Source organism: Drosophila mojavensis, unplaced genomic scaffold, assembly GCF_018153725.1.
Source record: "Drosophila mojavensis isolate 15081-1352.22 unplaced genomic scaffold, ASM1815372v1 contig_36, whole genome shotgun sequence".
Taxonomy (NCBI): domain Eukaryota; kingdom Metazoa; phylum Arthropoda; class Insecta; order Diptera; family Drosophilidae; genus Drosophila; species Drosophila mojavensis.
Window position 1 is genome coordinate 23,155,020 of NW_025318858.1, and position 288,358 is coordinate 23,443,377.

Genomic DNA, 288,358 nt, shown 5'->3' on the forward strand with positions numbered 1-288,358 from the left:
TTTGTCATGAGACAACTACTTCCGTTAATTATAAGCGCAAGCAAGTTAAAAAAAATTTAATTTACTTAAAAATAATATGTGAATAAAAACACACAAAATGCAAGTAGAACCTTTAAAAATACAAGCGAGACAAGTTTTACGAATGAAAACAAAATCAAGTGGGCTTGATTGTTATGCCAATTTATATTTATTTTATGCACGCGCTTTGCATGCCTAATTAATCGCTCTATATACACTAAATTTGTGTTTGGTCAAAAACAATTTGAAAGCAGAAGAATTTTGAAATTTTATTTGGGCGTTTTTTATTTACTTTTTTTATTATTTCTTTCACATAGTTTACCTATTTGTTTACAAATAATTTACATACATTTTAGTTGTATAACTTTTGCTATTCATGAATTTCAATTGAATGTTTTATAAAATTGAAATGTATGGAATGTTATATACCCTATATATGCATAATATACGTTAAATAAAGCATGTATGAGTCAACACGGCTCGGCTAGTGAAGTAAAATTACCGATTCTTATCGATAATAAAGAAATAAGATGAGTTACCGACGTAATATGCCACACACAAATATACATATAAAGTTACAAATCTTTAGCTTATATGTATTATGCTTATACAATTTTATTTAACTGCCCTTGCTACGCTACTCCCAGTCTAATAAGATGAAGCTCACTTAAAACATATGCTTGTAGTATTTTATTTAACTACAACTACAACCAATGCAATAAGCTGAAGCTAATTAAAAACAAGTTAAAGTACTCTACTCGAACTGCTCGTGATAATCAAATTTAAATGTGGGTATATGCCAAAGCACAAGTCTCTAATATTTGATATACGATTTTATTTTTCATAATTCAAATTTGGACTGTATGTTTCATGATCGCTTCGTTCCTACGAACGGACAGACGGAAAGACAGACGATTAAGAGTATATACATATACTTTATGGTGAACTGTCACGCCTCAGTCTATTTGTCATCTGCCACGCCTTCTTCAGTTCACACACATTGTCACATAAATTTTCTCCTTTTCAATGGCTAAACCCAATAAGTTTTATTAATATATTTTTAATAAATCCATTTTAATTTTTCTAGCTTTAAAGTTCTCAAAAATAGTGTAAAATTATATCAAATTCTATAAAATACATAGTTTATAAATATATTATTGGACGTATTTAATTTCTGCTTAATATCTAAATCAGTATCATGCTCACTTCCACAACTGAAGCGAGGTATTAACTTTGTTAAACTATTCTGTCATACCTCAAGCTAAGTTCAATTTAGCCAAGACAACAACCGCAACGGCAGCTTGCTTTGACTGTACTACGCAAGCGATTGGAACGCATGTGAAATAGATTTTGTGGAATGTGGCAGCGATGAAAAAAAGGGGGAGGCTGACAGCAAGACTGCCAGCTGGAGTAGGACAACAAAATGTTGTACCAACAACTCGCCGCGTCAAGATACAGAACTTATGCGCGAGCCAGCAGGCACGCACGCTTCCATAGGCCGAACCCAGCCCCCAAAATAAAAAACCAGATCCCGAGCTGCCGGTATACGAACACAAACACAGCCGAATGCACACACACACACACACACATGAGAGTGTGTATACATTTGAAACGTAAATTATGCTCTTGAAAAAAAAAAGCCAAAATTTCGAGGCAGCGGCGCGTCGTCGGAAATGGTATTCCAGCTACGAATTCAGTTGTAAGGCAGCTGCCTGTGGCAACGCACGCGTCGCATTTAAAGAGTATACAGAGCTCGCACGAATAAATCGGAATAAATATATACATATTGAATTCTATATCTCTGGTCCATTTTGACTAAAGATTGGACGCTCTTCATAATGTCCGAGGAAGTGATCGCCAGGGGCAGCATCTTGGGCAGTAAGTGACAAGCAGAATAGATAAAAAAAAACATGAAAAGAAAATTGTTTGAACAAAATTCAAAGACAACTTGTGGCATATGTGAGAGAAGGTTGAATTACGCCAATGCAATAGCCGAGTGCATCAGACAGTGCAAGTGCAACAAGTGGCAAGCCGAGACCGAGCACCATGGGGCGTCATGAGTCCTGATGACAGAATCTCAAATACTTGTGCAATGCGTGTTTGACCTCAAAAGACGCCGAAAGGTCGTGCGTGTGTGTGCGTGTATTTCCGTGTAGATATGTATGTGTGTATGTATGTGTGTTTGTGCGTGTGTGTTATCCTTTTAGCTCAATAATGGGCGGCTTTTTATAGAAGCAACCAAAATTTTATGAGCAAACCAAACCCAAAAGCAAAGAAAAGAAATTCAATGTATAGATATATAAATATATATGTATATATAAATGGAAACATCTACTATGAATGTGACTTCCCATTGACAGCTGGCCTGAAGGTCATTTGTATGTCATCGTTATAAACAATGCCCAAATATTTGCCAATCTATATATTTGTTTCTTGTCTACCCACTTACCTAGGCCAACAAATTAATATGGAAATTGATGTTCGCCGTATTATCTCATCTAGTGGTAGTAGCTGTAATAAAAATGTCAATTTAATCCTGCTGTCATGTCGGGAGCAAATAATAATAATATAATTACTTTTGCCTTACATACAACATGGTGAAAGTAGTCGATGGCTTGATTGCTTTTTTGCTTTCACTAAAGTTTCCTGTTTCATTTGAAAGGTCCAGGAGAGTTTATTTTTTGGGTCCGTTTATTTTTGTTTAGCAAAAGTTTTAAAATTTGTTTTTAAAGTTTTTAAAGGTATCCATATGGAAGCTAAAATAACAAATTTAAATGACATTAAAATACTTATTGAAGAGTTTGTGCCGCTAAACTCTGGCCATATATCGGCGTCAAATTTAATTGATTCTCGATTGTTGTTTATTTTCACACTTTGGAATAAATAAAAATTAGTTGCCCGAAACAAATTTAATGACTTTTGAATAGCGTATAGATTAGACTGCTGAAGCCCTGCGAGTTTAGTTAGTTATCTTCACTTTCAATCAGTAGATAGAGCAGCCTGATGAGCCCTACAAGTTCTTTAAGTTAATCTTATGTTTTTAATACTTCTCTTTTTATGCTACCCACTCGTAGCTTATCTACTAATCGCTTCCATCTTGGGCATGTTTTTGTCACTCGCTTAGGCATTTATTTGAAATTAAGCACTTCAGTTGCCCAGCACAAATCGTTTGATAATAACTCCCATCTATCTTTAACGGCAGCTATCAACAAATTTCTGAATTGTTATATTTCGCGTTGCGGCGATAAAGTTCGAGCAATTGTGAAACGTTAATTTGTTTTGCCATCCAATTGGATCGCCTCGTCGCTGGGCCAGACGTGAATTTCTAATGGAAAACAAATACCATAAACAATTCGATGTTTGTTATCAGGGCGAGGTCCGCTCCACTTATAGCTTGGCTTAACTGTCTGCTTACGGTGGACTCGTGGTAACATTGCCGTTTCTATTCCCAATTCCATTTCCATTGCCCTGACCCAGCCCAACAATTAATCGACTGTCAATTTGATTTGCATTTTGCAGAGCTGGTGCCCGCACGTTATGTGCTCGCCATAATGGGCTCCATTGGCATGGCCATTGTCTATGGGCTGAAGGTGAATCTGAGTGTGGCGATGGTGGCCATGCTGAACCATACTGCCATACATGGCATGCAGGAGAAGCCAGTGGATCATCACACCATTTCGAATCTCACGAGTAGCGCCAGCGAGGAGGTTGAGGTCTGCTCGCCGCCAGGTGGCGCCACCAATGTAACGGCCAAGGTTGAGGTAAGTCACCAGCTGCGCAGCAATCAAAATGAATGCAAATTTTGGTAAACATGTTATTCGCTTAATTCCGACCAGGACGGACCCTTTAGCTGGAGCGAACCCCTGCAGGGCACACTGCTGAGCTGCTATTTCTGGGGCTATCTGGTGTCGCAGATTCCATTGGCTCATGTCGCCGAGAACTTCTCGGCCAAGTGGGTCATGCTGTTCTCGGTGGCCATCAATGTGGTGTGCACTCTGCTGACTCCAGTCCTGACCTCTGCTCATTACGGTGGTTTGATAGTGATGCGTGTCCTGGAGGGCGTGGGCGGCGGTGCCTCGTTCCCGGCTATGCATGTGATGATCGCCTCCTGGGCACCGCCCACCGAGCGCATGGTCATGTCCACCATCATCTATGTGGGCACATCGGCGGGCACGGCACTGTCTATCCTGTTGGCTGGCGTTCTATCGGCCAACTGGGGCTGGGAGTCGGTGTTCTATGTGATGGGCGCACTCAGCTGCATCTGGATGCTCTTGTGGGTAATTCTGGTGCAGGACAATCCCAACAAGCAGAGCTTCATCAGTGCCGAGGAACGTCACATGATCACCAGTTCGCTGGGCACCGAGACCAAGGTCGAACATCATCCAAAGGTGCCATGGGGCAAGGTGCTCAAATCGGTGCCCTTCTGGGCAATTCTCATCGCTCACACCTGCAGCAACTTTGGCTGGTACATGTTCCTCATCGAGATTCCCTTCTACATGAAGCAGGTGCTCAAGTTCAATGTGGCCAGCAATGCTGCACTCAGCGCCCTGCCCTACTTCCCAATGATCATATTCAGCATAATCCTTAGCAAAATTTTGGATACTCTGCAAGCGAAGGGTAAGTTTAACCGCATAAGTCCGACTTATCCGTATGTGTTTCTATGTATTTATTTACTTCATGCTTGTCCACACTCATATTTATATCTACATCTAACTCGATATTCAGGTCCATATCCATATCCCTAGCGATAGCCATCTCCATATTCCATATTAATAATATCAATTATAATATCGAATCATATAACCCTTCATATAACCATATGAATGGATATCCAGATCCATATTCATAATAAAATCTGTATTCATGTTCTCACCAATAACTATATCAATATTCAAATCTATATCCATGTCAAAATCGCTATCTATATCTTATCCTTATCTCTATATTCTAATCCATCTTTTTATCTACTCATAACTCATAAGATTTCCTACACTTTTCTTTTTAAATATCATATTCTTAGTCCTTAGATTTATCTATGTTAATAAGGAATACGTATATTTTTTAGGCAAAATAAGCACAACCATTGCTAGGAAGACCGCTACCTCAATTTGTACTGTTATACCGGCAATATGTTTGTTGGTCTTGTGCTATATTGGATGCCGACACTACGAGGCCGTCTCTGTCATGTCCGTGGGTATCGTGGCAATGGGCGCCATGTTCTCTGGCTTCCTCTCCAACCACATTGATATCGCTCCGAACTTTGCTGGCACTTTAGTTGCGTTGACCAACACTGCTGCCACCCTACCTGGCATTGTTGTTCCCCTCTTCGTTGGCTTTGTTACCCATGGAAATGTAAGTGTTGGCCAGGATTCCAAATAATTCAGAATCTTTAATATTCCGAAATCTTATGTATTCTGATCACAGCAAAACATTGGAGCCTGGCGTATTATCTTTGGCGTTACAATCGTTTTGTTCGTTTTGGAGTTCTTAACTTTCGTCATATTTGGCTCGGGTGCCGAACAATCGTGGAATAGATCGGGTGCACCGAAGGATGCTGATGTCAAGGATGAGAAGACACCGCTTAAAGATGTTAACGCACAGCAAAAGCCATAATTATGTAATCTCGATTAGTGGATCGAACCATATACAAGAATTTCAATTGCATGACTTTTTGTGTAGTTAAAGCACCGAACTGTCACACTGGACTGTAAATACTACAAAATACCAATTATAGTTTTTAGTTTAACCTGTAATACTAGGTATACTCGTATCTGTGCATCCCTCTATGGACACTACTACACTACTTCGCCTACCCGCCTCTAAAATGTACTTAAAAAACGACAGGAATTCAAATGTTATCCCACATACAGACAAAATAAAATAATATTGTAGTACAATTGTTGTCCTTTAATATTGGATAGCTGGTATACTGTTATACAGGTGGTATACAGCTGTACTATAAATGCTTATACAGCTATTGTCATACTGGTAACATTTTGTACTGTTAGACTAGTATACTGTTATATAGATTGAGAACATTTTTATTTTAATTGCTTTATTTGTATTATCTAAAAGTCAATAAATTAATTAACCAAGGTAAGGCAATTTGAAACAAGTAAGAGTGCTCTAGTCATAACTTTTCGACTAGGAAATACTCTGAGCCCTGAACCCAGACGACCGTACGGACGGAGATGGCTATATCGATTCATCTATAGCTGATCAAGAATATACATGATTTATGGGATCTGTTACATACATTTCAACAAATCCATGAACTCCTGATTTCCCACTTTCAATGGGTTCAGAGTATAACAATCTTTCATAGATCAACAAAATCTATTGACAATTCGTGATTTATAAATCTTTTGACTTTGCTTATTCTGAGCCTGGGCCGGTTCTATAAAAGCCGAGCACTTCTTTCGTTATTTCAAAGTCAAATCAATACTGTCAGTTAAGCTTGTGTCTTTATTGCTGCTCCAAACCGCAGCGGCTGTCCTGGCGGGCGTTCGTTTGATACCCCAGCCCATCAATCAGCTCTTGGGAGAGCAGCCACGTATCAACGGTCGCATTATTGTTGGTTACTCTATAAATATAACACAAGCTCCATATCAAGTCTCTTTGCCGAATATACATTGTGGTAGCTACATAATCTCTACTAACGGCAGCGCATTGCATTCTGTAAGTTGCATTCTGCATGAGATCAAGCCTTAACATCGATTTCTTCTAATCCAGTGGCACTAAAATGAAAAATGTTGGCTTAAATGGGCAACTGCTAGGCAACAAAAAGATCGTTAGCCATGAAAAGTACAGCCAAACTACGATGTACGAATATGATTTTTCGCTTTTGGAGCCCCAGGAACCAATTCAATTCGATGAGACCAAGAAAGCTGTTAAACTGCCGAAGCAGAATCAAGAGTTTAAGAACGGTGAAATGTGTTAACGGTCAGCTACAGCAGGAGTGTCAGAAGATATACTATCCAGTGAATGTGACAGATAGCATGATCTGAGCTGGCTGTTCGCAAGGTGGCAAGAATGTATGTAGTGGGGATTCTGGCGGTCCCCTGGTAAATGCGGATGGCGTATTGGTGGGTGTGGTGTCGTGGGGCCCAATACCGTGCGACACGCCCAACGCTGCGAGAGTATATGGTAGAGTATCCGCTGTTCGTGAATGGATTAAGGAGCACAGCTAACTAACTATATAAAGGGCCAATACTGTATGCACCAATACTAAAAAAGTCTCCAGTAATTAAACCAATAAGTTCAAAAAAGATTAAAAGAAGGAGGCGTGGCAGATCTCGTAAAGTATATATATTTCTTGATCGACGTGAGAGTCATAAAGTGTTGGCAAAGGTGACTAGACCTTTCGAAAATTTTCCCATTAAATTGTTTGAACTTCAAAAAATTATTAGTTTAATTTGTTGTATCTCAAAATTAGAAAACATGTGTATATATTTATTCCAGAAATCGTAATAGTTGTATGGTCGAAATTAATCAGAATGCAGAAAATTATTCCATAGTATCCATCATCAGAGAGAAAAATTGTATAAAATGATATATGATGAAAAAGAAGAGGAGAGTTATCCATGTAAGTTTCCTACATAAATCCGAAAAAAAATTTGAATGACTAACATTCTGCAATCCAATAGCATTTTTGCCGGCACGCTACATATTTGCATTCCTCGCCAATGTGGGCATGGCAATCGTGTATGGATTTAAGGTAAGTCTGAACGTAACGATGGTCGTCATGGTAAACCATTCGGCTGCCCTTCACGTCAGTACTTCAGCGCCGGGTAACAAAGATGTGGGCTGCCATCCGCCGCCTGGCACCTCACCGAATGCTAAAGAGGAGGTATGACATACCATAATCCAAGTTTAATTGATATATTACTAAGTTAGTTATCTATGCGCGCAGGACGGACCATTCAATTGGAGCGAAACCCTTCAAGGTAAACTGTTGAGCTGCTACTTCTGGGGCTATATGGTGTCGCAGATTCCGTTGGCTCGCGTAGCCGAAATATTTTCAGCAAAATGGGTATTCCTCGGCGCTGTGGCGATCAATGTCATATGCACCATATTCTCACCAGGTCTTGCGAAGCTTCACTCTGTTGGGCTGATGGCTATGCGCATTCTGGAAGGCGTTGGCGGTGGAGCGGCATTCCCATCGATGCACACCATGATAGCCAGTTGGGCGCCACAGACGGAACGGCTGCTGATCGCCACTCTGATCTATGTGGGCACATCGGCGGGCGTGGCGATATCGATCTTGTTGTCGGGCGTGATCGCCGATCAGATGAACTGGGAGGCGGTCTTTTATATAATGGGTAGTCTGAGCATCATTTGGATGATCCTATGGATATTCCTCATACAGGACAGCCCAAACAAACAGCACCTGATGACCGCCAAGGAGCGTGACATGATAAACGCCTCGTTGGGCGAGGAACATACTGCACTTAAAGTACCCTGGTGCAAGATCTTCACATCGGGTGCCTTTTGGGCAATTCTCATTGCTCACACCTGCAGCAACTTCGGTTGGTACATGTTCCTCATCGAGATTCCGTCCTACATGGACCAGGTGCTCAAGTTCAATGTGTCGAAAAATGCAGTCTTTAGCGCTTTGCCCTATATACTCATGCCGATATTCAGCATCGTACTTAGCAAGGTATTGGATATATTACAGAATAAGAGTTAGTATTTCTATGGGCTTAGTCTTTCTAATATTACTCAAATACTGAAATATACCCTATACATATATAGATAAGATCAAGCGAGTGACTGCCCGAAAGATCGCAACGGGAATAGGTTCAGTCGTCCCAGCCCTCTGTCTGTTTGGTATGTGTTTCGTCGGATGTCGGCACTATGTGGCCGTTAGTATCATGTGTTTGGGTATTGTGGGCGCGGGCGGCATGTTCTGCGGCTTCCTCTCGAATCACATGGATATATCACCAAATTTTGCTGGTACATTAATGGCGCTGACCAATACTATTGCCACAATACCTGGCATTGTGGTGCCTAAACTAGTCGGTTTTATTACCGACAATAATGTAAGTTATATCCGAGATAAATCTTGAATCGAATTATTATTGCATACCAACTTTCCTTAAATAGCAAACCATTCAGGCCTGGCGAGTGATATTTGGTATCGCAATTGGTCTGTATATTATTGAATTTGTTATTTACATGAGCTTGGCAAAGGGTGAAGTCCAACCGTGGGAAGAGGGCTAATTAGAGCTGGTTTCAAAATGGAAAACAAAATCATTTAAAAAAAAAATTAAGGAATAAAATTTGTATTTCAAACTAAATACGTTTTGTAAATTAACAGCTTTTAAATGTAGCCGTTAACAGAAATAATACATGCCCATAGCTGACCGCTGTTAGTTTAATGAACAAATAAACTGGTTCACTGAGCAATTGAAACCGATTCGACATTCTCTTGTTTTCGATAACATTTTATCGAATGTCTACAATTCGTTTAATCGATTGTTAAGATGAAATTAAATTAAGACATAATTTAGGCAAACAAAATTAAATAAAAAATAAAACCAAAAACAAAGTGTACATAACGCTTTCGTTATAATCGCTTTGAATATGCACATTTAGAAAAAATTCAAATAAAAAAACTATTTCAAAATTCAAACTGCACCGAGAGTCACAACTCTGGCAAAGTCGCTGCCAGTGAAATTGCCGGCCGTACGAAAATGTTGAAAATACGCAACATTTGCATGCTGCAGCGACGCTGGAAGAGCGGCAAAAGACGTTGGAATGTGCTGCAACACAAGCGCAACAATTGCGATCGTGCCTTGGAAACTTTCGACGATTTCTATGGCTCTGTCTACGGCGGACGTTGGAAAAATATGCGTGCTGCCCTCCTAACCGAACACAAATATGTTGCCATGGTAAATAATTTTGGTGACACGGAGCAAACGTGCAGCATGCTGGAACTGGACGGTGCCATCAATATTAAATCTCTCATTCAATTGGCAATGGAGCGAGAGGAAGCCGGCACAGAATCTAATCTTCTACTCAATCGGCATGCTCATTACGACATCGATGACAAACTAGAATCGTTGCTGCGCAAGCAGCAAGAACGTGAAGTGGCTGCCATCTATCCGAGTGCAGCAGACGATGGACATGTGCCGCCACAACAGCTGAGCTACGATGGGAAGAAGAACAAAGAAGACAGTCACACGGAAGCGCAGACAGACAGCGAGAAGGAGGCATCGTCAGTGCAGTTTACGCACAGTCTGACCAAAGCTTTGGAGCAGGACGTGCAACTAGATGAGAGTCGTTTAGTAGATCCGCAATTTGGCACGGGCGGCCTGTACGAATATGTGCCCGCCAGCAGTATCAAGGGCATGGAAGATTGGGTTGCCGAATCGGAACATTATAAATATTATCAAACCAACACCGATTTTCCACTAATCATCGAACCCGAGGCCATGTTTCAGTATCCCGAACACTTGGCCATCTACACTTACGAGATGGGCAACTGTGCGGAATTTAAGCCGCCGCGACAATGTCTAACTGGTGTCTTGTCTCATTTTCTAATGGACGGCGCCTCCGTGCTGCCGCCGCTGTTTCTGCAAGTACAGCCAGGTGAGCGTGTGCTCGATGCTTGTGCGGCACCAGGCGGCAAGTCACTACTGATGCTGCAGACGCTACACCTGGATCAGCTGGTGTGCAACGATGTACAGGAGTCGAGACTGAATAAACTGCGACGCGTCATGCAGGAGTATCTCTTTGATTACAAACAGCGCTGGGCGGGCAAGCGTTTGATTTTTAGTCAGAGCGATGCTCGCAATTTAGACGAATATGGCAGCTATGACAAGATACTGGTGGATGTACCATGCACCACGGACAGACATGTGCTGATGCATCAGGACAACAATATCTTCAAGCCGACCCGAATCAAGGAGCGTCTGCGCATACCCGAGCTGCAGGCCGGCATCTTGGCGAATTGCTTACGTTTACTGAAGCCTGGCGGCAGTTTGGTCTACTCCACGTGCTCCTTGTCTCCGGTACAGAACGACGGTGTTGTCCATATGGCGCTGCAGAAGGTCTTCACCGAGCACGGTATCACGGCTCGCATCAAAGACCTCAGCCAGCATACAGCGCTCTTTAGCGACATCTACAGATTCGAGCAGCCAAAAGGCTTGAAATATGGCCAAATGGTTCTGCCCTATTTGCCGGCCAACTTTGGACCGATGTATTTCAGTAAAATCACACGAAATTCCTAATGTTTAACTTTTAATCAATCCAAATTCTAAGATGTATACCAGAAAGGGGGAATTCAGATATTTGTTGGTGGGGTGAAATCAGATTCTTAACCAACAAATTACGAAGCTAGTAATGGGTATGTAGTTGGGCAATGTCACAGATTAAACCCTTCAGACCCTTAGAGCATAACATTTTTAATGATACCAAATTATAAAATGTTACTTATTAAAAAAGAAATGAATTACTTGTTACAACTCAATACGTGTTTTTTTTTTTCGAGATTTCATCCAATAAGAATTCATTTTGATTTTAGGAATAAATTGAAAGAGAAATTTAATTTGAACTTTAAGCTTAAACAATATCTATACGAAATACAGCCGTGTTTTGCTGTTCAATTTTTGCCTACAATCTAAATATACATTAATATAATTCATAATAATTTGACATTTACAAAAAGTTTTGTGCCCGAATGGAAACAAGTTTGTTCAATTTTTGTCAATCTTCTTTTTCTTCTTGGGCTTTATGGGCAGTGGTCCAGGCGTCTTGAAAATAGTGCTGCAAGTAATTATATAAGTATTATAATTATTTTGTTACATTTAACAAACTCTCTGACTCACTGGCATGTGGTACAGATTGGACTGTATTTGCAAAAGACAGACAGGCATACGGAGCAAACGTAGCCAATGTCAATTAGCTCGCGATGGCAGAAGCAGGAGGCGCGATAATCAACCTTAGGTGTGGGTGGCAGCACCAGCTTGTGTCGCATCTGCGGTGATGGCAAGAAGACCCACAGTAAGTACTGCAACAAGCCATCCAACTGATTCACCTTGAGGAACTGGCCATTCGTAATATCACAACCCTGTTGCAGCAAACTGAGTGTCTTGTCCAGGGCGCAGGTGTCAACGACAATGCCCAACTTCTGGGCCGTGAAGAAAACATTCATAAAGGTCATGTACTGCGAGGCGCACTCATTGCTGCCTGTGATCACCAAAATGCGTGAATGCATCTTGACGCCAGCCGGGACATTCCGTTGCAGCTGCAAAAGTAAAAGTATTTACAATTAAAGTTCCATGAATGAAGTAGATTACATACTCGTGATATGTAGCACAAGGCCATGGACATGCTGCCCGCCAGTAAACTTTCGCACGGCGCGCTCAAACGAGGCGCATTCATGAGTATGCTGCCCAACTGTTGCTTCACCGTCTTCTCCACTAAACTAAACGCCTCGTATTGGGCATCTATTTGGCGCAGCTCTACCTGCCTGCCCGGCAAGGGGAAGAGAAACTCACTGAGAAGAAAAACAATTGCTTAATAAATATTTACTATCAATGTTTAATCGCCACCTACGTGGTGTAATGTGAGCAGGAGAGCACAGCCAATTTATTTTGTGCCTTCTGCATGAGGTGCGCATTGCCAAAGGCGATGACTGCCTCCAGAATCTGCGTTAGATTCTGTGGATTTTGTCGTACAATCAGCTGTGAGGGATTCGTGTCCAGCACGATGGCCAACAGATCAATGCTTGCCTCATCTTTAAGATTGCAGTTTAAGTTCAAATACTATTACGTTTATTCATTTGAAATTTACCTTCTTTGTTTGCTGTTGCGTCTGGTGACTCCATTTTTGCCGGCAAAACAAAGCGCAATGGTAAACGCTGAAAAATAATTCCAAGGTTGCGCAAAAGAGTTCGGCACTGGTTGCACTTGTGACGTCAGTCATTTAAATTTGCTCGAGAGCTGTATGTAACAAGTGTTTTCAATGTTTTTAAATCTATTAATGAGCATGGCCATAATAATTTGTTTGAATATAAAAGAAAGTCTAATTCAAGTATAATATTTGAACTTTAATGAAACTGGGCATTATTTAAATGTGATGTCATAAGATGGAATTGCACTTTTAACCTTTGGCACTACGCGAATTGTTCATATCGGGGCTGCCACAAATTGATTTTGCCATTCAGCGGCAAACGCGGACACTTCAATCAGCTGTTCTTGTCAGCACTAAAATTTTTGTTGGGCGTTTCACCCACTTATGTTGATAAAAACGGCGTTAAACACGTATTACATCCGGTTTTAAGAAACAAGAACATAGCACAGCTATAAAATGCTTGTTCTAGTACTTGGCGATTTGCATATACCACACCGCTGCAGCAGTCTGCCGGCAAAGTTCAAAAAGTTGCTGGTGCCCGGTCGGATACATCACATACTGGCCACTGGAAATATCTGCACAAAGGAATCATATGATTATCTCAAGTCATTGGCCAACGATGTGCACATAGTGCGTGGTGATTTCGATGAGAATCTCAGCTATCCGGAACAGAAGGTTGTGACGGTGGGTCAATTTCGTATTGGCCTGTGTCACGGTCATCAGGTTGTCCCTCGAGGTGATCCCGAAGCATTAGCCTTAATCCAGCGCCAACTAGATGTGGATATACTAATAACGGGGCATACGTACAAGTTCGAGGCCTACGAGCATGGTAATAAATTCTACATCAATCCTGGCTCAGCGACAGGCGCCTTCAATCCGCTGGACCAAAATGTGGTGCCCTCCTTTGTGCTAATGGACATACAGAGCACCACGGTGGTGACCTATGTCTATCAACTGATCGGCGATGAGGTCAAGGTGGAGCGCATTGAGTATAAGAAGATATAACCAAGTATTAGCAGCAATTCATTCCGCACGCACTGAAATATCCGATCTGTCTTTGATCTTGGCTTAAACTATGTGAAAATCTGAATATATGAATATATATATTTAACGAGAAAATTGTATAAATTAAACCACGCTTCTTTCATTTTTTTATTTAATAAAAAATGTTTAAATTTTATTTAAATAGAATATAAAAGGGTTCTTTTTTGTTTTGCTCGATTTTCACTGTTGACTCTGGTGTCTCGCTTACATGTTCAATGTGCAAAATATTATGAAGTTTACAATCGAATGAAAAGTCTGCTTAAAAATGTTGAAAAAGTTTCGTGCATTATTCTCATTACAATTGTAGTTAATATCTAGATACAGATTGGATTATCATTCGGTTAACGTCGCATTGCTTTCTTGCATTATAAAATAAATATGTAAATTTATTATTATTTTTTATGATCTCTTTTCATTTTGTTGTGAATACTTTTTGTTTTCGCCCCATTTTTTACGATAGCAGCATAATTTGGCAACTATTTTCTAAATTTTCGTACGTTACAAAAAATAAATGATAAATACACAAACACGAAAACTCTGCGCTTAAAATTAAATTATTTAGCTTTGCTGCAATCCACTTGCAATTAGTTGGATGCGGGTTTTCATGGGGTGTTTTTATTTAAAAATCAATCAACGACGTCCATGCGATCCCTGATGTGCCTGCCCACGCATTAACCCAGGCTGTCGACGCACACAGTCTTGAGGGTTTTGCCATTGATGAAGGTCTTGAACTGCTCCGGCAATGCCAGTTCGGTCTGCAAGAATTTTAAATAATATTAAATAAAAATATATATTTTTGTGTTAATTTAAGCTCCACATACAAAATCTCCATTTGCTTCCGGCAAGAGTATATTCATCTCGGATGACTTGGAGCTGACAATTTCAACGCCCAGCGAATCCTTAGACAAATACATTTGACAGCCATCGGTCTTATCGATCGACACCGTTGGCACCGAACCCAACACCTGCATCTGCACGCTCTGGCAGTTGACGAACTCAATGGAGGCAACCACCGAATCGAACAGAAGCGAGCACTTTTTGCACGAGTCCAGCACAATGTTGTTGACCTTGCCCTTGACAGTGAGGGTGGAGCCCTCGCAGCGGAACATGTACACCACATTGTTCATTTCGGCATTTTCCACAACGAGACCGGAGTTGTTCTTCTGATACTCTATCAACCACTTTTTACCATCGCGGGTAAAGACTGGGTCCTTCACGGGTGGAGCAGAATTAGTAGCAACTGGGGCGCTGGTTTTTGCTGGCGTCTTGAAGGGCGCTGGACCAGTGCGCAGTGATGGATTCTTGTGAGTTTGCATGTCACCGGTAACCTTCTTCAAGTCTGCAAGAATATTAAATTAGCTTAAAGCATCTTATAGAAATTATTGCCATTTGTTCCTACTCTTGGTTATGTCAGCGCCCTGATTGATCTGCGCAAAGAGCGCACTACGATCATCGCCCGCGCTGTCCAGCTTCAGGGCATTCAGATCCAGTGGTGGTGGTGGTGGTGGCATGCCACCGGGTGGTGGCGGTGGTGGTGCACCGCCGGCGGGAGCTGCACCCTTGCCAGACCAGACCAGGCCCGTGGTATGATACTGCTTAATGTAGGCCTGCATATCAGTTAGTGTTTGCAGCCAGGCGCGTGCCCATTCCACATGCTTGGGATCCTTCTCCTTCCACTCCTTAAGCACACGGTTCGTATAGAACTGACCAGCGTCCTTCATCTCCTTGACATGCGGTCCGGGCATCGATGTCGTACACACCCAACCCAGGGCGGGTATACTCTCGCTAATGGCCGACAAATGATTGAAGAGCGGCGAGGTGCGATGCTTCTCACGGAAATCACAAATGGCGCTGATTTGCGTCGATGTCGGCTGCAGCAGTTCCATTTCCTTTGACTGCGGCGGCTTAGCCATCTGCGTGGCCAGCGTCACATAACGCAATTGGGCGCTTTAAATTGTTAAATTGAAAATGAATAATGTCACACAAAAATAACAATATCGACTGCAGTTAATACTCACTCGAATGCAGCCTTCACAATCTGCGCATGCGCAGCCACGTCGCCGCCTATTTGGGCGGATAGCGCCAAGTACTCGGCTAATGGCCCGGCGATAATATCTTCGTAGCCAGCGACACTCATGTTGTTGCTGTCACTTGTTGTTGTTGTGGGAGAATCAATTGGCGGTGGCGGTGGCGGTGGCAGTGGCGTTGGTGGTGATGGTGGTGCAGGTGGTGTAGATGGTGCTTTAATTACTGCCTCTGGCTGTGGCGCTAGCAACGTGTGCTCCAGCCGATCCACTAAAGTCTCCAAGCGTTCACAAATCCTTTCCAAATGCTCAACGGCAGCTGTGGGCTTTGATTCCGACTCGTGGTTATCTGTTGATTAATCAAAAACTCAATTATTATTCCAGTTCGCTCTAAAATTTCGTGCTTTTACAAAAGATGTGCGTAAAAATGTAAGCGTAAAAAATATATACATATTTGTATATTTAATTAAGATAAAAACATTACACAAATCGTGTTCACACCCAGTCTATAAACAAATTAAAATAAAATATAAAAAAAAAAGTTGTAATTGATGTCATCGCAGGGTTTGCAATAAAAAATATAAATTCGCATGAATCACTGGAAACGACTTGAGAGATTAAGCAACGAGCAAAAAAAAAACGCTGAATGAGCTGTTGGTGATGATGTTGTTGCTGCTGCTGATAATAATTTTGTTGCTGATGACAATGATGAGCAGAGATCAGTGAGCGGTTATAAAAGGAAAAAAATGTCAGGTGCTGCATATTAATATAAGTGAGTTTAGAGAAATGTGAATGCAGTTATAGTAATTTAATACCCTATAAAAGCTGGCTAATATGAGGTATGATAATACAAAACATACTCTAATATCAAGATTGTGTAAATTGTAAACTTTTGAGACTTAAAATATACAATACAATCTTTTCAAATAATATATTGAAATAATAATAATTTACCATTTTAAAAATATTATTGAAAAAAAAAATCAAAAACAAATATACAATTATCAAACAAAAAAACTTGTTATTAAATAAAAGATTATTTAAATGGTTTATTTATTTATTTACATATTTTTTTTTTTTTTTTTAATATATTAATTTATTCTAAAATACAAAAAAATAAAAATAAAATAAATAATTTGAATATAAATTTTTTAAAGCCTAACTATGACCACTAACCAAACAACACAACTAACGTATGTTCGGTTTACTGAATTTGCTATAAATAAGCCTACCGTGAAACAGAACAAAGACTTTAGAGATTAGTAAACTAATTAGAAAATTATAGAGTGTAAAACCTAAGCAAATTTTCTCCTATTTGTATAGCTAAACTAGAATCAATTTTCATTAATTGCTAACGATTTCTTACTTCAACTGCACTTAACTATACAATATGTGAAATTTGTTATTTATAATAGAAATAGACTCATATAAAGATGTGAAAGTGGTATAGATAAAAGACAAAATTTCTTTCAAAACTGAAATTGAGAATTGTGGTTTCTTATAGGATATATAAAAACAATCACAAGAACAGGATGAGAACTGTACTTGAAAAACAAACACGTTATCGATAGACATATAACAGAACTTGTTATCGATAACGCAACGCATGCAACGAACAATCGAAACGAATTTAACAATAGAATTCCATTTGTATTTCATTCATACCACGCACGGCCACGCTATGCTCCACGGCTGCGTGGGCGGCACGGAGCAGTTCCGTGTAGAGACGCTGACGTTTCAGCTCCAGCTCATCCCGGCCGACAGGTGTGACAGGTGGCTCAATGCAGCCGCTGCAGGCGTGCACCCAACATCAATGACAACGATAACAATAGAATAGAAAGATGAGTTCATACATGTAGTACATATAATGTGGCTAATACGATAGAGAACGCGTACATCTCATTCAATCGCTCATCGTCAAACCAGGCGGGCAGTCCGTGTGCAAAGGCCAGTGTTTCCGGCAGCAGTTCACCTTCGATGTACGGCGCACACATGCTCTCCCGCTTGGGCGGCGGCAGTGAGTCGGAGAACACTTCATCATCGTCGGCCAGCGAGCTGTTGTTGTTGTTGTGATTGGCCAGAAGGAGCAGCGATAAGCTTAACGGATCTGGCTCAATGATCTCCGCTCGATTGCTTATGTTCACCTTCTTCTTGATGGACTGATGCGTCGAGTTGTGACGGGAGAGGCAGCTCTTTGTGGGATGCGAATTAGCCGGTTGCGGTTCGTGCACCTGCTGCTGCTGCTGCTGGTGCTGCTGCTGGTGCTGCTGTTGAGGCATTGCATTCGGCGCCGGCGCATCCTCTGTGGCGCTGGTCATCGATGCGGGTGGAGCGGTTGATGTGGATGAGTGCGTCGAACGCTGCACTGGCGACGATGCGTCAGTGCTGATAGCTTCTATTTCAAGGGCTGTGAAGATGCGACGCAAGGCGCGAACATATATACGTATTTATATATGTATATCTGATCAGCAGATCAAAACTAAAATCAAATCTTAAAGTTTGTTTGCTCTAATACTGTCTCTATCATTCTAATACTACATATTTAATATATTCATTCAAAGACCTGACATTTTTTGGTATAGTCAATTTTCTTCGTACACTCACTAGGTGCTTGGAAAATTAAGAAAATATCAAAACCCTATTATTTAAGGTGATAAAAACTTGAAATATTAAGTATGTATACTCGTACTTAGAAGACAAAAATATATAGTGTAATATATATAGACCAATGTGAGAGCATGAAAAAACAGAAAAATCTAGATCAATATGGTACTTCAGATTTGAAATTCACAAAAACTATTTAACGTTTTTGCATCATGAACGAGTATTATGCAGTCGATTCCTATACCCAAAGATGTTAAAGAGTATACATATATCTTATAAATATCTAAGATTTTGATATTCTATAATTGCTGCATATAATTGTATATGTATACAAATCTATATTCATATATATATTGTGCGCTATAACATTTGCTAGTAAGGCAAAATAAAGACGAAAACAAGCTTAATTAAGCGCAGGTACTGGGCATTTGGTATAGCTCTGACTTTTTATCACCAATCTCCAGGGACCTGCTGCCAGGTGCAATACACAATAGCAGAGCGTGTATTAAAGCTCCCAGGAGCGGGATAGCATATTTAATTTTGCATATAGAACTAAGTGTTATACATAAGTAATACATATTATGAATACCAGTAGGGGGCTCAATAGGAACAGACTCCTTTTCAGTGGCGGCAGCGGGTTCGGTTTGGGCTTCAGGTTCTAATTCTGGTTGTGGTTCTGGTTCAGGCTCTGGCTTTAGCTCCGGCTCAGGTTGGGATTGAGGCTCTGCTTGTAGCTCAGGCTTTGATACCTGGCCATTGGCTTTGACCTCTTCTTGGGTGACCTGTTCGTTAGCTGTATCTGCGGGCAGCTGTTCGATTTTGTCGTTTGTTTCGTTCGCATCGTTTTTACACTGTTTATCCTTGCCCTTATCCTTTTTGGCTGCTTTTGGATTAGCACGACAACATGAGAACATTTTTGCAGCTCTTGTTGTCTTGGTTTGGTTTATGGGTACTTAAAGAGTAGTGGTATATGAACGATTTAAGTAGGTATCACATTAAGATTATGCAATTTCCGGATTATTTTTCTTTTTTTATGCTTTAGTTCATTCTCATTTACAACAGCAACAACAAGAATGAAAACAACGCCTAGCAGCCATACAAAAATTGGTTAGGCGTATGACGAAAGCCGCAAAAGGAAAAGAAAGTAGCAGTAAAAGAAAAACCACTCCTTAAGCTTCCTAGTATATCGTATAACGCAAATCGTTTCACACGCACTTGAACGCAAATTTTTTCCTTTCTGGGTTTTTTGTGTTTTCCTTTTTTTTTTTTTTTTTTTGCGCGTTTGACATATGAAAAATTAGCAAATTAAAGCACTTTTCAATGTCTAATGTAGATAGCCTGGGCACAGCGCTATGGGGCACGGCAATGGCCCAACTGGGTCACATACACGCACACAGACCCACAAAGCTCCACAGCTGCTGTTGAACAGAACACACCCTAAAAATAATGGTCAGCAAACGCGCGCACGCACAGGACGTGAAATTAGTCTAAATTCGTTTAACAGCGCAATGTTAATGTTAAGGTCATGTTATAGGCGGCATATGCACAGCTTGTTGCTATTTATTTATTTTTTTTATCGGAGTATATAACAGCAGCGCCCCCTTCAAAGGTCACACACGAACCGGTGAACTAATGAATATGTATTATTCAATCTTAAAACATAAGACAATAAGCATAGGCGCAGCTTAATAAGACTTTATTCAGTGGTTATTTCGACATCCGTTTGTCCACACACTTTTGGTGCAAATTTGTGCGAGCAACTGAATGCGCATTGAAAGCAGCTTCAAAATTTGGAGACAAATTTCTGCTTCGAGTACAGGTACAGGGTCAACAACAGCTGAAGTGAAGCTGTTGTGGAGAAAGCTTCACGGTGGTAATGGCAACAACAATGTTCAAAAGAGAGTTTGCGCGTCAATAGAGAGAGGCGGATAGCTAGAGAGAGCGCAAAAGCTGAGCATACTTTTTTGTTATTGTAAGCGCTGCAGCAACAATAAGTTTATTGCACCGGCGCTAACGTTGTTACTGTTGTTGTTGAACAGCAGTTTAATGCATACATAAGCTTACAAATAAATCTAAGCAATTAGAGTGAGAATACGTCTGCTTGCGCCGACAACAACTTTCGCTCCACAACAGAGACGAGTTACTGTAGGATGTGAATGTTTGTATACACGTGTTTGTGTGTGTGTGTGTGTGTGCGAGCCTGTTGTTCTTTTGCGAGCAGCAAACGCATTTCAAATGCACACGCACACACATACGCAATAGCGGCACGAGCAGATTAAGTGTCTGTGGCAGTTATACCGTTATGCGCGCTGTTGATGCTCGTCTCATATAACTATTAATTAGAAATTAAACCTGCTGCGTGTTTATGTCCAAAGCAAAATAGGAAAAAAAGAATGTTATCTCTGTATGAGTGTGTTTTCATATAATAACAATTTTTTTATTTTCTTGCTGATAGCGCTTTTTGGCCATCTTTGATTTCACACGAATACACACACACACATACAATTGCATACATACATTGTTCGCTCTTGCGTAAACTTTCTAGTTAACTATAGGGGTGTGAGTCAGAGAGCAACAACAACAATAATGACCGTATATGAAGCGGCAAACAGCTGAGAATTTTTATCAACTTTGCACTGTTAACATTGCCATTAATGGATAATAACCAATGCACATTTGTATTAGCGCACTTACAGTAGCCTAACTATTTATATGTACAGCGATAAGTAAAATTAAATTCTATATGAAATCATCATTAAAAATATACCAAAACAGTCACACACACATACAGTCAAACACACAACTACAAATTACACACATATCAATGGCATGGTATGCGAATGTATTTAAATTAACAAACAAAAAATGATTCACATAAAAATAGCCCCAATATATCCAAGTGGCTGACATTGCCGGCAACACAGCTGTCTCCTGTCCTCGAACACCCGCCCACACTTGCATACAAATACATACATTTATATGTGTATATATGAACACGTACAGCGATATATACGTGCCATTTTAGAATTCCAGACAGCCTGGCCGCAGGAACTCTAACTGTATGTAACCCCACCCAATTGTCAAAGCAGCCGGCACTTTTACGCTGTGCTGCTGGGCACTTCACAAATTGCAGCATATATATATTTTTTACGCACATTTTTATGTTTTGTATTAAGAAAAGCACATATATATTTAGCACACACACATACACGTATTTTAATATTCTTGTAAATTAGCACTTACCACAAATTTGTAATAGTAGCGCTGAATGTCTAATTACCAATTTACCGCTGCTATAGAACAGTTGTGTGCGAAAAATCGACGACGAGTGACTAATTTTTCGCTCGTTCGTTGGACTAACATCTGATTTTAACAGAATCCCATTTAGCATCTTAATAAAATGTTATTAACAGCGTGCAGTCAGCGTTAGTGCAAACTTTATCGTTACTTGCTTATCGATAGTTTTTAAATCCCCCACTTTTGAATAAACGCTAACAATTTCAGTGTTCATCTGGTAAAGCTGTCCGATCAATTATAATGATGAATATATGTAATTAAATAGATCTCTGAAGAATGAATTCGATGATTTTCATTATCTTAATTTTGTCAATAAGAAATCAAAATATACCAAATTAGCGGACTTTTCAAAATGACTGTACCATTAAATGTTAATTATTAGTTTCTTTTTTATGTAATGCTTTTTATAAATCACATTTAAGTAACATATTTCATTGGTGCAAATAATCCATAAGGAAGGGCGTATCATCCGGTCCATACGGGGTCAAAGGAACATCGTAGGGCAAGGGGAACGCAGGCACACCATTACGTGCGTTGCCCAAAGGAAATGTGTCCTCGCCAGTCTATAAAAAAAATTATATGTTAATCTAAGCCAAACAACTAGAAATACGTTAAGCTAAACGCACCACAAATTTAGGCAAAAACAAAACACCCGCTTCGTAGTTGAAAATTCGTAGACAAGGCTGTAAATTTGACTTTTTGTTGAAGGCGCCCCAGGCGGCTTTCGAGAGATTCGCCGAGGTGAGCACAAACCAATAGACGCTTTGATCCTCCAAATTAAATCGAGTATAGCTCTTGATATGCGGCATGGCCTGTGAGCGATGCCGATCCCCGGACTTCCACTGATGCAAGTAATTTTTTAGCCACGGCTGTTTATCATTTGTGCTTTTGCCATAGGGTAGACAACCGCCACCGAGCATGCCGTCGTGACTGCGCGACACATTGCCAAAACTGGGATAGATCATCTTGAAGGGCGGCAGTTGACTCAGTCGCCCGATAGGCGACGAATCCTTGCGAAAATTGCTGAGAATATCTTGCTCTATCCAGGCTTGAACGTTAGCACCCAGACTGCCAATGCTGGAGCTCTGACACACAACTGGTATATTAGGTTCCACTGGCGCTGCATGCTTGGCTAGCAGCGAGCCAAGACGCGCACAGCCCCAGGGATGGCCACGAACAGCGCTCTCACGATGACCACCAGGCACGGAGCCAATGAAGAAGACGCTGGAGAGAATTTCATAAGGATTAGATTTTCATCAGCATCGTAATCAAATTTGATTCCTACTCACTTGATGGCGCTGAAGTCACTTTTGCGTATGCGCGCAATCCACGGCTGCAGCTGTGACAACTTATACTCTACTAGATAAAGCATAAGATCCTGCTTAAAGCCCGTTGGACTCTCGCCAGCGGCTGTATCTGCGTCTTCGGGCAGTGGAGGCAACCGTGGACTCATCCACAAGCCCTGCGTGCGGTTGTGCCAATCGTCCTCGTACAAATTAGCCGTTGAGATGACAACGCGCATCGATCCATCCGCATACCCAAGTAGCATCATCTTCGTATGCGATGTGGCGAATGGAGACTGCATTTGCACCTTAATCGCTGTGACCTGCGGCTTAAACTTGCCAATGTCAACCAGGTTGGGATCATCAGCTCCATATAGCACCAAGAGCGGTTTGGAACTAGAAATTAATCGAATGTTAAAGCAATTAATATAAAGAACGAGTCCAGCTGGTATTAGCTTCTATGCAAAACTCTTCTACTATACCAGCTTACAGTATGCCTGCAAAGTAATAATGGCCCAGTAGCCAGCCGATGTCTATCATGAAATTAATTTGCACGCTCGACTCAATCTCGCCCAGGCTCTCGTCGAATATCTCCTGCAATGTGATGCTCAATGGCTCGCGATGTGTGGGCTTCGAGTCAGTGATGGCCGTGAGAAACATATTATAGGGCGCCGCTTGCTCCAGCTTGCGGGCCATGCGTCCTTTCTCCACCACGACAGATACGTAATCGCGTACATCACGCTCAAGCTTTGCTTTCTTTTCGAGCTTCGATGTGCTCTCCTGACTGCTGGCTTGGTTAGAGGTCACAGCTCGACCGGTGCTGGTTTGGGCAGAGGAAGAATCTCGACTAGTATCGGCTTGGGCAGGAACAACGACTCGACTGGTGCTGGCTGCAGATGATGTAGCTTCCATTGTTGACGGCTTGGCAGTAGTTGCCGGCTTGCTCTTGGCATCCTTTCCGGCCAACTGTGGAAATAGTTTCTCCAACAGCTTAAGCTGTATATTAATTAGCTCACTGGAATACTTGGCAGGTATGTCGTACTCATTGCTATCTCCATGGCAGCCCTTGGCATAAATCGCATCCACTAACAAGGGAAATAACACAATAAATATATCATAATAGATCAACTACGTCAACATTACAGTGTGCATGTGAGTATTCGCCAAAGTGTATGGGATTCTTGCGGTAACATTTTTCGCCATATGGACACTCCTGCATCTTGCTTTACAATTAATTTTATTTATATATTTTTAACAAAATCTCAAAAGATTCTAACAAAAGCGGGAGCTGCGACTGTTGTAAAGTTGCGCTATTAACTGCTATCGATGTTAAATCGATGATATCGATTATTGGTCACGTAAATTCAAAAAGTCGCCAATAAATAACTAATTCAAAAAACCGCAAAAAATTAAATTATTTGTACGACTCGTAACGATTTAATGTAATGAGTCAATAAACGTCATTGTGAATGTATTTTGTCTTCTATATTTATTTCACTCAAACAACAACGGCATTGTTATATTTACAGTAATATAAAGGAAAGTTTACTTGGGAATTTTTTTGCATTGCAATGGAAAACATTTACAGTTCGTAATTTAAACGAAAAGGTTGCACATTCAGTTAGGCATTAAAGTTTGATGATATACAATACAATATGTCAAATAAATTGTGGCAGAGCTTTGATCTTTAATAACAAATACTTTGAGCAGCAACAACTTCAAATACGAGAGGGTATGGATGTGGATATGGAAAGCCTAAGTAAAGTTCTTCTGCAATTGGGCATTAAGGTTAAGAAATGTATGGATTTGACCAGAAGAGCCATTATACGGAATGAAAGCTCATTTGGAATGTGATTGCATTTTAATAGAGTATCTCACATGGTAAAATGGGCTCACTTGAGGCGAGTGATACGAACTATCCGCTGAAAAGTACGTTGGCGGGCAAACCGAAGATTTTTATCATTTTTTGTCAAGGTGATCACAAGGATCCTGGCCATCAGCTCCTTGAGCTATCGAGTTCCATTCTGATTGCGTTCTCAACTATTCCCGGTTTCTGTTCCTGGCGCAACACTGTTGAAGGTAGCTGGTTTATACAAAGTCTGTGAAGAGCTGAGTTCGTCTGGAGAAACTCGGGATATATTAACGCAATTGACTTTTGTTGCCCAGCGGATGGCATTCAATTATGAAAGTTTTTATCCTATAGATTTGGCCTTACATCAGAAAAAACAAATACCGTGCACAATGTCGACGTTGACCCGTATATTGTATATTCACGATAATGAGACGGATCATGAATAATTTTGATATTCATCAAATCACGTCAACCTTTTATAAAAAAAGAAATTTTATTACAATAGTTTATCGGAATAGAAAAGAATTATTAAACTGATAATAACTTTCAGTTTTGATATTTTAAAATATTCCGTTTAGATTTTTACATCTCTAGCGCTAATTGCATAAACATGTGCAAGTGCTGCCAGATCTTCCACAATGAACATTTTTCCGATGCCTATCGATAAACACACAGCAAACAACATACGCATGTGCCCTAGAAATTAGATATTGTATTAAGAATTAATAATAATAATAATAATAATAGCTAAAGAATAATTTAGTTATATTTGTGTTACAAAAGTCTGGCAGCACGTCAGTGCTGTAAAATACCATATTTTGTAGCTTATTCGTGTTGTACACACTTCGTGTCTGTCGTCGGTCGTTCGTCGTTGTCGTCGTCGTCGTGTGTGCAGTTCATGATAAACAATTTAAAATAAATAACAAATTTCACATACTTATGGTGCATTAAAGTAAACAAACTGGCTACCAAAGCAGACCACAAGTGTTAAATTGTACGCGTGAGTAGATTTCAAACAGATTTATGTGCATATCCAATGGCAAATTTAAGCACAGCAGCAGTGCAATTACGTTTGGTGGAAAGAAAATTTTTTTCTTCTCATACTACACTGCTTCCCATTCGCTGCGCGCTGCTGCTGCCGAAAGAGTCTCTTGGCTAGCGTCGTCGTTGTTGTTGTTGTTTTTGGTGTTGTATATGCTTCTGCTGCTGCTGCTGTTACTCTTGCTCTGCAGGGATTACGATTACAGTTTTATTCTCAGCCTCTCGCCAGTTTTATGCTGCAATGTGTGTGTATATGTGCTTGTGTGTCTATATGTGTTTGTGTGTTTTTGTGCTGCGCGCGCCATTAATTGAACTAAAAAAAATTGAAAACAATTATAAATACACACAATAAATTCAAATATTTATTATGTTTTGAAAATACTTGAATGTCGCTTATCTCTGCACACAAATTTCTGAAATTTTTGCTGCTGGTGCTTTAAACAAAAATCCACTTGAATGTTGTTTTTGTACGTGTTGCCGCTGCTACTGCTGCTGCTGCTGTTGTTGTTGCTGTTGTTTGGCAGGCACAGGTGCGGATTAGCAAAAAGGGGGGTTGGGGTCGGCCCATAGATGCATCTCGAGCGTTCTTTGCTTTGTTTAATATTCCTAATTTCAATTAGTCATAATTCAAAACAAATAATTCGTTTATTGTATCTTTGATGATTAATGATTTAAAAACAAACCTTCGACCACCTTTTACCTTTATGAGTCAGATAGGGAGAGCGAGGGAGAGAAAGAGAACGACTTTACTTTACTTTACTTTGCTCTCTTGTTTCCAACGCTCTGCTCAAACAAATTGTTATCACTAAACCACAACTAGAAAACTCTGTGCTCTGTTATCAATTTCATCACACACCTTCCATTTTAATTTGTTTTGCTCTTTACGGTTTTCCATGTTCATCAATACACACAGCTGCATTCATATTGCGTGTGCGTGTCTCGATGTGTGAGCATGTGTATACGTGTACATGTGTGTGTGTGTGTGTGTGCTCACGCTTATCTACGCCGCGCTGCTTCTTTTGCTGCTCTTTTTCTTATTGTTATTGTTGTTGTTGTTATCAGCAGCGCGCGCGCAAACCTTTCGTCCAGCGTCTGCCGAGGCAGCAGCAATGGAAAGCCGCGCAGCGTTTATGTGGGGCGGCACGCACACACACAGGTATACATATGTATTAAGAATTGCCTTCGTTACGCCGTTAGACGCTGGCCGCCTCTGTCGCTGCCAGCGCTAGCTTTGGCGTCGCTGCCTTTTCTTTGTCGAAGGTAACTGAAGCGCAACCCAAGACGTGCACTCAATTCTACGCGCACACACACATGTACACTATGACATATTGTGGGTGTGCTGATTTTTGCAGTGGTTTCTGCGTATTTTGCGGTTCGCTGTGTGCTCTCCCCTTTGGGCGATATGGCAACTACAAACGTCTATGTTAATGTTGTTGTTTATGCTGTGCTTATTGATAGAGATGGGAGCGTGTTCTGATTATATGCGAATTCTATTTAGAAATTCTGTGTTATTGATGGGGGCTTTTAGTTCGAAATTTATATTAATTCCGTTTTAAAGTGTAATAAAATAATTAGTTTTTTTTATTTATTTATTTATTTTTTTTTTTTTTTTTCTGAATGAAAGCAATAAAAAAACATAAATCTTTTTAAGATTATATTGTGCACTATATTTGTGTATTTTTATGCTGCAACATTTTACGACACAAGCCGACGTGCTCGTGTCAGAATATTAAAAACAAAAAATAAGACTCGTTACCAACTATATCTATAGGTACCCAAGTGAGCATAGCCGAGAGTGGGTAAAAATAAAGCACCTGCAATTTCGAAACCTGCTGCATCATCGTAATGCGAAACGGTTTAAGGCCGACTCTGGTAGCAACTGATGCTACTCGTAGACTAGACGATCCGCCAAGCTGATAGCATCTCAATTAGAAACTCAGTGGGCTGATTATTAAACGTGCCTTTAAGTATATGAAGTTATTTGTATATACTTATGTATATATAAATTTGTAAATGTATGAAAACAAGTTATTTCTATTAGCAAAGCGTTTGAATCAAACTACAATTAAGGAATTTTAAACATTATATATTATATAAATATTTTGTATATGAGAAGTATACAAATATCTGTCTAGAAATTTGTAAATCCAAAAATTTTGGATTAAAAATATATAGGTTAATTTTATAAAAATATGAAAACTTTCAGCCAAACTCTTTAAATAGGGTATTCATGTTTTGGTTAAAAATATACCCTATTTTACCTCTTCGCTCTTTTTGACATGATAAGCATCTGTTTATACAAGCGCTTAATAAAGTTGTTGCCCGTCTATAACTTAATAATTATAGTAATATAAAAAATATATAAATAAATTAAAATAAATCCGATTGCGACATGGTCTAAAAATAGGTTCAAATGCGTGTTGACAATTTTTTTAGCTTTTAATTTTATTTTTATTGCCATTGCGCGGATTATCGCGACAAGAAGATCAAGAGCAGCGCGAAAAGCAATAACAACAATAAAAAAGAATTAAATATTTATATGGGGGATATCAACAGAGTACAAGAGGGACGCCCACAAGCAAGCAAAAAATTATTCCAGCTGAAAATAAACTGAAAAAGCGTAAATCACGCTTTCGATAGATTCAAAAATAGTTGTGCAGCGATAAGACCAGCCCCGCCCACAAAAACAAAAAGTCTTGGAAGCAACGGGATTAAAACTCAGGGCTAAATTCGAGACATGCAAATTTCAGTTGCTGCGGGGCATGTTGCACAAACTGCGCATAAATCCAATTAATAACATAATTATTTAGGCGAGAGAGGCAAGAAAGACAGCGAGACCATTTGAAGCTCATTTACAAAATGCCGCTTAAAAGTCGTTAGGTTGCAAGCAGCTAGGCAGCGAGTGCAACGTGCAACAACCTGATGCGTAGGCAGCGCATGTGCCGCCTTACCTACCAGCTGGTTAGCTGGTTTCTAATCATGCCACATGCAGCATGCAACCACAAGCTCTACCATTTCGTATGCAAATTATTTTAATTTTATTTTTTCTTAGTTTATCTTTTTTCCCCCCGAAATTGAAATATTGACTTTGCGCACTTAATTTTCGCCAACCTGGCAAATTGTGAATTGCCCAATCAAGCTAAGACCAAACAAGCGAATGTCTATGTCTATGTGTGTGCCTTGTGTGTATAAACAATATGCAACATAAATTAGAATAACCGTTGAACCGTAAAAACAAAATAGACAAGAAACGTAGGCTTTTTTCTCTGGTCTCTGGTTTCTGGTCTCTAGTTGTAGTTGGCGGCGTGGGCGTGGATGATTTGAAGTACTCGAGGCAGTTGACTTCATTTATATACAAATCGAAGGCGTCAAACGTTCCGGACATGTGTGCGACTAGGCAAGAACTTACTTTGCATAGTTGAAAGTTCTTACAGTGCCTAAAATGATTTATGTTCTTTGCCATTTGATTTATGGTACAGAGTTGGGAAAAAACTTAGATATAGATCTGAAGTGAGGGAAGAACAAATGTATATATTATATATACATCTGCGATTTGAATATAGCACATAAGATCCAGACAATATTTGTCGCAGCTTACATTTTTATGGCTGTTGAGAATAAATGTAGCATTAGCTATAATATCGGGTAATTTTATAAACTAATATATGGTAATAATTTCTAGCTTCAAGTATGGCTAATGTAGGATTACTGATAACTAAGTGTTATACATTAAGATCATAGATTAAATTTAGTTAAGATCTTTAATAGTATTTTTTTTTTTTTAATGAGATACATTGCCTTAAATTAGCGATAGTCACAACAAACATGGAATAATAAAACATATATATAAACAGTTACAATCAGGATAAATTTAACATGATATTAGCTGACATCCCCAGCAAATTTTCCAAGTCACTGAACTCGCCTAGGGGAAATGAATTCTTTGGTAGTGATTGCTATACATTATAGACTACTACATAACTATAGACTACATAATGAGTATCATGTAGGCATGCTAACTTCAAGACAGCTGTCATGAGGATAAATCTAACATGAACATAACTACACATGCGTATGTTCCAATGAATCCTTTGACTCAACCAAGCAAATGCAGCTTTCAGAAATTTCGCAAGGAGCAATCATTTTCGATCGCATGCTAAACTAGATGATAAATTTACAATTAACGTGAAAAGAAGTGTCTTTTTAAGATGATATCAATTCCAGTTAGTAGCCAGATCAATCTTCAAATACCAAGAGCTCAGCTCAACTACTTGGTAAGCAGACAGGCTACAGACTACAGAATGCAGACCACAGAGCGATAGCTGCTATAACTCCCATTCCCATTCTTGGATTGGATTTGAGTGCGCGCAGTCAATGAGCCAAATTGAAGCGAATGGCAGCCAGGGGAAAAACTTATGAAAATGCAACTTTAAACTGTAATAAAGTGGGAAATTACAGCGCATAAATCTCTGTCGCTAAACTGTCAAGACGAACGCGCTGCGCTGCGCTGCTCTGCTCTGCGCTGTTCGAAACGAAAGTCGGGAGTTAAGTTGGAAATTGAAGCCAACACCCACGCACACACACATACATACGAGTTGTACACACACACAGTTCGAATTTACAGTTTGGCAGCTACTGTTGTTGCACATGCAACGACGACCGACGTTTGCATATTAAATACAACATGGGGCAAGTAGCCGAGGCAGCAGAAGCAGCCAGCAGCAGCGCCACACAAGTGGATGCAATGTTTCTCTTGCTTGTCTGTCTGTGTGTGTGTGTGTGTGTGTGTGTGAGTGCGTGTGCGCGTTGTTTGTTTATTTGATTTCTTTTCTATATATTTATTGTGGAGGCCTGCTCAGGCATTCAGATCGCGCCACACACACGACTCTTGACGACGCTTGGCGCTTCATTGTCCATATAAAACTAATAATTATTGCATTTAAAATCTAATAAATAAATGCATTGACAGTCTGGGAGTTGTGGATTTTCGAAGCAACAACAACAACAACAGGAGGAGGCGGTAACGGTGGCAAATGGCAACTTCGCTAAATAGCCGCTCCTATTTTAATGGCGCTGCCGCTACCAGGGCTGCAACGCCAAGATAGAACTTTGGGCTAATCAGATGATGGCATTTGCTTAATTGCAAAAATATGCAAGAGATATATAAATGAAGGCCCATTAATCCCCAAAGCTAATAGTTAATTAAGGCTTATATATAAGGTTAATAATTTTTAACTCCTTTCAAAGAACTGATCAAACTGAAAAACTATTCAATTGAAATGAATCTTCATATGATCCATTGCTGCAAAGAAAAACTTGATTATCGTTAAAAATTCTTTTATTGAGAGAACTACAGAACTGGTTCAATGCGAAACAACAGTTGGTTTGAGTTCAAAGGGATTCCTTGCGAAGGCCTAGTTCCAAAAGCTTTATTCTTTGAGGTCCGTTTAAGAATGTCGACAATAACTTGAACTGCTCAAGAATTAGTTCAGCTGATGAGTTGGTAAGCTGGTAATAGGTATCTGTTTAGTTCTATACAGTATTCATGTGCAGCACAAGCTCATGAATAATTGTGCTATTCAAGTCAATTAAAGTAGTTTAATTTTTGACTTAAATACTTTAAGTTGCTTAACGTCTAAGCTGCGTTTACAGAATTAGTTCTACAGCCCTGTGAGGCGAACGCACAATTCGTGTAATGTTCATCATCAACGTGGACAATTCTTTGGCTCTATGTTGTTGTTGTTGTTGTTGTTGGCTGTGTTTAGTGACAACGTTTGCAGTCGCTTTTGATCCATGTCCTCCTCACTCTCCATTCTCTGGCGACGCTTTTCTAAGAATTCTTTGCGTTTTGTTTTGGCGCACGCATTAGGCGCCACAAAGCGCGGCCACGTTTAACCCCCAAGCAGCAACAGTAGCAGCAGCAGCAGCATTTGCTGCAGTTAGCATTTACTGCAGTAGCAGCAGCAACAGCAACAGCAGCCTGCGTTGCCTGTTCGCCTCCTTTGAGGGGAGTTGCGCATACTCCACATATTTATGGGCCATTTAGGCGAGCGCGCGCATCGTGTGGATGCTGTATGTGGCGCAGAGAGTTGGAGGTGTGTGCGTTGTGGCATGCAACAAGCCAACTGGATGGAGCACAGTAAAGGCTCCATTGAATGAACACGGGCATGTCAGCCAAAAAAGCTGAATTCAAAAGAGAATTGTTTAACATGAATATTAATTTTTTTTAATCTTTTTTTTTTTTAAACAAATAAATAAATGATAAAAAAAAATTATATATTTTTTTTAAAATAATATATATATCTGTCTATTATTTATTTATTTATTTTTTAATAACAAATATATTTGTTGGCTGCTGTGGCCTGTTTTAATGAACTGTTCGTTAAGAGGAGTATTCACTGTATTTGATATGTGGTGGTCGCTGGTTACTGCGTCAGTCATTGGCATTGATTGGCAGCTGAACACGCAACAATTGTTGCATGGCGCTGGTGATGGCGACGCCTCATGCTGCAGCAGCAGCAATTGCAGCCGAGAAACAGAAGCTGCAGCCCGTAGTTTAGTTGAGGCTTAGCACATGTTTTTGCGTGTATTAAACACTGCAAGCGCTTGCCGCAAAGCATTTGGCAACGCTGTCTCTATGCTAAGTAGGAGCGTGGGCGTGGCCAGAGGGTTGTGTGTTGACAGCTCAATTACATTAGAAGGGCGCAGGGTTAGCGTGCGCTTAAGCAATTAACGCGTCAATTATTTGTAATTAGAATTGACTTAATTTTTGTGGGCTTGCAAAAGGATTTTCACCCTCAATACGTTCAATGTCCACTTTTGGCACGCGCGCTAGATAGAGATAGCAAGCAGAGTTGAGCGAGTGAGATAGACATAGAGGGGGTGTGTGTTTGTAGGCGCATGTTGCATATGTGTATAATTTGCATGCATGCATAAATTTTTATTGTTGTTTATGTTTGCTAGTGCTGCTGCTGTAAGTTGGTTTTTTGGTGTTGTTGTGTGGGGGTGCGCTTCATGACTATTTTCGGTTTTTACGACAACTGCGTTATGTTACCCATGTTGGCTATAAATTCGCGTTTAGTAGTGTTAAACACGCAATAAAAACTAGGCAATATTATAAGTGTGGCGCCCCGCGCCTCAAACGCCAAACAGCAGCGCACATATCTGGCAACGCCAAATTGCAATTTGACCAAATAGGTTTTGGTTGGCAACGCGGCGTGCAAGAATTTTGTTCATTCGATTTAAATGCTCTGCCCCCTCTTTCTCTCTCTCCCCCTCAATCTTTTATTGCGCACCCTGCACTTGTTGTGGCAGCATTTACAGTTTGATTGCTGCCCACACGTTTGCGTTCACGTGCAGGGCTACTCGGCGCCCCCAACTCACCCCTTCACATTAAATAGTTTTGATTTGTTTAAAATAAGAATTGTATGCCTGTGTGTATGTGTGTTGGTGTGTTGCTTGTGGTTTTTCTACACAAACGGCGGCAGGCAACCACAATACGTCACTCAGCAGTTACTCAAAACCAGGGCTACACACTCAGCAACTATCGCTGCCTGTTGGTAAGGCAATGCATTTGTTACACTATAACAATTCGTAAGTAAGGCTTGGGAACGTATCGTAGCTATCGATTACAATGTAATTTTAACTAGACGATAGTTACTTTGCTCCTGTTAGCACACACACACATAAACACACACACACATCCAGCCCTGATACTCAGATGCTCGTGCTCAGAGACTTCGTTTAGCTTGTTCTCGTTCGCTCGGTCGCTTCACATTCGTCGTCGATCGTTCGCTTCGTTCAGTTGTGTTTTTGTTTGCGCTTCGCGGGGTTTATTTTGTCGTGTTGCTGCCGTTTCGATCTCAAATTATTGAATGAACTTTTGTATGCGAATATTACGCGCACTTATTTATAAACAATAATAACAATAATATTTAATCAAATTAACTGAAAAGCTCGTTGAACGAAAAATGTAACTCCGTTGACTGTCGTCCGTTGTGTGTATATTTTTGTTGTAATTTAAATACGGCCGCCTTTGTGGAGGGTCTCGCATAACATTTGGATGCTGATTTTATAGATTTGGTATGCGTGTATGTGAGCGTGAGTGGCTGTGTATGTGTTTGTGTACGTGTGTGCTGGTGCGTGTGCCGTGCAGTATAAATAAATAAGAATAATATCTGCAATCTTTGCCATTAAACGTCAACAAGCGCAGAGAAACAACAAGCGCAGCAGAAGTCGCCATCGCCAACGCCGTCGCCGCAACCATCGAAGAACCGTGAAGAACCACACACAGCAACAGCAACAGCTACCAAGTCCGAGTTCTCTTTCTTCGTCCACTCTTTCATCATGTGTATGTTTGATATTTGTCGGTTTTCTGCAATTGATAAGTATACCCTGTATTTAAATTAGGGAACTTAGCTGTAATTGTAATTGAAGAGTTTACGAATTCGTGGGTTTAATGAAAATGTTGAATATTGATAAACATCGGTGTGAGCTTTTGGCATATTTTGGTAATTTTTAAAGCTTAAGTCAATGTATTCAACATGCCAACCTCTATATCGTTACTTCTAATATTAATCCTATCTACTCTTGACATTTAAAGTTTTATTGGAAAAAAAAAAAAATAGAATTGGATATATCTAAGATATTGAGTACACTTTAACAAAAACTCATTGACGCAAAGAAATATCTTAAATTGCATTCCATTCCGCTCTTATATTTAATATTTAATTATATCCTTATTTTTTACTTTAATATAATTTTATCTTTATAAATTTTTAAATTGTACCAAGTGGTATCTACTAGTCGGGCACACAACTTTACTACACTTTTGTTTAATTATAATTTGTATTTATTTTTGTTTTATTGATTTCTCGTCTATTTAATTTCTTGACTTTTCCCAACCGAATCAAACTTTGCTTCTGCTCTGCCTTTTGGCTTGTAATTTATCATCATTGCGCTGTGTTCGCTTGCATTATTTGTTTATTTTTAAACACATGTCCCCACATACATATGCACACATACACACATGCACACGTACACATTCACACATGCGCAGGTCCTCCGTCTTCGTTTTTTTGACATTTTTCAATGGCAACGGAAGCGTTGCGATAACTTGGTCTTTCCTCTCGCTCTCACACACGCACACTCACTCACTCTCACTGTGGGCATCTCGCTCTGGCATTGGCTACTGCATTTCTTTCGATCTACCTGGCTCTCTTTGATTTACGCTTTATTGTCATTGCCGCATTTATGATTGATTATTGATTGGAATTATATGATACGCATGCGCGAATGCGTGCCTGCCATACAAAATAAAAAATCTGTGACTCCTGCTGCCCGACTCCTGCGAATTGTTGGTAACTTGACTCGACAGTGGAACGATGCGTCGTTCGAGTTATGAGTTAGGTTGTTAAGATTTTCCCTGTAAGGAATCCCTGGAACTTTACTAGCTGCCCCGTACAGTGCGTGCTCGCGTCTCTCTTTCTCTCTCCTGTCACGCATTTTATCGATCAGACGGGGTTAATTTGTAATTGAAGTTTACGTTTATTGCTCTTTAATTGTAGTCGCGAATTATTGTCAGTCTGATGACTGGGCTCAGCTCAGCTCAGCTCGGCTCAATAAAAATGTTGTAAATGCTTGCTGAAAGAAACTTTAAAGGAAGTCAATTGTGCGTTGTAGAAAAGCTTAATGATAAATTAAGTCGAGTTTATATTGCTGAAAAAAGTCTCTTCTACATTTATTACAATGTTGCATTTACTATTATTATAGATTTGAGGGGATCATAAATGGTATTTAATTTAATTGAATAATATACTATACACATTTTATATTTTAACTTTTGCGCTGTAAGAGACTAGGGATAAGCTCTGCAGAATCATATATATGTTTATCTTTTAATCTCTTTTTATACAAAGTCAGATCCCAACAAAATTTGAAAACAATTTTGAAATTAAATCAAAATTTTTAATTATTGGTATTCTACTAGCTGTATAAAAGACTATACAATAGTCTCTATACTATCATAAAGAGCTTTATCTCTTAAGCAATCTTTATAATAAATCAAAGTACCCTTAAACAAACATACATTCCATGTACATTTTAGTTTTGAACTACATTGTAGAGTCTTCTCAGTTCACGGAAGAATTTCTAAAAATTTTGTATAATATATATAATAATAATAAATGTTTTGTATATAAGTTATGTCTTCCAAGTATTTTCATTATTTACTTATTTGCTCTGTAAATATAAATAATAAATACGGCATTTTGGAATTTTATTTATTTGCATTGAAAATCTCCCCCCTTTTTATACCCTGAACCCATTGAAAATGGGAAATCAGGGTATAATGGTTTTGTGAAAAAGTATGTAACGGGCAGAAGGAGGCGTGGCAGACCCCATAAAGTATATATATTCTTGATCAGCGCGACGAGCTGAGTTGATATAGCCCTGTCCGTCTGTCCGTCCGTCCGTCCGTATGAGTGCGTCGATCTCAGAAGTTATAAGAGCTAGAGAGCTGAAATTTGGCATGCATACTCGTGTGTACCATACGCAGTACGAGTTTGCTTTATTTTTTCGATAATTCATCCGATAACTTTTTTATCGAGAATAATCGAAAAATCGGCATTGTTTTTTCAGCCTAATTTGAACACTTTTAGACCTGGAGACTTCAAATTTGCGTTGTATATAGAGTTAATGGATACAAAGATTTTGTAATTTACAGATTTTGGATACCACGCCCCCTTTCCCCCCGATTCGTAAAAAACGCATTTCAAGTACTAGAGACTTGTCCTTTGGAATGTACACACATATTCATTATATGATTACACTCTGAAAGTTTCATTAAGATCTTATGTCTACAAAAGAAATTATTCAACAAATAAATTCTCATAATATGCCCACACTGCAGCGCAGCCCAAGCGCAGTCGCTGCTTACTGCGCAGTTAGCAGAGCGCAGGCTTATGCGTGCGTGTGGATGCATGTGTATGTATGTGTGCTTTAAAAAGGCAGAATGATTAGAATATCAGCTTAGAGGGTTCAGGGTATCTCCTAGTCGAGCAGTCTCGACTAGAGCCTTCTTACTTGTTTTTTTTATACCCTGAACCCATTTTCAATGGGAAATCAGGGTATAATGGTTTTGTTGAAATGTATGTAACAGGGAGAAGGAGGCGTGGCAGACCCCACAAAGTATATATATTCTTGATCAGGGTGACGAGCTGAGTTGATTTGGCCCTGTCCGTCTGTCTGTCCGTCTGTCCGTCTGTCCGTCTGTCCGTATGTATGAACGCGTCGATTTCAGAAGATATAAGAGCTAGAGACTTCAAATTTTTTTTAAAATGTCCGTAATTACAGCGCGCATATCAAGTTTATCATTAAAAATCGATAACTCATCTCGATCTTTTTTTATCGATAAAAAACCTTATCGAAACCCAGTTATAAAATTATATCTTCTACACCTTTATTGCTAGAGACTCCAAATTTTTAATGTATGCCTATATGCAATTTATACAATTTCGGTTTTTGTTAAAATTTACCCCCCACCTCTAAATTCTCCCCCCTCACCCTCACTTTTGTAAAAAGCGTATTTCAAATACTAGAGGCTTGTGCTTTGGCAATTACATGCATATTCATATTATAATCATAATCTAAAAGTTTCATGAAGATCGTACGTCCATAAAAAAAGTTATTAAACAATTAAGTTCTCATAGTAAGCGCACACTGCAGCCCATGCGTGTTTATGCGTGGTTGCTTGTGTGTGTATGTGTTTGTGTATGTGTGTGTGTATGTGTGTGTGTATGCGTTTGTGTATGTATGCGTGTGTGTGTGTATGTGTGTCTGTATGCGTGTGTGTGTATGTATGCCTGTGTTTGCGTACGTGTGTGTGTGTGTGCGTGTTTCTTGTGTAAGCTGAAAGTCGCGAAAAAGTATTGAAATATCTATTGCTCCAAGGGTTCAGGGGATCTCGTAGTCGAGCAGTCTCGACTAGAGCTTTCTTACTTGTTTTTTTTAAGATTAGCAGCTGTTACCAGCCGGTGGGCAGTTCTTATGAAATACGCCGTAAAACCAACAATGATCTTTGTCAATAAGTCGAAAAGTCCAACACCTGCAGAACTGCTCGTTGATTGGGAGTATGAGGTGCGCCTCAGGGGGGTCAATTATAGAAAATTTGAATGCTTACACACACACAGCTCAAGTCGATGGAGCACCAATTTAGGTTTTGTGCAAGGCTCTTGCCAGCTGCTCAAATATTGCGATAATTACAAGTGAGAGGGGGGCTAAAGAGGTGTATGGGGGCTTAGTAGTTAGTTGACAAGGGGATACCCTGAGGCGTTGTTGACTTTTTGGGGCGGCCGCAGATTGTGGCAGTAACCAAACAAATTGTCAACAGAAAAAAAAAAAATTTAAACGGGCAACGCCCCGCGTAGGCCACAGAAAAATGTACAAAATTAATTCACGCGGCGGCTAATTTGGCCAATATGTGTGTGTGTGTGTGCGAGAGTGTGTGGCAGGCGTGTTAGGAGGTGTCCCCAAGTGTTGCACTTGTTGATTTATTGTCGGCATTTAATTGGTTTTGAAATTGGATTTCAAATTTGCCAACCCAAGTGAAAAAAAAAATCGTTGAAAATGAAATCGAAATTAATTGCTACAACAAATTTTCTTTCAATTAGATTTTCTCACTTTTATTAAATTGTATCAGCTGTCATCCAAGGCAAGACAGCGGCAGAGGAAGGGAGATAGCAAATACTTTGCTTTAGTTGTATTTTCTTTGAGTAATGCGGTTTGCATTGAAATGTCATAATTCAAATGGAATTGTTGTCTTTACCGTTAACAGTAATGCGTACCCGGTCAAGAGTGGCCGAGGGGTGTATCATGGGTGGCATGGCTGGTGGGGCAAACGGGCGTCACTTTGGTGGTGACAAGTTGCACAGAACATTGGCTCATGGTGTTATCTCTGCCATGTGCTTATTATGATGTACGTCGAGCTGATCGGTAATGCACTTTGCTGTGTCTCGCACAGTGGGCCAAAAGACGCTTTGAAATAGAGTTAAATGGAGAATTGTTTAGTGTTGGTATATGCAATTGGAATTGGTATATGAAATTGGTATTGGTATTAACATTAGTATTTTCATTTTCATATTCTAATACAAATACTTATAATGTGAGGAGTAATAATTAAGCTCAATGAGTATTATTAGCTAGGATTAATGTTAATATTAGCAGCAGTATTAGTATTAGCATTAATATTCGTATTTAGTGTTAACATTATTCTTGAAATTAGTATTTGCAACAGCAACAGTATTAGTATTAGCATTAGTTATTATTGAAATTAATATTAGCAACAGCAGCAGTATCAGTATTAGCATTGGCATTAGTATTAGTATAAATATTAGTGTTAGTAACAGTAGTAGTACTAGTATTAGTATTCTTACTAGCATTAGGATCAGCATTAGTATTAATATTAGCCTTGATTTTAATATTAGCATTAGTTAAAGTGTTAGTATTAGCATTCACAATAATATTTGTATTAATTATTCGCTCTTAGTAATAGCAGATAGGTATTAGCATGCTGATAAAATCAGATTATTTATTCCGAGAATTTTGCATTATGTATTACTATTATTATTGTGATTAGTATTAGTAAAATACTTCTTTTATTAGTCAGCTCTTGTTTCATTTTTTCCTGGGTATTCGTGTTAGCAATACTGTTACAACAGAATTTCTATTGCCTTCAATAAATGATTGTATCAACACCATCCAAATCTGCCCTACAAAAGCTATTCACTTGCCTTAAGCTTTGGTATCAAAAAGTCCTCCACAAAGACCCTTTGTTCTCTCTCATGTTTTTGAGTAAACCCATCAAACTAAAAACCAAAACAAATTAGAGCAGCCTAATAAAAGCTTTCTCTGAAAAGATTCTTAGAATTTCCATTCAATTTGGCACAATACGTCACATGTTTTTATTCCAGTTACAATATATAATTCGTCGAATAGATTAAAATACAATATATGAGCAGGTATTTTACGTTAGTACCTATAATTTAATTTGTGATTTTTCGTATTTTGTATTTTGGATCATTACAATGAGTCAGCGACTTATTTCACTGGCCCGGCCTCTCGAGTCACACTTGCCTCGAAGATGGCCATAAAACTGGCATTTCTCAAGCATAAAATTAATTTGCTTTGTGAGCAAAGCTAAGCAAAGCAAATCGAAATGAAGTGAGTCAGTGTGAGCGTCAAAGCTATTGGCATATTTCAATAAATTATTAACTAAAATTGGTAAGAATTTAGTGATAAATATGTGAATATAAATTTGTGCCTAGTTATGGTGTAAGGAAGGATTAATAAAACTTAAAAGTTTTAAAACGATTAATCGGTAATCTGTATTTAATATTTATGAAGATCTTTAAGTTTCTTACATAAATTTAAATCGTTAATCAACACTGCTTTGGGTTGTATATTTCTTATTCTAATTGCATTCACTATCCAATTGGATTTTAATACGTTTTATGTAATTTCTCTCTGAGTTTAGTGAATCGTAAATATATAATGAATGTTTAAATCCTTTTTTAGTTTCTTTAGTCAATTCCATTCGTTACTAAAAAATTTTTAATCTGTAAACAAATGTATGCGTTCTTGAGAAATTTAAAGCTTTCTTATTATTTTAATCATTATCCAATCCGATTTGTATATACTTTGCACTTTATTTGTTAGTCAACACTTATTTCAAATTCAAATTTCAATGTTTTCGTCATTCTAATTGGCACTTGCAACTTTCTTATTGGATCATCGCCCACTGTCCAATAAGATTCGACTACGTTTTGTGTCAATTCTCTCTGTGTGCTGGGCAACTGACGTCAGCTGTGAAATAAAAGTCTCTCCCTTGAAACTGAATTCTTATTAATTAGTTAAAATAAAATAATTTCCAAGCCATATGAAAATGAATTCTTATTAAAAATACTTGTGTATTTTGCATTTGCCGATTGATATCTCTAGAGAGTATTATTCTTTTTTTAATATAGAAATATAGAAATTGAATTGTACGATTTGCATGCAATGGACGCTGACCTTGATCAGAGAAGCGGGGGGGCGGAGTCAAGCATGATTTGTGCCTGGCAGCAGCTGCAGCAGCAACAACAACAACAACCATTTGAGACCCCTCCTTCCTGGCTTCCCCTTTCAATCAATCAGACAACGACTTCATTTGAAGCTGGGCACATGGCCAAGTCTATTGGGGGCGTTGCTTAAATCCAATCTAATCGTGGCTTTATATATACATACATACACATATGTATATAACATTTTTATTGATATTGATGTTTGTATGTAAATCTATGTTGTATGTCTAACGTATTTGCATTGGTCTATTCACAGACTATCCGCCCGTTGATAGTTATACCGGTTATCGGGTAACTCCACCCCAAAACAACAACAACAACAACAACAGTAGTGGCACTAGCAACAACAATAACAACAACAGCAGCAGTAGCAGCAACAACAACCAACACCACCACCACCACCACATCCACAGAATGGACACCGATGATGTCGAATCGAACACAAGCAGCGCCATTACCACATTGGGCACCCTCTTCTCATTCCAATCGCCGGCCGTCAAAAAGTTATTGGGCTGGAAGCAGGGCGATGAGGAGGAGAAATGGGCCGAGAAGGCCGTCGACAGTTTGGTAAAGAAGCTCAAGAAGCGTAAAGGTGCCATCGAGGAACTAGAACGTGCCCTATCCTGCCCCGGTCAGCCATCCAAGTGTGTGACCATACCACGATCGCTCGACGGACGATTACAGGTAAGAGTGAAAGGGGAGTTGAGCAAGAGCTATATATGAGGAATTACATTACTGTTAACAGGGAGCGAATTGAAATATAGATAGTATAAATAGAGTATAAACTTTTTCAAGGTATACAAAAGGTATAATAGTATATTGTATATAATATAATATCTTATATATATAAGACATCGGAAATAGTAGCAGATAGTGTAGTTAGTAAATGTAGTAATAGATACCGTAGAGATTTTAGATAGATAATAGATGTAGATGTACATATGTATAAGTAGACGAAGTAAGCAATTCTTAGTTGATATAGTAGTACCTATAGATAAATAGTAGTAGAAATATGCAAGAAGTAGTAGATATATTAGTAACTGTAACTGCATGAAGTAGTATATAAAGTAGTAAGTATAGATAAAGAGTAGTATACATAATAGTAGTAGTAACAAAGATAAATAATAGTAGTATAGTAGAAGTTGGTAGTAGATATATTATTACTAATTAACTAGTAAGGTAATAAGTATGGGTAGAAAATAGTACTTTTAGGTAAGTGGTAGAAAATAGTAGTAGACTCAGTAGCATATAATATATGTACATATATATTATATATTTTAGGCATATGACATTAGTGATATAGTGGATGGAGAAATAGCTATGGATAGATAATATACATGGTAGCAAGTATAGGTAGGTAATAGTAGATAAAGCGCAGGTTTAGGAAGTCGTAGTGTAAACAGTATATAATTTGAATGAATATACCCAAATAAGAGTTAGTCTTTGATTCAAATACTTTTACTTAAAAGTAAACAAATTGTTATGCTAGTTAACAGTTATTGCCGTTTTCGGATCTTCAGCTCAATCTTTTAATCCGTTCTTCTCTTCTTGCCCCATTAAGGTATCTCATCGCAAAGGCCTGCCGCATGTGATTTATTGCCGCGTTTGGCGCTGGCCGGATCTACAGTCGCATCACGAACTGAAACCGCTCGAATTATGCCAATATCCGTTCAGCGCCAAACAGAAGGAGGTCTGCATCAATCCGTATCACTACAAGCGCGTGGAGAGTCCAGTATTGCCGCCAGTTTTAGTGCCGCGCCACTCGGAATTTGCGCCGGGTCACTCGATGCTCCAGTTCAATCAGATGGCCGAGCCGAGTATGCCCCACAATGTGAGCTACTCGAACAGCGGCTTCAACTCGCACAGTCTCAGCAATAGCAACACCTCGGTGGGCAGCCCCAGTTCCGTGAACTCCAATCCGAATTCACCGTACGAGAGCCTGGCTGGTACACCGCCGCCCGCTTACAGCCCCTCCGAGGATGGCAACTCCAACAATCCGAACGATGGCACACAAATGCTCGACGCCCAGATGGGCGATGTGGCTCAGGTTAGCTACTCGGAGCCGGCCTTTTGGGCATCCATTGCCTACTATGAGCTCAACTGCCGTGTCGGCGAGGTGTTCCACTGCAATAACAATTCGGTGATTGTCGACGGCTTTACGAATCCATCAAACAACTCCGATCGCTGCTGCCTCGGCCAGCTGAGCAATGTCAATCGCAACAGTACCATAGAGAATACACGCCGTCACATAGGTATTTATTATATTTATTAAATTTATTCTACTATAATTCAATATTAATTTTTTTTTGGCATTTTCAGGTAAAGGCGTCCATCTGTACTACGTAACCGGCGAGGTCTATGCCGAATGCTTGTCCGATTCAGCGATATTTGTGCAGTCGCGCAACTGCAACTATCACCATGGCTTCCATCCGAGCACCGTTTGCAAGATACCGCCGGGCTGCTCATTGAAGATCTTCAACAATCAGGAATTTGCTCAACTGCTGTCGCAATCGGTGAACAATGGCTTCGAGGCCGTTTATGAGCTGACGAAAATGTGCACGATCCGCATGTCGTTCGTGAAGGGCTGGGGAGCCGAATACCATCGGCAGGATGTGACATCGACGCCCTGTTGGATTGAGATACATTTACACGGGCCGCTGCAGTGGCTGGACAAGGTGCTCACACAGATGGGGTCGCCGCATAATGCAATAAGTTCCGTATCCTAAAGACAAAATCGGGGAAACTTTGAGAAAAGGAAAGAGGAAATCGATTGGAAAAAGGAGACAACCAATACAGACACAGAAACACACACACACACACACACCTGCAGGCGTAGTGAGCTATGCTAAAAGACGTGTTATAATTGTGTGTGCGTGTGTGTGTATATATATGCCTTACACACACATATATATATAAATAGATATATATGTATAAAGAAAGATATATATAACTAGTTATATATTAGACAGCTACTCAACCCGCCTCTCGCCCAACTACACATACTTATCTATTTTATAGTTTAAACATATGATTTTCTATGCGAATGTCATTCCTTATGCAACAAATTGAAAACTATGTTGAAGCAAACAAGCAAGCAAAAAAGAAAAAACTAACTACAATTTGATCTATATATATACACACCTATATATATAACTATTTACTATTATATATAATGATATATGCCCAATTGGCAAATGTTGTTCAAATCTATTTCAAGTGCTACTTATGTGTCATTGCTTTAAAAGAATAGCAAAGCAAACAGAATAAACCTAACTAAATATATATATATACATATATACATAAAGGTATAAATTTATATATATTGAAAATACTTATGTAGGGCAAGTTTTAAACAACTTTTATGCAATACATTTCTTAAAAACAAACAAAAGGAAAACAACACAAAAGTTACGCTTAACTAATTGATGATCTTGTTTATGATTAAGTACAATTTGAAAAATCAAAAAAAAAAAAAAAAAAAAAAGAAGAAAATTTAATTTTAATACACTTTTGCCTTAGTTTAGTTTATATTTTTGCTTTCTTTTTTATTATATTTCTAGTTTATTTGCAAGAAGAAAAGCAAAACAATTTTTTTTCGCTGGTTTTTTGAAAAAAGCTCGACAATGATTTTCTTTATTTGTGCCGAAAAACTCCCATTTTGTTTATAAGTAGCTTTAATGTCTTAATTTTTTGAAATAAAACAAAACAGTTTTGCCTTCTAAACTACCTGTAGAATATTATATATATATATATATATATATATGTATAAGCTGTACATTAATGGCTAAATGCGTGGAAAAAACACTAGTATATTTATATACACGTTGTGCTAATTGTGCCTAAACACGTTTTACTTGCGCTTTCAATGTTTTATGTAAAAAGAAAAAAAAAAAGAATCCTAAATTTTCGTTTAGCTTGAAAGTATTGAAAACAAAACAAATAACAGTAAAAGATTGCCTTAAAGTTTACAGTTACAATGCCTTACATACAGTTTTGAATTGCTTTTTGCGAGCTTTGTGCAGCGCTGTTTTATGTAAAACTATTGTAAAAGAATTTTGAAAAATTAAGTAAAATAAAGACAAAAAAAAACATTTCATTTAACAAGATCTGGCAACGCTAGACGATCGCTAGATACGCAGCTTACAGCATTAGTTGCTTTAGTACTTCAACTATGGACACACCTGCTTTGCTCTTATTACTGCTTGACTATATAATGTAACTGTGGTTTTTCGTAAGCAAGCAGTCGATAATATTGCCAATTACTTTTTATATCATTCTGGCCACACCACACATTTCTTTTGCCTTTTATCGATATAGCTCAGGCGATATGTGTTTAGTGCACACTCGATAATCAGCTGACATATGGTAAGAAAGTGATTATTTATCTGTTTTCACCATCTGGTCATATTTTTTTAGCTGTGAAATTTTGTCAACATGGGCGATCCGGCAGTCTACGATCCATTGGAAATATTGACAAATAAAGGCACCCGTCAGCCTACATTCTTGTCGCCAATATGGAATCCAATGGCCGGCGCTCTAGCCGGCTTCGGCGCTGCGCTATTCACCAACTGGGGCTTCCGTAAGCCTATTCTCTCTGGTAAGTTGCGACGCACGACTGTGACGTAACATTGTTTTTCTATGTTTTAAATAATAACTAATTATAATTTCTATACAGGTATTCAAAAACATATTTTGTTTACAATCATCGGCGGCGGAGTGGGCTACTACCTGGATAACAAGCGCAACGAGTATCTGGCCAAGCGTGATGCCGTGCTCCGACATTACGTTGAACTGCATCCTGAGGACTTCCCTAAGACAAGTGAGATACATTTTCTTACTAAAGCTTTCCAGACATATTTGAAACTGCTTTTCTTATATTTTACTCTCTAGATCGTAAGAAGTACGCCGACGTTTTGGAAAGTTGGGTGCCAGTTCGCTAAGAACTCGAATCTTGCTTAAAGATCTACGGAGCAAGTCCTGTTTCGAAACAACATTTTATAGTTAATTAAAAGGCTTTAATTGTAATACATATGAATAAAGAACTGTAATGAAGGCGTTTGTCTGCATTTCAAGTGTTTTATACGGATTTAAATACAATCAGAAGCAAGCGGCAGTGTTACCAGCCGCTGGAACATTTAAAAATATCTAAGCATGAAGGCGCGCATTTTGAATGCAATATAATAGGCATAACACACAATTTAGTTTTGAATAAGCTAACCTGATGATTATACATATGCTAATAAAATTTTGCTATGCGTTCAATTTGTATTTAATAATTACTTGATATATATATCTTACTATTAATTTAAACACTTCACTCTAGCTTTGCCAATGTAACTTTAAGCTGCGTTCGGTATTTTCCGACGGGCAAATTTAAGCTCTTCAGTTGTTTCCGAAAAAATACTACCGCTGCGCTTTTGATGTTCAGGTCACACCTCCGCGATTTCAGATTCAGTTTCCGGTGAATCGTTCTGTTCGTAGGATGTCGCGACGCATCATTCATTCGCGAGCACGGATAATAATACCATCGCAGATTAAAAAATAAGGCAAATAAACGCGCCAAAAAAATCAATACATTTAAATGCAAAATAAATATAATACATTTCATTGATAAAAACATGAACAATTGTACTGAAACCTCAATTGCTTTTTAACTGCTTCCGAACTTTTCACGTGCGCGAAATTTAGTGTGTGAGTGCGCGTTCATGTGCTTGTGTTCGTGTTTATGTGTATGTTGTGCTGTTAGGATTTTACCGTTACAAATTAGGAGAAGCAAAAAACCAGCGACGTAAGAAACGGCGCGAATTCTTTCGCCATATTAATAGGAAGTAAAAGCAAAAGTAAATCAAAAAGAAATCAACGCTCCACTTGGCGCACCAATTATTGATAATTAACTAAAAACTAATTAGTTGTGTGTTGCTATTAGTATTTTGTTGCTGCTATTTGTTTTTTTGTTATTTACTATCAACCTTTGGGCAAGAGCGAGCGCCAAACTCGAACCCAGCTGCAGCAGCAACAACAACAACGACGCAGTTTCTGGAGAGGCGAACTCACTTCAATCGCAGCAACAACAACAACCAGAAAAGCTTTAGTCTTTGCCCAAAAGGCCGACGGCTTATTTTTATGCAAAAAACAACAAAAATCTAATTTTTTTTTGCAAGCATTGACACAGCGAACCGTTATGTCTAAGGTAAGCGCAGTCATCTAAAGTTTAGCTCTTAATTTTATTAAAACAATTATTTAGTTATTTATGTGCAGACGGCCTGGCGGTGTGCCTATGCCGTACTCCTCTCACACATATCACTTCATTTGCTGTCCCTTTCTGCGGCGCTCCTTACAACTGCTTTGTCAATATGGATTTCATTTGATTGCGTATGCGTGTATGTGTTCGGGGGTGACTGAGTCTGTGTGTGTGTGTGTGTGGGAGTTGATTTTCACTTGTGTTTGTATAAATTATGCATATTTGTGGTTTTTGCCAATTGGAGGCTGCTGCTGCCGTTTAGCTGGGGATGGTAGTTCGGCTGGCAGAGGGCACATTGATTTCTTGAGTTTGCTTCTTCCAAATTTCTCCCCCCTAAGGGGAAAGGTGCGATTTTTATGGCGTGTAAAATTGGCAACAAATGTTAAGAGAGCCAGGGTTAGGTAAATGTAGATGTGAGTGTGTGTGAGTGTGAGTGGGTGTGTAAAAACTCACATAAATTGCAAGAAAGTTCCGCAAGATTGTAACGGGAATCGGTCTTGATGGCATTTGATGGGCATAATACATCTTTTTCCGCTTGGTCCCAAAAGGGATTTGAGCTATAGAAAATTATCTTCATTTATTTGCGTAATTATGGGATTGAAATATTATTGAATTGCTTATATTAATAAAATATCAAATATTCTTATGCTATTTTATCAATGTTTATGTGGAGCCATATCCATTTTCAAGTAAAATAAAAAAAAAACAAACATATTTTTATAACGTTAATCTTGTACGAAATATGTTTCTTCGAGAGAACCGTCATCGACTTTCAAAAGTATTTATACTATGTGCGATCAGGTTAAACAGCTGAGTCAATTGAGAAAAAAGTCTGGACTTGAGTTTCTATGCAAACTAATCGCTCGACTTAAAGTATATATAAATTAATATAACAAATATGTTTAATAAAAACTGAATGAAAAACATTTGTTTTCCTCTATATCTAAGAACGACTTACAACTCTATGGAATTTTTGCTGTTATATATCATTAATAATTTTCGTATTATTAATGGATTGATGTAAACCCATTTCTTATCTGTTTTTTCTCGGGTTCGTTTACCTGGCACTTTGGCTAATGAAAAGTCTAATAAACTGGTGCTATTTGCTTAAACCGCAAGTAAATGAGATTTCCGGTCATAAAACAGCAAACACGGAAATTCGAAATTCGAAATTCAGCGAATGTCCCAATCAAAGGCAGCCAAAAATAAAACTCCAATTTCAAGTGCCTGAAATCATTTCGGCTTTTCACGTTTCACCCAAAAGTGAGCAACATTTCGCTGTTCACATGCCCTCAAGAATTTGTTCATGCATTTTTTATGGCACGAGCGAGTGTGTGCAGGTGTGGGTGGGTGTGTGTGTGGGCGTGGGTGTTTGGGCCAAACATTTGAGAGTCGCGTGCCTGTAATTTCTCTTATATTCTTGCCAGATAAATTACTTTTTTTCACGTCACTTGTCGCTGCCATATAAAGTGCTTATCTGGCAGCTAAGTTGTTTTGTTTTTGTTGTTTCTTGTTTTCTTTTTAAGTGACACACCCACCTACCTTATTTTATTTTTTATAATTTTATATCCTTTGCATTTGGCACTGTCTTTATGATGCAGCGCATAAAAATTCTGATTTTCACAGAGCAGAAATATGAGGCGCACAGCTGGCGGCAAGTGCACAATCAAAATCATGGCCTAAACCAGATTCTATGAGCCCAACAGCTTGTTCCATAACAAAAGCAATTCAGTTTCCATATTATTAGCCATATTTATGTATATCTATTTGATATGTACTCTAGGCCGAGGCGTGGCTTGACCTTGAAACACGAATTGTGCACAAAGCGTTTATGAATAGAAATGATGAAGTTATAGACAAAACAATTGGGTAGATGCGCTTTTTGACAAAAACAGTCACTGTCATGATAAGAAACGAATCTTATTACTTATCGATAACGATAACGATAACGATAATGCACACATTTGAATATAACTTCACTTTAATAATACTACACAATAATAACAATAATCTGTATATACTGTTAATTATTGTTATCGACAATCGATAGCAATAATAGTTACGAACAATTTGTGTTGATAATCAAATATTACTGAATGCATATTAAATATTATATATAAAAGAAATGAATGAGGTATTTTTCTATCAGCACATCGTATTTATAACGCATCGATGATTCTATATATTTATACCCATTTGATCTAACATTATTTATCGATAACTTAAAGTCATCGATTATAGCTTTCACTTATATGGTACACTAAATTATTTTGTTGGCCTTGTAAAGATTTTTGTTAGTTTAGCTAGCTCTCACGTGCTATTTGCCACACTCCACATTTTTAAAGGGTATACGGGCAAAAAAAAAAAAAAAAAAACTGTAAAGCTGTACTCAATGACGCTGCACTTTTATTGTGCGCCCTTCCGCGACAAGCCTCATAATCATCAACATCATCCACAGTGGCCTCCTTGTCGACTCAACTGTGCCTGGCCACGCCCATTCGTTGAAATGCCTGCCTCCCACTCATCCTTCGAAGAGTCTCTAGTCGCTGGTATAGACGCCCGCTATACAATTGTCGGCTGTGGCTTTTTTTGTGTGTCAACAGCAGGAGCTGCCACTGCTGCTGCTGTTGCTGCAAGGATAATAACAAGGCATACAACTTGCAGCAACATCCGAGTGGCATAGTCTAAAATATATTATCCCGACTGTGTGGAGCACAGTGGCCATGTTTGTTTTTCATTGGCGACAAGTTTCTTGGCTAGAAAAACAACTTTCGTGCAAATATCATTTATCAATTGTTATTAATGTTTATAAAGTAAAGCAGCTCGTAAATAAAGCTGAGACAAGAGCACTTTGCAGAAAGCACAAAGGTAAATTTAGAATCTTGAATTTAACATAAATTCACATTTTATAAATTAGGCCATATACAAATTTAAAGTTTTTGGGAGTAGCATTTAATTAATTATCTAATATAAATATTTTGTAATATATTTAATTCTTATTTAAATTTAAATAACTGAAAATACTAATAGACTTTAAAAAATAACTAAGGGAACTTGACTCCTAGGCATGGAAATTTGTATACGAACGGGTAACTCATCCAGAAGAAAAATAAATATACTATTTCGCGTGTACCACGCCCATTTCTGCCTGATACATTACGTTTTACGAGAATCCAAACATTCAAATTTACATTTTCAATTGCTTCCGCCCAAGTAAATATTGATGGATTTATTTTTTACAATTAAGAGGAAAGTTTAATTAAAGAGTTTTTATGTAAATGCTCTTTTAATTAAATGCATTCCAGTATAAACGTAAATCTCTTTAAAATTTCAGTTTTTATTTGCAACAATTTGTATATATATATATATATATCTTGGGGCAGCATCCGTTCGGGTTTATTTGCCATATATCAAACGTTGCATACTTTTAGGCTCGACATCTGTTTAAACTGCGAACCTTTTTGTTGCCTGTTGGCCATGGTGATATTTGCCACATACAACCACCCACCCACCTGTCCGTCCGCTCGCCCGCCCCGCCCTCTGCGCAGTTGTTCGTTGACCATTTATGATTTATATGGCCGCGAGCATTTCGAAAATTCTGTATTGACTGAAGCGCAGAATTCGCGTTGCGTATTATGAAATGCGCTAGGGCAACACCTCTGCAGAATATTCCAGATCTCCTCCCCTCTCCGCTCGCTGTCAATCGAAAGTCCCTTTATATATTACCATTTCTTTTTTTGCTCTACCGCTCATGCATCCATTTATCGATAAATATTACGCTTCAGTGAAATATCTACAAAAACATATAGTAAACATATAGGTAGAACTCAGTCTGAGTGCATATCTAGAGGATGCAGTCGTGTGCACTCGACAAATATAAATGCCATAAATTATATATATAAAATATTTGCTATAATTTTCAACACTTAATTTATGCGCTCAGCATTCTGTTGAGTTTTTAATTAATTGCCAAATTTATATGAACAATTTCAAGCTGCATAAAAAGAAAAAAAAATAAAAAAATTATAAAAAAAATAAAAAAAAAAAAAAATAAATAAATAAATAAAAAAAAAAAATTAAATAAAGAGGATATTTTTAGGAGTATATATTACTTTTAGTTTTAGCAGATTTAGCATATATGCATATCTTGGTCTTTATATTGTTTTTTACTTCTGCACTGTATATTTAATGTAGTTTTTAATATATATTTATTTATTTATTATTAACACTTAAGTAAAATATATCATCTAAAAGTTATTATAGCTATTTGCTCTCAAGTTTCGGCTTAGGAAATATGTTTCGAAATTTTGCTCTTAAGCCTTCACAAATTTCAATATGCTAAAAGCTAAACAATGTTTTTGGGGGCTAAACGTTGGCAATTAGTTGGTTACGCATTGCACTTGCTCGCATTTTCTGTTGCTGCCACAATTTTTAATTTGAAATTCCGGAAGGTAAAGACGTGTAGCAGGCAAAGCCAAAGACGTGACTCAGACGCTCTGCTAGCTCTGGGCTCTGCTTGCCACACACACACACATCCATACACACACACATGTGCGACACAGCCGCAGCGCGCATTGCAAGTATCTTGAGCTAATTTCATTAAATATTCATGGCCACGAAACACAAGCAACAGCAGCAACAACAACAACAATGACAACAATAGAGGGACGGAAAAAAAAAGAGGAAAGAGAAAAGGAAAAACCAAATGCAGCAGGGCAACTCGATTGGCTGCAGTGGCGTCTGCTGCTGAACCTGCTGCCGCACAATTTTTAACGTGGCAGGCAAGTTTTGGCCAATGTGCCACACACACAGACATACACACACACTCACAATGTGTGTTCTAGTTTTTGTGCTGTGTTAGTTTAGGCGCAGCAGCTGCCTCTGACAAATTATCATTTAATCATTTGGCAGTTTAGTTCATTTTTTCTTCCTCTTCTCTTTTGGCCTGCCAAAGTTCAAGGATAGACTCGGCTGTTAGCTGATGATTATGTATTGATTGATTGGCAGACGAGCTGTATGCATACATCAATATATCAATTCGAGCAGAAGCCTAAACTAATTTGTTTTATGTGCAGCTTGATTTGGTATCCTTCTCAGTCTCTGTCTCTCTCTATACTTTTTACACTAATTAAATTAAGCATTACTAGAATGAACTCTACAGCTCTGCAGTTCTTTAGCAGTTGCCAAAAAAGAGAAAATAAATTTATATTATATAAATTTATATCTGTCCAGACCTCTTTTTTGCTTTTTTTTTTCTGAATTGCAGCTGCTGCATAAATAAAACAACCGCAGATAAAAATGTCCCACGGTGCGACACGAGCGTCTGTCTGTCTACAAGTTTTTTGTTTCTTCCATTTTTTTCTCTTCTCCGCTTTTTGTTGTGAGATGTCCATTTGGCTGTCCGCCCATAAAAAGGCTGACTGCGAGCCGTACACACAAATTTAAAATGGGTCCACAAAAGTTTATGTGGGCTGCCCGCCAGACAAGTGGCAAATGTTAAATATGTAACTGCGCATAGGCCACAAAGAGCTGAGTAGCTGTGTGCCAGCCATAGTTGGAAGAATCTATAAATTTATACAATGTCTTCTATGATCTTTCCTCTTTAGATATCATAATAAATCTCTATGTAACGTTTTTAAGATACATTTATTACATTACGCTCCTTGTCTCAGACTCTCTTTCTTCTTCTATTTCTCTCCCTCTCTCTCTCTCTCTCGCTCTTTCTCTCTCTCTCTCACTATCTTCCTCATTCTCTCTAATTCGCTTTTTCTGCCTCTATCTCTCGCTTTCTTTGTTTTTCTCTCTTATTCTACTTATTATTCTCTACTTTTTTCTCTCCCTCACTCTCTGTGTAAGTCTCCCTATATCTATATTTCTTAATCTATGTATCTGTATCCCTTCCCCTCAGTACTCTTTGAATCTCAAAGTATCTTTTCCTCTCTTCTTCCTCTATTCTATTTTTCTATCACTTCTACCTCCTTCACCATCTCCCACTGTTCCTGCTTTCACCTACTACTATTTCCTCTCTCCTTCCCGCTCCGTCTCTACTTTAATAATATATATAAAAATTAACTTGTCATACGAGATCACAACTCAGTAAACATGCCAATTTCTGAAGTGCTCGTCGTTTTTTACTATCTCTATACTTCCTCTCCCTCTTATCTCTCTCAGGTGCTCAATAATATATAAATTAATTAGTTTGTCATTCATCAGATCACAATTTGCGCTTTTAACTGTTTCAATATGCCACAACAGCGTCGCCCATAACGATAATAAACATAATATTGAAAAGGCAAACAGACCGCAAATGCAAAGTTAATATTTAATGTGGATTTTATGGCAAACATTTAAATTAATTGCGAACGCGACGCTAAGTGCGCAATCAGCATAAGCGACGAGAAAATTCAATCAAAAAATTGAATCCCAATTGACGCGGCGCCAATGCTAAAAAACGCCAAACAAAATCGGCAGGAATAAAAAAGGAAAATAATAATAATATTCCGCAGACACATAAAAAAGTTGTTCGTTTTGCAGGCCACGATATAATTGAATTTTATATTGAAAATGGGGATTTGCCAGCCAAAGAGGGCGAGGCTACAGCCACTGCTGGATGGGGTAGCTTAGATAACTATAAAGATAGTTTGGCTCAGGGTGGCAACGCCAGCGCCTATTGTGAACTCAACTGGAACGAGAGGGGAGGCAAGACAGACGTAAGCAACAGCAGCAGCAGCAGCAGCCAAAGAGTAAGAGTAAATATTTGATCTAAACTTGGGTGTCGACAACGTCTTTGCAAACTTAACGCCCACTATCGCCCATGCTAGTTAAAGTTAACAGGCACTTAGCATAAGAATGAGAAGGAAGATAGAGAGGGGTGTAAAGGGAAAGTGAGAGGGAGAAGGAGATATAGAGATTGTTTTGTAAATATTTAACATATGCTGACGTAACATGACTTGGGCTAACCTTGAAGGTGTTATTTTGTGCAAGTTAGCAGCAAGTTTAACTGGCAGTTAAATGTTGGTTTCTATATGGAAATTGAAGTGACAATTTAACTGTTAAAAATTCATTATTCATGGTTTTTTATATTAAAATCCCGACTAAAATTGTATATATTTTGTTTGATAAAAAATAATGTATATTAGGAATATTGCACAAAGCCAAATTACTCGAATTATTTTAGTTGTTTCTGATTTTCGTATATTTACAATTAGAGGTAATCCTGCATATATTAGTAGTGTTTCCTTAAGACAAAGTCTATTTTGTCATATTTTTATTTCGCTTCAAAAGAGGAATATATTCTATATATAATATAATATATATAATATAATATATAATATAATGTATAATATAATATATAATATAATATATAATAATATATGCGCTATCTCTTTGATGTTTTCCAAAGCAAAATTATTCCTTCACAGACATCCCTTATAGAGTTATGACTACACCCATGCTATTGCCATGCCATTAGCTTTCTTTCTCTTTTCCTTTTTTTCACTCCTACAACACCTATACAAATATATCTATAAGATTTTTATTAAAGGTGTTCTTCCAAGCTTAAATCTTTTTTTTTTTTTTTTTGTCCATTTGGAAGGAAGAAAATGTTCTACTATTAATATGCTATTTCCACCTTCTCTTTGTTTCCTTTCAAAGTTTCCTTCTTCACAGACCCCATTTTGAATGCGCCCATGCTTGCTTCCTCCTCCTTTTTTTTTCAATCAAGCCACCTGCATATCCACTCACATATACCTACAAAAATCTATATCTGTATTATGATCATATGCCTTTTATTGCATTGCGCCATTAAATGTGCAGCAAATAAAATAAAAACATGAATCGCAAGGTGTTAAAACGTGCGAACGTGTTGCGGGAGCCAACACATTGATATAAATGTCCACAGTATATATCTATGCATGTGTATAGACTATATATAAATGTATCGGAGCTGACCAGCATATGATGGCATTACCATTAGCTGGTCCGTTCGCACTTTATGTGTTCGTAATTGAAAATTAAGCGCGTGTCATCAGGCCGGAGGGCCACAAAGGTATAAGTAAATGTTGGGTCAGTGGGTGCACTAATGGGGCGTATAACCTATACAGCGTGTATAGTTGTGTGTCAGGTGTGCGTGTGTGTGTGGGTGTGTTGCTTTGCCGTTGCTTCGCATTTCAATTCGCACTGGAAAATTGCCAACCAGCCGAGCGATGCACTTAAATCCGTGTGACGGCTGCCATGTGCGGTTAATTTGTTTCAAATCGGCTTTAGCCGGGCGCTCACACAGAAAGAGACAGAGATAGAGAGAGAGAGAGAGTAGTACATATGGGTTAGATAGAGTGAGAGAGATGGAGAGTGAGAGTGTAAGTCATGTGCAGAGCCAGGATATTGTGTGTGCTTGTGTGTGTCCTTGCCTCGTGGGTGATTAGTTTTTATGGCCTGCAGACATGTTCTCTGCAGTGCATTGAAGCGCTAAGAAAGAAAGCTATTGTGAAAATGACAAAATGATAGCAACAAACTTGGCTTGAATAGTCAGGTGGCTAGTTGTGATTGCTAGTTATACATATAGATATGTTATATACTTTTGTACTATACTTACATTAGCTGAAGGTAACAAATGTGAACATCTGACTCTACATTTCTTAAATTTATTTACTTTCTGAACTACTGAGCAGAGCTCCATGGTATATGGTATTGTAATTCACATTCTGGTGTGCTTTTAGGCCAAGAGCTCACATTACTATAATTTAATTCATAATTTATTATTACTATAAACTTTACTTACAATCATCCCTGTAAATCGAAGAAATTCTAAGCAATATGTGACATAGTAAGATATCAATTTTTTTTTAAATCTTTATATTAATCTGTCAAGCTTAAGCTAAAGCACAAATCACAAATAACTAAATTTCTGACTTTAACTTTCAGGCATTTTCTCTATTGTCTCTCTTCTTTTGAAATTGAAAGGCAATACATGAAATTAAATACATGTTTTATCAAAAGAACGAAATTAGTTTTGTCAACATAATACTTTAGATTCTTATACTCCATTAAGAGTGAGATATACTCTCTTTATACTCTGCACATTCGGCAATTCAGTTGAAATACGACGCTGAAATATAAACTTGTACAGGAAATTGCTAGCATCACATGGTTCTCAGAAAATTCGTATGCCGCTCCACGTTAGGGCGTGTGTAAGACATTTATATCCGTTTCCGATTCCAGCACAAAAGACAGATAGGTGGAATTCTCTCTAGCATTTGACTATAAATCTGGTGGCACGCCTTCCTCAATTGAAATAAATCAAATAGAATGACAGTTGGAAAGTCTATGCATTTTACAGTTTAAGAGCCATTGAGTTTGCAGATGAGCAGATAATGTTAATAATGTTTAGATATCTAATTCTTAATTTATAAATTTATTATTTTAATTTATAAGTATGCACAAAATTAAATTACATTTTAATTTAAATTTTATTTTAGCACTTGACTCAATTTAATTAAACTGCATTTTAATTTAGTTGATTTAAGCCATTTTATATCGCTGCCCGCGCCCAAAAGTGTGCAGCACGAAAATGCACTTGAATTTCCAGCAGACAAAAGTGAAAAAAAAAAAAAAAACACAAAACGAAAGTAATTTGCATGCAATTTGTTTTTGCTTTTCAGCGAGTCCATACAGAGATAGCGCAAACAAACAACAGAATTTGCTACTAACCCAATTTCAATTCCCATATAACCAACATCCAACCCTAATACTAACTACAACAACTGCAACAATGGGAATATTCGTAATGCGTCTTTTGCACGCGATGTAGAAAATATGAGAAGACAAAAGGCGCAAAATAAAAGTGGAAAGCGTCTGAAATATAACGGAAATGCATGAAGAGCATTATACGGGCTACAATTGAATAGGGTTATAGTATACGGCGTAGCATAGCCAAGGGTAGGCTATGTAGGGGTGCCAAAACTAAAGTACCTACCCATACATATAGATGTGGTTAAGCAAGCGCTGGCTTGTTGGGCTTTCATTGTTTGTATATGTGGTTGTGTGGGTGAGTTGACTTTTGTTTAAGCACACAAACAAATGCATGCATACATACACACATATTTAAATGTGTATATGTATTTGCACAACAGTAAGAGTAACTGACTTATGGCGCCTTCTTCTTTTCGGCTTTTTCGTCATTTTGTTGGTAAGTTTGACAATTAAGTGAAAGTTAAGATGAAGTGGGCATGACGAATGAGTTATACACTAACATTTTAATGAGGGAAATTTTAAGAGAGTTATATTCGGTATATACAACATTATCCATAGAATGTTTTTATGTTAGCATATTATTAATATGTATTCTGATAGATAATTTAAATGTATTTAGTAAAGTATTTAAATGAGAACAAAGCTACCCGCACAAAAACTTATGACAGTGTATACAGTAAGGCAACTGGAAAAGTTTTATTAATGCTCCCCCTTTTTTGTTGTTTTCTTCTCTCACTAGTTGCGCGCATAAAACACTCTGGCAACGCTGTGTGTTCGCTGGCCACAGGCGTCCGTTTTAATGCCTATTATAATTATATACATATAGCTGTGTGTGCGTGTGTGTGTTCGTAGTCTGAGCAGTTTTATGGCCTCCTGCTGCCTGCTCTGCTCTGTGCATCAAGCGCGGTCACAAATCAGCACAAAACAAGCTCACTTAATGACTTGCCCGCCAGGTGGCGTTGCACAAAATGTTATGAGTGTCAAAGTGTGTAAAGACTGCCTGTCTGTGTGTGTGTATACGTGTGTATGTATAGGTGTGTGCCTTTGCTTCTTTATATAATGCATTTCATACGCCTCGTTGACGAGGCGACATTGGCACACCCGCACTCAGAATATAAATATCGGGTATATTCTAGCAAAGTCTTAATGAAAATTGTGAACTTTGGAAAAGTTAACGCATAAAGGTAGCTAAATGCTGAATAATATTAATATAGCAAACCTATTACATTTGATCAATACAATGAATGTCTAAAATCTTAAAACTGTAGAAATTTTGGAAATTTTGGAAATTTTTATTGCAAAATTTTGCTATTTTTGATCGGGTTGAATATAATTTCTGAAATGAGCTTATGTAAGTATGTTATATAGCCTTCACCTTTCAAAATCAGTTCAGCTTTGTAAAAACTTTAAAACAATTTCATTAGCAAAATTATATTGAAATAAATTCATTCGTAACCTGTTTGGTGTACGTATTTCATTAGTTGGGAAACATGGAAAATTCATAGTTTTTTATGTCATGCATACACTCTTTAACACATAGCACTGAGGTGCTGACATGACTCGGGTAGATTTTTTAATAGACTTTGCATATTATGAGCACGGAGCGGAGGTGTGGCAGAGTCAAGCTTGGGGCACATGGAGGCCAGTCAACTTTATGGAAGTTGCGGTCGGTCTTTGCGGCGTAAAATAAAATAGAAAAGAAAACAGAAAGAAAACATCTCAAATGGATGGAAATTTGCATGCCCTTGCAGTTGAATAGTATGCACATAATTATATGGTCATGAAATGAATTTTTATCCTTGATGCGTGTGGATGTGGCTCGATTTAATTATGCGAAAGACCGCAGACGAATTTAATGAGGCAGATAGTCGACTTGAAGCTGGCATACAAATTATTAAATTTGTGTGTTGGTAACATAATTTGCAACATTCTGTTAAGACTTCAACAACGTTTATACTAAAGAGTTGGCTCTTATCAGTTTGGAGTAGCTGAGATTTGAGTTCCTAAACACATTTACATAAATGGGAACCAAAGCTGAAGTAAAATTACATTTAATGCAAATATATTCCCATGTTTGTGCTTGTGCCATAAAATGTATTAAAATGAGTTTAACTTAATAAAAGAATACCAAAGCTAGTAGATGTTATGTATGTGCAAGTAAATGCTGAGATATGTGAATGAATGTGAGTCTAGCATACATTTGAGTGCCTATGCAAACGACCTTCGCCCTCTATTTGCTTCCTGCCGTTGCCATTGCCGTTGCCGTTGCTTTATTCAAGCTGCATAATTGAGAAGAGCAAAGGAAAAGCCAGAAGCAAAAGCAAAATGTAAAAGAATAAGAAAATGTACGCAAGTCTACAAAACGTTTGACGTTTGAAACTTTTGTTTTGTGTATTCCCCTTAGCACTGCCCCCTGTTGGCCCTGCCTTGGCTGCCCTGGCTACCCTAGGAGCTGCCTGGCTGGTCCGCATGAGTGTCGTGTCTGTGTTTACGCCTGAGCGTGCACTAAGACAGCCGCACATCGTGTGGATGCACCTCGCTGGCAAACGAGTGTGCGTCCTTCACAAACTATGCTAGCATGTTCCGAGAATTTATCTCAGAGAATTTCAACAGAACGAAAAAAAAAACGAGATATACTATATATAAACTAAGTTTTCCCCTAGCGAATAAAATAAATATATATATACATATATATTTTTAACATGCATGTTAATTATGTCACACACACGACGGGACTTTGAAGTATGGTTTCAAATTGCCTTCAGTTGAGAGCATTTCGAGAGCAATTAACTTGTTATCTCTCAACCATATATATATATATGTATAAATATGTATATGGAGCGCATAGTTACGGCTGCTTATCTGGGCTATTACATTGCCTTAACTCTCGCTTGATTTGCGGCCAAAGTTAGTTTTAGACATAGCCTCAAATGTTCTTCGCACAGATTTGGCCAGCTTTGGGGTTTAAGTGCCAACATCTTGCGCCTGCTGCAGCAATAGACAAGTTTTCGCTAATCCCCCAAAACTCTTCTTAACCCAACCCAATGGCTGCTGCTGCCGCTGTTATGCCAAACTTTGCAAAAGTTCAAAGTGAAGAAACTATGTGAACTGCATTTGCAATGCGGCATAAACTCGAACCTTCTCCTCTGCATAGAAACTAAAACTGAGCAGTTTGCGCGAAAAATTCGCAGTCTAGAAATTGCAATTTCTCTACCAGCTTTTGATGAGCTAAATAAACCACAAGTTAGGCAAACACGAGAAACTGTTGAAACTAATTAAATATGTTGGAAATTGAAAACAATATATGTACATATATATTTAATTAACCATTTTTTTTTTTTTTTGTAGCATAAAGCTTGAATTAATTATGTTGGGAATTGAAGAAATATATAAATATAATTTTTAAAAATATTTGCTGTGCATAAAGTTGGATCTGCGTTTAGTTAGGGGTTTAAAGCCTCAATGCCTGCATATAATTTTTTTTTTTTAATTTCACGCTCAAAATAAGAGGAAAACGTCCGAACGTCACAACATGCAAAGCTCAAAACCGATGCATGCGAACGCAAAACGAATGCTAATGCCAAGTGACATACGTGGCGTATGCGAAATGTGCGCTTTGCTTGAGCGTTGCTCATACGACGTGTTGCCACCGAAAGTTTTTCTGCACTTTTTTCTCGTCGCGTCGTTCGTCGTTGCTCGTTAGCCTTGCCGGAGCGTCAAAATTAAATGACATTGTTTTTAAGCAGGACGCAACTCAATCGTAAATCATGTGATTGTTGTTTCAATTGTTGTTGTTGTTGTTGCTGTAGCTGACACAGGTAAACAATGTCATATAAAACCCGCAGTTGTCAGTCGCGTTGCCCGCATGGTTTATATGTTTGGGCAAAGATTTGATATATATGTGACAGTTGCTGTTGCTGTTGTTGTCGTCCCTTTTGACAGTTACATACGCTGCACTGCGGAATGACAAACGAGACACAAAAAGTGTAAAGGAAAAATAAAAAGAATTGCAAAGAGTTGCATATAAATTTTTGTGTGGAGCGTCAAGAACTTAGTTTTCTTTGTACGTGACAGTCAGCATTTTTCAAATGCTTTCATTCTCTCTCTCTCTTTCTCTGTCTGCCTGTTTTTCTCTTTCTCTTCCCATTCTTCCCCTATATCCAGAGGAATATGACAGACATTTGGGTCAACTATCGACTAGCATTTGTAGCGGCTGACAGCGACACGAGCTTCAAGCCCAAAAACGGCGAAGAAAAAACAGAAAAATATATATACATATATAATTTTTTTTTTTATGAAAGTGTTGCAGCACTCACTGTAGAGTTAAGTTGGACATTGCTTTGGGTTCCCTTGGTGTTGTTTTGTTTTTGGGAAACCACTCAACTGCAGAGAAAATTGATTTCAATTGCCTTATGATGTTGGAATCGTAAAGGAAAAATAAAAATAGAAAAAACAAGCACAAAAGCACAAAATGTTATGTGGGTTGCAAAGGTGTAGAAAAAACAAAATTGAATCGATTGCCAAGAAATGCATATTGGCTTAAATAATTTAGTTTTGTGTCAGACACGTTGTAAAAGTTGAAGTCTTGCTTGACTGGCAAATGATTTTCAGCTGAAGTATGTGTTAATCAAGCATAATCAATACGGGTAACTGGACTAGATACTGATTGGCATGTGTTAGCAAATTCCTATGCGGATATTCACAGGTATCCGCACAGGATATTGATTGGCTTATCTAGATAAGGTGAAAGCCGTGCCAATGCAGCACAAACTCTCTGTCTGGGAGGGAGAAATGTTGAAATGTTGTGTGTGAGAGCTTGAGCTAGAAGAAGAGAAATCTATCTATATGTCTGCAGAGGAATATTGAGAGAGCTACAGTGATCTATGCTTAGCTTAAAGACGATTTGAACAGCAAATGATTTTATTTAAAATGCTTGTCTAAGAACGTTTATTTATCTCTCATGTTCCTAAACTCTATGCAACTAAACTATTGGGGGAGGTTGTACTTTCAATATTGCGATAGATTCTCCCTCTCACTGCTGCCTCTCCAATCTGTCATTCTCTTATAAAAAACAATACAAATAATCGAAATTCTTTTAGCATTACAGCAAAGGCAAACATTAACATCCATCTCTCCAAATAAAGTCTTTACTGTGCTTACGTATTTCTCATTGAGTATTATCACATTGTTGCATTAGACAATGCCTTTTATCAATCGACTGCATGATCGATGCATCATATGCAATTTGTAAGGCCCTTTTCAGCATTTAAATGCGATTCCGATTTTGGTATTTGCTAGGCCGAAATGGTTGACAATAATGAAGCATGCTGAACATTTTGTGGTTATGCTTATTGTCTCTGTGCGAATTGTTACCCTTGTTACTTGTTCTGCATGTTCTCTGATTGTTAAAATTGCTGTTTAATTCAGATAGATTGTGTGCAACTGTGCGTTTTGTGTTGCAATTTCCAGTTGCTGTGCGGTTATTCTGGGCTCTCTCGTTGTGCATCAATGTGGTTTATAGCTGAAAACATGCGGCACCGCCCAATGAAATTCCACTCTCAAAGAGTATGATGGTGCTCAAAAGGGTTACGTTCGCAAGAGAAACCACATATTTAGCAATGTTTGTGGCTAGTTTTCATTCTCTGTTATACAACTAGCTTGTAAATTAAAGATACAAATGAAACAGATGCCAGTTTAATATTTAAAAACTTTTACAATTTGAAGTGAATATTATAAGCTGAAGAGCTGCTAACATTAATCCATATGTTAAATATTTAAAAAGTTTGTTAAAATCTATCAACTTGGATTTGGTTTATGTATAAAAAATAAAATAATTATTTGCAGTTATAAAAATGAATTTATGTATTATCGATAGCTTAATAAATTATATTAATTTTAAATATTTATTTTATTAATTAATAAATATTAAATATTTAAAATACTAGTTAATAATATGATTACGTGGAGTAAAAATTAATTTATTTATTTATTATCGATAACTTAATCGATATACTCTCAAAGTTACTTTTGTACAACATTTAGAAAAAAAAAATCACCCAAATTAATTTATTTTATATGAACTTTATATATATATAAATATATGTATACGATAACTGTTATAATTCCAAAACTGTCGATAATATATCGAACTTGCTGCGGCACTAATGAGTCAACCACACTTATTTATGACCTTCGCCCCAGCCAACACAATTCCTATTATACCACAAGTTGATTATATTTTAAGTCTCATCCGCTTCGAAATGCAAAGCTTGCAAATCAATTGCGATTGCGATTGCAATTGCAATCGCAATTTGGAAAATTGGTTTTGGGGTTTGGGAATAGAGCGCCCATTGAAGAATACTGCAAAGGTGCATAAGGCAAGGTGTGATAGCCAGGGGGGAGACATCAATTCATGTGCCAGCGAACGATTTACATTTGAAATTTCTTGTTGCTGTTGTTGATGGCCACAAATGCATTTTGAGCTTTTGCGCTTGTCCAGGCGAAATAGTTGGAGGTGGGATTGACGGTGGGGCTGAGGTAACATGTTGCACGTTTGCTGCCGCAAGGCTGTCGTCCTTTGATAAATGTCCACAGTGCCAGCGTCTCAATACCGTGGGGCATGATAAATTACTTGCATATTCTAAGGCAAGCTTCACATACCAAATAGCATATTCCTTAAAGCATTTTTTTAGCTGCAGCCAGTCGATGAAATTGCGAGAGGAATTTCTGTGCAATTACGTGATAGACAGTATATCCTCGAATGTGCTCAATTTGAAGAAAGCAACGAGTCCTTGAAGCACAGTTAGATAACATACTTATCAAATTTAAGATTAAGTTCTACAGAGATTATGCAAAATACAAAAGCTGAAAGGTTGTAAAGGGTTCTTTCTGTAAGTAAAATTAAATTAAGTTAAGCCAATCTAGATTGTATGCCGGCTGTTTAAGAAATTCTCTTTATCAGAATTTGAAAGGCTTTTATACTTCTTCCATTTACGTCGCCTTTATCCAATTCCAGGACATTTTATTGTCAATTTCTATTTTCGCTCTTAATATAATCGCAACATTCCGGCAAGCTCAGTAATCCGTTTATCGTTTCCAACGTATCTAAGACTCTTAATTATCGCCCAACTGCACAACATGTACATGGGTAAAGGCTGGCGCACACCTTAAGCCACTCTAAGCCGATGTGCCACACGTGTTGCACAAATGCTTCAACACATTAATTTCACGTTGAATTTCCAGCTAAAGCTCCATTAAGTCGAACGCAAGGGAAAAATTCTTATGGACAATCATAAGGACGGCGCTTACATAAACACCCAGAAGGCGGTTTTATTTCGACAAGTGTTTTTTGTTTCTACTTCCCACGACCCACGCACTTTTTCACAATACAAATTAAAATGGCAAATGTTTTTTGCCTTTCCCTAGCCTCCTTTTTCGCTTGACTTCATTTTGCTTTTGTTATGACCTTTGCTTATTGTTCTGATGTTTTTTTCTTGATTGTTTTCCCTTTATACCCTGTTCTACGTGGGCAAAAAATATTTATATTTCTTTCGCTGGCTCTCTGGTTACAGCTTATATGAATTTTAAGTAGCTTTGCCCAAGATAGCTCTTGATGACCTTTAAAGATATATTTTAAGCGGAACAGCTGGCGTCACTGCCAGTTTTGTGTCTCTGCTTTATATAGAGAAAATAGGGCATTCCAGTTGAAGGTAAAATTTATGTGTAGAGACGATTCTTAAATATTAAATTTTTTTAATGAATAATAGCGCACATATTCTAATATATATCAATCGATAACAAGAGATCGACAAGATTAATAATTTTCCATAAATTCTAGAGCATATAATGCTAATCTGTATTTTATCGATAAATATCGTTATCAGAAATGTATATGTAATTTAATGCCAATCTCATCACATAATAAGGAAAATAAAATAAAATATATTGCACATGTTCGTCAATCGACATTTGTCAACTGCAATAATTGTTTCATTAAAAATAACGGCACATTTTTATCCATATTATATATATATGTTATGTGTTAAAAAAAATTCCATATGTAAATATATTTTTCATTTTGAGCTTACTGGCTGTTATAGGGTATTTAGTCAACTATATACTAAAAATGCTTCTCATTTTTAATATTTCTCGACTTTTTCAACAACTGTTCCCAATTTTTGTTGTTTTCTTTCGCTGAACAAGCATTTTGCCCATGGGTGGCCGACTTTTCAATCTGCGCTTGGAAATATGCAACGATTGCGCTTGGCTCTGGTAACAGCAGGCGAAAACCAAAGAATATCTACAATATGTGCTTCCTTTTGCCCATGCTTAGCTGACTCGCAACTAGTTTCCATTTATCTCTCGGCATGTGTTTTGCTTAACTGCCTTGAAACTACTAGAAACTGTTTCGCACAGATGAGGCACATAAATTGCACTGAAGAAACTCTCTCACTTGCTCTGTATCGAGTATAAAATGTGTCCAGCTTAATTCTCAAACATTAATTGTCTGGCTGACAGCAGATTGTAGTCTATCTTTCTCACTGTACATATGTCTAGAGCTAGGACTCTCTGACTCGGACCCAAGACGCAATAAAAATGATTTAATTTTACGCACGACTGCAAAATTGTCAAAAATTATTGCTCCCTTGGGCGAAAAAAAAAATACATATAGAAGAAACAGAAAACGAGACGCTATTTTTAAGAAGCTGCGCAATATGTGATGCGTGAAATGGCATGGGAAAGGCTAGCGAGACTAAGCTGATATCCTGGGAAACACCGAGAGAATGAACTTGATTTATATGGTTAGATGAAATGATTAGTGAGTGGGAGATGGAATATTGAGGAACGTCCCGAGCTGCCTTTTGATGTACCAAGTAATATATGTGGAGAGAACAGAAAATTATAATTATAGGTCAAGTTGTAAATATTGTTTTAATATTCATATGTTCATATGGAATTATATAATTTTGAATGAATTTTATTGTTCATTATTTGAAGCTTTATATATATATATAAATATATATATATAATCTGTTGTAGCTATAGAACTTTACTACAGGGTATTAAACTTATGACTACAAGTTTTACACCCACGCACACATACCCATAAACCTAGCGCAATATCGAGAATATTGTCACAGACTTTTTCAATTTATTGACGAGTTTCCAGCAGACGCCGCTTGCGCATGAAATAAGTATGCTGTGCATAATTTTTGCCGTCAAATATGCTGCGAATTGCCAGCTGAAGATGATGAAATTATTTGCGCACTTTATTTACTAGCGAATTTGTTTTTTCTGAATTTTTAAACATAGCCTTTTTAAGTCAACATTTCTGCGCAGTTTAATTTGCAATTTAAGTTTTTTTTTTTTTTTTTTGTTTAAGTGAATTTTCCGTTTGGGCAACTGAAATTGTTGGCTTTGAGCTTTTCGCTTCATTTGCCGTGGCATTTTAAAATGTTGACCCGCTTCAGGATGTCTGGCAAGATAAGCCGCTTAGCCCCGTTGATGGATACGAGCTAATGGCTTGTGAAAATGTTTGTAGCCGCTCGGCTCTAGTAAAATATACGAGCCAAGTTGGTAGTATGGACGAAACCGTTAACTTGATTGAGTTGTTTCAGTTTTAAGCGGGACTGGGAAAAACTGTCCAGCATTTGGGCGCAAATATTCCAATAAAAACGGAAACTTGAAGTAAACAAAGATTGAAATGAACTAAGAAAGAGAAGGCATTAATACAGCAATGCTTAATATGCTAAATATTTAATGTAAGGCTTGAATGGGAGAGAAAGAGCAGAAAAAGAGGACAGGAGGTCAGTCCAATAGTAGAAGAAGTAGATGGAAGGTAGGAGAGCGATACAATGATGGAGAGTAGGCGAGATGGAAAATATGAGAGCATGAGAGTTTGTATAGTAGAGGAACAGAAGAATAGGAGAATAGGAGAGTCGAAGAGAGGCAGAGTGGAGAGTAGGAGAGATGAACAATATAAGAAGTGGAGAGTTGGCGAGATGGAGAATAGGAGATTAGGAGTAGAAGGGTTGGTCAGTTGGAGATTAGCAGAGTAGGAGAGAAGATGAGTAGCAGAGAAGTTATCAAAGAGGTGGAATGAAGAGAAGTCTATGGAAAAGCGTAAGCTCGTAAGTAGCTTTATTTATAAGCCCTTATCTTTCAATAAATCTATACCGTATAGACTTTTCTTACAAATATAACACTAGCTCATAATTAGTGTCAGCGTTGCTTGTCTTTCTAGTATATCTATTCTACGCACAAGCTCCCATTAACGCTTTATTCTAATCTATAATATAAACGTAAATAGGTAACCTAATAGCCCAACATTTTACTGATTCAATTGGTTATTTATATCACAGAAGCATGTCAATTGGGAAATTTAATATTTAATTAGGTCAGGATACTCCAATGCGATATGCAAAGCGAATTCTCGAGCATATTAAATGTCAGCTGAGCACGCTGCCCAACTTTTACTCGCAAAATGTTTCATAATTTTGCAGATTTCGCTCATATTTCGAGTTTGACGCTTAGCCTCGACGACAATCGTTTATCGATTGGTCATGCAAATTATGCATGGCGCTGTCTAAGTAGTCCAAACGAATCGCAACTCTTTGGATATTGAATGCACTGCATCGACCAACCCCCGCTTAAATGTTATTAATACTCATGCTAAGCTACCCCTGACCCCAACCCCGCAATATCGATATTTATGTGTGCGAGCGTGTGTGTGCCTGTATGTGTGTGTGAGCGTCAATCGATAAATTTTATTTAGTTGCGTTTGTCGCCTTCCGTTTTCGTCCCACTCTTCCGTTGCGTTGTCAGGCTAAGGACATGCGTTGGCGCTTAACCCACATACCATAACTGAATTTTTATAGTATACTGTGCGCCCGCTTTGTGTACATTGTTATTTGCTGTACTTTTTTATTAAAGCCGCCCCTATGATTTTTTTTGTTTGTCTTTGACTTTTTTCTTGTCTTCCGCTTGCCTCGCTCCGGCTCCATATTTTAGTATTTCTATGTTTCCCGTTGCGTGCAGCGTTACTTTTAGCCTTTTATATTCTTCTTATTTTGTCTTTTTTGTTTTCCTTGATTTTCTTTATTGTCTCCTCGCCAATTGCCGGTATTCGACAGCGGTACAAATATTTTTGTATTAGCCCATTGTTACACATTTTTTCGGTCCAGATAACGAAATTTCTTTTTGTCTGCAGTTGCCTAGTCTTTTTGGTAATTGGCATTTACTTTTGATTAGAAGGCAAATAGATTCACAGGAAATTCTAGGAATTTAAGATGTGATGTTTACTCAGAGAAGGTAGAAAATTGCGGATACATATTTTTATAGAATTCAAATGATTTTACGTTGGAGGTGTGATCCATGCAAAAAGACAAATTTAAATGAATTAAAAATTTCTAATCAAATTCAAAAAGTTAAAAGTTTAAAAATAAGGTAGATTTTTTGTTTCTACTTGATTTTATTTTATTTTAAATCGAAATCACATAAATTTTTTTAAGGTTATGTAAGTTGAAACTATCCCAGAAAATAATTATGGGAACATTTTAAATATATAAACAGTCTAAATCCAACCTGTCGAGCGTTAAATTTTAGTAGCAACTTAAATAGAATTTTGTCGTACACCATAATTTTAGGTGCTTCCGATAAAATAATTTCGATGCTGAAAAGTATGCAATTCAAATTACCTTAGAGCAAAAATCAATTGCAAATAGAGAAATATATAATATGCATATATCATAACTGATTCGTAACAACACCTTCTCACAATGATAAAAGATTCTGTAAACTCAAATATGTAAATGTCAGCTCTTTATCCAATCAAAACTTATCAGAGCCAGACAGCTAAAAGAAGAAGAAAAAAACAAAATAATGAAATAAAAGAGTTAATGTTGAATCATTTATTTATGGCCGTCGCCTGTCTGTTCTCCGAGGATACATGTTGATATTTATTGCTGTCTCATTAATAAACCTTTGCCGACGCCATATTGCGAGCAATCCTTCATTATGGCAATTCCCGCGAGTTCTTATCGATTCAGCAGTTGAATTGCGGTTGCAACGCCCGCTGCGTGTCATATTGCAATAATTATGTGCAACATATGGCAAAATGAGCAATATGTAGCGAGGCTCCTTTGGGAGCCAGTCGCCCCCAAGAGCCACGCCCCCGGAGAAACTTTTGCAACTGATAACAATCATTGAGCTGTTGGCTCGTTCGTTCGTTGTGGGTTTCTGTTCAGTATTTGCCCCGCCCGAAACTTTTCACATTTTCTATGGCAGGCGAAAACTAAAAAAAGTTCAAGGACATGCCATTTAAAGGTGGAGCCTGGTTCGTGGGGCTAGGTATTCCCAGTGCTTTATTTAACTTGTCTGCGCTGCGAAAATTGCATTTTCGATTAAGGCGGCTATGTAAACTGCAGTCGGTCGGGTCGGGCACATTCAATGAAGCGGCTCGATGTTTGTACAACATAATGTGTCGATGAATGTGTGGCAAAAACTTTTGTTCAGCGGCCTCTAAGCGATAAAAGCGAAAGTTTTTCCGGCCGGTGCATGTCTTGTTAATGTGGAAGAACTAAAGTCCACAGAGAGTTTATTTCCAAAGGAAAACTTGAGAACTGCTAAGACAGCAGAGCCTTAATATTTGATATATATTAAATAAGTATATTGATTAGCTTAAGTTTTCTTTATATATGTATATATTTTGGTTTGTATATAGAAAATAACTAAATAATTTGGGCTGGATGTATGGAATCGGCTTTTAGCATACTAGCGCCACGTAATTCGAGTGCCTAATCGCACCGACATTTCTCTTCTATATTATCGTAAACACGTGCATAATTACTTAAGTTACTTTTCCTACTGTAATCAAATAATTACAGGACGTACATACTATATATGTATGTATATATATGTAAAGGACAAACAGTAAAAGAGCAATTTTGTGTAACCAAAAACCTGCCCCATTTAATTATATTAGACTGCAATTAGCTATACGTTTAGACTGTAAACAACCCCCAAAATGAAGTCAAGTCAAAGAAAGCTAAGAGTGTTTGGTTAGACAGATACCTTGTAAATTTGATTAAATGATGAGAGACTTGAATGTGGTTACAAATAGTAAATATAATAAAATATATAAATAATTTAAATAAATGTAATAAAATATAAGAATAAATACAAAATTAAAAAAAAAAATTTTTTTTTTAAAGCAAAATAATTAAGAACGTAAACAATAAAAATTTAGAAACTAATAATGTAGATACAAATAATTGATGAAGAACTCATCAATTTTTCGAAGCAAAATTAAAACAGTTTTAGGACTCAAATTTCATTATGTTAAGTATCAAGCTAAAATATGACATATATAATATGTTAAGACTCTCAAACTATAGTAAATTAAAAAAAAAAATGTCTTCCTCATTTTGACTGTCGACAACAATGTACCCTCTAATTACCAGCTATGGGGTATACATAATGAACCCCATCACAATTGCATAGACTGATGACATCAGCGCCAGGCAACCCCTGCCAATGCTAACGGCTGACTGCTGTTCGCTATCAATTTCCTCCCCCTCCTACCCCCACATACCATCCCGCCGCACACCTCTCTTGTCAGTTACCCTGGTTTAAAGTGCGTTGAACTGGTGCCAAGTGGATACGCCCCAGTGAACTACATTGCAGGATGGCGCCTGCCAAAAAAAAAAAAAAAAAAACAAAACAAAAAACCAAGTACATACGAAGTCTAAGCACGTGCACTGCGGGCGAATGGAGCAAGGGCCCAAAGCCCAATTGGCGCCAGGGCGCCAAATAACTACGCACATTACCAGGAGCGAGCCGGGTAGAGGGAATGAGATGTAGGGTGTTAGGTCAGTCGACAGCTGTCGTAATCTGTTGAGGCATTTGCCGGATTTGCATACCCTGTAGTCAGTGGAGTGAGAACAGGAGAGGGTATGTTGTAATTGAGTGAAAATATGAAAACTTTTACGCTCAAAAGGAAATCAGTATAAATAAGAGAACATCACCTCTTTACGTAAATTAATTAATATTTATATTATGATAGGGTAGATACGAGTCGTTCACGTTCTTGGCTTGTTTCTCTCTGCCCTCCCTCTCTGACTCATTTACGCCATAACAATTCAATTCACGAAATGTTTGTTTATTTCGCTTGCAGGACTCAGCTACCACGCGCATTCCTCGACTGGATGGCCACTCGCGCTTACCACCGCCGGGCAGCTTTGCTAGCAGCTACATCAGAACCGCCGCTGCCGGCAGCACCACCACCTCACACGTACGCCCACCCACAGCGCTGAAGTCGACAACACAAATCTTTCGTGCGCCCGCATTGCCGGTCAATGCCAATGGCAATGCCTCTGCCACTACAAGGACGCGTCCCATCAGCTCGTATCATCCGACGGCTGTGCCGCTGCATGATCTGGGCGCCAGCATCAGGAAGAGTGCGTCCGGCGAACGATTGAACAATGCCGTCAGTCTGATTGGCAAACGCACCACTAATGTCCTAAAGAAAGTCTTTGGGCAGGGCAAAATGATGGGCAGCTCGTTGCCACAGACGCCGCTGCCAACGGCCAAGCAGCAGCAGCAGCAGCAGCAGCAGGCGAAAAGGCCACCACAGTCGTTGCTAACTAGCAGCACGCCCATGCCGCTGATGCGCTCCGAGACGTTTGTGTGCGATGAAGAGGAGCAGCAGCTGCAGGAGAGCAAGCCCAGTCGGATGTGCTTGGAGCAGACGCGTCTCTCCAGCGTCGGCTTTGGGCGCACCTTGGATATGGATGTGAGTGAAAGTGGCTGCGTGCAGAATTACGATGGAACTGCTCTGTTGGAGAAGGAACAGTTGGAGCTGGATAAGAATGCAGCACAGCTGCTGAACCAACGCAGACGCACCATAACTCTCTCCAGCAATGAGTCAGCCGAGTGCAACGCGAGCTGTGCCCAGCCAGATCGTACGCATAATGTAATCTCCGCCAACAGTGAGACGGCGGCGGATGCCACACAGCTGCTGGGCAATCATAGTTCCCATCGGGCGGATCGAACCAGGCCCGTTATTTCCAGCTGCAACGAGCCAGCATATGCCACACAGTCAATGGGTAATCTGAGCAGCTCTCGGACGGATCGCACGCGTCTCGTAATCCCCTCCAGCAGCGAGGCGGCAGATGCGACACAGTCCATAAGTAATCTCAGCTCTTCTCGAGCGGATCGCACTCGGCCTGTAATCCCAGCAAGGGACGAGGCAAGAGATGTCCACCAGCTGTTGGACAATCAAAGCTATCATCGAGAGGATTGCATGCAACTCTATAAGCCAGCCCAGCAGGATCTGGATACTACACTAACTCACAATCTGTCGCTGGACTTGACCAAGAGCATGGATCAGCTGCCGTTGCTGGAGCACATGTCCATGCCCTCGGGCCTGGACATGTTGAGCGGCGTCAAATCTGAGCAGCCCGCTGAAACGGAGCTGGACAGCTCCGAATTGGATGTTACGCTGACGGCGCTGGCGCCGAACAAAAGCAACATGAAGCTGCCGCTGAATTCCACCATCAATACGGAACGGCTGCTGGACATTAGTGGGTTGCAGTCACCGGCCCGGCACATTCAGTTGCTCAACTTGACGCGTGAGTTCCTGGAGCAGTCGCCGACCTGCATGAATCCACAGCTCGGACGTCGCTCTGTGCCACAGCAATCGCTCGTCTGCCTGACGCCGCAGTGGGCGACGTCGACGGCGACGCCGTTGTCCGGACGCTTTCAGCAGTCGCCGGTGCCGGTGCATTTGCTGTCGCCCCTGTTGAAGACGGCCCGAAGTGATTTGGTGTTGCCGACGCGCACGCCGGAGGGTGAACTGCTGGCCAATCCCTTGGATGGCACCATGACGGCTGTTCAGCTGCGTACGCCGCGCTCCTTGCGTTACAGCTTTGGTCTGGATTTGCAGGAAACAACGCTGGATGCATCAATCGAACTGGTGGATAGCTCCATATCTTCATCGCAGAAGCAGCTGTTGAAGAAGCAACACAGTTTCGAATTGGATGAGAGTCTGGGCATACTGACGCCGGATCAAATGGAAGAGTTCCTTGACTCATCATCCCACCACAACAACAATAGCAATGCCATATTTAACCAACAGCTGGAGCTGCAGATGTTGCATCAACAGCAGCATTACCAGCAGCGACTGCAGCATCAACAGCAGCAGCAACACTTGCAGCAGCAGCTGCGCCTGGAGCAAACTCCTTCGCCCGAGGAGCTGCCTCTGGATCCCATAGAGCCACAGCTGGCGGCTGCCATAGCGACGCCTGCACCGGCGTCCACCGCCACCTCCACATCGGCCGCTGCCGTTGTCGCCACCTCCGTCGCTGCGCCCGCTGCCCAGGTGAATGCCAAGCTGAGCAACAGTTTCATCACCAGCGTCACCAGTGTGACCAGCCTGGATACGGGCTATCAGGGCGATGGCGAGATGTCGCGTCCCGCTTCACGCGGCGCCTGCGATCATTCGCCCAGCAATGGACCCCACCTGGGCCGCGTCAGCCGCCAACCCAGCTTTCCACCCATGCCCATGCCAGCCGGCGGAGGTGCTCCGATGCGTCGTCAGGATCCGATGACCGATTCGGATTTCTTTACCGAATCCGATGCGGACGATGTGCTGCAGCGTGGCGACCGGCGGGCCCAGGTCATCGACGGGCAGCTGTATGGGCCGGCTATGCAGCCGAGTGCATCGGTGCCGCAGCTGGAGGATTCGTGCATGGAATCATCGGGCATTTTTACGGATGTCGAAAATCGCTGCGATGAGGAAATGCGTCTGCCCGAGCTGGAGGTGGACATGGAAATGGATGTCGATATGTCGCCCGACGAGTCAACACAAACCCTACGCAAAGCTCAAGGTCAAGCGCAACGGGAGAGAAGCGAGCAGCAGCAGCTCGTGCAGCCACGTCCGCTCTCCTCGTCGTCGGCAGCGACGACGCTCTCAAATCGCACCTCGTACTGTAGCGTTGACGGCGGCAGCGCCAAGAGCTTTTGCGACGAAGCTTTTAATACGAGCAGCGCCAGTGGCAGCGGCAGCGAGGCGCAACAACGATCATCAGTACAGCGCGTAACTTCGCCGCGTCCGCACGCATCGTTGACGTCGCTCTGCACTGTTGAGAATTTACAAACGGCTTCGGGCTCGCTCTCTTCCAGCTCGTCGCTCTCATCGCCGAAATCGTCGTCCGGCAAGGCAACGGCAAATCGTAAACAGAAATCGCCGCAAACGCCGCGCAGTGCTAAGGCGCCCGTTGTGCGCAAATCTCAGACGCCCAATAAATGGGATGCCGTTATGCATAAAATCGCCAGCAATAAGTCAGCAATCAAAACTAATTACAATGATGTAAAGTCCAAAGTGTCCACCACGCGCCCCATGACCGGCACTGGCGCCACGCCCACTGCGGCGCGCAGTCCTTCGAGCAGCGGCAGTCCGCGCATCAGTCCCACTGTACGTCGATCGCCGTCGGTGACGCCGTCGGTGGTAAAGCGCAGCACTAGTGTTAGAAATGCCACGCCCACAACGCCGACGTCAACGCGGCAGCCACAGGATAAAGGCTCTGTTGGCGTCGGCGCCGGCGTCAATGTCTTTACGCGCCTCACCAAATCACAGTCACCCACATCGCCCACTGCCAGCACAGCCGGTGCAGCAAAGCGTTTGCAACCGCTGATGGTTAAGCGGTAAGTCATCCAATTACACTGAGCAAAAATTGTGATACAAATAGATGATAAGTTGAGTGCATACTGATTGCATTAGTTGCATTTGCATTGCATTAGCGCTCTTTAGGGTTTTAGCTTGAAAGCGTTTTTTTTTTTTTTGGGTTGATCGATGCATTATAATCAGCGCCTACCTGTATTTCTATAGGTGTTTTCATTACTTGATTCTTTTTCAACGATTCTACTTCATTCCATGTAGAATTCTTACTTGGATTTTAAAAGTCTTACTCATGTTTGCTCCTTTGCTTAAGAGAGATGATATATGTATATTCGGTTTCAATAGTTGCATCAAGTAATGCTCTTAATCGTATAATTTAAAATTCTATATTTTTCTCTTAATCATATCAATTGTATCTGCTGAAAGATAAAAATTCAAATACATATTTTTCTTACCTTTTTCAAGATTAATTCAGTTGCAATTCTTATCATTAACCGAATATTAACAATTTTGGTCGATTCTCTTTTAAAATATATATTAAGAACAGTAGAGAGTAGAGATTAATCTTGTATTCAGTTCCAAATATACACATATCTTTTTTTCAAGGTTGTGTTTATAACTTCCTTAAATAATTTACAATTTTTATCAGTAACTCAATTTTGAAAGCTCCTCATATGGAAATCCAACTCATATTTGTTACTATAACGGTTTTTTAAGGTAACAAAATTTCAACTGAATTGAATTTTCATCTCCAGAATTTCCATAATGAAATTACTTTATACGGATCTCTTCGCTCATCTCTTTCCTTATATCCACTTGCCATTTATTTCATTCAAAGGTCTTCCCAGAGCCTCATATGCCATTATCTTTCTCAGCAGTCGACTGCGAACCCCTTTTATGGCACATTTATGGCTAACATCTGCCAATCATCTGGTTGGCAATTTTTTGTTTTTTTTTTTATCAATATCTTACAACATTTTTCATTGTGTGCGTCTTCTTATCAGCTGCGGCTATTGATTGATTTCTTGTGTTCCACATTTTGTTTATAAGGCTATCGACTGCACTGTTTAATGGCCATCGCTCACCTGTCGGCGATAAACACCGCCCAACCCCCCTCTGCGTGTCAGACTCGAATGTATATTAATAAATTGAGTTCAGGGACAGTTGAGAGTCTGATTATTTTGTTTTAAGTGACGCAATAGGCCGTTAAATAGTAGTTCCCAACTGGAAATAGTCTAGAGGTTGTATTTAAATGTTATTTACATAAAACTTAGATAATAGTAAGAGGTAAATAGAATGCATTTGATTAAAACCTTAAGCGGACTTTGTGATAATTTTATTTATAATTCAAGTTGTTAGAGGTTAAAATAGAGATTTAGATCTATGTTTGTATCTTAAACATATCTAGATATCTACTTGTATAATAGAAAACATTTAATTTGTTCAATATATGTACTAAACATCTCTAGATATTTACTGTGTTTTGCTCATCTAACGACTCTGATCTGAATTATTTATTCAGTTTATGTGATGTCATGAATTTGTTGGGGCAGGCAAAACTTGATGCAAACATATGAATGTCCAACATATACAAATTAGCCACATTGGACTAGCAAATAGACTTCAATTTGACCAAGAACCCTAACCCCGTAAATTCCACAACAGCTTGGGCCCAAAAGTCAAATTCAACTATTTGCTATATGGAGGGAAAGAGAGAGCAAGCAAGGCGGTGTGAAGGAGTGAGAAGAGTAGAGTAGAGTATAGCAGCTAAGCGACGCCAAGCTGAACAATTTATTGGACCCGTGTCGTGTATATTAAGCATCATTTCTCGACCTTGGGAGTGGGGAGGCGCCTAATATTTAAGCATAAATTAGTCTAGGTTCAGGGAGGGGTTGTGCATGCCATGGATGCTTATGCGTGTGCGTTTTGCTTAATTTCACAGCATTTTTGTTTTTGGCATTAAAAACGAGGTTCACATGACTTGAGCTCAGTATTTTCGCTATTTTCTCATGTGAACCGGGCGAATGTGCGCCGTTTACTCATTCTAACACATTTGTTCCGGCTGAAGGGGCGTATGTGCATTATACAAATTAATACTAAAGAGAACAATAATGCGACATTGAAAGAGAGAGAGAGAGAAAGAGACGGCTAGAGGGAGATATAAAATGACAGCGGCAAACCCAAAGAGATATAGCGAAAATTAATACCACTGAACTTTGACTTTTTTTGCTCACTTTTTTTTTTTGGATTAGTTGAGCAAAATCCAAAAAGAGAAAAATAATAAAAGTTTATAAAAAGCAGAGCAAATGCTCAATTAATTTAATTGCCAGGGTCGTCGTCGTCGTCGTCGTCGTCGTTATTTTGGGTCTATTATGTGGATTACTTTTGTTTAACTCTGCGCAAAACGTTTGGAATTAAAAATCAAAAAACGTTGTCAAAAGTTTTATATGTGTATAAAGTTTATATGCATATATATATATATGTGTATATTTCTATAAACACGCTGATAAATTCTGTGCGCAGTCACAATAGTAATGCAAACCGCAAATTAATCGTAAATCTTATATGATCTATTGCGCGCTCTGTCTTGATCTCTCGCTCGCTCGTTCTCTTACACTTTACATCTAACTGGCATCTGTACATTTATTTGCCTTTGCTTCAACGAGTTTCGTGCACTTTTTATTTGTTTTCCATGTGCATTGCATTAAAATTCATTAGATAAAAGTATTTTTAATTTTATTTATTTGTTTTATTATTTGATGATGCACTTGGGTTTCTCGCTTGAGTCTAGCATGCTGTTTATAAATAATATATCTGTATGTATATAATTTATGCAGCAGCTAACTGTCAAATTTGACACGCACCTTCCCAAGCTGTCAGGCTGCAGATTTTGTTGTTGTTTATCTCACATGAGGTTTTTCGTTACACGACCTTGCTTCATCATCAAAAATACATTTGAGACACATACTCAAAGAATTTGTTATAGCAAAAATCTGACAACTCGAAAGAAACACAAAAAAAAGTTTCTTATGAAGAAATTTAATGTTGTCAGACATTTGATTAGGATATCAAGCACTTGTCAACTGAGTCTTAGACTGTTGTGAAATTGTAGTTAAGACATTGTTTTTTGAAGAGAGTTGAATCTGCTTAAATTCAATTTTTTTTTAATTTTTGACTTAAGTGATCTTTTAGGTTTTGACAATAGACTTGATTATTCGAGTTGATGTTAAATTAAAACATATGTCAACGAGTTTGAACCTTAACTTTTATTTAGCAAAGAATAGCGAATTCAATATATATTATATTTGATTTAATTAATTGTAAAGTTAAAAAAACGTGTTTTCGATTTAAGCTTAGATTTATTAAATGTCCAAGTTTTGTTAACCTCAACTTTCAAATTTCGCTAAGAACAAAAAAGAGAGAGACAAAAAACTTGAGTGACTAACAACTAATTTGTTTATAAACAAACTTGAACTTTAGTAGCTTGAGCCGGGCGAAGTAATTTTTTGATAACAATTATTATATTATTATTAAGATAACAAGCCAATAATCTGTGTTGCTTAACTTGTGAGCTGCCTACCTAGCCTACCTAACATGCAATTATTCAATGTTGCTTATTGTTATTTTATATATTATTTATTTTTACATTGAAAACCACAAGAACAGAAAACGCAAAGCAGCCGCCAATTACAACAACAATAAGCACATAATTACAGAGTATGTGTGAGTATGTCACAATTGACAGCGTAGTGCGAGAAGATATCTCTCTCGTAAACTCGCACAGAAAACCAATCACAATAACAACAACAACTGCGGCTACAACTGTGAATGGGTGTGAATGTATCTTGAAGTGTGCGCAGCGCTGCTTTTGCCTTTTCGAGTGTGTGAAAAACGCCCAAGCTCTAACAGACTATATATATATATGTGTGTATGTATATATATGTATATATTTGCTTATTTTATGAATTTGCTACAAGACTCGGTAAGCTTTTCAAGCGAGCTTATGAAACATGCTAAAGATATTATCAGCTCAAATGAAGCCTTGCTATGGAATTTCACATCACATTAAATATATTATTTATGTTTGCAATTTTCAAGTCTTAGAATTTCTGCAAAGCATAAATTTTGATGACAATTGTAGCTTAAATTGTTTAGCATATGATATCATATCTGAATATATAGAACACAGAAATATTATGTGCTCAAAATGCATTCATAATATGAGCACGCGCAGCTTAATGCAATAGCTACTATATATTTCCGATTTTGTTTATGACTCAAACAATGAGCTAATGCTTGGCTTGTGATCTTTTGTTCAGATGAGATAAGCAAGAAGGTCTACAAAATATTTCAACTTAGACTGCAATTGATAACTGCAGATGAAAATGGTTAGTCAACAGCATTGACTTGATCCGTTTTGATAATGCATTCGTAAATTGTCTTTGTACAATGAAGTATATAACAGTTTATAGTTCCAAGAAATACGACCTACGTAGCTGTAACTGTTTCAGGTACTGTTCGTATGTGTTGAATTCGTAGTATTTATATATTATATATTTTACTAATTTACAGACAAATTACCTGTTCTTGGCTACTTTTCTAAAGTAGTCAAAGTTTTAACTATAAGTATATAGTATAAATATATTTCATTTAATAGAACATATTTATATTCTATACTCTTGGAGCTTTGAGCATCCAAGTTTTTATGTAATATATTTAGTGGCCGCTACTTCATAATACTAATAATAAGGTGGAATAAATCTAGTCTAGTCAAAAATTTTTAAAGACTAAATTCAAATTTAATTTCTACATTAAATTCAAGATTAAAAAAAAAAAAAAAAAAAAAAAAATCAAGATATTAAATTTAAGGCATTTTTATGTGGAATTTTTTTTTTTTTGTATAACAAAAGTACCCAAGTACAAGAAAATTTTCGCTTCTAAAATTTTTAACACTTTCTATAAATTTGTGAAAAGATAAAGTTTTATCTGTTGGCTAGCAGTGCGGAAGCTACTTTCATATGGACATTTATTATTTACTTGATGTCCCTTCGCACAAAGTTTTTGGTTATCAGTGTTTGAAGCTTACAAGTTTTTTCCAAGTTGCTTTCAGTAATATTTCCAAGCATTTGTAATCGAATTTATTGTCGAGTCGAAAAATATTTTCGATTTCATCCGATCAGAGCAAAAACTGACCACAAAAAGCAAATGCCATTAGTAAAGACACGCATAAGTCAGAGCTCAGCTAAAATTGTTGTCGATACGGAAACATAAATGTGAACAAAAACCATAAATGTGGAAACCCCACCTGCTTCACAGTAAGCACTAATTGTTGGTTTTTAGGGCGCTGGGCTGGGCTTTTCGGTTTGTGTGTAGCTCATGTTATCATGAGCCAGAGAGCAGATAAACAACCACAACCACACTGAATGAGAGAGAGGGAGAGAGATGAACATAGAGAGAGGGAGAGAGAGATAAACATAGAGAGAGAGAGAGAGAGAGAGAGAGAGGGAGAGAGAGAGAGACTGAGCAATTGATATATGGATGGGCATGAGAAATACCATAAATTTCAACAAGGTCAACGTGAGAAGCAGAACAACAATTAAGCAACACGAAGAAACACACAAGAAACAAAAGAAAAGAAGCTAAAAATAAACCGAAAAACTAATATTGATTTTCAGTTGAAATAATTGAGTGTAGAAAACGAAGTTGAATTGAAAGTTGAACATTGGGGGGCTAAGAAAAAAATATTCACTAATCTGGCTAAATATTTATGCCTTGTAAGCGGCTTCATTAACACGAGTCTGTGAAGATTTCTTATAGCCACTTTTTTGCTGTTGTTGTTTTTTTTTGCAAAGTAATGAAAACGAGCGGCTTACGTGCTATGGCCATATAGATAAGAGAATGTAAAAATACACTGAAGAAAATGATAAGGAATTATATTGTGTATAACCCTTTGATGAGCAATTCCTTAAGATAAGATAAAACTGTAAGGGCTAAGAATTTCAATGTTGTTACATGTACTCAGATGACGTGAAAATTGAAACATGATGATTGAGTATAGTTCGTATAGATGAATAGATAACTATATTACCTGCGATTTTCCAGGATAGGCTGAGAAAATGCATATATAATAATTTCTTATAACTTAAGAAATAATATTCTTATAAGAAAAAATATTTGGAATACAAGAATTTCTACGAATTTATTAAGAATGTCACACAGTTTAAGTATTCTTAAGAAAGAAATTTGCATAGTTTTAATTGGGTCTGGGAAAAATTAACTTAGATATAATAAAAGAAAAATTTTTAGATAAATTTCTTATTCTTGCTGACCCAAAAAAAAAAAAGATTTCTCAAAGAACTTCTCTACTTACGTATACAATAAAAGATTTTCTTGAAGATTAAAAAGCCGGGGAACGATTAATAATGGAAATAGTAAAACAAAGAATTTTTCCGGTACTTAAGATTTTATTTTCTGGAACGAGCTAAAAGGTACATATAATACAGAGTTTTTTAAGTGCCTAAAGTTTTTTATAGACATAATCTAACTAATATATCTTGTAGAAATTTTACTATTGTATTCTGATCATATATAGTTAACTTGCGATCTAATTTACATTGAAGAGATACAACTAGGGCTATTCTAAGTGAGACTTAGACGGAAAATTCTTAAAAATAATATAATATTTGTAGAATCGTAGAATACAGCTCGAGTTTATTTTATTTTATTTATTTATTTCTTTTTTTTTGTGTGTATACTTCAAGAAATTAATATGTTTTTAGTTTCTGTCTGTAGCTTGATGGAGATTTTATGGCTTTGACCTTTGAATGATGCTGTCAATTTAATGTTAATGAACATGACGACTGCCAGCCTAACCATTAAATATGATTGTGAGAGGCTATTAATAACAAAAAGTAACCCATCATTTATACAATTGGTAAAAGTCGCGACTCGATGATGACAAACCATTCAATGATAATAAAATTGTCTATCAACACCAGCAACCAGAGAGAGTGTGTGAGTGTGTGAGCGTGAGTGTTTGTGGTGCAGATGTCGCTGCCTCAGTATCTTTTCGCATATTGCTGGCAGAGCGCAGCTGTAAATCAATTGTGACCCGTACCTCCTCGCATCCGATCCCGAATTCTGTTCCGTTGCCGTTGCTGTTCTCAGGCCGTGGTGGCAAATACTCGTAGCGCTGTTTTGACAAGTGTCACGAGAGCTGTCAACACGTTCCACTCAGATAAAATGCATGCATATATGTATATGTATATGAGATGATCGACACAGAGATGCTCTATGAAATGCCAAAGGTTGGGAACTAATATGATACAAAATGTAAAAAGGAAGGTATAAAGCAGTTATATAAAATTTATAGCAATGGGTAGAAAAAAGTAGCTTGGGATACTACGAATTTACTATGGTAAGAGAATTCAGATGATTTCTTTTAGAATAGCTTGGTTTTAATAAGCTTATCTAGTTATGTAGAGTAAGGCCATGTCTTGTTAGGTAAGGTTAGGTTTTATGAGATTAAGCTACTATTGTACAGTATTTATGTGATAGTATTTATGTGTTGTATATTGTGAAATTGAAGTAAACTTAGTATACGTGTCTAGTCTTACTAACTAACCATATAAACACAAATGCTGAATCTAATAGTAGCTCTTATCTGAGATTATATTTCTAAATTCCTGCGCCCTATCTAATCGTTAGCCTAAAATAAACAAAGAAAAGTACAGTTGGAATTTTTATAACCATTATCATATCACTTGAAATGTGTAGATTAACAATTTATTATTTCAGTATTTAAAATTAAATTAATTAAAATAGAATACAATTTCAAAATTGAGTTTTTATTCAAATTTAAATTCCTAATTCCAAATTACTCTACTGTAGATTACGACCAATTTTGATTAAGTTAAGGCTTATCTAAACAAACAAAAAAAATAAAACATTTGACTGATCTAAAAAATTCTTGTTTCATATTAGAGAATATCATGGTATCGAAATGACGAAATGTTATTATATTTAACATAAAACTACATACAAAATTACACTCTTATTGTTACGCTTATGCTACCCTGGTAATGCAGGGTATTTATATATCAGTTTTTATCACTCGGCAACTATTTAACGCCCACAAAAAATGCAAGCGCGTTGTTGTAATTAAAAATACAACCAGTTTGTTTGTTTTTCCTTTTCTTTAATATTTTTGCCGCCTTTTTATCATGTTTTTAACTTAATTTCATATTATGCAACATTTTCATGCGAGGTTTTGGGCTTTACATGCCTCTCGGTCGTTCCAGCGGGCAAATGCGTGAAAAATTTAAAAACCGTAACAAGTCAGACGCACAATGTATATATATATATATAAATATATATTTTTTTTCGCAGTCTAACGACGCGACTCACGTTGTTCCCCCTGCTGTTGCCCGTCTAACCAGCGGCGTTTTTTTAATAGCTTTGAACTGGAAAAAATACATAAAAAGACCAGCAAAAAAAAAATAAATAAATAAAGTTAACAAAAACAAAAACAAATGGCAAACGTGTTTCAGACCAAAAGGTTGAAAAGTAGCTCCCAATATTCAATTCAAGCGCCAACTCCTGCCTCAGCTCAATTCCCTCTGCTCGGTCAACTTATTCACGTCAGCGCTTTGAATTAACTTTTTTTGCTGTGGCTTTTTTCATCTTTTGTTTACATTATTAATATACAATTATGTATACACAAACTTGCGGTCAGGCGAATTTATAAATTTGCTTAAACTTTTTGCTAAAAAAAAAAAAAAAAAATACTGTTTATAAATATTAAATTAGCTGGCAGCTGCGTGTAAATTGGAATACATTTGTATATTAGCAATGAATTTATGGAGCAGCCATAAAAATAGAAAAAACAAAACCGACAGATCGTAGAGATATGCCTTTTTTTTTTAATAGATAATATCTTAATTTGTGCTCAGCGAATATCAAAGAAGATCGAAAGTCCATTAAAAGTTGTTTATAAAATTTGATCAATTCAATTTTGAATCGGAAATTTTTACAAAAATAGAATATAAAATAGAGCATAGATTTTTTGAAAAATTTATAAATAAAAATATACAAAAAACAAATTGGGATTTTGTAACCCAGTGCAAAACTTGAAAATTTCTCCTGACTTCATAAATAATTATATAATAATCTAACAAATTATGAATATATATTCAATGGAATATCATTAATTTGCAAGCGGAACAAATAAATTAAATGCTCATTGTATACCCTGTATTATATAAAGAGGATTATCAAGTTATGTAAATGTAAATGACAATAGGCAAACCTCTTATTCAATGTTTATCTGTTAAATAAATAAGTGTATGTAAATTCATTTATGCAATGTATACAATGGTACAAGTGCTTTCTGGTCGTGATGCCAGGAGAGCAAGTTGGGTTCCGTTGTAGAGATAATCTCACATACTAAAGAGCTAGAGATGACATTTGGGTAATATTTTACCAGTATAATTGAAGGCATAGTTAGAAAATGAACATTTAATTTTATATTGTTAATATTAATATGATTTTTCCAGTATAATTAAAGGCGTAGTTAGAAAAAGAATATTTAAGATGATATTTTCAGCACTAATCTCTTAAATAGAGAGATTCACAAATTTTAATTTATTATTGCTCTACAAGACAGCTCTGAGTCTAATTTCTTAATCTAATTTCTTAGCTCACATTTGTTGGCACAACAAATGAGCTGACAGATGGTTGGCAATTGAAAGTGCCAGAAAATAAATGTTTCTTCCTTAAACCGCAAAGTAAAACTTTCAAGCCATGGCGGCTGTCACATGGCTGAAACTTAAAGCCCTTTTTACTTACTAACTGAAAACCTTCAGTGGTAATGAAATTTGTAACTAGTAAGTGGAAAAATCAACAAAAGACTCACGCACCAATATGTATGTAAATATATGTATGCTATATACATACATACATATATGTGTATATGTGTGTGCTTATAGCTTAGCTGACCCTGAACTTGTGGCCAGTTTGAAGCTACAGCTGCGGCAATTGAGAGCCCGTCGAGCCCAAGTTTGGTTATCGTGTGAATATTTATACGCTAATCAATGAGCGTCTCTCGGTCTTTATATTTATGGGCGTTGCTTGTAAATGTGCTTTTGGCTAAAACAAAATAAATATAAATTTCACATCAAGCAGCTTGCTGAATAATATATATATATATACATATATGTATTTATGAGCCACTGAATTCAAGTCAAGCGCCGCAAAAGTCTGTTATTGGCCCATGACACGTGGCTCATAACCGCAAATGTTGTAATACGACATGTCTGCATAGCCATAAAGCCATATTTATGCTTTATGATGTGAAGAACCTTTTCTTTTTTTGTACATCGTTAGAAATAAGATTTTAAGTGTATGAGCTGGTAGGCGCAGAGGTCATTTGTTAATGAGATAGGTTAAACGGGATTTACTAAGAATCAGACTACTGTTTTCCACGTTGTTCTGACGTTCTGAGTCGGTGTCGGACCCAAGGCAGTTAAAGGTTTATCTAAGTATAGCTATTGGTTAAGTATACGAGAGTGGAATATATGTAAATATAGTTATAGATTAGAATTGATATTCTAACTGAAAGTTCAAGGAAATAAGTTCATCAGTAATATTAATAATATTTTAATGCATTTTATTCGTAATCGATTGTTGTGAAATCAATAAGAAAATATATGAAATACTGACTAATACATACCGTTTCTGTATACTTTGATATAAAATAGAAGAAGTAATAGCAAAATTAAGATTTTTTTTTTTTTTCTTAATAGCTTGGAATTAAATAATATTATATTTGAATAGTATTTTTTTTTTTTAAATATTAATTTACTTATAAATTATAGACAAATATGTTTTAAACTAATAACACAAATACATATATACTATATACGCATAGGCCGATCAATATTTGATAACTTTTAAGTGATATTTAAAGCAGCTATTAAATATTGTTTAATTGCGTTAGTTTGCATAGTATCGCTGCTAAAGCAAACTTTTAGCGCCATTAATCTTTTACACAAATATAGTTTGGCTAATTGAATTTTAATCTGTAAAAAATGTCAGCGAAGTTTCTCTTTGTTGGCAGAGTCGATTAATAAATGACTTTGGAATGAGACGACCTAAAATTGGCAAAAAAAATTCTATGTGTACACAGAATATATGTAGTTTTATATATGTGTATATAAAGTATGCGCTTAGGCTTAATGCATTCTAATAAAAGACAATAAATCATTGTTTTCACATTTACATTTAGCGCTGTAACGAGTTTCATTGAAAACCTCAACGGGCACGTTTATTGAATTGAAATTTTATCTTTTTGTTTGCGGAGTTTCTTCCATTTCCATATTAATATTGATATCATTATTAATTGCTCAATTTGATTTGTTAGCAACTTTTTGTAGCTTGAGGCGTATAATTTCTCAGCTTTTGTTAGCCGGTTTTCTGAATTGAGATGATGCGACAATCATGCAAATATAAGTGGAAGTGTTGCGACCTAATTAGGCATGACTACAAATTTCGAGTGCCAAATGAGGTACTCGAGTCCAATGTTCATTTAATGTGTTAGTCTTGATGAAGATCATGTAATTTATACTTAAACAGGAGGTTCTTGAACAAGAGCAAGATGAATATGAAGAAGAAGAAGCTGAAATGTTGAAATATTTCGGATATTAAGTTATGATTTTATATATAATTAAATTAATTTTATGATAATAGAATCATTCTAAATATACAAATAATTCCTAATATAATTTTGTGTATAAAATCTGTTGAAGCACAAATAGCACAACTCTTCACATCAATTATGCAATGCATAATTATAAAGTAAATACAATCGTATTTCCAACTGATTCGTTTTGGTCAATTCATTTAAAAGCAAAGCAAGTGAAGCGACAATCAATTGAAATGCAATGATGCAAAGCAATTTCGGTTGCAATTTGTCAATGTTGCATTTGATGTCAATTAGCATTTGGCGGAACTGCATCGAAATCACCAACAGTAGCTGCAAAGAGTTAAGTGCCATATGGCAAGCCCAATGTCCGTTTCGCCTTCCAGTTGCTCATAATTGTATGCCGGCGCTTCCTCAAAAACAGAACCAGCTTAACTGACTGTATCATGCTCGTTTAATAGACATATCGATATAAATATTTATGATTAATGATTCTGTTGTAGAGTTTATATAGATTTAAAACCATAGATCCACAGATTTTATTTAAACCTCTATAATTTATGATTCCTGTACATATCTAGCTCTCAAATTATTGCAGACATATTTGCTCTGATTCACCACGCGCCTCCAAGGCGCCTATATACATAATTATTTATCAGTATATGCCAGAAAAATACATAGTCAAACTAATATGCCCTTAACACCTCATAAACGAGCATATAAATGGAAGAAAATTATTGCCGCTGACAAAATTTGCATTCCAAATTTATGCAGGTTTCGTATTTTGTGTGTTTTTCTCTTCGTTCTTTAGCTGCTGCCCTGTAATTACGAGTGCAGGGAATACAACTCGTGATTCCGCGTATAAGAAACGTAAAATTTGAAATTATAATCAAGCTAGTTTTTAGTGCAAAGTTTGCGGTGGTAAACTTTAGCCCAAGTCGCTGTGGCTAATGTAAATTGTTTATTAGCCTGGCTAAAAGGTTGCTGCTGGCGTAGCAAGGGCGAACCATGGCAAGCAGTAAAAAAGAAAGAGATGTTGCTTCAATTTGAAAAGTGTTAGTGTAAAAATATTGTTTTAAGCAGCAAACTTTAATAATTTCTATATAAACAGAGCTGTGGATGAAGTGGAGTAAAAGCGTTGTGTATTTTCCTGTTTATGTTGGCTGGGTTGGTTAGCATTTGGAGTTGGTTTAGCAGGCCCTAAATTTTGTTTTGTTAAGTAACTAAAATATTAGCATAATCTAGAAGAATAAAAATTATTATGGCATAAGAGCTGAGCTACGTCAGACAATTTCTAAATAAATAAGAAAAAAACTCTTGTCGAAAGTGTCCTACTCAGATGTATGCTGAGCAATCCGTGAATTAATATAAAAATTCCCGATTTTGAGAATATAATATAATAATAATTTAGGTAATGAAAATTTCATAATCAAGAAAGCGTCTTAATTTGTAAATGTATAAAAAATATATCTGTTTTTATTATTTCCCAATATTTTTATTATGTAAATAATATTAAATTAAAAATATCTTCGTCCACTCACATTCCTCGACTCCTGTATTTATTTAGCCACAGTGGCGTTAATGTGTAATTAATAGCAAGTGATCCCAATCTATATTAACCTAAAAATTGTCATCCACCTTTCTTAAATTTAAATGAAATTATCGTCTCGCCTTAATCGAGTCCCAGGAGTCTAATGCAATTTGATGGTATTTTAAGTGCTGTTGCTAAAGAACAGCTGCGGTATTTTTACCGTCAGCTTCATCAACATTTTCATCATATGATACTATTAAGAAAGAAAAGCAGAAAAAAAACAGACTGAAAATAAAACGACAAAAAAAAGTTCACGTGGCGACATTTGCAACTCAAAGCCAAAAGTCGTTGAGGAAAAGTCAACAAGGGAGAAAAATACTAGAGAAGGAGAGTGAGAGCTGGAGAGAAACAAAACTCTGACAGCAATTTATGTGAGCGTGAAAACAAATTGCCTAACGTATGGAAAATTATTGCATATGGAGACCAAATAAGCGCTAGAAAGAGGCAGACAGCAGCAGTCGAAGCATTTGGGGAGGCACTTGAGGTGGAGGCGCATTGGGAAGCGATTGCGATGCGCATAGAACTTGATGACAAATCATGAATTCGTTACAGCGACGCAACAAACACAGACACTCACTCACACCTGTCGCAGGGCTAAGGTGTCTGGGGAGGCAGACAGGGCACACTGACCACTCGCCACATGCCACATGCGCCACGTGAGGCATTTATGCAATCAACGCATTGGCACAGTCACAGCCACAGCCTCAGCCGTTGCCCCTGACAGTGCCTACTGTGAGTACCTTTTGTCTGGTATTAGCTGTGCTCATGGCTTATACCCTGTAACGAGTGCTTGAGATGGATAGGATGGGTAGACTTGGACAGTGATGTTGACTAATTTATTACAAATACTTTAACGGTTTAATTTAATCTGAAAGGCTTCTCAAAAATTCAAAGTATTTATTTTTAGTTCTCATAGCTTAAGCTATGTTAAATATAAACTTTTCGTAATCATGTACATAGTTTCTCTATATATTTTAAATATCGTGATTAGTGACTATCAATCATCTAGGTCCTTTTTACTTTGATAGATACAAAATGAAAAATGTGTCTTTAACTTCAATATTAATTGAGTAATAAAATTATAATTTGAAATTAACGTTAAGCATGATATTAACATTAACGTTGGCACTAGCAGGAATCTTAACATTAACATTTACATATATATTAAAATTATCTTACCTTTAACATTTCTTTATAGAGTATGAACTCTATGCAAGTCCAGCAGGGTATCTACAGGTAGTATATATGCCTTTCGTAGTATGCCTATAGATTTTGTCTTGGCCACATTTAAGGCAGCTCCGCATACACACACACATTCGCACACATACATATTTGCTGCCTCGCATGCGTTTTCGCACGTTTCGCAATCTTCGGGCAGAGCGAGTGTCAACAGAATCTACACCCTAGGTATAGGTCCCTCCTCAAGCACTGTCAGTTCGCATCTCATGGCCCGATATATCAGGGGGTCTCTGTCGCAAGCGTATTTCGACTTTTTGAATTTGTCGAGCCCCCGCCCAAAGCCATCCAAATTAGTGCGTGTGTGTGTCTATGTGATTTCTTTCTTCTTCTGTGTGTTATTTGTTTTTCGAAAATGTTTTACAAGTGAGTGAAATTTGTGTCTTTCCTTCCTGCTTCTGCTTTAGTTTTTCACTTCACTTGAAGTTCTCCTTTGTTTCTGCTGGCTGGGTGATATTTGATTGATGTTTTGCTTCGCCCTTTGCTGCTCTTTATAAATTGGATATTAACTAATGAGCTTAAGCGATTTTACTTCTTCTGTTTTTTATTGGGGTCTTTGTGAAAGCGCCAGCTGAAAGAAAATACCTTCTCATACTGTTCATGTGGGGATTACGTGAGTTCGATGTGTGTGTTCCTTTTGTGAAAGAAGGAAATTAAAAGAAGCAGCTGGGAAGCTTGAGAAAGTTATTTGCTTTCGTAAATAGAATATGAAACAATGTTGGTAAAATTGCCTAATGAAATTTGACTTTAAATAAAACAATATATGAAATCACATTGTTTCTAAAAAAATTGTGATTCAATAATGAAGTTCAAAAGAAAAGCTGTAAAAATGGTGAAAGTTATTTACTTATTATATCTATAAAATATGAAATTTGACTTGTTATGAAAAGAAAATCGAGTTTTAAAAATAAAATAATTTGTTAACATAATATTTATAAAATTTCAAAATATATTTCAAGTTGTACTATGTTGGAAATTTGAGGTTGAAGCTTGATGTATATGCCAATACTAAGTCCAGTTTCGTAAGCAGATGAAGGTGGGGTAAGGTAGTAAAGTAGAAGGGAAGTATTGATTGCTGGCTAGATTGGTTCTACTGTAATTACTGATTAATACTCTAGCTTCAAGTTCCAACTATTATAAGCATTTGAGGAAAATGTTTAGTCCATGTCTGTCATAAAATGAAAGTGCTCCAGATGGACTGTTGAATCATTGTTGATATGGTTAAATTAGTTCTCTTGGTAGTGTGGATACATATACATATACAGAGTAATCCCATTAAGTAAGGCCCATTGCTCGCTGATTTGGATAAACCTCTATGAAAGAGTTGACAGAATCAACTAAACTTTATATTGTACTTTCCATGTCTTTATGACTGCAACCTTAACAATAATGTATATCCATAAAAGTATCTACAGAAATATTATATATCTTAAACGCTGCTAATATCTCTTAAGCAAACTCACTTAAATTTTCTGTTTATCAAACATAAATCTAAGCAAACCCAATCAAACCGCCAAGTGCCTCAGTGCCTCAGTGCACCTGCCTCAATGCACACCCACTTGGGCGCCCACGCAATGGCTTTCTCTATTCAAATAGACACAGGCAAACAAACAAATATCTATGTCTAGCGCTGTCTCTTGTGCACTTTGAAGGCAGGGACACATCCCGTGTTTGGCAACATGCAACCGAACAAATCTTTAACGCACTACAATACATAATTCCACTCATGAATCACGTAGCGTATTTATAAAATAAAATGACAACACACACGGGGCATCTGCATCAGCACCGATCCCAATCCCAATCCAAATTCAAATTTCAAATCCAACATCAACTCGGACAACTCTATTTTTGCATCGTGCATGCAGCTCTCGACGGGATTCGGCCTCGGACTCGGACCCCGGGCCCAGACCCCGCCACTCGCACCCCTCATCCATCCCTCACCTTGCACCTCACTCACGACGACCACTTCACCGATGAAGCATCAGCGGGAGATGCAAACAAGCGAAATTAGTTCAAATTCTATATTTAAAACTAGTACTGCCGGCCAAAATGTTGCATGTTGTGGTCGTCTCGCTGCCCCGCCGCCTTGCCACCATGCCACATGCCGCAAGTTTATGTTGTGTTCGTTTTTCCTTCCAAACGATGCGCAACGCGTTGGAAAACACTTGTTTTTGCGTTTTTGGCTTTTCCGACCGCAAATGTTGTTGCTTATGCCGGCATATGTTTGAATATACTTGAATACCTAACAGTGTTGACCAGGTAACCGACACAAGGTGGGCATTAAAACAAATTTACGGAGCGCATAATGGGAGCCTGCTCAACAGCCTTAGGTATACCCTGTAAAATATATATATGGGTGTGTAATGTAACATCACAATTGCCTTTCATGCGATGAGTTATTTAGACTATGTAGAGTATTTGCATAGCTAATATACATTACAGTTGTTATACATTGTATACCCTGTAAACGTGGGTGTATTCGTAACAGGGTCATGGTCAGATAGAGGAGAGTGTATAGGAAGACTAGAGATTATTAAAGCACATGTTGGCTTAATGAGAAGCTTTAAACTCAAAAGCTTTTTAAACTTTATTTTTTTGGTGAATCGCTCTCAAAGCAAACTCACAGTTTAAAAAACAAAAGCTCCTCATTTAATGAATTTAATGTAATTATTAGCTTAAATCTAGGTGATGAAAATCTTTTTGAATACTTTAAGTATAGAACGCAGTAAAAATTTCTCATAAGCTCTTTACTGCTCGAAAGGTTTCTTTAAAGCTGAACATGCATTTCAAAGAATATTTCTGTGAAGTACATGAAGGAAACTATCTTACTAGTTACGAAGTTAACCAGTTTGAAATCGGCTAAAAAGCCATTCAAAAAACATAAGCATTAACTTTCAAATATAAACCCTACATATAAATATAATAAGGAAAAGCTTAAGATCTTAACTTGAAAGCAAAAGCTTCTAAGAAACTCTAATTGAATTTTGTTATGCTGCGCTAATTGAATTTATTATATTATTAAATTGAAACCCCAGTGAAATTTTACTGCGTTTCTTTCAGCCCTTATAAAATCCCCTCTCCAACAGCTTGCAGTGCATTAAAAATTCGTATATAATATTTAATATCTTTCGTGAAACCGTTTCAACCTCTTGCACAGTAAACCAACTTAGATTATCTGCTAAAAAGCAGTTGAAATGTTTACGGTCAGTTTCGTTCATTTTACATGGCTGGCAAAAACATAAACGGGCGCTCAACCAAAACCGATGCCAGTTGTTAAAATCTAGAATCAATTACGTTGCAGTTGTTGTTGTTGTTGCTGTTTTTGTTGTGCTTGTTATTGTGCTACATCCTCTTGGAAACTCAGCTTAGTTTGCTTTAGCACTTTTTGTATTTCTTTTGGGTTAGCAAATTTTGTTGTACGTCTTTCAATTAATAACGTGTAATGGACACTTTTTGCACCAAAAAATTTCCGCGCTCAGGTTCCAGCTGAGTGCGCTAATGTTGGAAAACAAACTTCTCTCTGGGAATATGAAGTTGATCTAATCGGGTAGCTTGAGCTGCTAGTTAAGTAAAATGATAATAGATTAAGATGGACTGGGACTTCAGATCTTCTAATTATTATAGTAAAACGCAGATAAACGAATATGTTATGTATTAAGGCCGAAGACCATCGACAGGGTATCTATAAGTCATATACTCTAGCTATATGCTCCAGCTTGCCCTAAGGCTAATCGAAAAAAAAAAAAAAAAAAAAAACAAGAATTGAGTAGCTAAAAATGGGGCGTTATTTAATGCTTGCACTCAAGTAAGTATACATTAAAACCCACACACATATATATAGTATATATGCATACATAAATATATATAGTGGCCATGCATATATGTATATATATTTACGATCCTCAGCTGGAGAACAAAGCAACATAAAAATCGGTTACATTTTGGCCAAAAACGTCCAAAATGCCAGAACAAATAATAATTTTCAGTGTGTGCTTTTCTCAAGCGAGGCTATTTATAACGTAATTTTCGGTTGACCGCAATTTGAATAGACGTTTGTGCTGCTGTTGTTGTTGTAACATAAACTATACGAATTGGGGTTGCGGTCTTTAGCCATGCTGTGTGTCTGGAGCTGATGATGTAATATGGCCAAAGATCTTGTTTACAGTGCCACTAAGGAAGGAAGTGCTCGTAATAAAAACTCAAAATTGAACATTGAATTGATCAGTAAAATTATTTAATGGAAATGTTGCGAGTGCCATTCAGGGTGAATTGCTTTTAATATTGAGGCATTATTATTATGTTAGCATAAAAGGAAGAGTCAAGAATACCAACATATAGCTATATATGCATAATTAGTTTTAACATTCCAGTTTATATAGCCAGCGGCGTCTGTCTTTAGAAATTAGTCTAGTGGGACAAGCATCAGCTTTATAATACCTCCACATAATATGGTATATGTTTCTGTTTTGGCATGATATCTTAACTATATACCATATAAGATATATCCTATATCACATACATATAAACTAGATCATAGATCAGATATTGTGTATTATGCATTACAGATCAGAGGTTATTGATCCTAGATTATAAATCAAAGATTATAAAACATAGATCATACATCATACATCATCATAGATATCAAAGCTCATATATATGTCATATATTCTATATGATGCTCTTTCTTCACTTAATCCATTTATTCATTCATCCATTGAATCATAGATCATGAATCATATATATATCATATATACCATACGCACCTCCTCCTTTATCCTTTTTATCTTAATCTATTTATCTATATTGATTCCTCTTTTATGTAACCCTTTAGTCCGTTTCTACCTTAAATTTGTTGGCTTTTAAGCCCATTCAGTAAGGTTAATACGACACTAACAATATCCATTGTCAGCTTTGATGCTGTAAACGCATTTTTTACAAGCTGGCAACTGTTCCGCTTTATTGATGCCACGGGCCACGTTTTAATTGCTGTAAAAAAAGAAGAAAAAGTCAAAAAACAAGGAACAGAAAAATGTTTGACACTTTTTTATGGCATTGAGTGGGTAGCTTTTGTTTCGGTTTCTTTTTTTTTTTTTCTCTCTCTCTCTCCGTATATCTATTTTTTTTATTGGATTGACTTTTGGCCTCTTCGGTCCTAGAGGAGCCATTCAAATTTGCTGACAACTGCGCGACTTCCGCACGCCAGTTGCAAGATGCAAGTTGCCAAAGTAGTGCAGCTTCCTCAATAATTTTGTTCGCTGCAAGTTGCGAGTCTCAGCAGAGTGAGGGAGAGAGAAAGGGATAGAGAGCGGCCAAAAGGGAGCTGCAAATTATGCAATTCGCTAAGCAGCAACAGCAGAAAACGCAGTACAGCCCGAACCTTGCCCTGCCTACCACCCTCCCGCCCGTTGTCTGCAAACAGATAATTCGTACGCTTAATGAGCTTCCATTAAATTTAATTGCAGTTGCAACTGTTGGCCAGTGGCGGCAGAAGCCAACTTTTTGGATGGGTAGAAGAATCTTTCGGAAGCTGGCTATCTATCTCTCTCCCTTCTCTTCTCTCTCTCTCTCTCTCCCTCTTGTCTTTTCGTTTTGTTCCTCTGTATCTGTTTCTCACGCAGTGAACCTTCAAATTCTCAATTGAATATCTTTAATTGAAATTCAAGCATTTAGCTTTGTATACCCTATAGAGCCTTGGTGTTTTCTATAGGGTGTACAGAGCGGATAGTAATGCTTTGTTTACCCTGTAGAATGATAATCATGGTGCTTTCTATAGGGTATACAAAGTGGACAGTATCGGATAGTAACGCTTTGTATACCCTATGGAAAGATTTAAGGGAGAAGGAATATGTTTAGGCATTGGCAATATCCTTTTACATATAAAGTAGAGTATTAAAACTTTGATTTTATTCTATAAATATCGTAATACTGTTTGCTTATCCTAATATACATATATTTAATATAAGAACTATTACATAAAGTTATAGCTTCTCAATATTCAAGTAGTAACCTAAATAATCTTCAGCTATTCATATTCTCAGCTTAAGTTGCGTTTCCTTTTTGGTTGAAGTATATATAACTCTTTATTATACTCTATTTTCAACTTGTACTAGACTAGATTTAATCTAATAAACTAAGCTACAAAATTTGCTTAAATTTTTGCCAATTTTAGCTCTATTTTAAATGTTAGTTTGAGCTAAACAATTAAAGCTCTTTAGATTTTCAGATATGCCACAGCCACAGCCGCAGCTGTTGTCTTGCTGGCATTTCGAGTATCTCTTAGACTCAATCAAACTGTGTTGACTTCTGGGTTTGCAATTGCCTGAAATTGATTCCGAGTGGCTTTTGAAGTTTTTCATTTTGCGTTTTTTTTTTTTATTTATTTATTTATTTATTTGTTTTTTTTGCAGTGGGAGCATCATTTGGTATTGGATTTTTATCATGTTGTTGCCCACAATTTGCGTACTTTCACTTTGGCCGCAGACAATTTGCTTTAACCATACGATTTGGCCCCGGACCGCGCTCTGATCTGCTAACCCCAAGTCGACTCGGTCGGCATAATTAAATTGCCCACTTCCTTTTCCATGGATCGGCTCGACCAAGCGGCACAATGAGTTTATTATGCGAGTTCTTTTGCATATTTACATGAGGCTGCCGCACTATGAGTGTGTGTGTGTGTGTGTGTGAGTGTGAGTGTGAGTGTGCGTGTGTATTGTGTGTGTGTGTTTTGCTGCTTGTGAAACTTCCCATTAATCAATTCTTTTGTTCTTCGCATAACTAGGTGACCTTTTCGGCTAATTTATATACAACTTAATTAGTCAAAGAGCATGCAAGGAAAATTCTTTTCGATGCTTTACAAAGCTCATATCTTTTTGTTTTTGTTTTTATTGTTCACCCGAGGTAATTAAAGTTTTTCCAAAGAACAACAAACGTCAGAGCATGGAATCTGTGGAACTGCAAAGCCATTTGAATGTCTCTATTTAGAGGAACTAAGAAAATTTGGAGTGAGAAAAGCTGAAATGGAACTGAGCAGATCTCTGCTGCTTTGTGCAGCTCTTTCATTTCCATTGTTCCGCAGCTCTTACCCAGTTCCATTCGGTTCCTCTTTGGCGCATTGTCACGTCAGTTTGCAACAGTCTAATTCACAATAGATCATTGTGCTTGCGTTTAAAGCCATTGAAGACTTATGTGAATGAGTCTCACTATATGGTCATACAACTTTAATAGCTAACAGTGGGGTAGAGAGAGAGCGAGAGAGAGTTTGAAAGGGGAGAGGAACAGCAGAGAGAGAGAGAGAGAGAGACAGAGGGAGGTGAGGCCAGCACATTGCTTTTTTTCAACGCTTGAGTTATTAATGGAGCATTAGCAGCATATTGCGCACAAGTGAAGTACAGTCAAGCTCCCGCGTAATGAATTGCATTAGTAAACGGAACTGCAGTGCTAACAACGTTTTAGGAATATGAAATACTCCTATTAGAGTTAATAATAGTACAAAAGAATACAATTAATAAGCATAACGAAAAATATGTGTGGATGGGCGACTATGAAACTACCCTAGCTTGCAGTGTATTACTAGGAATAATTTGTATCAGTTATTTATTATGGATTTAAATTAATATAAAATCAAAGATAACTTAAAAATTAGTTATTATTATTTACATAATATATATTTAATAATAAATTTGATAAGTTTTGTTGCTAAATGTATTTTCCAAAAATTTTGATATAGAAATGTAGTAAATAAATTTATGTTATATTCCCATTATTTTCCGTTACTACTTAATAGATGAAAATTGTGTAGCTATAATGGGATAGATAAGACAAATTAAGATAGTTAGGATACTCTCAAGCTTCACTCTACTTTTTAAGCCCTCCTCTCACTCAATTCGAGAGTGTCTGGGATATAATTCGCTTAAAACGTGGCAAACTTTATAAAAACATCAATAAACTTAAGTTCAATTAGAGTATAATAAAAGCAAGAACAACGGCAATTACGCTAACAACGACAACAAAATTCCCCTGCTACCGTTGCTCTCAGTTGTTGTTGTTGTTGTTGTTGGTGGCATGCAACGTGAACATGTCTGCAACCTGCTCAGCCGCTTTGCCACACTTTTTTTTTGCCGCTGCACATTAAGTCATATATGGGCTGATGTGCCTTATATGCGATAGGTACTCAGGTATATATATATATTTATATATCGTTTACAATGAAGCAAGCGTTGGTAGCTGAGGCAGACGACTGTCAACATTGAGGTTAGGAAACCGACGTTGTTGCCGCTGTTGTTGTTGTTGTTGTTAGTGTTGTTGCATTTCTTAATGAGACACGACATGTGCAGCCATCCAAAGATACGAACTCAACTTCAGAGCGAGCCGACTTCAGCTTTTCCTATTGCAAAATGTGTGAATTGAAAGAGCAGCGCGATAAGAAATGGTAATTATTATTTTGCCTACTTCTTCTCTTTTTTCGTCTGTTGACAACAGTTGCTCTTGCTTGTCGCCTGCTGTTTGTTGCGTGTTGTTTGTTGTCTAGCAGCAGCAGCACTCGCAAGTCGCAGCTAATGTCTATGCATAGTTCTATATACTTTTCTATGTAGCTCTATTGATCTTTCAGCCGTGTTTATCGTTTATTAACAGCACTCTTCTAATTACACCTGAATGTAGATCAATAGAACGTTGGAGCTGAAGTTAAGAGTGTCAGAAATAGATACATTAGTAGTAGTAGTAGTTATATGTCGATATATAGATATGTAGATATTACACATCTGCCTGGAAATGAATACATTCATGCAGATCTGTAGTAGATATATAGATTTTTTGTTTGTGTGCAAGTGTATTTAAAATCTGTCCATTTGAAGATATAGATATGTATATATATTCTATATAAAGCTACATAGGACTTTATTTGGGTATAGTCTACTATGTCAATTGAATTTTACAAAGAGCTTTAAGTATTCTGAAGAAAAATTAAATTAATTTTTATCTGAAATCCTTAAAATTTCTAGCTAATATCAACACCTGGTCATTATCAAAGCTTATATTCTTAAACTCTAAGACTGTATTTATTTATTTAATTTGTTATGCAACTTACTTGGCACCTCATCAACTAAACTACTAAAGTACCTCGTCCAACAATTCCATTTCATCTTATTTTTAACCAACTCTAAACCCCTACAGAATTGTTTATTTTCATTAGTCAGAGTTTTATACATTTCATGGTGCATTTACCATTTAATGTGGCTTAAAATAACAATTTCTAGCTTAATATTTTCTTGCCAGAAAATTGAATTAAGTTTGCATGAAAATGCGTAAATACCATTTTCATGATTTCATTGTCAAGTTCAGAGGAAAGTGGAGAAGAAGCAGGTAAAGATGCTGCAGATGCTGCTGCAGCTGAAATAAGTCCAAATTGCATTAGAGACAACAAGTGAAGGTGTGTGCGTATGTGTGTGAGGGAGAGAGGCGAAGCTGGATACTTTTAGCAATTGAGGGAATGCAATTAATTATGCAAAACGAGCCAGAGGGGAAATGGAGAAACGTTGAGAGGAAAACGCATCGACGCGCTGCCAACTGAACTGAAGCGTAAACATTGTGCGGAAATTAAGGCGAAGAATCAAAAAACCAACTAAAGTGGTGAGGGGGAGAGAGGGAGAGTGATAGAGAGGGAAGGAGGGATGGGAAAGGGGAGAGTGGGAGTAAATGAGATAGTGAGAGTCAGTTATAAACAAATTGCACTTTAAAATAGCTTACAAACTTGTTGTTGTTGCTGTTGTTGTTGTTGTTGTTGTTGTTGCTGCTGCTGCTGCTAATGTTGCTTTCTGTCTTCGCATTGCGTTCGTGACGCTTGTTATAAATATTTATTATATCATCGACAGCCACTGAAAATGTTACAGACCTTAACCAAAAACAGGGTGGGGTGTACGTCGGTGGGGGAATTGAGCGCAGTGTAATTAAAATGCATTATTAATGAAATGCAAATGCAAAGAAATTAATTAAATATGCAGTGTAGACTCGAGTGACACAGTGCAACAGTCGACCATATGAGCTGTGTCTGTTTAGTCAGCCCTTTTTTGCGAAGGGTCGAGAGAGTGAGAGAGAGAAAGGGAACATACATACTCTCTGCTTCAATTTTAGAGGCGAGTCTAACTAGAGTCTAGTCTACTTTAGTTGGGTTTGGTTAATGTGCAGATTGAATGAAGTTTAGACGGAATGATTAATATTAATTTATGGCTTAATATAGTTTAGATTTTATAGCCATGTTTGTATATACATCTCAGCAATAATGATAATTGCTTTATATTCTTCAAAATACATACTTTGAACCCACATTCAAAACTCTTTTGCCACTCATTAAGTCAATATTTCGAAAACAAGCCCAATACAGATTTTATCACCTTGTTAGAGCGCTGAACAAGTTTTCATTTGCTGTTTAGCTTTGATGTTTGGGAATAAGAGAACTATTAATTGGCAAACCTGGTTATTGAAGCACTTAAACAAAGTTATAAAATTTCATTTTGTCCTACAAAACTTTTCTGCAAAATTCGCTGCAATTTCACTTACAACTTCTTTCTTAACTGCAGCACAAAAATAAAAGTTTGGTGGCAACTCTGTCGCCTCATTAATGAATAACAACTCTACTTAAGTAATTTGGTATGCCAATCGAATCCTCACACAAAATGAAACTGCAGAAACAGAAAGAGTCAAGTTTCATTTGAGCTGCATTAAATATTAAATAGTTTTCTTTTCATTGTTTATTGGGTGCAGTCAATTTTTTTGTTATTGAATTCAATTTTTCGCAAAATGTCGACTTACAGATAACCGGATGGTGGCAAAAAGTGGTTTTCTTTTATGGGCTGGACGAGGGGCCAACGATTCGCTGACAGCAGGTGCAGATGCACTGACAATTGCGTTATAATTGCATTTAATTATGCGACAACAAGAAAATTGAATTAAATGCAATGAACGAGGCATTTTTCACTTGTCGCAGCACAAAAAGAAAAATAAAAACCTGAAAAAATGGGTAATAACAAATGAAAAGTTGGTGAAACCTAAATACGCTTTTCATGTGCAATGGAAAAGTATTATGAAATTGAGATAAAATTAATAAAGTAAACTGATGTGGAGGACTGTTTCAAATCATTGGTCTGAACCACATGATTTAACAAAGACTAATTCTATCATAAAGCGCTAAATTATATAATAACTGTAGCATGTACAAGATTTACTCAAATGATTTCAATACATATTATAGTTAAAGTAATGCGCAGAGAGCAATGTATGTCTTTAATGAAAACTGGCTTCCCAACTAAAAACAACTAAGATATTATATTAGATAATAATTGTCTGTTCCAAAAACTTTTGACATATAATAATATTAAAGCAAAGAGTAGCCAAGTTTAGCAAGTTTCAACGAGAAAGCTTCCACAGAAGCTGAGTTCAATGAGGTAGTTCAGCTTATATAGGGCTTTATACAAAAGTAAATCAAGGTATATACATGCACTACCTCCACTCATATAGCAAATATTATGCACATAGCTGCGTCTCAACATATTTAGAGTACCCCCATCTATAGAGTAGCTTAAGATGGCTAGAGAAATGTCGCCGCGTTGACAACTGCAAACGGCGCAACAACTTTGGTATTTGCTCAGTGGTTATTGTTGTTGTAGTTGCTGTTGGAGTTGTTTGCACATAAATTACAGTTATGCCCGCCGCTGGCTGGCAACGGAAACACTGTTGGCAATGCTAATTCCTTTTGGCTATGCGCTTGTTCGTCCGTTTCCTGCAAGAGCAGCAGAAAAAAAAAATAAAAAATATTGCAAAATTTTCCCCGCCCAACGAATTTTTTTTGTAGCCTCTTTTAATTTATTTTTTGTGCTGCATTTTCAATTAACGCTTCAAGCGGAAGTCACTGTCAAAAACAGCTGTAAAAGGGAAATTTCCAATGCGAAATAAACTATAACAAGTCGTACATTTTTTCGCTTTTCGCTTTTGACCAAATTGATTTTCTGTACACTTGAAATTTTTACCTGGATTTTATGATTGTATTTCTTCGTTTTTCTTCACAGCTTGGCGCATTTTTGAGTGGGCAGCCGCTTTTCACAATGCGCGAAAAGCAATTGAAAATGTATGATATATATGAACTGACTGCACGCTCATTAAGTTTTGCTCAAATAGAATTGTTTTTTTCCTCACAAATTTTCATTAAATTTTTGCGAAGAAAATAAATTGAATAACATAATTTAGGCTAAAATTTTGCTGTTATTAATGTTTTCTATTTATTTCGTATCCTTGCAGTGGTCGCTCTTACAGCAAGGACAGCCAGAAGAGCTCGCACAGCGATCTGAGCTCCTTGTGCAATGGCAATGGCAGCGGATCCCCAAAACAATTGGCGAAAACTCCACTGCGTAAGTAAAGCTTACTGTTTTCATATATATAGAAAATGTGAATATTTATTATAAGAAAGGTATGAACAAGCTTTTAATATACTTTATTTTATTTAGTAAAAAGAATGTTGTATGAAAGCAACTGAAATGAATTCCTGAACTGCCTAAAAGTAGGCAAGAAATTTTCGACAGCAATTGCAGCTGCTTGACTCTGCAGAAGAAACTGTTGAGTCGACAAGCAAAGCGAGAATTCATAAACTTTTAAGTAACTCGGCAGTCTATGTATATATATGATATATACTTTGTAATACATACATAGAAGCAGTAATACCTATAAATAATAGAGATTGATTTAATTAATAGAAATAGAATAATATTGAGCTAACTTCAATGAAAATAACGAATACAGGCAAGACAATACAATTTTAGCGTCGCGCGAAAGCATGCTACAGTTTTATTCAAGCAGCGATCGCTACAACCCATGTAATCTGTGCAAGCAGTGCATTTGGTAAGCAGTTCATGACTGCGCTTTGGTTGCCGCAACATTTTAACTTAAGAGAGCAAATGGAACTTGTTTTGTTTTATGTCTGTTTAGCTGCGGCCAAAACGAGCACAACGAATGGCCAAAACAGAATAGTTTATAATAAAAAGCGAACCGGCTTATTTTTTTGCTGTCTCTATTTCATTTCTTTAGAGAGCAGCTGCTTGCATGGCCAGCTGAAGAGTTTCTTTGTAGCGAGCAGCAGTGGCAGCGTGTCGTGTGTATCTAGATACAAATGTATCTGCAGCGTTCGATAAAAACGGCACAACACAAATTCCATTCGACGTCTCTTTAGTCTGCGACGAGTTTTCAATGTTGTCGCTCGCCGGTTGCGCTCGCATTTTACTTTTCACAACATTTTCTGTCGTGCGTTGCGTGTTTTATGGCGCGTTCTTTTAACCAGAAATGCGCAATTAACACGTGCCAACATAATAAAGTGTTGCAAAATTACAGAAAAAAAAACTGCGTGAAACGTGTAAAAAAAAGTTTATTAATACAATGTAAATGTAAAACGCATATGAAATCAAAGTGAAATAATAAGTAAAACATATATAGATATGTTTCTTTATAAAGTGCTTAAAAATGAGTTTTGGGTCTATTGTTTGGGTATTACGCATTGTGCAACCCTTTGAACCCTATTTGACACTACAATAAAAACCGAACCCCTATTCAAGCCAATTCTCTGGGTCACATTCATTGAAAGCAACAAACGGGTTTTGTTCTCTAATGTATGCCGGTTTCTGAAAATGTATTCAGCGTGTATGAAACAATCGAACTTAAGATAAAAACACCTGAAACCTAACTTGAGCTTTTACCTGCTGTTGTGCTGCATTTGACGTCATTTGGGTTTCATATGTTTTTTTTTTATTTTTTTCCATTTTTGTGTGCGTCGCGTTAAAGTAACTCGGGCATTCTAAGAGTTAGAGTTTTGATATTATTTATAATGTGAACATATGTGAAAAGAGTTTATAATACGCAGTATTATAACTGATCTGTGGTAGCTTAAACTTAAATATTCCGCACATATAAAATTGTATGTGCACTCTACATACGTGATATGGTTAATAAGACACAGATTTGCATATACAAGTTTGAGCTTGAGTCTGAGTTAGGGTATCTATTAGTCGAGTTTATTCATTAAAGTGATAAGGCAAAGACGTGATTTTATGTGATATGACATAGCTTAAGCAACTATGTTTCAGTTCTATTTAAACTTCGATTAGTTCATTGTCAGGTATCTTCTAGTCGGATATGCCCACCATATCTTAACGTATTTGGTTTTTTCTGTTTGTTTTCGGTAGCCTATCCTTCAAGGCGATCGAGTTGTGCGTTGATTGAATAACCAAAAAGTGAACGAAACGAGCGAGAATTCGCATTAGTTTTGGGCAACCAAGCAATCTATCAATCAATCAATCAATCAATCATGCAGTCAGTCAGTCTCGTCTGATTCTTGTTAACGTCTTGGCCTGGCCAGTAAATTATGCGGCTAATCATTTTGTTACAGTTTACAGTTTGTGGCAAAGTCGGCTCATCGGTTCTCACGACAGCCGCAAATTTGTTGCCACAGTCTTTGCTCACGCCTTACTCTCTACTCTCCCTCTCACTCTTTCTCTCTTTTCTCGCTGACTTCTACTCTTTTACACTGCTGTATTTGTCTCTGTTGAGCGCCGTTAGCTTTTGTCTGCAAGTTCATTTACCTAGGCAACGGTGTTAAGGCTAGAAACGTGCTTCATTCTATAAGGTTCGAGATCAAATTCATTAAATAGGCGGGCTTTAAGTAGGAAGGGCTTTATTCTTGCCGTTGAGCTCACATAATGATCTTAAGTTCTTATACCTTATATAATAGACGAATGAACTGTAAAGTAGAGCAGATAAAAGGACAGGGGACCAGCTTACTTTTTACTTAAAAATATTTTTCTTTGTTTTATTTTTAATATATATCTTTGAAACCAGTTGCGGTTTCAGGTTTTCATATAATTTCGTATCACTTAGCAAACAATGGCTAATTACTGAAATGTCAACTCCATATCTTCTATTTAATGATATAATATAATTTCTGACGGGTTCCAGATATTTATAGAGCTGACATAGAAGCTAATTTAAATTCGATTAGTATTCCAAATTTGATATATATTTATTCAAATGATACAGTACATAAATTATGTCAGTTTTCTTCTCTCGTTCTGTGTTTATTTAAACAACTTCTTAAACGGACTAAATTAATGCTTGAAATGCTAAAAAGTTAACATAAATGTGAAAGTTTATATTTAAATATGATTAATGATAATTAAGACTAACAGAAAATATGTTTGGCCAAATCAGGTCGAATTTAATGTGAACTTTAGATTTCTATTCTGTGGATCAGCTAGGTAGATCTGTTGATTCTTTTAGTTTGCTGTAGCGGTTGATTTGGCTGTAATGGAGAGATTTTTGCAATTCAGCTTCTTCAACAGCGGTCAAAAGGAATTTGCTGATATCGATTCTGTGTTCGTCTTGTTATCGATAGGAATGCACCCGGAGCTTAGTTAGAGAGATAGCAACGACAACGCTTGTCTTCTGTAAACTTATCTTTTATCTATTCTACGACAAAGATAAGCAAAACACTGCGAGAAAGTAATAATTGTTTGCACACAAAGTTGATATAACTATTTTGCAAAATATCGATTACATGGGGTATGATGTCGATGACAATTAAAGAGAATGATTGTAAATCTGAAAACAATTTTGCTGTTGATTAAAATGTTTATAACGATTTTACTCTAGTTTGTTATATATTCTATAGCATTTATCGAATTAGCTGTTATCGATAGGAGTACAATAAAAACTTGTTGACAAGGAAATAGAAATTATATAGAAAGTATTAATTCATTTTTTTCTAATGCGATCGCCCATTTATCAAACTGTTGCTAAAGATTAAGCAACACTCCAGAGAATGAATGAATGATGTAAAGTTGTATTCCCGTTGTTTTGGACAAGTGCAAGTGCGACACCTGTTTCCGGCGCTTGGGAGTCTCTCAACTGCTTCATTTACAACTGCCTGCAGTCAGATGCAGTCTCTCTCGCTCTCTCTCTCTCTCTCTCAGTTGTAATTCTACTGCTTCTAAAGCTAACTGCATCTTTGTATTTACGTGCGCTCACACGCGTGTGTGTGTGTGTGTGGGTATGTGTGTGTGCGTGTGAGAGTATATTTATCATTGTGACGGCTATTATTTTCATTATGTATTCGAGCGCTGTCTGCGCTGCGGCGTCTTTTTGCTCTTTCTTAATTTTCACTTGACGTGCTTTGTGCCGTGTGCTTTGTGTTTTTTACATTATTATTATCATATTTGCATTTGTGCGCTCTCTCCCTCTCTCGCGCTCACTCTCATGCATATGCATTCGTGATTTACAAGCGTAACCGCATCTATACTGCTCACTCTGCTGACGCGTATTCAGACTCTGCGTGCGCTCTCCTTTTTTCTCTCTTTCGCTCCTGCTCTCCCTTTGACTCCTTTCCGCTGAGCAGAGCTCAGCTGTCTGTCAGCAGGCGCTTTGAACAGTTGATGTCGGCTTTTCTGTGTATGTGTGCACTGTTTCGGCGGCCCTATTGCTCTCCCACTCGCACTCTCTTGCTGCATTGCATTTCATGCCATTCTTCTTCATTTCTTCTTCTTTTTTCGCTTGTTGGCGCTTTATAATTATGTGGGAAATTTGTAAAATGCTAGACAGAAATTTTTCCTCTCTTGTAGCTTTTCTTTGATTTTTTTTTTTTCAATTACTGCAATTTTTTCAGATATTTCACAATTTTTTTATGTATTTATTTTTATTTTACAATACGTTTGAGTATGCGAGAAAGTGTTGTAGGCGTTGTTCATCGCAAAAAAGTACATGCTCTAAAAAATGTATTGCACAAAATGGAAAAAAAAAGTATAAAGAAAATATTACAGTAATTTTTTCATGTTACATTTTACCGCTTGAAATAGTTTGCGTTAGCTCACTGAGCGCATTTTGCTTTCAATTTTTATTTTTTTATTTATTTTTTTTTTTTCGCCAGGACCGAAGCAGAAGGAATTCTGATTTTTAGTGCAAATATTTGCAGATATTGCTAAAAGACTTCTATGATAAGCAGGATAATATATTTTACAATTTAACAAATATATTTCCCAGCATTTAATATTTTTAGAACAATTATATTATTTTATCTAGTAAATATATATTCAAATATTTCCACAAAATATTTTAATATATTTAACCCATTGAATTAAAATGTGTTTTGCTTAAAATTATACCTATGCGGCTTTGATTTTCTGAACTATATAATTGAAACCATAAATCAAATTTTTGTATTACAATTTACCATGAAAAACGAAAAAGCGACTGAACCGCCAAGGGAAAAAATTGATTGCAACCCTTGGGGCCATGTGAAACACTTGTTTCCTCCAAAAGAAAAAGAAAAACAAAATCACGAGAGCAATAATTATGTTAATCAGCTGGCAACGCCCCACGATTTGACGCCCTTTGCAATTGTTAAACTACCTCAGGAAATATCAAAAAGTGCAACTAAAATTTATAAAAGAAAAAAAAGTTTGCCGTCAACTTTCACTTGAATGCATATAGGCAAAATGCATTTCTTGTGAGGGGGAGATAGACTTTTTCTTGTTGTTTTCTGATATGTTTTGCATAATGCCGCCTGCCTGGCTTTCTTTCATTGAAAACTCGAGCACTTTTCATTTTGGCATAATGAAGCGCTTATAAGCCAAGTACAGACAACACAAACTAATAAGAGGCTTTTAGTTGAGTATGCACAACTTTTCAATACTCGTGCAGTGCTTAAGGTGAGATGGAGATTTAAAAATAAATATATACAAATATATGTTAAAAATTTATAACTCGTGAATTTTCGTTATGAATGAGTGTTATATATAGATTCTTATGATTTAATTGAATATATATGACAACCACATAATAGTGCAGAAATATATATAGTTTAGTTGATATATTCATGAATAAAATCTTGTATAATAAATTGTTTAACAACTCGTATAACAAACATAAAATAATTTAAAATCTCATTGTGTCAAATATAGCACTAACACAATAACTTCCATAACCAAAATAATCTACAAAACCAATATACCTGTGGAGCATTTTGTGAACGTGTATGCAAAAGCAGCTAAGAGCGAGTTAACTGAAGCACTTTTCCAAAGCCGGCCAACATATCAGTTAACAACAACAACAACACATTTCCAGTGGTCAGTGAACCAACAAACAACTCTTTTGTTGTTGTTGTTGTTGTCAGATCTTGTGTGCTGATCATCTTGACGACGACTGCTTGTTATATTTGTTTGTTGTTGTTTATGTTGTCGTTGCTGCTGCTGCTGCTGCAGCATCGCATTTCAGTTCTTGCGTGTCCCGAAAAACGGCCAACACTTTGTAGCGTAGTGTAAACACATTAGACTGAATCCTATGCCATGTAAAAAGGCTTTACATCTAACTGAAACCTAATGAAAAATAACAACACTGAAATGAGAAACATAAATATCGAAAATATGTAGCGAACGAGCACATTAACAGATTAACAGAGCAAACGATACGCTTTGATCTGTGGGGCCATCGTAAAAAGATGGAGACATTTCGAATCGAGAGACGATGTCCAATTGCAAATGAGGCTAAAACCGTTTCGTTGCCTTTTTTCTCCAGCTGGATTTTTTGTTTTTTGTAAATTGTGCATAATATGAAAATGATGTTAATTCTGAATTGAGTTTTATGGCACAAGTTCTGTTCGTTAATTAACCTGACTATAATGATGAAAAATTAAAAAATATGTTTTGTATTTTGACTGAAAAAGAAAAAGAAAAAGAAAAGATTACTTTTGCTTCTATAAGTATCATAGTTTCGTCATTTTAGTTTATTTAATGTACACATCTAAATATATATAATTTTTTGATTACATATATATGTGAGATATTTGATATATATGAGTTTATTTGATATGTCTAATAAACTAATGTATTTTTCTTGATTCATTCTGCTAGTTATATTAGATTTATATCAGAAATTATGCTGATGTATAAATTCTCATAAATATATCTTGTAATATACGCAAACATATTTTCTGATATAAAACAGATTTTGATACATTTTATTTACAATTTGAATTTTATTTGCTTATTAATTTATTTACTCTATATATTTTATGAAATGCTTCTTCCAAAAGATTCAGAAACAGTTCTCCAAGTAGTTCAAAGGATCCAAAATATTACCTACAAAACATACTGATCTTTATTCTTTAGTTAAGATCTCTAATGAGGATGTTTTGCTACCTCGCATTTGGTTTTATTTTATTTTATAATTTTCCAAAATTAAATCAAACCCGTCCGTTTCTGACATATTCTTTCATTTTGATGATTTCTTTTTATGATGCTCTACGGCCAAGTAGATGATAGTGTATTTTATAGTCTCTGTATTTATGATTAGCTTGTTTTTTCGTCGTGTTTAGCTGTCGGCATTTGGTTTACTTCTTTGATTGATCGCACCGGTTGAAGCCACCAGCAGCTGGATCCAAATGTCGATTGTTGTTGTTGTTGTTGCTGTTGAGTTGTTGAATGGTCATGCGATAAGAGAGACTCTCTATATGTACATATCTATCTATATATTTTAGTTATGTTGCGTGTGTGTCTACAGCTTGGGGCATCTGCGGCATTGAGGCACTTTGTCTGCGTCTCATCAACGCATTTTCTATTGACTTCGATATGCGGAGGCATGCAACGTCTTGCGGCTAATTTGCATATGAAACTGAGTCAGCGCCAGGCTTTTAAAGGCCTCGAGTTGGGTTGGGGGTTTGGGGTGGGGGACAGTGGAGAGCTCGGCACTCGTCACTCGATTGCTTTCCACTTGGTCTAAGCCCATCAAAGTGCATTTGCCCTCAAGTGGCTGGGGCCAAAACTATGTAACTCAACCCTCGCGCTGAAGGCGGCTTTATTTAATAAATGAATTGCGTCGTTAGAGGGCGCGCAGACAACTTTTACCTACTGCCACTTCCTGTGGGCCAAGCAATTGTCATTCATATTGTAATTTAATGACCCAATGGTGCCCAGACACATTCGCAGGGTGCCAAAGTTGCTTTTGGAGGTCGCACGTGCGCCGCCTAAACGAAATCCAAAAACAAAATTTAACTCAAGACAGCCGGAAACCTTTGGCCAGCAGCAACACAAGCAACAATTACAACTTGTCGCCACTCATTAGACAAGTTCAGGTACTCACTAAATACAAATTTATAGATAGAGAAAATCATGCCGGTCTATTGAAAAAACCTTGACTCTACCGTTGCTCGTTGTTGGCGTTACCAAATAGAGAGAGAGATTAATGGAAATTATTCAATTGATTTGGTTGCCAAACAAGCTGCATATTCATATTGAATATATTAAGAACTCGTTAAACCTTTGCTTCCCTCAAGTAGATGAGCTTTAAAGAGCGTGGTTAAAAATTAAAGAAAAACTAACTAGAGGCGTTGCAGTCGAGACTGTAGAGATGGTTAAACTTATTAATTTCTTACATTTATATTTATAATATACATATGTATTTTTATATACCATACGAATTTATCTTTTGTTTACTAAGTATCATTACATGCTTTTATCGATTAAAATCGATAAGTTTCATTTGGTTTAAAACAAATATATATTATATTTCATAAAATTTAAATTATAATTCTATAGCACAGAAATATTTGGTATTCCGCTAAAGTTCATAGACAAATATTTTGAATATCTCATTTGCAATTTCTCCATCTATTTCATATACACAATTGTAATATTCTTTTATTTTCGTAATTGTACGCACAAAGGCCGACATTCTTTGTAGGTTGACAGACAGCGCCTCGGCTCTTGCATACATTTCGTTACCAAATTCCTATTGCTCTGTAAACGCAGTTATATGGAATTGGCATAATATTGGAAAATAATTATATATACTTACATCACAGCCGCTGCATTGCAGCATATAGTAAGGCACATATAGTATCTGAAAAACTACATAAATTATGTACGCAATTGTTAAGCATGTTACAATATTTGTCAGATATCGCATGTTTGCTGAACGTATTTATTTTTTAAACCTATAAATTGATTAGTAAAGTGAATAAGTTTGGAATTGATAAGCAGAGGTAACTTAGTTTGAATATGTTAGAAAATTTGAGATAATATATAATGCACTTTCAAATGCTTATAATTAATAATCATTTCAAGAGCATTATGTTGAATACTTCTATGTATAGGAAAAGTAAAATCTTACTTAATCGAAACCTCAGATTTTTGTAATCTGAATCAGTTATCATATATAAAACGTGTCTTTACTTTTGATACAGAAACTCTAAACACTTAAGTTGACGCAGTCAAGATTTGTCTTCATTTGTTTTCATTTCTGGACTTGTTTGTATTTCAATGTCTACGATGAACGCTGATTAGTTTGGAATAACATATTCGTTGTTGTTGTCATTGTGGCTTTAGCTTTTAAAAATCCAAACAAGAAATCTGTCAAACAAAACTATGAGCACGTTTTGTGAAGATGATTCTTCAAATAGTTATGTAGAAAGTGAAAACACTTGAATGATACTCGAATATATCAAGAAATATTAACCGTGTGAGAAAACTGAACTCAACTGATGATAAAAATGTATGAAACTTGGAAAAGAAAGTTAACCGAAGAATGGACATATCCGAAAAAAGTAAAGCGACAAATTTTAGATCTATGTTCTAGAGCTGGGAAAGTTTTACGAATAACATTAATAAGTTAAAATATAAATTTTGAGCTTATATATAATCTGCTTTAAAACCAGAAAGAATCGGCTTGAAGCATGATTAATGCTGTTGATGTAATCTTATATAGAATATCAGTTTTTATTGTTTCCATATTCTTACTTTATTAAAAAAAAAAAAAAATGAAAAAACCTTAAAGTTTTACTCCAGCTTCAAGCTAAATATCTAAAGATCTCACTCACTTCTTACATCATATACACATTATTCCTCGATTTTTTTCAAAGACAAAATACATGTTGAAAATAATTCTCTTGGCTTATTTCACACAAATTAGACAAATTAGCGTTCCACTTGCTGTTTGGCTAGTCAGATTTTTGTGTCATTTACCCAGAAACCATTTTGCAAGTGTTTGCTTTATAGATTCACACATTTTGTGGCCCAACAATTTAGAGAAATACACAAAACGAAAAAAAGAACGAAGCAGAGTTTACTTGTGTCTAAATCTATGTTAATATGCAAATGGATATTTTTGTAACAAATTGCCGCCACTTGCTTGCCATTCGAAAAGTGTGCCAGGAGCCAAATGGTAGAATAAAGAGAGAGAGAGTATGAGAGGGCGAGGGACAGACACAGGGACAGAGAGAGAGAAGAAATATCCCCAAAGCAAGATGACAGCCAGCGATTTAAAAATAAAATTGCATTATGAATGCAGTTGCCTGCGCGCTGCGCCTTTTGTATGCAGTCGCAATTTACTCGACGCCAGACGAAGGCTGCACAACGTGCGAGGTATGCGTGACTAAGAAAATACCTCTTAAGGTCGGCATATGTGCAGAAAAACTATAAGAAATGGAGAAAATAAAGAAGTTGAAATTTGCGATAAAATGAAACAAACTTGATAAGAAATATGTAAATATGCCAATTTCAGTCATGGTAAAAAAAAAATATGGCGTAATGAGCCATAAATATTATAAATGAAAAACTAATGATTAATAAAGAGAATATATATGATATGAGATTAAATAACTAGATGAGATTTTATTTTCAGTTAAAAGTAAATTGCATAAATACATATTTTATATTTTAGAAGAAAATGTTATATATCTTTTTTTGTAGATTTTTCTTCGAAGCGTTTAGCCTATTATTTAATATACCCCAAGCGCTGTTTGCAATGCGCATTAAAGACACACAACAAATCTATGTCAAATATCTAAATTTGGTTGTTGGCCCTGTGCAGTTTTTATGAAATTTACTGGAGCAAATAGTGGGAAATAAACATTTCAATGACATCAGACAAATCCTAAATAAAAATTCAAATTTGCTTTATACTTGCTGTATTTACCAGAATTGTAGATATATATAACGCTATATATGTAAATAGATTTCCATGTAATGGCAGCTGCATTTGCTATGGCTGGCAATTTGCTTGAGCTTGAGCTTTAATGACTCTTTGACATGGCTGAATACCCCAACCCGGGAATACCCTCTCAGCATGTCCGGTACACCCTGCCCGAGTCGCCTCTTTTGGCCTATTGTGGTTGCTTTTAATGACTTACAATTTTTTATATTTATGTGCGGCACATTAATAAAAATAAAAATAAAATATAAAAAACAAGTGTTTTGCGTATAGTTAATTTTATTGACCAGTTGGTTCACTTAGTTCAGTTCACTTCAGTTGAAATGTGCTGAGTGAGTTCATTCAACTCCATTTGGTTTTATGGCTTTGCAATAGTTAAAGCTCATAACTTCATGTGGTCCGTCGCCCATTGGAATTATCAAATTTTCTGTAATTTGTATAGTTCGTTTCGGCTGTTGGCGTCCAGGTCCATGCCACGGGTCTGGGCGATCATTTAACGATTATGTGTGTAATTAATTGCCACAAGAATGGCGAAAAATCACAAAGCTCGTAAAACTTTTCTTGATCTGGCTGCAAAATGCGAGTTTAAACGAAAGTTTTATGATTTTACTGGAACTTATGGGAAGCTATAATTATTTGCAGTTTATGGATTTTTAAGTAGCATTTGATATGATGGGATATGAGTGGAAGAAGTATTTAGGGAGATAATATAGTGCTCAAAGATTGAAATAACTGAATTTGCCTTTTGAAAAAAAAAAAAAAATATATATATATATATTTATATATATATATATATATTCGAAATTCAATTTCGCTTTTAATATATTCATATTGAAATTGAATTTCGAACTAAAATTAAAAATTAATTAAGACTTCTATCTCAATAATGATATATAAAGGAGTTCTTCAACCCAAACTATTTTTAATAGAAATTTGGCATTCGTTTCTTTTTGCCTCTCTCTCTCTCTCTCTCTCTCTCTCTCATCATCTCGCCCTATTTATCTTTCCATTTACTATTCCTCTTGCTTCTCTCACTCCATTTAACTATTTTTAAAAGAAATTTTGATTTAATTCAGTTGCATTCATTCATATACAGCTTTTCTTGATTCTCTCTGTCTCTCTCTCTCCCTCAGTCTCTATCTCTCCCTCTCTCCTTTTACTATTCCTCTTGCTTCTCTCACCATATTTGCAAACCCTTTTTCTGTTCTGCTTGGCTAGAGTTACGCCCCATTAAAGGCCGCTGCCTGTCGTTAGCTTTTGTGTGGAAATGGTCACAACAGCCACTTGCAACTTGCCACCTGCCAACTCAGCCGCTCCCTGAATTATGCATATTTATGCTCACCTGTATCTACCTTCGCTCAGCCTCATGCCTGCTCAATTAATTGCTTTTGCTTCTGCTGCTGCTGTTGCTCCTGCTGTTGCTCCTGCAGTCGTGGCGAGACGAAAAAGTGCAGACGCCCACGCAGCGAAGCGCCAGCAAATTTTAATTAAAACACAAATTCAATTTTTTGCATATTTCATTAAATGGAACCGCCGCAGCATCATCGGTTCATCGAGAGCGAGGAAAATGCCCTTGAGAATGGGCCACAACTTCCGCTTTCAGTTTCAGAAACATTTCCGGCATTTGATGCCACAGAGGCCGACTCGAAGCATGTGAATTATGCTCTCAAGTTTTCCAATTGAGTGACGCCAAATTTAGACCTACTTCCACCTAGTAGATGCTGCTCCGTCCCCCTCAGACCCGCACCCAGACCCATCTAGTTTGTTGCTGCCTATCTATCTGCTGCTCGCATAGCAATTGTCTTAGTCTCTGCTTCGATTCGGAACACCTTTGCCTGAAGTGCGGCTAATTATAGTTTGGCTGGCCGAAATGTCATCTACACGGCTTGTGCCAGGCTGACTGAAGCGTAGCGAGGGCTGCTTAAGCAATATGTGCGAATAGCTAAATGATTTTGTATATATTAAGTTAAACTTTGTCAGCTTTTAGATATTTAGATATATGACGTAAATCTATTTCCCTATTAATTTCTAGTATTACAAACGTAGAGAGGGTTGGATAAGCTATATATAAGTATATAATATGTCCTCTTTATGTTCATAGAGGTTTGATATATAAAACATACATTCATTTAAATATGTCTTATTATTATATGAAATCTTACAATCTGAGTATAGGTTGCTGAAGCATTATCTGTTTCTTTTTAAATGATCAACATTCGATTTTAATCTCTGCTAACATTGCTTATACATACATATAGCATAGATCTGTCTATTTATCTTATCAGTTATGTTTATAGAAATATAAGTTATATATTTATTATACAGATCAGACTGTATTAAATTTATCTTCATTTCTAGTCTTACATCAATCTCTACTTACCACCCCTGTCGTTCCCTCTGGGTTATAACGAGCAAATCTGGACTATTTATAGCAATGAGGTTGCGCTTCGACTGTCGCACATGAATTTCCCAGTTTTTTGTTTGAGTAGCTTATTTTATTGTATGCTTTTACAACTGTGAGTGGGAAATTATGAGCAGGTACATTTTCGTTGGCTTCTGCTCTCTAGCTGTAAGGCGCAGCAAATGCTGGCGAGCAATTTGTCAGCTCATTTTGCTCCTACTCCAGGCGGCTAATAAGTTATGATGACATTCAAGCGGCTGTCGTCGGTGCGCGCGGAGCATTGGAAATTTAGCTCGAGGCGTTGGAAGATCGTCGACAGATTTATTTGGGGCCTGTTGCAATAGTTTTCGGCTGCGGCTGCGGCTGGGGCTGTGGATGGGGCAGCCGCTGCTGACTGCACCTGCCAGACGACAGCTAGGTCTACGAGTGGAAAATTGAGGTCGTTTCAGCTGCTGCAGCAATTTATCAAACGGACGACATTTGTGTTGCGAAATTCCTGCGGATGACCGCGTTGCCTCCCCTTTCATATGTTTTGTTTTGTTTTGTTTTGGATTTTAAGTTAAATATTTGGGTTTTGTTTGAATTATGAAGTTTTTGGATTTTCACACAATTTTAGTAGACATACTCAACATGCATTGAATTTTCCCAAAGCATTTAAATGCTCCATAAAAATGCGTCATAAAAATCTTTTAATTAATGGCTGACAGTCAGGCTGTTGAAATACTGAAAGATACCCTGTAAAGAAATGAGTTCTTAAATATTTTAAGGTGGTTTTCCATAGCTTATATAAAATTATATTATAATATGAAAGTTTATGAGGAATTAATGGCTCAACTAATTTATGAGCTTTAAAACAAATTTTTAGTTACAAAAATGAAAATAATTTTTTAAATAGGGGAAAAATTATATTTCATTTCAAAAAGAGACAAATCTTAAAAAAAAAACAAAATTATTTTGAATTTATTTTAAACACAAAACAAATGCTAAAACTAAATCAATTATAATGCAGTCAAATATGAAATCAAATATACCCCATTGCCTCACGTTATGTCTATAGGGTATAAGGTGGAAAAATCATTTTTGTGCTTGAGTGCGCTCTTGACCGTTAAATGAGGCGGCTAATTGAAACGGTTATTAAACAATTAACAGTTATATGTATATATATACACAGAGAAAAAAGTGTGTCCAAAAATCATGAACTCGTAATTGCAGTCAAAATGTAAACTGAATACTATTCAAGAGAGAAGCAAAAAAGTGAGAAAATAAACCTTAAGAAAACACAATAAAAAGTGATAACAGCACAACAGCAAAAAAGTAAAAATGTCTTCAATCAGCCATTGTGAATGACAGCAACAAATGAAAGTCCTCGGCGCGGGTGTTGCAGATTGTGAAAGCGCGAGTGAGGCGAGCCTCTCTCTTTGTGTGTGAAAGTTGCCGTAACAGATCTATATATTGGCAATACCCTAATCATAGCTCTATATATATATATTAGTCTCGATATTATACTCAAACGAAATGGGCGCACATAGCTCCAAGGAGAAATTATCGCGTTCGTATTCCGAGCGATATATTCACACTCAAATGATTGAACGTGAACGCTTTGGCAGCTTCGGCAAACGAGCCAAAAGCGTGACAAAAGGTAAGTGCTACGATCACTTCAATCTATGTGTGTGCGTGTGTGTGTGTGGGAATGTGTGTGAATTCAAGTGCTTGCTGAAATTTTCAGTTGAAGTAAACACTAATTGCCTGCACACTCTAGCAAAAAATATAATTAATAAACAATGAATTGCGAATTTGTTCAGAAATTCACACGCTCTTAGAGTCGTGAAATGATTGTTAAAATTATAATATAAAATATTTATATAGAGAGCAAAAGTTAATAGCTGGGAAAATATATTTGAATAAAATATAAAAAATTTTAATATTGTCTGTTTTTACCTAATTCAAGTTATTAGTTTCATTATACCCAAGTAAAACTAAGTCTAACCTGAAGTCCTCTTCTAAAGGTCTTTTTGTATCTTACAAAAATTTTTGCAATAAAGTGACAACATCAAACTTTCTTATGACATAAATCCAAGATACGCATATCATATATTTATATAGCATAAATATCACGATTTTCCTGATCATTTTTTTTTTTTTTTTTTTTTAATATATTTTGTATACAATAAATATAAATTTAAATAAAGCCATTTGCTTATTATGGCTGAAGATTATTTTTATACTACACAGTGTTATATATATTTTTATATATATACATTTATCACATACATGCAATCGACATATTCATGCACAAAAACTAAATATATAATATATAAATTTAATGACTAAAATGCTTTGCAAAAAAAGGAAAGATATATTTTTGGGAAAATATTCGGACGGTGCGGTCACATTTTTTGATAAGCCGCAAAGGGGATTATGCGGCTTAAGTGAGGTGGACAGACAGCCAGGCAGGCAGGCAGAGTACCGCCCACCAATGCACCACTGATAAAAAGTTGGTGCAATCCACACGTGCAACGGGCTGCGGTGGTTCGCAGTCAAATCCCAGCAACAACAGCAGCGCCAGCTCCAGCCTGAGTCCGAGTCCAGTGCAATTAGCAGACAGCTAAAAATAAAATTTATTAGATTTCATGCAGCTGTGCAAATCGCTTTTGTTGTTGCACCATGCAGACATCGTTTAACATGAAGTTGCCACAGCAAATTATGTTGAATGCGCCGCCATAACAAGTGCGGCAGCTGAGAACCAAGAAAAACTTTAACTAGATTTGAGCTAAAAGTTTGTCTGTTCTGTGAAATATTCAATTTAAGTGAGATTTTGGGGTAAATTTTAACTATTTATTACTGTTTACACTTTAGAATACGGAATATGCCTTATATGAATGATCAACATTTATTCGCTTGGAGTTTGATTTATATGAATAGCATAGGAAATGAACATTTCGTAGAAGAGCATAAGTTGTACTACGATAGTTGGGCTGTACAATATGGCCGTCATTCAAAGTATTACGATATAACGTTATATATAGAGCTATCTATTTAACTTACCCAACTGGCTTGTTGATGAAAATGATATTTTGGAAAAGCAGTTTACTGATAGAGGTAGTATGAAATTAAAATATAATAGATAGGAGATCATAAAAGTGGAATAACTTAAACTTGCCGATAAAAAGCCATCGTATAATACTCAAACATAACTAAGTGAAACAGAAATCATAGCGCTATATTTATATATCATATCTTTCATATATCATATAATGCTGTCATGGAAAAATGATATGATATAGTGCTACTAATTCCGTGATCTGCCCTATGCAACACTGAAGCAACAGCTATACCAAATTTCAACAAGCTATCTTCCCATACAGCCGACTTCCCATGGTTGTAAGCAGTGAGAAATACTTCTATCAATTCAATTCGTTATCAGCTCTTAAATGCTTACAGATTTGCTTCAATTTAAAAAGCTTCCCCCAAAAAAACAAAAGACCAACTCAATATCAAAGCAACTTCACGCTGAGAACCCGCAACATTATGATATCTCTAGTTTACATATCTCTTCCCATTTTGTCTGGCTAGCGTAATGCTTTGTGTACATTATGTTTGATATAATAAAGCGCCCCCTGGCGTTAGCAACAAGCACTCGCATCATATAATATAATTTCACCCCTTTTATCCCCTCACTTTTTTCTCACACATTTTCTCCTGGTGTTGGATGCTGGGATGAAAAATTCAAGAGATAGAGTGGGAGCTGGATACTTCAATTATATGCAAGTGCTTTGTTTTAATCGACAAACATTGAAATGCAAATAGCAGGGCAATCTCTCCGCATCTAAAGAGCGAAAGGGGAAAACGTTTTAAAGTGCGATGCGGTCTCCTTTTCTCTACCTCTCTCAGTCTCTCTCTTCCACTCCCCCTCTGAGTTGGCTTTATTTAATGCAAAGCGCATAAAGTCCGACGTGTTTGCGCATAATTTAGACAGCATTACGTTTATCGATTACATGCAAATATGCGTGAAAATGTCACCAGTTTTTCACTTGTCGCCTCATCATCAATTTTGTCTCTGTTTGCAGGAGCTGCCAAAAAACGGGATGTGCGCAACTTAAGCATATCGCCCACGGATCTGGGACCGCCGCCAAAGACCCAGCAGACCGCTAAGGGGCAAACGTCGTGGAATAAATCGTTAACACCAACCCCAACAGCTATACGTAAGTGAAATATATTTATATCGAACATATATATAAGTTGATATATGAAATAACGAAATTTTCAAATGAGAAAAGTAATAATAATAATAAAATAAAGAATATCAATATGATATATGGTATTCACATTATATTATATACATATATTTATTTTCTATATTTTTTGCTTAAGTAAAAATAGATCAGATTTATGCTGAAGTCATATATCTAAATTCTATATCGAAACTCAATCCAAATTCTCAATCTCTACCTTAAAATTGTCTACATAAAGTTTAAATATTTATTTTCATGAATATGAAATAATTTTTTAAAACGCCTTAGACCTCTTTAAAGTGACGTCATTTTTTTTTTTTTTTTTTTTTTTTTTTTTTGTTGACAGCCTTGGAGATTTGTCTCATTCGAAAAATAAAGTAAAGTGCCTTAATGACTGACATCAGCTTTGGCAATTTGTATATATAGTATAAAGAGTCGTCCACTCCCCAAAAATTAACAAAATACACTTGGAAAAAAAAGGGGATGAGAAAGAGAAAGAGGAGATAAAAAGCCAAACGCATCAGTTGTCATTGACACATTCGCAATTCAATTTTGATGGGGGTCTGCAGAGCCGAGTAGCTCAGTAGCTGTAGCTGCATATGTATGTGTATCTGCATCTGTGTGTGTGCCTGTATCATTCAGTTGTCGCTGGGCCCTGCATGAGTCACGGATTTTGGCTGTTTGTGAGTCAGCTTTTTGGCCAATTCGTTTGGCTGCTGCACACAGATTTCTATCGCAATGGACCCTAGAAAAAACAGTTTTTGCTCCAGATTTTTGTTTGTTTTTGTTGCTGTGATTCGCATACTCCCGACGGGGAACACTAACGGTGGTCAGCCTGGATTCGCCACGCCCACCAAATATCTGCTACACCGTTGGTGCACACTCATTGGGGGCATGGCCCAAAAGAGAAGTTGAATATCATCGCACACCTGAACTTAAAATGATTTGCCAATTTCACTTGGACTCTCAGAGTTGTTGTTGGTCAAGGGCGCAGCAATCGGAGAAATTCTGTTTTAGATTACTACATTACATTAGACTCGTGCATATAAATGGTTCTAATGTAACATAAATTATAAATTGTTATGTCACAGATATTCATTATAAATAAGGGTATCATATCCAAAAAGGCTTATGTAAATTAAAGTAGTAAACGCACTCAGCTGGCATTTACAAAAATAACCAATGATTCTTCTATACTTATGTACAGCTCTAATTTCTAGACTTATCATGCTAACTTATATTTATATATTAATATGATATGATGTTCGCAATTTACACAAGCTATATGATATAGTAAGCTGATAAGTCTTCAACAATCTAGCATTTTCGATAGTAACTTGAGCTCTGGGAGCACTCAACATTCTCATATCAATCACATTGAATACTTTTATATATTTTTTTCTGGACATGTGCTCGCAACTTTTTCATTACACATTCATTTCACACTGTGCAACATGTGCCTGTGGCACAATTCAATTGAAAACCTTTTAAATCGCTTGCTTCACATATCAATTTATGTTTCCATATTTCAATTTACAATCAGTCGTTGCGTAATACATAATTACATTAGATCGTCTTCCATACTTGGCATTTCGTATGTTGAATGATCAAAAGTGCTTTTGCTTTTAAATAAAATATTTGCTGATACGAAAGACAATCACAGACCGACACACATAGCTACACACACACGCGCAGGCATAGATACACACACATGGCCATTTATAATCAAATGAAAACTAGCTATTTGTGGCTGGCTGGCTCCATAGTAAGCAAGTTTTTCCATAAGTTTTTTAGTTTTTCCGACTCTTCTGCCGTCAACTCTAGGAATCTCAAAGCAAGCATCGGTGGTTCAGTGGTAGAATGCTCGCCTGCCACGCGGGCGGCCCGGGTTCGATTCCCGGCCGATGCAAAATACTTTTTTTTTTTTGCTTCTTCCGTTCATTTCTCTCTTTGCTTTTGCATAAATTACTTTTAATGGATAAATTCATTGTGTTGCTTGAGCTATTTGCAGTTTCTCTGCCTTCGGTCAAGCAAATTGCTCAAATATTGTCGCATTAAGTGGCAAGCCCCATGTCCCGCAACTGGAATTATCCACTATATTTCGTCTGTCCACAAAGCCGAGTGCACCGCAATCGTGGCAGACTAAATTAAATTTACTCGCACTATTGCGCATGTTTTTCCAGTTATTTGCACATGAATACGAATACGAATACGAATGGGCAAAAGGCACAAGCAAAGGCATTGTAGAAACGTGTTTTGCATATGCAAATTCCCATAGGGGAGCGTACAATTCAAATGCTGAAACCTCGGCCTATTGTTTGGTTCGGGCATCACGCAATGGGCCGCTGATTTTATTTCTTTTGTAATTTGCGGCAATTAAATACTGAAGATATGCATCTTTTACCATTAAGCTTAAAAAGTAGGTAAAAGCAAATAAAAGAACAACAAAAAGTTGGTTGCATCGGCTGGGAATCGAACCCGGGCCGCCCGCGTGGCAGGCGAGCATTCTACCACTGAACCACCGATGCTGTTGAGATCATCGCGGCCAAATATGCTATTTTTAAGTATGTTGATATGATATTCCAAAAAAAAAAAAAAAACGTCAGATATAAACATTTCCAAGTCTGAAGCTTTAAATCAACAATTTTGGTTGGTTTGGGTGGATTATAAACTCATTTGCGTAACACTTCAGTATTTGTCGTAAAACTATTGAATTATATGATAACTTTGTTAAACAAGAGTTTCATTCCGTAAACTAAAATATGTTCTTAAGAAGTGGTACTTAAATATTTCTCCAAATATTTTCGATTACAATTTGTAGGTAGAGATAGTAAAATATAAAAAAAAAAGATTTCTGCATCGGCCGGGAATCGAACCCGGGCCGCCCGCGTGGCAGGCGAGCATTCTACCACTGAACCACCGATGCTTTCTTGCGGAAGGCGTCCAAACTTTGGCCTATGAACCTAGGGACTATAAATGTAGTTAATATATGGATATTACAAAATAGATCTGACGATCTTACAACTATAGCTTCTTAAAATTTGATTATTAACTGAATCAAAAGAAAATATCAAGTTTTATTAAATTGGTTATGCTCTCATATTAAAAGATTTTCCCCAAAAATTTATTTTTTGCATCGGCCGGGAATCGAACCCGGGCCGCCCGCGTGGCAGGCGAGCATTCTACCACTGAACCACCGATGCTCTCTTGGAAATCTCTGCCCAAATTCTGCATATCAATGCAGTCTCTTTCTCGTTGTCTTCTTCTTTTTCCCTGCTGGTCAAGTTTGGGTGCTGCGACATTCCAATTGTGCCAGTTGCTCGAATATTATCAGAGAGAGAGAGATAAGACGCAGTAGTTATTTATAGACGTGGGGTCTTTGGACACACACATCGGGGCTGGGCCTTTGCGCACTCTTCAAACGCGTCTGCAAATTGAACGTAATTTTGCAATTAACCTGCTTAAGATTCAATGGACAGGCGCGTAGGTTGAACGTGCCGCTGAATGGGCCCACGTTTATGTGTTTATCGATTTGGACGGAGGCTTAAGTCTTATTGGCTTAATTGTGACGGCACTTTGTCACCTCTTTCAATCTGTTCACAGGCTGCACAGCGCCGCAGATCCGGTTAGACTTGATCAGTGGCTAATTGCTTATCAGCATAGAGCAATACAAAAACTGATTTGCTACGAGGATCCTGCTTAACCTTTAAAATTCAGTGGCACTTCGCCTGTCCACAATGTTTAGTTATCTCTCTCTCTCTCTCTCTCTCTCTGTCTCGCTATCTCTCTCGCTCTCTCTGTCTCTGCTTTTACTTGTGGTTAGCCTTGGGAGCTGCTTTTTAGGCGCCGCTTGATGCCTGACATTGGCCGCAACATTGCAACTTTTCTGTGTTTTCATATACCCTGTACTTATTGAAAATGTGTAAGAGGGTATATATATATTAGTTTTTTGAAGAGTTATTGAGTTTTGATTCCTGATAAGCATTACCTGAGCAATGAACTCAACTAAAATTTGGGATTTCAGCTAAAATCTCGCTGTTTATAACTCAGTTCAGAAGTATTATATAGAATATAGAGTATTAATATAATAGAAAAAATTATATTAGTAAATTTTATGTACATCATATGCTAGCAATTTCTCATTCATTATAGTTCGTCCAGGCAAATTACTAAAGATCGAAAAATTAAGAAACTTTACGTATGAAATTCTTATAGAATTCATTTTTGGAAAGGAAAACAATTCAACTAGTTTCCAGGGTATTTGCTGGCAGTAACTGTTTGCATGTAGCCCACCCTTACTTTATAATTATTTTTTGCTTTTTGTTTATGTTGTTTCCTCTATTTTTGGCGACTTGGGTGTATTGTATGCATTGCGGCCTAGACTTGTATTAGCCATTTATGGCTTCCGACTCTGCTTTGTCGCAGTGCTGCCGCTGCTGCTGCTTCTTCTAAAGCTGCGGTTAGCATTGAGGTAGCGCGCGACAACTTTTTGTCGTGCACTCGCAAATTAACTAAAACAATACTGAGCAAAAAAGAAGAAAAAACAAAATAGCGTAGAGAATAAAGAGTAAGTAAACAAGGTAGAGACAAACGCGTTACTGGTCAGCAGTTGCTTCCCTCGCTGCACACACATACATATTTCGCTCGTCGAACACATAAAAGTAAATTATGCTAATTATTTCTGTAGATAAACTGGTATGAGTAAAGAGAGCTAAGAGCAAATGCATTTATTTATGTTGGGTTGCTTTCTCTTAAGGAGCGCTGCTTGACTGAATGCTGCAGCAACATGAACTGCTTACAAGAAGTTGCTCAGTAGTTTTCAAAGAGCTTTGTGAATGAGTATGCGCTGTTCGCTTAAACTTTCAGCTGTTCGACTGCTTGTTTATGAGCAAACTGCTTGTCAGCTGCTGTTAATTGTGCAGAATTCTTGCAACATTAAACTTTTTTTATGGAAGCTCTTTATGTAGTAATAAATATGCATTACACTTTAATACATAAGTAAACATTATGTTATTAAACTGCTTGCTTTATCGCTTTTGCATAAATACCAGCGACCAATCTTCCACTTGTTGCAATAAAGTTATATCTATTCTGCTTTTGGGCTGGTGTCTCCGAACTGGCTGAAGATCCATTGCTTAACAACATGTTGCTTACTTATTCGCAACATTTCACTGCTGAGCTGCTTGTTTTAATCTTCCCTCTGTTGTTTTTGCTATTATTTTTTGTTTATATTGCTTGCTTGTCAACATGCTGCTGAATGCACTGCTTGCGCTATGCAATGACTCTGCTGACTCTGCTATCTCTTCTACCACCAGCTAACAACAGGTGTTTATTTTCATTATTTATGTGTTACTTTTTTACATTTTCATTTTCTATTTGGCGCTGTTCTAAAAAGCTCTGCAAACTGATTTACAAATTTGGTTGGCTCTGCTGTTATTTGTTGTGCTAGACTTGACATTGATTCATTTATATTTTGTACTTATTAGGGTTTCCGCTTCGAAATTGGGTGAAAATCTTGTCAGTCGTAGTAAGCATTGTAGCATATGTTGTTTGCTTGTTGTTTACCAAAATTTATTTTAGTGTCTATTTATTTAATTTTAATTTTAATTTTTATACTTTATCCTCGCGCGACTATTGAAAAAAATGGAATTTGGCCACTTTTTTAAACGATTTTTTAGATGGTATAAACCGAAAACGGAAATCAGCAGCAAATCTAATCGTGAGTTTTTGTTTGGCAAACATAGATGTGATTAGTTTATGTACATAATAAGAACAAAACGTGAATGTAAAATATTGTCATAATTCGAAGTTGGAGCTTTAATATAGAATCCAAATGAAAATACCCAAAAATATAACGAAAGGGCATAATAAATCTTATTCAAATTTTGACTTCGAAAACAATCTATTATACGTAGTTTTAAATATCTGTGATACACATCATTAATTATGTTTATAAATAGAAGTAAGAATATTTGTGTTAACAAATTATCGCTCTAATATCACCGCTCTATTTATCGCTCTCTCTCTCTCTTTCTCTCTCTCTTTCTCCTTGCAGAAAAACGTCATTCGGTAGCAACAACAACAACAACAACATCTACATCAAACACACCCCTCAAACTTATAACAAAAGCATCGCAACAGAAAGCCGTGAAAAATGCTAAAGGAAATGCAACAAACAACAACAAAACTGGCACTAAAACTTTAGCCGCAGTCATTGTAGAAGGTAAGTCAAACAAAAGAAAATAATGAAATTATATATTTTTAGAGTATATATGCATATCTATCTATATTATATATTTGACAATCAAAATCGAATTCGCTGCGCGGTTCGATTCAATTGTTTCGATTTGTGAAAGCAAATCAAAAGTAATTTTTCAAAGTTTGACAACAACTATAGCAATATATATATAATAATAGCATTTGCAACAGTTACACAAACTTTGCAGCACACCCACATACGCACACCAACACACTCATACCCACACACGCTTACAAATTGAGCTCCTGGGCTCATTTTGCGGTTGTTTCAAAAGTTTTTCGTTTTGACGCAAGTTTTCTAATTAATATTAATGCCGCTAATTAGCCTTCGGAGGGGCATGCCACGTTTGCGGCATGCCATAAATACGCCACACATATGTGTACCTGTGTATCGTATGCTTATATATATTTTTTTGAATTAATTGTCATTTTAACTTTGTTTTTGTTGCCTTGCTGGCGACACCTGCGTGGAGTGGAAAAACGCCTTAATGCTTTTTCAATGGCAAACATGCAAGCAAATTATGCATTCAATTGAGATCTCTCTGTGCGGATGTGTGTGTGTATGTGTAAATGTGTGAAGTGTGTGCTAAAAGCCAAATATTTGTTGCACATTCAAGCAATTGCATTAAGAGTTTTGCCAGTTTTGACTGCAAAAGCTTAACCAAAATGTTATTAGTTAAATGCACAGTTTAAGCCAAAGCCTAGCCTTTTTTTCTAAGTTTAGTGAACTTGGTTTCCCACTATATATATATGTATATATATATATATATATAGTTTTGTTGCAGTTCATCAACTTGTGCTGCAAAGCTTCACAGCAATTTCATGAGTTTAGCTTGAAGCTTCAGCTTTTAAAGCCTTTTGGTTGCTTTAGTGGTTTATAAAATTTACGTATTTATAAAGCCTACGAAACTGAAAATAAATGAAATTTGATTTGCAGACAGCTGAGTTAAAGGAAATCGATTTTTAACAATCTTACACAGAATATTTAAAAGCTTTTAAATCTAATATGTATAGGCGAAATAAATGTTTTTATAAATCCAAAGAACTTTAACTCCCTTATAAAATATTTATAAAAACAGTGGAAAATCAAAGTATATAGAAATATTTATATAAAAATATTGTTCAATAAAATTTTGATTTATGACTCGGAAACTTTTTAGGGCCTATTTCTAGCAAATTTTTCGATAAAAATTCTTTAAATTCTGTTTAGATTTTTTGTCTTAAAAAAATTGAACAAACAAATTTTATACTCCTCTTACTCTTGCTATATTGTAATATGTTTGTAATATTTTGTTTATGATAATATCAAAAATTAGTATTAAAAATATTCAATTCTTAAATAAATTCTCCTGCTTGATGTACTTGCTTCTGCCCACTTACATCTATAGATGTAGTTCATTTAATTATCCTCTCAATATTTAACATGTTTACCTAATTAAATCCCACTTCCTTTTGCGCTGCTCCGGTAAGCGCCAATTTCATGCGTTCTCGTGTGCTTTGTATAGTTTATGAATGCCTTTTGGCTCTGCGAGTGCTCGGCATGTTCTGCATAATGCGCCGCAAGCGTTGCAGCGCACAGCACTTGCCAGTCCACTGCTGCTGGCACGCCTCCTGCCCACTGCGCCAGCCCCTTGCACCCGGCCGCTGCCACTGCTGCAGTCAAATAATTACCTGCACAGAAATGTCACAACTTGTTTTGTAGCGCAAACACGTTGCACGTTTAGCCGCGTGTCGCTTTGATGCTCAACGAGTTGTGCTGCGCTTGATATATAACTGTTTCTTTAGGGGGCAAGTGTGTGTTTCTGTGGGTGTGTGTGTTGGCGTGTGCCTTCAATGTGTGCGGCAATATACATGACCACGCCTCCCACTGTCCGCCCACTAACTGTCACAGGCTGCTTAGCACAACTTGTGCCATGTTTTGGCTTATTGAAGCTAAATTGTTTGCTTAATGTTTGACATTGGCTTTAGCGGGGACACACAACCCTGCGTGGGGCGTTTAGCCAATGCAACAACCACGAATCGACTGTATTGATCTTGAATTGGCTAGTGGAAATACAAATTATTTTGAAGGAACATAATAATTAAATTAAAATAAAATTCTATTGATGCTCCTTCAATTTATTGACAAAAATGATTTTTTTTTTAAATTTAATTTTTGACAAATATGAAGTGTTCAATAAAAAAAGATCTTTGTGCCAAACTTTTGCAACACATTGATAGTTTCGATAGTTTTAGGAAATTAGTTTTTCATTTTCACACGAGGGAAATTGCAAAGCAATTTGGAACTTAATGACTGAGGTATAAAAAATGAATATGAATATGAATAAAAAAACACTCATGAATAATATAAATATCAAATTCGATTACGATTACGATTGCGATTTTCCTTTTGGGCTTGTTACGCATGGCGAACAAAAAGAAGAAAAGAAAAAGTAAAAGTGAATGAAAAATGGAAATGGAAATGGAAATGCCGCACAAGGTGCGTGTTGAAGGTTTCTTTCATTAGGCGGTCATTAACTTGGGCTACTTCTTCTTTTTCTATATTTATTTATTTTCTTTTTGCAAAGCTTTGTTTTTCATGGAGGTCAGCCAGGGTGCACTGCAGGAGGAGTCGGGGCTACTGTGCACCACTAGAGACGTTACAAATGTTTTGACACAAAATTCATTCATCAATTAATCGAATGAAAGCGTGAAAAACGTTCACAAAAAATGAGAGTAGAGGGAGAGAGGAAGAGAGAAGCGACGAGAGAAGATACAAACGAAATCAATGAACTTGCGTGTGTGTTTGTATCTGGGCTATAAAACATAGTGAAAACGAGATAAAGTTAATAGGCGTGCCACACACACACACATGCACATGCCACACTCATACGCACACTCGCTTAGTCGCGCAAACAGAGTTGGCGTGTTTCGACTGTTTCTTTTATTTATTTTTAATTTGTAGCACAATCAAATTAAGTGACAAATTAATTGAATGCTTTGAGCTTTGGGTGTGAAAGCCATAAATAAGCATTTCGAATAAACGAAGCGCACAATGTATGAAGTGTGTTTCATAGACAGTGTCGATAACAAGGTATATTTGGATTTATGGTTGATAGATTACATTAAAATTAGACTAAAACTTCAATGGGAATATTTTGGATAATTTTATATTGAAAAATTGAATTGAATATGATACAGAATTGATGTTTTAATATACATCTATTATATGATAGGAAATAAATAATAATAAAGAACGTAGAATATAATGAACATGAAGCAAACATTTTAAAAGATTAAACAAACAAAAAAATAATAATAATAATGAATATTAAAATATATTATTGTAAAAAAAAATATACATATTATAAAAATAAATTATTTAAAAACAAATATATTTCAATACTATAATCACAAATTATAATGTCTGAAAAATTATTTTATTTATTTTTTTTTTTTAATTTTATATTTATGTTTTCTGTGTTCTTTTTCTACTATTTCCACCTAATTTAATATGCTGCGTAGTCAATTGATTAATCAGTTCAATTCGAAATGTTGTAAGCCCTTTCGTCATCGTTCCCATAAATGAGTCGCCAAAAAGTATAAAAAACAAATGTAAAGACACAATTAAAGCTTTACACATGAATTAAGACTCGCAATAAATGCTGATTCGAATAGATGAGTTTTACATTTTGTTTTCTTTTTTTTATAGCTGCGCTGTGCCACATAGGAAATACAAAAATCAGCGAAAATATATATATATATGTATATATATAGTTGTATATTTATATATATTATATATTTCACAAGCTTAATTGGCATGACAAACAAAAAAAAAAGGGGGAAAAAAGATATTTCTTGTCAATTTTTTTCCCGCAAAAAAAAAGGTTGGCTTAAGTAAACCCAAAAAGTGTTAAGAGCAAGAGAAAAAAGCAAAGACCAAACCCAAAAGTCGATTGCATAAATGGCTTAGCAAACCAAAACAGTCTTGGAGGGCGAGCATTACGGCGGGGTTTCATTTTGTGTGATTCAATTTTGAATATTTAACAGGGCAAAGCGTGAGAACTGCGTTATGATTGCTTTTATATTTTATTTTTTTTTTTTTTGGCCAATAAGGTGGGAAATTTTTGGCTAAGTCTAAGGCAGGCCCAAAGTACGCAATCGTCGTGGCAACAACAGCTGCCACAAAGCTGGTGCCACAATTTTGATTATTATTATTTATTTTGTTCAGCAAATTGTCGGATCTTATATAATTGTTATATAGTTCCTGGGTGGAAAAAAATAAAAAAAACATTCAATTGCCAATCACATGCAAACGAATCTATGCATAATTTTTGAACTGATATCTGGCACGCTATGTAGATACACTTTGATTTATGAGTATTATGGAAACGATAATGAGCTTGCTTTTGTGCATAATTGAGATGTTGAATATAACTATATATATGTATATACAATGATTTTGCAATAGGAGATATTTTGTAAACTGAAAATAAATTTTCTCAAGAAGTGAGAATAAAAAACTTATGAGACGTGACCAAAGTTTCCTTTTAGATTTCGATTGAAATTTGTTTGTTAAACTTTTCCAAAATTTTAGTGTAGTAGTGTCGTTTCTTTTCTATGAAACTTTTTTTTAAATCTAGGAGAATTTGGTAAAACATTTAATAATCTCCTTTTTCTTTAGCTTAAACCAAGCTGAAATGAACTCGTACTAAGAGCACTTCATATTCGTTTACTCCCAAATATATTTCTCCCTTATACTGAACATTTTTCTTATTATTTTATTTCTGGTAAATTGTGTAATAACTCTAATAATATAAAATTGATTGTACACATAATGAAATTAGGCCTTTTTACGATTTCTTTACCAAATTGCTCATTTTGATGCCCAATCGGGGTCACTTTGATTTTAGAGAGAGGAGGTTTAAGATATCCGGTAAAAAATAAAAGTATTTTGCTTTCGTCTAAAACTGCATAAAATTTATAATTGTAGCGTGGCTTTTAATGATAAGAAATAAAAACAGAAAGCAGAAAAATTCTGGGCCAGGCGCAACAATTTTTTTTAATCCAATTTTTTTTCTTCTATTTAATTTTTTTTTTTTTGCATGATCTTGAGCTCGTGCCCAGTCAATGGCCAGGCCAAAAGCTAACTACAAAGTCGTATCTGCTTCGCTCTCTCTCTCTCTATCACTTTTTATCTCTTCCACTCTGTCTCTGTTTGTCTCTTTCGGCCTCTCTGTCTCCGTTTGCCTTGCTGGCCAAGTGTGACGCGAAAGTCGACGGCGACGACTCTGCGATATGACAAAGTCTACAATTACAGCCAACCTTTCTTTCCATATAAAAAATAATCAAGATTAGTGCAGTGAATAAACTAGTAGATACCCTGTAATTAAGGGCAAATGTTAAGTTGAGAACGAGTTTTCATTTATTGTCAATCGAGACAGCTATATGAATAGAAGCTGAATAGCTCTGTTCAAGAAGCTCCCATGAATTTAGTTACAGAGACACTGAGATACATTCATTATATATTTTTATACCTAGTTACATCTATTCCACACTCTTATTTTGTGCAAGTCCATCATTCCCCATATTGCAAATTTGTCATAAGTACAGGGTATCAAAAACCCAACAAATAGCGAAAGGGGGAAATGGCAAAAACAAAACACTTTTTACCATTTTTTGTTGTTAGCCAAGTGAAAATCATGATTAAAACAATATCTTTGCGTTATATCTATACCCGTACAGTTATGTTAATTAGTTATTAGCCATTAAATTCTACACTAAAGACAATTGCGAATTTGTTTTATGGCACGGCTTTAGTTTTCAGAAGAAAAAAACGAAGAATGAATATAGAGATGGCAAGACTGTTTGCTTGTTCTTAAATTGTTTCGAATTTATTAAATATAAATAAATTTAAATTTAAATAAATTTATTAATGGGAATGTGGAGAGAGCCTATATTTTATATAAGAAGTTTAAAAATTCTTCAAGAAGTTTAATATTTTTTTTTTTTGTGCTCGAAGAGAATAAAACGTTATGCAAATTTAAAATAATTTACTTAATTTATTTGTAGTCTTAAGTCACGTTTCTATTTGAATATGAATCCAGCTAACTTTCTTCTTACTTCTTAATTAAAACTTTCGGTCTGTTGACAGTTCAAAATGGGAATTATCTTTTAATTCTTTAGGGCTCTCTCTCTCTCTCTCTCTCTCTCTCTCTCTCTCTCTCTCTCTCTCTCTCTCTCTCTCTCTCTCTCTCTCTCTCTCTCTCTGGCTCTCGCTGATAGATTTAATTTCTAAAGTTATTTGGAACATTTTCAATCCAAATGTAATTGATAGTATAAACATAAAACAGTCATCCCATTTATGATGTATTGTATTTATAATAGCTATCCCATATACTCTACTCTATATCCATAGTATTTATATCTATGTTAACTGTTCCAGAGATCCGCAAAGAAAAGTGGGGTCTCTTAAAATCTTAAATCATTTCGAACTTCCCATAATTTACTTGATTTAATGCGAGTTTTTCGTTTCCGACTTGGTCACATTTTCGATTTTGATTAACAACTTTAAGTACGCCCGGCACTAGGCTTAGGCTTAGTCTTTGTCTTTGCCTTTGTCTAATAATAATTTTTTAATACTTTTTTTTTTGCATAATTATAATTAAATCCATTTCCCCACCTACTTTTCCTCATAGCGGCACTTACAATTTTTTGCGCCTTTTTTTGCATTTCTCTTTACATAAGCTTTGAAGTAGTGTTTGTTGTTGTTGTTGTTTTTGTTTTTCTTCAGTTATCTTTTGTTGGTGTACGTTTTGTGCTTTGCCGCCGCAGTCGCCGCTGAGTTTGGCGTTGCGCGCCTGTGGCTTGGAGTTAGTCGCGCGTCGCGCTTTCAAACAAACGGACGTTGCGCGGGTCTCTCTTGTAACGGTTGTTGTGATTGCTAATGCAGCGGGTGTGAGGTGTGCATGTGCGTATGTGTGCGAGCAGGCAAGCCTATGACTGTTGCGCTGCCTTTGTGTATAACACTTAACGAACTACAGTTTGAGAAGCATTTTGTTTGCCTTGCTTTTGGCATTGCGCCTGCGTCGGCCAGTCTCTCCAGGCAGAATGGGCCTCAACGAGTTTGTCTCTCTCTTCTATGGCTCCGCACAGAGTTTGCACGTTAACAGCAACGGCAACAGCGGCAGCAGCAGCAAATTGGCGTCGACGTCGACGTATTCATTGCCCACGGCCGCGGATGTGAAAGAGTTTCGTCAAATGTTAAAAAATCATAAAAATGTGCAAGCAAAAAAATACAATTACAAGGACTATCCAAATGATATGAAATATGGCAAGAATCTAAATGCGTCGCAGATCTATGCAACACACCAGCAGCAGCAGCAGCAACAGCAGCCGGCGGTGACAGCAGCTGCAAAAAAGTTGCTCAACAACAATAACAGCAGCAGCCACAACAACAACAACAATACCAACAACAAAGCTAACGCTAAAGCGCCACCCGCCACAAGGATACCAACAAAATTGAGTGCAACATGCAGCAGCAGCATCAGCAGCAGTGGCAGTGGCAGTGGCAGCAGCAACATGGACATGCAACGTAGTGGCAAGCAAAAATCTGCCACATCGGCGAGCTCCTTTCTGTGGAATTCGTTTCGCCTGCCACGCAGGCAGAAGGCCGCTGCGACAGCAGATAAAAAACAACAAGCAGCCGGTGAGTGTTGAAGGCAGAGACAGGCAGATATGGGAAAAATCAATGTGAGCAGAAGGCCAAAGAAACATGCTCGAATACGAGATATCCTGGAAGAAGTGAATGTGGGGTGCATGAGACTGTGAAAAGTGTTTGCGATGTGCTGTGGATGCTTAGTTGCTTGTAGAGAGCCTACGACTAGCTAATACTCTGTAGTTCACTTCGAAGGGATCATTGTGTGAGCCATGATAAGAATTTAATGTAGATAAAAATTTTAAGTTGAAATATTACGTAGAACAGTTATATTTTAGAACGTTGCAATCGGAGTGTGTGCCTTATAAGAATATTATAATGATGAAGTAAAGAGCGATCAACAATTTGATATATAGAAAGTTGCTAAAGTTTGCTGAATTGAAAGAAAGTTCTGAAATGATGCAATATATACCCTATGCTTAACACAGTAAAAGGAAGAAGAAGCCTTCTTGTATTTGAGTCTGAAATGATTTCCTCTATCAAACTTCAGATATTTTTATATAGATAAAGGCAATGATTTATAGAGAGACTGAAGGGATCATTAAACTACAACTATAGGATTAAATAAAATTTGTTTTCTAATTTTTCCACTTTAGCTCCTATAATTCTCGAGATTGAGTTATTTCTAAGGCAGATTTATTTTTAATGTGGCTCAAATCAGCGTTCACTGAAATGCCCAAACTATTACAGATCGTAGTATTATACCAAATTTGAGTTTTTGTTATCGCACTGGTCATAAACAATCTGCAACTAATTGTTAATGCCCCTCAAATTATCGGTCTGGTGGAGATCAGTTCCACTTGGACTCATTTCTTTCAGTTGGTTCAAGTTCATTTACTTTACCAGGCGAGAACAATGCTAAATTGTAAATTGTGGCCCAACGGCCATTTGGCGAACAAGCGCTCATGAGCTAAGATCAGTTAAGAGCGGCATGAGGTAACCCAATAAACAATGCACAAGCCATGGCTAACGGCAAACCCACCTGAGCAAACTTTCAATTCTAACTGCTTAGCGGTTGTCTAACAGTTGAAACATTAAATTTAATGTCTTATATAAGTTACATGTTCTCTCTCTCTCTCGTTCTGTCTCTCTTGGATATTACGAGACAAATTTCCTGTCTTCAAACGAGCCGTCAAATTGCTGTTGACCCTAACCAAAAAAAAAAAAGAATTTCCACCTGAGCCGTTGGCGTAATTAGAACACGCGAGACCCCGTGCAAGCCCCTCTCAAGCGAGTCCAAAACTGAAATTCATAATTTTCCGTCTCTACTTTGTTGTCTATTTTCGCTTTTAAAGCGTTTCAAATCCAATTTTGTTTTTTATTTATATAAACTTAATTAAGATTTAATTTTTTATGAAGATATAAATAGAATTTCTATTAAGTGATCGTTGAAAGTAAACCGAAAGTGATATGATACCAAATGGTAGAGATATCCGATAACCGATATCCGATATATCACATCGCTTTTACTCAAGAACTGGATCAATAATATACTAGAGTGATATATTTAAGATTCCAGACATAGGTATACATAGGTATCTGAGAGGTTTATGTTTTAGACATATTCATATTTCTATCGATAAATTATCGAGAGCTTTTAGATATATATTTTTAAGTCTTTTGAATAGTCTATACTTGAAATATATACTTATGGGCGCAACAAGATTTATAAGTACATATGTATATGTATGTCCCCCCGTATTCCCTCCTTGCAACACCCACAATAACTCAGCATCTGTCTGAGCGGCGCCAGCTAATGGACCATTATTGATTTTTACCCCAGAGATACTTACGAAAAAAAAAAGCAAAATGGAAATGCTATTGTTGCTATATGAAGAAGCAGAGCGGAATGCCTACAAGTGCGTGTAGGATTAGTTGCCAAGCTCACACACACAGTATGCGTCATCTGCCTCTCTCTAACTAACGCCTTGTTGAGACAAGTGAGCGATGAGTCATCGCCACAGGAGGCGACTACCCCAACTGCAGGCTACAAATAATAACAAACTGTACGAACAGTATAAGAGGAAGCACCAGTAGAACATTAAACGAAACTTTCTCGCTCCCGCACAGTGCACTCAGTCACTTTCTCTCTCGCTTGCGCGACAGTCAGCATAAAAATTGCATAATGTGCCTTTTGCCTGTATATGTGTGCATGTGTGTGTGTTTACTCTTTTGACACACTGACACTTATTGCTCACCACAGCTGAGCAAGCAGTGCCCGAGAGCGCAGCAGAGAGAGAGCGAGCGAGAGAGCATGTGCACACAGAACATGCGCACGTTATCAATGGCTCCTCAACTGTTATACAAAGCGCACACACAGATTGTTTACAGTGCTGCAAAAACTGTTAGCCGGGCTTTGTTTTGAGCTTCAGTTTCAAGCGAGTTGAGGGTATATGCCAGTCGTGCATACCTCTTCATATGTAAATAAAATGGAATTTTGATTTTCGGCCAGTCTTGTGTCATTTCTGAAGTGCCCTTTTGTGGCGTTTTGAAGTGTGTTTGGCTTTTACAAAAACAAAAAAAAACTTGCCCAAAGGAAAAGTCGAAAGCCGCAAATTGATAAATTAATAAAGCCGAACAAAAAAATTCATAATTAAATTGGTGTGCTGCGTTAATTAACGGTATATGCGGCTCTTTGGGATTAACAAACTGTGACCGCATGCTGTGGCGCCTCCAGGCAAACGGGGCTGTCTGTCTGTGGGTCTGCCTGCCTGCCTGCTAGCCCGCCTCAAATGGAGTCAAGTGCAGGCGACGTAACGGCCAATGGCTAATGCCGCGTGGCTGTGCGGCAAAGCGCAACAAATTGTTGCACTCGTCTGCTGTTGCTACTGCTGCTGCTGCTGCTGTTGCTACTGCGACTGTTGCTGCTGTTGCAGTAGCTTGATTGATAAACGCCTTTCAATCTTGGCCGCTAGCCAATTGGCCAAAGTGTTGGTTGTTCAATAGTCGTTGCTGTTGCTGGCCTGCATATGGTATGTTTATGCAGACGCAGACAGACAGACGGACATACGGGGCGTATGCGCAATTTGCAATTCGCTTTATGCATGGCCAAGGCGCGAGATAAGCAAATTGCATTTAAATGTTGATGGCACATTTTTCACTTTGGCTTGTTATTAAACTTTCTTGTTGTTGTTGTTGATGTTGCTGTTGTTGTGCCAATTGCATTGAACTTGTTTATTTATCGTTTTTACACGCGGCAAATAGCAGCATTTTGTTCTGCCTTCCCCTGCCAGCTCGGCCCATTGTGCAAGTCACTTCTGACACGTTTGCCAGCCCATAATTAAGGTCGTGTGCCTGTTAAACTGTGCAACAAAATACACAGCAAGAAGAAGAAAATGTAAATAAAAAGTGAAGAGTCTTGCCTCTGCGTGTGGCATTTGAGAGTTATATTAATCGATTTTAAATAGCGCAACAATTAGCTTTTAAACTGCGACAAATAAAACTTTGTAAGGAAAAAAAATATGATTAGCTTGTCATGTTTCATATGAGTATAAATGATTGGCAACAATATGGAATTTAAGCAAGAATATACAGTAATACATTGAATGTACATATATGTATGTAATACGCGAGGGTAGTCGGAAAACTTTGCTAGCTTGAGAACGAATTTCTTTAAAGGAAATGAAGATTTCTTCGATATATCGCGATTCTCGATTTATTGAGGCTCGACTGTATTTTATATTTATTTGTATTCTCTTATGCTTTATGCTAAACGTAATCTGATCGTTATTAATAGATATAATAGAGCTTCATATATTATAGTTATCAAGAGATGCGTATATGTAGATAATAGAGGCTCGCATATTTGAGCTACATTCAATAAAAGATTTATTATCTTTCTTCAGTAGATGTATATTGGTTAAAATATAGTTAACCTATAATAATAAAATAAATTTCAGCGTATAAGTTGCCTCCGGCCTAAACCTAAAAGAACATTTGTTTCATTCAATGCACAATCATAAAACAAATAAAGCCTTTCACTTATAATTCTCACATGATTCAAGCTAAAGTTACGTTTACTCCATAGGCCTAAATATGAATTTAGTTTTTTCTTCTTTTGTTATTTGAATTCATATAGTTTTTTGTTTGTTTCTCATTTGTCTTTCACTTTATTTAGTATTTTTTCCTATTTGCCATTTTTTATTGCCTTATTTAGTTGCCGTGCGAATAAATTAGTTCATTTCCCGACTTTATTTTCCCCACATTCACTCTGTGGGTGTTTTTTACGATTTGCTTATTTACTGAATTTTGTGAAGTTTTGTTGAGTTTTTGGTTTTGCTTCGCTGCGATGGCAACGGATTTTTTTATAGTTTTCCCTTCTCTGCTATGCATATGTATATACATATATATGTAGTATGTATATATGTATGTATTTTGGCTAGCCAACACTTTAGGCCAACTTTCTGCCATTGATTAACGCACGTTGGGTCTGTGCGTTTGCCTTTGCATTTGGCTTTGGCTTTGGCTTTGCCTTTTGTATTTTATATGTTGTGTGTGTTTTTTATCGCAGTCGCAATTAACACTTGTTGACAAGTTCAGTAGGCCAAGCCTCTATATGTATTGGTGTTGTTGTTTCTTGAGTGTTGCGTGGCAGAGGCAATTTCAACTTAACACTTGACGCCCACGCATAGAGCCACAATTGGGGCCACAACAGCTGCGTCTTGGGGCTGCTTCTGATTTGAGGCGATTAAATTTTGATTTATGTCGGACTCATTAATTAGACGCGAGTCTATTGCTTGATTTTTGGCAAGACTAATTTCCCCATAGGGCAATCGTGGCACAGTGGCGCAAAAGTAATATTTAAATGAAAAACAAAACTAAAAATTATAAAAAAAATTTTAATTCTATAAAATTTTTAAAATATAATAAAAAATTCAATTTGATTAAAGAGTAGTAATAAACAAATATAATACCAAAAAATATACAATTTCCTTTTCTTATAAAAATAATTTTATTTTAAACTAAAAAAATGTCTTTCGCAAATATTTAAATATTCGTTTATATAATATCTTTTATTTTCTATATTTTTATTTTAATATTTTCTCAATTTAATAGAAGATATTTGCTCCTAAAATTGTTTACTTTTTATTGGGAAATCAAGTGCTTGAATTTATTTATTGATATTGAGCAAAAATGTGCTATAAATCTTATGTTAAGTATGTTAAACAAAGCTCCCTTCAACCCAATTTAACTAACCCTTTAACCACTGTGCCTTCCGCATGGTGTCAAATACAATTAATTAAGTTTTGCATTCCCAACCGCCGTCAGCGCTGTTTAAGCTATTAAGTGACCCAGCAAACGACCCGTATAAACGACTGGACGAACGAACGAACGAATGCCGCTTGTCAACTGCAATTGTGACGGGGCTTTCGCCCGCCCACTCTCCCACACTCTCTGCTGCGGCTCGTCTCGTCGTTCTGCTGACGTCACGCGTTCGGCTAATTAGGCGCATACTTGTTGTGCATGCCCAGCACGAATGCCGCCGAAGGCGAGGAGAGGCATACATTAACATTAACGAAAATATGAAAACTCAACGATCGCATATTCAACACAAAGAAACAAACACACCACACTTAGCTGCGGCTACGCACTGTGGTGAGTTCGAGTGCCGCAATTAGCGAACGGCGAACTGTCCAAGCGAACTGTTCAATGCGTGCGCCTCTTTATTTTCATATTGAAATTCATTAACAGTTTATGTTTAGAACATTGTTGTTGTCGTTGTAAATGTTGCCGTGTCGTTGTTGTTGTTGTAGATCAACGCATTTGTCGGCTACGTTTTGGCGCTCATTTCAGTTCAGTTGTCGCTGGCTCTTCGAGTGACCAACAACAAAAACGTCGCGAAATGCGCGACAACAAAAAATGTGTGCAAAAATAATAAATACAGTTGCAAAGGCACAGTTAAAGTGTAAATCGTTATCGTTATCGTTATCGCTATCGCTATGCTAAATATCGAATTTAAAGTATTAGAAAATGTGTGAGAGCAGTGAAAGAGCAACAACAAATTACGCTAATTGTGATTATGAAAATGTTGAGGACGAAGGCATTGGCGGTGAGTTGAGAACAATGCAAATCGATAATGCCAAGACGTCGACGTTTTTGGCGGCGCCATTTGCAGTCGTTCATGTAGATCATCAGCTAAGCAAATATTGTGCAAACTAAATAAAAACTCGTAGGCATTAACAACAAAATCCCCACAGCACAAAGCATTATGAGATCTGACCTAGAGCTCTGGCCACAGAATAAACAAATGACGAGCTAGTATATATAGAAAAATATATGCATATTTGTATATGTATATGTATATGTGTGTGTGTTTATGGCAACATCATTATTGCATTAGCATACTCTATAAATCAGCTGAGACTCTATGGTTTCTCATATGCGCAATATCAGAGCAAGTGTTGGTAAATTTTAAAAAATATTTTTTCAAATAAGAAAGAAACTTAACTTGGTTTTCCAATGAACTAAAATCGTTTTTAGAGCATAACAAATTTTCCACAATGAAAATAAGTTAACTGTCGCCTCTTTGCATATTTTCCTTTCCGTTTCTCGATTTCGTATTATTCATCAGATTTCATATACAAAATGTCGCTTCTCTTTTTGTGGGCTACCAACCGCAAAAAATACAATAAATGCTGTATATTATTATATGCCGCCTATGTATATATATATATATATATATATATATATATATACGTTAGATATGTGCTTATATATGCTTCACGTATAAAAAAATTATGAACAGCTTGCCTATGACACACGTTTCGAGCCCTCATGTAATGATTAATTGGTAAATATTATATTTACGTTTGGCTTTGAATTCGTTTTGACTTGTTTATTGTGCCAAATAAAGCGAGTACTATGAAGCACAAGCGACACGCGTTCCCAACTTATCTAAAAATAAGTATTAGAACTTGTGCCAAAAAATAAAATAAGTAAAAGGAAAACTGCGTCGCTTCGTTTGCTTTCAATTTGATTTGGAATCGCCGACCTTGAAATACGCCACGTCCAGTGTCGTAGAAATCTATTTCAATGTGTAATACAGCAAAGTAAAGAGCGAGCATGCTTTAAGTGCAGATCTCTAAAGTGCAATGCTTCTCCCTGCTGTCTGTTGCCAGATGTCTTTGTCTTTCATCAATCGCTCAAAACTTTGCCTTCAATCAGTTGTCTCTCTTAGCCTAACTTCATCTTCCCTAGCCTTATTGAGACTCAGCAGGCATTCATATTCATTCGATACCCTTTCATCACATTTCTTTCTCTTTTTCTACTGCTTGTTCTTCTGTCTGACAGCTTCTTCCGCTCTGCGGTCACTTTTATTAGTTTTTTTCTGCCCAGCTCTACGCATTGTTTACAACTGCTAAATTGTTTATAAAACTTGCTTCGATTTCTATTTTTACATAAAATACATTTTTATTTTATTTACCATGCAAATTACAATTTCACTAGCAATTTTCTGCAGAAAACTTCTTTTGTATTCTTTGTCTTATTTTTCTTGGAAAACTTTCATGTTGAACGAATAATGGCTAAAAAGTTTTCAACAAAAAATATATTCCGTATACTTTGAGTTGTAAACAGGAAAAGTAGTATTGCATATTGCTGAATGAAAATCAGTGTTGTATAAATTTAAAGAGACGTTTTTAATTCCTTTGCTGCTATATTCTATGTTGATTTATAAGAGAAGGAGAGGCACTTCAAACAGTGTTGTACAGTTTCAATGTGTAAAATTAATAGTTAAGTGAAGTAGAGTTATAAAGTGGAAACACTTTTTTTTTATAATCTACACTAAAGGATGCTTTACATGTCTCTCAGTACACTTTCATCTACTAAATGCACAAACAGTGTTGAGAAACACCATAAAGTGTAAACGTTAAATATCTCTGTAGTAAAAATATTGCTGCTTGCTGCTTTTATCTTTCGTAGTTGTTGTCAAACTGTTGCAGTTGGTTTATTGACTCAGGCGTAACAAGTTGGTGTAGCAGGTCGAAGTGACAGCTGTCAGCTACTTGTTTGCTGTAATATGGCAACGCCAAAAACCAAATATTCAAATGCAGATTTCACAATAGTAAAAACCACTTTTTAGTTATTCAAATTTTAGATTTTCATAGATTATGATGTCAGCTTCGTTTTTAGTCAACATATAAATTAAGATTTCCCAATTGAAGATTATATATGTTGGTATATACATTATATGGTATATATACATAAATATATATGCCTTATATTATTACACATTTTGCGCATTTTCTTTTTTTTTTTTTTCTTAAGCAATTTGTATTAATTCCACTTGACGCCCACAGTAAATGCCACCACGACTCTTCAATGGGGCGATTGTCCACACTAACTTGTGGCCGCACTCTCTCTCTCTCTGTCCCTATCTCGCCCTCTCTCTCTCTTTCACTCTGTCGCTCTGTCATTTGCACTAAGCACTTGGCAGTTAAATTGCAATTAAAACAGTAAAACGCAGCTAAATAAACAGCGGGGAGCAATAGACCTAGGCTCCCCTTAAAGGCTAGCTGTCAGACCTCCATGCCTCTCCTTCTCTCCCTCTCCCGCTCTATCTCTCTCCCTCTCATTTGCTGGAAACTAAACAGAAATCTGATGTTAAATTTTCAAGTGATTTTTTTTATGATTTTCGAAACGCAGCTAATTGAAATGCCAGTTGCCAGTTGCCACTTGCAAGTTGTCTAGTTTTTCAAATTTTCATTTAAAGCTTTACGTTTGTTTTTGTTTTTTATAGTTTTAATTAAAGGCATTTTTTGCAATGACTTGTTCGTTGTTGTTGTTTGTGTGTGTTGCACTTTGTGGGTCGCCATGGGCCAAGACAGGTTGCATTTTCCAAATGTGGCTAAAACAACAAATGCGAATTCGAATACCTATGTGAATGCCTATGTGAGTGCGTATGTGATGAATACTTCACGAAGTTCACTCACTTGAGCGACAGCTACAGCTACGGCTGCTGCCTAATGCCAAATAAGATATTTCGGAATTTCAATTATTTTACTCTCTGTATGTGTGTGTGTGTGCATTGGTCAGTCTCTGCTTGACAGCGCCTGTCAAATAGCTGAACATCGACCCACTGTGCCGCACAGTGTGCATGGACAGCAGGCGTTGACACATGTTGATTTCTAGCTGGCAGAGTGAAATCTAAAACCGAAAACCAAAAACCAAAAATCTGAAAACTGAAAATCAAAAAACCCAAAAGACGACCCTCATTATGAGCTTGGCTGACCAAACGTATAGAGGGTATATAATAAAGAATAATAGAGGAGAGTGTAGAGATGAAAATATATGGACTTCATGTGACTATAATAAGAGATTAAAGTGTAATGTAAAATAATATCGATTGAAGATCGAGGATATAATGAAAATATAAACGATATTTTGTAGCCCAATGAACTGCAGAAGAAACTGATAGGTCGATTTGCGTTCATGCGGTCCGGTTTGGAATAGGGTCGTGCTGATCATCTCTACTTTTAATACGTTAAATGTACAGCTGGAATTGGATACAGGATATCATTACTTGGGCAGCACTACCCACTAGAGCTTATTTATATTTATATTTAGCTATTAAGAACCACGAATTTATTTATGGAACTTCAGTCCTTTCATGCCGCTAAACTCTACTTGTACTAATTTGTGTCACAACGCCAAACAAATCTTTAATATTTAGGGAAAGTCCACACGCACAAGCGCTGCGCACTAAAAATTCTGAATGAAACAGGCGACTGGGTTTTTCCTGGCGGCCATAAAAGTTGAGTCCAGTGGAAAAAATGTGGGAAAAAAGATGGCAATGGAAATGAAGGGAACTTGCTTGGCACATTCGAGCGAATAACTACTGAGGTGGTCGGTTAGCGGGCCATAAAACACAATCGCAGCATGCAATGGCCGCCCATTGCGATCCTGTCAGCGGACGGCGGCCAACGGCTGGCGACTTGTTGCAAGCAGCGCAGATCCATGAGAACGCAAAATGCGGGAAAATTCTTGCAAGCACAGTCCATCAGTCAGTGTCATGGCTAAAATATATATATATACATATATATTTGTTTGTATTTGCAGCCTTCGGCAATCGAATGCCGTGTAACTAATGCCATTTAATTGCCTAATTGCCATTCCAGAATTTTGGAATACCAAAGCGGGCGAGTCCATCCTCGTCGTGTGCCAGACCCAAGCGCACAATTCTCAAGGCGTGTGTCATTGAATTTGCGACGCGCGACTTGCAACTTGCCGCATGCAATTTGCAGCTTGCAACAGGCGACTTTCACATCAGGTGTGCCATCGGGGCAAGGTCTTCTTGCCATCTATTGCTAATGGTCATTAGGGAATTCGCCTAGCAATTGGGGAAATCTGACTGTTAAGCTAAGGGAAATTCCTAATGAGTAGCAAATCAAAAAAAATCCTAAATTTGTTCGCTTCTTTTTAGTAATTTTCTTTGATTATTGATTATTATTATTGATTATTATGATTTTAATTATTGTATGTATGTACTTTTTATTGGTATATGTTCATAATGACAATTGAAAGCAAAGTTAGCATCGTCATTTTCCTTATATTGTCATTGTCACTATTATATATTTTTATAAAAATTTTTTTTTCCATAATTATGATCATTATCAGTGCTATTATTTCAATATGCAAAAGGTAATCCATTCCTTAAGAAATTTTTACTAAAAATTTTCCATTGTTGATGCCCATTATTATCATTTGACAATCTTTGCCTTTCATTAACGCTTAAGCTGTTTATATATAACTCTATATAGCATACTACTCTTAAGCTCCACACCTCTTAGACCCAACCAACTGTCTGTCAACAGTTTTTCCCATTTAACCTGCTCGGTTCTCTGTTGTGGCTTGTGTCTGGGCTTAAGTTGTTGTCCAGTTCGTTTAATTGGCCAACTGTCATCGCCTCATCGACAGCCAATTTGAGTAATTGGCTTAATGCTCGGCGTTAGTTTTTTCCTGCACTCACCTGGCGCAGGTAATTTAGAGGCAGGTTTTGCTGGAGCCATGCGGAATGGGGGGAGTGGGCACTAATGCCAGCTTTAACTTAGCCTACAATAAATAATTTTCTATAAATGATAAATTCATCAAAATTGTGTTCGCTCTGCAGAAATATTTGAACAATCATAATTATGTTTCTTTTTTTACCTCAATAATCACAAACATAAATTTTTATAAATTAAGAAATCATTTTCACAAATCAATTGATAAAATGCGAACAATTCGGCGAGTGCAGAGGAAATTGATTTACGAGGAAGAAATGCCACAGACTTGGCTTCAATTTATGTCTCGAGTATGAACAGGCTGTGCTGTTTGTTGATTGGTTGGGGCCTGTACAGGTTGTACTGGTTGGCGTTGACAATTTTGTACGGCAGTTAGCCATAAATTGATGCGGTAACACGACCAAAGGCCTCTTTTATGGCGCGTGCGCTGTAAGGAAATCGTGTAAGTTATGTTTTAGCAGATAGTGAACAGAGGCGGGGGGTGGGGTGAGGTGAGTCGCGAGTAATGACTGTAGAGGCGCAATACAGCGAGGATCGTCGTAAGTTAATGGAACGCCTCTTGCAGGTAGCTCAACTCTGATGTCTCTTGGCAAGTTATGACAATCGTGACTATCTCCCTCTAACCCATCTCCCTCTATCTCCGATCTCATCTGAAGCTTTGTATTATTGATGAGACTGTCTCCAGAGGCCTCTAACCCCATTAGTGGGCGTGGCCACACTCGCACCTTAAGTAATCTGCGTAATTGATGAAGACATAGTTTTTGTTGTGCTTTCGCTTTCTTCGTGGCTTCGTGTGCTGTTTGTCATTGAGATTGATGCCCGCCTCTCTCTGATCCCAGACAATTGCTTGTGGTTTGTTGTGAGCCGCAGCAATTACTCATCTGCCTCAAATGAATGAGCTAGCTTAGCTGAACTGACTCATCATTAGCTCATCGTTATTATGATTGTTGACGTCGCAACAGACTTTCTCTTGGCTCTTATTTAATCCATATTTTGATATACCACACAAACTAACTCTGCTCTTATTTAATCCATATTTTGATATACCACACAAACTAACTCTATCTCTTTCTTCCTTTGCAGAATCGCTACGTTCTGGAGTCGATCAAACGGAATTGCAGGAGCTCAATGGACTTGGTCTACTCTTGTCCTCCGGCCAAACGCCGCGTGACTCCAAGCGGGCCTCCCTTAGCAATGAGCTGGTCTGCGTTTGCGGCACTGCCAACAGCAGCTGCAGCTGCGCCGCCGAAAAAGCGCCCAAGGTGAAGCGTTGCGGCAGCCACACCCCCGAGCCAACAAAACCAGCTGAGACAAATGGCTGCACATTGGAGCAGCAGCAGCCGCAGGAAGCGCAATCACAACCAGCTGAAGCACTCGAAGATGGGGCAATTTGCAATAAAGCAGCAACCACAAATTCCAGTACAAATGAGGTGAGTATTGAAATATATAAGATAAGCATATATAGGAGAATAATCATATAACAGAGAATACCTCAAATATAATCTAGTATAACACTTATACATGTATTCTATTATAATAATTATGCGCTATATATGTACTATTTCAAAATTAATATACTAGTTAATTAGTGGTAAAGCTACCTCACAACTCTAACCTATAGATGAATAATTTTAAAAAATCTTGGAGAAATCCTAGCCCTAAGTATATAAAGTCTAGATTTTTATTCATGTCCGACTGTCTGCTTGCCCGTAAACCATAAAACCAGAGAGAAAGTATATCTATGAAATTCTTTGATTCAAGTTGAATATTTATAAAAAAAAATAAATAAAATAATAAATAAATAAAAAAAATGGTATATTATACAATAGGGGTTTTTGACATCTGGACTTTAATAATAATTTATTCGAGAATTTTTCATACAATTTATACGGGATATAAAACAGAAAAAGTGTTTTCAGACTTTATTTCGTATCTAGAGCGCAGGACTGCTATACATAAATGTATCATAAAATATTCAATACTTTTATAATAAATTATTAAATCTTTAATATTATCTTAACCTAACAAGTATTATTTCATTTTATTTCCGTCTTCCATTAGAGTCTCAACGACTCCCATAGCACAACCACAATGCAGCCCAGCACGGCCAACATTGTTGCCAACTATCCCAGGCTGAAGCGGTATATGGATGATGGTTATTTAAACTACGAGCGGTTGTCCAAGTACTTCGAGGCGAATAGTGAATGGCAGAAGGAGATGGATTGCCAGACTTTGGGCCTCACCATTGTCATTCAATTTATGTCCAAGCAGGTGAGTCTAAGTAGAGTTTTACAAAAGTTCCAAACTCGATGGAATACAATGAGGCAGACAACCGAGAGAGGGGTAATCAGAAGGGCAAGATAGACAGACGGAGTGAGAGAGAGAGAGAGAGAGAGAGACAGGGAGTGGGAGATTTAATGAAACTGGCGCCAGGGATTGCCCGGCCAAGCCGAGAGATTTCCGTGAGTCTGGCAGAGTCTGTCAAAAACTTTGTTCAGTTTTATGCACGACTGGTTCCCTTTGTCAGGCACAAGCCAAAGGCCTCACCTGCTCTAATAAAGCCCCGAAATCTCTGCTATGGAAATTTGCCTTAATCTGCGCTTAAATTTGAGCTAATTTTGTTTAATTGTTGCACCGTTCGTTAAGACCCTCAATCCCTTGCAACCGGATCCGGCACTGAGCCGGGGCCACTTTTCTGTTTGCACTAATTAAAATTTGGCAAGCGCTAAGTTTTGGCCTGCTTTCAACATATGTGATACCCCTGCTCTATATATAGAGAGAAAGATACCCTTACAACTGCTTCGTATTCTTTTGTCTCCTTTACTTATTTTGTGAAAGGGTGTGAGCTCTGCCCAGGCATTCAATTAATTGTTATCATTTTCAATGCGTTGGACTATTTCTGTGAATTTTCTTGGCCACGTGTGAGTTTTGACGGTTTCAACTGTTTCGTAGCCCTTTGCTCCATATAAAACCCTGCAGAGGTGTTGGAAATGTAGTTCATCAATTGTCAATTGTCTTTTAATTCGTTCGGGCTTAACTCTCTCTGACTACCTGTTGGCCTAATCTACCTTCAAATTGAAGCCTTTCAGCTATGAATAAGTAACATGTGATTCAGCTTAACAATCTAAGGATTGTTTAGTAATATATAGTTTCTGATTCTTGGTTGCCAGATTTTATCAAATGATAGTTTCTTCTGTTTTAAAGTGTTTATATTTCTGCATCGATATGTTATCTTCTATGTATATATATGTTCAACTTAAGCATGTGAAAAATATATTCAATCTAATACCCAGGAAAAATATTTCAATCTAAAACCTAGACGTCGGTCCCATATTGCTTCAAGTGAGCCCAGATCTGAGCTCTTCGGTGAACTTGTTGCATATTCAACTACCTGTGTTTGCTTGCTTTGGTTAGCTATTAAATATCAATAACAAGATCATAAAAATACGCGACAAACATTATTTTAACATTTGCATATATCTCGCGCTCTGCCGTGCTGCTCTCCCCTTTATAAATCGGTTTATGATGTTGTTTGTCTGCTGACTTCCCAACCGCAAAAATGCATCTTGCAGCAGGTAGCAGCGCATATCAGGTGAGATCGCAGCAAATGAGCAAAAGAGGAAAAAACATTTCGCTAGCTATGCTTTAAGACTTTTCGTGCATATATCTTAGGTACAATTGCGTAAATCCTTATACAGGATATACCAAAGCGGGAACGAAATGGCACTCATATGACATTGCCTATAGATAAACGTTTGTTCAGCTCACGATAAGTCAGCAAAGTAAAAGAGGATATAGAAAACCAAATCTATTTGCGGGGAATTTGCAACATTTTTTCATTCACAGATTTTTCTTGTGTTAGATAATAGTTGCTAAGCATGGAAGATATTGTATAGACTAGTATGAATGATGGATGTGAAAAGGAACAAAAAAGCAGAATCAAGTTAAAACCATCTTTGGGAACAGTAGATATATAAAGAAAGTTTGAAAGAACAATGAACTAGAAGCAACTAGAAATAGAAGAAAGAATATATATACGTTTGAATACAGTTAAAGATCGAGCGAAGAACCGGAATTAAAAGAATCATTTAACATTTCTAGAAGTTTATTTGAATAAGATAGGGTTTTTTGCCTAAAGAACTTCAACTCTACATTAAAAATTTAAATGTCTAAAAATCCCTAAACGAATCGATTATGTTTTGTATTTTCCCCCTGAGCCGGTGGAAATTTTTCATAACACGAGGTGGAAGAAAACCCCTTAAAATCCCATTGATTACACAACTTTCGTATGGTGGTAGATGAGAAGTGCTGCCGCAATATTTGGCTAACTTGTTGCATGCGGTCGTTGCACAAATATTCAACACGAGGCACAATTTTCGGCGGAATTTCTCGATTGCCCAACTCGAGAAATTCTTGTTTTCCCACTAAAAGCCTTAACGGCTGCTGTTGCAACATAAATATTTATTTAAATATTATGATCCAGTCAGATTTCGGAGCTCAGATTTCGCATAGTAGTGTGAAAACCGGGAAAATGCCCGCACAAGGACGTTCGTTTATATCTGAGAGATACGTTGAGAGAAGCGTGTTTTATTGAGGACAAATATGAAGGACACGACTCGACTCTCATCGGTCAATGTCACAGCTGAAGAATGCTCTAGAAATTTCAAATTCAAACTGTTATTTAGACTCTTCTCAGTCTGTCAAAGGATTAAGTGCAGTCAGCGAAATTGACGAAAGTGACGACGTGTCCTGCACAGAAGTGAGTCATCTTTTAATTGCAGCTACTCAGGTAGTGCAGAGACGACGACGAGGAACACGAAGACGAAGACAGTGTCATGAACTAGTCGCAGACACGTAACGACATCCAAATTATTAATCATGTCGCCAGACAACGGGCGTGCATGCAGAGAGATTTATATTAACGTCGCACTCCTTTAATTTGCAGATCAGCTTGTCTCTTAAAAAAAGAAAAAGAGCGAGAAAGGAGGAGATTAAGGAATTCCTCTCTTTTTGCTTGAAAGATTTATATATCTCTCTCTCTTTCTCTCTCTTTTTAAGAGAGGATAAGAAATTCTAGACACTTCCTCTTTGCTAGTGAGATTGAGGTAGCCCATTCCCTATGTAGAAATATTCACAGAACTGCTACTCTTTTTTTTATAGAGATTTAATAAATAAGCGAGAGAAGAGCTATACTGAACGATAAGAGCTACGTAGACCATAGAATAATATATATACTAGACTATATATATATATAAATATTTCATACTCGACTTACCAGGCTTGCCTTTTTCTTCTATTTGTGATTATATACTTACTGCTCTGAGACTTCATGGATGGCAAAATGCCTCGTTCATTAGTCATATTCTCTTAGTATCCAAATGATCAATTGCTTTGACTATAGAACTGGCAATCAAACAATTAACATTTTAGGCAAAGTCTATTGATTTTATAGGACTTAACTCATGTATGGGGAAGCTTCAAAACATGCAAATACCCCCTACACAAACTTAATCAATAACAAAAGTCCATCCCAATCGCATCTGAAATGTAATAGATTGAATTGATTGCTATAGAATATGTCATATCTAAAACTTTCATATAATATGATATACACAAGTTTGCTTATTCTGATATTTTGCATGCAGACTTTCTAAAACCACTTGAGCCACATCAAATTGATTCTTCAAAGAACAAAAACTTCTCTTGACTTTTCATTAGATTCGTATTGAAACGTGACAATTGCAATTTGAGCTAGAGCTAATCAAATTTAGGTGTCAAGTAGTTAACGAACCTAAGATGCTACACCTATGTGCGATGTGTGGTGCCAGCTGAGGCGCTCAGACTTCGACACGCGTCCACCCAAAGCGTAGCAAGGAGGGAAGCGGTGCGCAAATTGAAGAGCATTCAGACAACCCTCAAGGGACGCCCCAAATTGAAAGAGGATTGTCGAAGATTGTAGCCCAGACTCGTCTGTGACGAATTTCTTGGTCGTGCATTTGATATGTGAGCAAACCACATGAGGTAGCTCTAAGCCAGACGATTCGAGTCGATGCTCTTGGCTCGAGGCGTTGACCAAGCAGCCAAAAACGCCCATCGGTCCACCGAGGGTTACACCCAAAAATTCGCAAATATTTTATGCTTTTTTTTCAGTACTCTTCCGTCTCATGTGGTATAAAAATTGTAAATCCTTTTCGTTAGTTTTCGCTCGTTTCTAAATCCGCCGTAAATATTTGCTTCACTGTTTGGTTGACCTGTCCGCCGGATCTTTGCTCGCACATCCTGAGCTACCTGCTCGCTATAAAAGCCGTGGTAGAGTTCTTCCTTTCGTCAGTCTACTTCAAGTATTCGTCGTGTTCAACACGAGTTTGTGTGTGCTCTAAAAGTATTTTACAAAAATGTTTGACAATTTTGTGTTTCCCAACGAAAATTTATCCGCCGAAACGATGGACTTTGATATGATCAGTTGGACAGGCAATATGAATAATTTCATGGAAAATATAGCGACTACCACGCAATATGAACAGCAGCAGGTAAAATAAGAGTTTTTTGACATTATATTTAGAGCATAATATATGATGGTTTGAGGTATGAGCAGTTTCCAAAATACTTTGTTATACCTCGAGTGTTTTTGTGATACTTTCGATTGCATTTTCCAAACTTACGGGTGGAGGGTGACGCATATTTGTTTCCATTTTAGATATCCTCTTTTATGATCTTGAAAGCTAATGTAAGCTAGAGATGAAAGAGGAAGACCAGGGTAATAGAAATTTATATCATATTGTATATGGATGAAGTGTTGCTTTGCTCTATATATAATCTACAACATATCCTTAAACAGGTAATCTTCGTATAATGTATGAAAAACTATTTAGTATTTAGGGAATACCTTTCAGCTTCAATGAAATATTGTTTTGATAACCTGGCAACTCTTTTTGCCTTTCTCAATCAACACTGGGCAGGCACACACACTACTAATGCCAGTCTTCAACTTTAATTGATAGGAATTCCTTGAAAATAACTTCATTAAATGTTGGTTAAAAAATGCTTAAAAAATATTTACTATGCTAGTCAGGGTTTGCTTCAACTGAGGACACTTTGTTCCTTCACTCGTCGTAAAATGCATTTGATGGCATTTATGGCTCAGGGAAAATTCCCATCGTAAAGCCATTCGCACGAACAATAGGCCCAAAGTGCGAACTGCCAGAAAAACACTTCAAATGCCAACAATTGCAGGTAGCCAAATCCTTGAAGAGATTTCACTAAAATTTCTTTTGCTCTTTATTTTGCAGATGGAAATGTTGAGCTGTCGAGAGAGTAAGGCGAAGATATCGCTGGAGGAGACAATGGCGCTGCTGCAGCAGACGCAACACAGCTGCGAAGAGCTGCGTCAGCAGCTGCACGAAAAGGACGTCGAGTGGTCGCAACGTCAGCAGGAGTGGGAGCATTTGCAACTCAGGGAACTGCAGCAAGGTAGGTGTAGCTCAAAAGTCTACAAGTTGAAGCGATAGGTTAACTAACTAGAAAACTCCTGATGCAGCACACGAGAAAGTACAGGAGGTGCAGCTGCTTGCCAAGGAGCGTTTCCGCGAGCTGGAAGCCCAGCTAGTGGCCAAGGACGAGGAGAAGAAACAGGCCCTGCAAACGTATCACCAGGAGATCGCACATCAGCTGCGCCACAAGCAGCAGCAGCTAACAGCGGCTGAGCAGCAAGTGCTACAGCTGCAGACACGCCTGCAGGAGCAGGACGCCAAGGAGCTGCAGTTGCGCGAGAAGCTGACACGAGTCGAGAACATCAATGCCCAACGCCTCTCGGAGGCCACAATGCGCGAGGAGCAGCTGCAGGAGCGCATCAAGTCGATCACCAAGGAGCTGCAAACGCTACGCGCCAGCACCGAGCACAAGGAGCGCGATCTGCGCGATCGTCTGACCCTGTCTGAGGATGAGATCAGTGTGCTGCGCAGTTCGTCGCAGCGTCGTAGCCCGAGCAGGAGCAGCAGCGGACTGAGCGACACCGGCAGCGTCGAATTGTGGCGCAGTGAGGCGGAGAGCCTGCGTCACGTGCTTGATATGAAGCAGGAGAAGATCGCCGATTTGACCAAGCAGAATGCCGAGCTGAAGCGCGACAACGAGGAGCAGCGCAGCATGTGCAATCGCCTCACCCTGCTCGAGTCCCAAAATGAGATGCTACGCACCGAGCTGGAGGCCAAAAGCGAGAAGGAGAAGTAAGTGTTGATAGTTCTGCTAATGCTAACCTTGATCGTTTTTACTAACTCTTAGATCTATCCTCTGCAGAGATCTCCAGCGTCAAATGGAAGAGATGCAAAAGGCCTTCAACCACGAGAACATCAAACGCAAACGCCTCACCTGCGACAAAGAGGAGTTGCAGTACCATCTGAAGCAGCGCTCCGAGCAGCTGCAACTGGTCCAGGCCCAACTCCAGGAGCTCTCCAACAACTCGCTCGATTGCTCCCTCAATCACCTGCATAGTCGCTGCAGCTCGTCGCGCTCCTGCCTGGAATCAAGCCACAACTCAGCCAACACATCGCCAGTCATCAAGGGCGTCATCAAGCGCCACGATTCCGTTAGCTATGTGCTCGAAATGGACGACGAAACGCCGCAGGTGGCCGCCTCGAAGCTGGTGCGACGCGCCGGCTCGTTGCGCAGCACCAGTGAGCGCAGCCCCACGCAGCGTCGCCAGCTCTCGCAGAGCGCCACTGTGGCCAGCAATGGCCATGGCCAGAACGGACATAGCCCTGGTCCCAATCCGCTGTCGCAGAGCTTGTCGGCCACGGCAGTGATGCGCAGCCATGGCCTAGAGGAGGAGTCACCGCATCCGCTTTGCCGTGCTAGCTCCCAGTCCGTTTGTACCAAAGCCTCCTCCCAGCGCCAACAGCAACAGCCACAGACACAGCTGGAGCCACTGCCGCCGCAGCCGAATGAATTGATGCTGCCCGATTGGCACGTGGACGAGTTGTGCTCCAGTTCGCCGCATAAAGGCTCAATCAGTGTGGGGTTGCGGCCACGCAGCAGCACCATGAAGCTGATGAGCGCTGTGGATGCCTATCCCAAGGCCCTGAAGAAGTTCCATGAGATACAGGAATCAGCTGGCGAGGCCATGGTCAGCGGCGCCAATTCCGAGGATGAGAGCTGCTCGGCCTCGTCCGAGGATATGCGCAGCTCGTCGGCATCCAGCACAGCATCCGCGGCAGGCTGCACGCTCTCCAAGCGCCAAAAGCAACCGTCACACATGTCCATCGAGGAGGCATTAATGCTAGAGCAGATCAGCAGCCTGAATGGCACGCCCATGGAGGTAAGCTGGTCGGAGGATGCGGCCGATGCGGATGTTGCCGCTGCACCTCCACTCGCATGACAGGCACTTGTCGAGGATGATGTGGGCTACGAGGAACGCGCCGTCATTGAGCAGATTGCCGAGGCAGCAGAAGAGGCTTACGAAATAGACGCCGATGCTCAGCAGGAGGAGCTAATTGTGGGTGGCGACGACGAAGAGGAGGATGCGGATGATTATGATGATGATAGCTTTTAAAGCTGGCGCGCATACATTGTAGAACAATTGGATGGGCAACAAAACAACATCAAAAACTAAAACAAACTAAACAAAAGCAAAGCTTGGCGCAAAGCAAAGGCCAAAAAGGGAAAAGTCATGAGAGAAGCGAAGGAGAAACAGGAAATAATAAATATGGATGGAGAAAAGAAATCTAGAAATAAGCCTTAAATAATTTGCAAATTGGATTAAACAAAGTTTCCTGTAAATATTTTCATTAATGAACGCTTCAATGGATGAGCTATGAGGAGGGCAAAAACAATTTATATACATATATGTATATCGATTTTCATATACGGCTATGATAAGATGAGGGAATAGAAAAGAAAAAAAAATATAAAGATATTTTATGCACACACTCACATATACATATTTAAACACTCATAGTAAGTGGATCCGTCACAGTCTCAAGAGAACTATTTATGGGTTGATATTGAATAAAGCAAATGAGAAGAAATAACTAAAGTGTTATATGTAGGTCATTATAGGCATACGATCCGTAAAATCAAAAAAATCATTTGAAGAAATTGAATAAAAGATCTGATCGATTTATAGTAACCTAAAAGTAGTATAACAGTATGACAGTATAATAGTAGAGCCACTCTTTAAACAACTTCAATGAAAACTGTTTCAAACGCTATCCCCGACTGTAGATTATGTTGCCCCACAACCAGGATATGCAACATCCAATGAGGGTTAGGCATTTAGCTCAAGCAGTATATGAATAGATTTGCATTCAACTTATTAACTATATATATATACACAATATACATTTATAACTACACATATACATATTATGGTATTCTAACCCAAAAACAAAAAGAAACAAATTGAGATATCGTATATATATATGAACATAAATGTTATGCCCCAAAAAGAAAAGTAAAACCCAGAAATCCAATTATAAGTCTAGCCCACGTATTTCCCATTGAGCTCAAAGTTAAGTAACAAACAAAACAAAAAAACAAAAAATCACTTGATGTCCTTAATTTATAAAGCTAAAGCCCACTAAATTCTAATATCTAAAATTGTAAAATGTTACGCAGCTCCATTTTTAGGAACTATGAACTTAAGCTTTAATTATTATTTTTTTGTGCGTGTGTTTTGTGAAATTGATTAAACATTATTTATTTAGTTTTTAGCATCAGGATTAATCAGAGAATCATCTATGTTAATTGATCTACTCTATAGGTTAAATCAGATATTACACTTAGTTCTTAGGACTTAGCATTTAGTTACAATTTTAATTTTTAATTTGTTATCATTGATTGTATTCTGTATCTGAGGTCGCATCCGTATCCCTATCCGTAACGGTATCTAATCTGGCAAGTCTTAAATGAGTAAGCTAAAGGGATACGCAGACGTCTATAACACGCAGCATTGTCATTAATTCTTAAGTAATATTCAGATACTCTATGTTATTTTTATGTGTGAGCCCCCAGCAAAACAACAGCAACTGAACAGAACTTGTGTGCATGCCCTATATAAGGTGAATGAATTTAAGAAATAAAGCAAACAAAGCTGATTGTATAACAGTATAACACAAATTGCTATAGAAAGAAAATCTAAAATATTTTTTGCTAAATCATTTCAAAACCTAAAATAAAATAGTAATTGTTTCAAAAACTAACTTTGATTTTTATTATGGGAAGCAGTCGTACAGAACTTTACGAAGAATTGCATCGCCCGGGAATAAAGGGGTTAGATTCTAAATAAAAGGAAATGTGTTTACCTTTAATTAACAATCTTTATTGCTAAATGATGAGTTAAACGAGAACCAGAACTAGTCGTAATATTTAAACTCGAACAGCCTGTGTCTGATCCTTCTTCTGTGGGAAAGTCTCCTCGAATTGCTTCAATAGCTTGAACTTTTGTACTTTGCCGGAGGTGGTCTTGGGGAATGAATCGACGGGCACCACATAGTGGGGCACCTTGAAGTGCGCCAGTTTGCCCTTGGCGTAGGCGCGCACAGTTGCATTGGTGAACGACTTGGGATCGACGTCGCTCTCGAGGCGTACAAAGGCGCACAGTTCTTCGCCCAGACGCTCGTCGGGAACGCCAATTACCTAAGGAAGAAATTCATTTACTGATCAACTGCTTAATGGGAGATGGTTGGTACACCTACATGAGCCTCGACCACCTGTGGGTGGGTGTTCAAAAAGTCTTCAACCTCTTTGGGGAATATGTTCTCACCGCCTCGTATGACCATGTCCTTGAGACGGCCCACGATGCGACCGTAGCCATCTTTCTCGAGCACGAATTGATCGCCCGTGTGAAGCCATTTGTCGGCTCCGAGTATTTCCTTTGTTTTCGCCTCGTCGCCGTGATAGCCCAGCATGGTTAGGTAGCCGCGTACGCACAGCTCGCCCGGCTGGCCCAGGGGCACCAGGCAGCCCTGCTCATCGATGACCTTGGCCTCCACGTGGTCAGTGAGATGGCCCACATAGTCGAGCACTCGATTGCCCTCCTCGCCGGGCTGCGACTGGAAGATGACAGCCGTTGACTCGGTCAGGCCGTAGACACTGTGCATGGCCTCCACGCCCAGGACGCTCTTCACATCCAGGATGAGTTGCGGCGAGACGGTGGCACCGCCTGTGATCGCCTTCTTAATCTTGCCCAGTGGCATCTGCAGCTTTCGCTGCATAGCAACCAGATCCACGTACATTGTGGGTGTGCCGTGTATCACAGTGCACTTCTCCTTGATGATCGCCTTCAACGAGTCCTCGGGACTGAAGCCGGCTGCTGGCAGGACTATAGTGGCACCCGTGGCCATGGACGCCATGATGGTGATGACTACGCCAAAGGCATGGAACAGTGGCACCTGAACACAGATTCGTTCGCCGGCTATCTCGTTGCGCTTGCCCACGTGGATGCCATTGTTGACGAAGTTGTGGTGCGAGAGCACCGCCGCCTTGGGATTGCCGGTAGTGCCGGATGTGAACTGCACATTGCATGGACTTTCGGGAAGGATATGGCGTTGCAGTTTGCTAATCTCCGCCTGCTCATCGGCATTGCTGAAGCCTAGCACATCGTCGAAGCGCAGCGCGCCCTTCAGGCTCTGTGTGCTATTAATAATAACCGCGCGCAGATGTGGGAATTTCTCGCTTCTGATCTTGCCCGGCTCCGAGTCGGCCAGCTCCGGGCAGATGCTGCGCAAGATCTCATAGTAATTTTGCGTCCTGAATGTCTCGGGCGCTATAATGGCCTTGATGTCCACTTTGTTCAGGCAGTATGAAACTTCGGGAGCCTGGTAGGCAGGATTAATGCCCACCGAGATGAGGCCTGCCCGCGCTGCACCTATCATGCCCAGATACCATTGTACATAGTTGGGCGCCCAGATGCCCACGGCATCGCCTTTGTTTAGGCCCAGCTTTCGCAATGATGCTGCCAGCCGATCCACCTCGGCTATCAGGCTGCGGTACGTATATCGCTTGTCCTCGTGACATGACACCAGCGCCTCCGTGCTACCAAACTGCGAGGCGGCCAGCTCGAGCTGTTGACCGACATTGCGATAGGCAAGCGGCTCCTTGCCTATGTGATGTAAGTAGCTGCTGTGGGCGGGGCTCGATGTGGAGAGCCTGCAATGGAAAGGTCGAGAGATATAATAATAATAATACATACAATGTATGTATTTTAACTGATTGGAAGTTTTCCAATCTAATATAAGAGTCTCTAAATAAATATTATATATGAATCCACATCAAAAACCATCGTCTAACCTTGTCTAACCTTCGCATGATATGACAATATTTTTCTATAGTGATCAAAATGGGGCTTGTCTGTAAAAACGTTTTGTTATTATATAACCCCCATAATACTTTGCGATAAAGTTTACGAGTTTTCTGTTTTTCTGGGCATGTAGAAGTTAATTAGTTAATCATAAAATAGGGATATAATTTGTGCGCTTTTATGAATTATCTTACCTATATCAGCTTTTATAGGGTATTTTTATAGCACATGTAGTTCAATAATAATTATACACTGAAATATGTTAACATGTTTGCCGTGGTTTGTGTCTCTGCTGCGAAGGGGTTGTGTGTCTTTGATATATTCAGTTCTCAAGCTAAGAAAAAGCTATTCAAAAGCTAAAGCTAAAAATAGTTTATGGCAAGTATTTTATGGCGCTCTGTTTACAGTAACTGCTCTTCAATGTTTCGTCTATTGTTTTTGTTTGGCTTAGCTTGGAGAGCGTCGCATATATGCATGTGTGTGTGCACGCATATAAGCATGTAAATATGTATGTACGTACGTATGTAAACATATGCACATACATATATAAGAGCATATTAACAGTTACATGCCATTGCTGCTTATCACGATAATTGCGTATTTGTTTATATATATATATTATATATATATAATAATAAGTAAAAATAAATAAAGTAAGTGTGCTTTCTGGTATCAAGTGGTTTATATCTGTTCTAAATGTTCTCAGCTGTTAACGGAAATGTTCCACAGCAACAGGTGCTTCCAACGGTTTTGCGTAGTTTCATGAATACACACATTTATATTTGTTAGACACTTAATACATGTACTAAATTCAATCAGATGCTCTGCACAGCTTGTTAAAGTCGGGTAGCATTTGGTATATGGTTTCTTTGGAATATTACGTAATTTCTCTGGCAATACAGAGAAGCTGACGTGGAGAGGAACAACCCCGAACTCAAGCATTTTCAAGATAATCCAATCGAACCAACTACGAGCATATGTTCAGTTGAGGTAATCCTTTACAAAAGCTGAGGTCCTGGCTACTTGACATTGATTTAAATATATATATATATATATGTGTGTGTGTGGGTGGGTTTATGTCTCCGCTAAGAAGGACTCACTTACCAGCGCAGCGCCTTGTGGCCCAAGCTCTGCCTGAGTACATGTCTGGCGACGATTTGTAGCTTTTTGTTGAGCATATTATACACTGAACGAAACTAACACACTCAAACAACAATAAGATCACTTTTCATAACTTTTCAAGAGTAAGTTTGCGTGAGCAATTTGCGCAGTCTTTTTCGAACTTTGGTAAAACTTGCTACTATTTCGGACAAACACGTCCACTATTCGCCGCGTACAACCGCGAACTGGGGAAGCGCAGAGCTAGCTTATTGAAATCAACATTGCCTTGCTGAACTTATAGAGAGAATGAGAGAACGGCAGACGGGCAGATAGAGAGAGAGAGAGAGAGAGAGAGTGATAGATAGAGAGTGCGGTGAGTGTGAGTGTGAGGGGATGCAGAACACAATGATTTTATAAATGCGATTAAATAGTGTAAAGCAAACTTAGGACTCGAGGGGTATATTAGGGTTGAGTAGGTGCAATAGATCATGGGGCGACATTTAACTATAAGAAAAGCCATAAAGAGTGGGCATAGAAATGGGGTATTATTCGAAAATGTTCTAAAACTTTATTAATGATAATTTAAAATAATTATATGCAGATATGTATATGCAATGAAATATAAGTATATATATAATATGCGTATATATAAGTAACTTAAGTATTTCGATTATTTTTTGCTTCTTAACAGAAGTTTAAATTTATATTTTGTCAAGCAACATTTTTATATTTGTATTAGCGATGGACAGAGGGTATTTAAGAGTCGGCTCACGCATCATTTTCTCATTGATTGCTACTATTTTTACATATTTTCATATTCACATTAGTTTTCGTTGGCAGATCAATGCCAATATTACCGTGTTTTGTTTTGCTCTCCTTCTTATCAACTTTTCTGTTTTCTTTCTCACATTCTTCGCTCGACACGTGTCGCGTTATTTGTTTCATTTTTGTTTGTATTTTTATGTGTGTTTGCGTTACGTTCTTTATGCCGGCATTTGCGTCGTGCATTTTTGTTTTGCGTTTTGTGCTTTTGAATTGAAAAAGCTTTTTTGCTCGCATTGATGTGATGCTTTTATTGTGTGTGAATCTATGGGAACTGGTTTTGCTCTGCTTTTGCTCAGCTTTAGTTCTTGCATTTCTTTTTAGGTACCTTAATTTATTATGTTTGAATTGCTTAGCTTTCAGTGTAGTACTTGTGTATGTGGATGCATACATATGTAGGAATGTATGTATGTGTATGCATGAACATTCTAATAAAATTTGATAAAACAGCAGATTGGTGCTTGCAAATTGAATAAAAATGGTCTATTAGTACAGTATGTAGAAAATGATAGGAAATTGAAATCAATTAGCGGGGCGTCTACTGATCTAGGTAGGTACATATGTATGGATGTATGTACATGTCTGTATGTATGTATGTACTTAATATGAACTACTTATGTACCTTTGTATACATGTTTATATACATACATATGTAAATGTATGTATGAATGTGTATTTACACATTTATTTATGTATACATGTACATATGAACATGCATATGTATGTATATACCTAAGTGATGAAAGTATTCATACAATAGTTTGTGAAATTACTTATAGTCAGATAGTAAAACGTTATTCCCTATATGTATATCCATATATAGTTTATTTATTTATTTTAAATACTTATTTACTTTACTTAAATGTTTGTTTATTTACTTTGCTTCTGCTACCGTATCTCATATCGTATCCATATGTACATACATCTACCGTATCTCAAATTCGTAGCCTAATGTCGCGTGGCTCTTTACCTATTATCTACAATATTCCGTACCTCCTCTGCTGATATGCTAATCAAAATATTAAACTTTTTATACGTCTTATCACATCAAGTTAACACATACTTATATATTATTGTTGGCCTGTGGCTGTTCGCCGTCTGGCTATTTGGAATATTTCCAAAAAATATATATTTAGACTGCTTGGCAGTGCGCTGTGTTTAGAATATATTGAGGTATATTGATTTAACGTAGCTTTTATCTCACTTTTTTAGAGAACTGGTTTGGGACTATGGAATGACAGCGGAATATACATAGACTAATTCTGAAGTTTGGTTAGTAACTTTTAAGAATATAGACAATATTCCAAGTGGAAATTAAATTGGAATATCTTTCGAATAAAGAAACAGAGTATATGACAGTTGGCAATGTTACACTAATTTGTACATAAACAAGTATAGTTTTCGTTCGTGCTTAAAGGTTTGTTAAGCTAGCAATCTAAGAAATTCTTATCAATTAATTTCTTTTTTGTCGGGGGCATTAGCATCATAATTGAACAAGTTTTATTGGTTTCTGTGTTGGGCGCTGTCGACTTGAACAGCGAAATACTATACTGTACTGTAGACTACTCTCACATGGAACGATTGGATTATGAACAACTTGATAAGTGAATGAATGCGCCAAGCATGGGATCCTTTAGCGTTTTGCCGCTTGTGCGCTCCTTTTGCCCAATAGCATTTCTGTTATGGACGGATAGTCTCTTCGGTGGCCTGGCGCCTTATCGATCTCAGCCTCGTCCAGCTCAAAGAGGACGTCCGAAACTTGACGTTCTCGCGGGTGCATCATGCGTATGAAGTCGCGATACACCGTCTTGCCATTCTCGAAGCAGAAGTCCTTGATTTCGGTGCATTTGCACTCAGGTGGCACGAGCGCCACTTCGAACAGCATTGTGACAAACAGTTCCAGATTCTTGAAGAAATGCTCGCGAGTGAAGCCCTCGTTTATCTGACCGCCCTGCATGTGGACGGAGCAGAAGGGCATGCCCATCACCTGGGCGTTGCTCATGCAGTACTTGCGCAGCTCGTTCAGCATGGGTATGCAGGTGCACATGGTATCGGGGATGGCAGCCTCGACCGCGAAAATGCGCTCGTACGCTCGCTTGGCTGACAGATTGAAGGGCGCATGCCTGGCCTCGTTTATGGGCTTAAGGGAGTCCGTGATCCGTAGATATGCGGGATGCTCGCACTTGAGTCGCTTGTAGGCATCCTCCAAATGGTCTCTGACCAAGAAAGTGACGTAATCGAGACTCTGATCGGGCACCAGCTTGACGGAGAACTTGGACACAACGCGGGATGGTGTATAAAACTCGCGCATTCCGGCGTAGGATCGGTACTCCACCTTGTGCATGCTCAGGTCCGGCATGCACCAACGGTGCTTGAGGAACGATGCCTGCGATTCCTCGTGGAGTAGTCGCTTGACGTCGTACTGGTTCTTGAATTCCATGATGCCCATCTCAGCCTTGGAAAGTATGTCCCAATCGCGGTGTGTTACGGGCAGCACATGACGGTTCAGATCTATCATTAATTTGCTCGTTGGATCCGTGAGAGTGTTCATCAACAGGCACATCTCAGCCATGGGCTGTCGTGTTGGTTTCTTTGAGCTCTCCGCTAGCTCGGGTTCCTCTGGGCATTCCTTCTTGGCATTCTCTTTCACCTCCAGCTCAAAGTAAATGTAGCCGCTGTGGCTGGTGGTTAGCAGCGGGGTTGTTGATGTTATCCACAGATTGGTGGTAGTTATCAACAGATCCACGCCCTTGAAGAAAACTTTACGATCGTCAATCACCTTTCGCAGCATCTGGTTGTAATCGGTGTCAAAGGTATCGATAATGAATCTCAAGTTGACCGGCAGATCGTGCATTGCGTCGAGCCATGCCTGAGCGGCAAATATCCAACAGAGCACGGGACCCTTTGTGGAAGTCAAGCCATTGCCAAAGAGATCCTGATTCGTTTGGGTCAGCTGAAAAGGGTAGTGCGTCCAATCGCGCTTTTTCACATCCTTCACGGTCACGCGGCCGTAGACAAGCACCACGTTCTTGGCGGGCGTCGAGAAATAATTGGCAAAGATCACATAATGCGGCGTCTTCGCATTACCATGTGGCTGCACTGTTACCACCTCCACGTCGAACTCGAGCTCGGTGAGGCGCTGGGAGAGTCGATCGATGAGCTGTTTAGTTTCATTCACGTACTTCGGATTGCTCAATATGCTCTTAATCGCGATTATTTCGCTCGTATAGACCATATTGAAATCTTGTTTGTCATACAAGGCGTTAATCGCCTTATCCAAATCTTTCTCCGACACTGTTATCCGATCTTCTGGAGCATAGTCCCGGATGCAGAAATCACGCAAGCAATTGCAACGATCGTTCTTGTCACGATCGAGAAATACGCCGCAGCAGTTCTGTTCGCCCCAACAAATCATTTTACTATCTTCTATAACAATTTCCTAAATATCGCCAAAATGTATAGAAATTTTGATTTTTAACTGAATGAAATCTGAATCAAATCTAAATCAAATTAGAGCTCAAGAACTTTTCCAAATTACGAACAGATCAAACGGAGCCACCTGGATCAGATAACATATATAAGTGATCTGATCGATGTTCATCAAAAACTACATAAGATTTTGTTATAGTATAATTAACTCAATGCCTGTTTCACATTTACTCGAGACACTTCACGTTTTAGCATAGATCTAAATAAATATTAATCAAGCATTGAGAAAACAATACTCGATATTTGGACTTTTTAACATACAGTAGGTACATATATAAGGTACATATCGATTCAAGTCGATTGGGTATGTCTCCTCTTAATCTTTCTCTTGCATCTGAAGGGCAATAGTAAATATTTCTTCAAGGTATATGTGGTGGATCTGGCTCTGGACCGTGTGGGGTGATCATCGCTCGAGGCAGCTTTTTGCGTGAATTGATACCATTTTTTCTCGACGGCAACTTTATTTAAATCCACGTTACGCTCGGCATCCAAAATCTCCTGAACACCACGCAAAGTGCAGTATTGGTAGAGCACATTGCACTTGCACTTGGGGCGCAGCGTCGACAGCTCAGCGAAGAGCGCGGCACAGGTTTTGGTGTGCCGCGAGACGTTTAAGCTCTCAATGCTCTCGTTCTCATGGTGGTGCTTATCTATGCGCTTTGAGTAGGGCAGCAGGATGATCGGCTTGTTGACCAGTTTTTGCAGCACATTGGCGATGGGCAGACAGATGGGTATGGCGTGCGTGGTAATCACGTCCTTTTCATAGACAGATTCTACGGCGCGACAGACGGCCTTGATTAGTTTCGAGTCCATGGTCCAAGAAAGCGGTTCTATGCCATTCAGCAAATTCACATTGAGCTGGGTGCTCACATTCAGCTCGACTTTCAGAAACCGCATATGATCCTTGACGAGGTTGAATACGTGTTTAACCTCCTGGTCGGGCACCAGTTTGATGGAGAATTTGCCCATCACTTTCATCGGCAGAATGCGACGACAGCCCGGATGGCTGTCGGCGCCCTCGACCCCGTGCATGGTCAGCGTGGGCTTGCACCAACGATTCTGTAGAAACTCAACCTTGTTATCCTCAAACCTGAGCCGGCGCACGAATAGATCCTCCCGATACTCATAGGTCCGAAACACGGCTGATTCGAGTAGATGCCATTCGGCCGTGCTTAGGCGCTTCATATTGATTTCGATGCCGGGTATTTGGATTTCATGCTCGTCGTTGACCAGCCCATTCATTAGATGGCACAGATCAATCATTGGCTCGTAGACGAGGCCACTGGCCAGACCGCTCTCTAGATTCTTGTTGGCGCCGCGCACCTCCACGCCAAAGTGAGCCCAGCCGGTGAGGCTGCAGGGTACGATGGGATTGATATTGTTCACCCACGAATTCACATCAAACACCACGAAGTCCACGTCCGCAAAGAAGTCGCTTCTCGCCGTGATGTGGGCCTGCAGGCCGGTGCTGCCCACCTCGTGCAGCATGTCCACAATGAATTTGATGTTGATGGGCAGATCGTTATGCACCTTGAGCCAGCACTCGATGGCCTGCAGCCAGCCCACAATCATGCCTTTGCCGGACGTAACGCCCCGGCCGTAGAGTAAATTATCCTTGGCTATCAGCTTGAAGGGATCGCTTATCCAGCAATCGATCTGAACGGGCAGCACATCCAAGTGCCCGTAGATCAGCAGCGTGTTCTTGCTGGGCGAGGAGAAGTATTTGGCGAAGAGCACCTTCTGATGCGGATCCACAAAACAGTTGCTCGGATTATCGGCTATGGGATAGTCATAGGTCTTAAACTTCAGATCGGTCAATCGATTCGCCATCCAATCGAGAGCCCTGCAGCTTTCCAAGAGCTTCTCCGGCTCCACCGAAATCGACTGGAACATGACCAGTTGCTCCAGATCGCTGATCATATCGTCGATACTCTGATCGATCTCCTTCAGCACATTGAACCGGCTTGCAACAATGCGATCTCGCTCCAGCTGATACGCGGCGCTCGGAGTGCGCAGCTGACATGATTCGCATTGACATTTGCTTGGCGGCACAAATTGAGCATCATCTTCACTGGCTCGAATGAAGCTGGTCCGCTGAGTCGCTTTGGGTTTTCGCGACGATGACGAGCGCGCCAATTCTCTTCGGGACCGCGAATCAAGCGATCGCGTTGAGCTCCTGGTATTACGTGTAGCAGCATTTTTCATTTTTTGTTTTTTTTTGTTTTTGTTTTTTTTGGTTTCACTTGAAAAAATTTTGATAACTGTGTGGAATTTGATAGCCTTAGAGAAATGTGCTTTATGTAATTGTGTAAAAGTTCTCTCTTTTTACGTATATATTCGATTTGGGATATCTGGAGGAGTCTGAACTTGACGAAGGCTGAGAGTTCGCTTCACAGAGATTTTCGCGCCAAAAACGGTGTCGGGCACTCGGGGAATCAACAATTGTAAACAAACGCCTGCGCCGCAGAGCAGCCCACAGACGGCTGCAGTGAGCGGCTTCGTCATGTTGCCAAGGTGCGCAACAATGGGGCTTGCCACGTCAAGTGGCAAAAGGAATTTCGACTGGCAAATCAGAAACTCGCAGAAGCTCGTGGCAGACGGTTGTTACCACATTTTGCACTCGCAGTCAAAACACACTTGGCCAACAAAGACGGCCAACGGCAACGGCGACGGCAACGGCGACGGCGCTAAAGTGAGACGCACACGCAACCAGAAAAGGAGCCATAAAAATAAGGCTAAACATATAAAATTGTGTAGTAAAAGTGAAGAAAGCGAAGAAAGCAGCCGAAAAAGAAACCCAAAGCAATAATAATAGTAAAGCGGATGTGTTGTTGTTGTTGTTGTTGCTGTAAGGAAACATACGAAAAGTGGGCGCCGTGCAAAAGCAACCAGAGCCGTGTCTGAGTGTCTGTGTGTGTGTGTGTGTGTGTGTGTGTGCTTGTGTGTTGCCAATGAAAATGCAAATTGTTGGCAACAAATATTGGTAAAACAACAAATAATACAATTGTGCAATGCCAGCGCAGGCCACAAGCTATGCAACGTACACGCTAGAGCGAGACAGCGAACAGCATAAACAATTCCTGCAGTAAGCAACAATAAGCTGCAGTCTCGCCTCCTTTGTGCCTGGTTGTGTAATGGCCAGTGGTCGAGAGGCAGAGCTTTAAGCGTTTAAGCGTTGAGCGTTGAGCGTCTGAGCCAAGCCAAGTGGAATGTCGCAGCCTCGAGGCGGACGGGGCGCGCGTGGCGGCGGCGGCGCTGGTGGCGCCGGCGTTGGCCGCAAGACGCCCTCCTCGTTGACGGGGCCGCCCGACGATTCGGCCAATACCAGCGAACGTGCAACGCCCGCCAGCAAGGCCGACTCGGATCCCAAGGATGACAGCTCCAGCAATGGCGACAAAAAGGATTTGGATATGTTCCCGGCGCCCAAGCCGCCCAGTGCGGGTGCCTCGATACGGGACACGGCCAACAAGGTGCTGGCGCTGGCCATGAAGAGCGAGTGGACGCCCATCGAAGCGGAGCTCAAGAAACTGGAGAAATATGTGGCCAATGCGGGCGAAGATGGCAATCACATACCGCTGGCCGGAGTGCACGATATGGTAAGACAGCAAAAGAGTGAGAGAGAGAGAGAGAGAGAGCAAGAGAGGGAGTGAGTGAGAGACTTAGTGAGTGGGTACAGGACTTTGTAAAATCAATTTTGGAGCCCATCGAAAGTCGACGTCGCCCTTATCAACGTCCCCAACTGCGGCTCGACGGCGGGATTTCAGTTGTTGTTGGTTGTTTACTAGCCAAAATAACGACACAGTAGCTAAATGTAAATAAGTGTGTGTGTGTTTGTGTGTGTTGCTGTGTGTTATTTGATAGCGCGGCCCAAATGTTTGGCTGCCAAGGCGATGGCGGGCTCGCAGGCTACGTCCTGCCACAAGTTGCGCTGACTACCCCGAATAAACTCATAAAGCATCGAAATTGAAGCGCTTCGATTTCAATTTACCATAAAAATATCAAACGCAAAAGTCGTTGACATAAAATTAACGTTGCAAGTCTTAAGGCCGACAGCACCCCAAACGACCCAACAAAACTGACAATAAAATGCAAGCAGCAGGCAGGGCCACAGAATAGAATATAATAGAAGTCTGAATGCAAATGCCCGATTGGAATGTAGACTGAAATAATGGGAAGCAACAACAACGAGTCGAGTCTGAGCTGAGCTGAGCGGGGGTAAAGCAAAAGGGTTGCCTCCCATGTAAATTATTTCACTGTGCGAAAGGCATCATTAACATATATATAGAGAGAAGTTTAGCTAGACAACAGCCAATGACACCCTGTAGATAATAATTGTATATAGAGGTATGCACAGCCAGCAGGCCAATTTTGTTATAGATCAAACTATTCAAAGAACCCATTGCAGTTAGGCTAACAGCTCAGTAAACTCACTTCAATAACATAAATTTTTTCTTACTGATTAATAAATACACAAAAAGAAATAAATCAAGGCTAATAAAGGGTATATTCTAGTCGCACAGCCCTTACTTATTTTTTGTTCCAATTTCGTTTATTTGGCAACTATTTTTGGTGTATTTTTGGCTGCCAGACAGGATTAGGAAATAGTTATTATTATTATTTTGGACTTGATTTTGTTTTAATTATGAAAATTACGCAAAAAACAAAAGCAAAAACCAAATGAGGTGAAAATTAGGTCTTATCAGCGATGAGAGTGTAACAAGCAAAAGCTGAGAGTGAGTACATACATATACTATATAAGTATGTATTCTTTATAATTATGATGACATTGCGGATTATACTAAAAGTTTCAGTGTTCAGCAAACATGATAAGAGATTTGAACGTGGCAACATGAATCATGGAAATATTCTTGTATAAATTCGTTTATAGTATATAAATAATATGGCCATAAATTCTCAAATTTTATTTATGTGGGTTCCATATACATTTCCTTGAGAGTAGAGTAGAAAGTGTAAAAATAACCAATTAAATAAAAAATGACAAAAAATAAAAAAATAAAATAAAAAGAAATAAACAAAAAGAAACTAGGAAATATTTAAAGAGATAATAATATGTGATACTATTTAATTTGGTAAATTTAAATTAATTTAAAATATTTAACTATTCAATTTGAATTTCAGTTTTGCTTTATTGACATATTATTATGATTTAATTAAATTAATATATTTGTCTATGCAGCTGACTTTATTATATTTTAGGAGTAACTTGAGAAATGTTTAATTTTTGAGTAGTAAAAGAAAATTGACGAAAATAATATATATTAAAAACATTAAAATTTGCCTTTACAATTTGATTCCTAATATGCATTTGCACACCCAACTGTAAAGATTTCATTTCAATAATATATTTCCTACATTTTTTTGTGGTTTCAGAATACCGGCATGACTCCATTGATGTATGCCACAAAGGATAACAGGACGGCGATAATGGATCGCATGATTGAACTGGGCGCCGATGTGGGAGCACGGAATAACGTGAGTATCAAGTGTTGACTGCTTGAGCTTAAATTACCAAGATATGGCCATTCAGAAGCAAGAAGCAAAACAAGCCGATTCTGGAATTGTGTCAAATCGATAAAAACCGCATAATTAAATCTCATGCGGGGGCGTAACTGCCAGAGGGGTTGCCCATGAGCCGAGGTGAACGCACAGAGGCGCACCAGGGGCTGCGGTCCACGCACCTCCCGCTCACGCACTGCCGGCCAGAGCGCCGGCGGGCCGCTCAACTGCCACTTAAGCACATAAGCGTCGCTGTGGGTCAACCGAACTGAGCTTGGCCAACAATTGTTTCTAGCTCTGGCGACACGCACAGGCGCCGAGGAATACGGTCTCACGTGGGGCATCAGCGCAGCGGGAGGAGGGGCCATGGCGACGATTCATACTCTCTGATTTCTAATTCACTGACTTTATGCTGCATACTTTGAGGCGCCGCCACAAAAACTGCGAATCTATTTTCAGCTTGAAATGATTGAGTGGAAAATTGACTATGACTATGATATGATACAGAATTATGATACAAATCTGTAAGAAATAGAGTATTTATAATACCTATAAATTATCCAGGCAGTCTGAGTGCCCTATTGCTATTATATATTAAAATATTTATTTACAATTTATCAAGAAATAGTTTAAAATTGTCATGAGAGTAAAATGAAGATATAGAGAAGTTTCCAGCTTAATATAATATAATAATACTAAAACATTCCCAATTCATAACATTTCTTATTAAACTTTATAATTTACTTCAGTGGTGTAAAACGCCCGGAATGAGTATTATAACAACATATAGTAGTACCTTCTCCCATCTCTTATCTCCAGGAAAAAACCCAAATGGAGCTCTATATCAAAATATGAAGTGAGCAATTTCAGTTTATTTAGCATTTGTACCACTTAACTGGCCAATTGGGCATTGGACATTGGGCTTTTGGCATTATGTTTGCATGCCGCAATTACTTTGGCCAATTGTTCATGGGGCACACACGTACCAGATTTTCGCCGCAGAGCCGATGAAAATCCTTGACCTAATTACAAAATAATTGTTGGCAAACCAAAGTCGCCGAATTAAATTACCAAAACAAACATAGAAAACTCGGATTTGGCTGCAGACTCACATAAAAAACCCACTTTTAAGAAGAAATTTCCCAGCTCGGCTTGTTAGGCTGGTGTGAAATGTTAAAGGTTAATTGCAGTTCTCTGAATAATAATAATACAACTGTGACCGAAAATGTACTAATAATATACACGAGTATATTATAGTTTCTAATATATGCAAATTTCTGTTTGCATATGTAAAATTTTATTGGACTTGCGAGCTAGAAATGAAATCTTGAGGCTTAGTCGACTCCTTTTTTCTTTTAGTATAAAATCAAGTTTTATTTATTCTGAAATTCCTTTCGGAGTTTGTAGTTAAGTTTAAAACAGAAAACGGCAACTCCATAGTCACTTTTTATATGAGTCGCCAGAGCCAATATGGTATTACCGGTATATGAAGGATTAGCGGCTTGCAGATCTTTAAGCTTAGCACCTAGACACTTGGCCAAGCTAGTTTACACACAGAGTACTTGAGCTCCTAGTCTCATTTTATCTAACTTATGACATAGATACCTCTCTTTAGGCCATTTCAAAATCTAGACTTCGTATATGTATATAGTATAAAACTCGGCGCATACCCCGCTCATTCCTAAGAAACCGAAACTAGTGTGACTTTTGCTTGTCGCCCACGTAATAACGATGTTATCTCAGAGTTGCCTCAACCAGATCTCAGTAGCTTATGACTAGTTAAATGTCAGGCCAGTCGTAATTCAAATTAAATTTACCTACCACACATATAAGATGCGTCATCTTTCGCTTTAACAAACAGAAATCTTGATGAACTCATGCAACGGGGCAGCTGGTCAAAATGTCAAAGAGTGGGGCTACTTTTAATTAGAGCTGCTATTTTGCTAATGAATTAAAAAGGGAATGCAAAAACTTAATATGAAAAGAAAAGCAAAAAAGCACAATTCACTTCACGTGTGATGAAGCGTGTTTTGCATTATGTCATTTAATGGCTTATCTAAAAGTCGGACAACTCTAAAGTAATTCGCAGTCAACACGACACCTGCTCCACACACGTGTGTGAAGAGAGGCCAGTGAAGAGAGGTGAAGTGAAATGATGTAACGAGTGGAGCTAATTAATATTTTGAGGCTGTCAAATGAGGGTGTTTAGCAGGAGGCGGAGGGGGCGAGTGGCGGAGAAGAGAGCAGAGCACTCGGACTCGCTTTGTCATGGCTGCAGCTAAATGGAGTCGAGGCTTGAGGCAGGAGGCGTACCCAACTTTATTTGTTGCAACTTAAAAGCCAATTAATCAAGCCGCCAGACTTTTTGAATACGCCCCGTTGGCAGCTGCCCCCTGATGCCACGCCTCCCAGTTCCATAGCAGTCAGCTTTTCGGCGCTGACCTTTTAGCCAAGACAAATGGCCAAAAAAGCAATGAATTGAAATAAAGGAGCGTTGAGGCTATTCATGGCATCACACACACTCACACACACACTCATACATACACATCTATTTATGAAATTTTAATTAAAACCGACTTGGGGGCATTTTGGTATTTATTTGCTTGTAGCATTTCGGGGTATTTAAGCCACATGCGCGATGACAGCGTGCAATTTTTACATTAAGCCATTAACTGGGCTCAGACTCAATTTGTCAAATGTTGTGCGTGAGCACACGCACATCTCTCTGTGTGTGTGAGTGTGAGTGTGGCACTCGTATTAAGTCAAAATTAATTAATTTAATTAAATGCTTGCAGAGTCACCAAAAAAAATAGTGGGCAAAGCCAACTGAGCTGACATCAGCCAGCAATATAATTTAGTATTTTTTCATTTTATAATTTCATTCTTTTAAGTGTCTTCTCTGCCAGTGTGTGCGAGTGTGTGTGCAAGTGTGTGTAAATGACTTCATATTGGGCTTAAGACATTGTAGCATACTTTGTTGCTCGCCGCAAGGTTTACAAACAAACCGAAACTGGGTCGTCTTACAGGCAAACTGCTCTTCCACCCCTCTTGCTCAACTCGCGCTCCAAGAGCTTCCCAAAGCAAGCCGCAAAAATGTGCTGGAAAATTTGCGCTTCCGTTTTTGTTGTATTTCCGGTTTTTGCTTTCGTTCCGCCACGGCACAAAAAAACAATAACAACACACACACACACTCACACATACACCCCTGCACACTTGACTCGACTTATTTGGAGTTAAAAAACTATGCAAAACAGGCGCGTGAAATATTATCTGTCTGACGTTAACTTTTGCAGGCCACTGTTTGGACACTTGCCCGACTTTACGAGCTACGGAGCCCCACAAGCCCCACTAGCCTGGCTAAAACTGGGCTGTACCCAATGTCTTTCAACCGGGACATGTGTCAAAGACTTCGACTTGCGGTTTTTCGCCTATGTCCGACCAGCGTTCTATGTAAATTAGCAAAGGCAACGAACGGCAATAGGTGCTAAAGCTGAGACATGACATGAATTACGTATACGCCTGGCAGATAAGAGAATGCCAAAAGAGAGCTACGGGTTTGACTTCTCTTTGAATTCTGAGAAAAAGATCTTTTGAAATATTTTAAAAAGTAAATATGTAAAATATTATTTCTTCTCTTTTACAAGTTTCAATAAGAATTCAATTATGACGCCCTCTCTGCAGTTCCATTCACTTAACAGAAATTTTCCATATTTCATATCAAATTTTTGAGCATATAAATATTTTCTGCCCTTTGATAAATTTGAATGTGAGCTTAGCTTAGATATTTATACACTCTTAATTTGCATATATTGAATATTAAATCAAGCTGGTGCTAAAGAAAACAAATTCAGCTTAAGTATACAATTATATAACTGCTCCACATTGCGCACCCCATGACAGCGCATTAAAGCCACTAATGCATATAGCAGGGAGCCTATAAAAAGCTCGACTCACTTCCGTTTACTGGGCGCAAAGCAACAAAAATAAAAGCATAAGTAAAAGAAATGTCCACGGGTCAAGTTATAAATTAAGTAAATCCACCGTTGGGCCATGCGGCGTATGTGTAACATATTGCGTTATGGCTTATTACATAAGACGCTATATGGTAATGTAACTACCTGTGCTCCAACTCCGTTCCGAGCCTGGGTCACTGGGAACGTGTCGCCAAATGGCTGAGGCAATCACAATTTGGGCTACGTCGTTATCTTTAAACAATTTGCATTGCTGGGTCATGAGGTAAGTCGGAATTTGGGTTCTGGCTCTGGCTCTGGCTCTGATGCAGTTGTTGCATGTGTGGCACATACCTAACGACCATTAAGAAATGGCCAAAAGCGAAAGTCCACATGCAAAGATTGTGTTGCAAGGTGAACCGACAACAACAACAGCAACTAGAACAAGAGCCACAAAAACAAAAGCCAAGCCAATCAGCCGCACCTCTTGGCCAGGCCATGAAAAGCGCCAGAAGTGCATGGGCGGGGATCGGCTGCAGGGGGCAGCTAACAGATTAGGGGTAGGTTTTGGGAATCGACTGACTTTGACCCATTCAAGCAGCTGCTGCTGCTGGCCCGAGCTACTTTACACACTCGAATGATTTTTAGCAATTGATTTAAGGTCCCACCCACCCACTATTGCCTGCTCCTTCGCATGCCCCTCTCTCATCATCTCTGCTTTTTCATTTGTCTTACAGGATAATTACAACGTGCTCCACATTGCGGCGATGTATTCGCGTGAGGATGTCGTCAAGCTGTTGCTGAACAAACGAGGCGTAGATCCCTTCTCCACAGGGGGCGTAAGTATACCCAAATGAATCTATATCTATATCTATATCTATATCTATATCTATATCTATATCTATATCTATATCTATATCTATATCTATATCTATATCTATATCTATATCTATATCTATATCTATATCTATATCTATATCTATATCTATATCTATATCTATATCTATATCTATATCTATATCTATATCTATATCTATATCTATATCTATATCTATATCTATATCTATATCTATATCTATATCTATATCTATATCTATATCTATATCTATATCTATATCTATATCTATATCTATATCTATATCTATATCTATATCTATATCTATATCTATATCTATATCTATATCTATATCTATATCTATATCTATATCTATATCTATATCTATATCTATATCTATATCTATATCTATATCTATATCTATATCTATATCTATATCTATATCTATATCTATATCTATATCTATATCTATATCTATATCTATATCTATATCTATATCTATATCCAGCTATAATATATAATTTATTTTATATATTACTAAGAGCTCTATTAAGTTCTTTTTCTTTTCCTTTTTTCTACCATTTTAAAATCCATTAAACGCATATTTTTTCAATGTGCAAAGGTCAGCGCCTAAGATGTTGCCGCATGTTGCATGTGACTTTGGCACATTAGGGGCTAAGGGGCCAATTAGTGGCGACAAGGTTAAGACTTTGGCTAATGTCGAGCCGCAGGGACCCTAATTTAAAAGCCAGCTAACAGCCAACCGCCAATAGTCGAGAGCCAGGGCCAGTCGCTCTTAGGTAAACAAACTGCGGTTACCAAGCACCATCTAATTTCTATGCTAAGTTAAGCCCGGTCTAAGGGGCGTCTACCTTCTTGATGGGAGTATGTGCAACGTGAATAGATTTGTGAATAGAGTGCATAGTTATAGATATAATAAATATATATTTAAACACCAGAGTTAAGGGCAATGTTCGAGTCGATTCTCATATTTATTAAATTCTGTAACTTCTAGAGTCACAGGATCTCTGCAGGGTATTTGCTAGTCAGCCATTCCAAAGTTTAGCATATTTTTCAACATTTTAATTTCGTTTTTTGCCGCAATGAGTGAATGATGGGGCGTGGCAAGGCGCCTTATAGCCCAAATTACTGATGTTTATCAGTAGAGCACTTAGAAAGAGAGGCAAGGCACTAAGCAGAGGGAGATAACTATAGCGCACACATACTCCTGCACTCTCTCTCCCACACACACACACATGCAAAGCAGATGTTAACTTTTGTTTTAGCAACAGCCAACTTCTGCCTGAAGTGGGTGCCACTCGTGTGCGTGGCTAATGCCAACTCCAACACTTGCCCCCCGCCCAGGTCTCCATTGTGTTGGAGCTGTCAGTGTCAGAGGAGAGCAGGAAGTTTATAAAGCGCTGTGGCTGTCAATCTGTGATATGAGACGGTGCTAACAAAAAAGAGAAATGAATAGAAAAATACAGTCAAGTGACACGAAATGGGCTTATAAACCAAAAACCTGAGCGCTCCTCCATTCAGTTGCAATTGGGATTTTGAAGTGAATAGTTTTTTTCGGTTTTTTTGGGATACTCTCGGGGGCGTTGGCATAAAATATCTATTGCCTACTTCTAGGCGACACATAAAACAGATCATTAAGTGTTGTTGCCCAGGTGCGTGCCAGTTATACAGAGTGGAGTGTGGTGTGCACGGTCGATGTTTCGTCACATTTCCACTTCTATTCGGATATTTATTGCGCCCATAAGATTATTAACTACTCTTCCATTAATTTCTCTTTGCAGTCGCGTTCACAAACTGCGGTGCATTTGGTGTCCAGTCGTCAAACGGGCACGGCCACAAATATCCTCCGAGCTCTTCTAGCAGCCGCTGGCAAGGATATACGCGTTAAAGCCGACGGCGTAAGTATATATACAAGTCTCTCTGTGTGTGTGTGTGTGTTTGCCAAGAGCCACAAGTGTTGTGTGCAGAGCTTCTAACTGGCCAAGTTATGCGCTGCTGGCAGTCGACATTAAGTGAAGTACACTCAAAGCCAGGCAGGTGCCAGGCGGTGCCAACGTAAACAAAAGTTTAAGAAAAAACAAAGAGAATTGAAACAGAAGCAAATGGAAAATAACAACAACCATATCTAAAGCAAACGAAATTGCGAAAAATCAATATACAAAATATGCCCAAAGCAATGCAAATGCAGTGCGGAGCGAAAACACACTATGAATCAAAGTGAAGTACTGAGGAACGAAAAAGATCAAAGTAAAGAACCCCAAAGGCATAATCACAGCACTTTAAATACCCTGTAGATTATGGAAATATTACAGTCAGGGTATATTGACGTTTTATATATTTCTGTATTACATACAGTATATGAACTATGTAGTAGAGCTCGATATAGTATGAGCTCTCTGGTATTAAAAATTGAGAGCTTCTCTGTTTCCTTGTCTAGGCTGCCCGATTACTCACCTAAGAATCACATTTAATGATTAACATAACATAGAAATATATAGTATCTAGTCTCAAAGAATTTCAAATATTATCATTCGCCTTTCAGTTGACAACAAAAGTTACTTAAGTAACTCCCCCAAAGCTAAAATGTGACTAGAGAATAATAATAGAACGCATATGTCAATGCTTTAGTCCTCTAGGGCATCCCCAACTCCTGCTACACCCTCACTTGTTCAACGATTAACTTGCATTGAACTGTCTTAAGAGCCGACAAACCAGGTGAGGCCAGGTGAGGCCAGGTGAGCCCGCCGAGCATCAGCTCAAATGCGGAACTATTTGTCGCATCACGTGCATGAGTGCAAATTCAGTCCGATATTTGGGCAACGCACGCGACGCGACTAGTGCATAAATTTACCTAGGGCCTCTTCTCTCTTCCATTGTATCGCCGAGTCGCGTCGATTGATGGTCTAGACAAAAGACTTTTGCGATTCGGCAACTTGATTTAAATCAATTAGAGTCGGGGCCAGGTCGGCATCTACAGTCGCTCGCCCACAGTTAATAACGCTGTCAGACGAAATTAGCTGGATAAACTATTTAGGTAGGCTGATAGCTTCTTACCACCTCCCAGCTTTCCATTTCCCATTTCGATACCTCCACAAATAGTTGAATAGTTTTTCAGCTCGACTAGCAATGACATCGGCACGCACATTTGCCGCGTCTTTGCGGGGCTGCGCTTCCTACATAGCAGATATCTGTGTATACATGTATATAGCAGAGAGACAGAGAGAGAGAGAGAGAGAGAGAGGGAGAGGGAGAGAGAGAGAGGCTCTATACTTCATCGATGAGGGCGCTCAACTCGTTGCCAACAACAAACACACAAGGGGAGGGGTGGGCGGTTGCAGCTCCGAAAACAACTGAAAAAGGGGGTCACAAGTTGCTCTACTACAACTTGATTTACTTGCCAGCTGAGCAGGTGAGCAGAGACGGTTCGGGTCGAGTCTAAGGGCTGAGGGAGGGAGTGAGTAGGAAGTGTTAAGCGGGACTCTCTCATGCGCCTTTGCCAGTTCAAAGTTCGCGCGAAAAGTTGCGAACTTGGCTAAAAATAGGCAAAAACATGCAGCCGTTAACACTTGAGGCATCAATTGGCTAATTGGTTATTTATGTTGTGTGTGTGTGTGTGTGTGTGTGTGTGTATGTGAGTGTGGGTGTAGCCCTAATTATGTTACCAATTTAAGCTATACGAGTATCTATCTATCTTTATAGCGTGGCAAAATCCCATTGCTGCTGGCTGTGGAGTCGGGCAACCAGTCCATGTGCAGAGAGCTTCTGGCCGCACAAACGGCAGAGCAACTAAAGGTGAGTAGAACGAATTATAATGGTAGGTATTTGTTATAGCTAAATATACAGCATAGATAAAAAGAAAAGGGGAATGATGGAGTAGGGAATTGCATATAGGAAAAGTACAAATATTTTATATGTGTATAAACAGTATCAATAGAAAGAGTAGCAGCAGAGATAGAAAAGACAGAGCAGCTGGAACTCATGCGAATGGAATGGGGACCATAAAATATAAATACATATTAAATAGAACAAAAATAAATATCAGCAGATATAAATGGGTAGGGTATAAGGAAAAAATGTGTACATAATATATTAATTCACAAAAATAGAAGTAGAAAATTGAAGGACGAAATGCTAACGCACTGCGTGAGTGGAGCATTTTGTGAATACGTAAGTAGAAAACGGAAACAAATTTAGTTGGCATTGAAAGCAAATCAAGGAGCTCCTTCACTAAGACATTAAAAGAGAGAAATAGGTCTACATTGAAAGGCTACACTTGAGTCAATCGAATGCTTTAATCAAATTTAAACTTATGGTATACTTCATTTAACTTTGCCAAGCTAACAAATCATTTCAACTTTTGATAATATTATCATTCATGACATTGTATGCACATTAAGTGCCTAACCCACATTTCAAATTTTAGACACATGCAATATGCATAAATTCAAATTTTGCGATGCGTGAAAGAGATTTGCTAATCAACTAGCAAGACTTTTTTTTTAGATTGTATGCAAATACCCTCTGCAGGGTCACAAATCAAGAATATTATCAAACTGCAGAAATCAAACAAGTCTCAACTGTCAAAACTTGACCAAGTTATAAGTGAAATGCAAATGCCTAGGCGATATGGCAACGCTACGCACAAGTGAAGTGCGGCAACAGCGCACGCAATGCGAAAACAGGGAGGGGCAAAAAGGGAGAATGCAACAGTGCAAAATGTGACATTGGCGCAAAGTTTTTAGTGCTGTTTTCAATTTGCACGGCAGACACACACATACACAGAGCCTGATACAGGTGTAGAGTCAAGAGCAGTGCGTGTTGATGAAATTAACCAAAAAAGGGGTTAAAGTTAAAGTTCGAGTTAGTTGACTTTGGGCCAAAAGCGCTTGGCACGCAATCAGCCGGCTAACAAAGTGGGTCAGAAGTGTTGCGAAAACGCAGTTAAAACACATCGAACAGGCCAGCTAATAGTGTGTGTGTGTGTGCGAGTGTGTGTGTGTAGTCCAAGGAGTTAACCTTGTTACGGGCCTAACTCGATTTGCATATTCAAAAATAAACCAAAAGGCGATGGCAATCGCCGCTGCCCGATTCGGAGTTGCAATTTCTTGAGCCTGAAGTGGATTTTTCTTTTCGATTTTAGGCAACGACGGCCAATGGAGACACGGCCTTGCATTTGGCCGCCAGACGGCGGGACGTCGACATGGTCCGCATTCTGGTGGATTACGGCACCAATGTGGACACCCAGAACGGGGAGGGGCAGACGCCGCTGCACATTGCCGCCGCGGAGGGGGACGAGGCGTTACTCAAGTACTTTTACGGGGTGCGTGCATCCGCCTCCATTGCGGACAATCAAGGTGAGTCAACAGCACGTAAAAGCCAATTCGTCAATTATTTTTTAAACTTGTTTCCTCTTCCTCGCCCTTCACGCAGACCGCACACCCATGCATTTGGCCGCCGAGAATGGACACGCACACGTCATTGAGATCCTGGCGGACAAATTCAAGGCGAGCATCTTCGAGCGCACCAAGGATGGCAGCACACTGATGCACATCGCATCACTCAATGGCCATGCTGAGTGCGCCACGATGCTCTTCAAGAAGGGCGTCTATCTGCACATGCCCAACAAGGATGGCGCCCGCAGCATACACACGGCCGCTGCCTACGGTCACACTGGCATCATCAATACCCTCCTGCAGAAAGGCGAGAAAGTAGATGTTACAACCAACGTGAGTAGACAGACAGAGGACTACTCCTCCAAGTCAAAATCTAGTCTAGCACATACAGTGTATTTCTATCTTCCCTAAGTTGATTCTAGAGAATTACCCCATTCCTGAAGTCAAAGTCTAGCGCATTACCCCGTTTAATTCCTACTCTTCCGTATAAGTCTAGTGAATTACCCCATTTCCTTTCTCATTGATATCAAAGGAAACCCGCTTTAATATTCTCCTCTATCCCTTCCAGGACAACTATACGGCACTGCATATAGCCGTGGAGTCCGCCAAGCCAGCTGTTGTGGAAACCCTGCTCGGCTTTGGCGCCGATGTGCATGTGCGTGGGGGTAAGCTGCGGGAGACCCCGCTGCATATTGCTGCGCGAGTCAAGGACGGCGATCGTTGCGCTCTGATGCTGCTTAAGTCCGGAGCGAGTCCGAATCTAACGACCGATGACTGCTTGACGCCGGTCCATGTGGCCGCGCGCCATGGAAATCTGGCGACAATGATGCAGCTGCTGGAAGATGGAGGCGATCCGCTATACAAATCGAATGTGTGTAGAGCTAATGGCAGTAGATCCATTCACAACCACTCAATCACTGTTTTCCTTTCCCTTTCCAGACTGGGGAAACACCTTTGCATATGGCATGTCGGTCGTGTCATCCGGAAATCGTGCGTCACCTCATTGAGACAGTGAAGGAGAAACACGGCCCGGACAAGGCCACCACGTACATCAATTCTGTGAACGATGATGGCGCCACGGCGCTCCATTATACTTGCCAAATTACCAAGGAGGAGGTGAAAATACCCGAATCCGATAAGCAAATCGTGCGCATGCTGCTCGAGAACGGGGCCGATGTGACGCTGCAGACGAAGACCGCGCTGGAGACGGCCTTTCACTATTGCGCCGTCGCGGGCAACAATGATGTGCTGATGGAGATGATCTCGCACATGAATCCCACGGACATACAGAAGGCCATGAATCGGCAGTCGTCGATCGGCTGGACGCCGCTCCTGATTGCCTGCCATCGGGGGCACATGGAGCTGGTCAATAACCTTTTAGCGAATCATGCGAGGGTCGATGTCTTCGACACGGAGGGTCGATCGGCGCTCCATCTGGCCGCGGAACGGGGCTATCTGCACGTGTGCGATGCGCTGCTAACGAACAAGGCCTTCATCAACTCCAAGTCGCGCGTGGGACGCACCGCCCTGCATTTGGCGGCGATGAACGGATTTACGCATCTGGTGAAGTTCCTCATCAAGGATCACAATGCGGTGATTGACATATTGACGCTGCGCAAACAGACGCCGCTGCACTTGGCGGCGGCCAGCGGACAAATGGAGGTGTGCCAGCTGCTGCTGGAGCTGGGCGCCAACATCGATGCGACTGATGATCTGGGCCAGAAGCCCATTCATGTCGCCGCCCAGAACAACTACTCTGAAGTGGCCAAACTGTTCCTGCAGCAGCATCCCTCTCTGGTGAATGCCACCAGCAAGGATGGCAACACTTGTGCCCACATTGCTGCCATGCAGGGCTCCGTCAAGGTGATCGAGGAGCTCATGAAGTTCGATCGGTCCGGCGTGATATCAGCTAGAAATAAATTGACCGATGCCACGCCTCTACAACTGGCCGCCGAGGGCGGACACGCGGATGTGGTGAAAGCTTTGGTGCGCGCCGGCGCCTCCTGCACCGAGGAAAACAAGGCCGGCTTCACGGCCGTCCACTTGGCCGCCCAGAACGGGCATGGCCAAGTCCTGGACGTGCTGAAGAGCACCAACTCGCTGCGCATCAACAGCAAAAAACTGGGCCTAACGCCCCTGCACGTCGCCGCCTACTACGGCCAGGCGGACACTGTCCGAGAGCTGCTGACCAGCGTGCCGGCTACGGTCAAGTCGGAGACACCCACGGGCCAGAGCCTCTTCGGGGAACTGGGCACAGAGTCGGGCATGACGCCACTGCACCTGGCTGCCTTTTCGGGCAATGAGAATGTGGTGCGATTGCTGCTGAACTCGGCGGGCGTACAAGTGGATGCCGCTACCGTGGAGAACGTAAGCCTGAATGAACTTGATTGAAATAACATTATTCCTAGTCTAGACCAACAAGAGCTAACTCAATTGTTCTGCTATATCCCTTACTACCCCAGTCATTCCGTTTACTAATCCAACTATCTTCTTTAGGGCTACAATCCGCTCCATTTGGCTTGCTTCGGTGGACACATGTCAGTGGTTGGTTTGCTTCTGAGTCGGTCGGCGGAGCTCCTGCAATCCACGGATCGCAATGGACGCACTGGTCTGCATATCGCTGCCATGCACGGCCATTTCCAGATGGTGGAGATCCTGCTCGGCCAGGGCGCTGAGATAAATGCAACCGATCGCAACGGTTGGACGCCACTGCATTGTGCTGCCAAAGCCGGCCACTTGGATGTGGTGAAGCTGCTGTGCGAGGCGGGCGCCTCGCCCAAGTCCGAGACGAACTATGGCTGTGCGGCTATTTGGTTTGCCGCATCCGAGGGTCACAACGAGGTGTTGCGCTATCTGATGAACAAGGAACACGACACCTACGGTCTGATGGAGGACAAACGGTTTGTCTACAATCTGATGGTCGTGTCCAAGAACAACAACAACAAGCCAATACAAGAGTTTGTGCTGGTCTCACCAGCGCCCGTGGATACGGCAGCCAAACTATCCAACATTTACATAACACTCTCGACTAAGGTGCGTTGCAAGGGGTAACTATCCTAAGAGATCCCATCTAATCTCTTACATTTTGTGCCACTGCAGGAGAAGGAGCGCGCCAAGGATCTGGTGGCAGCTGGCAAACAGTGCGAGGCTATGGCCACGGAACTCCTAGCTTTGGCAGCCGGCTCGGATTCCGCGGGGAAGATCCTGCAGGCCACGGACAAGCGGAACATTGAGTTTCTCGACGTGCTGATCGAGAACGAGCAAAAGGAAGTCATTGCTCATACGGTGGTCCAGCGATATTTGCAAGTGTGTTCATCAATCTAATTCGAGTCCCTTGGGACAGATTAAATCTAGAACTGACTTCTGACTCCTGCTCTAGGAACTGTGGCACGGCTCATTGACATGGGCGTCGTGGAAGATAATGTTGCTGCTGGTTGCGTTTATCGTTTGCCCGCCTGTATGGATTGGCTTCACATTCCCGATGGGGCACAAGTTCAACAAGGTGCCGATCATCAAGTTCATGTCCTACCTCACCTCGCACATATACCTCATGACACACCTGAGCATTGTGGGCATAACGCCCATCTATCCGGTGCTGCGTCTGAGTCTGGTCCCCTACTGGTACGAAATAGGCTTGCTCATTTGGTTGAGCGGTTTACTTTTGTTCGAGTTGACGAATCCCTCGGACAAATCGGGATTGGGATCAATCAAGGTGCTCGTCCTGCTGCTGGGCATGGCCGGCGTGGGCGTACACGTTGTCGCCTTCCTGTTCGTCTCCAAGGAGTATTGGCCGACATTGGTCTATTGCCGCAATCAATGCTTCGCCTTGGCCTTTCTCTTGGCCTGCGTACAGATCCTGGACTTTCTATCCTTCCATCATTTATTCGGGCCGTGGGCCATTATTATTGGCGATCTGCTTAAGGATCTAGCGAGATTTCTCGCCGTGCTCGCTATCTTTGTGTTTGGCTTTTCCATGCATATCGTGGCGCTGAATCAATCATTTGCCAATTTTACGCCCGAGGATCTGCGCAGTTTCGAGAAGAAGAATCGAAATCGGGGCTACTTCAGTGACGGTAAGTCCAAACGTTGGCTTTTTGCTTATATTTCGAATTATTAAAAAAAAAAAAAAAAGAAAAGAAACTTTTTTCAGTTTATATTTTGAGTTTGGAATGTTTTCGCAACATCCTTTTTGGTTTTTCCTGAATTATTATTATTATTATTAAAGTTCAATGTGTCTTGATAAGTATCTGTACCTGCCTTTGAATGAAACTGTGTGCTCAATGTTCACCTATGAAATACAACTACAACCACAAAATACAACAACTATTTGCATGCTGTACAACAAACCAAACTGAACCAATCCTCTTTCATGTCGTCATGTGTTCTAAAAAATATACCCAACCACCCACCCCGCCCCGACCCCTTTGTGCTATATCGAAACCGCAGCCTAACTTCCCACAATCACAACTAATTAATGTCTTTCTCTGTTTGCCACGCTGTATAATGTCAGATGATATGCCCACTCCACGCCCTCCGCCCGTGGAGAGTTATGTCGATAGTCGCTTCAGCGAATTCCGACGCAAACACAAAGATGATCGTAAGTTCCCTTCAGTCTCTACTTGCATGGGCCCCTCATATCCACATATCCATACCATATGTGGGCTCTATCTGTCTCATATATAACTTATTATATACTCGTTCACTCAACTTATTCGCAGGTCGGCGGTCCTAGCATTATTTTGGGCCAGCCGTCCGCAGTTCCTCTTGCCTTCAATGTTGTGTGTAAAAGTTTTTTATTGTCATATTTATCTTATTTTCCAGTTGTAATGGAAAAAGCAATCGCTGCAAATTCCCACACATAATACTTATATACCCGATGTTAGCCTTGTTCTTGCTCTCTTTAAGTTCCTTTCGTTTTGAGGCATGTTTTCGTTCGTCATGGTCAACGGATTCCGTTCAACATATATATATGTATATATATAATATATTTATATATGTACCTTGTGCATTCTCGATGTTGTGGAGCAATCAATGTTTTATAGGTATCATCTGCTACATTATTATATTATCAACAATATTTTGTTTTGTCTATCTTGTGTAATTGTAAATGCTTCAGTTGCTTTATTTACAAATAGATTTTTAAAGCATGCATATTCTTTTTGATTCCTTTTTAATTTAAGTTAAGAAGTCTCATATTTTTTTGTAGTTTCAATAATTGTTTGGGAAAGCTTTTCCTTTAAATTGTTAATTTAAGTAAATATTAGGTGATATAAGGGATCTCTCTAAGCTTCATAAAGGTTGTCAATAAATTTAATAAATATTGTAACAATAATTTTTTGCGTTTAAGACATTTTATTAAAACTGTTAAAAAAAAAACAAAATTCAGAAGATTTATTAAAAAATTAATTTCTAATAAAAATAACTTAAGATTTACAATGAGAATTCAAGAGATGTGATTGATGATATTACAAATGATTCTCTTAGCCGTTGTAGAAGATATATGAGTTGCAGTTGGATCTATTTCAGAGTCATAGAATTAAATTTCAAGTTATAATTAAGTTTGTTTTTAAATTTCAACTTATTTTTACTGCTATATATATCTTTTTTTTTTTTTTTTAATTTTTATAATTTTTTTTTCAATGCATTTTCCACATTTGCGCAACGTGTACAATATAAATCAAAGTAAACAAAATAATTCAATATTGCATGTTGATGTTTTGCAAAAGTCGCCAAATTGAACACAAAATATATATACTCTATTTAAATCGATGTTGAATATTCAATCAAGATATTTTCTGGGCTTAAAGCTTGTGCTGCTGCCGCTTGGCAAACACGAAAAAAAAAACAACAACTTAAACCAAATTAATCGTGCACAAAACGGCGAAACGAATCATATGAAGAAAATCCCCACACGAAATATCGATACTTATCGATGCTGTCGTATGTGTGTTGAACCGATAATTAGTTACTCGAAACAATCGAATGCCTGACGTGTTGCTGTTGTTGTTTTGCTGCTTTTAGCCACAAATAAAAAAAATATGAAAATTCGTAAGAATTCTTGCACACACGCCTGTGCCAATATCAATGTCAATCTCAATCAATCAATCAATCAAACAATATGCAGCATACGCCCACAAATTCCGCCTCACAGTTAGCTCGTGTTGTGTACTATGTTAAAAGATCTATATAAGCATATGGAAAGAAAGACAAACCAAAAATTCTTTGGACGTTGTTAGGACCCATGACACCATTTCTGGCTTTCGAGCGTCTGTTCTTCGCTGTGTTCGGACAAACGACCACCGTGGACATCAATCCCATGCGACATCTGCGTCCCGAGTGGACCGAGGTGCTGTTCAAATTTGTCTTTGGCATCTATTTGTTAGTGTCTGTGGTTGTACTCATTAACCTGCTAATTGCCATGATGTCGGATACTTATCAACGCATACAGGTTTGTATTGACAATCTTCACTAATCGCAAACACTCTCTCTTCCCCCTTTTTTTCTCTCTCTCTCTCTTCCCTCTTATCAATACTTATGATTTCAATTACAATATATATATTATATACGTATGTAAATTTGATATTATTTTCATTTAAATGCTGTGTGAACAACCCCGTTAACCGCAATTGGCGCTCGTTTCCTGTTGCTGTTGTTGGGGGTTGTTCGATGGGGCCAAATCGAATCGAAACACGATTTGGCCAATTGACCAACCACAATCTCCAATGGGCGTCCGTTATCTTTTTATTTTTCAAAACTAATGTCAACGCTGTGTGGTGTCCGTGGACATATCAAAATGGGGGTGGAATGTGATTCGGAAATTGATATTTAATGGGTTTGGTTTGGTATGGGCTGCGTTGGGGCTGTCGGGTTGGTATCTGTTAAATGTGAAACATGGAATGTGAAATAAAATCGGAATTCGGAATACGAATACGGAAATACGAATACGGAAATATACGACACGACACAGTGCGCATGCATCCGATTAACTCGTTCGAGTTACTGTTCTTCGCCGTGTTTGGCCAGACGACGACGGAGCAAACGCAAGTTGATAAAATCAAAAATTTAGCCACGCCCACTCAACCGTATTGGGTTGAGTATCTGTTCAAAATTGTCTTTGGCATATACATGTTGGTATCGGTGGTTGTACTCATTAACCTGCTGATTGCTATGATGTCAGACACCTATCAAAGAATTCAGGTAGTATTGCTAATGGCGCTTAATAACAAAAAAACAAACAAAAATCTCCTTTATTCTTTAATGCTATTTTCTTATGCTACTTAACATAATATTAAAAATATATTAATATAAAATTTAAGCTATGTATTTGATGATATTTAACTAATTTTCAAGTCTTTTTCAGCTACATCGAGAGCATTTAGTTTATAAAAATTACTATTATTATATTTAATTAGACACGTCTATGGTGGACAGAAATTAATATGGTGATGTATAGTGTGAAGCAAGAAGAAGTTTGATAGGTAAAAATCCATCAGCTATAAGATAGTAGCGTAGAGGGGGCAAGAGCTAAGGAAAATCTGAAATCAGTTCAGGAAAGAAACGATGTGAGAAATAAAGAGAGGAGCGAGAAACAAGCCCATAAGAAATAAACAGTTTTACATGCTTGAAAAGGGAAAAGTCAAATTCTTTAAATAGAAAAGAAGTTTAGAGAGTAAAAAAAAAGCGAATGGATAAAATCTAAACAAAACAAAGGATACTAAACCAAAACCCTTTAAAATCCCCAGTTATATCTATGCGATATACATACTACAAGCAACGGTCCCAGAAACTTACAGTACTTCACATCGTTACTCCTGCCTATACCAAAGCCAGTTTTTAGCAAATACAAATCTACATTTACAACATATTATGAGATAACAGTAAAACAAAATATATTCCTAAATATTTTTAGCATTAACTGTGGCAACTTTTGTAGATCCATCAACTGCCCAGACTTGCATCTTCCAGGTTTTTTCGAGATACAAAATTAATAGCTATCTGTGGGATACAATCTCCATTCGAAAGAACAAATTGTGTCGCACAGATAAAACACCCTGGCTTATAGATTAGATTACAATTAGAATGTGCTAAAAAAACCCAAGCAATAAAAATTTAGTCTGTGTTTTATAGCTTTAGACTTAGTTAAGCGCCTAGCGAAAGTAGCTTCTTGTGACTAGTGTTGAGCAATACGCGCGGCCAGTGTTGGCAACTGCATGCTTTACAACCAATAACTGCTGCATGTTTCTGTGTCTATGTCTATGTCCATGTTTAAGTCTCTAAATATATGTATCTCCAAAATATACCAATAAATGCGTCAGATTTTGCGTACCAATTTCTCAAACAGTATCGATCAGATACCTGAATGGGGCGATATGAAGAGGTACTCTGCTGGTGGAAATTGATAAGCAAAATCAACGTCTACATTTGTATATTTTTTTTATTGAAATTTCTCAGTTGCAGCGCTTAAGATAAATATTAATGAATATGTATTAGAATTGAAATTGTGAATGCTTGAACAAAGTCATGAAACTCATTTGTGTTAAATCGTGTTCTTGTTCTATTTTATGTATTTATATTTGAATCATGTCTCATCAACATCATAATGATCATTCAATGCGAAAAACCTATGAAATACTAGGCACAATCCGACATCGAATGGAAATTTGGCCTATCCAAGCTTATACGCAATATGCATCGCACCACAACAGCGCCATCGCCGCTTAATTTAGTTACCACCTGGTTTATATGGATCGTCGAGAAGGTCAAGGTAAAATATCAAATGTTCGAGATAAGAAAAATGAAAACAACTAAACTAAACTACAAACTGATAAAAACGAACTCTATAAGACACTTAATCAGACCGTGTCCATCGATCAGAACTCGCGTAGTTGCTGACCTTTTCCGCAAAACCATTTAAAGCAATTTGGCAACAACTGCAAATTTTGGTTTACATATGAAACAAATGTGTCAACGACTGTGTGTCTACAAATGCTTTAAGTGTGTTGCCTGTAACAAGTGCACCCTGTATGTAGCTGCACCACCCTGTGTTAATCGTATTCCGCGCACTTGGTCACACTTTTATCAATATTGTTTTTCATTCTTTCGTTCCTTTGGCTCTGGCTGCTTTTAATGTTTAATCAATGTGTGTTGTTGTGTCTCTTGTCTCTGTATGTTCTGTTTGATTGTCATGTCCCGCGTCTCTTCCCCTCTCAAATGCGCCTTGACCCAATCAAACGCCCACTCACGCCACAGGCACGCATGAAGAAAAAGAAGCGTCCAAGTCTGGTACAGATGATGGGCATACGGCAGGCCAGTCCACGAACCAAAGCCGGCGCCAAGTGGCTATCGAAGATCAAGAAAGGTGAGCAATGTATGTATCGTTACCTTACGAGTGAGTGACCCCCTTTTCCCCCTTCGTGACATACAAAAGAGAGCGAACCTCTCTCTACGCTCAACGTTGGTAAAAGTGCAAGAGTTTTGTAGCAACAAGCGTTTGTCCGTCAACTCACTCGGTTTCTATCTATCTCTCTCTCTCTCTCTTTAAATATCTATAACTGTGTTTTATCTATCTCAACTTTACTCTTTCTACAATTGGCGCGCTCTAGCTCAAAATTTCTTTCTCAACTTCCAACTTTACTCTCCCTTTCTCTCTCTCTCTCTCTCTCCTTTTTTTGGAGAAACATAGATAACTTGTATTTATTTAATTCTCAGACTCCGTGGCCTTGTCCCAGGTGCATTTGTCCCCCTTGGGCTCACAGGCCAGCTTCTCGGCTGCCAATCAGAATCGCATCGAGAATGTCGCCGATTGGGAGGCGATTGCGAAAAAGTATCGCGCGCTCGTTGGCGACGAGGAGGGCGGCTCTCTGAAGGACTCGGACGCAGAGAGCGGTTCGCAGGAAGGCGGTGGCGGCGGCGGCGGTGCGCCCCAAGCGCCGGCACAGGTGGGCAAGGGCAAGGGCAAGGCAGTTGCCAAAAAGTAGAACTACATTTTGAATGCTTGGCTTATAAGTTTAGGCTCTTACACATTGGCTTACTAAACGGTTTTCGATTACAGGTCTAAGCATCATCCCACTCAGCTACTACTACTTCTACTACTACTACTACTACTACTACTACTACTACTACTACTTTCTACTCTATCCAAAACTTCTCTTCCTTACTTCCCTTCTTCAATTCTTCAACTCTCCCATCTCGACTGTCTTCTCGCCTCTTTCTAATCTAAGTGACTCTTAGGCTAAGCTGCACCAAAAAAAAAAAAAAAAAAAAAAAAACCCAAAATCCAAAAATTTCGAAATTAAGCTTCACGTATACAAAATGAATTTAGCTAGAATATTGAAATTGTTTTTGGTAATTTGTAAGCCTTTTTCATTTATATTTAGTTAAAGAACAAATAATTTTTTTATAAAATAACATTCCAAACAAACGAACAACAAAAACAAGTTTTCCATAATTTGAGCTAAGTAAGTTTTTTAGATCCGTTTTGGATTTGCGTCGAAGTCATCCAAATTTGCCTAACTTCATATTTTATACTTAAGCTAAAACTCCTTAAAAAAGAAGAAGAAGAAAAAGAAGAACCTGATTATATATCTAGCATTATTTATATTCGTAATTGGTAGTCTGTAAGTTTTTAACTTTAGCTTCACTTGACATTTTTATCATTAGGCTTTTCATAAAATGTGGCGTTGGTTTTTTTTTTTTTCATATATATTTTTTAACATATAAAAAAATGTGAAATTTATTCATATCTATTTTTATTCGAATTCTAAGTGTAAAATTTATATATGTATTTACTAAAGAAATAAACGCCTTAAATTTGTTATATGTAACTATGTGTAAATAAATAGTCATATTTTAAATAACAAAAATAACTTTGAAATGTTAACGCATTATTTTATTTTATTACTCTAATCTCATAATAAATTAAATTTTTAATACGACAAACAAGTTTTTTCTGGTATTTCTACCGGCAACTATAACTGAAATTTCGCTCAATGTAATTACTCGTTTTGTCTCTTTTGCGCAGTTTGTTAAGTGAGAGAGCGAATATATTTGTCTTACTCTACGTGGGTTGTGTTCTTTGCTTAGGTTTATGTCTTAGTTACATAGTTACTTTTATAGCCGCCAGAGAGCGCCTCGCTCGAAAATAGTGAAATGTATTTTTCGTACAGATTTCTGGTTTATATACTTGAGACAAAAACTAGGGGTAAAAAAAAAATAACAAAATCAAAAAATAAATTACAAATAATATCATATTTGCATTATCCCTGGCGAGAACTGGATTTTTTATCTGGCTGTTGCTCTGAGAATTATCAATTGATTGGAATTATCAATTGAGAATATTATAAAAAATTCTATGTACTCTATATACTCAGTTAAAATTAAATAATTATATTAGCTCTCTGACAGTTCAAAAACTCTAACGAGGCTTCTATTACAGTGTAATAGGTTTTTAATGAATTAAATTTAAATTAAACGAATGTCAAACTGCTTGTTTAACACACTTTGCGACTATTTGTATCATTTGAGATTTAATTTCTGCATATTTCATATTGAAATATTTGAAATATCTGGAAATCAACAACTAAGGCAATTATTTTCCCACAGGCAGACACACACGCGTGTCATGAGCTTAAATTGACCAAGGTGTTGAACTGAGCAAGTGAATTTTAATTTGGCTTTAACTGCAGCAGCAGCAACAACAACCACAACAACAACAACGGCAGCAGCAACAATTGCAGGTGTCACATTTTGGTTGCAAAGTGTTGAAAACAGCAACTGGTCGCAAACGGGTTGCATAGTTGTTGCTGCTGTTGTCGTTGTTGTTGCTGTATTTTATTATAGATAATTGGCTTTAGCTGCTGTCACTTGATTGCTGAATATGCTGACATTGTTGTTGCCGTTGCAGCAACGATATTTTTAGCCCGATAAGCCGGCAAACAAGTTGCCGCACATGTAAAACAGTTTTTGTGTGGCACCATCGCAGTCAGGTTTATGGCCAGCCGCCTGTCAAATTTGCTTACAATTAGGCAGTTAATAAATTTTCCCGCTGATTTGCAATGCGTTTCGTTTGCTGCAACCCGAAAAATACCAAATTGATTAATGCCACTTTCTCGCATCGGCTACCGAATAGCCATAGAGATAGTCGAAGATGGACAGCTGCATGTTAACTGAAAATAAATTCAAATGAAGGCAACAGACAACTGGCTCTCAGACCCTGTTCATCATTCATCAAAAAGCCAGACCAGACCAACAACAACAGCCAAGGTGAGTGCAGCAGCAGCAGCAGCAGCAGCAGCAGCAGCAGCAGCAACCAGCGCCAGGAAGCGCGCAACTGCAACAAATGCAACAACAGCAACAACTGCAACAACAACAGCAGCAAACAGCATCCACAACCGCCACAACATGTGTGTGGTGTTTGGCACAGCAGGTGACATTTTCAGACCAGGAAAAGGCATCAAATAAATGTAAACAAGAAAGAACAACTTTTAGTGAAACACCGAAGTTCTGATACCCTTTTAGCTGCACTGAAGAAGAAGAACTTTTGTGCGGGAGTTGCTTCTGATGAGAGCAAAAGAGTTTTTAGGTACTCAAAGTTAAATAGCTGTAGATGATATTATATCTTGAAATCATATAAAAGCGTTTTAATATTTATATTTTACTTATTTTTAAGAGCTATATGTGATGGAAAGTATTGATATCGTAATGGACAAGCAAAGCTGGAGTATTCTCAAGAGTCTTCAGGATCTCATTATATCAGCTTTTAGCCCAATTATTTCAATATACAGATCCAATTGTCATTCAAGTATTCCTTGATCAATGTTATATATAGAATTTATTCAATATAGTTATACAACAGCTTAATGAATTCATGTAAAGATTTATATCAAAAATATCACATTTATTTCACTACATATATATATCTGCTGTTACACATATCATGGCCCAATTGAAGTACCCTTCGAGACAGTGTAGATTTACACATGTGTATAAGCAACTGAACACACACCCAGATGAAACGAACACGACATGGAACAAGTTGTAGTTAGTTGTGGCTTTAATACAAAACACTTTTTCATATCGAAATTTGTGATATGTTTTGATTAATGGCAAGCGACACAAACACTTAATTTGACGCCAGGCGCCTTCGAAAATAAAAGAGAACAGAAAGAAATCAACAAACAAACAGCAGCTAAGCCCGAGCAAAACCTCAGAAAGCGAACCCAAACGTATAATGATCTACACATCGGCAACAGTTGCTGCTGGGAGAAATACAAAATAAAACAAATAAACAAAAAAAAAAAAAAAAACATAATCTCGAGCAAGATTAATTATTGTAATCACATCAACAGCAGCAAGGCAAGTAAGAGAAAGAGAACAGAAGAGAGTAAGACAGAGAGAGAGAGAGAGAGAGCAACAACAAAAATGATCAATGATCATCAGTTGATTTGATGTGCGTGTGAGTGAGTGTGTGTGCGTTGACTTACCCTGCAGCCATTCGGGCATGGGGGTATGGGGGTATGGGGTTACACATTTCATTGGCTAATCAAGATGCTAATTTGAAGAAGATTAATTTGTGCGCAACTATCGAGAGCTTGAAGCTGCCTGAGAGTTTTCTCTGTAGATTCGTATCGGGTGTTTCACGTTAAGAGCAACAGAGACAAATCTCAAAAGTCTGAAAAGTCGTTATTAATACAGAGCCAACCTGATGTCGTTGGATCTGCGCATTTCATTAAATACGCAGGCGCTGTCATTTAGCATAGGCTACACACAGCTGTACACGGAGAGAAAAAACGTATGTACTACAAAATATTGCAGAAGAGGTTCTACAATATTCTGAAATTATGCTGGCAGCATTCTTCTTGGCTCTTTCAATCCCAGACTAAGACTATGTTGTCAGTTTTATTCCCTTGGGTTTCTCCAAGTGTACTATTGTTGTTGCTGCTTCCCTTGCACAGTGACACCCAGATTAATTGAAATTTTATGAGTAGCGCAGACGTAAACAATCAGCGAGACCACCTTTTGCCAGCCCCTAAGGTCATAAGAGCCTGTCTTCAGTCTTCAGTCTTCAGTCTTCAGTCTCTTCACGTTTTTCTACAGTCAGTCGAATGTCTTTAGCCAGATTCAGCTTGTTGCTGTTGTTGTTGTCGCTGATACTAATGCTGCCGTATGAGCATGAAAAATTGCCTACTAGCCTGCACAGTGGGCAACACAGCTTTCAGCTAATCTATTAAATTAATTGTTGATTAAAAAATGTAGATTGTTATCAACAGGTTTTCCTGTTTTGTGATAGTTCACTCAGTCAGGTAACATGTTCTACTATTCACTTGTTATAGTCTGAAGCATTTGAAAATGGAAAATCAGGATATATTTAATGTCATTGATGTTAAAATTTAGTTTATCAATAGAACAGAATCCGATTATAACGATTCCGTTTACGGAACGTCCGTACGGTTAATGCCACGATATGCTGGTCCCCAGACAAACTTATATGTGAAAACTAATATAGCTATCCGGTTATAATGACGTTCGGTCGGATTCTACTGCATCTTAAACATATTCTTAGATAGAGAGCAACATATTTTCCTTCTCCTTTAATCATGGAGGCGTTCTCCACTGTAGTTTACCTAGTAAGTAAATAATGTCTTAAATTGTTTATAAATGGTTTTTCCTGGGTTGTATTATATTTAACTTGATCAGGGAATCTTAACACATTACTTAAATAAATTAAAGATTACATATACCACATTTTTTATTTACAAGCTCTTTCACTACATGAAAAGTATTATATTACTTATTTGACAGAAATTTCATTTAAAAATCATTTTACATGCCTTGCGCTCACTTTTACCAGCAGTTCTTCACTCTTCGCCCTTTCGACTCCACTGTCGCTAACTGCTGACGCGCTCTGGCCGCTAATTGATAGACTGTGAAATTATTTAGCAATGGCAAGAAAGTGAGCTCCATGTGCAACTCCCGTGCTGTGGCATCGGTCATCAGGAGTCGCAGATGACTGCGAGACGGCTTCAAGTCGGCACATCGTTTGCTCAGATGCAGGCAGCAGGCAGAGCGCATTTTAATATTTGGCCGGCGGCCACTGGGAGTTGTTGCCAGGGTCTAAGTGAAAAGTGTTAAAATGTGCGACTCGGGCTATGGCGAATTTCAAGACAAATGAGGGGCATCAACGGAACGACATTTTTGACATTTGCAAAATTTGAAATGTCAGCCGAAAAGCGAGCGAAACGCTTGACGAAGGTTCCACTCGGTGCAGCCCAGCTCAGCTCAGCTCTGCTGTCAGGGTGGGCTCGGAGAGCTGGAGTCAATGCTGGGCAGTGGACAATTTTACGGTTAGGCGGCTAAGTTGAGGGGCGGGCATTTAAATTAAAACTCAGGTGAAAGGTTATTAATTTGCCAGGCGAAACTGGGTCGTCGTCATCAACATTCGTTGTTGTTGTTGCTGTTGCTGTTGCTGTTGTCGCTCTTGCTGTGGCTGTTGCTCTTTTGGCCACGGCTCATTTGATTTAATGCTGATGTGCGAAGAGACCAAAAGGCGAGCAACGAATTCAAGTGATGACGAATGTCAGAGAATGACAATGACAGCAAGAGACTGTGAAATGAAAGCGGATGTGCCAAACAGAGCTAAGCTCTCAAGCGAGCATAAGTCGAGAGAGAGATTGCTTGATATGAGTAAAATCATATAAGAGGAATTGGATGTTAAGGAACCAATCAAGCTCATCCCAGACTGTTTAATATCTAACTCATTGAATTATAATATAGAAAAGTTTCTCAACTACGGCTCAAAGAATGTGAGATTGAGTAATTTCTAGTACTTCTAATCTAAGATGGCTTTCTTTCAGAATGCTCCAGTATCTATGAGGTTTTATAGGCTAGTTTACTCTGTGTCTCACAGTTCTGCAAGTCCTGCTAGGAGTTCTCTATCTGGGCTTACTCAAGGCTACACTGAATTGCTGCTTAGATTATTCGATTCGTAGTGCTGTCAAGCATTAAGCATTCATGCTGGCATTTCTGTATAACATGTCCCACTACTCCTTATCAAATTCAAATCTGTCTATGTTTAATAATTTCAAATGAAAAAACAAAAATTCATATATATATTCACGCTTTTATCTAGAATTATGAGTACTTGTAGCTATTGTTAAATAATTTCAAATGTGCGGCTGGGCTTAATCTGCATTTGAGAATCAAAATTGTTGAAACAATTGTTGGCAATTTGCGTTGCGCTGTAACTTATGGCCGACATCAGTGGCACAATTAAAATCATTTAGAGGCCAATTAAATTTCGTTAGCAGCATTAAAAATGGCAATGGGCACAGAGACAGCCAACTGATTGCCATGGGTCACATGAGAACAATTGCGTAATCGCAGCGAGGCGAGGGCAGAAGAAGGAGGAGGAGAAGGAGGAGGAGCACTGCAGCACTGTGCAGCACTGCACTGGACAATTAAAATCAACCAAAATGGATGCTGCGCCAGCCAGTTGTCCTGTAACCCAAGTGGGAAACAACAAGCAGCTCTTCTGCTCCAGCCCATTCCATGCCCATGCAGGAGCAGGAGTGCGTGTGCGTGTGCGTGCTCTGCTGTGATTTGGCTTAAATTGTGCTCGGCCAGTTTTTGGATTGTGTGTGATTCTGACTGTGCCAGCTGGGCTGCCCATTAGAGAGTGCATGGGAATTTCAATTAGACAACTTGCAAGCGCACTGAGAGAGAGCGGCGGGAGGGAGATGGAGAAAGGGAGGTGGTATGCATACATAGAGATGCAATGGAATTTTCCCACCATTTGACCAATTACTCGTATTTGCTGACTACTCGTCGTACGTCATGTGCGCTGGCCAAAAACGAGAGAAAATAAATATCAATTCACTGGCAAAAATTACACATTGCCCGGCTACGTGACGCAGTCATGTTGCTTAAGTAGTATTCAATTTTCTAAAAAGAAAAGGATTTGCTACTCTTTCGCCGCGACTTTCACAGCTTCTGCAGTAGACCCGACTGTGACGGACGGTCTATGGCTATGTCTGGTGTGGGTCTTCGTCTGGGTCTTGGTCTGTGTTGGCCAGCTGCTGATTATATTTTCTTTTGGCCATCCCCACAATTATTGGGTAGCTGCATTTTTTACGCCGCCAAATCGAATAATTTTTGCGAGTTTTGCGCATAAGTTATGGTCATAGTTAGTTTACGTATTTTCCTCAGCGCTGTCGTGCGTGCTGAATTTCCCTCGCTTACCGTTACGAAAATCCAACTATCGTCGTATCTGCCTTGCCAATGGGGAGGGGGAGGGGGGGCAAGAGCAGCGGGCCAACTAGCTGAACTAGCTGAACTGAACTGGCTGAGCATGGGCCACGGCTCGTTGGGCTACCAACTAAGCGCTAAGGCTGAGCGGTCGCAGTTAAAACGTTTTGGCTCAGGGCTAAAGCTCAAGCAGCTGCCCTATGCCACAACTCGAGCGATCCAAGTCGAGCTTCAACTGCAGCCACCCCATCGCCTGGGCCGGGCTATGCAAATTTCACACTTTGAGCAAGGAAATGGAAGGAAAACTGGAAGATCCTAAATGCTGAGAGGGCTATCAATAAGAGAAAATTATAGGCGAATCAAATGTACTCTACACTCTTGGAGAAATGGAAAGCAAAAATTGTATATATGAAATTTATAATAATAATATTTGTATTCAACAAATTTTGCTTGCATTTAATATAATATAGAACAAAGTGAAGAAACATTGAGACAAAAATATTATTTTAATTATTATTATTTATATAGTAAAAATAATGCAACATAGTTTATGAAATCAACTGGAACTTTGTTTTCATTGTTAGGAATAACAATAACTTTTAGTTTTATTTTTTAAATTATTCTTTATAAATTTAAATGTGCCGTCTTAAAATGTTATTTTTTTTTTTTAATATTTTTTCTTTATGTTGAAAAATGCTTTTAACATAAATATTATAAAAATCAAAATAATAATAAACAATATATAACAAAAATAAATAAAATCATAATAATAATAAAATTATAAAATTTAAGTCTATTTATCAACAAAATTATTATTATTACTATTTTTTTTATTTTAATATAATTTTGTCTTCTTTTTCATAAATTTACCAAACACAAGTGCCACAGGCCGATCATCTCTTGGTCAAAGTTCACATTCGCGACTCTTAGTAAAAGGTCCATTCCTAGGCCAATAATGAGAGTAATAATAATGTTTAGGGTACGCACAAGACCCAAAGAGATTCAGTGAAACACAGCTCTTAGTGCAGGACTCCTTTGAGAAAAAGCTCAAATGCGAAACGTTTTTATACCCTTTCCGACTGGAATATTGCAATTGCTAAACACTCAACGCCAGCTAAGGCCGACCTCATCCTCAGCCTCATCTCAGTCGTCGTCGTCGTCGTCGTCTTTCATTTCCTTTGATCTTGTAGCGCCGATCAAATCGATCAAATGTAATTTTCGCAGCACGAACGTGCGGCATGGCAAAGGGGCAGCCACAGCGCCAAGTGTTGTGCCCTGTTTGCTGTTGTTAGTGTTGTTGTTGTTGTTGTTGTTTTTGTTGTTGCAGCAAAGTACATTTACACCAATTGCGCTGATCGATCTGGGTGTAAGTTATATGCCACGGCAGCAGCAGCAGCGCCTTGGGACCGTGCCAAATTCTTAATAGTTGCGAGCTTACTATGAGATCACACACAAACACACACACACACACACACACACACACGCATGTACATGCACTGCATAGTCGAAATACGGCGAGTGTAAATAAGAAGAAGCATAGTGAACAACCACAGACTGAAAGTCAGCACCACCACCAGCACCACTGTTGCGCCCGTGATAAAAGCGTTTTGTGGTTTAGAGTCTCTGGCGGTTTCGCTATAATTAAGGACTTTGGTGTAATTTGTACACCTATTTAGGATCGCGTTGATTACAGGCCGGCGTTTTATTGCTTTTGACACCTAAAGGGAACCGGACAAAAGCTGCCCAACCGGCTGGTGGAATCTGTGCGAAAAGCCAGAGAGAGAGAGAGAGAGAGAGAGAGAGAGAGAGAGATAGAGAGCGGGAGGGAGAGCGACTGAGAGAGCACGGCTCACATCTCTCTCTCTCTCTCTCTCTCGATCTCAATCTGGCGATCTGGTGATCTGGCGTTGAAGATTGCGACTTGCCACAGTTGAAGTGGATTTATTGGCTGACGTGAGTATTTAGTGTTGACGGCATAGAACAAAAGAATTCCCAGCAGCCGCAGCCGCAGCCACAGCCGCCAAGACTCTCGACGAGCTGAAGCCTGTCGCTGTGGCTGCTTCTGCGTGCGCTCCAGCTGCACCGCTCCAGCCCGCCCTCACAGCAAACTGAGCCGCACACCTGGCCAAGGCCTGGCAGGATGCCCAAGTCAAGTCTAGCGGGGCCAGCCTAACCTACCTTCAGGGCCACACAAAGTCACCCATTGGCCAATTAGTTGGCCTGCATGATGGAGAGAGATTTGATAAGAGGTAGACTTACAATTAAAGCAGTGAATTCATAAAATTCAATTATACAAAATGTTAGTATTATTTTTTTTACCTAGTTGAAGTTCAATTTTTTAAAATTTTTTTAAAAATTTTTTATTTGTAATTAAATGTAAATTAATAATAATAAAAAAAAAATAAAATAAATAATTATAATTCAATTATAATAAAGCAGACAATACATAAAATGCTTATTAGTTTATTTATAGTTAAATTATAAAAATTTTAATATATTTTTTTTTTACTATGTTGAAGTTCAATTTTTACAAATATTATTGTTTAGTTTTATATTTTTAATTTAATGTAAATAAATAATTAAAAAAAATATATAAAAGGAAAATTCTAAAGAATAAACCAAAGTTTTGGCAAGTCTAAAATAATCTAGATAAGAACAAAGAATGAAATCAGAATATTAATAAAAGTTTCAAATCAAAACAGGAAATGCGATCACATCAAATTGAAACCAGCACAGCACAGCACAGCAATTATATTACCAATATGCAAATATAAGCCATAATTCATTAACGCATTTAGACAGCCAGACAGATAATGGGCCGTAGATGACGGTCTAGCCCGATAAATGGCATAAAATTATATAATCATAAATAAGTTGTCAGCGGGCGCTACTTAATCGACAGCAATTAGTTGCTCGTGGGCAATTTTCGGCAGCTAAATTCGCAGACAAATTATTAGAAATAAATTTCGCAATGGAAAAACATGAAAAAAAAAAAAAAAACGAAAAATATTCAATGGAGGCTGAGCCGGGAGGCGAGAGAATACTGAAAGCTTTTGTCATCGCTTGATTCCACGAATCTGAATGCAGCAGCCAAAGCACACCCACACGCACACACACACACACACACACACACACGCTCGCACAATGAGGCTGGCAACTGTGTGGCGCTGCTTCCAGCGAACTGCCAGCAGTTGGGCGTCTCAGCGGGTGGGCGTCGATTTTGACACTTGAACGCGGCTTAAAAAATTGCGGATATGTCACACGATTTTATGTGTATATATAAGCAGCAAGCTCTAAGTTGCAACAGCAACAACAACTGCAACAACAACAACAGCAGCAACAACAACAACAGCAGCTCGGGGGCAAATGCTAAATCATTTGTATAAAATGTTGCACAACAGGACATTATATGAAGAGTTCAGTCCTGGCCGCTGGCCGCTGGCCGCATTCTCCGTCTCCATTGCATGGCTGCTCAGTTACGTTGATTTCACACCTCGGGGAGTCCTCGCACATACTTCCCATGCAGCTCCAATGGCCTTTGGGCGGCCATTTAACCTGACAGCCGAGCGCTGCCCCTCCACTCTCCGCTCTAATGGAGAACGCGGTGTGGTCCTCTGACTAGCTGCTCGTCAGTTAGTTAGTTAGGCGTCTAGTCTAGATTAACGCATTTATTAGCCAAATGCACAAATCGCATGACGAACGCACTTTGCCTAAGCTGACAGACCAGACAAGGCTGGGGTAATGGGTATTACGGGCATTACAGAGCGGCTTAACTGAGGCATTTGCCACAAAGCGTTGGCTTATGAAGACTTTGATATTGCTGACAAAAAATGCATGTGAATGGTTGGGTAGAAAAATGTAGCGTAATAGAACTTAGCGGAAATTTACAATACAATTTCTAAATATAAATGATGAAATTATATGAAAATAAAATAATGTAAAAGGAATTGTGACTAAACGTGTTGATCAAATGGGAAAAAACTTGAAGCATTTTGGAAACACTTCATTACAGCAGTTGTTAGGTCTTTCGAGTCTAAATAGCATTTATTGATCCAACTATCTAACTATTCAACTATCTAAGTGTTTTACATTAGTTTAGTTTTGTCTTCAAGCTTTATAGAAATTTATATTATAATGTTTATATTTATTTATATTATAATGTATCCTTTTATATTTCAATATTAATGCAAATCTGAATATTTAAAATATATATTTTTTATGTTTGTAATGTTTATATCATTTTATATTTCAGTATTAATGCAAATCTTAATAATTAAAATTTTTTTTTATTAATACTATAAAGTTTATATCCTTTTATATTTTAATATTAATGCAAGTCTGAATATTAAATTTTTTTTTTAAATTACCATATATATTTCAATAATTTTATGCATTCTTGAGATTACACACTCAATTTTATTTGGTTTATGTTGAAAAATTAAATACAATTTTGCCCTCTACAAATACTTTCCCTGACCAGATTATTAGGTTAATCCCAACCGCACAGCCAACGCGTGCCGTAATCCTTCCACATTGGGCAATGCCTTGCTGGCTAGTGACAACTCTGTTAAGTGTGGCAACCCTGTCGGCAGCTCTACTTGCTGATTGCTTTGCACTCAACCCTGCAGCACATTTTGCGGTCTGACTGATGTCAATGATTGGCTCAAAGAGCACGCAACAGACAATTGGGAATTGTTGTGTTGAAAGCCGATTCAACTACATTATTGAGTTATCTATAATTTATATAAAATATAATTATAATAGGGTTATTCCCTTTACAAAAAATATACATATGATAAAACATAGACTAGAAGTAATAATAATAAAATACATTAAATAATAGAATACATTCAAAAATATATTGAACTTGTCAAATCTAGAATAAGGCTTTGAGAACAAAATACTGTTGAAGTAGAAAATTATATTTTTTATATAATTTTAATATATATTAGGTGGTTTACTGATTTACATACTCCCAAGAAAACAATTTGCTATTGAGTTCTGGCAAAATGTTTTTGATTTGCTTTCATTTTTTCAGTTGCTCCAACTGGAATTCTTTGCTTATTTCATTTCTTTATTTCGCTTCTTATTTTTTGGGCTTTTGCAACAGAGTTATCAAAATTGTTGACCGCAAATCAGCCGGCAAATGCAGCGCATAATTTAAATTAGCAAATGAAGTTTTTTGCAACAATTTTGCTCCACTTGCGTTTGGTGCACCCTCGACACCAACTCTTGCTTTGCCCCTCGCTCCAGCTCGCGCTTCAATCAAAACACAATTTGCTGGCGCAGCGCAAGGAAAACCTGTGCGAAACACACGCTCGTCGGCAAATGGCAAAGGCAATCGCTACAACACTTCCTCAACACTTCCCCCTTAAACAGCACCGACCCCCCTTCCCGTTGGAGCTCCTTCTCTTTTGGCCATCTTCACGTCGGCAACGGCATCCTTTGAGCCTTTTGCCAAATTACCGCGCATTTAATTTTAACTTTGATGTTGCACGCGGCACACCTCAGTGTAGCTGTGTGTGTGAGTGTGTGCTGGGAACATACACACACACACACAACACTCACACATATGCAGACTTCAAACAGAGCATGAAATGGCGATAACTGGTCAACTGTGCAGCCGAAAGCTCATTGCCAAGCTCCGAGCTGATTTGCATGTAAATTTTTCTCTTCACATTTGCGCATAATTACAGCCCTCGCATAAATCGATTAGGGCCGCCCTGTCCGGGCCGTTCGGGGCGTGGCTGTGGTGGGGACACGCAGAACGCGTAATCAAAATATAATCAAATAAAAATCACTTTTATTACAAAACTGACCCGCCGCTCTCACTGTCAATGCCAACGAAGCATTTGAATTCTCTCTGGCTCTCAATTACAGGTGAGCTGACAGGTGAGCTAGGAGGTTAGCTGGGCGCTCGACTGAGAGGTGTTTGCGCCAACTGCGGGGCTAGCTCTCGCCACCAATTTCGGCATTACAAAGTTCAGTTGTGTGGGCTCCCCCAAAATAAAGCAACAACAAAAAAATCAACTTTATGGACATTTTGATTGGTGTTTGTGAGCTACACAAAAAGAAGAAGAGGAAGCAGAAGAAGCAAAAACGCCAGTGGGCACAGAAATTACATTTTGCCGCTCGTCAATTTTGGGCTGTAAATGTCTATACACACACACACATATATATTCTACAAAAGTGTATATATGAGTGTGTGTGTGTGTGTGTGTATGTGTGTTTGCTCGCGCTCCATTGTCGTTGCGACTCTGGCCGTTGACAACATGTTGTTGGCGCATTTCGTGGCAGCATTATGATAATTTTATGGCAAATCATTTTGTTTACAACACGTCTCGCTCAGGTGTGTGCCTGTGTGGGCGTTTTGGGGGCGTGCCACAAAAGCTTTACACATGAATGCTGTGAATGATTATCGATTTTACATGGCAAATTGCTGGCCATAATTGTGCATAGACCCCAAACGCAAATAGCGATCAAAGGCGTCACAATGGCCCATGTCTGTGTATAGAATTTCGGGCATATAAAGGGAATTATTAGATAGTACAAAGAGAATTTTATGTCAGAAGTAGTTTAACATGATAAGAAAGCCTTTCAAAATATTTATCTGGCTAAGCGTGTCTTCTCTTTAGTGAATGAATCGAATTTCAATATTCCTACAAAACGAAAATGATTATTTCTTTATTATACATGTTCATTCATTATGTATTCATTCATTCATATTTGCCTACAACTTTTGATTCATCTGTAAAGTCGAATAGATTTTTATTAGAAGAATTTGTGTGGAGCTCAATATTCTACAGATATCATTTAGCTTGATTTTTACAGATCTGTATATACATACATATATAAAATAAATATAATAATATACATATATCCATAGCTACATTATTTTGCCCAAGAGTTTTTCAAATGCCGTCGGTTCTTTGCGCATATCGCAGATTTGCCAAACTCGAGGCTTTTTTTCACTCAGAACAAGATGCTGTTCAAGATCCTCTTCTAAAACCGGCCCTCCAGAGTCAGAAGACAAAGTAGGCAGTGCCATAAAAGATTCACTCAAAGTGTACACATAGTTGGCTGAGTCTGGTTCGGCTCAAAGCTGTTAAGGGGGCTGCCAAGTGGGGGTGGGGCAGGCAGGCAGGCAGGCAGCGGCGACTGCTCCAACACTTAAGTTTGTGGAACGAGCGCTAAAGAGCTGCTGATGCCACGGCCAAAAGAAGAGTCAACTGCAAACCAGTTTACTTTAAACGGCAAACGAGTTAACAACAACAACAACAACAACGAGCATAGCCACTTTTGGCCAGCTGAACGAATCAGTGCCAATGAGCAGGAGGCTGGCTAAAAAGCTGAGCAGCTGAAGAGCTGCAAACGCCAAGCAACGCCCTCCCGCTCGATGGGAGCCCACCTAAACGACTAAAATGGCCGCAAAGCGTGTACATTCCCGAGAAGAAGAAGACTATTAAATACGGTGTCATTTAGCTTAATAATGAGCGATTATGATGAGAGGAAAGTCTGTGCTAAGACAAAAATGAAGTAAAAATTTATAAAATAAATTAAGATTTATTTTCATACTGAAAGTGCATTCTTAAGAGTCAGAATCTCAAAAAATGGAAGAAAAATATGCTGAAGTGAATCAAAAATATATTTACAATTTATTTAATCTATTTTATTTAAGATAGATAGATAGATATAGATATAGGATAATATGTATAATATTGATGTATTAATTAACAGTGAAAAACTAATAGTATATATCAATATACATATATATATATATTGTTTATAAAGAGAAATCTCAACATCGATGGACATGTATACTTTATTATTAAGGCATAATATAGAAGATATGGAATAAAGAAATACTGATCTCACTCAAATATGAAGATGTTTATATTATGTGATACAAAGATAACTCTAATCGAATGCCGACATAAATAAACAAATTACTTACAAAATATTCAGTTTAGCATATCGAGTATAATATACATATATCAGCTTATATAAAACCTCAAAATACTAAGAATTCAAAATTAAAATAGATTCAAGACATCCTCAATCATGAATAATATAAATTTTCCTCACTCAAGCCCATCAATATACTTTCGATTAAAAACAAAATCTTTTTAGCTCCTCTTGTAAGCATACGATTTTAAATTCCTTTTCCGAAAAACTCCTAGACAACTTATTATCCTTCCATACATACTCAATATGCATATCTAGAGCATTAGACACAATTAGCGCTCATTTCTGGCACTGGAAAACACATTTCGAACTCTTTCCGCATCCACAGATAACACAATTCGTATCAATTTTCATGCGGTTGCCACTGAAGCTGAACATTTTCAATTTTTACATTTTTTCCTTGGGGCAATGCAATTAATTTTACTAAAATTACCGCAGACCTAGAAAATAGGATTAACAATAACAACAAGAGAAAAGAAATGACATAGAACTGAAAAATTATGCGTGTGGTTTTTCACACTTTTCTCGTTTTATTTTTTCTCTCAAAGGTTTTTCCTGCTTCACGCCTCGCGCACTTGCGATTGAGATGGGCGTGTCCTTTGTCATTCTCCACGATTTCGTATGCTTCTCCAGCGCCTGATCTGTGCTGATCCTTCGTTGCACTGTCAAATGGAAATGGAATCGAATTGGAAATGGAACTTTCTTTAGCAATTAAGCACGCTTTATGCTCAATTTTTACATTTCGTTTTCTTTGCACGCATCTCACAAAATGTAAAACGATTCCACATGTGTCTCTGCCGCTGCCTCTGCTTCTGCCAGCTCAGCTCAATCCGGCTCAGCAGTGCGTAATGTATCTGTATCTCCGAGCCCGTCTCGGCCTGCGTATCTCTGTCTCTAAATGCTGCGCTTCTTGAGCGTAAGATTGGTTTTTGCTCGCCTCTCAGCTTGCAATGCATTGTTCAAAGGCATCTTTACAGCTGTGTGTGTGTGTGTGGCGTGCTGCGTGTTTTGTTTTGAGGCGCTTGTACACTAATCCCTTTAACAAATATGAAATTATATGATGCTGTCATAGGCGGAGAACCAAGAGAGAAACAGAGCAAGGATGGGCATAGAGTAGAATCTATTCAACTGTTTTAAATTTGTACAATTTTCCATGGTTTTTATAAATACAAATTTTGTAGAATTTTTGATATATTTTGTATAAAATTACATATATCATATCTAACCAAAATAATTTAAAAGAGCATTAGGACATGGGAAAATTAACTTATGATATTTTATTTATTAAATATTTACAAAACACAAATTACAAAAAATGTTATGGGAGAAACATAGATACATTTCACAAAAGAATAATTAAATCTATGAAAGCGTATATCAATGGATTAGAAGATAAGTCTACTTAACCTTTTGAAGGACCATTCAGAATTGGTAATAATAAATATGAACTCATAGTGTTACTATCCACATCCCATTCAGTTCACATTATTTTCCATTATGAGTTTCATCTAAGCTTTTCACCTAACCTATTTAATCACTTTCATGTCTAATTGGCAAATCCCACAAGTTATTCAAAAACTACTTCAATTTCGTAATAATTTTCGAAATTACAAAATTTGTAATTTCTTTAACATTTCTGTTCATAATTTTCAGCATATTCTCGATTTTGCTAACGATCTAAATTTATTATTATGCCGCTGTCCAAAAAATGAGTTTTAATTCTAGCGCATCTTATTGTCATTTAAGGCCCCGGGGCATTCACGGCACACGCAATATGTGGCCGGAGCATATATGAAGATGCCACAATCTGCGGCGCAGCACAATCTGCGCTGTGGGACTAACGTGCCGCCAGCAATTTGCATACCAATTGCAGCTGCATACGTCAAAAAATGTGAAGTTTAATATAGAAAATGCTCAAAAGGTTCGCAGGGATCAGGCAGACATCGGGCAGCAGGATGTGGCATGGGGCATGCGGCATGCGGCATGGGGCATGTGTGTGGCAGCCATTGACTGACAAGGACAAGTCGTGTGCGACAGTTGACAGCTGCTGCCTGCCACCGTTTGATGCCCACAGATTGGGCTGGACGCTGGAGCCGGCGGGCGAGCGGGCGAACGGGCAGACAGAAAGGCTGGCAAACGCCATGGGGTGGCGCCACCTAGCGTACAGTAGCCAATGGAGCCTGATGGCCAAGATGGAACTGGACAAATGACAGTAAATGTTGCAGCTGCAATTGATGAATTTATGCGATGGCGCACGTTGAGAAATGCATTTTTCATAAATAATTGAAACGAGTGAAGCGAACAGCAAGAGGTGGAAGAAGAAGAAGAGCAGCAGTGCATAAATAAATTATATTTCAATTAATATGCATTTACGAGCATATTTTCATATCGTTTTATTTGTGCTTTCATTTACATTTCAGTTAAGCAGTCGAGGGCGGAGATGGAGGCGTGTCTGCAGGCCACAACGGCAACAAACTGTCAGACATTTTTATCAGCAATTAATCGTGTTAATCAAATGCGTTGTCAGCATCATTTACGCCATTTACTACCTGCTTATCTAACTTGACTCGAGAGTGAAAAGCTCTTGTTTTGTTGTTTCTTATACAGATTTGTACAAGCCAATCAATCAATGACAAAGCGCCCATACCGAAACGATATGCAGCCAACCAGCCCAGGGCAATTTTCATTAGAAATGCATTGCATTTTCATAAAACAAATTGTTGAAAATTAAGCGCACGAGTCAACAACAGAAATGCGTGAAAAGCAGCTAAGAGCGGGTGTCCAGGGGTCAGGGGGCAGGGGGCAGCAGCAGCAGCAGCAGCGTGACTTCAAGCCAACAGAGGTAGAAATATGTTGGGCAATACAATTGGTGTAAGTACTTGCAGCGAGACAAGACAAACGAAAAAGCGCATTAAAAAGGTTTTTCATGCTCGTGCCACATGCTTAGAAAGTTGCATGTGGCATGCGGCTGCCGTTGTTGTTGCTGTTGCTGTTGCTGTTGTTGTTGGCGCTTATCTTGGCTGTGCATCTGAAGTTGTCATGTCAACGCTTCTGATTCTAGACATTCGTTGTTACTCCTCCTGCCCCTGCTTCTCCATCTCCTCCTCCTTCATTTTTTGGGGCCACATTCCACGCATGTCACTCGGCCGCAACAAGCTGAGCTAAATGCGCATTCGGAGCCAAGACTTCAGCTTTGCCACAGCCACAGATTGATGCCGCACAGTTGGATACGCTTGCTGCTGCCGTCTGGCTACGAGTCTGGCTGACTGATTGTATTGGGCTGCTTGTGGCAGCAGCATCAATGTCAGCATCAGTCGCCCAATATCATCAACAACGTCGCGTTCCGTCAGGTTGATTAATTTCCTGGTCGATGGGGCTGCGCCTCAAAGGGGTCGGGCGGGGCTGCTGGGGAGGGGCGGTCAGCCTATGGGGCTGCTTGACTTTGGCTTGCTGCTTTGCATTTATTCAAAGCGGATTTAGCTAATGAGTTATTTTTTTAGGTGGCACAGTTCGCGCTCTGCGCCCATCAATTATCTACAAAATACTTCAGATACAATTTTTAGACGGCGTGCGGGTCGGCAGGCAGCGTGGCCAAGGTTTAACTTTGTTAATATGCAATGATTAAAAGTGTCATTTGTTATTGTTTCACAATTCACAAATCTTGCTCCGACATACATGAGATGTATGGGATGTGTGCGGAATGCGGAGGTAAAAAGATACATTTATAAAGATATGTCAAGCGAGATCATATGTTATGTTAAAGATATGTCTTATGTTTATATATATTTTACTATAAGGTTACGTGAGAGTGATGAAAAACTTGTAGGCTCAGTTTAAGATCTAGCTGAGACTGTAATCTATATATAAAGCTAGGCATCCAGATTAAAATTGTGTTGCTCATTTACACAAGTCTTTCAGTTAAACATCTCTCTCGAACCTTTAAACCAACTAACAGATAGATATTTACATTTTATACAGCATTCAGAATTCAATGACTCTTACATCTAATATCTCATCTCATATGGTTTCATTCTCAGGTATTATTCTACTAATAAAATCAATCAATCAATTTAAGTTCTCATACTAGTTTAATAGTCAAACCGTCAACCATATATAAAATATTTTAAAAATATATATATAATATTGTATATTTTTCTATATTCAACTTCATTTGTTTAGCTAACTTCATAAGAAATTGATTCTTCTACTTATTCATTCGTGTTTACGGATACTTCCAGAGTTAATCCTTTCACAGCTTAAGTTGTTTATTGTACGAATATGTTTTTTCATGTTTTCATTATTTTTTCGTGCAAATAAATTAACGTCAAATGACGCAGCGAAATTGGGTTCGATTTGTCGAAAGATGCGACGATGCGAATAACAAAACGTTGAACAAAGGCGCTGCAAATTTCATTTATTAAACTCGAGGACAACACGAACTGAGCGGAAAGAATAAAAATCTGCCAAAATAATATTTAAAATTAATGTGTTTTCTTTTTGTTGTTGCTTGCTGAGAAACAGAGAAGAGGAAGAGGAAGAGCAAGAGGCTGAGACTGTGACTGCTGCACCCACATGCCGCACTTCACACCTGTTTCTGGGACAGAGCGTGGCAAGCGGCAAGGCGGCAAGGCGGCAAATAATGTCAACATGTGGTCTCCACAGGATCCAGCTGTGCGCCGCTTGAGACAGTTGTCACGGCCAGGACCGAGAGATGCAGGATGCTGCATCTTCAGACTGCATATTGAAAGTCGGATTTCGTTCTCTCTGTTTGCGCTCTGTGTGTGCAAACAAAACGACGCCGCTTTGTCTCCTGTTGTCCGCCAGTGACAGGCTGCAATGCAAACAAGACACACAACAGGCACACACACACACACACACACACATAGACACACGCACACATACAACAGTTTTTATGCACAGCGAATATGCATAAATATTGCCAGGCCATAAGCAAGTCGTGTTTATAGCAGCTCAGGCCATATCCCATATCCTTTAAGGATATTTACTTATGGCTTTTGGCTTATTAATGACCTTACCCTGTTGTTGCTGCCACATTGTCTGCTGCAGCCTCTGGCAATTGCTAGAGTTAGGGCTGCTCTTTAGATCCTTTGACTCGTTGGGCTCTTTACTTGTTGTTATTTAGCGCTCTCCTGTTGCTGTTGCTGTTGCTGGGCAGCGTTTGTTCTTTGGCCGCTAAATTAGCAGAAATAACGGCACATGTAGACTCTCTAGCCATTCGCTAACGGTACCCAGTGGCTACTGTGCCCGCTCAATTTGGCTTTTAACTTGGAATTTTTATTGCTCGCTGCGGTTTCCACATTCCATTTTGACAGACTCTGTGATTGCTGCCGCTCAAGTCCCTCGGGTCATATCTGCTCAATGAAACAAGTAGCAAGTGCCCACAAATAAAGTAAGTTACAATAATACACAGAAAAAGAGAGAGAGAGAGGGAGATAGTGCAGGAGAGAAGTGTGATGAGGCCGAGGGAGACATCCTTTGAGTGTGTTTAGCGTGTGAATTGTGGGCGAGCGTGCTCTGGCTAGAGTCTGAGTAAACAGGAAGAAGAAGAAAGCTGATCTGTAAAGTTTATTTGGTCACCTTTACTAGCTTAGCGAACCAGGAATATATGGAACATAGAAAGAATATTTAATTAATAAAAGTGGAATTAAATTGAATATATTGACGCTGAGTTCTTTAAGTTCTCTACCTTAATTTATACCTCTTTCTTTCTCAACCCTTTCCTGCTCATTCTGCAACTTCCGCCACTCTTCCTCTGTCTCTCTCTCTCTCTCTCTCTGCCTCTGTCTCTCTATCACTCTCTCTCTCTCTGCCTCTGTCTCTCTCTCTGTCACTCTCTCTCTCCCTCTCTCTCTCTCTGTACCTCTTCCCTTACATGCACTTTGTATATCTCTCTTTGTATCTCATTCTGTCTCTCGCATATTTCCGCATATTTCTCTCGATCTCTTGCACACTGACTCTCATTCCCTCTTTGTTACTCTCTCTCTCTCTTTTTCTCTCTTTCTCGCTTTCTCTTTCATCCGTTCTACATCCAGCACTGTATTTCCGCAGAAATTCTATGAATCTCGGTCTCTCTCACAAGACTGACTCCTCTCCAGCCCCTTTTTCTCCCGCGTTCTCTTTTCCTAGTATCTCTCTCTCTCTTTTTCTTTCCCCGCAACTCTCTCAAGTCGTTTTTTCGCCCTCTCTGTAACGGTTCACTCAGGATATTCTTTCCTCTCTATGTCTTTATGACTCAATGCCAATTCTCAACTCTCATTTTCCATTTCAGTCTCTAACGACTTTCTCTCACTCCCTCTCTTTGTCTTCTTTAAGTGCTCTTAACTTGTAAGTGCTCCCAGTAAATATTTAAATACAATTTACATTTAATATTAAAACTTTATAGGCCTGTCCATTGCAATTTCCCGGCCATGCATCGCATCTGATAGTCCTGTGTAACCCACAAGAACAGCAGAAGAACGATTACCCAAAATAATTGCCTGGCATAATTCACATAATCTGCATTTTAATACCAGTATTCGTGCCGTGCCTCAGCCCTTGAGCTGTCGCTGTCGCTGTCGCTGTTGCGTCGCTGGCTTGCACATTCACATATTACAACATAATATCCATCCAGGGGCAGACAATTTGAGCACAATTTGGCTACTTCTTTGGCGTGTCTGAGGGCCCTTATCACGCTTATCACTGGCCGTTGATCAGGAAGGCTGCGTTTGGTGTCAAATTTGGGTGTTGACCACATGAGCGCGTACATGGCAATCAACGCCAAATTATTTCCCTTAGACCCAGCGCTCAGCCAACTCAAAGTTTGTTCCTTCCGCAGCTGCTCCCGTTGGTGTTGCTGCTGCGTGGCTGGCAATTATTTCAGGTAGCTCCGTGGAATGCGGCTCATCATTTTCATTTTCGGGTGTCCCGGGCCCCGTGCATGCCCTGCACCTTGCGTAGATTACTACTGTAAATAATATTAAGCGCAGATTACGATCGTCGGTGCGTCGGAACCGTTCATTATATTCATTTCTCTTTTTAGGCAATATCAGATTTCGTGTGGAACAGTTGCGCATGCGCATGCGCAGCGCCGACGTCGCTCTCCCTCAATTGGGCGCCATTTTGTTGTTGTGTTTTTGTATTTGCATTTGACGCACAATTGACAAGCTTTGCCTCCTCTCTAGGAGGGGCCTTGCCACATTTATGCGGCATTTAAACCAACTAATTGCGCACAATTTCCCGCCACGTGAAAAGTTTTGCTTTTTTTTTTTTGTGTCATGTTTAATTATTTCCACATTTATGTAAATGGGCACCCCGCACCTGCCCCGCCCACTGATCCACAGTTATGCGCGCAATTAGGCGCCCAAATTGTTGCGTGTGTTTAGGTGCGCGTGAAAAAAAAAATACACCCAAAAAACAGAGACAATCGAAAACGGTTAACAAAAACTGGGCAAACAAAAACAGACCAAAACTTTTGCCATGAAAAGTTTTACTCGGAATTGAAGCAAATTCGTAAATTATTCAACAAACTGTCACGCAATATTCATTCCGAAAATCAGTTGAAATCAAAGCGAAAACGTTTATTTTATGTCGGCCAATTGATTGCTAGTCAAACTGCCCATTGCCCCGCCGCCTACCCCACTCTGCACCCCTTTTAACGATACGAACGGAGATAATGCCACGCACACGCACACGCACATATAAAATGTTCAACAATTTTTGACAATTAGCGGTACTTTTCATGTGTGTTTCCGACTGAGCATTGGGCAGGGGCAGGGGCAAGGGGTGGCAGGGGTTGGGCAGTGTTGCGAGTGGGGGGCGTGACATTGGCCAGTGTCACATTGACAATTTAGGCGCAAATTTGACGCAGTCGCCAAGCGAACGAGAAATCTAATATTATTTCAGATATATGTACATACATATATATTTATATACAAACATGCATATAATGCTTATTATTCCAGCATATAAATGTTCTGTTCGATTTTCGTCTGATTTGTGTATTTCCATTGATATCGTAATCTAAACACAGAACATTTGACATTTAAATGACATTTAACTCTAGCCGAATGGAAAGACTAGTTTAGACTAGAGCTGACTGTCAGACTAGATTTCTGTGGGAGCTGGAACTTTTTGTGTTAATGGAATCTTTAAAAAAAAGTTCGACCTACATAAATCTTATTTTACATTTAGGTGAATTATAGTTTAACTGAAGACTGCTGCTAGTAAACTTGGGTTGCTGCTCATAAAACTTGATTGAAATTTTGAATTCTAAAGAGATATGTAATAGCAATGGACAAATTAAAGAGATTTTCATTTTAGGTAAAATAACTCTTTGGAAACAGCAGACAATTTATTGAATATATGTATATGTACATATATCACTAGAGGACCTAATCGAATTTTAGTGTCTTCTTAAAAAGAACCCAGGGTTTTATGAACTTAATTTTAAATACTTATAAACATGTTATATATAATTATAAAATTTATTTTGGGGGGACATGAAAATATGATAAACACAATTGTTAGAAAAATGAATTGATTTATTAAAATAATAAAAAATAGATCAGAAATGTTAGTTTTCTCAACTTTAAAACTATATTCTAGAATAATATGATATATTAAACATGAGCAAAATTTTAAAAGATATTTTATATACAAAATATTTGTACAATAGCTACATCTTTAGCTAGGCCTTTAAGAGCTGTTATACACGAAATATCTCAGAAATATTTTATGCTATTCTACCAACGTCTTTCATAAGCAATTGCCAATAAGTCCTATAAAATACGATCTATTTTTTCTCAATTTCTACATAATTTTTAATGCACAAACTCAATCTCTATCATAAGTACTTATCATGGTCATGTCTTAATTCCGGAAGAACGACGCGCATCAATATTTCGAATACCAAATGGAAAAGTACTCAAAAAGTATTCACAAATTGCATAGTGGTCCGAGACTCGGACTGACGCATGCGACTGACTCAGAAAATGCCAACAACAACAACCACAACAACAAGGCCAAAAGCCAAAAGCCGCACAGCCATAAGGGTGAAGTCGTTAAATCAAAAGTCGTAAAAAGTTTACGCAAATTTTTGCCATTGAAAAGAAAACAAAAACACGAAAATGAAAATCGACCAAAGCCAAAAAAGAGAAAAAAAAAGCTGAACTGAAACATTTTTATCAATTTCTTTTGAAATTTACTGGCAAAATGCTTAAACATGGCGTCGATTTGCTTAAAGAAATTCCGATGCGGGGTCGTCGCACATGAAAAGATCACAGATCAAAGAGAAGCCAAAAAGCTGAAAGGGAAACGCCGAAGGAGCTGCCAGATGGCGAGGGAGCCAAGGGGGCGCCATTGGTGTATAATTTTCAATTTTCCACAATTACCGCAAACAACGAAACGACGACGACGACGACGACGGCAACAATTTTATGCCCCAGTACAATGTTTCATAGGAGTGGAGGAAATCTCTGAGAGAGAGAAGAGCTGAAATGGGGAAGTGGTGTCAGGCGGGGGTAGGTGCTTGGTTGGCTGTATATAAAGTGCAGATAAAATTAATTAAAATTTAATTCAATTCAATTCAATTCAGTTGCGCCGGCGCGCGCGCTCCAAACACAAAGAGATTTATCGCTGATAAACGCGTCGAGAATGGCCAATGGCCAAAAGCTCGTTGGCCACGTTCGTCGCCCAGATCAATGGATTCTGGGACTGCGGACGGCCCACTAGAGTGGAAAGCCAGCAGCGAGCAGTACTTCAAAACTGTGCATGGATCAAGCTAGTTGATTAATACGCTCGACTAGCAGTTGTTGTGGTTGTTGTTGTTGTTGTTGTTGTTATCGTTGTTGTTGCTGCTGTTGCTGCTGGAATCTTTGGCCATTAAAATGCTATAAAATTATTAATTAAGCCAAAGTGCAAGCCAAAATGCCGCCACTTGCCAGATTTATGACTGTCCAAGCAACACACAGCAAAAATGTTTGGAAAAACTCGGCTGCAAGACAATGGGCCACACCTAACCCACCCCCCAGTCGCCCCCTACACACACATACCCCCACTGGCAGCCCTTACGCCACCTACGCCTCTGTGGCTGCCTCCTGCTTGAGTGGCCTCGCGGCGTCTCACATGGAGCCAGAAGCATTATGGATTTTTAACGAGTTTTCAATTTATTTGCGCGCCAGGCTGGTTTCAATGTTTCGAGTGCTTTTCATACAGACACTTGACTATCAAGTGCTTTATTTTCCTCAGTGTTTTCTATATTCGATGACGTGGCCAGTGCGTGTGTATGTGTGTGTGTATGTGCTTGTGTGTGGACTAGTAAAGCAAAAGTCTGCGCAAAATGCAGCAGATGCCAAACATCAAGCTCAATACAGAAATTACACTGTGCTACAAGGAAGAGAGATTAGCTGTTTAATGTTTTTAGTTAAAAGCCAAAGCTTGTCTAGATTTAAGAGCCCCGAAGCTTAGATAATAGGATTTATTTGATGATGAATATAGAATATAATAATATATTATATTTATTTAAATTATTTTTTATTATTATTTATTTTTTAATGATAGATTTTATGTAATTACTACACTGAGTAGTTGGAATTACTAGAAGAGTGACGTAGAGTTATGCATAGACAAAATAAATCAAACGAAATCAAATGTTACTAGATAAATTCTTTTTATAGAACTGATATCTAAATCAAGCAAATTTTTCTATTCATATTTTTTCTATTCATCATAACGAATAGTGAATCTATCTTGCCTAGAAGAGAGTAATAATGCCATATCCATATCGAGCATAGCAGATCTTGAATGAAACATTGATAATAAATATCTAGTCTTAGCAACAATATCACAGATCCTAAATAGCAAGAAATTCTACTAAAATTCCTCCAGCCTCATATGCTGTATTAAGTTATCGATAGCCTAAACTTTAGTGTCAGCTCAATAATATAATTATGTCAGATCTCTATCCACTCTAATTACCATTCGCAGCGCCTGCTTCAGACCCAAGCGAGCTCTATTCGGCCCAGAGTTATGCCCCATTGGGTCTGGCCATTCACACCAATTAAAAGGCCGCAGCATTAGCTGCCCATGCGGCGCATATCTGGCGCACATCATCGCAGCGAGCTGAATCGAGCTGCATGTTCGGCCCACTTGGCTATTTCACACCTTATTTATTGGCCAAGAAGCAAGCGACTCTTTGGCCATATCTTGTATATAAAAATTTTTTCTTCATTGAAGTCAGCTTTCGTGCGCTTTCGGCATTTATGTCAAAAACATGCCGAAAAAGAATTAGGAAAAAATATCGAAAAAAATGGTATATATATATATATATATATATATATATATGTAAGCAGCGCCAAAAACGACTTGTGCGATGCGCCGTTTGTGATAATTTTCAGTGGGCTGGCAACTCTGGCAAAGGCAAAGCTGTTGCTGGCAGCAGCAGGCGGCAACCGGGCCGCACTCGCAAGCGTTAATGTGAATTATTAATAAGACAAAAGGCAGCGGCAACGGCGGCTCCCTTTGATCCTCAACTGTTTTGGCCAGAGCACACAGCCACGCTGGCCACAATTCCGACTCCAGCTTCGGCTCCAGCTCCGTCTTCGGCCTAATCAAGATGGCGCACTGCGGCATTGCGGCCGAAAAGCAAACTAATCAGGCGGTGAGATTTAAAAATTAACGTAGCCCCCAGCAACAATGGAACGTCTTGGGTTATGGCTCGTCTCTGGGCATTCAACATTCAGCATTCAGTATTCACTATTGAGTATTGAGTATTGAGTATCGAGTATTGGCATTGGGCACTGGCCTAACCAGTGAAAGTGGGCTGATAAGCAGCCGAGCAACACATTAAAAATGCATAAATCAATGCGATAAACATGATTTGCCGCATGTTTTATTGACTATTGTTGCAGCCAACAACAGCTCGTTGCATGCCCCAATCGGACTTTAGCTTTTGTTCAATATTGTTGTTGTTGTTGTTGTTGTTGTTGGCTTGCAGTTCTCTTAACTTGGTTTATTAGCGAACACGATTGTTGGCCCAAAGGGCAGCTAGCAAGCATACGATTTACTTATTCTTTGTGCATTCATTCGTTAGCTCTTCTCTCTTAATTGAGGAAGACAGTGCTTGAGACTTGAGTCTTTAGATCAGCTCTGTTGAGTTAGTCAAGAAATATTATTTATCAAATATTAATATTATTAATCACTAATTAATAAATTATTAATATGTTAATATTATTAACTAGATATTAACTAAAATTTTCTGTTAAAAATTAATATTTGTTTTAAAAATTGATTTTTAAGTTAATAAAAAATATTTTATTACTTTATTTTATTTTATTTATTTATTTATTATTATTATTATTATTATGGTTTTTTTTTTTTTTTTTTTTTTTTTTTTTGATAAGGCATAAATTGAATTACAGTATTTAAATGAATTATCAATATTGTTTTTAACAGAATTATAAGTAAGAGATGATCCCTGAAATCGTAAGGGCGACCATATAAGCGCACTCTCATCATGTTGCAGTATAAAATAGGAACTCTTTGAATTATAAGTACGAAGCGCTCGATCCTTTTTATTTGTGTCAGTCGAATGCAATATTCGAACATATAAATACCATAAATATAAATATATAAATACCACAATTCCTAAACAGTTTTGGCTAATATTTTCATCTCCATTAATTTGCCTAATGTACTATATGCTACAGTTACTACTGGTTCCTTGGAAAACATCAACAATTTTAATTTTGGTATCAACAAATTTTTGGTATATAGCCGAAATTGACTTCTGGGATAGTAGATTAATTTTTTTTAGTATTTTAGGTATTTAATAAAAATCCTGAACGTTTCATTATTAAACTCTGAAGCAAAGTCATATATAGTATGATTCATCTATAGTTTTACTCTAGAGTATTTAGCATATGTACAACACATTTAATACTTATATAAAACCCATCAACATTAATTATTTAATCACATCTAATATTTATTAAACGCCTATCAACTTTTTACTATTACACATAATACTAATTATTATTTAATATATCTATAACACATCTAATATTTATTGAAAACCTATCAACTTTTGTCTGCTCTACACAGTTCTCTATATTATATAAATAATAATTTTAGCTGTTGACGATTTCCATAATGCATATATCATAACCTATCAACTTTCAACTCAACTCAAACCCGTCATTTCATTTGGCCTATTCAATATGCAAAAAAACCCAGCGCAAATGTCAAATATTTTAATGCCGAAAGTCTGTCACATTTGCACGCCGTTCAGCTTGGTTGTATTTGCATAGTTTCATAATTGAAGCAGACCTACCGAAGGATTAGACATGTCGCTTGCCTCATTTGCATAGGTAAACAGGAGGGCAGAGGAGAGGCGGCCGAGCTCTTTCTCGCTGCGCTGCGGTCGTCGCATGTGTCAAAAAGTAAACAACTCGCGTAATTTGCATAAGCAAATTAAAATGGCTCAAATGCTAACCAAACAATTTTCCAATGCGGGCATTAACTGGCATTAGCCAGCCAAAGGACTCGCAGCTAAGTCAGAGCTGTAGCATACTTTCGAGCGCTTCGAGCAGGAAACGGCAGCTGAGGGACTCAAGGACTGAATAGTGAAGCTGAATCGGAGGCGCAGTTTTTATGACTGCTTTCGGATAGCTAGTACTAATTGCCAGCAGACGCAAAAAGTAATCAAAGCGATGCTGAACGGACTGCCATTAAAAGGGAGCCAACGTGAGATTTGATTAACAAAAGGGTTTTGGCCCGAATGCATTTTGTATGAGATTTGGTCGTAAATCTAAAGGCAGCTTGCGCAGCAGCAAATTAATAGGCGAGGGCGAGGGCGAGGCGGACGAGCTCATTCATTGTGGTCATGTAGCATCTTAGTCGCCATATCCCTTAAATGATGTATACAAAAAAAAGTCGAGACAGAGAGTAGCAGAAAAAAAATAACATCAACAGCAAAGAAAAAAAAAAAAAAAAAATGAAAGAAAGGCGAAGCAAAAGGCCATAAATGGATCAACTCGACCGCGTGCGCACCTGAGGCCACGCAGGATAAACAGCGAACAGAGTCAGAGCCAGAGCCAGAGCCAGAGCCAGGACGATAGTCCACTTGGCAATAATAGCCAGGACACTGAGTTTTTATGGCCCAAACATGCGATGGCACAAACACACGCTCCGCTGAGGTGGGGGGCTTAAGAGGGGTGCAGAGGTGGGTGCGTGCGTGCGTGGGGGTGCAGGTTTTAGGGTGGGTTTTCGGTTCGGTTTCAGCTGCAACAAATCAGTGCAAGGATTTTTTTACGATTAACTGCGTAATTGAGTCGTTTCGCTGAAGCTGAAGAAGAGGAAGAAGCAGCAGCAAAGGCAGCAGCAGCAGCAGCAGCAGCGGCGGTAGAAGCTGGGCACAGAAATTTAATTAAACTGTAATAAAGCAAATCCAGCCGGAAGACCGCCCCGCCCCACCGCACGTAATGAGAGCTAAATCAAGCTTAAGCCACTCCACAACTAACCCACAAGAAGAACAAATTGACATGAAACTTGCCTTTGATGAAGCTCAAGGTGGGGTGTGGTGCCTGTTAAAGGTAATGCAAGTGGGCCACGCCCACGATATGGCAAATTGAGGCAGATTTATCATCGCAGCAGCAGCAGCAGCGGCAGAGTGGGTGCCATAAAAAAGTTTATGCCGCAACAAGGTGAGCCACAGTGGGTCCCACACAGGGGCTTCAAGAATGTTGAGTTCCTTTCGCCCACCTCACACTGACAGGCTGGCTCGTCCGGCAGCAACCGCAAAATGGCTGCTAAACTGACAAGCGAACTTTATTATTTGTATTTCTTTTTCCCACACCCCCAGTTTTTGGTTCCTTCCCCACTTTCACCTGGCTCAAAGTTTTGCCTACTTCAACTCCCGCGTTTGGACAGGCGCAGCTTATGGCGCTTCGATGTGTTGTTGTCTTTGGCCCCGTGGATGATGTGGCATGTTGCAGATGGAACTTGCCACTTGCAAGTTGAGCACAAGAAACGCAGCTGTTTCATCTAAATTGCCCCCAACTAAATCGCGATGGTGGAGCAGCTGAAGCAGATTCCGCTCAATTTGCTGCGAAAAAAAATATTTCCACAATGTGTTTATGCGCAAAGATGTGAACGGAGGTGGTAGAAGAGGTATATAGTGAAAGAGAGAGAGAGAGAGAGGGAGAGAGAGAGAGAGAGAGATTGCTAGCGAGTGGACTAGGAGGTAACCTAAGCTTAGATATGCAAATGATTGGAGATTTTAAAAATACACAAATTTATAACAAAAATTTACAATATAAAAGAGAACAAAGAGCTCTTTACTTTTCTAATTTGCGATTGCAGAGCATAGTCTCATATGCAAAGAGCTATAAATATCTACTTAACAACCAGAGAGATATTTCTTGAAATCTTTCCTTGTATCAGACTCGAAATTTTTATTTTACTATCAACTTGTACAATCTAAAACCGTTAAGCAAAAAGTGTTAATCAATACTTGATAATAATTTAAGAAATAAATTTTATTTTACGTCACATTTCTTTTAACGTATCCTTAAATGTTTTTGACATATAATATATTTCTTTTAATTGCTGATCTTTAAGTTGATTCTAATTATGACAATATCTTAAATAAATTACTAAATAAATAAAAGTTTAAAAAAATATACATACAATATACTATTATATTAATAATATTTCCCAACAATATGAATATTGTATATTTTTTTTAAATTTTATTTATATAATTTTTGTATATTTGCTTTTTAGCTTTTATTCTGTGTTCTATCATAACAATCTCAGTTTATTTATTTATTTATTTTTTTTTTTTTAATATAGTTTTTTTGCAGCTTTGCTCTTTCATTTCCTAGTCTCTATAAAAGTTCTCTTATACAGCTTAATTCTAGTTCTAATTCTCATTCTTATTCCTAATCTCAGTCTCTAATCATTTTTCTCCTCCTTTTCCTTCATATTTCCTTTTGTATTGCATATAGCACTTGCACTCTTTTCGCTGATCTTTTGCCGCTATTCAAACCCATAAATTTGCATTTGGCCTTTGCCATAAAATTGTAGTTTTTATGGCATATTCAATCTGCATACATTTGAATATAAAAATCCATTCATGGCCTGCCATTAATCTGCGCCTAGAGAAAGCATAATTAATACGCCTTTTGCATTTGCCTCACTTTTAATTGCATTTCAAGCTGCCAATTTTCGCATCAGCTTCAATTTTACACACAAAAAATAAAGAGAGTCAAGAAAATAAAAACAACTTGGCAAACTGTAATTTCAGCACTTTGGCTCTTTATTACGCGTCGGCAATTATTCATGAATAGCGAGTGTTGCATTCGTGTGAATTCACTTTACCATTGCGAATACAAAACTGCATTTTTCAACACTCAAATGGCGTCAATTGTAGAAGAAACGAACAAACGAAAGCAGAGAGAGAGACAGAGAGGGGGAGTGAGAGAGAGGCAAGTTCGACCAAGAGATTTACGCTGTCACATATGCAACATTCGAGCTGCGTGCGTCTGTGTGCGGTGCCATTTATGAAAACCTGTTAATTATTAACAATTTTTACCGGCCTTTGCGTGTACGTAATTAGCTGCATTTCCATTGAAAAGTTGCTGCAATTAAAATATAAAAAGCAAAGAAACAACAACAACAACAACAACAACAAAACAAAAGGAGACCCAAAACACGCATCGAATACGGCAAAAATATCAAAGTGTTCACTGTGCAAATTGTTGCCAACTTAGCGTACAAAATTATGACACACAAATCAACAGACCAGCAGAAAGAGAGAGAGAGAGAGAGAGAGAGAGAGAGAGAGAGAGAGGGAGAGAGACAGAGAGAGGGAGAGCAGTTACTACTTAAAGTCATATAAAGCACATATAAAGAACTAATGGAGCACGCTTGAGCGGCTTCGAGGAAGTTGCCAATGCGGCGCAATTTGCAAAATAAGTGCATCTCAGCTGTGGCTGGCGTTGCCATATGTTGGTGTCAGTGGCAATGCCATGCAATTAGAGCGGCAATTGCACTGCAAACTCAGCTAATTGCGGGCCAGTTTTATTGTATTGTCGAGCTAGCAATGCAAACCTGCAAATTTATATGTGTTGAGAAGCGCATAGAAGGCACTTTGATAAGTTTATTGCACAATAGTTAGGTGTGCATATGATGAAAGACTTGTAAGCAGAGATGGGGCAAAGATATCTGATCAAGATTCATTCAAGAGCGGTTTTTATGCCAGGTTGCAGGGTTTTAATGGAGTATGTAAAGTCAGAGCTAGATCAAGTTAAGGATGTGATAGGAAAGAGAATGTAAAATAATAAAATAGAACAAATCTAACTGCTTACTTGCCTGTCAAGTTTTCAAAAATATAAATATAACTCTTGATATAGTCTAGCCTCGATCTAAGCTATATTTACTTATCTACAAACACTCCATATATACTCTACATTTACTATGCGACACCCTCACCTTTGGCGCACTATAAAAAACGTATTAACTCTGCTCACATTTACACAGCTATAACGAATGCCATGAGAAAATAAATCTAAAGCCCACACACTTAAATGCTGGTCCAAAAACGGCGACCATAACTAACACATAAATTATGGAAATACCCATAAACAACAAAACCAAAGCTGAAATGGAGAAACGTTTAGTGCCACAAATTAATTGGAAGACATTAATTTGAGCAAACAACAACGAAATCTCAAATACTCACAAAATGAAGGCAAATTAATAATCGAAAATTGTCCGAGTCGAAGGTTAAGACACAACAAAGCTCGAAACTGTTAAATGTGAGCTTAGAATTTTATAGCTGCACCAGCGTGACCACCAGCATGTCCGCTGCACCACCGACAACACCGACACCACTAACACCACACAGCTGCAGCTGAAAATGCAACCGCCGCCAGCTTCATTTACAACTTCATTTGGCGCCATCAACGGGCAGCGTTTCGCCTCTCTCCGCGCTTTTCACTCCATGCTGCCGCCGCTATAATTATGGCAAATTAAATGCAAAATGTATTTAATCCAAACCTAACCGTACCGCCAGGCCCCTAAACTGCACTGCTATATCTTTGCTCAAGTATTCAGTGGAATTGCACATGAAGCTTGAGGCTGACTGTGTGAATACCCTGCAAAATAATTTTTTTTGATATAGAATTATACATTCATTAACCCTAGTTCTAAAATTTTTAATACTATTATTTTATTTTAATATTTAATTTCAATTATAAATATTTAAAATTCTATGCTAATGTTTATTTGATTTAGTAATTTATTTATTGTGTATGCCATTCAGTATTTTTAATTGAGTAGCTCTTGGTCTTCTTAGTGCTTTTTTTATTTCTTAGTTAAAATATTTTGATAAAAATTACTATATATGTATATTAATCATTCTTTACACTCTCAAGCATATTTAGTCATTCAAGTCTTATATCATTATTAAATAAGGTCAACTTTATATAGATAATTTCCCTTTGAGGAACCACAAATCATTTCCATATTCGACTCATTTCAATAATTTGATTAAATTTTCTAATTTCTCTGCTCTCATAGCTCAATTAGGGTATAGAAACTTCGACCATTTCTAATTTGCACGTAACTTGATCAAGCAGCAGCTTTAATGCTAGCAGTTCAGCACGCTAATCAGCGTAATGTGCGATGTATATAACTATAGGCAAAAGTCAACGCATAAATAATTAGGTAAGAGGCAACCAAGGCGAGGCAGTTGCTCCACTTGGATGGAAAGAAGCAGCAAGGGGAGCTCAGGCCGCAGGCGCTACAGCAACAAGCTGATCAGAGAGAAAGCCAGGCGAAGCAAGGCGAGCCGAGAGTTGTGACAGGAGAGAATATAATGCCAGGTTAATTAAAGCAGATGCTGGATGGATGTGTAGCAGCAGGAGAGAGGGGATGAGAGAGAGGGAGTGAGAGAGAGCGCGAGAGCTAGAGATTTATAATTTATGGGCAACTTTACAAATCAAGCGAGAACATAAACATTTTTTGGGTAAATGAGAGCAAGACACATGGCAGATCGAGAAAGAGAGAGAGAGAGAGAGGGTAGATCACAGCAGCCCTCTCAATCACCCTCTGCCTCGCTCCAGCTCTTGCTGTGTGTGTTGGCATTTCATGTGGTTGGGCAACAATTGAGCTCAACAATTGCAGCAATGCTCATGGCTCGTCGCCTTTTGTGCGATTCGATTTTATTACATTTGCTCATTAGTGTAAATAGAAGGATCGGGCATTGCGGGCATATTTGTATTCCCTTTTTTGGCATTTCACGTGAAACTTGTTTGCGGCCGTTGTGTGCTCTCGTATTGACACAGCTTGCCAAATGTGTCAAATGCGCCTCTGCCCATAAAACTGCCCAAAAATGTTTGTGGCCAACAACAGAAGAGACCATCGAAAAGGTGTTAAACTGGCAAAAAGTCAGTCCGTTTGCCGTATTCGCTGAAAAGCTGAAAATCATTTGACCAGCCCTCCCATTGTGGTCCTTGACAACAATGGACAATGGGCAATAGGGAATGAGCAATGGGCAATGGGCAATGGGCAATGGGCAATGGCACTTCAGCAAACAAACTCTGCCCCCCGCCCGACATCCAGAAGGTTTCTCATTTATCATACAACCATGTGAAAAGAGACAATTGATGGCTCTTGGCACGATCTAGGCGACTTGATAGAGGAGGTGTGTGTGTGTGTGTGTGTGTGTGTGTGTGTGTGTGTGTGTGTTGCCTATAGATTACTTAATGATCTGGGCGTTTGCAGCAGCTAGAAGGCAAGATATGGAAGAGGAAGTGGAAGTCGAAGCTGATATGCTGGCAGAAGTTTAGGCAGATTGATATTAAAGATGGTTTTTTGGTATGTAAGGATACAAAAGACAAGATTATAAAAAGAAATAAAAGAAAATTGTACAACAGATTACTAAATATAATGAGCATATAAAAGATATACAAAAATTGTAAATGAAAAAATTAAATCAATGGTATTTTACCTATATACATATTTAAATAGAAGTAGTATAAAATTTATATATAACTCTACTCCAGCTCTATTCTAACTTACTCTACCTATACTCTAAGTCTACTTGAACTCTACTTGAATGCTACCTATTCTATTCTACTTACTCTATCTGTAGCCCAACTCTACTCTGACTCTACTCGAACTCTACTTGAACTCTACTCTATTTTAACTCTACTCCAACTCTACTCTAACTACTTGTTAATGAACGCCATTAAGGATCGCTGAAAGAGATTAATGAGAGCTAATTTACAATTCAATGAGATTTATGGCATCAACTACTGCGACGCAGCTACATACGTAACTAAAGCACATTTCCTGCATCAAAAATTTTGGGGCCCACGCGAATGAAATTCAAAACCCAAATTTAAGTCCTAAGCCCATATTAAACAGTAGCTCAGACACTCACACACACACACACAGAGACACTCATCTTTTGTATTAAGTAAATGAGATACGCTTTGAATTCAGTTACAGCTTCGACTTTACCGTCGATCCCTTCGCCGCTCTAAACGATCTTTATCGCATTGTCCTGCCCAGTTGGCGTTTGTTTTGACCGAACAAATGAGGCTAATTTGTCAAGAGCCAAAGTAAAAGAAGAGGGGCCGTCATTCATGGCTCTCATGTCTTGGCCAGCTCGCTTGAAGGTGCATGAAATTTTCATTTGACAGGCATGGACATGCGTAGGCCTTAACGCTGGATATTAATAAGCCAAGTTAGTATACATTTTCTTTTATCTGGGTGCAACATCCTGAACTGCGCCTGTCAACTTAGCCCGCGAGCTGGCCAACAGCAGGCAGGAATACCGTTTGCCGGACAGTGATTAAGCGAGAATTAAAAGGTATTTCGTGGCATATACCCATATATATATATATCATGCGTGAAAAGTGGTAGAAGACGCTGCGCAGAGAAAAGTCAAGCAACTGTTGTGCGGCGATCAATCGAGTGGGAGGTCATACACATATTTATATACATACACACATGCATATACATAGGCATTCACAAATTGTAAGACGTCAATCAACGCAGCATCAGCTTGTAGCTTCCAGCTTCCAGCTGCCAACTGCGAACTGGCTGGCAAAGCGTTAACAAAAAGGCAACGTGCAAAAAGCAAGCCAAAATATGAAATGATTAAAAAAATATTATAAGCCTGCCAGACAGCTGGACAGACAGGCAGGCAGGCAGACAGACACATATATATATGGCCATATATGTGAATATGTCTTGGCATCTTTTATATGGCAATGTCAGCGTCGTCGTTCACTCAACTCAAACTTGGACTTGCGACTCATTAAGCAGCCATGACGAATGCAAATGAAACTGATATATGAATATGCCAAGTCTCTCGAAAAGAGAGAGAGAGAGAGAGAGAGAAAGAAACCAGAGACAGCAGTCGTGGCATGTCGTGTGGCTTTATATGGCAGCCTGTTGGCTTAACTGGAGCCAAAGCCGTAGCTGAGGCCAGACAGAGTCGCTCTGGCTCACTGGCTCACGCTGGCCAATTCATTTGGGTGGTCTGTTGCTGATTTTAAGGTGACTTGGCGTGAATTTGTTAACTTTTGCTGCGAGCTCTTCTGGCGCTTCTGATGAACGCAGCCAAACCGAGCAGCAGCAGCAGCAGCAGCCAATCAGTTCGGGTGTCATAAATAAGCAGAAGCTAAGACGAGTCAAGACAACTTTTAGTTAGGTTTAGGCGTGCGTAGCTTGTGCAATCGAGTGGATTGTTGAGCCCACACTTTAGTAAACATTTTAGGAATTATGAAATCTGATCAAATGTCTAGATATAGTCTAAATAGAATAAAGAGGCTTAGATTCAGTGCATGATGGTGAGGTCAAACAAAGCTTTCGATATTGACGTATGTATATTTAAAGTCGCTCGAGTAATAAGAAAAAACTATTCAAACTTACTTTGGTTTATCAAATCTTTACTGATTTGTCAATCATTAATAATTCAATAGCTATTTATATAAGCATATACGATAAGATTGTTCTGAAAAAAATAAATAAATAAATAAAAATAATAATAATAATAATAATAATACAAAAATTTTGCATGAAAGTAAAATGAATTTTAGATTTATATATAAGAATAAATAAATATGAATGAAAATTAGATTTATATATAAGAATAAATAAATAAAAAATAAATAAATATTAAAAATAATAAATACATCTCTGATAAAAAAAATTAAAACTAAAAAAATAAAAAAAACAACGTTAATTCTTAAAATAAAATTAAAATAGCCAACATTTATTTTTTAAATTTAATTTGTTAATTTAAATTTGTTATAGATTTAAAGTCATAATTTTAATATAATATAATTTTAATAGATAATTATATATAATATAATCAAATTTATATATTATATTTTAGTAAATTTAAAATATGAAAATAAAAAATATTTTCAAAATAATCGATAGCAAGATTAATTTCGCAATAATTTTTAGCATTATAGATGCTTTGATATCATATTATATTTTATATAATATATAATATATTTATATCTTATTTACATATCTTACTTTTCACAATTTGTCTATCATCAATTAATATTAATATTGGACACAAGCTAAAATATTTCCCAGACAATTTATTTATTAAATGCAGTCCAAAATATCTGATTGTTCAAATATTTCAAATAACAAAAAATATCATAAATTAGCTAAACACGATATTCAAGTGAACTTGCGGAATTTACCAACAGCAATTAGCTAGCTGGCAGCTCGAATGGCAAATGCAAACAGCCTTGGGGCTAAAGCAATGGCTGCAGTCCCTCAAGAGCAAAGGGAAAAGAGATTCCTCAGGGAACGCAGGCCACAAATGCGCTCCGGCAGCTCCATAATGGACGATTCAACGGCGTGTGCCGAAATTTAATCAAATCAGGTAAATTTCCCATAAAGCAAAGCACACAAAAAAAAAAAAAAAGACAGAAAACAAACAAATCTAAAGAAAAGATAAACAAGGAGAAAAAAAACTAATTTTGAAATGGATTTCGTACGCAGTTTTGAGCACAAATTGCGAGCCTCAAACTTGGACTTGACTTGGTTTATGCTGCTCCAACTCCCACTCTCTCTCTCTCTCTCTCTCCCTCTCTCTGTTTCTCTCGCTCGTTTGCGCTGTGCCGCCTTGTTTGCTGTCTCTTTTGCAAATTATGCGAAACCATTTGGAAATTGAACGCATGACAGGATGTCCCAGAAAATATGCTACTGCCACGCCTGCCAACCGCCAGCTATTTATCCATTATGACATTGGTCAGCACAAAACTTGCAAGTCATGGAAATGTCCTGCAGACTCGCCTCCCCCACCCGCCCCCCCTCTCTCTCTCTCTCTCTCTCTCTCTGTCACCCTCTCTGCATTCGGTGCTCTAATAATAAAGCAAGCAAGACATTTGCCAGCATGAAAAACTAATAAAACAAAAGTTTCCTCTGGCTTTTTGCTGCATACCTTCGCCTCAATTTTTTGTTGTTCTTTACCTTTTTATGTTAAGTGAGTGCGGGGTAGCAGGAGCAGGGTTGGGCTGTCCAAAACACATGTGTCCTTATGTCAGGACCAATAAGCAGCCGCAGGACTGTTCGAAACTTGCGCAAAAAAGAAGTAGCTCCTCTGTTGTTTGTTGCTTGGGTTCGTGATTTGCTAAACTTATGAAATTACTTTACGTGTATCTCAGATTCACGTTCATTCTGTGGCAACCTTAGTCCTCCTCCGTCTCTTCCTCCATATTATATGTCTTTTTTTTTTTTTTTTTTTTTTTGCAGCTGTGCTGGTTGTCCTGTGCTGCCCGGCCATTTGGTCAATTCCAGCGGCTGTCATTGTGCTATTCCGACGCCTTATCTCTTCAGGATTTACATACCATGTGTATTTTCTGTATGGGTTGGCAAAACTTTTACGCAACTTCATATGTTGGACTCGATGTCCTTTTCCAGCCATGGACAACAACAACAAGCAGCAACAACTGCCATAAATAGCAAATCACATTAAGTTGCGGTAAAGTCCGTTTGCTGTCCGTTCTTTTGCATATCCACATCCATATCCAGGCGCTGCGGCTTTGCCAGATAAGCATTTACCAAAGTTTTCAGTTTACGACCAAAACGTTTTCGTTTCTTCACAAGAAGCAGCAAAATAAAACTTTCAGTTTCTTTGCATATTATTTCATTTTTTTTTATAGATAAATGCAATCTATTAAATTATAAAGCAAATCAGATTTGTATTTTCCTGGTAAACTGATTGAGTTACGGATTTATTTGTTCCTATTTGAATTTATCTCGAATTGAAATTTGTAAAATTAAATTAAATTAAGCTAAGCAGGAAAGTTAAATGATTTTTTTTTTTTAATAATTGTTGCATTAATGCATTTTTAATCCAAATTTAAAAAAAAGTATTTTTATAAAATGAAATTTTATAACAAACACTCGAATTGATTGTTTATTATAAGATTAAAATTTAAAATACATTTTTGATGACAATAAAAATAAATAAATACATATGAACAAAAAATTTTTGTTTTAAATTGGTGGGATAGTATAAAATTTTGTATTATTTATTTATTATTATTATTATTTTTTTAATTCTACTATTAATTACTTTTTAGATTTATATTCTACAAATATTTATTAAAGTATGAAATTACTACGGAGCTTTAAGGACTTGAATGATTGATCTATATGTAGTGTACTGTATCGAAATATCATTAATTTCTAAAATATATGTAATTTGTCGGTAGATCATTTCGAATATCTTTGACCTTAAATATTTTCTAAATATTTTCTTTTCTATTCCAAATTTTTAAATTCTATTATTTAATTTTTTTTCTTTAAAATGTGTTAAAGCTGCAGATTGCCACTGTTATCAATACTGGATGCTCTGCTACTGATTTTCTTTTTTATGCCTTTGGCAACACTGACACGCTTCTTTATGCTTCGCACACTGCAATTTACGAATTGACAATCTAATATTTTGCTACGCAGAACAACTTGCGATTGGGCTTAATAAAAGTGCAGCGAGGCGTTAAGAAAAAGCAGTTAGCAGTCAAATAGCCGATGCCAATGGACGTTGATTGAGAACAGGCTGACTGCAGAGCAACGAAAAAAGAAAAAGGGTAAAAGATAAAGGGAACGAGATATGGAAATAGAAAGGGAGAGTGAGAGTGAGAGTGCGAGTGAGAGAGGTATAGATAGACAAGGGCTGAACGCTTAATTTAAACAAATATTTTGCCAGCGTGTAATATTGACTACAAATGCAAGTGCAAATGTTGCCACGGTTTGAAAGGATATCAGGATATCTCTATCCCTATCTCTATCTCTGTATCTATCTCTATTCAAAGAGAGGCTAAAAACCAAAGCAATTTAAGCCAGAAAAGGGTGTCACATGTGCCAAATGACTTTTGCGTGTGGAAATGACAATGATTTCTGTGTGCTATGGAGACAATAACGAAATGCAAACAAACAAAGGACGATACATGTCATACAACCAACAAGAAAAGGACTAAGCAAGAGAGAGACAGAGAGAGAGAGAGAGTGAGAGAGAGTGAGAGAGAGGTAGAGTAGGAGGGGGTGAGAGGCCGGTGTCGGAGACATGTGGCAACTTCATCGAAAGCCATGACATTTGCATTTGCCTGCCATATTTGTAAATGAAATTGCCAAGCTCCCAGCCACTGCCCGAACTTCAAATTAGTTTCCGCCAAAATAGTTGAAGCCCCAACCCAAGCCAACCCAAGCCAAGCCAAGCCAAAGGGCCATGATTAAGCTGTAGGTGGGCATGCACCATAAGCCACTGGTGCACAGCATGTGCTGCTCCTGCCACTGCTGTTCGCCCATAAAACTGTCTCCAAAATGACTTTGCAACTTAATGTGGCAGCAACTGGGGAGCCGTTGCAGCGCCGCAGCGCCACAGCTGGCGGCGGGCATCAATCACATTGCAACTGCCACAAATATAAACACGTCAAAAGGCAGAGCCGCACACCGTGCAACATGCAAGCCGACACGCCCCCAGACAGCGTGTGGGGCGTAAGCGTGGGCGGCAGCTCCTTCAGCATGGCCAGACATGTCATTAGGGCAACAGCGACGCGCCGGCATTAGTTCTGACCGCACAAAGTGAAAACTTCTGGCATTGGCAGCTGTCTAAACGTCTCGCGCACTTTTCGCGACAGCTTCGCGGCTTCAATTTGCCCAAGCCAGGCAGAAGCCCTAAGGTAGCAGCAGTAAGGGAAGAACCAGCGAATGAAAACATCAATTGGCTGGAGTGACGCCACAGTCATGTGGCACTTTAGTGCGCTAATTCGATTACTCTCAAATGAATCATATTTTGAAGTTGACCCAACTGGACAGAAATGTGGAATGTGACAGAGAAAGGATGGCTGAAAAGCTTGTTGGATTGACATCTGAGTTTATATTAAATCCCTTTTCATTGAGCAAAAAGAAAAGTTCGTTTTTTAACTTTTAATACTTTTTTTTTATCAAAAAATGCAGCATGTCAATTGGATTATTATTTAATTAGCCTTTCTGTTAGTATTTCTAGCCATCAACTTATTAAATAAGAATTAATTGCAGTTTAATCAATTATCTAAATTTAATTGTTTTTACCTTAATTATTTTTTCTTTTTTTTACTTAAATAAATGATAAATAAATAATTGATAACCATTTTTAATTTTAATATTTTTTTTATATAATTAAAAAGTGATACAATTAAATTTACTTTTACTTAAAAATAAATAAATGAGGGAATGGACAAACACTTTTGACATTAAAAGATTTTGTTATAGAATTGAAAAATAATATGTAATAAAATAATATATATACATAATAAAATTAAGTAAAAACGAGCAAGTTAAAAACAAAGGACATTGTCTTTAAAGTTATTTAAGCTCAATTTATTTTAATATTTTTTTATGCTATGAACACATACAATTATAAAAAAATTGTTTGTATAGTCAATCCTTTAAATGTTTTTCCGTAATTTTTTTTAGTAATAAAAACAAATTTTCTTTTTTAATAAAACATAAAAATTTGTTCAAGTGTTTTTCTTTTGGATTGCTTTATCTGATTTTTGGTATATCCATTTTAATTTTTAAATTTGTTAAATTAAATCTAAGCTTAAGCTGAACTAAGCCTTGTGATAATACATACTGATAATTCTAAATATATTTTTATACAAATTTTATTATTTACAGCATACTCTAAATACATGGAATAGAATACGTATATTTAAACTAATCTGCTAGGCTCATTGCTTGAGTGCCCAGTTTTCAACTCATTTTACCTCAATTACTTGCTCATCTCCCAATTCATTGTTTAGCTCGCTAGATTCGATGCCAGCTTCACAATTAGTTAGTGACTAACTAGTATTCAACTAGTACCCAACTATAGTATATACGTATATTATAATTGTCCCATATACGATCGGATAGTATAAATCTCATTTTAATTTCCATTTCATATCGCACATTTACACTGAGCCCCGTTGCCATCGCATGACAACTGCCGATCGTAATAGCTATATAATTATATATATACTATAATATATATATATATATATAAATCTGAATCAAAATGCAAACATTTGGCGCTCTAATTATATACAATGCAGCAACAACAACAACAACAACAACAACAACAACAACAACAACGATTCGCCTAAAGGCTATCAAATTGGCGACATTTTCACTTGGTGGGCGTAAATTTCAGAATTTTCAATGGTTGCCATTGCGATGCACGTAATGCCGCTGAAATTCATATAATTGCCACGACAACAGCTCAGATCGCAGATACACACACACGCACACACTCACACAGACACCTACACATATATAAATCTACCCTCTATATAGAGTCTGGCCTATAGCAATGACTCGCGTGAATTTGCCAAAGTTTAGAACTTCGTTGTTTTTTTTCCTTTCATTTTTTTTTTGTGCCATAGTTGATGAAAATGTCGCGACACGAACTTGACTACAGCTAATTGCAGGTGCTGCACCTGCTCGCCGTGGGCGTGTCCAGCCGCCCTCCAATTGAGCTATTTGACTGGCTGCAATAGCGTAGGTTTGCCCATTTGTATATACCCTGTAAATGGGATAAGTGCGAGGAGGTTCTATATTTAAATACAAAATTATATATAAAAAGAGTGTCATATAAATATATTTAAATATATATTTGTGAAAATGTATTTTTATGACGTGATGAAAGAGTCTTAAAACTGGAAATTACTGTAAATATTTTTATTAAAAAATATATAGAAAATTATTTACACATACTATAAAAAAAAATGTCCTTAATGATAAAAACAATATTTTTTAATGCAAAATAAAAAATAAAATTAATTTAAAGCTCAATGGTAAGTAAAACAGATTTTGCAGATTTAGCTGAACGCTAATATGAATAGATATGTTTATAAAGATAAAGATAATCTTTATTTAACATCTTTAAAGTCATTAATGCTTATAAAAGATCTACAAAGATAATCTTTATTCAACATCTTTAAAGTCATTAATCTTTATAAAGTTAAAGATAATCTTTATTTAAATACTAAAGTCATTAATCAATAATCTATCATCTTTATAATCTCGAATCAGCTCAGTTGATTTTTCGTATCCCATCAATTGATTTGCAGTTCGTGCAGGTCCAGTGCTAGTACAGGGTATACTTATAGTTAATAACCATTTTAAGCTCACTGATATTCGAGTTGATTGCATCTTTTGTCGCATGTGAGCGCTGGGCCCTAGAGTGCAGTTGCTGCCACCACCCAGGCCATGTAATTTGCCATTGACAGGTTTTGGGTGCCATTCGACGACGACGACGACGGCGACGACGGCGACGGCGATGTCGATGATGATGGCGTCCATGTGTGGCGTATTCTATGGATATATCCGGATCGCGTGCTGCATGTCAACGCGTGTGTTCAGCGTCCACTGCCATGCAATTGTCGAGGTCGAGCATGCAGGTGTGCGAATGTGTGTGTGGCCGAAAGATGGCGACGTTTGCTCAATATTGCGGAGCGTGCAGCGCGGCCATCAAACGGTGGCGGCAGCAACGCCTTGTGATTAATTGCCATGCATGGCAAGTGCATGGCAAATGCCAGACATTGATTGGTTCCTGGTAAATAAAGAAAGAGGGAAAAAAGACAGCAGCACTCGGACATGACTTGGAGTAGAGCCGGACTCAGAGCTGTCTTCCAGGAAGCGCATATGAAAGATGCCAGACAAATCAGCGTCGCAGCAGCCCCTATTTCGTGCGACTAAAATCATGTTTTCTATTTTTTGTATTTTATTTAGATAATCATCGGAGCACGTTGCCTTTTACACCTTTGGCCAAACAGTGTGAACAGCGCGCTCTGCTGCCAGTTTGTCTATTGTTTTCGAGCCTTCCTCTTGCATTCTTCTCCTTTTATTTCTGGTGTCAACCTGTTGTCCTTTCTCAAAAGGCTCTGATATAAATCGCATTAATCACATCGAGCTGCGATTATAACAAAGCAGCTCTGCCGCAAGGTGTGAGCCGCTTGGCATTTGACAGCAGCAATGACAACAGATTTTATTTCATTTCATTTTTGTATTTTCTCTACATTTGATTGCAACCTGTTTGCCAGTTTGCTCACTTCAATGGAATGCCTCTCCTCACTCCTCCTCCTCTCTCTCTATCTCTCTGTCTGTCTCTTGCTCTGTCTCTCAAGACATTGTGTCTGGTCCTCTATTGTTTTGCAACTTTCCCAGCGCTGTTGACAAAACTGTCGACTTGACCGCTCAATCGGAGTGGGTGGTGAGAGTTTTTCCATTCTGGCAGACAGAAATGAGGATTAGAGAAACAGAGATACTAACAGTTATGTTGATTTCAATTTAGTTTCTTTTATGGGAGTTGCAAAAGAGTTTAATTTCTCAAATTTATTTGATATCTTTTAAAATTATTTTTAATTTATATAAAATTTGTACAGCGCGAAATTAAATTAATATGTCAAATTAATTTAGTATGTTTTTAAAACAAATTTTATTGCTTAGAGATTTTCTGAATGAAGCCAGAATGAAATTACTAAATAAATTTGTTATTTATTTATTTTTTTGTATACTTATTCTTATTCAGGAATGTAAAATGAATAAAATGGCTTTGTGAAATGTTCTTGCTTTTATTTTTAATTTATTAATTTTAGGACTTTTTTAATTTATTAAATTTGTTATTACTATTGATTATATATATATATATACATTTTTTTTTGTTTTTTCAATTTTTCGGATAAAGCAATTTCTGTATTATTTTTTGGATCAATTTTTACATTTTAAAATTTTTGTTGTTTTCATTATTTTTATTTATTTTTGTTTTCTTGTATATAAAGATTTCTTAAATGTTGTATTTTTTTTTTATTTATTTTTTTTTATTTAGTTATTATTTTAATATTTAATTATTTGTTAAAATCAAATTTGTATATTTTATTAATTATTTATTTCCATATTCATAATTTTTTCATTTTTATTAAGATATATTTTTAAATAATATACTACATTTCTATATTTGAATTAATTTTTTATTTATCACTATCCAATTTTGTATATAATATTCATTATTATCTCCCCGTTGTCGTGGAAGCTGGAATACAATTCTCATATCAATTTAGTCATATTTCTTTACGGCACAGCTGATGCCAGTTCTAAATCCGTTTCCAGGTTCCCGTTGCTGTTGCCGCTGCATTTCGCTTTGATCTAGCTGTTTAGCCGCTTTGTTTAGCTTGTTAATTGCCGCAATTGCCGCTAGAGCTGGAGCTCATAAATTTGGACAGCAAAACGGTTGTGCCACAGGATGTGGCATCGTTAATCTCGCCGCAGCATTTCATGTGGCAATTACCACAGAGTCTCTGCTCCTCTGTCCGCCTCCTCCTCCTCGTTCGCCTGGCGGGAAACCGCCAGCCACCCCATCGCTGCTGTCTTCTAACCAACATACATATCTGCATCTGCCGCATCTGCGTATGCATCTCCATCTTCGACTGCATCGGCCATTTGCATCTCTATCTCATTCTCCAACTCCATCTCCAACTCCAACTCCAACTCCAACTCCATCTCCATCTCCATCTCTATCTCAGAGTGGCCGCAACACCTGTGGGCGTGCATCATCAGCAATTTTAGCATATTATCAACGCATCTGTGAGCCGACAAAGTGTTTTCAACGCTTTCGGTAGTACGAATGATGCTGCTGCTGCTGCTGCTTCTTCTTCTTCTACTACTTCTGCGGCTTCTTCTGCTGCTCGCTTTGCCACACTAGCTGCAGCTGAGCAGGAGCAGGAGGCATAGGCGTTTCCTTCAGCTGGAAGCTGCAAATGTAGCTGTAGCCGTAGCCGTAACGAAACCTCGATATGTACACTGAGCGAAATGGTAGCTTTTGAATAGTGTGTATTAAATAAAAAAATATAAAAAATAAAAAATCTTTGGCGTATCGACTTCAATCTTTATGCCAAACTAAGATCTATAACTCGAGGTTCTTTATTATTACAAAATCTATGTACATATATATACAAATATATATTTATTTTTTACTTAAATGTTAATCAAGTCGATAAATATTTCGATTTTAGTGTTGTCAATGGAAAACCTAATTGAAATGTAGTTACATTATATTTAACATAGCAATATATAATGTTTTATAATAATATTTATTTGCATACATTGCTACCCTCGCTTTTCGCTCAGTGCAATGCGATTCGCTTGCGATATTTCGCTACGATTAATTTTCGCATTAAGCTCGGCCACAGCTCCGCCTTCCGCTGCATTTGGCTTGGCCTTTGATTTAGTTGTGGGCGCGGTAATGAAATCAAATTAGGCAAGTGCGTGCAAGTGCAACGCAGCTCCAGCTCCAGCTCCAGTTCCAGTTCCAGTTCCAGCTCTTTTTTTTAGCAGCAGCTGTTAATTGATTTGCAATGGAATTGCCGTGGCAAAGCGCGCGCAAGGATAATTGAGCAGCTGCACAGCTGAGCTGGCTTGAATCTGGCTTGTCCTTGACTAGGAACACTCACCCACACATACACACACACAGACACCTGCAGATTGTGTGTGTGTGTGTGTGCCACGCGTTTCTTAGTCAAGGCCAAGGCATATAAAACTCAATTGTTTGCAATTATGAAAAGTTTTTGGTTTGCTTTTACGCTTGCCACGCCCTATAAGGGGCGCTGAGCGTGGCACATGCTGCTAGTAGCTGCCTTTTTTCCCTTTTTGCTGGCAATAAAATTGATAAATCTAGTGCAGCAATATGGCTGCCACATGCTGCAGCCAGCACAAACACACACACACACACACTCGAATCCTGCCGGCTTAGTTTTTCCATTTTCCTCCTGCTGCTGTTGCTGTTGCTTATTGGCCATTTAGCGCACGTAAGCGCAAAAAATAGTGAATTCTCTGTGTTCTATATACATATATAAAAACTAATGGCATAAAATGACAAAAACAACAACAACAACAACAGCAAATCGCATTCCATCTGCAGCCTTCGACTTTAGTCCGTAATCCTGTCAAAGCGTAAACAGAAAAACCGCAAAAAGAATTTCGAAATTGTTCGCAAAATATTTTTTTTATTTTTTTATTTTTTTTTTATGCTGGGTTTGCAATTGGCTTTTGCAATTGAATTGCGTCGAGTGTCCAAAATGGGGAAAGTCTAAGCCGCTGCGCGGCCCATTTCATATTGCCACAGATTGCGGCACGCATGGCAAATGTAAACAGATTTTGATTTAGCGCAACAGAAAAACAAACAAATTTAGTAAATAATATATATAAATATAAAGAGAAAGAGAGCGGGAGGGAGGGAGCCAGATACAGAGTAGGCAAGCAAGCTGTGATTGATATGCGAGTACTTGAGCCATTTAAGATTGATGTAAGATGGATGTAATATAGAGCACAGCTGGAAACTTTAGAAGCCAATAGCAGTATTAAAACTAGCTCGGTTATATATAGTCCTTATATGTGATCTATAACTCAAGGCTTGGCCTAACAACTGTTAACTCTTTATTAAGGCGAACAGAATCTGAGCGATTTCTTACATTACTCCAGAAAAATATTATAATAAAAATAAATATATATATAATGTAATATATTAAAAAATATACCTAAATGTATATTAAAATAATAACAACAATAATATAAAATAAAAAATATATATGTAAATTTTTTTTTGCTAAACTAAAAGTTATAAATTTAGTCACAAATGATTTTAAATTAAAAATGTATTTACAATAAAAAAAAATTAGTAATTTTGAACAGACTGACCTTGATGCCAATATAAATTCGACTCTATGAGAAATATTTAAGGAACCCGAAAACTGCCATGACAAAATATATATTATAATTATATATAATTTATTTACGGTATTTTTTTGAGAGATCAATTGCAATCCCTTTACGGCCTATTAAAAAAAATAATAAAAATTGCATTCAATTTTTTTTTTTTTTAATAAATAGATAATAATAAATTAAATGTTTTCAGAACTATATAAATAAATCTATCTATCTATTTGATATTCAAATTTTGTATTTCTGTAATAGAATTTATATTATATGCACATATCGATACATTTAAACTTTACCAAACAATTAAATTAAATTTTATGTCCAAAATGAATTTATTTTTCTTATAATGCTAAAAGCTTTCCTCCGACTCATGTTTGGCTATAAATTGATGCGAATTAATTAAATCACACCCATTTAACCATTTAAGCAAATGAAATTGTTCAATAATAAACGAAGTTCAAACACACTATTTGACAATTTTTCAAATCAACCCCTGCCCCTCCCCCTCCACACACACATGAAAGCAGCAGACAAATGCTCAAAACAGCGAATGCGGAATAAAATGGAAAATGGGAAAGGCTAGAAAATATGTTAGCCTATGCAAATGAGGAAACAAATCATTGAAAAATTGTCGCCGACTCGCGAGCAATCGCAATGCGAATAAACAAAAACAAATAAATAAGAGAGTCAAAATGGAAGGAGCAACTCTACCCCCTCCACTGCCATCGAGTCCTTCTGTGGCCATTAGTCGCAACCACGAAAACGCAGCAGACAACAGGAGGTGGGTGAAACGAAACGAAATGGAATGGGTTGGGTATGGGTTGGGGTATGGCGGCAGCCGTAGAGACGCAGCTGACGAATTGTGAAAAATATACATATAAGCACATGCACACATGCATGCAAATGTGTGCGTGTGTGTGTGTATTTGCCGCTACGTTCACACGCCATTCGTCGCATTTTGTTGTTGTTGTTGTTTTCTTTAAGCAAACATTTAAATAAAAAATAAAAAAAGGACATTTACATATGCAGGGTGTGTGTGTGTGTGTGTGTGCTTTGCTGTGGGTACCGCAGATATTCAATTATGATATTATTCGATGCGACGGGCGCGACAGTTTCAGATAAACGAACACATTTTTTTTTTTTTTTTTTGTATATAAAAAAAAATCGGAGATAATAAAAATAAATATGTTTAAAAATATAAAATAATAAAACAACTTAAAATGTTTCGGTTTTATAAATTTTAACAAAATATCTCTCACATTTCTTTTGAACAAAACGCATTTCATTTAATTCCCACTCATTTCAAATTGCTTCAAAATCTCACATATAATAAACAGCTCATTTACTGAGAGTGACTCACTCAGCTGAAGCGCACACCAAAGAAAGAGACTCACTCAAAACATTGAACATGAAACGTGGTGAGTTTCATGTGAAACAACTCGCAACGCTTTGGCAATGGAACACCGCACAAAAAATCACTCATGCACGGCACAGCAGAAAAAGTATTTGTAAATAGCCGACGAAATGTACAAAACACACCCCCTCCTAGCACACTCACACAAACACTCACAAAACAACAACAACAACTACTACTACTACTAAGCAGACCAACTGTCAACAGCCCGAAAAAACAAAATGACGAATTTATGAACTTGTTTGCGCTCGCCAGAGCGAGACAACACGAAGCGCACAGCCAGCCACACAGCGAAGCGCTCACTCGAATGCGCTCAGCAGCGCCAGCAGCCATCTCGCTTGCACGCTTGTGCGACAGTGCGCACTCAGCTGAGTGTATGGGAATTTAGCGTTCGTATTGGAAAACTCAAAAGTGAGCATGAATTATGTGAGGCGACGCGTCGCTGCCGCGTCGCTGCATTGGAATGCGCTACACACACACACATGTGGTCTATGCATATTGCTGGCTCGCTTGCACGCACAGCGCTGATTGCTGCTGCTCCTGCTGCTGCTGCCGCGCTGCTCGTCTGTCTGTCTCTTGCGGTTAACCGCTTTACGTTGCGTGCGAAGCTTACGTGAGCGCTTTCCCACAAAACTTTTTGGCGCTTTTGCGCGAGCTGCGTAAAATTGCGGCGCCTCAGTGCTGTCAGGTATTTTGCGCTAGCCGCGCATAGCCGGACAACTAAGCAACAATAACAACAGCAGCAGCAGCAGCAGCATCAACAGCTCCAACAACTGCAACAACAACAACAACAGCAACACAACTAGTGCCTTAGACGCAGCCTCTCACACGTTAGTTCGTTAAGTTGTTTGCCGTAACGCGCGTCACGTAAGCGTGTTACGTGGTGTTGAAAACTTTTCGCCGTAAGAGATCGTCAGCTGTGTGCACGAGGTAGGGGGTCCAGGGCAGCACCAGGGCAGCAAGGCAGGGGAGAGCAGGGCGGGGGAGCCAGAGTCGACTTCGGCTTGTTGCGAATGCGTTTACATGGCAAAAAGCAAATCGCAGTTGCCACAAATTCATTCAATGGTCAGCTGTGCGACTGTAAAGCGGTTTTCACGGCAAAGCGCAAAAACACGAAAAGCCCAAAGAAACGAAAACCAATAAAATATCTAAAATACAAAACAAATAAAAAATACAAAAACGCGCGCGTAAAATAAAAATAAATAAAATAATCAAACTTGACACACTCAAAATGCTTAATGTGAAATGTGTTGATTGAGAATTGTTAACAAATTGAATTGTAAAATTGATTGAAATATTTTTGTTAATTATATTGAAGAATTGCAATAGAAATATTATGCTGCTTAGCAATCAGCCGGCGAATGCCAAGCCGCAGCCGACGTCGCCGTCGCCAACAGCGCCGCAAAGTTTTAAAGTCAAGTTGCAGCAACAAATTGCGGCAACTGCTGCAGCAGCTGCTGCCGCCGCAGCAACAATTGCCAATGGCAATAGCAACATCAGCAACAACAACAGCCATCATCATCATCAGCATCTGAATAATCATCAGCATCATCAGCATAATATTTCCTTTGCCACGGATTTCTCAATTGCCGCGATTATGGCGAGAGGCGGAAACCCCGCCCCCTCCAACAGCCGCGAGCCATCGGAAAGGAGTCTGAGTGAGTAGCTAAAGTAATTGAGACTAACATGAATATAGCGATTCTACTATAGACACATCTTTCCATACATATATATCGAGTATTTCTCTGCAGTTAAGTGGAAATGCTTATTAGAAGATTTAAAATGCATAAACTAGATAAATATTGCGAGTGTAGGGAAGAAAACTTTGGGCATATTTAGGCATTGCAAAGTAGGTAAATAGAGTCGATATCTATGCTAGATATCTATACCTTACCCAATCCTTACCCATTAAAACTAAGCTATAGTACACATATAATACTATTTTAATCTATGGATTATCAAATTATGTCTTCTAGAAGTGCAATTAGTAGGTAGTAGACTAGGTAGACTAGATTGGTAGTAGACTAGATTTAAGTAGAGATCTCTATGTCTTTATCTCGAAATACTCAAATCAAATCATACCAAATGAGAAGCTAAATTTGATTTCAGATATTCAATATAAAATAATAAATCTGCTAGAATATTACATTATTCTAGAATCATTTATATTGACTATCTGAAATCATATTTGGAAATATAAGTATTTGACTGATATATGAATTGTTCTAAAATTTAATGAAATTATAGAAGTATAGACGACTTTGAGAAGAAAGTCTAGAAATGTTCAACATCAAGGAGAAGAATATATAAGAAGAAGAATTTATTTAAAATTAGTCTTTAATAAGCAGCTGACCATTGGATATAATCTTACATTAAAAACCCGCTAAATAATCTCAACTAAATCCGTTACAATTTTAGAAATAAAACTTATTTTTATTCTAAAGACTTCTGTAAATAAGAAAATATGTATTTAGAAAATAAATAATTAAATACAAATTATGATAGTAATTCACTTTTTTATGAAAACATTTTTTTTTTTTAATTTTTATTTTATTTGCGGTCTTTTATAGTCTCAACAATAAAATAAAAAATATTTATATTTATAATCTGTACAGCTTAAATATATATACATATATCCATATCTATATCTATATCTATATCTATATCTATTTCTCTAGCTTAGATATTTAATATATATGTATATATTTATATTGATTACGTTATTCATTCGCATATTCTATCAAAATATCTTTCAGTCTAGGCATTTTGAAATATTTCAGCAATAATTAAAATTTTGATAAGCCACACAAATATTTCTCTTTTGTCATTCGCTCTTTTTTAATACTTTTAATCAGCTTTATAAATTATTTAGTTTTTATGAGCATTTCAACAATTTCGAAGGTGTTAAAAATGCTTTTGAGAATTCCAAAAAATTTGTTGTTCGCATTTATGAGCCTCGCGGGGCTTATTTATAAAGACGCTTTTACGATAGGTCTTTTTATTTATTTTTTCAAGTCAGCAGCTGCATAATTTATAATTTATATTGAATGAATATTTATTAATTCAATCAAAGAAGAAGAAGAAAAAAGAGTTTACACAAATATCTTTGTGCAGAATTTATAGATTTTTTTTTTTTTTGATTTAGAAATAAAAATCGTATCTTTACATTGAATACGATTTGGCATGCGCTAAATACCGTTAGAAATCATCGAATTAATTCAGTTCATAAAAAATATGAATTCAAGTTGACTTTGTGTTTGAATTGATATAAAAAATGATTTTTTATGACTAGGAATTGATTTTCATTTAAATTAAGCAATTCGAAAAATAAATAAAGCTAAAAAATCGTTTAAATCAAAATTTGTGGAACTATTTTGCAAAAGAAAAAGCATTAGCATAACTAGTACATATATTAAACTTTAGTTTAGTTAAATAGCAATTAAAGGTAAATATGAGATCAAGGAGAGAGAGAGAGAGAGAGAGAGAGAGACAGCAGATATTGCAAATATATTTTAGTTAAATAGAATATTTTGTTGGTTTGTGTCTTTCGCATAAACTATAAGCTAAAATATCTTTGAAAATTTTGGGGTTTCTATATAAACAGCAGAATTTATTTTTGTATATATCATCATATTTATAAGAGCTGTAAAATAACTTTCGTCATTATTATTATTGATGTCATATACAAAATATTTTCACAATTTTATAAAATATATAAAAATCTATATTTAAAATTTAGAGACTCTAGCTCTAAGGATATACGAGAAAAAATGTAATTAATAATTGTTAACAAAGTTTAAAAATGTACAAACAAATTTTGTAGCTTTCTTATTGAAGATTAAATATTTAAAGAGCAGTTTCATATGAAATGATGATGAGGTGGTTGGCACTGAGCTTATTTTACGGGTCGTTGTCTACAAAAATTACCCCAATCTTTCCATCAACATATATGGTGGAGTATATAAATACATTAAAGACCAATTTTTCATTGAAACACCTTAAGTGATCCCTTAAACAATTTTGAAATTGCAGAGAATTGTATTACAGTTTTCGAAACGAAAATGAGCTCAATTTATTGCCAAAACTTGTCAGGATAAAGCCAGAAATATGTTTCTTATAATCATATATTTATTTTCGATATTTAGTTTCGAGCTGTTGACTGCAATTGCGGCATTGGAGAGAGAAATCTAGGCATAGGTCTCTAGATTCGACAGAGACGATAGATAGATCGATAGATAGAGATAGATTTTATAGACTATAAACTCTACAAACTTTATTGTTATTCATTTAGATTATTTACTTTGCAAAATATAGATATATCTTTCCTTTCTATATATATTCAGGGCTTAAAACATGTAAAGATTTACAACTAGAAGAAATAATAATTGAATTTAAAAATCATATGTTTATTTAATTAGTTTCAATATATTTTCAATATTTCTATGTGTTTTTTTTTATATGTATGATATGTTCTTATATTATTTTGTACAGCCTATTCTTAAGTCTACTATATATTATAATCTTCTATTTGTATATAATAGACAACAAATATATCTTTAATATATTGAAATATTTCTATAAACTTTTTATCTGTCTTTTTTTCGGCTTATTCATTAGTCTTGCAATATTCTATATGATTATGAAGGATATATTATTATATATTCTTAATATTATATAATTATTATTATTATTATTATTATTTTGTAATATTTATTAACATTTTTAAAATTATTTTTTAATTAGTATTTTTTATAATTATAATTATGATTTTCGTGGAATTTGTGTTTTCAATCAATATAAATTATTAGCATAAATAAATATGCATTACTTAATGCTAATTAACGCACCGAGTTGGCCAAGACTCGTGGCTCCATTAGCCGAGCTATTGACACCCACAGCGGCTGCTCGCCATGTTGCACAGTTGCCAATGATATTATTGTCTGTATTACTTTTTCTTTATTGTTGTTGTTGCAGCTGCTGTTGTTTATGCCACAAATTGCATATTGATGACAATGCAACGTTGATGACTTGATAATTGCGGCAAATGTGCGCGGCAATAAAATAATCAAAGCCTATTTGAATGCCAAAGTGGGGTGGGGTGGTGTGGGGTGGGCAGCAGCTGTAAAAGGGGCGTGGCTAGGGTGCGCTGCATGTCATGATATGAGCATGCACATACACACACACACACACACACACACACATGTATCTATATGCATTCAGAGATATTTATCGATTTGTATGCATGCACAAAACTATTTAGATGCCGTAATTGGCAGCTGTTGAGCCCCTTCGGCCAGCCCTCGCTCAATGCATTTGATTAAAGCAACAACAACAACAACAACAGCAGCAACAACAAGCAAATTAACATATGAAATCGCCGAGTAAATAATTGAATTTGTGTGTCTCATATCTGCGCAAAAAAATCTGCATGTTGCATGCAACACGTTGTTGCCGCCTAGACAACTCTCTTTATACTCACACACACACACACACTCTCTCTCTCTTCCTCTCTCTTTCTCTCTCTCTCTATCTGTTGCTCTTTTAGGTCCATTATCTGTGGAGCGCTATTCGACGCAGGATGCGGACGATGATGTTGACGTTGATGTGGTTGACTGCAGCGACAGCGAAACGCCAACGGCGGCAGCAGCAGCAGCGGCCGCGGCAGCGACGGCAGCGACAGCAGCAGCCGCAGCAGCAGCGGCGCAGCAGCATGCGCGTCATGCATTGCGTGTTGCACAACAGCAGCAGCAGCAGCAGCAGCAACAACAACAACAACAACAACAGCAGCGCCAACAGGCTCATGCAACAGCCAACAAGCAGCGACAGCAACAACAACAACAGCAGCACAACAACAACCACAATCACAGCAAATCAAGCAGCCATCGAGGGCGTGCCACATCCACACCAACGGCTGCAGCTGCCACCACTGCCACGCCCTCGCCGCCACCCGCCCGCGCAGCGCACAGCCCCAGCGAGGACGAGCGCCTGTCCCCCGAGGAGCCTGCGCAGGTAACGCCACGCCACAAAGTTAGCACCAAAAAAAAAAAAGAGAAATCTAAACGCTAATACTAGATGCAACAACTAAACTTGCTCTCTCTCTCTCTCTCTCTCTCTCTCACCCTCGCCAACAGCTGCCAACGCCCAAAATCTTGGGCTCCTGCAATTGCGACGATCTCTTGCCCGTGCAATGCCATCTGGAGACTAAAGAGCTCTGGGATAAGTTCCACGAGCTCGGCACGGAAATGATCATCACCAAAACGGGCAGGTGAGTGAGAAGCTTCCATTTTCTTATTCTTCTTGTGATTTGTTTTGCTGCGTGGAAGTCTCTGGCAAGTCAAGTCGAGGCACTTGACAGCAGCTGCCCGAGGCGCGTGAATTGGCCAAGTTAAGATGTGCTCCATAGAAATTGCTGTTAGTAATTAAGTTAGCATCAAAAGAGAGTAAAGAAGACAATGAATAGATCCAGAAACTCTGCTGGTTTGGGTATAAACATATTTATTAGAGTTAAATGAAATATTTAAAATGGGATGAAATTATTATTAATATTTCATGAAGTGGGAAATCGAACTGATGTTTCCAATCAATTTTTGTGTCCTGCATTCTCCACATAATTGGCATTTGTATTTCTCTTTCGCTTATTATCGCCCTCATTTCATACCATTAGTTGCTCCCTCTCTCTCTCTCTCTTTTTCTATCTCTCTCTCTGACATTCTTTCTCTGTCTCACACATATTATGCCTCCCTCCTCCTACTTCATCTGCCTCCTTCCTTTTCTCCCCGGCTCTGTCAGTCTCTCTCTCCTTCTTTCTCTGACGCTGTCTCACTCTGTTTACCCTGTCTCTCTCTCTCTCTCTCTCTCTCTCTGCATCGCAGTCTCTTTGCCTCTACCCTCGTTGCCTCTCTCTCTCACTCTCTTACTATATATACAGGCTCTCCTACTTGTCTTTTCTCTATCCTCTCTCTCAAACATCTCTCACTTTATCTCTCCATTTCTTTCCCTTTTTATCACACTTCCTCTTTCTTACTATATTTATTTACATATATCTCTGCTACTTGTCTTTACATTTCCAGTTAAATATTTGCCTTTTAGCGAATTTCTCATCTGCCATCGCTCATAATTTCAGCTTTGATAGCCAACTCAGTCCACCAAATAGTCGCCTTCGGGCCACATGTCGCCCAGTGGCATGAAACAATTTCGGGCCTCATCATCAATCGACGCTAATCAGACACTCGAACGCAAACTCGAAAGCAAAAACAAAGAAAAAAACTCATCCTGAATGCGAACTCAAACTTGAAAACTTGAACAATCAATAAACTCCACAAACGCCTTTCACTCTGTCTGTCCCAGACGGTGGGGCGGGCTAACGGGGTAGGTGGTGCGGGGCGTGGCGTACCTGGTGGTATTCACATTCACAATCATATTCGCCATTTACATTTACGCCCCGCTCAAGTTAACTGCGAAATATCAGCAGCTTTTTGGTTAGTTTCTCATTACGAATGCCGCCGCCGCCACCAGCACCACCGATACCACCAGCACCACCACCACCCATCGATGCCTCCTGCTCGGCTGTTGGCTGCCCCTCAATTTGATTGACAAGGCATCGAAATAATGTGCCGTCGATTTTCGATTTTCGATTAGCAACAGGCCGCGAGGCCCACGCCCCTCCCCCCGAAATGCCAAAGAGAAGAAGACAAAAACAAAGGCAGCCGAGGCAGAGGCAGAGGCAGCCGAACTGGCGGCTGTTTCTTGTCAGCTGTTTTGCAGTTAACACTAACACACACACACACACAAACATACATACATACATATATATGTATACTCTCCCCAGTCCTCTCTTTCACTCACTCACATTCAGCATTTGCTTAAACGACTTTTCATTCGCAACTCAACAAAGTTGACTTCAGTGAAAAAAAAAAAAATACAAAATTATTGCTTGACGATTTTCGTGCGAATGTCGTGTAAAATGCGAAATGTGAAATGCCAAATGCGAGTGCATAATAGAAGCAGGCAATTGCGCGACTACAGCATACCCTGTACTAACGTTGAAAGTGAATTGATAAAGCTGATTGTTTGAGTTTTTAGCATATTTAAAGAGAAATGTAAATGATCATTAATTATTTAAATTGATATAAACGAAAAAATTTATTTGACTAGATTTATTAGTTTTGTTAATATATTCTGTAAAATATTATAAAAAGTAAAACTGCGACTAGATCGGAAAAAAATCGAAATCTATAAAAAAAAAAAAAAAATTAAATTAAAATATTTATTTATATTCTTCATATGTAACCACCAAAATAATTTATAATAATAAGAATTTCTTTCTCAACATTGTATATTATGTTATAATATTTATATATTATATTATATTATAATACTTTTTATAATATAACTAAGGTAAAGTTGTATGAGTAACTTTATTTTAGTAAGAAAATTATTAGACACTTTTTTTTTGTATACATGATATTTTTATTAATGAAATTTTACTAAATTAATACTACTTAAATACAATTAATTAATTCGATTTAGCTGCAGAACTAATTTTCCTTCATAGCAACATTCGGCCACCTATAAAAAGCATTTTGTTAAATTTTTACAAGGATTTTCGTCTTCTATTGTCAACTGCCATGCATATATACCCCTTAGCACTTATATGCTTAGCAGGGTATATCATGCATGAAACATAAATTCGAGCCAAGAGTTGCCTTTGTTGCCTTTGTTGCTGCTGCTGTTGCTTTGAGTCTCAGTTTTCAGTGCTCAAAGCTCTGGCTGATGACATGCGAAATACGCATTAGTCGCTAGCTGGTAGTTAGGAACTGAATATGCTAACCTCTGCTGCCTCTTCCTCTGCCTCCTCTGATGTGTGTGTGTGTGTGAGTTGCGCTTGGCCACTTTTGCTGGTTTGGCTTTAGTTTTTTTCTTTTTTCCCCCTTTCAATATGGGATACCTGTATACTTCCGCCTCCTGACACGGCCCCCTCCCCTCCCGCTGTGCGCATTTGCGACACATTAACAAATTTACTCCTTTCGCTGGCTTTCGATTCATCCGCAGAGGTCCTGACAGCGCCACAAAGTATAAATTGCAATGTAATAGCTGCCGATTGTCGCGCTAACAACACATTTGCATGTCCTTTGTCCTTACGAATCCCGTTTTGTTTTTGTTTTTGGTATTCATTTCGACTCTGACTAGGACTCCAACTGCCTCTGCCGCCGAGCCGTGCGCCCTGTAATTAGCGCAAAGCACCTCCATGCCGCTTGTTTATTTACATTTGTGCGGGCCGGGCAACGCCCCCAAAAATATTATTACTCCTTTTTTTTCTGTTTTTTTTTTTTACCCCTGATATAGATCTATGTCAGCACATCGTTTGGCTGCCAGCAACAGCAGCAACTGCTACGAATCGCCATTCACAATTGCGGGCTCTGTTCCTTTGAGTGATATCTTTTAAATTGCTTAAATATATACCTAATACATTCGCCCTTAAAAGCTGAGTTACGCCGCGTTTCAGCAGCTGTTTGCTTATTATCATATGTATAGTATATATAGAAGAGTGTAGGATATGTCTAGATGGACTTGCTCTACGTGAGGCTTGAGAGACATAAAATTAGTAGCTGGAAGTTGAGCGTCAGTATTATAGATGCTAATAGATGATAGATGTTGGTCTACTTAGAGTACTTCCGTTATATATATACAGTAGAATCCCGATAGTTCAAAGTGGCAAGCGGATCAGTTTTTTTTTTTTTATTTGCAAAGAAATTCATATTATGGAGAATTATTGAGAATTTCTTTCAAGGGGATAGAATTTTTTTTTTTTTTTGATTTATCGCGATTTTCGATTTAAAGGGGTACGAATTATCCAGACTCAACTGTACATACTAGATCGATATATACTAGACCCCACAAGATCAACAAATAGTGGAACCTCCAGAGAGAGAGAGAGATAGAGGTTGCCACATAAATAAATGTAGATAAAGAGAAGAAGCTAAAAGAAACTCAGCATCTCAACCCGAAGAGCAAATCGAAAATGATTTATGATGCATTGCGCACTGGGCCAAAAAGGATCGAGCCGGGTCGAGAGTTTTACCTGTTGACCGAGTTGTCTGTCTTTTGAGAGCTGTTGTTGCGGTCATTGAGATAAAATGTCACGTGGTTTGTGTAGATTTTGTCACGCACTGTCAGCGGTTAACAGAAACCAACAGCAATTGGCGGTTGCAATGGTAGAGAAAGGCAAGCAAGCAGGCGGCCTAATTGTCCCAGCCAAGTCAGCGGGCGGCAATTGAGAGCTACACATACACAGAGTGAGAGAGAGAGAGAGAGGGTGTGAGGTAGAGGTAGAGGGAGGGAGGTAGCTCAGCTGGTAGTCAACGGCAAATGTTTGTCAATATTTTAGCGACAACTCTTCACGCTTGTTAGGCAATTGCTGCCATACAGAGTCGGTTCCGCACAGTTCTAATCGAGCGGACAGTAGCCCCTGCCAAGGTGCGTATCAATTGCGATTTGCATGCTTTAAGACCGAACTCAATAAACAAAGCGCGACTCTGGGTCAACTTGATACAACTCGCATATTAATTTATTTCGAACAAATTTTACGTACAACTTCATTAACATTTGATTGTCTGCCGCGAGCAGCTGTACCAAATGAGCGAACATTTATCATTCGCCCTAAAGGACAACAGCAGCAACAACAAAAAGAACAACAGCAACAGCAACAAAAACAACAACAACAACAATGAAACAAGCTAAGACCCAACAGAAAGGTGCAGGATCTGTGGGCATTTTTAAGAGGCAGTTAATAGCTGACCCCAAGTAGCCTAGTGGGTACACTGAGAGAAATTAGGAATAAATACGGCTGAATATGAAAAATATCACTAATAAATATAAATTGTATATATAATTCAATTTCTGCACAGCAAATAATATTAATTTCAAATTTAGCTTAAACAAAAATAATTTAGAGCTTATATAATTAAATAATTATAATTAATTTATAATTATATAATTACAATCAATTTATTAAATAATTAAAAGTTTAAAATTAATAAATTTGTTTTTAATTTTCAGAATTTTTTATTGTTTAATTTTTTATATTTGAAAACTTGAGGTTTTAATTTTATTTACAAGAAAAATCAACTTTTACTTTTAAGATATCCGAGCCTTAGTTTTGAATATTTTTTCCAATAATAATAATATTATTATTTTTTATTTATTTAATTTTTTTTTTCAGTGTAGTCGTCTCTTTTGTTCAGAATTTTCTGACTTTTGCTGAGTATTTTTAGCTATTAAATTATGAATTAATTAAATAATAAAAAAGGAAAGAGATAGACTCAAAAAGAGAGAGAGACACACATTTCTGTTTAAGCTGCGCTTCATATATTTTTACAAGCGACGATAAGATCGCTCAGTTTTGCTTAGTCTAGGGCTGGACTTGGGGGTTGCTCGATGAAAGAAAGGAGAGCAGGAGGGCAGGAGGGCAGCAAGAATTAGCATTTAGTTGCATTTATTAACTCAAAGCTGGCGGCTTAATTTGCTGGAACTAAGGTGTTGATAATGTATGCGTATAGCCCCCCGGGGCGGAAGTGCGGATAAAATGCGCCACATATAAAAAACAGTGAAGAGTCAACTAATTGGAACAAACTGAAACGGAGAGACAGAGAGAGAGAGAGACTGTGTGTGTGTGTGTGTGTGTGAAGTTGTGGTCAAGCTAATTGAAAGTCCAGAGTGAATTCGGGAGTATTGCTGGAGCAACCCTCTATGGCAAATGGTGTGTAAACTTCATAATTGTAACCTTTGGCACCTAAAGCCAAAAAACTCCGACTGGGAACGGAGCGAAAGCCATTTCCCTAATTTTCCCATAAACAAATACATAAAATCCACACTTAGACGCGGCAAAATAATAATGCAGAGCACAAAGCTAAAAGTCTCTCCCTCTCTCTCACTCACTCTCGCTCTGTTTCGCTGTGTGTGTGCCACGCCCACCCAGGGCTGGGCAGGGCAGGGCCTGCAGGCAGCTCGCCGCTGAGTTTGGCTCATAAAAATGTATGTAAATGCTGGGAATATGATTTACGACATTTCCGCTGGCGCAGCGCGTTCAAAAGGCGGGCGGTTGCGGCGTTCGTGCTGGGCGTGGCAGTTAACTGGGCGTGCGGCTGGCTCCCCGTTTGGCGTTTGGCATTTTCACACATTTATGGACACATTAGCAAGCTATCAAAAGTGTTTGAAAGTTTTCTTAGCTGATGTCGTTGATTTCTCTGCTTCTTCTTGAATAGATTTGCCAACGCGTCAGGCTCGAGTGCATCGCCTCAGCTGATGGCATCGCAGCGATAAGCCATCCGCTACAATGGTGCTAATTGTGGCATGCAACATGCCGACTGACGTCTGACGACTAACGACTGTCGACTTGCAACTGCCGCAGCAATGACAGTTATTACCATCACACACACGCACACACACGCACGTTACTCTGCCGCAACATGGCGGCTAACACGCACACATACGCCTCCGCCACCAGCCACGCCCACGCCTCTCTCTATCAATACAACATGTCATACCACTCGCTGCCTGCAGTCGCCTCCGATTTATGTTTTTGACATTATAACTGAAATTATTATCAATTATATATATGCATATATATATATATATATATATATATATATACATATCTCGTTTTTATTCCACTATAAACCTGTGTCCGCGGCACGATTTTCATTGGCATGCGACAGCTGATGAACGGGCTCGACTCTGATTTATTGCATTCTCTTTACAGATAGATAAATATGTGTAGATGCATGTATGACATATATGTACATGTATGTATATATATATACATATGGTATATATGTTAAAACACTATAAAGACAAAGGAACGAGCAGCGAATAGCTTGTTTATTGCTCTAAATTTATTTCGCATAGTTTTTTATTTCCATTGGATTTCTATAAACTTGTAGCTGGCATATTTTTATATGTACTTATTATATATTTTTCTATTTCCTTGCTTTATTTTATAAAAATATTTTTTATTATTAAATTTTACTACAATATATTTATGGCCTTTATGAAAAAAATTCCATAATAAATATTTTAAATATAAATTGATAAAAATAAATAAATTCTATATATGCTCAATCTGGAACAAATTTGAGTTGCAGCTTTTGAATTGATTGATATATATTTTATAAATATTATATTACTATTTTTGTTCAGACATTTACACATATAAGCGTATCATATTGAAAAGACGAGAAAGGTGTATGATCTATACGAAAGAAGTAAGAGCAAGTATTAGTCTATACAAACATAGTAAAATAGTTTTACATGTCTTGAAATATTTACGAATACTTTTTATGTCAACTCAATTAGTGTTGCAAAAGAAGCGAAGCCACGGTATGTGCCAACAAAATGTGTGTGGTTATAATAAATTAAATCAATTGCTAATAAAGATTACAGTTATAATTGACTTCAGTCTTATGTCTATAATATGTCTATTCCTTATAACCAAACTACAACTATACACCTAAACAAAACTTGCTTTAAGTTCTTGATGTGTTTTTTTATTTATTATTAATTTGTCAATGTTTTGTATAAACAATTTTATTGCTAGGCTTCATTTTCATGTAACATTCAGCTTCATTTATTGCACATACAATGCCTATAATATATGTCTACTATCATTTCTTGTCCATGTCGAACTCATATCATCATCATATCGTATCAAAAACTCTATTTGCTGTATTGTTAATTAGTTGGTTTATTATGACAAATGTTGCAACATTTGTTTACAACTCAACTCAACACACACACACACACAAACACACTCACTTACACACACACACTCTGTCGCACACCTTTGGAGACAGTCGCATAAAGAGAAACCTGAAAGACAAATGACAAAAGAACTGGGCTGGGTCATTAGCGTCATTTACACTTTGCCTGGCCGCAGCTTGAGTTGAGTTTTGTTTTCTGTTTTTTGTGGTTTGTTTGGCCTCTGAAAGTTGGGGCACTCTGATGAGGTCTGCTTCGTCGCGGAAATGTGTCAAAAACGTGCTAAAAGTCATAAAATTAAATATGCGTCTTATTTACATACACACAACCCCCAGAAACAAATCCAACCCCCCAGCTCTAGTGCTACACAATGCCAGGCAATAAAAGAAAGCTAAGGGTTTTCTCTATTTTCTAGTTGCTGGCGTATCTTGGCCTCTCTTTCTTTTGCCTATTGAATTTCCTACATTATCCTCATGGTACTTTTTGTTTTGGTCTACTTTCAGGCGCATGTTCCCCACTGTGCGTGTCTCGTTCTCGGGCCCATTACGGCAAATCCAACCGCCGGATCGCTATGCCGTACTGCTGGACATTGTGCCGTTAGACTCGAGACGCTATCGCTATGCATATCATCGCAGCTCCTGGCTGGTGGCCGGCAAGGCGGATCCACCGCCGCCGGCACGCATTTATGCCCATCCCGATAGCCCCATCAGCCCGGAGGCATTGCGCAAACAGGTCGTCTCCTTCGAGAAGGTGAAGCTGACAAATAACGAAATGGATAAAAGTGGACAGGTGAGTTTCAGCAGCGATGGTGTGTTTAAGTGTGTGTGTGCTGGGTCAAAGGTTAACTGCGGCGACAGCTGGAAGAGCGCACATTGACACGAAGCAAAGTGACGGAAAAAAAGAAAAATCGATGAGCTTTAATGCATCGGATAGAAAGTGAACTTCTAGCAATGGGAGATACAAAAGAGATGAAGGAAGAGTGCGTAAAGAGAGAGAGAGAGAGAGAGAGAGAGAGAGAGAGAGAGAGAGAGAGGGAGGGAGAGAGAGGGAGAGAGAGTGAAATAGTGAAAGAGAGAGAGGGAGAGAGAGTGAAATAGTGAAAGAGAGAGATAAAGAGACAAAGACAGTTTACACATAGTAATCCGGGAAGAGAGAGAGAGAGAGAAAATAAAGACAGTTTACATATAGAGAGTGAGAGAGTGAGATAAAAAGAAAGACAGTTTACAAGTAGAGAGACAGTGAGAGAGAGACAGAGCGAAAAAGACAGATCACACATAGATGGAAAGAGAGAGGAGAGAGAGAGAAAGAGAGAGAGAGCGAGAGAGGAGGAGAGAGAAAGGTAGGAGAGAATATAGAAACCAAGGAAGGAGATTCTTAATCGAAAATCAAAATTATATTATTTTTAGTAACTTTAGTAACTGCTACTAAATTTTTTTGCAAAATAAGATTTTAGAGAATTAAGCTTAAGTATAAATAGGTGAAGCATATAGACAGATATATCTCAGATAAAGATGTAGGACTGTTTAAATGATTACAAATATTGTTAACGGACTGCCTGATGCAGTGAATGATGAAATATCTGAGTGTATCCTTGCGAAACACTTTAAGAACTCCTCCTAGAGCCTACCTTCCGATTTATTTCCTAAGTAAATCCCCTAGTAATTGAACAAATCTCAATCAAACACCGCTTTAAATCCAAAACAACTAAAGAAAAAGGAAACCAATATCTGCAAAGCCAAATGTTACTTCTTTTGTTTAAACGACAGACTACAGTGAGCACTAATAGTATATTCAGCGTGTGCAAGGCAAAGGCAAAGCTGCGAAAATTCACGCGAGATTCACAAGATATTATCAAGCAGCACTTCCTTAAGCATCCTGGCGCAAAACATTTATGAATAATTTAGCTAGAAGACAAAAGGATATAAAACGCCGCAGCGACTGGTCTGCCATTGTGAGAGCTGCACTAAAAAGAGAGAGAGCGAGACAGATAGAGGGTGTATAGCCTGTTTTACTGCTGGCATATGTAAATTCCAAAAAATGAATGAAAATTGTTGGCAATTTGGTGGCAAATGCAAAAGCCAACTAACTTCCCCTGCATGCATGGCTCCTATATGCACACATATACATTTATACACATGTGTGTGTGTGTGTGTGTGTGTATATAGCAGCACTCTCTGGCCCTATATCATGCCCGGCCATATAACATGGAAAGTGTGGACGCTCTGTTTACGAGCCAGCCACCGTTTTTATCGCCGCCATAAAGGATGCTGCCCCGGAAAAGCGTCAAAACAAACGCCGACTACTTTTTTATTGTTGTAAATTTTTTATAAGGCCAACAAGAGAGAGAGGGAGAGAGAGAGAGAGAGAGATAGATATAGAAAAAAGAACTCTAAAAAAATTTCTGCTTTTGTTATTCGCTTGCTTGCAGGTCGTGCTGAATTCAATGCATCGATATCAGCCACGGATTCACTTGGTGCGGCTGAGCCATGGCCAGAGCATACCCGGCAATCCCAAGGAGCTGCAGGATATGGATCATAAAACCTTCGTGTTCCCGGAGACGGTATTCACGGCCGTGACGGCCTATCAGAATCAATTGATTACAAAATTGAAAATCGACTCGAATCCGTTCGCAAAAGGATTTCGCGATTCGTCGCGTCTGACTGATTTTGATAGGTGAGTTGTTTTCATCATCATCTTCTTCTTCTCTTCTTTTTTTTTTATTAATAAGTAGAACTACAGGCAGCGGGGGCGTCTCTGTAGTGAGTCTTGAAATAGTTCAATAGTTGACCCCAAGCACTTTTATGGCGGCTTGTTTGCTGATTTACGACCTCATTTACGATGAACCTCTGCTGATGCGCTGATGCGCCTTGGCGAGGGTTTTCACTGAGCCCGCGCACAGTAGCTCAAGTCTAAGACGCTGATTAGCGAATATGTGTGAAAGCCAGTGGCAAATCGAAGAAACACTCGTAGAACTTAAGCAAAGAAAATCTTTTTCAATTAGTAACTGTTTAAACTGGAGCAACGGGGAGTTCTTTAGAAGATCTGCCGACAGTTGAGAGAGATAGGAATGTAGTACATAGATATGTTGCAATATTGATTGTTGCGATATTGATTGATATAGATATATATACATATATAAGTATATAATCAATCTTCTGTCACAGCATTTTTTTAATATTAAAGCTTAGACTTAAGACTTTCGACTCAGCCAAATTGATCCTAAGTCAGTTTTTAGCTAGAGTATTCTATTCAAGATCTGCATTGACTATATACAAAGTATACTAGTCTAGCTACTTTCACTAAACGCAAGGTTAATCGATTAAATCCAGTTACTTTAGCGTCTTTCACTAACTCCTGAATCACTCAAACATTTTTCACTCCAAACTCTCGATTTTGCAGTTCAATTCGATTGCTCTTTTATGCATATTTCAATTCATATACTTCAGCTAATTAACAGAGCTCAAACTCGGCTTCCCCAGTTGCAACTCTTGCAACATGTTGCATGTTGCATGTTGCGCACAGGTTGCACAGGACAATCAAACAGCATTCGCTGCCCTGAGCAGGGGAAAGGGTAGCTGTCTTTTAGGAAGTATTTTTTGTTTTGTTTCCCATTCTTTTTGGACAGCAACTGCAAAAGTGTTGCAAGGCGGCGGCTACGTGTACTATTAAGACAGCAAACGCAGGCAGTCAGCAGCATGGACAACGTCAGCAGCAACAACAACAACAACAACAGCAACAACAACAACATTCAATGTTTTTAGCCGGCTCGGCGGCGTCTTAAGTGGCGTAAATTACAGATCGGCGCATTTAACTTTGAAGCCGATTCGTACATGAAATGAAAACACGAAAATAATGAGTGAATGTGGTTGTTGCTGTTGTTGTTGTTGTTGTTGTTGTTGCTGACGTTGTTTAGTGTCGGCAATTGGCAGTTACTTTCAACGTAATTATGTTATTGCTGCCTTGGCTTTTGCCTCCGTGTTGCAACAAGTTTAGCTTAGCCCCTACTCTCCCTCTCTCACTCTCTCTCTCCTCTCTCTCTCTCTCTTTCTTTTTCTCTCTCTCTCTGTCTTATTCATGTGTATTCTGTTGGCTTTGTTCTTTGCAGAGATCCCATGGATTCGTTCTTTTTCGATCAGCACATGCGCGCCGCACCGCTGCGCTTCTTTCCGGATCCGCTGATGGCCCAACTGACGCCCCAAGAGGCGGATGCCGCATCGCTGGCGCTGCTGGAGAAGGCGCGCCAGCATTTGCAAATGTTCGGCCGTTCGCCGTATACGGAAATGTTGCTGCCGCATTTGTATCAGCGCGCCGCACCGCCAGCACCGCCGCCGCCCCATCCGAGCGCCTCGCTGGGCGCCTTTCAGCTGGGCATGTGGCAGCAGCAGTGGCCGCAGCTAACGGCCGGCTTTCTGGCCAGCGCCAATCAGCAAGCGGCCTTCGCCGCTGCAGCGGCGGCAGCGGCTAACGCCAGCCGTACGCCCCCACCGCCGCCGCCGGCAGCGACTGCCAATGCACCGCCAGCGCCCGCCACGCCCACATCATCTTGCGGCTCAGCATCGCCGGATTTGCGCATCAAGACGCAGCTGGGCCACTATCCCCAACGCTTCAGTCCGTATCAGGTGCCGCAGCACGGCCAGCCGGGCAGCTCCCCCTCGCCCTCGCTGCGCGCCGAGAGCCCCTAGAAACAATGAAAACCAATATGCGAAATGTATGTGCAATGATCGAACATGTTTGTAAATAACCCAAAAACAAAACAAGAAAAAAAGAAAACAAAATACTGTAATCACTCAAAGCTGTGCAGCGCTAAGCATGTTGCAGCAACATGTGGCAAACACTCAAATTTAGCAGCTCGTTTATGCCATGCAACTGAGACGTGTTTCGAGATTTATGGAAATTTCCTTAAATGATTTGAGAAATTATCTTAGATATGATTTTTGCAAAAAATTTGTATGGCTTATAATATATAAAAGAAACTCTAATAATATTCTAATATAAATCAAAAATAATAATAAAAACTTACTTGAAATGCAGTAAGAGCCAAAGTATTTAACACGAAACAATTTGTATTTTGAGTCATTCCACTATTGACAATTCGAAACATTCATAGAAAATTATGCTGAAACTTGAATAAAAAAGCTTGATTTATGACCAAAATATATGACAAAACTAATAATAATAATAAAAAAGGAAATATTTTTAGGAAATAAAAACAAAAAGTTAAACACATAGTTTAGATAAATGTCGAGCCAGCAAACATTGAATATAAATTAATTTTTTATACAAAAAAACATTTATTGTAAAAATATGATTGAATAAGTTATCATTTGTATGTTTTTATGACTTTCAAGATTTTCAAGCTAGTTTCATATTTTAAAAATAAAATAAAATAAAAGCAAGTTCGGTATATAATATTCAAGTTGCTCTCACAACAAAAATAATCAGGCTTTACAAAAAAAAAAAAAATAATAATAATAATAAAATTAATAATACTATTATTTAAAACAATTTGGAGTATTTTAAAACTAATTTTCATTTATTAAAAAATAAACAGTTTCAGTTTTTTAAGCTTTTCCAAGAAAAATATATATATAAATCAACAATAAAATCAGAATTTTACTAAAAAATTGTAGTCAATACGAAAAAATTGAATCTTTATAAAAACGATAAATATGTAGAATAAAAAATAAAAAAACAAGTTTATTTTAAATTTAATTGCTATTTCAAAAATTTTAATATCAATTTTTAATACGTACTTGAACTGCTAAATATTTTGAGATTAAAAAAATCTACAATTTTAATTTCAAGAGCAATGAACGTAAATCTAAATGTAAATATTGAAACAACAAAATTTTGTTCTTAAGAAATTTCCTTAAATTTCAAAACACTTCACAGTTGCTGCGCATAAACTTGTTTGATAAATAAATATATAAATACATATACATACATATATATAGTATTTATATAAATATATATAAATGTATTTAGTGTAGTTCTTAGTTTTAGCCGTGTAACAGTATTAGTTAATTTAATTAGGCTTAGAACTAGTGCAAAGGAGAGTTTCGCTTGTTTTATTTAAATTATATATAATTTTGTTGTTGTGTCTAATTGTTCCTAACTAACAAATTATTGTAAAAAAAAAAAATACAAAACAAACTCCAATGCTTATGTACACATTCAATGCAACCCCTAGCCCCTTCCTTCCCCCCCCTCCCCACTCTTTTAAAAGCTGAAAATCAAAAAGCGAAAAGAAAAAACAAACTATTTAAATTATGTGCAAAAATAATAATAAACAATTTATAACACAAAAGAGTAACAAAATAAAAAAAAAGAAAAAAAAAAAAAAAATGTTTTTCGTTTGCGAGTTCCACTAAGCAATTAATAAATGATCGCGATGATGAGCTCATGATGTTGTTCATGATGATGAAGATGACGATGATGATGATGTGAAGTCGACAACAAAATGCAGCCGCACGTGATGCGCAGTCGCGCGTGGCAACAGAGGCAACTCGGAGCAGCAGCAGCAGCAGCAGAGGGAGCTCAGGTTTTTGCCTCTGACATTTATGCCGCGCCAAATGGAATATAATTTATAGAATTTTGTGCTCTTTATGAAAGTCTAATTAATTACAAGTCCGTGTTTTAGACTCCTATCATATCATTTCCACTTTTCGAGTCGTTTGTGAAGCGTTGGGCGGCGGGATGGGGAAGGGAGGGCAGTCAATATATATATATATCGTTAAAGGGTTGCCAGCAGCTAAACATTGCATGCAGAGATAGACAAAGCGTGAGAGAGAGAGTGAATGAGAGAGAGAGCGGGCTAGTACATGCTGCAGTTGCAGTTGCACGCGACATGCGTCATCAATTTCTAATGATGTCTGTCTTCAACACGGACATTTGTTATTAATTGTTAATTGTTGTTGTACTGTTGCTGGTGTGCGGACATTAGTTATTAATATGTTTTAATGCACTTTTTAATTAGTTGCTAAGACAGATAAAGCGATCCGAATAAAGCCAGCGAAATGCAAAAAACCCAAAAGTGGTTTGAGAATGTTTGTTTGAAAAATTAAAAATTAAATGCCTAATGAAATATAAAATATTTGAAAATATAAAGCTTACGGTTAAAAAATTTAAAAATAATAATTATTTAAAAGAAATTAAATAATAACAAATAACATATGCAATAAAAAAGTATCAAATTATAATATATATTATAAAAGAGAAATATAAATATAAATATAAATAAACATAAAAGTTAAAAAATTTAATTAAACGAAATTTTAAAAAAATTAAAGTAACAAACAAATTGAAAAAAAAAAAAAAAAAAACAAAGAATTACAAACAGTAATATATCAAATAAAATAAAAATATAGATATAACAAGAAAAAATTTTTAAAAATTATATGAGAGCTTATGCATCTCTACTATGTAACCATTTTCATTATGTATTTTGTGATTATTATTAACTACAGCTAAAAATCGATAAAAATCAAATTTTGCAAACATTGCTCAAATTGCATAATTTCTGTTGTTGCCACTTGTAATTTATGTATTGCAATTGTTTCAATTTGTTAAGCAATTAAACAATTACACCAGGCTGTGGCTGGGCCAACATTTCTGGCTACATACATATATTTTTAAAACGCGTGCTGTCAATCATTTATAATTACAAGAGAAGCATAAACGCTCGTAGACGGCCCTTTGGCATAAGGCATACAGCATATGGCATATGGCATATGAATTTTAATAACTTCATTTTTATGCCCATAGGCCACGAAGCAGGCAAACAGAAACTGAAACAAAAGCGGAGTAACTGCGGCAACACTTAAATATGGCTTATATAATAGCGAGTGTTTAGTTAGCCCTCGGTTTGAGCTGACCTAACCGATAACTAACTAATAATTACACACTCGAAACGCGCAATTATAAAATCATTTTTTAACCAACAAACAAGCTAAAGCAAAAGCAACAGCAAAAGCATAAACCAAGCCATGACTTGACTTTCCAAATATCTTAATTAGCCCTCGCAGAATGAAAAACACAATATCAACTCGATTGCTGGAAAACTGTGAGAAAGTGTCACATTTTCATCAAGTATTTATGGATAGTGTGTTAATTGGATTCTTAGCATTTCGTTAATTATTAGTTTGAGACATTTTAATTGCGGCGCTTGTTAAACCAATCAATCGCTATTTATTGAAATGTTAGTTAAAGCTAATTATTATGCTATTAGAGTTGCTCAGAATGGGAAACGATATGAGAAAATAGGCATGGCTTAGTTCAGCGAAGAGCAATTTATGCACTTCTTTGATACATTATATTGATAGATTTATTATTGGATGAAATTTAGTTAAATAATTTGAACTGAATTTATCTATAGATTTTTCGCTAATCATTTCTAGGCTACAATTCTTTTATGTAAAAGCTACTTGATATATAATATAGAAACCCAATAAAAAGTTGATTCAAACATATTTGAAATGAAAAAATAATAATATTCATTGTATACTCAGCAAATCTGATGGAATTCACGTAATATACCTGCCTCCCCTATGGCCACACCCACACACACACAATTTGAGATAAATGTAGATTAGATGCAATTTTCTCACTCACTGCGACAAAGTCGTACACAAATTATCTCGCCACTAAAAATTTGCCTAATTTCCAACATAAATATGAAATAGAACTTATCTGAAGCGACCGATCTATGTTCTGGCCCGGCGTATCTCTCAGCCGTCGGCAACCTTTTCTCGTGTTCTTGTTGTTGTTGTTGTTGTTGTTGTTGACTAATTTTTGTGCTGTATGCCTTAAGCCTAAGCCTGGACACGGGGCCGGTAGACAGTAGGAAGTAAAAAAAAACAAAAAAAAACAAAACACCCTCAAAAAAAAAAAAAAAGAAACATGGAAATTGGTAGCTAAACCCAGGCCAGGCGCTAACAAATTTATGTCTTCTTCAGGCTTAGACAACGCAAAAGGTGCCACTAAATTAGTCGAGTGGCAAGAAAAAAATTATATAAACATGATAGAGGCAAAGGCAAAGGCAACGGACAAGGTAAAGGCAGAGGTAAAGGCAAAGGTGAAGGCAAAGGTAAACGCCGCTCAGCTCATTACACACAATTTGCAGTTAGGTGCGAGCATATAAATTTTCTCTGGCTCGCTCGCCTGGTCAGACAAATATCCTTATCAAAATTATGCACACTTTTATCTAAATTATTATTTTGAATATCGCTGTGTCTGTATGTTTGTGTGTGTGTGTGTAGGTGTAGCAGAGGGTGGATCCCTTATAAATTGTATGGTGTGACAGGGATTTCACGATATTATTTATATTTAATTTTTTTGGGAAGTGCGCGCAAATAATGAATTTTGGCTAAGAAATAATAATCGCAAGTATTTTTTTATCAGGTAAGCAGGAAGTCAGTAAAGAAAATATGAATTGTATTCTAATTTAAAGTACTTGGAGGAAACTTAAGAAAGACAATCATATCAACAGGCTTTTAATATGTAATATACTTAATATAATATACATCAATTGTATAGTAAACAGACTTGAAATATAGAGAAAATATTATTAAAAAAAAAAAAAAAAAATGCAACCACAAAAAGCTCTACAAAAATCTGGACTTTTAAATTTATAAATTTCTAAAATTAAATATAAATACATACATAAACATATAAACATATGCTTTAATATTAAACGGAAATACTATCAAAGAGCCAGAGAAATGCTGTCATCAAATTCTAGTATAAACAACGCCAACAAAGCTCATTCGAAATGTGAACATTTTAATTGCTTAGCTTTGGTTTGTTCTTCCTCTCTCTCTCTCTCTATCTCTGTCTCTTTTTGTGGGTGTGGCATTCGCATTAGCCATGAACATGAGTTAATTATACCATAAAAATGTTTATTCAATTTATCAAAGCAACATGAAAACCAACAAGCGTCAGCTTGTCAAATAACGAGATATATCTACATTAGACCAGCGACTGCACTTCAGTATGTTATTCCCCTCTATCACCTCTTTCTCTCTCTCTCTCTCGCACTGTTCTTATAGACCTTTTTTTTTGTTTTCCTCCCCATCGTAATGCTACCATGATTTGGCAATTTTCTTGTTTGTTGGTTCTCGCTTTTGATATGCTACGAATTACAAGTGTTTGGCGTGTGTTATAGAACGCCTAGAGATGGCAGCGGGTGAGCTCTAAAAAAGTATCTGATAACTAGAAATGTATCTAAAGACAAGAGAAGACAGAGACAGAGTTGATGAGTCATATGCCAATGCAAGAGATGGAGAGGAGTGAGTGAATGAATATGGAGAGTTGTCTACATGTACAAATTATTTAGGGCGTAGAGCTCAGATGATACTGAAAAGTATCCTTAAGATACTAAAGTACTTTCTGTAAGATACGAATACAATGAATTTAAATACATATGTTGATGCATATATATAAAGAAGGAGAAGTATCTTAGAAGTTATTATTATAATTATATGTAAAATATTTTGAAAACATGGTATTTTCTGCACTTATTAAATGGAAACATTTTTAAAAATATTTTAAAGAATTATTCTTGATATATCGAGAAATTTGGTATATAAAGTCTTCTTATTAAATTCAGATATATAAACTACTTAAAGAGGTGGAGTGAAATGGAGTAGCCTGAATTTATTCATTCATGTTAATATACTTGAATAAAATTTCTTATATTATATTAACTTAATACTCATATTACTAGCCTTTCCAGCTGTCGCCCTATATGGGCTGCCATCTTCAATAGGTATACAAATATGGCAGCTCTGCACAGGCAACAGCCCAAAAAGTCAACTCAACGTTAATTATGTTTGCTTTGACATACATATATATATTTATGCATATATCTCATATTTATATATGCAAAGACTTTTAACAAGCGCCGCCTGAAAATCGCTATGAAATTAATTTCAAGTTTCCGGGGTGGGAAATATTGCTAGCGCGACTTGTGATTCGAGAATTATGGCACAGGGCCTCGACTTGCCGCTCCTCGCCTTGCATCGCATCGCATCGCCTCGCATCGCCTCGTCGCGAGGAGTCGTGTCCAGAGCACAAACAAGCGATGCCTACATCACACTTCAACACAATCCGGCAATTTCATCGAATGCCAGGACGCAGACAAAGTAGCGCAGCCAGCGTGGGGCAGGCAAGGGTGAGGAGGGGAGGGAGGGCTGCAGTTAACCCCCTTTTTGTAAACCAAATGCATTTTACGTTACGCTCGTTGAGAATTTTCTTCTGTGCAGGCATGCATGTACACAGTCTATCTCATTCACTCTACGCCCTGTATCTCTCTCACTCTCGCTCACTCTCTCTCTCTCTCCTGGTCTGAGCAGTCTGTTTTGTCTGCATATTGAAAATTTGCATGTTTAAGCATATCCTTGCCAACACTTTCCATGCCGGCCATACTTGCATGCCCGCATATGTATGTATACATGCGAGAAGCACAGTGGCGTAGATGAAAAATGAAAGAGGGGTTTGCTAAAAAAATATCACTCAAATCAGCCTAAAAATATGTATATAAATAAATATAAATAAAATCCGATTTCATAAATTAAAAATATTATTTTCGATTAGTTTGAAAACATAAATACTAAAACAAATATTAAAATAATAATTTAAATAAATAAAATAAAAATAATAAAAATAAAATAAACAAATAGCTTACATTTAATTATTACAAACATAATTTAATAAATAATTTTTGGTTAATTATTTTACTTTTAAAATATTTTTTGTATACTTTAAGTATATATAAAATTTTCTTTCATCACAAAAAAATATTTTATTTTATTTCAAATATTTTCAACAAAGAAATGTACGACAAATCTCATCCCACTCAATATAATAGGGTACCCCTGATTAAAGTCGTTCCACTACGCCTCTGGCCTTTGCAAATTCTAAAGCAGTGCTGCGGGTAAAGTGGGAGGGGGAGGGGGGGCGGTGGCTTCGCTGCAACATGCCGGAAGTGCGCGCAGTTTAAAGCTTATCGCTGCAATTTAAGTTGCCCAAGGATATGCGCTCCTTATTGAGGCCCGATCGAGGCGAACGCGAACGGGCGGGGCGTGGCCAGGCGTAACAGCTCAGCACGGTGCATATATCAAATAAATAAAATATAATTTCCGTGCAAATTAGTTGGCAATTTTGTGCACGGAGCAAACGACGCGTCGTTCAATGAACTCACAAGCCCAAAAAGAGTTTCACAGTCCATTTTTGGTTCATTAACTTTTCGACACAACTGTCAAAAAGTGCAAATGTGATATGAGTGTATATTAGATATGAATATAGATGTGGGCTAACTGTTGATTGATCAGTAGAGCATTTTGTATCTTTTAGATGACAAAACTCTCATCATTAGCTGGCGACTTGCTAATGACTATTAATAACAGCAGTGAGTGTGCTGTGTGTGTGTGTGTGTGTGTGTGTGTGTGTGTGTGTGTGTGTGTGTGTGTGTGTGTGTGTGTGTGTGTGTGTGTGTGTGTGTGTGTGTGTGTGTGTGTGTGTGTGTGTGTGTGTATGTGATATGCGTGTCTGTCATGTGTGTGCATTAACTAAATGCAATGTTTGTCTGTCTGCAATGAAAAATGATTATTTCATGGCCAAAAACAGAGATGTATATGCGCACAGCAAAGTATCTGACAGATACAAGCACTCACACACACATACACATAAACGCACATATAGACTCTCTTCAACTCTATGGCTCACTTTGGTGTTGACACTTGAGAAATTTGTAGCTCATCTTTTGCTCGCATATCTCGATGCTCAAAAAGGCAGACAGACAAAAACTGCAGACGAAGCGGGCCATGGAGAGGAGAGGCGCAGGAGGCGGCACAGCTTTACCACTAATTGCAAATACACACACACACACACACGCACTCACACACTTATGTGCGACTCACAGCTCTGACTCAGTTGAAATGTATCTTATAGATACAAACTGCTCGCTGCTGAGCAGCTGCCTGACTTTTGCATTCCGTTATGTGGGCGTTGCCAATTTAATAGCTTTTGGCTTCATTTCATTTGCTCTTTTTTTTGGTCTCTTTTGGCATTGCTTGTAATAAGATGTCAACGCTGTTTAAATCACTTTTGACTTATGCAAATGCTACAGCAATTGAATGTTTATTATGTGATGTTGAATAACACTAAATTATAGCAGAATATTTTAATGGAATTTATAAAGAATACAAGTGGACTAAATAAATGATATCAATATAAAATTCCAATATAATAACTTCAATAATAATTTATACATAAATTAATTTAAAATATAATAATGAGAATAATACTTTTAATAAACGCTCATATAATATTTAAATACGTAAATTAAATGTATCTTGAATATAAATATTTATGTATAGAAAATAAAAATAAATAATATAAATAGATAATATAAACATAATATAATATAATATAAATAGATTATTAATAAAATTCCTATATAATGAATTTCTAAAGAGTTGTTTCTTCCTCATGCTTTTTTTTTCCTTCTCTATCCTTATACATTTCTCAATTGCCTTTCATCAGGCATTCCTCTTATTCTACATATATATTTTCATAATATAAACGTTTTTTTTTTCAGCAGCTAATTAAACTGATTTCTTAACCTAATTTCCACAATTTTCTGCGCCTTGACACATTCGACCGTATATCAAATTGATGTTAACATTTCGATGAGCTGTCAAATAATTTTAATGGCAACCGGTAAAAATAAACTGAAAACATTTCTATTTTTTAAGAAGCTTCTTCGCTTTTTTCCACATATTGTTTATGGTCTGTGAATTATGTGAGGCGTAACATTTAAAAAAGCCGGATAAAAATGAAAATCATAATAATAATGTATGAATAAAACTTAATGTTAATCAGGTGCGAAATATATGCGAACGGACATCAAAGTGAAAACGTGTGCTGAAAATAGAAAATAAAAACAGAGGAGAGAGAGAGAGAAAAGGCGCGAGCGTGTGGCTAGCCCCTGATGTGGCCGCCAGTTGCGGCGAATATGAAATGAAAGCGACAGCAACAACAACAACAACAACAACAACGACAACTGAAGCAGCAGCAGCGGCAGTGGCAGCGGCAGCGACAGCGCCAGAGAGCGAATAAAAAGTCGAGCGACTAGTTTTGAGTGAATTTCGTACAAAGGCAGCCATTTTGGGCGGCTCAAGCTCAAGCGCGCAAGGAGAGCCAGAGAGCGAGAGAGCAAGTGAGCGGCATTCCAGTGGACTTTCCAGGCTACAGGCGCAAAATGTTAGTATGTGTGTGTAGAGAGGAAATAGCGCGCGTGTGTGCGTGTGTGCTTTGCTAAACAGCCAGATGATTGAGGGCGTTGCTTGGCAAAAATGGCAGACAATGTTGAAAGCTCTAACTACAGCAAGGGAGTGAGTGCGAGAGAGAGAGAAAGAGAGAGCGCACGCAGGAGAACGAGTGCCAACACAGGAGTTAAAAAGGAGGAATTGAGACACAAAACAAGATGGTAGTGCAAATGAAGGCAAAGGTCGGCAGAGGGTGGGTGCAAGGGGGATACGCTGAGTGGGCAGACAAGTTGCAACTTGTCCGTAGCTTGTTAACAATTGCAGCACTCAGATAAATGAGAGAGAGTCAAGGATTTCAATGTGTGTCTGTGTGCATGTGTGTGTGAGTGTGCTAGTCTGAGAAATTAGTTTTGCCGAGGCGCAAAAGAAGCTGTTATTGTAAGGGAGAGAGAGTGGGCGAGAGTGGGACAGAGTGGCAGAGAGTGAGAGAGATGTAAAAGGGCTGTAACAGTTGCCTGGCTGCAGGCAATAAACTTAATTAAAAGTCGCACGAGACAAAAGCCACACAAAATGTGATTAAAAACAAGCAACAGCACAATTTTCTTTTTCTTCTCATTCCTTTTGCTTTTATGTGTAACAACGGCAACGGCTGCTGTGACAACAACAACAACAGCAGCAGCTCACGCAGCTCCTACATTTCCAATGTGAATTGTTGCCGACGCTCCGCTCCGCCCGCCTTTCACTTGCAATTGTTTGTCACTCAACAGCGTTGTCTTGTCTGCGCCTCCCGCCTCCTCCCTCTCCTCTCTGGCTCTCTTCTCGCTTTTTAGCTTTTTTATTTGGCGGGGCGGTTTTTACACATTTCACTTGCTACATCAAAGTCGTATTGCTGCTGCTGCTGCTGCTGCTGCGCTGCTGTTGTCGCTGCTGATTATTCACATCGATTGGCATTTGTGAAATTTCACGAATTGGCACTTTTTGCCACTTGGGTGGCTTGCGCGCTAAATTTGTACTCACCTTTTTTTTTTCTGCCGTTGTTTTTGTTTTTGTTTTCGCTGCAGCTGTTAATCGTAGATGCTGCTAATGTTGTTGTTGTTGCTGTGTTGGTTTTTGTTGTTGTTGCCACATTCTCTAAATTGCATGGCAACCAATTGACAAGTCGTTTCACACATCAAAGCTGCCTTTTTGTGTGGTCGCTGATAGTAAAAAAAAGAACTACTAAAAAAAAAGTAATATAAAAAGGCTACACTGAATAAAAAAACTATAATAAAGTTATGTCAGTAATACAAATAACTTTGCTTAATATATGATAAATGCATACTTTTTATATGGAAGGATACAAAAATTATTATTAATTATAATAATAAATTTTTTACCCTGACAAATGTTTGTAAAAAGAAATTTTTTAATAGATACATTTTAGTAAATTATTATAAGTATTAAAAAAAAAAAAAAAATAATAATAATAATAAAATTAAAATAAAAGTAATAATATATATAGGAAACAAAATTAAAATTTTAATTAATTTTTAATATTTTCTTAATATTATATGCATCTACTTAAATTTCTATTCTGATCCTCAATGAAATCGAAGGCTTTTCATATTATAATTACATTTTGGTCAGAGGCCCATAATGCCCTCTCCATGACATGGAATGCTCTGTGACAAGTCTTACTTAACAATACAATGCTTTAATATTAAGAGTGAGCATTGCTCAAAGAAGTTCCATCCGCGAACTCTCAATCCCTCGAAATGCATCCCTCGAAATATCATAGAAACTGCCCCTGTTTCATGTTGATGACTTTACATGTCGCTGTTGGCGGCTGCCCACCGCACCTGCCGCTGCCGTAGCTCACCCTTGACCTTTGACTGGCCGTCGCGACGTGCCTCCCGCCGTGTTTTTCCAGCTAAGGCAGCATTGGCGCAGACTGTTGCCGCTCACTGTTTGAATGTAGGGCGCGCGTGTGCAATAGATCAAATGTAGGATAAAGCAGAAGCACACATTAAAGACTGAATAAAAACAAAATTATTATAGTTCGGTTGCACGTTTAATTAATTACAAAATATTTGTTTAAACTAGGCGAGCAAAAAGACAAATTGATTAATTGATAACTGAATGCAGCTTGGAATATTTATGTGCAGCTCGAGCTGTAGAAATACGACTCTAAACACACACAAAAAAAAATATGTAATGCACCTGTTCCGCGCAAGGTGAGCAAACATGTGTTGCTCATCGAGCAAAGAGAAGAGAACTATAAATAAAGATATTTATATATATTTAAAGATGTTCGTATATATTGCGTTGATTAATCGCGCAAAATTAGACAAGAAAACTTTCAAATTCGACAAAATAAATTTTGATTTATGTGGAAATGCGACAACTGACAGGCGACACACAAACAAATATATCAGATTTCCATTTTAATTATGAATATTCAGCTTTCATTTGACTTTTCTCAGCACACAGACGTCACAAGTTTTGCGCACGAAGACTCTCTTAAGAGTAGGGACCACACACAAAGACCTACAAACAAACACACACACACAGAGAAACTAAACTTCGAATTCAATTGTATTTATAAAGGAGACAGCTGAAAGTATATTTATATTTAATTAAAGATTAAAAAGAGTTAGTTGGGAGTAAAAGTAAAGTTGAGCTTTCTCATAATCAATCCACTTTTTGCATTATAAATAAATAAATAATATAAAGTATGCTCATAGGGGAACCTCAATCAAGTGAACATTCATCATAAGACGTTTAATTTCGTTATTCTATTTGCCAGGAACTATGACATCATAAAAGACTGAAAACTCAAATTTATCAGCTAATTTATTCAGACTCTCTTATTATTATAAGACAGTCTTGCATACATTATATACAGAACATCTAGAAGTATAAACAGCTTTGTATATATCAATTTTCATAGATTTTTTTTAAGTTTGACGCACGTTTAAACCCACTAAAGATTCTCGCTCCACTTCCCAGAGCACTTCAAGCTTCAAGTTGTAGCTGATGATGCTCGCTTTATGCAGTGCAACACCGATTTATATGCAGTTGCGACGCTAATGAGCGTAACGAAATTTATGACATTCCAACAACAACAACAACAACATTTGCATGTGGTAGGTGGTTGTTGTTGTTGTTGCTGCTGCTGCCGCTCGCATAATTCTCACACTTCGACAGGCCGCAAACGAAAAACAAATATAAATTGAATGCCGCCAAAGTTGTTGCTGCCTCTCCAGCCTTCGCCTCCGCCACACACACACACACATACACACATTGAAATGTCAAATTTAGTTGACAATTCATAAATTATGCGACTGGGCGCTTAAATGGCGCCACAGTGCGCGGGCCGAGAGCGGTAGAAAAAAAAAAAAAACAGTAGCGGGGCACACACACACACATACGCAGACACACACACATTTTCATATTGTCATTAATTTTAAATAATTATGAGGCAAGTCAGCTGCAAATCACAACAATGCCCCAGCTGGGTGGCCCATGTGTGTTGCAGGAAGAGCAGAGGGAACAGCAGAGTGACAGAGAGAGGGAGAGAGAGAGAGAAAGAGAGAGCAGTAATACAAGTGCACTCAGAGAAAAGTGCAGGTATGTTGTTATATGTGACTCAACATCAAAAATTAAAAAAAAAAACTTGCTGAGTGAACAAACAATTTTAATGATATTTCATATATGCATACATATATGATACTTCAAAAATATAAATATCTTGAGTACATAAAATATATATAACAAATATTTTTTATTTTATTTGTATATTTAAAAGATTATTTTTTTTATAAATGCTATAAATGAAATGCAATATTTTAAAAATATATAAAATAACATATTACTGTTAAAAGATTTTTTATTTAATTTGATTCTTTATTAGTTCAAATCTGTTTTATATTTTATTTCTCTTAACTATAAATTATCATAATATAAGAATTAAATTAAATAATATATATTTTTAAGAAGAATTATGCATTTAATTCTAGTTTCTCTTATCTACATTTTATTATTGTTAATAGAGTAATTAAATCTATTACATTTTAAGTACTTTAAATTTTCTAAAAGAATTTTTTAATTTTCTTTCTTCTTGCTTGACTTCTTTTGCTCACATTCAATGGACAAATTGTGCCCAAAAACTTTTTTTTTCTCCCAGTGCAGGTGCGCTTTTAGCATAGGCTCTTAATTAACTGTCTCCATATATCCTGCGCTACAAATTGTTCACACTTCAACGTTTTTGATGCCTCTGCTCCCTTCCGAATCTCATCCCCGCCCAGCTCTCCCACTCACTTCCTTTCCACGTGTGTCGCTCTTGATGCTTTAAAAAATCAGCCCCTGCTTAGCCACTATTTGCTCAAGGCTTGGGCATCTAATTGACATGTTCGTGACACATGTTGCTCCCAACAGCTCCTGGGCAGACAGCAGACAGCAGAGCACAGGACAGGACAGAAGCACAGCAGACAGAGTCAGACAGACAGACAGTGGGACAGGGACCTCACACACACGCGCCTCCAGCGCAAATGTCAGCGATATGAGAGTCGATGATATATGATTAGGAAGTCTCGGTTCGTTAGCTGGAATACATTTATGCACATTTATATGTGAATAGATATGCCTAAATATATACAGAAATGCTGTTATGACACTGCCAGCAGAGCGATTCACACTGCAGAGGGTGTCAGGTTCTATTGTGAGAAGAAGTTTCTGATAAATGAACTGAAGTTCATTAGCAAGTTTCTTCACTGCCTACATCTCATTTGCAGCTCAGATTTCGAGCACTACTCCATTTCATATCCAAGAAAGACTCTTCTAATATCAATTTGTATAGAAATTTGACTACAATAAAATATGAAAGGTTTTTTGCTTTGACTTTTGTTTTGCGGTTAAAGTTGAGAATTCTAAAAGACAAATCTCTTGCTTCTTTTTTTTTTTTATCGGATTATAAACATTTCAAGTGCTTTCTCATCACCATATAGAACCGAAATGGTAATTTTTTTTACTTCTAAACCTACAAATATTTCTTTATATTTTGCAAATCGGAAAATACTATATCTATTCTATACTATACTAAATATTAATATTAGTAGTATACCATACCAAAATATTATTTAGCATCGGAATACATTCCAATGTTTTATATTTTGAACTCTGAGCGAGTATTCCGCAGTTGAAATATTCCAATTTGTTTGATTTAGCTTTCAATTATCTTCTTTTCTCTCCTTCTCTCTCTGGGTTGCATATACAGATACATATTTATTGAAGTTTAAGTTTAAGGAAACTTTACCTCAAATTCCAATTACTCAGTAATTTTATGATCATCCTCTATATTCAATTTCTCAGTGCTTTTACATATGTATATCCTCCACATACACTTTCTCAGTCATTCTAGAGCCATCTGACACTCTCTAAATTACAGCGTTATCCAACACTGGCAACACATGCCACTTAGTCTCTCTTCTAAGCCGCCGCCGCCGCCGTTGCTCATTGCTCTTTCAGCGGCTAATCCTCAAAATCTGCGCTTTTCATAGACCATTAAAATTAACTAGAAGCATTAGAGAGGGGCGAGAATGAGAAGAGAGGGGCGAGAGCACTGAAAAAGAGTAGAGAAAAAGCAATACATTGCTCGTAGTTCGTTTTTCAATTGAATTCGCATTTTATACGCACAATGCACAAATCCGATTTGAATTTTTCAGGCGGCAGCAGCAACAACAACAACAATGAAAGCCAAAACCAAATCCGGGCAGGGCGATAATCGCCAATCGACCCAAGCAACAACAACAACAATGACAATAGAAACAACAATAGGTATAACAACATTAGCTAACTACAATACTGACACCCTCCGCCTACCACGTAGCACACGCCCACTCACTTACACGCACGCACACACACACACACACACACAGAGACACACACGTGTCAAGCGACTGTCTTTCGCTCTGTCTCCCACTGACAGCTACAAATTGCGCTACAAGGCTGAGCTTTTGGGTTCACCTTCCCTTGTCATCCGCGCCCTCGCCCCATCGTCCAACCACTGCCCACCTCTCTCTCCTTCTCTCTCTTAGACCCGTCAAAATGTAAGCGTCGACGTTCGTGTAACTTTCAGCATAATGACCCAGACACGTGGCTGTCTAATGTGACCAGCCGCCGCTGCCATCGCCGAGAGTTGCTCGAACGGTTGACTGGGGCAAGGTGGGTTACGGGGCAGGCGGGAGTCAGTTACATGCACGCATTGTTTTTAGCCCGAATTTTTATGTTAAATTTTGTGAAATGCGAGATTTGATGTGCCTAGCTGCCACGTTTTTAATACACTTTACTGCAGCATTGCGGGATTTGGCGCAATTAAATGCGTGCCAAATTGTTGAGCTAATTGAAATGGCACTTGATATTTAATTAAATTGAGTACACAATTTACAGATTTTTCCACATAGCTTGCTGGACAATTACAGGGATTTCCAGGGGGAATAGCCAAACGAGAAACCGAAATGAAGCTCGAAATGCAATTCAAAGTGTGGTCAAAAAAAAAAAAAAAAAAAAAAAAAGAAGAAGTAGTTATTGCTATTGGAGAGCAATAGCTAGTGATTTTTATATTGGGGAGGTAAAGTAAACTAGGTAAATTAAATGAAAGCGACCTTTTCAAGACATTTATCACTACTAAAAATATTATTTATATTTTATTTATATCGTGTTAATACATATATTCATTAATATATATTTTTTTTGTTTAAATATATATTGAAAACGTGTTCACATATTTTATAGAAAGAATATCTGTAAATTTAATGTATATATATGTTTTTTAATAATTAAAAAAATTTTGAACCTTACTTATTAACAGAACTTATTTTTAACAGAAAATTTATGTAATAATTAAAAAAAATTATTATAATTTGAGTACAAAACCCAATGAGATTCAGGTCGCAAATTTTACACATTGAATACACTCCAAGATTTTTTTAAAAACCTAGTAAATATATATTCTGTTTATCTTCTTCATATACAAATATTTGGCATATAAAGTACAAATAATTTCAGCAATAAATTTGAGCCTCAAACTGTAATATGCCTCTTACCTAATACATATTAGTAAACATTTTGAGTCTCACAATGCTTCACAGTCCAAATTTTCAGTCTCACATTGCTTGACAGCTCAAACAACTCGAAATTCCTTCAGCTGGCTGGGTAACAACTCTATTAGTTCGGCCAAAAGTTGATCAGCTGTCAATGATATGATATATACTTATAGACCGGGCAGGAGAGGCGCCCCTCACTCTAGCTCTCTCTCTCTCTATCTCTCTCTCGCTCTCCCTCTCAGACACAAGTAGAGCAATCCATCAATCAAACACGAGCATATGATGTCAAGTCAAGGGACTAGTTGGTTAGATACCAATCTATATAAATTCTGTTTTTGGGTCTGGGACTGGCCAATAGTTAATTTATTTATAATTGCCAACAGTCTTGAGCTCCATATAGAACCTCCAGTCAGTTCAGTTGCTCGGCTGGTCAGTCAGTTGAGTGTGTAATGACTTGTAATTCTGTTATTCAGCTAATGAGCTCATGGCTGGAGCATGTGTAAGCGTTACGCTAGCGATAAGAGCAACGGGCAGCGGCATTTCAATTAGCTCGACTGCCCGAGTCTCTTTGTAGCTGGAAACTCATCCTGTCGATATTAGCGCGCAATAAATTAGCAGAAGCTCAAGCTCTGCCAGCTCTTGGTGTCTAGTACGACCTGTCGATCGTCGGACATTAACATGCAGAACCAGCGTTAGCGTGCGGTCCTCGCTGCGATGCGATGCGATACGATCCAATCCGATTCGATGTGATGCGTTGCGTTGCGATGCGATGCGATGCGCATAATCTTATTTCCCAACTCTTTCGACGGTTAATTTCAGTTTGAGATAATTATAGAGCGGCTGCCACCAAAGAGGCCAAGCCACTAGCTTGGACAAGGGCAAAAGGGGAGCGCTTGCACGCGCTCGTATTTATTATTAGGCCCCAAAGAGCACCGTTCCCTCCCTTCGCTCTCTGGCCTCCTTGACTCCATGGACTCCATCTGCGGACAATCAAGTTGATGCTTCTGCAGCGGCTTCTGCTCAGGCTGCTGCTGAGCATCAGAACAGGGCGTTGAGTGTAGTAAGTGATAGTGGGCAGCATCAAGCGGCAGCCAGTGGAAGGCAAAAGCAACAGCCGACGCGTTCAACAGCGCATAATTATACACTGCAGGCACTCGGGTTATATAGGAAAATCTATGCAGTTTGTAGCTATTCAAAATTTATTGAATAAAATTAGAAAATAAATATTAAAAATATATTTACTTGCGTACATTTTTAGTTTTTAAGCATAATTAATAATGAAACCAAGTTTATTTTTATATTTCAATTAGCTTTTGTCTGCTTGTGCTTCTTGATACACTTACGTATATCAACTAGCTTTTGTCTCCGTTAGTTCTTCCTTCGCCTTTGGCTCGCTCGCACTCGCACTCACACAATCTACATTCATTGAGAAGCTTTGAAGTCTTTCTTCCTGGCTTGTTTTGTATCAGTGAGCTTTTGTATGCTGGCATATATAAACTAAACGATAATTCTTGTAATCTAATTGTCTATATTAGATGTATTTAATGTTGAGCCTTTTGGCATAAGCTTTGCTGTCTTCAGTCACTCAACATCTATAAATACATATATAATATATCATACATATAGTTCATAATAATAACAAAGTCTTCTAAGTTTATCCCAATCCATTCCATGAGCTTTCTCTACTTGTTAGAGCATTCCCGTGTCTCATTCACTTCACTTCCATTTGACGTATTCTTTCATTATTTTAATAGTTATATTATTTTCAGCATTCCGTATGATGCAGCGAGTGGCTGTGCCGCAAAACGCAAAGCGAAATGCCGACAAATATCAAAGTCATATGCAGCCACGCCCACCAATGGCATGTTGATCTTCATCAAGATCGCTGTGCAGACCTAAAGAGAGAGGCAGAGAGAGAGAGCGGGAGGAAGAGTGAGAGGCGACTACTGCTGCTGGTTCGTTGTGGGGCTGCCCTCCATGGAAGCTAATCAACAATTTTCTCACCTCTTTTTCGTGAGCGAGAAAAAGAAACAACAACAACAAAGTGTATTTCAGAGTGGAAAAAAAATGTTTGCGGTAGGCGTTTGTCGGACTGAATGTTCTGTCGGCAGAGCCGGATTTTGGCCGCCCTCTGCAGCAGCGTTAGCCTTTGTTTTAAGCCGCAATATATATATATAAAAATATATTTTTTTCTTAGGTTTTTTTTTTTTTTTTTTTTTTTTTTGATAATAAGACACCGTGGGGCAAGCATACCCTCAACCTGTTGCATGTCCGCACACGAATCGGGTTAATCGATTTTAAATCGTTGTGTAGAATGTTTTCATTTCTGGCTGCTCGATCAACAATTGCTAAGAAAATTAATCTCCTGTTAACGGTTAGAAGTTCGTTAGAGAGCTGCCGCTGCTGCTGCTGCAACCACTCAGCTCAACCACTGAACCACCGCAGTTCAGTTAGGCACTTAAAAAAAGCGAACAGAGTCTGGCTTTTTGTCTCGCAATCGCGTGAATTATGGCGCTCGTATTATTGCGGTTGTGGGACATATGGATGTCCATTTAAATCAATTCGAATATATGGCATCGTTAATGGAAATTTATACGCGCAGTTACTTGCCACACCAGCACCACCAATGCGAGCGAGACCACACAACAAACAACATGCAACAGACAACGGACAGACAACCAGCCGAGGCTACCAAATAAAACTTGCTGAATATTCGCACAGCCAGTCGCAAATTGATGGACAACCCACCGGGCAGAGACACCAGTGAACAGCAGCAGCACCACCACACACTGCTTCACTCTCCCTCTCTCTCACTCTTTCACTGTAGGCACATTGTATGGTGCTGTATTTATTTATAGCATCGCTCGCTGTGCTGATTTTTCAAATACTCCACTAACTGACAAACGCTTCGAGCTTAGCCACCGGACCAGAGCTGAGGGTCTGCCAACCCAAACCACACACTCACACACGCACCACATGTAAAGCTTGAAAAAAATTACGTTTTCTCAATAAGTTTTGATAAAAATCAACATCATTTGTGGTCGGCCCAGTTGGGGGGAATTCCAATATGGTAGCACAAATGGCAACAGAAACAGCAGCTGGCCGAATGCGAATGCGAATGCTGTGCTGGGTCTCTCGACTTAGGAGAACTGCATTCGATTCGAGCTGAATGTAAAATGAGCTACTTAAGGCAAACAAACTGAGGTGAAGAAAGCTCAGAAAAGTAAGTCAAGTTAGTTGAGAAATTCATTCTAAATGCACTTGTGTATCTTATGTTCTTGAAATAGATATGCATAGGGAGATAGATATCTTATGATGAATTCCATTGATTAGCAAATGCACTTTCCAACACTATATATTAGTTAAATATTTATTTTGTATATACATTACTAGTAAGTTAAGTTAAGTTAAGCTCTTAAGTTAAACGCTTTGCATTTTACTTATATATAACTGCTTAAAATCTAAAAATTCTTCATTCTGAAAGAGATCGATATTGGATATTTTTCCATCGGATTAAAGTTAGACTAGACACGTATTTCCCAACACTACACTATGTTTAACCCACCATCTTTCTCCCTCTCTGTCTCCCTCATTCTTCTTTTTTTCTCTCTTTGTTTCTCTCTTTCTATGTCTCTATATTTTTTCTTTGTTTCGTTCTTGCATTTTCTAGTTTTTTCACTCCAATTCTGTTTATCTCTGCCTCTGTCTCGCTCTTTCTCACCCACTCTATATACCTCTCTCTTCCTCGTAATATTTTTGTATTTGTTCCCTTCTTTACCGTTCTCATTCTTTCCTATACTATTTATCCCCATCCTCCTTTCTTTTTTCCTTAACTAAACAATAAATTCTTATTGTGATCTCTTTCCATGGACTTCAATACTTTCCAACACTACACAGCTCTACTGTCAATTAACAGCCCACACAGATATACCACACATGATTTGACGTAGCGCAGTCAATTCAGAGGACCGTTTGCTCATTAGGCTACTCGAACGCCCCTTATGCGGTTCAGAAACCAGTTAAAAACAGCTCATGAGCAGCTCCTCCTCACATTGTAGTCTCCTCCTGCTGCTTCTCCTCCCGACTCTTCATCTTATTGTAGTTGTTGTTGTCAGCTTAAGCTAAGCTAAGTCGCCAAAGCGATCTTTTACGACTGCCTGCCTAACTGACTCTCTGACTGACGGTCGGACAGTCGGACTGACTGCTGTGCCCACCAGACAGCCACAGCGGCGTTCCACCTCAGGCTTATATCACATTCACATTCACAACTCTCAATTCTCAACTGGGATCTCATGATCATGCCCATGTCTTGCGCTCGTCATTTGCGCGATTTTTAAGCTGATGATCAGCGACAAACGATCTTTCACTCGCCTTATGATGGATTCATACCACCAACAAATTTGCCACTGATGAATGGATTTCTGTCTGGGTATCCAGCTCTGCCCGTCATTCTCTCTCTCTCCATCTCCCTCTCCCTTCTCTCTTTCTGTATCTCTCTGGCCATGTCATTCACAGCAGTTGCGCAGTCAGCCGATAAACGCCAACATGGTGTAGAGATTTTGTTCAGCTTCTGGAATGCGTAGCAAGTTGTGGCAGACACGACAGTCGCCGTCGCCGTCGTCGTCGTCGTCTCTTAAAACAGAGACAGCCAAGACGAGAGTTTCCTTGAGAGTGTGTAACAGATTGTAACAAATGGAACGGGCATTTGTAGCGACAGCCTCCAAGAGCTGTCAGTGTGGAGCATCACTTGGGCTAATGCTCAGTATCCAAGATTAGGATGGGTTACGACTAAATAAAAGGAAAGACAGTGCACATAGAAAGCTGCCTGAACTGCTGAACTGGCAATTCAAAGTGTAGTGTCTAAAAGGAATGTGAATGATATTTATTATTATTATCATTATAATTATTATTTGATATAGGGTAGAGTTCATCAAGGTATGTAAGATATGTATATGCTGAAGTTTTTTATATAGATATGTGGCTTAAAGAGCTAAGCTATAATGAATTACTAGTAAACATATTTAAGAGATTAACTTTTAAGAATCTCTAATTTTGATCATACATTGTTTAATTTAATTTAATGTGTTCAGCCTTTACTATTGGGATGAAAGTTTATAAACGTGTTCTTTAGTAGATTTTACTCAGAAACTATTTTCCAGCCTTGAAAAATTGATGGATTCCTGAGCATCTCAGCTAGCACTCCTCTATGATTTGTATCTTGAGTCTTCTCATGTCTTTCATTTATAGCGTCCTGCTAAATACATTCCCAATTCGCTTACAATCTCCATGACTTACTCGACTCTTCTCCACAAGCATAGTATGCGCCACTCACAAATCAATAAAGGTAATTTATCTATGGCTTATACGGACGACCACCCACCGCACACAATGGTCATCAATTTGTGGCAGCACTTTGACACTTTCTAGAGACATTTCTTTGATATGCAAAGTGAGCAAAAGCTGCACAAAGCGAATGCCGCCGACAATTGTCAGTCGATATGCTCAGCCGTCGCGCTGTCTGTCACAATCACTCGATATTGAAATAGGTAAATTACCAGCTACACAATATCAAACTATATATGCGTATGTGTATGTATATAGTTAGGTGTATGAATAAAAAAAAATGCTACATAAAGAAATAATATTGCCCCAGGCTAATGCTAATGCCCAACATCAGAGGCGAGACCGACCCAGCGAGTGAGCGCATTTAATCGCCACTTTTGTCAAACGTGTCAATCAAAATTCGTCGGATGTCTAGCTGGCAACTGCCACGCCTCCATCTACGGGCATTTCTAATCGAATGCTTATGGATGTTTTTATCAATGTGGCACAGTGGTGTCAAGGCAATTGACGGGGAACACAAAAAATAAATAAATATACAAATAAATAAAATAGTATATCCATTAATAAAAATATTTAAAAAAAAAAATTTGTAGTTGATTTTGATATACCTTACAACTTATTTGAATTAATTGAGATATAAATGAAAAAAAAATTCATTTGTTTCTGTTATTCAATGAACTAATTTTTTATGCAGTTTTTTTTTTCATATATTCATATATTATATATTAAGCAAATAAATTCAAAGATAGTGATTAATTAAAATTCGTCCAAAATTCGTCAGAGTATCTTACTGCTAAGTCTTATTTCTAAGTGTATATCATATTCTGTTTCCAGATTTAAAGTCGTTCAATTTTATAATACTGAAATTCTGATAAATCATATTCTAAAAGATTGCCTTTCTAATGGCTTGGCTCAAGTGGTTAAAGCTCACTAGAAAGAACGACTTTTAGTTTGAAGAAAATGTCTTAAAATAAATATTTGCTAGAACTTGTCTATTACTTGTTTGATAAATGCTTTTGATTCATTTTGTTACTCTACCAAAGCTTTTGATTTGAGTCCTTACCTTAACTTTATCTATTACCTCTGCCCACTGTGCTTTGCTTAGGCATTACAAGATAAAAGCAGAGCTAGAAATGAATTAGTTACGTTTCAAATTACAAATGCAGCGCTCACATGTATGTGTGTTTGGTATTCGTGTGTGTGTGTTGTGTGTGTGTGTGTGTGTGTGTGTGTGTGTGTGTGTGTGTGTGTGTGTGTGTGTGTGTGTGTGTGTGTGTGTGTGTGTGTGTGTGTGTGTGTGTGTGTGTGTGTGTGTGTGTGTGTGTGTGTGTGTGTGTGTGTCTGGTATTTATTACTGCTCTGTGTGCGTTGGCGTGTAAAAAGCGCCGCGCGTTGACGTGTCAGAATTTTCATATGCATGTCAAGTGTCAAATGCTGAAAATCACTCCATAAATGGCCACCACAGAGCCAGCCGCTAGCCACGCCCCCATCGAGTCGCAGCCCCTTGAAGGCAACGACACCCGCACGCACCTAGAAGGCGCTGATTACAGCAACTGTTTTGCGGCGATTGTTTGTTGTTGATTCCCCGTTTGATACGCTGCTTGTCATGTCACTTTTGACAGATCCGAAAGAGCAATGAGAGAGAGAGAGAGAGAGGGAGAGAGAGAAAATCAAAACTGTACTATGATCGAGGTGACGTCGGATGCTGGTCTCAATTGTTATGATTTCTAGTGTTTTGCCGGTGGTTGGACCTCGCTCATTCGTTATGCTTAACTTCAATTAGAGAAATTGAGAGTTTCTCCACATATGCACGGTGGTTGGGCCTAGGGACAGAGACAGAGACAGAGACAGCGACAGCGACCCTAGACAACCACATAATTGCCATTAGATTAGCTGTCATGTTTTAGCGCGCTTTTGTTTTGTTTTGTTTTTTTTTTCTCAAACTGCGATTTGATGACAATGACACATTTTTACTTGTGTACATACATATATTAATTTTTTTCTTCCATCTCCCTCAGCTTGGATTTTGATTTGACATTGATGTGTCAGCCCGTTAAATGAGCAAATATGACAGGGCTTGTTTTTGCCATTGTGGTTTCATCACACCCCTCGGCCCGGCCCGGCCCGGCCCTTAAGGGTGGCTGATTGCGCATTGTTGCGACTGCGACGGGGCTGCTGGCTTACTGACTTTCTCAGGATTTGTCAGTTGTTTGCGAGCTTGATTTGATTTGATTTTGATTTGGTTGTTAAGGCTAACCTTGAGGGTCTAGTTAATTGCAGCTCTGGCCAAATCTTGCACTTTGGACAATGCCCAAGGAAAATTAGCTGACTTTGTTGAACCTTTGCATTGAGACTAGATTGACTTTGAACAGAAAGTAACGAACTTTGCCATCAATGAGAAATTGGCCATGGGAAGATTTGCGGATCTTTTGAAGATTGCATTGGATGAAATATTCCCAATTTTTTTATTGACATTTCTTTATAAAGATTAAGGTTAAGGGTCCTACAGATTCCTTTTTATATAAATTTAATCTTAAATCTGAGTTAGATAGAACAGATATATTATAAGCTCTCTCCATTCTTCTCAATTGGAGCTTTAAGCTTTTTATTACATTAAAATATTTGTATATAATTTTTTGTTTGTATTCTTAGTTTTAAACTTTAGTATTTTATTTTTTAATAATATTTACTATTTCATTAAAAAAAACTATTTTGTATAATTTTAATATTAGTGCTCTAGCAATTTATTTTCGAATATTATTTACTATTTTACTTCAATTTTTAAAAATTTTGCTTCAATTAAATATTTATCATGAATATATTTAATTATTTTTTTATTTTTTTATTTTCTTAATAGACATAAGCCAAAAAAAGTTTAAGGAGCCCTTATCTCGTACTTAAAAACCCCTATATCATGTTTTCCAACATCTTCTTACTTCTTATTTATTGAACACATTTATCATTTGATACAAAATTCTGGGCAAATCTTTAGCAATATCTTTCTGGCGATCTCTCTAAAAGCAGCTGGTATCATCGACTATGCAAAGTATTATTTAATGATCATATATAAAATAGCTAAATGTTTCTACATTCTCCTAATTAAGACATCTCAAAATTTTACTTTGCATACAAATTCTAACTCAATAATTAGATTCCTCTCTCTCAATCTCTCGACACTCACTCCCATTCCCCAACTAAATAACTCAATTCAGTCCTCTACATACTCACAATATTATCCACTTAGTTGTGTTGGTTTTATTTCTCAACATCTAAGCCGTAATACTAATCCAGCCTAAATCAATAATTCAGCTACTCGTTAAGCTGCCGCAATCCTAAGGCCGGGCGCCGGGAAGGGGTTTTCACATTTAAAGCATATTAGATAACTTGTGCCCGAGACATGGAAAATAAAGCGGAAAATTTCGATTTCATGGCGATAATCATGAATCGTGATTTATTTAGCGGAACAATTTGTCAGTGCGGTGGCGTTTGGCTGTCCGACCCGTGGCCCGTTCTGATTTACCCCGATAGCCAACGGCCACAACAGCCGCAATAAAACTGGTATGAGAGGCAGGAAGGACGCCGTCGGAAGGACGGAGAAGCAAGGAGCAGGGGCATAAAAGGGTGGTGGCTCACTGGCTGCTGTTGACTTGTGAGTGCTTTGCACCACGAATGCGGATGTCGCCCTCCCGTTGGCTGTGCACAAATTCGCGCAACTATTTTTGGGTAACATTCGGCGACATCAAATGTTGTTATCTATGGTCTCATTATCATCATCAAACAGCGCCCGGTGCGAGGGTGCCGAGCCGTGCCGTGCCGCCCCCTTTTTTGGGCATTATACCTAACCTAAGCGGATGCAGTCAAGTTGAAAATTAATTTTGTCACAGTTGCGCATCGTCGGATAGTGTCATTATGATATCGATAGCCGACGAGCGATAGAGAGAAGCGTGGACCACGGCCACGGCCACGACCACGAGGCTGATGATGATGATGATGATGATGATGATGTTGCTGATGCTGATGAGCCGCCGTATGGCGTTGCCAATTGGTAAGCATACGCCGTTAGATAATGTCCTTGCCGCTAAATTGAAAACTTGCATAGGTCGCGTGATTTCAATTTTTTGGCTACTTTTTTAAGGGATTCGTTGCGCTCGCAATTTGTTTGGGTATTAGATATATATAGAGAGAGCTAGTTGTGTGTCGACTGCTCTGACGTGGGAATTTGTAAATTAATTTAAATGAAATTTAGATTTTATTAGCTGCGCAAATTGAGGCACACTCTTGGCCAGGCGTGAGAAAGCAGGGCCAATAAAAAGGCACCAGTGAATGTTGAGAAACAGTTAGAGTGTTATCCCTGATGGACTTGAGCTTGGTTGCATAACTGAAAACTTAGGAGTACCAAAACGAGCTGACATCAAAGCAATTTAAACAGAATAATACTAGAGGTATCTAAGCTATTTATAAGCTAAACTTTATTATTATTCTTATTTCTTAGTTTTTATAAGAGATCGAATTTAAAAAATAAGTTGTGTCATATGATCAATATGTCCATTTCGCTGGGGCTTATTGAACATAAACTACACCTGTTTGGATTAGGCTTCAATTTAACAGTAAGCATAGGGAGAGAGAGAGAAAGAACTGCTCCTACATAACCAAGCGAAGGGCTACTCTACCACTCTTTTATTACTTATTACTATATGAATAATAATTTAAATGATTTAACACATATCTTATCCGATTTTCATATACCATCAAGAACTACTACACCTTCCTTTATTAGTATAGTTAACTTCAGCTCCTATCACACTCCACTCAATTAACATTTCTGCCCAACTAAAATTTAAAGCGAATGCCCAAGCGACAGCTTGACATTCAAAGACAACCAAAAGTTGTCCAATTGTCGGCAACTCAGACTCGATGCCGAGTCGGCGGCATCTTAAGAGGACCAGCGCTAAGAACTACTTGACACTTTGAACTAATCGCATCTAATTTGACAGATTTACATAGGGATTAGGCCAGACACAAGGGAGTGAGTGCGAGCTAGACAGGCGAGAGAGGTTGAGTGGCCCGGATAGAGGCCGGCTAGGGCAAAGAGGCATTCAAACTAAGTACATATTGATGACTTGACACTGACTGACTGTCAAATGTCAGAGCAGACAGCAGTCGAAAAATCGCCGGTCATATGCGATGCGAAGGTGAAGGATTAAAGAGACGCAATCAAATGGGTAAGACGAATAGACGGCAATGCAGGCACAAACAGATTGCGTTGACAGTGGGTGGAACTGAAAAGAGAGAGAAAGAGAGAGAGAGAGAGAGAGAGGGGGAGAGAGTGCGCAAGAACTGATGGAAATTTCGAAGAGGGTTAAGCTTTTATAGTCTGGAGACCCGGCGCACACACAAGTGGGCGTTCAAGCTCAAGCGTAATTCACACTTTTGTCACGGACAGTTGGTCAGAAACTGTAGTGAGAATCGCACGGCGAGCTGAATGGAACGGATATTGATGACACAATGTTGCACATTAAGTCATTCAATTCGAAACGTTGCACAGCTGTGACGATTTTTAGCACCCATCACGAGCAACAGCAGCGCCAACAACAGCAGCAACAACAACAAATCAACGACACATCAAGCGCGAAAAAAAGGGGTTTGGCTCGATATGTTACGGTCGCACTTGACTTAGAGATGGTAACGTGCTGCAAATGCTTATTAAATATATCGATAAAAGCTAAAAATTAAATAATGAATTATTTACAATCGAATATCATATCAGAGTTAAGATACAGATATATCTATATTTAATCAAAAATTATTTCGAATCGATCTATTTTAAAACCCTATTTTAGATAAGAAATGATTGCTTGTCTAAATGAGATTTTATTATAAATAAACTCTCAATGCTTGAACCAATGAAATTTTATTCTAAATAAACTATCACATATTATATTCTATAATGCTTCAGGCAATCATTTCTAGAGTCTAATGATGTGAAGATCCTTTGAATATAAGTCTTACTAAGTATATTATCACTCCATATCTAACTTTCACCAACCATCTCCCAATCCACATATATACATATATTGTTTATATCGGGCCTAATAAATCATATCCCGTTCATCTCTAGCTGTTCCCCTCTGGTGTTAGGGCGGGGGCATGCCACGTCAACTTCTCATTACTTTGCGTCATTAGGCACTCAAATTGTTCTTGCCCATAGAGTTCAACTCTTTCAGCTATTTTTTTATTTTTATTTTTTATTGTATTCGAGACTGGGCAAAAGTTATTGAAACGGTTGCGCTTCAATGCTAAACGGAAGTGCTCGTCGTCTCCACGTTGCCATGGCTGCATAAGGTGCGTCAATATAGAGTGACAAAAGGTTGCGCTTGGTCTGGTCTGGTCCGGTCTCGTTTCTCAATCGAACGAGCCCATTCGAAAACCGTTCGAACACTGCGCTAATATTGTCGAGTTAACTGGCGCTGACGTTGTTGTTGTTGTTGTTGCTGCTGCTGCTATTGCTATAATCATTACTGTAGGTAGTTTTTGTTGTTGCAGCGTAATTTGCTTTTAATTTTTATGACTTTTGCACCCTTTTTCTATATATATATACTTTTTTTTTTTTTGCCTTGTGCCAACTGCTCAACTGTCGATGCATTGCCATCAACGCCGTCGCGGGGGCCGAAACAAATTAACAGCGTTAATGATCGATTTTTATAGCAATCGATAATTATGAATACATATATATATATGTATATATATTTGTGTTCTAGCTAGTATAACTGACATTCGTCAGCTGTTCAGCTCTGGGATAGGGCTGTGGACATTTGACATTGACATTTATGGATTTTTTTCTTTATATGAACTATTGATATGTTTCTCAAGTTATTTATTTATTTACACATGAACAAAAATATCTCTATATAAATTTACCTTTAGTATTGAGAATGCTGCCTATCCAGCTGGGAGAAAAGACGGAATGAATTTATAAAAATATAAAAGTATTTAATATAAAATGTATACAAATATTTCATATAAAATAATTTTAAAATATAAATAAAAAAATATGCAAAATTTTTTACAATACATATACTATGTTTTCCAAGTATTTTTTATTTTAAAATAAATAAAGATGAACACGGATTTCTGTATGAACTAGTCAGTTTCTCAGTCAATTAATTAATCCTTATATACATCAAAAGAGACAAAAATATTTAATTACACTACATACCACTTTTTTAAAGATTCCATCATCAGACAGTACCTAGAAGTAGATAAAAATGAAAAATATGCTTTGTATATTTTAAAACGCATATATTATAGTATGGAAATAAATATTATTTTACACAATAATTATAATTTGTATGTAGAATATTTAAATGGAATTGTAAAGAGCTTGTTACTGAATAGAGTAAATATAAACAATTTATAAATTTTTTTTTTTTTTTATATAATAAAATATGTATTTAAAATACACAATTATTTACACCTAATTCTGATCAATACCTTTATAAGCTTTCCCAATATAAATACATTTCACTTATTCACTTATTGATGAGCTGTTAAAACATTTGAATTAAAAATTCAATATCTCCGCTAATTTATTGAGCACTCCCAGCGCAATTATGTAAAATAAAAAATAAAAATATTAAAAAAATGAACAACGATTAGCACTAAAGCAAAATAAATCATTTATCAGTGGAATCAATTATTAAAAGCAATATAATTAACACAGCCCTAGCAGAGTGATTTATGTCTATACTTCCTATTGCTTTCAATATACAATTGTTATTTCGCATGACTCAAGAGATGTATTTTGCCTAGGAAATGATCTGAAATTAGCTGCAATTAGAGTTTGACCCACATTTCGAGGCGACATCCAAACAAATTACCATGATGGAGTTATTAATGTTGCCTCTTCTAACTCATTTCTAGACTATCTCGATATTGCAATCAGTTCGCGAACTAGTTCTGATTGAATATGCGAGGAACTGGATCTGTTTGCGTTTGCTGCTGCTGCTGTTGCTGTTGGTATCTCCTGGTTCCCGTAAGAAGTCGTTCCATTAGCTTTAAAGACTTCCGCAGCTTCTGTTTCGGCTGCTGTGTGGCAACCGGCTGCAGCAAAGAGCTGAGCAAGCGCTATTAGAAGTTGATTGACTATGAGATACTGTGTAATTTAGCACGGCAGATTGACGAACTTGAAACTTGAATTGTCTAGTTAACAATCAAAGAGAATATGCTGAACTTCTTCAGTAATATGTTGCTTGGGTGAGTGAAGCACATACATATATATATTATTTATATATGATCTAATGTAAATATACAGTCGAGTCTCGATAATTCGTACTTCGCTAAATCGAAAATCGCGTTAGATCCAAAAAAAAAAAAACTTCTATGCCCTTGAAAGAAATTCGTTCTCAATAATTCTCGATAATTTGAATTTCTGTGTAAATCGAAAAAAAATTTATTTCCTTGCCATTTGGAATTATCGGGATTCCACTGTAGTTGTATATTTCTTTCATTAGTTGCATAAGCATTTTAACATCTTATGCCAATCCCTTTAAGTACTCTCTTCTTCCAGCATAGGGTATGTATTCTTCGTGTCAAGAAAGCTTAATTAAATGCCATCGAAATTCTAGAAACTTTTCAGCAACTAACAAACGCGTTGCACGATACTCTAATTTGCAAAGACACGTAGCACAAAAAAAAAAAAGAAAAATCTTTAAAAAAGTAATCTAGCCTCCATTGTGGATACCAAGTCCACGTCCAAGTTCGTTGCTCGAGTTGGGGCCTGTGCTGGGGGTTGACTCGCATTTGCATTTGCATTTTGTGTGAAGGAGCCAGCTGACAACTTTATTTGGCTGACCAAAATGGCTTCAAATTACAGGCGAACGAGGCCAGCAAGTTTGGCTTAGACAACTCGAACGAGAGCTCGACCGAGAGTTGATTCTGGTTTGCTTCGCTGCTCTGCTTCGCCTGTGTGGCTCTGTGTGGTGCATAAATAAAGTTAGCGCCCAATTTATCATATTTGCGATATCTTTTTGTTGCCAACCAACTGGCGCCGGCTGGCGACTGGCCACGTCTTGTTGAAATCATGTGCATACGCTTGTCTGGGCCTTCACGAAGCGTCTGCGTCTGTTGGCAAGAAATCTGAAGTTGAAGTTGAAGTTGAGCTGCGCTTGTTGCCAACACAATGGGTGGTGCTGGCTGTGTTGGCTGACTGGCTGACTGGCTGGCTGGCTGGCTGGTGGTGCGGTCCATTGTGTATGCCACTTAATTACACGGAAGTTTGCCTCAGCTGCAACTGGAAGCTGCCAAGTCAACTTAATGTGCCCTTCGCGCTCCTCTCTCTCTGTCTCTCTCTCTCTCGTTCTCTCCTTGTCTCTCTGTACAGTTGACGGTTCAAGGTTGAGCCGTAAACTGATATGCAGCATCCGCTGCAGCAGCAACAGACACTCGCTGGGTGGTGATGCAAAAACTAATTGCAACAAGCTTGCAACGTGCTCGTGCTGCAAGCAAACTAACACGCATATGGCGTGCCTGCAACAACAACAACAGCCAAATGTATCTCAGCCAATAAATCAGCAAATATTTCAGCAATAATTTAGTTAGCGTCGATCCTGGGGCTCAGGTGCTAGACTGTTGACGCTGGTATTCACGCCTTGAGCACGCGCCTGCCCA

At 38.1% G+C, this 288,358-nt stretch overlaps 15 protein-coding genes, 3 long non-coding RNA genes, 4 other non-coding genes and 1 pseudogene across 36 annotated transcripts; 11 read left to right on the forward strand and 12 right to left on the reverse strand.

Moving 5' to 3' along the window:
* Window positions 1-1,708: 1,708 nt before the first annotated feature.
* LOC6577596 (sialin) lies at window positions 1,709-5,915 on the forward strand. The gene is made up of 5 exons (XM_002003515.4): window positions 1,709-1,896; window positions 3,538-3,779; window positions 3,855-4,635; window positions 5,084-5,370; window positions 5,443-5,915. Exons 1-5 carry the CDS (start codon window positions 1,857-1,859, stop codon window positions 5,629-5,631), a joined length of 1,539 nt encoding a protein of 512 aa, XP_002003551.1. The 5' UTR covers window positions 1,709-1,856; the 3' UTR covers window positions 5,632-5,915.
* Window positions 5,916-7,342: 1,427 nt separating this feature from the next.
* On the forward strand, window positions 7,343-9,317 carry LOC6577597 (sialin). 4 transcript variants are annotated; one of them, XM_015165759.3, is made up of 6 exons: window positions 7,343-7,603; window positions 7,665-7,867; window positions 7,931-7,964; window positions 8,103-8,702; window positions 8,773-9,059; window positions 9,124-9,317. In XM_015165759.3, the coding sequence occupies exons 1-6, from the start codon at window positions 7,567-7,569 to the stop codon at window positions 9,238-9,240; spliced, it is 1,278 nt and encodes a 425-aa protein (XP_015021245.1). In that variant the 5' UTR covers window positions 7,343-7,566; the 3' UTR covers window positions 9,241-9,317. The 4 variants fall into 4 exon arrangements, with proteins under 4 accessions (XP_015021245.1, XP_015021242.1, XP_002003552.1 ...); XM_015165756.3 differs by having other exon boundaries at window positions 7,665-7,735; window positions 7,795-7,867; window positions 7,931-8,702; XM_002003516.4 differs by having other exon boundaries at window positions 7,931-8,702.
* Window positions 9,318-9,486: 169 nt separating this feature from the next.
* LOC6577598 (5-methylcytosine rRNA methyltransferase NSUN4) lies at window positions 9,487-11,491 on the forward strand. The gene has a single exon (XM_002003517.4). The coding sequence runs from the start codon at window positions 9,714-9,716 to the stop codon at window positions 11,250-11,252; it is 1,539 nt and encodes a 512-aa protein (XP_002003553.1). The 5' UTR covers window positions 9,487-9,713; the 3' UTR covers window positions 11,253-11,491.
* A 48-nt stretch (window positions 11,492-11,539) lies between these two features.
* On the reverse strand, window positions 11,540-12,927 carry LOC6577599 (general transcription factor IIH subunit 3). Its single transcript, XM_002003518.4, has 5 exons — window positions 12,817-12,927; window positions 12,580-12,760; window positions 12,325-12,520; window positions 11,850-12,268; window positions 11,540-11,787 (listed from the first exon to the last, which is right to left on the reverse strand). Exons 1-5 carry the CDS (start codon window positions 12,848-12,850, stop codon window positions 11,718-11,720), a joined length of 900 nt encoding a protein of 299 aa, XP_002003554.1. The 5' UTR covers window positions 12,851-12,927; the 3' UTR covers window positions 11,540-11,717.
* A 270-nt stretch (window positions 12,928-13,197) lies between these two features.
* Window positions 13,198-14,455, forward strand: LOC6577600 (vacuolar protein sorting-associated protein 29). The gene has a single exon (XM_002003519.4). It carries the CDS (start codon window positions 13,333-13,335, stop codon window positions 13,879-13,881), a length of 549 nt encoding a protein of 182 aa, XP_002003555.1. The 5' UTR covers window positions 13,198-13,332; the 3' UTR covers window positions 13,882-14,455.
* On the reverse strand, window positions 14,185-21,954 carry LOC6577601 (adenylyl cyclase-associated protein 1). 2 transcript variants are annotated; one of them, XM_002003520.4, is made up of 8 exons: window positions 21,792-21,954; window positions 19,138-19,500; window positions 17,841-18,351; window positions 17,610-17,734; window positions 15,939-16,293; window positions 15,320-15,867; window positions 14,742-15,259; window positions 14,185-14,675 (listed from the first exon to the last, which is right to left on the reverse strand). In XM_002003520.4, the coding sequence occupies exons 1-8, from the start codon at window positions 21,937-21,939 to the stop codon at window positions 14,592-14,594; spliced, it is 2,652 nt and encodes an 883-aa protein (XP_002003556.2). In that variant the 5' UTR covers window positions 21,940-21,954; the 3' UTR covers window positions 14,185-14,591. The 2 variants fall into 2 exon arrangements, with proteins under 2 accessions (XP_002003556.2, XP_015021246.1); XM_015165760.3 differs by lacking the exons at window positions 17,610-17,734; window positions 17,841-18,351; window positions 19,138-19,500 and having other exon boundaries at window positions 21,792-21,895.
* A 262-nt stretch (window positions 21,955-22,216) lies between these two features.
* On the reverse strand, window positions 22,217-24,457 carry LOC6577602 (probable tyrosyl-DNA phosphodiesterase). The gene is made up of 5 exons (XM_002003521.4): window positions 24,272-24,457; window positions 23,619-24,213; window positions 23,135-23,524; window positions 22,472-23,069; window positions 22,217-22,408 (listed from the first exon to the last, which is right to left on the reverse strand). The coding sequence occupies exons 1-5, from the start codon at window positions 24,345-24,347 to the stop codon at window positions 22,277-22,279; spliced, it is 1,791 nt and encodes a 596-aa protein (XP_002003557.1). The 5' UTR covers window positions 24,348-24,457; the 3' UTR covers window positions 22,217-22,276.
* Window positions 24,458-24,465: 8 nt separating this feature from the next.
* Window positions 24,466-25,488, forward strand: LOC116803835 (annotated as a pseudogene).
* A 325-nt stretch (window positions 25,489-25,813) lies between these two features.
* LOC6577603 (protein mothers against dpp) lies at window positions 25,814-44,431 on the forward strand. Of its 2 annotated transcripts, none has more exons than XM_015165761.3 (4): window positions 25,814-25,980; window positions 41,394-41,821; window positions 42,699-43,389; window positions 43,457-44,431. In XM_015165761.3, the coding sequence occupies exons 2-4, from the start codon at window positions 41,552-41,554 to the stop codon at window positions 43,861-43,863; spliced, it is 1,368 nt and encodes a 455-aa protein (XP_015021247.1). In that variant the 5' UTR covers window positions 25,814-25,980; window positions 41,394-41,551; the 3' UTR covers window positions 43,864-44,431. The 2 variants fall into 2 exon arrangements, with proteins under 2 accessions (XP_015021247.1, XP_032584425.1); XM_032728534.2 differs by having other exon boundaries at window positions 25,814-25,974.
* On the reverse strand, window positions 25,866-27,070 carry LOC116803827. Its single transcript, XR_006357075.1, has 2 exons — window positions 26,722-27,070; window positions 25,866-26,627 (listed from the first exon to the last, which is right to left on the reverse strand). It is a non-coding gene; the product is annotated as an uncharacterized LOC116803827 (long non-coding RNA).
* Window positions 44,432-45,531: 1,100 nt separating the features above from the next.
* LOC6577604 (NADH dehydrogenase [ubiquinone] 1 subunit C2) lies at window positions 45,532-46,203 on the forward strand. The gene is made up of 3 exons (XM_002003523.4): window positions 45,532-45,734; window positions 45,813-45,956; window positions 46,028-46,203. Exons 1-3 carry the CDS (start codon window positions 45,572-45,574, stop codon window positions 46,075-46,077), a joined length of 357 nt encoding a protein of 118 aa, XP_002003559.1. The 5' UTR covers window positions 45,532-45,571; the 3' UTR covers window positions 46,078-46,203.
* Window positions 46,204-46,603: 400 nt separating this feature from the next.
* On the forward strand, window positions 46,604-155,036 carry LOC6577605 (putative leucine-rich repeat-containing protein DDB_G0290503). 6 transcript variants are annotated; one of them, XM_002003524.4, is made up of 10 exons: window positions 46,604-47,327; window positions 71,302-74,831; window positions 101,622-101,731; window positions 118,809-118,943; window positions 125,029-125,196; window positions 145,011-145,357; window positions 145,989-146,198; window positions 151,217-151,397; window positions 151,465-152,149; window positions 152,220-155,036. In XM_002003524.4, exons 1-10 carry the CDS (start codon window positions 47,319-47,321, stop codon window positions 153,295-153,297), a joined length of 6,453 nt encoding a protein of 2,150 aa, XP_002003560.2. In that variant the 5' UTR covers window positions 46,604-47,318; the 3' UTR covers window positions 153,298-155,036. The 6 variants fall into 6 exon arrangements, with proteins under 6 accessions (XP_002003560.2, XP_015021248.1, XP_015021250.1 ...); XM_015165762.3 differs by lacking the exons at window positions 46,604-47,327; window positions 71,302-74,831; window positions 101,622-101,731 and adding an exon at window positions 116,106-116,380; XM_015165764.3 differs by lacking the exons at window positions 46,604-47,327; window positions 71,302-74,831; window positions 101,622-101,731; window positions 118,809-118,943 and adding an exon at window positions 124,562-124,692.
* LOC122757159 lies at window positions 97,033-98,471 on the reverse strand. The gene is made up of 3 exons (XR_006357074.1): window positions 98,419-98,471; window positions 97,782-98,009; window positions 97,033-97,716 (listed from the first exon to the last, which is right to left on the reverse strand). It is a non-coding gene; the product is annotated as an uncharacterized LOC122757159 (long non-coding RNA).
* Window positions 109,892-110,727, reverse strand: LOC116803936. Its single transcript, XR_004363963.2, has 2 exons — window positions 110,208-110,727; window positions 109,892-110,149 (listed from the first exon to the last, which is right to left on the reverse strand). It is a non-coding gene; the product is annotated as an uncharacterized LOC116803936 (long non-coding RNA).
* On the forward strand, window positions 120,812-120,882 carry Trnag-gcc. Its single transcript has one exon. It is a non-coding gene; the product is annotated as a tRNA-Gly (tRNA).
* On the reverse strand, window positions 121,431-121,501 carry Trnag-gcc. Its single transcript has one exon. It is a non-coding gene; the product is annotated as a tRNA-Gly (tRNA).
* On the reverse strand, window positions 121,829-121,899 carry Trnag-gcc. The gene has a single exon. It is a non-coding gene; the product is annotated as a tRNA-Gly (tRNA).
* On the reverse strand, window positions 122,106-122,176 carry Trnag-gcc. Its single transcript has one exon. It is a non-coding gene; the product is annotated as a tRNA-Gly (tRNA).
* Window positions 155,037-155,216: 180 nt separating the features above from the next.
* On the reverse strand, window positions 155,217-158,575 carry LOC6577610 (medium-chain acyl-CoA ligase ACSF2, mitochondrial). Its single transcript, XM_002003525.4, has 3 exons — window positions 158,323-158,575; window positions 155,615-157,067; window positions 155,217-155,555 (listed from the first exon to the last, which is right to left on the reverse strand). The coding sequence occupies exons 1-3, from the start codon at window positions 158,394-158,396 to the stop codon at window positions 155,286-155,288; spliced, it is 1,797 nt and encodes a 598-aa protein (XP_002003561.1). The 5' UTR covers window positions 158,397-158,575; the 3' UTR covers window positions 155,217-155,285.
* Window positions 158,576-160,774: 2,199 nt separating this feature from the next.
* On the reverse strand, window positions 160,775-162,556 carry LOC6577611 (cytosolic non-specific dipeptidase). The gene has a single exon (XM_002003526.1). The coding sequence runs from the start codon at window positions 162,554-162,556 to the stop codon at window positions 160,775-160,777; it is 1,782 nt and encodes a 593-aa protein (XP_002003562.1).
* A 197-nt stretch (window positions 162,557-162,753) lies between these two features.
* Window positions 162,754-164,852, reverse strand: LOC6577612 (cytosolic non-specific dipeptidase). Its single transcript, XM_002003527.2, has one exon. The coding sequence runs from the start codon at window positions 164,833-164,835 to the stop codon at window positions 162,922-162,924; it is 1,914 nt and encodes a 637-aa protein (XP_002003563.1). The 5' UTR covers window positions 164,836-164,852; the 3' UTR covers window positions 162,754-162,921.
* A 212-nt stretch (window positions 164,853-165,064) lies between these two features.
* LOC6577613 (serine/threonine-protein phosphatase 6 regulatory ankyrin repeat subunit A) lies at window positions 165,065-189,020 on the forward strand. 5 transcript variants are annotated; one of them, XM_002003528.4, is made up of 17 exons: window positions 165,065-166,226; window positions 168,022-168,123; window positions 172,835-172,936; window positions 174,735-174,851; window positions 176,653-176,745; window positions 178,094-178,307; window positions 178,384-178,679; window positions 178,915-179,217; window positions 179,286-180,713; window positions 180,843-181,379; window positions 181,446-181,652; window positions 181,726-182,419; window positions 182,857-182,943; window positions 184,583-184,794; window positions 186,982-187,110; window positions 187,596-187,704; window positions 188,055-189,020. In XM_002003528.4, exons 1-17 carry the CDS (start codon window positions 165,840-165,842, stop codon window positions 188,321-188,323), a joined length of 5,286 nt encoding a protein of 1,761 aa, XP_002003564.1. In that variant the 5' UTR covers window positions 165,065-165,839; the 3' UTR covers window positions 188,324-189,020. The 5 variants fall into 5 exon arrangements, with proteins under 5 accessions (XP_002003564.1, XP_032584835.1, XP_043864668.1 ...); XM_032728944.2 differs by lacking the exon at window positions 184,583-184,794 and adding an exon at window positions 185,314-185,543; XM_044008733.1 differs by lacking the exons at window positions 182,857-182,943; window positions 184,583-184,794 and adding an exon at window positions 185,314-185,543 and having other exon boundaries at window positions 187,596-187,734.
* Window positions 189,021-238,908: 49,888 nt separating this feature from the next.
* On the forward strand, window positions 238,909-257,160 carry LOC6577614 (T-box protein H15). The gene is made up of 6 exons (XM_002003529.4): window positions 238,909-239,903; window positions 243,791-244,254; window positions 244,377-244,510; window positions 252,504-252,789; window positions 254,429-254,673; window positions 256,106-257,160. The coding sequence occupies exons 1-6, from the start codon at window positions 239,582-239,584 to the stop codon at window positions 256,680-256,682; spliced, it is 2,028 nt and encodes a 675-aa protein (XP_002003565.1). The 5' UTR covers window positions 238,909-239,581; the 3' UTR covers window positions 256,683-257,160.
* The last annotated feature ends 31,198 nt before the right edge of the window (window positions 257,161-288,358 follow it).

Bases quoted from the DNA above. Each gene is read 5' to 3' on its own strand.
- LOC6577596 (XM_002003515.4), top strand. From the start codon at position 1,857: ATGTCCGAGGAAGTGATCGCCAGGGGCAGCATCTTGGGCA. The intron at 1,897-3,537 runs GTAAGTGACAAG...TGCATTTTGCAG, and splicing joins CAGGGGCAGCATCTTGGGCA to AGCTGGTGCCCGCACGTTAT. The intron at 4,636-5,083 runs GTAAGTTTAACC...TATATTTTTTAG, and splicing joins GGATACTCTGCAAGCGAAGG to GCAAAATAAGCACAACCATT.
- LOC6577597 (XM_002003516.4), top strand. From the start codon at position 7,567: ATGATATATGATGAAAAAGAAGAGGAGAGTTATCCAT. The intron at 7,868-7,930 runs GTATGACATACC...CTATGCGCGCAG, and splicing joins CACCGAATGCTAAAGAGGAG to GACGGACCATTCAATTGGAG. The intron at 9,060-9,123 runs GTAAGTTATATC...TTCCTTAAATAG, and splicing joins GTTTTATTACCGACAATAAT to CAAACCATTCAGGCCTGGCG.
- LOC6577598 (XM_002003517.4), top strand. From the start codon at position 9,714: ATGTTGAAAATACGCAACATTTGCATGCTGCAGCGACGCTGGAAGAGC.
- LOC6577599 (XM_002003518.4), bottom strand. From the start codon at position 12,850: ATGGAGTCACCAGACGCAACAGCAAACAAAGAAG. The intron at 12,761-12,816 runs GTAAATTTCAAA...GCAATCTTAAAG, and splicing joins CGCAACAGCAAACAAAGAAG to ATGAGGCAAGCATTGATCTG. The intron at 12,269-12,324 runs GTATGTAATCTA...TTACTTTTGCAG, and splicing joins CCTTGTGCTACATATCACGA to CTGCAACGGAATGTCCCGGC.
- LOC6577600 (XM_002003519.4), top strand. From the start codon at position 13,333: ATGCTTGTTCTAGTACTTGGCGATTTGCATATACCACACCGCTGCAGC.
- LOC6577601 (XM_002003520.4), bottom strand. From the start codon at position 21,939: ATGCTAAATGGGATTCTGTTAAAATCAGATGTTAGTCCAACGAACGAG. The intron at 19,501-21,791 runs GTAAGTGCTAAT...CTACTCTTTAAG, and splicing joins GCTACTATTACAAATTTGTG to TACCCATAAACCAAACCAAG. The intron at 18,352-19,137 runs GTATTCATAATA...GCATCTTCACAG, and splicing joins TCCTATTGAGCCCCCTACTG to CCCTTGAAATAGAAGCTATC.
- LOC6577602 (XM_002003521.4), bottom strand. From the start codon at position 24,347: ATGCAGGAGTGTCCATATGGCGAAAAATGTTACCGCAAGAATCCCATA. The intron at 24,214-24,271 runs GTAATGTTGACG...TTCCCTTGTTAG, and splicing joins CGAATACTCACATGCACACT to TGGATGCGATTTATGCCAAG. The intron at 22,409-22,471 runs GTGCGTTTAGCT...TTTTTTTTATAG, and splicing joins TGTTTTTGCCTAAATTTGTG to ACTGGCGAGGACACATTTCC.
- LOC6577603 (XM_015165761.3), top strand. From the start codon at position 41,552: ATGGACACCGATGATGTCGAATCGAACACAAGCAGCGCCATTACCACA. The intron at 41,822-42,698 runs GTAAGAGTGAAA...TGCCCCATTAAG, and splicing joins CGCTCGACGGACGATTACAG to GTATCTCATCGCAAAGGCCT. The intron at 43,390-43,456 runs GTATTTATTATA...TGGCATTTTCAG, and splicing joins GAATACACGCCGTCACATAG to GTAAAGGCGTCCATCTGTAC.
- LOC6577604 (XM_002003523.4), top strand. From the start codon at position 45,572: ATGGGCGATCCGGCAGTCTACGATCCATTGGAAATATTGACAAATAAA. The intron at 45,735-45,812 runs GTAAGTTGCGAC...ATTTCTATACAG, and splicing joins CCGTAAGCCTATTCTCTCTG to GTATTCAAAAACATATTTTG. The intron at 45,957-46,027 runs GTGAGATACATT...TTTACTCTCTAG, and splicing joins TGAGGACTTCCCTAAGACAA to ATCGTAAGAAGTACGCCGAC.
- LOC6577605 (XM_002003524.4), top strand. The intron at 74,832-101,621 runs GTAAGTCATCCA...GTATCCTTGCAG, and splicing joins CAACCGCTGATGGTTAAGCG to TGGTCGCTCTTACAGCAAGG. The intron at 118,944-125,028 runs GTAAGTGAAATA...TTCTCCTTGCAG, and splicing joins ACCAACCCCAACAGCTATAC to AAAAACGTCATTCGGTAGCA.
- LOC6577610 (XM_002003525.4), bottom strand. From the start codon at position 158,396: ATGCTCAACAAAAAGCTACAAATCGTCGCCAGACATGTACTCAGGCAG. The intron at 157,068-158,322 runs GTAAGTGAGTCC...TTTCCATTGCAG, and splicing joins GGCCACAAGGCGCTGCGCTG to GCTCTCCACATCGAGCCCCG. The intron at 155,556-155,614 runs GTAGGTGTACCA...TTTCTTCCTTAG, and splicing joins CACAGGTGGTCGAGGCTCAT to GTAATTGGCGTTCCCGACGA.
- LOC6577611 (XM_002003526.1), bottom strand. From the start codon at position 162,556: ATGATTTGTTGGGGCGAACAGAACTGCTGCGGCGTATTTCTCGATCGT.
- LOC6577612 (XM_002003527.2), bottom strand. From the start codon at position 164,835: ATGAAAAATGCTGCTACACGTAATACCAGGAGCTCAACGCGATCGCTT.
- LOC6577613 (XM_032728944.2), top strand. From the start codon at position 165,840: ATGTCGCAGCCTCGAGGCGGACGGGGCGCGCGTGGCGGCGGCGGCGCT. The intron at 168,124-172,834 runs GTGAGTATCAAG...TTTGTCTTACAG, and splicing joins ATGTGGGAGCACGGAATAAC to GATAATTACAACGTGCTCCA. The intron at 187,111-187,595 runs GTAAAATATCAA...CTCACGCCACAG, and splicing joins GGATCGTCGAGAAGGTCAAG to GCACGCATGAAGAAAAAGAA.
- LOC6577614 (XM_002003529.4), top strand. From the start codon at position 239,582: ATGCTGCTTAGCAATCAGCCGGCGAATGCCAAGCCGCAGCCGACGTCG. The intron at 252,790-254,428 runs GTGAGTTTCAGC...GCTTGCTTGCAG, and splicing joins AAATGGATAAAAGTGGACAG to GTCGTGCTGAATTCAATGCA. The intron at 254,674-256,105 runs GTGAGTTGTTTT...TGTTCTTTGCAG, and splicing joins CGTCTGACTGATTTTGATAG to AGATCCCATGGATTCGTTCT.